The 281,312-nt window shown below is 43.1% G+C and overlaps 1 protein-coding gene, 2 long non-coding RNA genes and 1 other non-coding gene across 10 annotated transcripts; 2 read left to right on the forward strand and 2 right to left on the reverse strand.

Annotated features, from left to right (window-relative positions):
• Positions 1-19,433: 19,433 nt before the first annotated feature.
• LOC116659235 lies at positions 19,434-145,393 on the reverse strand. The gene is made up of 8 exons (XR_004314472.1): positions 145,270-145,393; positions 143,655-143,792; positions 136,737-136,846; positions 98,010-98,087; positions 59,263-59,348; positions 56,670-56,749; positions 20,403-20,630; positions 19,434-19,507 (listed from the first exon to the last, which is right to left on the reverse strand). It is a non-coding gene; the product is annotated as an uncharacterized LOC116659235 (long non-coding RNA).
• Positions 114,941-115,002, forward strand: LOC116659439. The gene has a single exon (XR_004314832.1). It is a non-coding gene; the product is annotated as a U7 small nuclear RNA (small nuclear RNA).
• PROX1 (prospero homeobox 1) lies at positions 143,088-195,758 on the forward strand. Of its 7 annotated transcripts, none has more exons than XM_014560006.2 (5): positions 143,094-143,728; positions 151,633-153,424; positions 160,333-160,440; positions 166,322-166,516; positions 190,126-195,758. In XM_014560006.2, the coding sequence occupies exons 2-5, from the start codon at positions 151,700-151,702 to the stop codon at positions 190,312-190,314; spliced, it is 2,217 nt and encodes a 738-aa protein (XP_014415492.1). In that variant the 5' UTR covers positions 143,094-143,728; positions 151,633-151,699; the 3' UTR covers positions 190,315-195,758. The 7 variants fall into 7 exon arrangements, with proteins under 7 accessions (XP_032322357.1, XP_014415492.1, XP_014415497.1 ...); XM_014560011.2 differs by having other exon boundaries at positions 143,163-143,728; positions 190,129-195,758; XM_014560010.2 differs by lacking the exon at positions 143,094-143,728 and adding an exon at positions 143,750-143,972.
• Positions 195,759-269,732: 73,974 nt separating this feature from the next.
• Positions 269,733-271,167, reverse strand: LOC116659315. Its single transcript, XR_004314632.1, has 3 exons — positions 271,031-271,167; positions 270,455-270,576; positions 269,733-270,214 (listed from the first exon to the last, which is right to left on the reverse strand). It is a non-coding gene; the product is annotated as an uncharacterized LOC116659315 (long non-coding RNA).
• Between the last annotated feature and the right edge of the window lie 10,145 nt (positions 271,168-281,312).

Genomic DNA, 281,312 nt, shown 5'->3' on the forward strand with positions numbered 1-281,312 from the left:
TGAATTCAGGGATCCAAGACTGCGTAGGAGGTAAATACAGAGAACTCAGGAATGTTTCAAAACTAATAAAGTCCTTCTTAAAAGAAGAAGCTTCACAAAGGTGGGAGGCACTTCTCTGCTTTTATATCTCTCTTCTCCAGTGGCCCTGGTCCTGCAGGAAAGCTGGACTGCTGTGAAGTCTGGAGACCCACATTCCGATGCATTTCCTTCTGTACTGAAAGGGCTTGATGCATATTGTATGCAACGTTGGTATCCAGAAATGGTTTGCATACCATGAATTTTGGTGTTTGGATTTGCATTTAAAATTCATTATGGGCTTTCACAAGTTAAAATCAAGGCTTATTTAAGAATGAGAATAATGCCTGTCCACCCCTCCTCACCTCTCACATACACACTCTTCTCAACATTGGAACCCCGCCTCTCCTGCAAACGCTAATATTATTTCGCTCACCACACTGCCTCCATCTTCATTCATTCAGTATCTTAGAGGGTAGGCTTTAGCACGAGGGAGGCTTGGGTGGCATCCCAGGTCAGCTATTTACTGCCTGTGTGACCATGGGCTAATTACTTACCACGTTTCATTCTCCCCATGCCTAAATGGGGTATACGAAATGTACCTACCCGGTAGGGTTGTTATAAAGCTTAAATAATTTGAAATATGCAAATCACGTAGAACACTTCCTGGAACTTGGTATGTACAAATGAGTGTTCGCTATTGTTGTTACTCACCCATTCCCAAGTTCCATCTCCCCATTGGTAAATGAAGGTAACAGTGCCCCATACAATTACTCTTAGCAAGTGAACCAGTTGACTTCTTGTGAGCTAGGGTCATTTCCCCCACTGGAAATGCTTCTCCCCGAGTCTCTGTCTGCTTGGAGTTTCTCAGCACCTTAGATCCTACACAGTTCAAACTTCCCATGTGAAGCCTCCTCCAACTTCAGGAGTCCACCCTGTCTTCTCCTATTACAAATAACCACAGCTATTAATGTTGGTACCTCGCAATTTAGTACCAAATCATAGGTTGTCCTTCTTGTTCTTTATCACTGTAATTTCCTATTAAAACTTTAAGCTTCCATCGTGCAAGGATTCATTCCTCCACCTTGCTTAATACAGTCTAGTACACTGCCCCATTCTGGGAACATGAGATGCACTTAATAAAAGTTTGTGGATTGCTCTGCTCATCTTTATGCTAAGTTCATATTTTTTTATGTATGCACAGAGTTTCTTTCAAAGCAGGTTACATCTATAGTACAGCAAAGGACCAGAAAAAGCATCCACACGATCTCACCTAAACTAGAACTGGGCATAAACCCAATATCAAAGGAAACTTGGAAAGGGTTTCCTCCCTCTGTGATGCTGAGGGACACAGACTTTATACTCCCTGAAATAGAAAAAAAAAAAAATGAGGGAGGCTGCATCTTCTTGATCTTATTTCATGAACTGAAATTCCCCCTTCCTCTAGGCCTTACCATGGCCAAATTCAAGAAACAGATGTTTGCATAAAAAAAAAAAATCTCCCTGGAGTCAGTGTGGCTGTTTATCCAATTTTCACCCTGCCATCCAGACTTAGGTTATGTCCAACAGAGCCCAAACAACAAGTTGGAATGTACGAACTTCAGCCTGGGGAAGAGGTCAAGGAGAGGTAAGATGGCCCCACAACAGGGGTGCTAGAGAGAAGCTCTCCCCTTTCCTTCCTGAGAAGTGGGACAAGAGAAATTCATTTCCCACTAAGAGAAAAACTTCTTTTCTCAGCTCAGGATCCATCATCCTTTGATCCCTACTATTTTCTATGTGAAGACCCTGTCTTTGGACCATTATCCATCAGTGGTACCCCTACACAAAATGTCTTAAATCTGATAAGGTCACAGAGCTGTTCTGTACTGACGAACTAAGGGTGTGCATCTCTTTCTTTGTGATTTCCTTGCTGAGTTTGTATATTTTGATGGTCACATGAGCTGTGAGTGATTGCATCAGTGCAGATGACGGTCTGTCTTAGAGATCTACAAATCTGTTACGTTTGTCTATTTCAACCTCTTTCTTCCAACAGTACCTTAATACGTTGTATGTAAAACATGAAGAGTGTGGGAGAGATGCTTCTTAATGCAATTTACAACATCTCAGAGGTGAGAATTGAAAGCCCAGCTCTGATGGCAACATCTGCTCTGAACAAGGGCATCGAGGGACCTGCCATCAGATTTTCTTGTCTTAAGGATGATCACCATGTATGTTCACAAATAAAAATGTGAGGCATTCTGACAGCCAAGCAAACCGTGAAGAATTAAACTTCCTAAACAGGAAAACACACTGCAACATCCTTGCTGCTATTCATTTGAAAAAACTGCTTCATTCGGAGCCTCCTCACTTCCTTCCCCTGACTGCCTTCCAAACCCCGCCAGGTTTATCCCTCGTAGACATGTTTCAGCACAAGGGCAAGATTCCACTTGGAGAGGGATTGGTCCAATGTTTAAGGAATCAGTTTCTTAATGATAAAATCAGACTTCTCCAGTAAAGATGTTTCAGGCAGTGTATTCATATTTTTTTATGTACGCACAGAGTTTCTTTCAAAGCAGGTAGCAGTAAAAGGAGGTTTATAAAATAACCAGCACCACCCAAAGCAGAAATTTTCAGTGACTCACCAATGCTTCCCAAGTCCCTTGAAATTTCATTCCTTCTGTTCTCTGGCCTCAGTCTATCCTTCTTACTACCATCCCTGCTCCATTTCAGTGAGCTCCGGACAACCTAGACGAGCCTGTCTTCCCTGACCATCTTCATCATTGTGTTCTCTCCTCATTGCTTTTCTTATGCCAATCTTTACACCGCAAATTCTCTCTCCACCTTGTCACTGACCAGAATCCTACCTCCCTTCAGTGTCTAATGCAAAAGTTCTTTCTTCAGGAGCCTCTCTGGGTCATCCAGCTGGATGTGAGCTCCACCCCTTACAGTGCTGTAGACCCTTCCTTTCAGCATGAATCACATTCTGACTCATGTTGTAGGTGTTTGCACACTTGTTCTGCACTCCCTACTGCAGTCTCCAGGAGAGTACCCCATAAAGAACTATCTTGAGTACAACACAGTGCCTCCTTGCTATGGACCGAACTGTAGACAGCAAATTCATGTGTTGAAGTCCTAACCCCCAATGTTACTGTATCTGGAGACAGGGCCTCTAGGAGGTAATTAAGGTTACATGAGATCATAAGGATGGGGTCTTTCTTCAGTGCGCACTGAAGAAAGACCATGTAAGAACACAGCAAAAAGGTGGCCATCTGCAAGCCAGGAAGAGAGCCTTCCAAAAAAGCCAAGCCCTGCTGGACCTTGCTCTTGAACTTCCCAGTCTCCGGAACTGTGAGAAAACACGTTTCTGTTTTTGAGTCGAGTTAAGACATTTCATTCGTACATGATGAGCTGTCAATAAACATAAAGACTTTGAAGACTGATTCCATGAGTGGGGACATCAGGAAGATGGGAAAGGTGATGTCTGAGCAGTTCCATCCCCTCTACAAACCACATTTGTACCCCTTTTCCTGGCTAACTGGTAGTGGGAGATATATGGGGCTAAGGGTGCAGGCCAAAGGGACTCTTAAATGCCTTTTACTTAATTTTGACTTTTAAGACATTCACATGGTTCAAAACTTAAAATAATATAAAAATGTATACATTACAAACATAATGTAAGAACTGCTTCTTGGTTATTTTCAAAAGCCAAACTTCACTGGGATGATTCAGTCAATTCCAATAATAGCCACTCAATACTTCCAGTCTTCAGACATTAAACACTGCACACAATTGACAAATTCTCAGGGACTTATTCAAACCATATTGATGGGTAAATAGAATGTGTGCATTTATCAAATAGGGTATCAGGTATCACGTAGACAAAATCGCAAAGTGATCAGCTCTTTAATGACTTAGTTACATCATGAAAACCTGGCCTAAAGTCCAGTTCTATTTTATCGGCCAAGCGGTTAAGAGAACATGTTTTGTTTTATAAACGTACTACTAATTTTACTTAGATGGTGTATTGGATAAGTCAGGGTTTTCCAGAGAAGGAGACCCAATAGGATGGAGATAGATAGATAGATAGATAGATAAATTTAAGGAATCGACTCATAATTGTAGAGGCTGGCAAGTCTGTAGAACAGGCATCAGGTGGGAAATTCAAGGAGGAGTTCATTTTGCAGTCTTGAGCCCCAAATTTGCAAGCCTGAAAATCAGGCAGGGTTTCCATGTTGCCATCTTGAGGCAGAATTTCTTTCTTTGGGAAACCTCAGTCTTTGCTCTGACGGCTTCGGCTGGTTAAATGAGAGGCCTGTCCTCATTTTTGAGGACAAACTGCTTTAGTCAAAATTTACTGATTTAAATATTAATCACATCTAAAAAACACATCTTCACAGCAACATTAGAATGGAGTTTGACCAAACAACTGGGTACCATACCCTAGCCAAGCGGACACATAAAATTAACTATCACAAATGGAGACAAAGCTCCAACTAAATGTATTTAGCTTAGAGACGTTTTTTAGCATTGGGTAATAGTGTTTCCCAACAATCTTGGGGAATCCCTTTATCTTGGCTAAGTTTCTTGAAACATCTAAGCCAAAAAAAACCTACTGGACCCAAAACTGACAGAGCAAAATGTTCTGGAAGTTCTTCCAGTGCAGAACAGTAGAACAAAACCCCCAAATGCTCTTACTTATTTGGAAAACATTTCAGGGACCATTCCCAAGGAGTCCTAGAAAAATATTAGCAACCCAGTTTTCAAAGAACAACTTAGTGTTTTTATCTGAAATAAAGTCTAACAATTTAGCTAACTCATTCTTCAAGACTATAGAAAGAAGTTGATGAGAGAATAAAGTTGATGAGAGAATAAAACTTAATGAGTGGATGTACAGCTCAATAAAAGATGGATTGTTTTCTCTCTCACTTTTAAATAATATTTTTTATAGCTTCTTGGCAGGAGAAAAAAACTCTTTAAAACCATGACCCACTGTCAGGGAGAAAACAGACTAGTCTCTTAAACTAATGGCTGCTGTTGAGGACTCCTTTAGTGATATTCAGTCTGAAAAAAAGGGGAAAAAAAATGAACTTTGCAATAAACGACCTTCACAGAAGAAGACCATTCATGTTAATTAGTAGCTTTTTTCAAATATGATTCATATATGCATTAGGCCATGCCATGCTGAACAATGCACGCATTGTAGTAAACATCAAGATAAGTCTCAAGTATGGTTATCAAAATTTTAGAAAACTCTAGCTAGGGTTTTCTTTTTTTTTTTTTCAATAAGATTGTGACTTGCTGTTCCTAGTACATCGCACAATGGTATCTCTCCTAATGGCTTTTAGCTTTTGCCACTGCCAACTTTTATATTTAAAATCCATACAATTATGGACAATTTATGAACATTATGAGGCTTTTCTTTTTTGCACTGATTCTTACTAATTCAAGCCAGCTTTTATCCTTTGCAAATCAAATGCATTTTGCTTACAACACTAGATTCATTCTCACATATGCCACTTTATTCTTATTATTAGTATTCCTTATTATGCATATTTAATTTAAGAATGCATTTTCTCCATTAAAAAATTAGAATATGCGGAAAGAAGTACTAGAAGGTGATTATTTGCTTTAGTTTGCTTTTATTAACTATGGAAGACCTCATACGGTCTTCCCAAAGTTACAAATAAGAGACGAACGTGCTAAAAAGCCAAAAAAAAAAAAAAAAAGAAAATTAAAACAAAAATCTGCTATCATGGAACTTCTTTATGGTATATAAGGTATCGAATTTAATGAAGAGAATGCTAAAAAATCTCTCAATATTATGTGACTGGAGAAAGGAAATAAATTTGCTGGAGTTCCTTAAGCGAATACACCACTAAGTATGGTTCTTTGGATATTAATCAAGCAAGAAGTACCTTGGAAAAAGCAAAAAGTATGAAGTCAAGGGTGCAACTTACCCACCTCCACACACCACATCCTCTCCACACCCCACTGTCCTGCTAAAACAGAACAATTAATGGGCCAAGCCTCAGCGTTTGTCTTTACGTTAAACTCCCTTAACAGAATAGCTGGGAGTTTGGGGTCTGCAAGGAATAGGTAACCAGTTGGAGTTCCTTTCTTAATTTTGCAAGCGTTGATTGGAGGTTAACTGCCAAGTGATTTGATTGTTTTTGCCATGTGTTGCTTAACAAGTTTGAATCTTCCCACGTCCACTCTGAAGTTATTCATTTAACTGGTCATTTTAAAACGTTGAGGACAAGCCCAAGAACCCTACGTGACTGACTGAACCAGAGTACGTGTGTTCATTTCCCCCTCACCCTATGTTTAAGGATCACCATTTGTTACTGGTTTGAGACTTTAAAAATCTATAGACATCAGCTGACTTTGTCTTACTATGAAATCCAAATGAATTAATACAATCTAACATTGTTCGGCTCCTCTTAAGCATCTACTATATAAAGGACAGCATGCTAGCCACTTTTGATATAACATATTACCTACTAATCATAATATGCCTACAAGAATTTCAGCCCACCTTGCAGAGATGAAAATCCTCATTCCTCCACTTACTAGCTCTTTGAATATGCACATATTACCTAATCTCTCTGTGCCTCAGTTTTCTTATCTGAAAAATAGGGACAATAATAATACTTAGCTCAAAGAGTTGTTGTGAGGATTAAATGTAACGCATGTAAAACCCTCAGAACAAGGCTTTCCAAGCCCAGTTCTTCCCTGTGTATCTTGATCCTATGCCTCTAGGAGCCCCTGGGATATTTATTTCCACCTAGTAATCCCTAGTACTTTGGAGTTTTCAATCTCATTCTTAGTTTGAAAAAAAAAAGCAGGTGGTGGATAGAGCAGAGTTAGCTCTTCAGGACCCCATCCCCCTGCTCTCCTAGCTAACAAACTGTGCATCTACTTGACTGTTATACTACCTCTTTGTGGGCCCTAATATGGTGAATAAAAATAAAATCTTTTAGTTAAGACCAATAAGTGCCTTGAAAATAAAACTATAAACAGACCTTAATTAATTAGCTTGCTAATTATTTTCTCCTGAAACCATTTTATTTATTTATTTTAGTTTTTCTATAACCATGATCAAAAAGATAACATCAAAAAATAGTCAGGGTGCTCTCTTTTTCGCTATTTTGGCAATTAAGGTTAATCAAGTACACAACTGATCACATCGAGATCAGTTACTAATATTTGGAAAATATCATTCAGAATATCATATATAAATTTTCTAACTAATTTTAAAAAATAAAAGGTGGGAGGGGAATCTTTCTGTATTCTCAGTAATGATGCAAGGATGCAGTGATGAGTATCAGCAATTCAAGTTTAAATTCTGAAACCCCAAAGTAAAATATCAGAAATATACCCTATTTATAATCTGCTAATTGCCCTCTTTATAGAGGTCTAAAAATCCAAGTATTTATTTTCACCAGGCGTTATTTTTAACAGTATATTTTAGGATTGATGCTTCACCCCCAAAATGCTGTGTTGATGTATCATTTTACAGTTATTATAGGAGCCTGTGAATTTGTACCTTTTGACCCTCCAGTGAGGGCTAGGTCAGATTAATGATGGCATTATTATGTCATGCATTCTAACAGTCTGCCTCTGGAAGAAAGTCATGTCTCCTACAGTACAATTATCTAAGACTGATGATACAGACCAAAGTCATTATAATAAATTTCTTTGGCATAGATCTTCTCAGCTACAGCTCCAACCTCCCAACCTAGTTACTAGACACCTAGGATGCTCCTTAGCAGGACTGTATTTTCACCATGCTAGTAGAAAGCAAAGGATCTTCAATGGACACATTATACGCAAAATAATATATTCCTTTTAGCAAGAGAAGACCGAGGATGTTGCTTATTGCAGATGAATCTACATCATGAGTATCATGCCTCCATCAGCTGCAGAAAGACCAGATTTGGTGATTCTTAAGAAAACTAGACAAAGACTTATCAATAACTAGGGTAGAAGTACCTCCACTTCCTAATTTCTCCACATTGAAAGTCTAGACAGTTGCCAAATATTTGTGAAGTTCAGATTTGAGAAACTGAGGTGAGATGATAATCAGTGATCAGCAGTGAGCTGTCCTTCATGCACATCATAGAAGGAGATGGGGTCTGAAAAGCCCCTGGGAGCACAGAGAGTAGAGAGTTGTATATACTGTATAAATCCTTTGGGTTTTTTTAACAAATTTTTATTTTACATAATTTTATAAGCAGTTTTTTATATTCTAGTATATGTTGAAGACAGCTTCCCACAATTTTTCATGTATGAAATATGAAATATGAACAGAGAATCTCATCTTAATAATATGCAAAAGCCTACTTAGCCAGTCCCTCTCTTTGATATTTATATATCATATATATATTTATATATTAATTATATATATATTTATATATATATCTTGATCCTATGCCTCTAGGGGTCCCTGGCCCTATGTGTAGAAGTATAATTGGTTTACAATGTTGTGTTAATTTCTGCTGTACAGCATAGTGATTCAGATATATATATATATTCTGGTATTTATCTTGTTTCCAGTTGTTTACAACAATAGTAATAAGCACTCTTGCTCTGAATGTCTTTCAACATCAGTCTTGGATCTCTGGTTATTCCTTCAGGATAAATTTTTACATGTTGATTTATTAGTTTAAAGGATAAGAAAAAATTTAAAGCTTTTGATATGTATTTCTACAAAGAATACAGCAAAGTACAGACTTCCCAGTGGTTTATGAAAGCACAGTTGCACCCTCCCTAATTCTGGGCATTGCCCTTGGTTTTAATCTTAGCAAATCTGTTAGGAGAAGACAATAAATTATTATTGTTTTAATCTGTATTTCCCTGACTTTAGTAAGCCTGAATAAAAATTTTTTTCATATGTTTTTTAATCCTTTGTATTTCTTTTCTGCAGATTACTTGTTCAAATTCTTAGTCTATTTTTTCTAATAAGATTTTTTTATTGATTAATTAAGAGCTTTTGGTATGTTAATGTATATGAATCTATTAACATGTTAATCTATGTCTAGTTCAAATAATTTCAAAATGTACTCTCATGAATCTTCTAGATATACAATTATGTTGTCTTTAAATAATAATTTTTCCTTCTTCTCCAACAATGGTAGTCCTTATTTCTCTTTTCTGCCCTTTTTCAGTGGCTGTAACTTCAGAATAGTGTAAAATGAGTACTTACGATGTCCTCCTCCCTGCCTTGCTTGTAACCGTTAATAAGAATGTGTCTGCTGCTTGACTTTTAAGCATTAAATTGACTGTTGGTTCCAGAGAGAAATTTGAAATCATTATCAAGAAAGACATTTCCATTACTAGGTTACAAAAAGTTTTTCAAATTGATGATTGATGTTTAATTCATAGCTTTTTTGTCTTGATGAGACTGACCAGAACATTGTCTGCTTTATGGGAAAAGGAGTCTGAAGGTTTTGATCCAACACTCTTCTTAATTGGACACTGGCCTTCCACGTAGGACTCAGCTGCTTCTCCAGGGAAGGACCCTCTGCTCTGTCCTTCTGCTGCATGGGACACAAAAACGCTCTGCTTTGGGTCAGACTGGCCGTCTACCATCTGACACCACTCTTGTGGCTGAGCTGCTAAGCACTCACACAACTGTTTAAATTTGTGTCACCTCGTATTTATGGTCTACAGACCTGTCTTGCAATGTGCATAGCAGTGTCCTCTATTTACTCTTGAGCTTGGAGTATTTTTATTTGTTTGTTAGTTAGGAGGGCACCATAACACTGATTTTCATCCATGGTCCATGCCAGGTGTTTCTCTCATCTTTAGTGACCTTTGCACGCTAGTGATCCCAGTCCCACTATATCTCAACACTTGGTTTGCTTGGCTTTTATTTTTTTCAGTTTGATATTAAAGAAAAACTCTGGATTTTCCTATTAAAATATAATACAATTACTTCTGTTTCACAATTTATTTAGCTGATTTCATGTGCTTGGGAAATTTCTATTATTTTTCTGACGGTCAGAAACATGTTTTCGCTCAAGAAATTAGGAGGCGCACGGGACTCCACTAAATCCCTCCACTTCTCTATGACGCTTATATCTGGTCAAGTCCCTCTCCCAGTCCCCAAATTTGTTATTCTACCCCTTTATCTATTTTCTTACTCTTTTTCCACCATCAACCCCCACTCCCTTTTAGAAAATGAATTTGCCTCTTACTTTACGGAGCAAACCAAGGTTAACAGGTAGGAATTCTCATCCTTGAATCCATAACTGATTCTGGAGTCTTCCCTCGCCCTCCACAACTTGCCCCCTTTCCTCCAGTTTGATGGGATGCACCACTTGCCCTTCAGTATGAGCTCAATCCCTTCAACTATTTTTCATCCAATTCCATCACACTTTTCTTCAGATACAGTATTTACCTCTGCTGTATTTTCCACCTCTCTCTCTTTGTTGATTCATAAAACTTTAAATTCCTTTAAGTCTTCGTTTTGGTTTTGAATCCCTCTAGTTTCTTACTACTTTATCTTTTTCCTTCCCAGTCAAAAATGTAGCAATCCAGCAGTTTCTTCTCTGGCTCCTATTCCCCTGCCCATTTCTTAAATGTTGACACGCTTCCTCTATTCCAGGATTCTATTTTTAGCACTATTTTTATTTCATAATATTGAATGTGATTCTTCCAGGAAATCTCTTTCAATCCCTGAACTTCTACTGGTCCATATGCTGCTGATACTGGTGCTGTCATTTCTATTTCAAACTTGATTCCTAGACTGCATTCTGCCTACTGGACCATCTCAACCTGGTGTTCCACAAGCATCTCCAAACGATATGTACAAAGCTCCTTTGATCAAATTCACCTCCCCAAAGCTGCTCCTTCTCCTACCTCTTTTACTGTCAAAAGTGGCTTAACTGTCCACCCAGTCATCCAAGCTGAGCTGGGAGTCACCTGAGCCCCCACCTCGCCCCCATATTCAGTTTTGGTGCCTATATTCCGCCTTTGCTTTTTAAGTTCTCCTGTATCACTTCTCTCTTCCGTGCCCCCTGCTGCAGCTTGACCCTAATCATTTCTCTTTGGAACTCCTGGTATGTTCTCTCTGCTCTGAACATCTTTTTTTCATGAACCAAGCTTTTTCTGATCTCTGACTTTCCCACATTCTTCCCACTGTTCCTTTTCCTTAACCCACTATATACTCTGATCTTGACCTCGTCAAAAATTCCTGAATACAATCATCAACTGAGGTCTTCCTTAACAACACCACCAAAATGTAGTTCTATTTAAATCTCTTCTGTGCTTAAAACCCTCTAACCGGCCTCCATCGCCCTTGAGAGAAAGTTCAAACTCCTTAGCTGGCATACACATTCTTTTCTCCAGATCTTTCTCTCACCAAACTTCTGCCCACACCTTATGTTCTCATCACAGGAGACTTCTCACACCTCCCATCTCTGTCATTTACAATACTACTCCATGCCACCATGATCCACATCTTTGCTCAACTTGTTTTTTCTACCTACAGTGCTTCTAATATCCCCTCCCCATCCTAGTCTAGCAAACCAACATTTATTTATCTTTTAAACATTATCTCAAACATCACCCACTTTAAAAATCTTCTTCGTGCCACCACTCACTGCTTAGAACCAATCACTTTTCTTTTTCACATGCTTGTGTATACTTCTATCACAATGCCTTTAATGGTCATATTTGTTTTCAAGTTTATTTGTTTCCCTGTAATAATACATAAGCTTTTTATAGTCTTTCCCTTATTTCTTGATCCAAAAAAACACATTTCTTTATTCAGAACCTATTTTTAAGCATGGTGTTAAGCATTAGGAACCTAAGATAAACAACACAGACTCTTCCAAGGAACACAAATAGAGGAACAAAGAGACAAACACAGAAATATGACGTAGCAAGTACACTGGCAGTGATACCCACCATCTAGTTATCTCAGGGGCACAGAGAAAGAACATCTAATTCGCTTAGTTTCACTAGCACCTCATACTGTGTCTGACACCTTACCTGAGTAAATGTGTACAGCCTATTGGGCGCATCCTGGTTTGTTGGGAAGGAGAAAAGGACTGGCAGCCAGTTCATGGAACGATCTAAAGGAAGCTCCCCATTGGCTCAGTCCACTTTCCCTATGATTTTTACCCTCATGTTCACTCAATTTTGCATCTGGACCATCCCTTCTGGGAGCTGACGGGCTCAAGGCAATTGCCAAAGTGTAAACAGCTAATCCATGGTCTGTCAGTAAGTTTACAGAAGTTCCTGCCAGCCTCTGCCTCAGCCTGGAACTCAACTCCCTTGCTTGAAATTGTGGCCAGGAGATGTGTGGCAAGAAATAGCTAGATCGAGTTATGGTCTTCGGTTTCATGTTGGAGCCAGTGTGTTAACCACATCTGCCTTCCATCCCACTCAGAATCTGTCACCCAACAAAACCCAGCGGAGCCAAGATGAGGTATGATGTTTTCTGGTCTGTGTGCACCTGAGTAATGTATAATCCGAGAGATCTACATTTGAATCTCAGTTTCACCATTTACAAGATGTGATGCTTTATGCCGACTTATTTTTGTCAAATGGGCATTCCAGTGTTGTGAGGCATTTGCGGTGATGGATGGTTGACTCGGTTAATTTTGCCTTAATTAGAACATTTGCACATTCTCACAATTGTAGAGTTTCCTTCCCCTTCGTTTGATGACCAATAACACTACTGTAAATGTGTTTGGTTTTCTGACTCTGTGCTAAAGGAGAAAATGGTTCCCTTTCTTGGGTTTGTTTCTTGGGTTTTGCTATGTTTCATTTTCCTTTAATAATGCCTATGACCTCTTCTACCTCTTTTTGTCTTAGCATTTAACTTCTCTTCAAGACATATTTAATAACTATTGAATTCAATGTGGCCATAAATATCCACCATCACTTACAATCCTTTGTGATCTTACTATCCAGCCTAGACGACAATTTAAGTCGGGACCACTCTCATTAGCCTGGAGCTGGCTAATGGCCAGATTCATTCCTGATGAATTCCAATCTCAGGACCACGTACTGCCTTACCCACATGTAGATCTACATGCTTCACTTGTGATTATACTCAGCCCTTCACTATATTTCTTTTTCACTTGCCAAAAATGACCCTGGGTAGTTCAAATAATATCGCCATCACTGAGAAAAGGGGGACTGAAATGATTTCTTCCTGTGGCCTTTAATTAAAAATGATTCACATCTCACTTTATAAGAGGATATGATGAGCAAAGAAAGACAGTAAACAGAAGGGAGAAAATGAAAACAAAAAATTAGGAGGTAATGACATTGAGATGGTGATATAGTCAATCCAAACTTCAGTTCCCCTCACAAGATCAAATAAAAACCTCCACCCTGTCAAAATCCAGAACCTGGAGGTAAGGCTGAAGTTCCCCACTGAAATTTGTTATTAGATATACAGTATTAAAAAGACATAAAGTATAACATCCATAACCTAAAATGTCAATGGGGGAGAACTAGAATGATAGTTTCTGTAAGTTATCAAAGGTAAGCCATTATCAACCTAAAATAAGATGTTATAACTGTAGGATAAGTTAGGTAAACCTCTCTGTAGACATTTTCCCAAAGAAGATATACAAATGGCCAACAGGTGCATGGAAAGGTGCCCAACATCACTCATCATCAGGGAAATGCAAATCAAATCCATAATGAGACATCACCTCACACCTGTTAGAATGGTTATTATCAAATAGACAAGAGGGTATATGCATGACTGGGGCACTGTGCTGTACACCAGAAACTGACACTGTAGCTAACTGTACTTCAATTTAAAAAAAAAGCTCCAAGTAAGGAAACAAAACTAATTAACTAACTAATTAAGACACTAGGATCTAACAATTCATAGAAGAATGGCAAAGTTTTTAAATCCCAAAACGAAGAGTTGTTCTTATACCTTCAACAATACTTTTCAAACTTTCCACCATGACTTTATTCAAATATATTCTGGCCTAAAGGTTTGTTTCAAGTTGCTTTTCTTTTTGGCTTTTTTTTTTTTTAAAGTACTACCTCAGTCAAAAAAACAAAAAAGATAAGAGAAAACAAGCGCTGGCAAGGACATGGAGAGAAGGGAACCCTTGTGCACTGCTGGTGGAAGTGTCAACTGGTGCAGCCACTATGGAAAACAGTATAAAGTTTCCTCAAAAAATTAAAAATAGAACTATCATACAATCCAGCAATTCCACTTTAGGTATATATCTAAAAGAGTGAAATCACTGTCTCCAAGAGATATCTGTACTCCCTGCTCATAGCAGCGTTATTCACAATAGCCAAGGTATGAAAACAACCTAAGTGTCTGTTGATGGAGGAATGGATAAAAAAAATGTGATACAGATATAGATATATAATGGAATATTATTCAGCCATAAAAAAGAAGGAAATCTTGCCATTTGCAACAACATGGATGAACCTTGAGGGTACTATGCTGAGTGAAATAAGAAAAAGATAAATACTAGATGATCTCATTTACATGTGGAATCTAAAAAAAAAAATGAACTAGAAACACAGAGTAGGTTGGTGGTTGCTGGGGGTTGAGGGAGGAGGGCTAAGATGGATGAAGGTGGTCCAAGGGTAAAACATTCAGGTTTGAAATGAATGATTTCTGGGGATCTAATGTACAGCAGGGTGACAACAGATAACAGTACTGTGCTGTATACTTGAAGTTCTCACCACACACACATGCACAAAAGGTAACTACATGAGGTTATGAATGCTTTAACTAGCCTTATTGCTATAATCATTTTGAAATATAGGCCTATATCAAATCATCAAATGTACACCTTAAACTTACACAATAGTATATGTCAATTATATCACAATACAAATGGGAAAAATGCAAGCAAATCTGAACAAGGAAAAAAAAAACAGAAATAGTAATATGGCAAGAAAGCAGGGGCTATATTCCATATGTCTGTAACTTCTCCAGGACAAGGGGACAGAAGCCAGAGAACATCCCATTCCTCTCCTTCATCTCAACACAAGCAAAATATAGTTCATCTCCTCCAGGACACCAAGAATTGCTGCCTCCAGCAGGAACTATTCTCTGAGGCTGTACAATTTTGTAACTATTCTGAACAAATAATTGAATTAATTTCCTTTTTATTTCCTTATGAGAAAACTAAATTACTAATATTACCAAAATATTTTCCCTCACTGGAAAATTCCCCTGATTCTAATGTTTGTGTTTATATGACTCCGTTTGGAATTGGTTTTAGGAGACGTGATTTTTTTTTAAAAGGAAATATTCAGTACTGAAGTCAGTCTAAGCATTCTATTCTCTGTAGGCCAATATAAGAGGTTTTTCTTTTTTTTTTTTTTTCTTTTCGTTCTTGAGTTCTTCTTCTCATCTTTAATTCACCCTCTGCTCTAATAGTGCTCCTTTCCATACAACACTTTTCATCTTCAAAAATATTTATAGACTTTACAGTATAAATGTTGGTCCCTCAGATACAAACCCCGGGACTTGGACCATTTGGGGTTAACTCCCCAGCACCACACAGAAAGCCAAAGTTTCACAAGCAGCCTCTAGCTTTACAGTCTCGTCTGAGCACAGGTTGTAGGAGACAGAACTTGCAGATATTTAAAGCATCTCATGCCGCCACCCCCCACCCCGCGACCTCGGTTTTAGTCTGCTAGGGCTGCCATAACAAAGTGCCACAGTCTGCGTGACTTAAACAGCAGGAGTTTCTTTCCTCAAAGTCTGGAGACTGGGCAGTCTAAGATCAAGGTGCCTGTTTCTGCGGAGCTTACAGACGGCTCTCTCCTGGCTTACAGACGGCTGCCTTTGTGCCGTGTTCTCAGATGGGGAAGAGAGAAAGGGAATGAGCACTAATCCTCTTGGATGGATCAGGGCGCCACCCACCCTTATGACCTTCCTTAACCTTAATTACTTCCTCATTCCAAATTTCCACATTAGGGATTAAGACTTCAACATATGAACCTGGGAGGGGGTGGGGATGACACAATCCTGTCTATAGCATCCCCCCAAAACTATAAAGTCAAAAATGGACAAAAACCTACAACAGATGTCCATTTCTTTAAGTCAATTACCCAATGGCAGAAATTAACTATGAAAAAGGAATTAGCAAGTTGGATCATCTACCACTATGCCTTCTGCCACTTGGGAGGTTGAGAATAATTTCTTTTTTGTTTCAAAGCCCTTCAGGAGAGTTATTTTGCTATGTCAAGTCTAACTCTTCAATCTCGGTACCTGACAATGCCTGGGAACTTTAGAATAGGCTAGACAGGTTCATCTGCCCACAGTGCACACCCTCTCCACCAGAACTGCTAAAAAACCTCTTCATGAAACAAGCATCTGTCCTTAGGTGCCTGCCATTTTCTCTCTCTTGTCTGGGGGCCAGAGTGTGCCACGCTTCCTTCTCTTGGGCTGAAGTCTCCCCTTTCATCTCTCTAGATGTCAGAGACTGCCCGATCCCTCTGTAAAGTGCTATCCAAGAGCTGGCGACCTGGCCCAATACAATCACTGCTCCCTGGTCTCTCAGCTCTGTGTAACATACCCACCACCAGCCTCTTCTGGTGCGGTGGCCGCCTCGCCTCCCTCTGTGGGGCCTGCCTTGCAGGCAGAGCTGTAATAGGCTTGGATATAGGAGGAGTTCTCCATCTTGGTGTGGTCCTCCACATCCATCGCTATTGGTTGGTATAGATACAGGCAGTGCCACTGGATACCTGCAAACTCCCCATCTTCTGCAAACCTCCTGTCTGCCAGGGCAGAAGCCTCCAGGGAGCTGAGAAAATCCGAACCCCTGAGATGTGTGTGATTGGGTGACGAGAGAGTCTGGCTGTCACTCACTCCTTCTCCCCAGGCTTAAGGGAACTGCATGTAGCAGCTTTCCCTTTGGTGTCTGGAAAGGAGTAGCTCACAGGGTGAACATGCCATCAGCTCTCTGTCACTATAATTCTGTGGACCTTCTTACCCTCTGCATTGGAGGATATAAAACTATGCTCAGGATATGGGAGTTAGAATGTGTTGTTTTACTACTGGACCCTTCTCTGATAGGTGCACCCTATAAAGGAGCAAGAAACATGAAGAAGTATGAGAACTTGTAATGGAAAGATGCTTTCATTCTTCTTAATGCCTCTATAGCAAACACATACCTACACACACATTCACAGTTTCTATCTATGCCATCAAATTACTCTCCTATCTTTCCCTCTTTCTTCCTTTCCTCTCCCTCCTTCAATCTCTTTCCTTCCTTTCTTATTTCCTTCTTTCCTTCCTTCTTTCCTTCCATGGCCTCAGGCCAATCACCAAGTGCCTGCTTTACATGTGATGATTTACTTGTCCTGCATAATTTTTACTAAAATTATACGTGTACCAAAATGGCTGATGCCAAGTGTTGGGCCAAATGTTGAGCCAAGAATTAAAATGCAATCAGTTAAAGAAATGCCTTAAGGGGACCTTCTACAAATTCAATGTTTTATTTCTTTTTAAAGCCACATAGTAATTTTATGTTTTTTAACATTTTTATTGCGTTATAATCATTTTACAATGTTGTGTCAAATTCCAGTGTAGAGCATAATTTTTCAGTTATGCATGAACATATATATATATTCATTGTCACATTTTTTTTCTCTGTGAGCTACCATAAGACCTTGTATATATTTCCCTGTGCTATACCGTATAATCTTGTTTATCGCCACAAAGTAATTTAAAAGTGAGTCTTGTGCCAGCATATGGTTTAATGGGCTCCAAGTCCTTCGGTCTGGGTGAATTCAGCTCCACCTCTTCTAACTCTGTGACCTTGAAGAAATTACTTAGATTCCCTCTAAAAGTGGTGGTAACAATGCTCTTTCACTAGGCTATTGTGAGGATGATATTCAGCAACACATATGAAGCACTTACAAAATGGACCGGCATCTAGTAAGTGCTTAACAAATATTACATATTATTATTATGTTAGTCTTCAGTTTTTGTTGAATACCTTTTATGTGCCTAGAACTTTAGGTGAGGTGTGTGGGAACAAGCCAGCTATTGTTGACTGACTTGGCTTCTTACTGTATTGACTGACCAGGTGGATATTTCAGAGTGGTAAGAACAAGGTCTTGCAGGGCTCCCACAGGGTATCCCAGTGGTGAGGCTTGTGACGCCAGAGACTGAGACACCATTGTCGTGACTAGTGGCTGTCACCTTGAGCATCTGGGATTTCTTCCAGTTGCATTTAAGACTCCTCATGCAGACCTGATAGAGACCACGTGCAGTAATCTTTCTCCTGAAGCAACACTGAGATGTGCTTATAAAGAGTAATGGGTTTTTAATATACCCACACCTTCCCCTTATTTCTGAGGACAGCCTTGATTCCTTCCGTCTTTTCAGGTTACAACCAGGAGGAAGACAGCTTCACCCAGGCTCCTCAAAGCGTAGTCCCTTTTGCACTGGTCTAGGTCCAGTAGAAAAGCAATAAATGCCTGTTGAATGAAACCATTAGATTCCCAGGCAAACTGAGGTAGCACATTTCCAGGCAAACCAGGGAACTGTTTCTCTGTCCTGATGCCCCTCCAGGTAGATGGCTCACATGCTCATGGCCCTCTCACACTCCTCCTCCAGTGGAACCCCTCTCGCCTGCCCTCGTGACCGCCTCCATATGCAGCAGGAAGTGCAGTCCAGGCAGCGTCCGGGCCCAGCCTCGGTTCTGCTCAGAAACAGTCCCACCAGCACATCGGCCACCCCCTCACTGCATACGTACACCCCATCCCAACAACTGCTCACCGAAGGATAGGCCACTGGTCTTGCAAGAGTTTGGAAAAATAAATGGTAGCTTCTTTTTTTTTTTTTTTTTTTTTTTTGCTTTTAAATTAAATTCCCCATCTTCTTATTTTTCTATTTTTTTATGATTACAAGCCAGTTGCTTTATGTTATTACCTTGTGTTTTAAAGTTTTTTTTTATTGAATGAGACTCTTTAAATTCTAGAGTGCTTTACAATTTTCTAAAGTTTCACACACATGATCATATAATCCCATAGCAACCCTTTTTCCCCTACTCCTATCTAGTCCCTCCCCGCTTCCCTCTCCACACTGGTAACTAGTTTGTTCTCTTTATCTGTGAGTCTGCTTCTTTTTTGTTTTATTCACTAGTTTGTTGTACTTTTTAGATTCCACATATAAGTGATATTATACAGTATTTGTCTTCCTCTGTCTGACTCATTAGCATCTTATCTCAAAAAGTTAGGGATTCTTGGCCAGAGAGTCACGTTGAAATATGCTTTGACGGACAGAGAGGCACTATAAGTAGTCAACCTTCCTTCCCTCTGAAACAGCATTCCTCACATCTGCCGAGTTCTGCAGAGTCACAGAGCACTTCAACGGCAGTTACTTCATCTTCACAGCCACCATGTGCGTGAACCAAGAGGTGTATGTCAGTAACAGTGATATGATAATAGCAATAATAAACACTTCTATTGAGCACTTACTTGTCACTTGTCAGTAATTGCACCAAATGCTTTGTATGGATGAGCTCATCTGTCATAACAACTCTGATTACTCCTGTCAAAAGATGAGGAAACCAAAGCTCAGGGAAAGTAAGTAACGTATCTCCATTTTACAGGTCCAGCACCAAGCTCTTGTAGGCTCCTTCTAAGGCGCCATTCTGTTTCTCAGCATCTCCAAGTCACCCAGGGGGTCTGAGACCATTTTGGTGCCACGTTAGGGGCTCACTGTCCCAGCCTGGAAGAGGTCAGTCGCAGTGGTCAATCAGCTGTGCCTGCAACCCATGGTTTGTGCACAGACACAAAGATATCTCACAACTAAAGGCAAAGGGCATGATCCCAGTTGGAAACGATTAACAGGGATCCTTTGCCTCTGAGGCGAGAGCTCAGATCTACAACTAGTAGCGCCAGTAACACTGGCACACTGTCTCCATAATGCGAACCATGGCATTTGGCAATGGCTCTTAAGTTTGGCATGCTCCACACTCCTCCTGGACCCACAAGATAACATAACCAAATGTTTTCCAATGCTGTAAGAAACGAGTGTTTTGCAGGTAGGAAGAAACGCAAACATTATCCCTGCTGGGAGCTTGCTCCATCTAATCCCAAGGGCAAAATGGCTCCCTCCCTCCCGACCCTTCAAAAGGTTAAATGTGCGCAAGGGCCCAGATAAATGGTCACAATGCAAACAAAGCCATGTAAATAAATGCATCCCTGATCTACGCAGGCTGGTGATGCCAAATACACCATCTGCACCATTTCTCATGATGAGTTGAATTTTTTTTTCCCTGCATGTCCCAAGCAGTGAGAAGATGACCATGTTTATGCAGACCAAGGCACGCATCATCTGACACCTTTGGAAAAATTTTTTTTAAATTTCAGATCCACAAAGTTATCAGTAGCACTTGCTTTTCTAGGTGAGGTTGAAATTGAAAGAAAGAAAGAAATCTCACCGGAAAGTAATAGGGCACATGTCCAGGGCCTGAGAAGTTACTCGCAATTTACTGTGATTTTTCATGGGTTCCATCCACTCATTCACTTCACAAAAGTATATCAGCATCTAATTATGTTGGGAGCGGTGTTAGGTGCTGTGGATGCAAAGATAAGTAAAATACGGTGCTTGCCTTAGAGGGTCATTCCTTGTGCTGAGAATTTGCTGGGCATGATTTACGGATAACTTCCTGAAAAATAAAAATTGAGTCTGTAAACAGAATCACAAGTGGAGCCTAAAAATACAAACGGCCAGGGATTTATTCTTTCAATTACTTCAATTATCAATTCAATTATGGAAGGCAGGACTCAGGCATCTGTATTATTTAAAAAACAAAACAAAACCGAAACTTCCAGATCAAAGGTCGGCAAACATTGTCTGCGAAGAACCAAACAGTAAATATTTTCATCCCGGAGGGTGAGGGGGGCGTCACACGGTTTTTATTGCAACTATTCACCCCTGCCATGGCAGCATGAAAGCAGCCATAGATAATATGAGATATTCCTACAGAATTTTATTATTTATTTATTTATATTATATTATACTATTTTATCTATCTATCTATCTATCTATCTATCTATCTATCTATCTATCTATCTATCTATCTATCTTCCAATAGAACTTTACTATCACAAAAACGAACAGCATGCTGGATTTAGCCTGTGGGCTGCAGTTTTCTACCTCCTGTTCTAGATGACTCTCGTGAGCAGTAGCCCTAAGATATGCTTGTCTAGACAACACTGTGATGTTGGAGGAGGTATGACAGGGACTGCCATAGATATGAAGTGGAGTCATGCTGCTGTTCCCATCTTTATCGTAGCACAGAAAACCATATTTTTAGCATTCCTTCAATGCACTCTGTGTAGGCTTACACTGAATCTGAGCAAACACTTTTCAGAGGTCTATATTTAAGTGCCATTCTTGTTGGAGATAGGGAGTTTTACTAGAGAGACAACCTAAACTAAGAAATCAGTCTACTTGCACGCTAAGCTTTTCCAAGATCAGAAGAAACAAAAAAGATACTTTTGTGATTGTCAGATGTATCACTGCATCTTATGGTCTAGAAGAGAAAAAAGAAATATCTACCTCTTGGAAGAATGTTCTAAAATTTATAGAACTCTAAGCTCTTAATTTATATATTATATTTGATAGACCTCAAGGAAACAAACCCACTTTTTTAAAAATTAAAATATAGTTGATTTATAATGTTGTGTTCATTTCTGTTGTACAGCAGAGTGATTCAGTTTTTTATATATATATAAAATATATACATTATACACACACATATATATATATTCTTTATTCCAACTTTTGAATATAAGCTCTTTGATGTTCTTTTAGTTCTAAGATTTTGAAATACCACTTAGTGCTTATCAAAGGGCATATTCACTTCAACAAATATTTATGAAATAACATGGGAGCCAGTATTCCAACTCTTGTATAATACACCATTTTATGGGAGAAACAACAAAAAAATACCTATAGCATGAGTGATAATTGCTAGAGGAGGGGGATCATAGCTATGGGAGTGATTAATTCTTCTTGAGTGGGGATAGGATGGAGGAGGTGGAAGGAGGAGAGAGCACCAGGGCAGTCCAGGAAAAGCCATAAATAGCAAGAAGCTTTTGAGCTGGGCTCTGAAGGATAAGTAGGAGCTCTTCACACAGGCAAAGGGCAAAGGAAGAGGGAGCAAGGACACAGAGAATGGAAAAGCACTTGTGTTTAAGGAGTGATATCAAGGCTGCTCTGACTTGAGTCTGAGGTGTCTGGAGATGGTGGTCTGGGGTCAGAGAGCGAAGGTAGAGCTGGAAATGATAAAGCTTTGGGATTTCTTTTAGTAGGCCAGGGGAAACTGTGCACATTTTAAAGCAAGAAATTAACCTAATCTTATTTGAATTTTTGAAAGATTATACTGGGTTAAGGGCAGAGGGGGTCTTGAGCCTGTCAAAATGTTCATAATTTGCCCCCAAAATAAGGGTAGTGGCATCTCCCCCCAGGAAGCTAAACAAATTCCCCAAATGCCAGGATCCTGGGGCAATGTATCCTCAGAGCAGGCCCTCATCACCCTGCTCCCTCTAGGAGAGGGCAGGGTACCTGCTAGGGCCCCGGGATCAGCTCTGTCACCTGCCTCCCTGGCAGCCAAAAGTTACAGAGCAATGAAAATCAACCAACCAACAAAAAGGCTGTTTCAACACAAGATGCTTTCCTGTTAGAAACACTGTGGTCCTCACGCTGTCTCCATTCAAACCCACTCCCAACCACCTCCACAAATGTAGTAGGTTGGTGGATAAAAATGCATTTGCCACCAAAACTTTTGTCAGGCAGAGGCCTCACTGTTTTTCAAGCTTTCTGTTTTTAACATCCTCATTAACGTAACATGCCCTCAGGTGTATGTATGATGCAAACACTCCACTGTCCAGTTGTGTCTTAAATAAATGCTTTTGTTCTCCTGACTATCTGTTCCGCCAGCGTTCAGCCCCCAGGCAGAAGCCGATGGCCCAAACATCTCCCCCGTAGCTCCTTCAGCAGGGCAGCTGCCCCCCCCCCCACTTTTCCGAGGGCCTCAGTCTCTCTCTTTGCCTCTCCCTCACTTCCCATCTCAGAGCAGTCATGGGACTTCAAGGAAACCCCAAGAGGTGGCCAAAGCAGGGACCCTGCTGCTGAGAAGGAGGGCCAGGTGAGCAAAGTTGTTCTGAGCAGAAACCAGCACAGCCCAGCTGGCAGGCAGGCAGGCAGGCAGGCACTTCATTCGGGCTTTTAAAGAGATTCTTCCATTGAGTGTTTATTGACTATTTGCTGCGCCTGCTACGCAATCCTAATAAGACCCAGGAGCGAGAGGAATTTGCTCTGCAGTGTCTCCTGCTTTAGCATGGAAACCCAGAGATTTTTCCAAAATCATGCAAAAGGAAGAATAAAATCCTCCCGGGCCACCTTTAGCACCATGGAGGAGAGCCTTCTCCCTCCTGATGGTCAGCCGGGTGGGACCTGGTCTCCGTGGAGGAAAAGCAGCTGGTCCTGAGCCAGAGAGCAAGCCGCCCGTGGGTCTTAGGAGAGACAAAACCCACGGAAGTGTGGGCCCACTTGACTTTATCTCTGGTTGTAAAGCAACCAGTTACTTTACCAGGATAAAACAGCAATTTTTTTTTTCCTATTCTGCTTTCACAATCATCTTTCTTTCCTGGTTTTTAAAATTGACTTCATTCCCATTTAGCTGTAAGTTGAACAGAGCCCTCAGACCACTGTCTCCCAGTTCATCTTCCATTGTGTCATTTTATTTTAGCTTTAGAATCAAAATCCTTGTTTGCAGGTAAATAGCTCAGTGTTATTTATGTTTACTTAAAAACAGCTAAAAAGAGACCACTAATCATTGACTGTTTGATAAAAAACAATCTACAGCAAAAGACCCTGTTACCACTGATCATTTTTCATTATTAAAACACAGTTTTTAGCTCTTTTTCTCTCAAGGACTGAGTTTGGATAATTGAACTTTGAAGAAAGACGGAAAACTCTTTGGATATAAATTGAGGGGGAAAATACTGAAATGTTAAGTGCTAAGTCGGAGTCCACTGTTGCCCTTATCTTTAATAATAGAAATACAGTTTAGGGCACCACGCAAAAAAGCATCCTTATATTTTCAAATTGCAAGTGTCCAATTACATAAAGGGTCAAGACAAAATTGATTTGAAGGAGCTCAATTTTAAAATCATTTTAGAAATCGGGACAAAGGAGGCTGTATTATTAAACTAAAATGTTTCAAAACGAAAAGTATTATGCATGCTGCATGGCGGAAGATCAGATTTTTATTAATGCAAGTTTTAAATGCTGATTAATCCTCTCGAGAGTCAGTTTTCCAAAGCATTGGACTGTATTCAAGTCTTTTTCAAAACGGCACATCACTTCCATTATTCTGAATATTAACTGAACAACATTATAACTAAGGATACAAAGCAAGATTTAAAACATGATTACAGCTGTCAGCGCTTACATCTACATAAGTCATTGGAAATTCAAGCTTAGAAGGAAAAAAATGGTATAAATTGGTCTTAGAACAGTGAAGCTCTCTCTTAGCCTTTTTCAAAAATGAGTTTGATGCTTTAGGACTTGAGAAAGCTTCAGCAGTGGCTTGGTCTTAATATATTTATATGGGCAATTCTCAATCAGAAATCAGAGTTATGTTTGGACTTCACATTTGGGACAATGTCAAGGACATTTTCTTTGGGGAAGAGGGAAAGGAAGAGCCAAAGAATATTATTAGTTGATAGAATTTTCCCATTTCCTTATTTTATATTTGTATTTCTCAAAATACAAATCAAAATCAAAGAACTAACCAAATACAATCAAATACAATATTACTATGGTTTCAAAACAATTCATTAAGCTCAGATTCAAACAACTGCAAGTAACTAATGCCTTATTTTCACAATAATCAATTGTCTAAATTCGGCTTCTTTTATCGCCCAAATCCAGTTTCAGGGTAGATAAAATCCCCATTTCCCCACCAGAAGCAGTATTAAAATATTGGCCTCTATTACAACCTTGGGGGATTTTAGTTTTGTTTTGTTTCCTTAAATGGTTGCTGTGTATTTGAGTGATAGCTCTTTGTTCGAAAGGATGTAAAAGCCACTCTCACATCTAATTCTAGTGAGATAAATGGCATTATGAAGGGAATATTAAAAATTTACAGCCCTCTTTACTAAGTTTATTTGTCAGCCAAACATGCTGAATATTGCATAGCACACGCACACGAAAGCATGCCATCCTGACGATGAAAAAGATATGAGGAAATAATGATGCAGTGATAACAAGTCTGATGGAGTTTGCACATCTCTGTTGCTGTTTGGCACGTCCTTTAATTGTATTGCGCCAAACCGGCAGAATCACACAATATGTTAGCGTAAAGGGTCCACAGTTTAAGCGGAAAAGCTAGAAGTGTTAGCTATACACTGTCTAATTATACAACCTTACTGTCCCAGAATGTGATTTCAGAAACCATTTCTGACATATGGGAAAAGGGTAGAACAGCTGGTCATTAAGGTTTTCTCAAGACTATTTAGCAACACACTTGAATGTAATTAAAGTGAGACACTAAATACTGCGCTTGTGGTACAATGTATTTTTAATTTTTATGGCATGTGGTAAAAGTAAATAGATGCAAAGCATTCAAGTTTCTCCATTCGGCGTCCAACTTGTCAAAGATGCAGTGTCTGGCTGATTGCAAGCGCGGTCCTAGTGTAAGTCATAGACATCCATTTGGGTGTTCAAGGCTGTCTTAAAGGGACTGAATTGGGCAATACTCAGAGGGATGTCTAATTGGAACTCCCAGACAAAGCATGAGATGAATTCGTTCATTTATTTATTCGTTCATACATCAAACACGACCTAGAATAATTTTAGATGATAAAGACATTAGCCCTGCCCTCGAGTTGCTCACAGCTCATTGTGCTTAAAACACAGAGTGATGGAAGATGATTAGAGGGTATTGTGGGAGTGCCGAGTAGGGGTGCCTGCCCAAACTGGTGATGTCCAGCAAGGCCCCCTGAATAGGAATCATCTTAGGCAGGTAGAAAATGAGGGAGCAAGGGGGATAGGGTGGAGCAGGACAACCCAAGCAGAGGGAGCAGATTACACAAAGGCTTGGAGTTGAGCGTCCTGTAATAAGAGTATAATCTTTTTATTTACTGAACATTTACAACATCCTAGCACCAAGCTCAGCCCCTGACACATATTATCTCATTTAATCCTCACAGCAACCATATGTAGTAAGTACTATGGCTACGTTTTACAGATGAGGAAACTAACAAAATAGTCCATGGCAAAGAATTTCATGGGGGACTGAAGCAGGATTCAAATCCAGGTTTGTCTGAGTCCCAAATCAAACTTTTCTCCATTCTGCCTTCCCTCAACTGACATGAAAACATGTCTATTTAGTTTTTAAAGAACACCATGTATAAACTCATTAGTCCTTATTAAAACCCTATGATTAAGAGAAAGGAAAAGACAAGCTACACAGTGGGAGAAAATATTTGCAAATCACACGTCTAAGAAAGGGCTTCTACCCAGAATATATAAAGAACTCTCAAAACTCAACAGTAAGAAAAGAAATTGCCCAATTAAGTAACTGAGCAAAAGATTTGAATAGGTCCTTCTCCAAAGAAGAAATATAATGGAAAATAAGCACATGAAAAATGATTACCATCATTAGCCATTAGGGAAATGCAAATTAAGACACAGAAATACCACTATATTCCTATTAGAATGGCTAAAATAATTTAAAGAAAATCATGACAGTATCAGGTGCTGGGAAGGGTGTGAAGTAACTGGATCTCTCACACACTGCTGCTGGGAGGGCAAGACTGTACAGCCATCCAGGAAAATTCTGGCAGTTTCTTATAAATTTAAACATACACTTACCATACAATCCAGCAAACCCACTCCTAGGTATTTATCTTAGAGAAATGAAAACCTATGTGACTATTTAGAGCAGGATTATTCAGAATTTTCAGGAAACAATCCAAATGTCCTCCAACAAATGCACTGACAAGCTGTCCAACCTCCGCCTGATGGAGTACTGCTCAGCCATGCAAAGGCATGAACGAGTGGCACACAACCAACATGCATGAATCTCAAAGGCATTACGTTGAAGAAAGAAGCCAATCTCAAAAGGGTACACGCTGTATGACATTTGGAAAAAGGAAATCTTACAGGAATGGCTGCCATGGGTTAGGGGTGGGGGGATGGTTTGACTACAAGGGAATTTTTAGGGTAAGGGAGCTGTTCTGTATCCTGGTTATGGTTATGGGTACATGAATGTATACATTGTTAACACTCACAGAGCTACATACCAAAAATAAAGTTAATTTTACTGCATGTAAAAATTTTTAAGAACTCTATCAGGTAGACGTCTTAGTTTGGATTCCCCCAAAACAAACCCTGAGATAAGATATTGGGGACTAGGAATTTATTTGCAAAGTGAAGCCAGGAATCACAAGGGAAGAAACGGGAATGTGAGACAGAGAAGGGAGAAAAGTCAAAAAAAGGTCCATTAATGAGTGGGTTTCCGTGGTGGGCAACTTCAGCTCAGTCCCACTGAGAATATTCTGAGAAACTGTGTAGAATATGTCTCAGAATCCCCCCACTGCAGGTATCTTCCATTTGGTTGAGGTTGAGGTTGCCCTTAGGAGTCTAAATTCTTATGCTTCTAGATTTTGCAAGTGCCTTTGAACGCCCTTAGCAAAGAAGAGGAAAGACCCAGGTCCCCGAGATGGGAAGATGCCAACTGCCCATTGCAGTGGCAAATGAATTCAGGTGGGCTGAGGAATATGGGAAGGCAATCAACAGCGTCTGCAGATGACATATTAGTAATACATGCTCTGCATATCTGGTCTTGCAATAAAGTGGGGGCTATTTGCCAAGCAATTAAAATAAATATATGCAATGTTGATAATAAGAACTCCAGTCATTAGGGAAAATACTTACAACATGCCAGGTACCACATTAGACATGGCAGATGTCTTCATATTGTAGCATATAATTCTTCCAACAGCCCTATGAGATAAATATCAATATCCCCATTTTATGAGCAAGGAAACTGAGGCTCGAAGCAGTTAAGTAGCCTTCCCAAGGATGCACACACACACACCCCGTAGGCATACACATAAAGCTAGCGAGTCATAAGATAACTTAGAAGCCCATAGTTTTTCCATCAGGCTTGGTTCGTGCCTATTTTGATTTATGTCCATACATAGCGTTATAGAAGATATAGTAATTCGAAGAAAATAGTGCCAGCATGGGGAATTATGAATTGTGATATAAAAGCCAGATAGATCTCAGTCATTCCAGGGCTGAACACTGCTTGTGGGAATACTCAGGCCTTCTCTTTCTGGCTATCTATGGAAATCTCATTGTTCATTAGAATCTCCAACAGATAGTGGCTAAAGAAAAAGAAATGAAACTCAAACCAATCCACTTTACTCCTGACACAAATGTCCGGAAATGTTGACACTCTGGCTAATAAGAAATTGGAAGCTGGCTGTGAATACTAATCGTCCTTGCAACAGCGATCTTCTTGTTAGCATAAGTGACCAAGCTGATGCTCCAGCTGTGAGCACGGATCCTGTAGCTCAGCCTCCTTAACACCACTGTGGAACCAGACCTTTCATTTTCCTCGCTGCTTCTTAATGGGTGGTCCTTCAACCCTGAAGATAACTTTGCTGCAAAAGGCCATGAACTTGGAGTTGTTTTCCACCACAGGAAGAATAGGATTAGAGACTCATCCACATTCCCTTACTCTCTCCCAATCTCTGTTGTCATCATAGTAGCTGGACACAGTTAGAGGATATAGACTTTGGCCACAGAACAAAGGAAAGCTAACTGACCCACGTGGGCATTGAACCCCTGACCTCATTAGCATTGTTTTCTCACCACCTCTGCTGACAGACAGCCCAATTATGAGCACTGAATCAAAGAGGGAAGTCACCTCTTCACCTGAAGCCAAGAAAAGCCGACGACGGCTGGTTGTTAAGAAGGGACTGCTTCTGCAGTCAAATAACCACAAGATGAACATCCATAAGCAATTTCTAAGCATCTTCTGTCCTTGTGTGGCTCAGTCCAACGAGAATTGCTGTCAATATGGTTTTCAGTCTGGGAGGTGACAAAAGCCTGTCACCTGTCTGCCTATAAGCAGAACATTTCTGAGTGTCCACTGAGGGATCTATGGCAGACATATTTCCATGATGGGTTTTACAATTGAAATGACTCTCGTTACTCTGTGGAAATACAGAGGTTCTTCAAAGTGGTTCTCAAACTGTGAATTACAACTGCCTTGTTCTGAAAGGTAGCAAATTCATACGACTTGTGTCTCTGTGTGCATGAGTGTATGTGTGTATATAATTGTTTACGAACTTTTTAAAAAATGTAAGTTGAATTACATCTCATCAGTTGTATTCCATTTTTTTTTAAACCTTAAGTAATTTCATTAAGTTCCTGGGAGGCAATGACTGAGTAGGTCGGTCAAGGCATGATGCTAATAAAACCAAAGAAGAGGGCTCAATTTCCAGACAAGTTATAGGGCTTTTATGCAGCCATGGGCCACAACTCTAGGCAGAGCCAACCAGCTCATACGTGTTGTGATTTACATAATGAGAACAAGGAGAGACACAGCATGGACAGTTCATTGTAGAAACATCTTCTCTACTGGAGAAGAAAATAGTCAATTTCAATGGCAGCAGTTTAGCTTCATCCTGTCCTCATATGTTAAGGGCAGCACTACTTAATGAGCTGGAAGACCTATACCCAGAAGCTTGAGTTGGTCCATCCAAAGGTGAATCATAGTTCTAGACTCTGAACTGTGGTTATATTTCAGAATATATTTAACTTTATAGAAGAGTTTTTGACCCTATGGATTTGGCTGCCAACTCTTCTACTCTGCTCTGCTCTTCCCAGCACCAGACAACAATGAAGCTTCACCCGACCCCCCACCAAGCACATGTATACAATTTACAGGCATATCTCAGAGTGTTGTGGGCTCAGTTCCAGACAGCCATGCTAAAGTGAGTATCATGATAAAACAAGTCACACAAAAATTTTGGTTTTCCAGTGCATATAAAAGTTATATTTACACTATGCTGTAGTCTATTAAGTATGCAATAGTATTCTGTTTAAAAAAACCAAGGTACATACCTTAATGAAAAATACCTTATTGCTAATCATCTCAGCCTTCAGTGAGTCCTAATCTTTTTGCTGGTGAAGAGTCTTATTTCGATGTTGATGGTTACTGGCTGATCCTGGTGGTGGTTGCTGAAGGCTGGGGTGGCTGTGGCAATTTCTTAAAGTAAGACAACAATGAAATTTGCCACATCAATGGACTCTTCCTTTCCATGAATGATTTCTGTATAGCATATTACACTGTTTGATAGTACTTTACCCATAGTAGACCTTCTTTCAAAATTGGAGTCAATTCTCTCAAACCCTGCTGCTGCTTTGCCATCTAAGTGTACGTAATATTCTAAATCCTTTGCTGTCATTTCACGAATCTTCACAGCATCTTCACTAGGAGTAGATTCAGGCTCAAGAAACCACTTTCTTTGCTCATCCATAAGAAACAACTCTTCATCCTTAAAATTTTTATCGTGAGATTTCAGTAATTCAGTCACATCTTCAGGTGCCACTTCTAATTCTAATTCGCCTGCTATTTCTCTGCAGTTATTTCCACCACTGAAGTCTCAAACCCTTCAAAGTCATCCATGAGGGTTGGAATCAGCTTCTTCTGAACTTCTGTTAATGTTGATACTTTGCCTTCTCCCCAGAATCACAGAAGTTCTTCATGGTATCTAGAATGACAGCTCCTTTCCAGAAGGTTTTCTATTGACTTCACCCAGTTCTGTCATAGGAATCACTATTATGGCAGCTATAGCCTTAAAAAAATTATTTTTTAAAATAATGAGACTTGAAAGTCAAAATTACTCCTTGATCCATAGGCTGCAGAATAGATGTTGAGTTAGCAGACATAAAAAACAACATTAATCTGGTTGTACATCTTCACCAGAGCTCTTGGGTGACCAGCTCTTGGGTACAATCAATGAGCAGTAATATTTTGAAAGGAATCTTTTATTCTGAATAGTAGGTCTCAACAGTGGGCTTAAAGTATTCAGTAAACCATGTTGTAAACAGATGGGTTGTCAGCCAGGCTTTCTTGTTCCATTTATAGAGCACAAGCAGAGTAGATTTAGCATACTTCTTAAGGACCCTAGGATCTTCAGAATGGTAAATGAGCATTGGCTTTAATGTCAAGTCACCATCTGCATTAGCCCCCCAATAAGAGAGTCAGCCCATCCTTTGAAACTTTGAAGCCAGGCATCGACTTCTCCTCTCCAGCTATGAAGGTCCTAGATGGCATCTTCCTCCAATAGAAGCTGTTTCATCTACATTGAAAATCTGTAGTTCAGCGCAGCCACCTTCACTAATGATCTCAGCTAGGTCCTCTGGAGAACTCGCTACAGCTTCTACATCAGCACTGGCTGCTTCCCCTCGCACTTTGCTGTCATGGAGATGGCTTCTTTCCTGCAACCTCATGACCCAACCTCTGCTAGCCTCAAACTTTCCTTCTGCAGCTTCCTCACCTCTCTAAGCCTTCTAGAATTGAAGATAATTATGGTCTTGCTCTGGATTAGGCTTTTGCTCAAGAGAATATTGTGGCTGGTTTGATCTTCTACCCAGACCAAACTTCCTCCATATCAGCAATAAGGCTGTTTTGCTTTCTTATCATTTGTGTGTTCACCGGAGTAGCACCTTTAATTTCCTTCAAAAACTTTTTCTTTGCATCCACAACTTGGTTAACTGACACAAGAAGCCTAGCTTTCAGCCTATCTCTGCTTTCGACATGCCTTCCTCACTAAGCTTAATCACTTCTAGCTTTTGATTTAAAGTGAGAGACCTGCAACTCTTCGTTTCACTTGAACACTTAGAGGCCATTGTAGAGTTATTAATTGGCCTCATTTCAATACTGTTGTGTCTCAGGGAATAAGGAAGCCTGAGGAGAGGGAGAGAGAGGGGAGAATGGCTGGTCAGTGGAGCAGTCAGAGCACATACAACATTTATTAGCTAAAATAGTTATCTTATATGCGTGTGCTTAGTGATGTCCCCAGACAATTATAATAGTAATGTCATGGATCACTGATCACAGGTCACAATAAAAAATCTGATAATAATGGAAAAGTTTGAAATATTGTGATAGTTACATAAATGTGACACAGAGACAAGAAGTGAGCAGATGCTATTGGGAAAATGGTGTTGATAGATTTGCTCAATGTAGGGCTGTGACAAACCTTCAATTTGTAAAAAATCACAATCTGTGAGGCACAATAAAGCGAAACATAATAAAACGAGGTCTGCCTGTGTAGCCATAAAAAATCCAGTTTATGAGTCAGTTCTAACTCCATTTGATAGGCATTGCTAGTGTCCCAACATCTCATTCTCCTCTACTTCCAGGTACAAGGAAGGTTTCAGAGCCCTACTCTTTGAAGTTAGGTGTGTCCACATAAGTAGTTTGAGACAACAAAATGTGAGCAGAAGAGTCCAAAACATGTCTTTGCTTACATTCAACTCTCTAGACTCTGTGGCAGCAAACTGAGGCAAACCTGAAACCCCTGGTGAGATGTCAGTGCCAGAGATGATGGCACTTCTTCGGCCTGGGACCCTGAGTGACGTCTCTGTGGAGCAGAGCTGCCCCTGACCCTACACCACCACCTCTAGGTGGTAGGTAAGCAAGAAATCTGCCTGGGTTGTTTTAAGCCATTGAGAGTCTGAGGTTGTTTCTTTCCCCAGTCTATCCTGACTGCCTCACCAGAGAAGAAAGTATTTCAGCATCTCAGCCTCTCAGACTTGGGGACTGGGTATCTGAAGTCTTGGCAAGAGTCCAGGGAACCTAAGTGCCCACGGAGGCCCTTCCTACAATACTGGCTTTGCCTTCGTTACTAGGTTCATGCCTCAGTTTCCCCTCCGAGTAGGGACCTGACTACTCTGCTGTAGCCTAAGTCTCTTCCGTCCTCCATAACATCACTATCCATGTAGCTGTAGGTACCTCCTGTTCCACCTGTACTGTGACACCATCCCCTGCCACTCGGCTCGAGTTTAGAGCCCATCTGAACCTCTCCTGGCTTGCTACACTCCCCGTCACATCTTCACTGTGCTGCTATCCCAGGGGTCAGCCACAGACTTCCCCTCTCCCTGCCTGTCCTCCCATGTCAGGTCTCAGCTGTCACGTTGTCAATATATCTCATGCTGAACCCACCTGAGTTTGCACGACATTTGCTCTTATTATTTCCCAGCATGTGGTTAAGTTACAGATAAGAGCCCAGGGCAACCTGAGAAGCATGAAGCTCAGGATAAATCCCACTCCTACACTAAAACAGGCAGAGTCCAGATTCTGTAACAGGCCTGCAAGAAGTTGACTCCAACAGGTAGAGTGTGGACTTGGGTGGGAATTAGGCAAAAGATTGGTGTTAAGATACTTAATTTGTCTTAAAAAGGGAAGCTTTATTGGGAAAGCCAGTTGAGGTCAACCCCAGGAGGCCCAAAGAAGTAGGCAGAATCAGGGAAGTGTGCAAGATGGTATAAACCCTTCAAAAGACCAATGCTGGAGTACCAGCTGTGTTTCTGAGACAGAGAACAAGACAAGGTCCAGACCTCAGACCTAGAGCAAATGGGGAGCCTAGGTCTCCAAAACAAGGCCAAAGTCAACGACAACGTGGCCTTCTAGCCCAAGGCCTGGGGGATTTGAATCACAAAGGACTGCTGTCATTCTTTACATTTGTCCTGGGTAAAGTTAAGGTTTGTCCTAGAGTTTGCAAGAGGGATGTGTCTATACGTGGGGTTAAAGACACTTGGCATGAGACAAAGAGGCTGAGAACCAAGCAAGATCTGACAGTCTTCATACGCGAAGTACATTGGCAGCATGGTCAGACTCCTGTGCAAAGCAGGAAGTCAAAATTTCCAAACTGAAGCAATTTGATGGAACAACTGACAACTCATGGTCTTATAGAAAGGTTGATATGGTTTTCGATGCATAGATCCTTTCTGGATTGGGCAGAAAGGGTGGTAAGTATGGACTTTGATATACCCGCAGCCCTCAGGCTATGTGTGGGGTTGTGCTACTAGCTGAGATGGTTTTGGCTGAGGGATAATGAGAGAATATTTCCAACAGCCAGTGTTCACCAAGAAGTGTGTGCCTAACCGAAAGTGCAGAAGATTTGGACTTCTTCCATAAGGAGCTCTTATTTTTAGAGCAAAAACAGTCAATCCACATGAAACACTATGCAAGCATTATTAAACAATAGGTATTTTAGTGCATCTTGCACTGATGTGCCTCTGGAAGCCATAAGACTGCAGGGTAGAGAAAGATGAATCACTGGGAAGAGTCAAATGATTTTCACAAAGAATTTTTGTGGAACTCAAAGGAAGGGTAGAACTGGATAGAGCAAAGGAAAGAGTAAGTCTGACAAGAGAAACAAAATGAGCAAAGACCTTGAAGTAAGGGGACGGGGTTGTGTTAGACAGCAGGAGGCCAGCCAATGAGAGAATAGGGGTGTTGATCCGTAAAAACAGTTTGAGGTTGGGGGTCTTCTGGAATGTAGCAAACTTGGCAAGGAGCAAGCAGAGGAGTTTAAACTCGCTGGGGTAGAAATTGAAAATCCATGGTAGAATTCACCCAGAAGACAGAAGGGTATCAAAGGGAAGGAAGTGGGTGTGAACTAAGGCACCTCAATCACAGTCAGGGGAGACCTTGGGCAAGTAACCATCTGCTCCAAGGGGTGTTCTGGCTCTTGACATCCTGGGCCTCTGTGATCATGGATGACTTGCACAGCATCATGAAATAAATGTCTGCTGAAGGTCCAATCTCCACTTAGACACCAGCTCCACAAAGATGCTCAGCAATTCCAGAGGCCACCTGCCTGTGGACTGAGAACAGACCTGGGTTTTTAGCATTTGAACCCACGATCTTTCTGTTCCTGCTCAGCCCACTTCAGCCTCTTCATAACAGGTGTCTTTAGGCACCTCCAGTCACCTGCACCCTGACGACATTCCCCAGAACTAGCAGAGGGACTGTGTCCTGATATTGAGGCCGTGACAGGTTGGAAACACATATGGGCCCCTATTCCTGGACACCTACAAAATTCACCTTTCCACCCTTGTTTGGAGCCCCAGGGCAGGCCAGGTCCTCTTCTTGTTTCCTGTTTTCAGAGAGCAGGCAGAAGAGATCCACACCAGCCTGTAGAATCAGAGTTAATCAGGGCCCTGGGGACTTTCCAAGAGGGAATCTGCCTAAATTTGTTGTAAAGTTCTTTTGTTTGCTGATTGAAGTCTGTGCTCTCTAAAACATACAAATCTAAGTTCTAGAATTCACTACCTCTTTATGTGATAGACACCTTGTAATTTGGTTTAAAAGTTCAAGTGGAAAAAAATCAGTCACTTGGCTAATTAGTCTTTCTGAATTGGCAAGTATCTGTGAACATCTTTAGAAAATATTTTTAATCTAAATTTTTCTGCAAATTTGCGAAGTAGAAATCCCAGACTGTGGTGGCAGATGGTGGACCAAGGGGCCAAAAGGCTCAGAGAGCTGGGAACGTTTGAGTGGCTTTACTAGGTATAGTGGGTGCTGCGACGCACCTCCAGATCTCCCTTTAGGAATGAAGGGCTCATTCCCCAGCTGCCTGGAGTCCTAGCAGCCCCCAGCTGTCTGCTCGTTCTGGGATCGCCCACAGCAGAACAGAACTACCTTTCCCAGGGCTGTGGCCCCTCTCGGGGGGCAAATGGTAACTGAGGTGGAAGTATAAAAGTCTGGCTCACTCGCTCCAACTCAGGACAACTGAGAAGGGCCAATCCCACTTCAGGGCCTCATGAGGAGACAGATGGGGACTGTTTGGAAACTGTGTCAGAGGTCAACTTCCTACTTTGCCTCCTTTCTCTCAGCTGCTGACCCCAGGAGCATCTTGAATCAATGTCCTGTGCACTAAGTTCCATCTCAGAGTCTGCTTCCTGAGGATCCCAACTTCCAACACTAAGCTAGTACAAAACATCTAGTTAATGGGAGAACCCAGAGCATCCTCCATTCACCAAAATGACAAGGAACACATTAGCGAGAAGGGCCCCAGCATCACTGAGAAACTCAGTACTGGCTGCCCTCTGTTGACCAGAGGAGATGACAGGAATTGCTACAAAACTGGGCTCCCTGCTAGTAATGGGGATGGCAGCCTGGCTGTAGAATAGAAGTCAGGTGGTCGAATGAGCCAGCAGCTCGGCAAGGCAACCAGGGACGGAGCGCTATGCGGTGTCTGATATTTGTAGCGTCCCCAGGCTTGCCACGCTGGATGAGCAACCAGCAGGGTACAGCTTAGTTTCTATGACCAAAGGAATCAAGGATGGACAATCAAGAGACTGAGCACAGATGCCTCAATAAAAGTCATGATTCCTTCATCAGTTTCTGGACCTGAGCCCATCGCCTGGAGGAGAGGCCAGGTCCCATGAGAAAGACCCTGCAACACCATGGCAAAGGTTGACAATAATGATTCTCCTAGCCCCTCCCTAAAGGTACTTATGGTCATTGATTCAGGTAAACATACACCAGGGGAAGGGGGAATATCTAGATATTTAAGGACTGCTGGACACAAAGTCTGGGGTGATACTGATACTTGGGGGCCTAAGTGTCTTCATGGCCTGCCTCTTGATCTCTTCAACCCTTTGGATCTTATGGTACAAAAAAATGTTGTACAGAGTGTATGGCAACCCCCCATAGGAGAATTAGAACGTAATCCTCTAGGCTTCTGGAGCCAAGGGTATGCCATCTACAACAGAGAACTAAACACCATTCAAAAAAGGGTTCCTTACATGCTACCGGGTCCTGGTAGAGATGGAGCATCTGACCGTAAGACACCAAGTGACCATGCAGCCAGAGCTACACACCAAGTCATAAGCTTGGTCAGGCACAAACACCATCAACTGTGAGATGGAAGTAGGACATCCAGGATCAGCCACGAGCAGGGCCAGAGGGTAAAATCTGCAGAAGCAGGTGGCCCAGAAGCCCATGTCATCCACCACCACTGCACTTGCCCTTAGCAAACATCTGTGACCACATGAGAGGCCCCTTATGACCACCTGATAAAGGTGGGAAAAGGTCAAACTTGTTTATGGATGGCTCAGTGTGTGGGTGCAAGCTGAAAATGGACTTCTGATGAGCTGCAGCCCCATTAAGTGGTGGCCTGCAGCAACGAGGGGAAATCCTCCCGATGGGCCAAGCTGTAGGTGGCATATCTGACCATAACCCAGTATGGAAAGAGCAGTCAGCCGAAGCAAGAACACACCTAGAGTCATAAGCAGCAGCGAATGGTTTGACTGGACAGGGACCCAGAATGAGGACATTCGGAAGGTCAGAGACAAGAAAATCTGAGAAAGAAGCATGTTGATGGATCTCTAAGAGTGAGTATGAAAAGTGAAAATCTTTTTACAGTACATTAATGCCCATCAGAGAGTAAACACCACGGAGTAGTCAACTAACCAACTGCAGGTAATTACTAGGCCGGCTGATGTCAGCCAGCCTCCGTCATTAGTCATCACCTACTCCTGGGGTGATGGGTTCATGAATCAAGTAGCCATGGTGACAGGAATAGAAGGCAGGCCTGGGCCCTCAATTATGGGCTCTCACTTACCAAAGCCAGCTTAGCTGTTGTCACTGCCAAATGCCCAGTTCGACACACAAAGACCAGTGCTGAGACCATCTCTCTAGGATCAGCCACTGGTGGTAAATTGGTCAAAGGGGAACCCTTTGACCCTAGATGGGGCAGCAATTCTTCTTGACTGAAATAAACATACCTCCAGCTTGCAAGGCTTTGACCAGCTTGACTACAGATGTTTATTCTGCTGACATCCACTCATGTCACTTACTATCCACTTAATATTCTACTTAATGTCATCTCCAACTAAGGGACCCACATTACAGAAAAGGAGGTGTGGTAATGGGTACACAACCAAAGGATCCATTGGTTCTCTTAAATATCACAGCACACAGAGTCTGTAGACCTGATGAAGCAATGAAATTGTCCTTGCACCCAGAGACAAGCAGGCACGGAATGGAGTCACGATACTGGTTGGGGTAACTGACTCTGATCGTGAGGAGGAGGTAGGGCTGTTACAATGCGGGCAAGAATGTCTGGCACCCCGTTGATCCACAGAAGCACTTTTTTGCACTCTCCTTCCTAATTTTGATGACAAGGGCAGCAGTTATGGTCTGAGGAGGACATGGTAACAAGGGACTCAGATCCCTCAGGAATGAGGGCCTGGGTCATTCCTTCAAGTAAGCCACATAGACTTAGGTGCCAACTGAAGGCAGAGGGGCTGATCTTAAGGGAAAGTAGGAAATGGCAGGTAGAGGATGGAGATGATGGACGTCAGCCGTGGCCTCAAGACCAGCTACCGCAGTAAGAACGACAGTTGGTCCCATTAGTCTCAATCTTATAAATTTTCCCAAAGAGGCCATCCAGAATCCTGGAGGCGCTATTCCCATACTGGACAAATTTACTAGACAAATGAAGTACATCTGAATGGCTCAAGGGGTGGACTATAGTATCTGCCACTGGTGTGACACCCAGCCCTATATACACACAAACACACACACACACTCTTAAAGAACCAAGACACTTACTCTCCCAGCAATTGTGAGCTGGCTCCTGACGGTTCGTAGCTGAGTTCCTCTCTGTCAACTGCTCTCAACAGGAACACCCTGCACCAGGGGGAGCCCCCATCTAGTGCCGAAAGCTGCCATAGCAACTGGCTTAAGCTGAACTCCTCCAGGTCACACAGGACCAGCAAGTACAAAATTCCTGGAATACTTGGGTCAGTTCAGGACAACTCTAAATGGCCATCTTAGCTCCAGAGCATGCTGTGAGGTCGGCCAAGCCTCTGTTATAACTGCATCTCAATCCCTCTTCCCCCTCTGCTCAGTCTGGCTTCCCTTGGTCCTTTACGGAATATTGTTTCTGAGAGGACTCCCAATACATCACACACGTACATACAAATCTCTATCTCAGAGTCTGGTCCCCACCTGGAAGAGTCAGGGAGAAGTATCAGAGATCCAGGCAAGCATAAAGCACGGGGCCAATCAGAGGATGGGATCTAGGCTGGCTCTGAGCAGCTGGCTTTGCGCCATCCATCCATCTACTGACACAGAACAGCCCTTCCCCTGCCCCGGACCAGACATGGCCTTGAAGTGTAGGCGGGCCTGACCTGCTCACATGATAATCACACAGGTTATCCAGTGACTCCCAGTAACAACCAATGACACCCAGTAATAGTCGGTAATGTCAGGAAGGTCCCCAAGGAATCCATATGTAACCGAATTTCCCTAAAGTAGAAGACTTGTGATTAATGCTTGGAGACAGCCCTAAAGGAGCATCCAGAACAGGCTTGCAGTCAGACACTCAGAGATATGAGTAAAGCAGGGTCCCGCTCCTTTCCCAGGGCCTCTCAACAAGTGTACCTGGTAACAGAGAGCCGCGCTTCCTCATAGGTGTGTCACAACACACCCAGCTTCCATGAATGGGTTGTAGGTGTGCCAAGGATACTGCTCTCTGAGCCTGCAGGGCAGCTGGGCGGGGCTGGGGGCAGCCCCAGAGCCCTCCAGCAGAAATCAGCCTCTTCCAGACCTCCTCAGCAAGTCTTCCTAAAGAAGTAAGATCTGATGCTGCTTCCCTCACAGAAAACTCAGGAAGCATCTGAGTGGAAGAGCGAAGGGTGTAGGAAGCCAGGTGAGTCCGAGAAAGATCTTGGTTTGATGTTTGACCACTTACAGGTAACTGCTAGTGGCTATATTAGAAAGGCTCAATGTGTGAATTCTCTGGATTTTACTTAGATTTCCCTAAATAATTCTCCAGAGAGCTGTACGGATCTCTGTTCTGTGCCAATTAAATTGGCCATCAAATCTTACCGTAAAGAAAAATTCACCTGTGAGGATGTCACCTGGGTAAACAATTATTCTTCAACAGAAGTGCTGAGTCGGTTTAGAGCTGGTCCTCACTCAGGCAGACATTCTCCCTTCCTGGGGTAAAGGGCTGTTTTGATGTCGCCTAGGAAATGAGAAAGTATCTTCTTCTCTCTTATGCTCTTTGCCCTTGAAGGTATAACCAACATACTTTTGACTCTTCCCAGGCATCCTTCTTCCCACCCCCTGCCCCTGATGGTAACACGTGCTTTCATTTTAGAAAGAAATGCTAGGTTTTTTTCTTCCCCTTTATTCACTGCACGGTAGTGTCAGACAGTGCGTCTATCCAGGGAGTGAGATTCAAGGAGACTGTAGGGGAGAGTCACTGTCTCTGGTAGGAAGCCATGCTTACTGAGCTTGTGGTCCACTTGGGCCCTCCATCATGGCCGTAGGCAGGCCATTTGACCTGGGCCTCAGAGGGATTCAGCTCACCGTTGCAGAGCTGCTGGTGGCTTAGGGTGAGCTACTCTGACACACAAAGAGAAAAGAAGCCTGGCGATGACAAAAGCAGCTGCTGTGACAGGGTCACAGGGAACGAACTCCCCAGCTCACCTCAGAGCAGGAAGTTCCTCAAATTCTTTGTGTGAGAGAAGTTTTCTTCACTATTTGAGTCAGAAGCAAATGCAAACACAGTTACACTGGTTCCTCCAGTCTCACTAGCACTGGCTGTGAGAGTGAAGCAAGGACTGTTCAAAACTGTCACCTCAAAACCAGTGCCACTCGTGAGTCTCCCCGCTGCTGGGTGGCAGGCCGAGCAGGGAGCAGGATGCTGAAGGGTCTTCTGTGTTTATCACCTCTTGTTTTTTATGGTAACTTCCCATACTCTTTCCCAGCTACTGAACTCACACATACCAGGACAAGGTCTTTTTGCTTCTACTTTTCTCCTTTACAGCAGCAAACAGATTCTCCTGAGACTGGAAGCATTTGTTTTCTCAGCCCACTAACTCCAACTACAGTACATTTCCTCCTTATCATCACTATTTAGTCTGTAATTATTCCAGTCTACTAACTCCCGCAGAGGTTCGGGGTAGCCGTGGCTAAGCCGCATAAATCACTGATTTTGGGTCCTTCATTGTCATTAATAAACTCAGGACATGGGAGTCCCCAGAGGTCCGGCTCCTCAAATTTGATGAGCATTTGTGTTTGCAATCCAGGGACAGAAAGGGAAGCTGTTGGCAAGGACTTTGCCACGAAGAGCAGAAGTTTCATTTAAATCCATTGTGATTGCAGGTTCTGTTTATTCTCTTGCTATAAAATGGCTCATGATAAGCTAATTTGGCTAAGTTATGAGAATGGCATGGAAAACAATGAAGAAACAAAATTCTCATCAGGCACAAACCACCTATTCCCAAAACTACAGATCACCATGTCCCCCTGATGTCTGGCTCCACAGGGAATTGAAGGGAATCAACCTAAAAGACAGTTGCTAAAAATATCCCCTCCCCAAATGCTTTCATTTAACTTTACACATGAAAGCTGTGTTTCCCCGAATGGCCAGTGAACATTACCAACTGATGGCAGCAGCATGGGGGGACGGGGAGAACTTTAGAGCCTGCCCTCAGTCACAATTAGAAATCACATTGGCTTGCAGGCTTGCATTAATTTACAGGACTGACTAACATGTCTGATTAGATGTGCACACGTGGAGGCACCAAAAGAAGTGGCTATGCTGTTCACTAGTCATCTTCATCATCAGCCAGTCAGCACACAGAAAGACTTAAAGCCCTGGATGCACAGAGAACAAGAAGGTCAAGAGCTGCACGTCGGCACGGAGGCTTCTGGGAATATTTACCCTGCAGAAAGCTGTGCATTTTTCTCATGTACCTTAAGTAAACTCACCGGCTAGAAATCTCGTTGTTGTAGATACTAGGAAATTGTGGTGTAGTGGCAGAGGCCCGAGCTGTTGCTTGGCTGTGAGTTGGTAATCCACAGTGGGAAGCAGCTAGCCTAGGGGTCCCCTGCAGGGCTCCGAGGAAGTCATTTACATCTGCTCTTTACGGAACTTTTTTTTTAATGGAGGTACTGGGAATTGAACCCAGGACCTCATGCATGCCAAGCATGCACTCTACCACTGAGCTATTCCCTGCCCTTACACATGCCCTTTAGAAGCATCTCTCTCTCACCAGCCCTTGGGGATGTCACAGATGGCAAACCGGGAAGGCTCACGGAACCCCAACATCTGGTCAAATGCTTCCACATAAGGAAAGAAAGTTAAATCTCTTTTATTAGAGTGGGTTACACACCACTCCAGGACCTCCATCCTCTCTGCTTCAGGAACAATTATCTTAACGTTTTAGACAGATTTTGAACACATTCAAGACCCAAGAATAACTGTCTCAGTAGGAAGAACCGATTAACACAGATATTTATGTAAGTGAAGCTAGTCAATGAGGAGAAGGAACCTTGGGGTAGGATGAAAGGAAATGAAGAGAAAAGGGGGTGAATAAATAGTTCAAGTCAGCATTTGATTTTATTCTCCATCCTGTGCCTTTCCTTTACTAAGATTTTTACACATTGGGTCCATTGATAAGAACTGGTTAAAAAATAAAGGAAAAGAGAGCCTTAAATAAATGGTAAAGCTAATAGAGACCCAGGGACAGATCCTTCTCTCAAATGCACAGCTTGCCGCTCCGCATATAGTATCTTGAAAAATCTTTACTGCCTTCAAAGATACAGCCCTTGGCACCGAGCACCATGCCTCCAAGTTTAGAATGTGGACCTCCATATTTATGTTCCCCAGATGGTGGAATTTATAAATGCACCATGGGGGGCTATTGAAATTAATAATTTAATTCATTTCCGTGATTGTGCCATGATTACTAGTCATTATGGCAATAGCAGTTAGCAGAGTCTCTCAGTTCTGGAATGTAGCTGAAGGGTAATCTCAGTGAGAGTAATTCCTCTGTCATCCTATTTCAGATGCAGTCAATCTCTTCTGAATGGGGAACAGCCAAAAGTTTCTGGAATGAAAATGAAGGCAGCTTCAACCGAGTTAGATGAAAATGGCTTCAATTTATGTGATTTCAAAAGTTTGAAAGCAGTCCTCTAAGGAACACGGTTACGATCTGTGATTGTTGAACTCAGAGAAGGAACAGATAAGAAGGGACCCCAAGCGCTGCCTCCAAATGCACACACCTCCCACTCCGTGTCTGCGGACAGCCCACATCCAAATGATTGAGAATTAATGGCACTTTTACTTTATATTCCCACTTGTCTGCTTATCAGGGGAATATATTGGCAGCTGGACTAAATGACTTTTGAAGTCCCTTCCATAGAGTCTCAGAGATTCCCCGAGTCAATGGTGGGGTTGAGGGAATAGCGGAATAGCAACTCTGTATTTCCTCAAGGGAAGCCCTTGCTTCCCTCAGCCTAACGATCTGGAAGCCTAAATGTGCAAGAGGGAAAATTATTAGGCACCGCCACACATGAGTTTGGCCAACGTGAGAGAGCCCATTGGAATTCTGAACCCAGCGGGCTGCATGTAACTGCCTTGGATTTATAAAGTGCCTCTTCTTCTTTGAGAAGCCAAAACCCTTTCCCCTATTTCCCTCAATATCCTCAAAGTTTTTGTTAATCACAAAAGGAAAGCCTGACCTATGGATCTTTATTCAATAGTTGAAGAAACTGACACGTGAATAATAAAATAATCCCCCAAATGTTGGAAATAGATTCCATTACCTTGACTCATCACCTTTGCTCCATCCATTCAACCCACTGCATTGAAGAGGGGAAGGGACAGTGGGGAAACAGAAGCAGAAGATGAACACAGCTACTCCCCGTTCCCAAGAGGGGGACTGAGACTCAGCGACCCCATAAAGCCTGGACCACTCTTCTCTTTTGCTTCACTCTACAGTCTTGTGAGTCAAGGAGCTCTCAGGATGGATCCAGGACACAGAAGCATAGCTACCTTTGTTTTCCAACCTGGTATCAAGGGAAGCTTTAAAAAGGCTGCGGATTTGGGAAAATGGCCACAAAAACGTGCCCTACTGCTGTTGTTTTTCAGGAACTACACCAGTGAATGTCCCGGATGGACTAAGTACATGGTGACTGCAAGCGGGAGGGCCCCAGTAATCATTCTGAGTGATTTTGGAGAACATTTCCCTCTCAAAGCCCAGGGCTCCATCTTTATCTCCTTAAGTGCCTTGCTCCTGCTTCCCTGACAGTTTGTACCTCTTCAGCAGTGCTTCTCACACCCCAGAGAGTGGGATTCGAGGAGACAGTAGGGGAGAGTCTGGGGGCTCTGAGGAACTGCTGTCCATAGCTGTCCCCATGACGCCAGCACAGGGATTCCCCCAGGACAAGCCCAGCAAATGTTACTGAATCACATTCATCTGATTAGGGGGAACAATAGGTATCACTAAAGGGAGGGGAAGTGGGTGGGGGGAATTTGCCCTAATTTCTTTTTGGCCGTGAAAGAAGAGCTAAGGAGAACCCAAACTCCCTAAGTGTATGGGTCACAGTAGTCCTAGCACCTTACCTATGTGACAAAAGAGAATGACGTTCAGGTGGCATTTTTCTTAGAAATGCAGGATCTCCCCTATTTGGTAACACCGAGGACGTTGAGGGACGGGCGGGAGACTTGGAGCCACTGGTTTCTTTCCTCTTCCTACTGCTCTCATACAGGTGTTATTGTTGCTGCTGTCCATGACATTTCACAGGTTATGACTCATTCTTGAAAGCGCTTTCCAGTGACCTGGCAAAGTATATAGAAGAGAGGCCCTTGGACTAAAAGTTGGGTGCATGAGATCCTTAATCCCAGCACTCTCCCAAACTTGCTGTGTGAACTTGAGCAAATCTTTAGCTGCCCTTGCTGTCGGCTTCCTCTGCAAGGATGCCACAGCGGAAGGAGGGTGGGCTTGGGGGTTAAGCAAATGAGTTTAGATACCAGACCTCACTTTTATAAGTTATGTGACCTTGGGCAAGATACTTCACTCTCTTAGTCTTAAGTGCTTCATTCCTCACATGAGAATAACATGGCCTGACATAGAGGGCGACAGGAGCTTTAAAGGAGCTCATACACACAAAACACTTAGCCAAACACCTGGCACAAACCAGGCATCCATATGTGTCACTTGCTTGACTTTTCAATAAAATGGGTGCTATAGGCTGAATGTGTACATTCCCCCCAAATTCGTATGTTGACACCTAATGCCCAGTGTGATGGTATTAGGCGGTTAGGTATTTGGGAAGTGATTTGGTCATGAGGGTGGAGCCTTCACGAAGAGGATTAGTGCCCTTATAAAAGTGGCTCCAGAGAGCTCCCTCGGTCCTACCCTGTGAGGACACAATGAGAAGTCAGCAGTCTGCACCCCGGAAGAGGGCCCTCACCAGAACCCATCCATGCTGGCTCACTGATCTCGGACTTCTGGCCCCCAGAACTTTGAGCAATACGTTTCTGCTGTTTATAAGCCACCCGGTCTGTGGCGTTTTGTTATAGCAGACTGAAACAGTGGGGTTTCATCATCTCCTCCTTGTCAAGTCGTTTTAAGGATCAAGTGAGATCATAGATGTTAAAGATCCCTTAAAACTGCAAAATACTGTGCATTTGTATTCACATGGGAGAAATAGAACATACATAACTAGACACTACTGCATCACGTTCCAATATTCACAGCAGGTTATTCAGTGTTTTCAAAGTGTTTTTGAAACAATTTTTAAGAAGGGGACCAACATGCATTGTTTTTATTATAAGAAGCCATGGTGGCCGTAGGGGGGAGCAGGAATGAAACTCCAAGCGTGATAAGAGGTGGAAGGATGTTGGAAGTGGCTTTGATTTACAACTACATCCTAGCTCATCAGCAAAGTGAGTTCCAATCCAAACTAAATGTGTCAGAACAGAAAGACTGGTCCAATGACCATTTCAGTCAGTCTTTAGTGACTTGATGCTCATTGGAGACTTTGTAAAGATGGATAATGGCTAAATGTCTTTGTTACCAAGTGTGCTGAGAGTGCTGGGCACATAATAACAACATCTTGGCCACTCTCTACTTCAGTAGGACACCTCTTTCCAAACTCTGGTGCAGGGATCGCCTTTCCACAGAATGTTTATAGTGTTCTGGAGTCAAATATGTCTAGGAAAAGCTTGACCTCGTCTCAGACATTCATAGCACATATTTGTAGAGTAAAGCGTCTGGGGGGGGGGGGGTCTTGCAGACTTAAGTACATTTGTTTAACCCAGAATTTCCCTACGTAATTAGAGGCTTTTCCCCTTTCCTCTATGGAGTCACAATTAATAGCTTTTAGAACAATTTTCTGTGTAAACACAAGCCCAAGAAGAGATCTGTCCCCCAACCACGGACCCCATTCTGCTGTACTTGGGACACAGTTAGTAGCCTTAGAGCAAGGTGGGTGGGAAACAAGAGCTTCAGGGGCTTTGCTAGATAATGGTGCATCTTCTCCCATCAGTGTTGCAGGACCACCATGTCCCTCTGAGGAGCAGAGATCGTAGGTATATACGCCAAGATAGCAAACGTTCACCACCGTGTGGCCGCTGCAGAGGGTTGTGGGCCAGGGAGGCCTGAAAGCCCCACCCGGTGCCAGAGCACATTTCACTCTCAAAGGGAAACATCAGCAAAGGGGGATGCAGAGAGGGAGAGGACAGAGGCACCGCCCCCATGCCAGGATGATACAGCAGATGCACTAAAAATCAACCCGCTCCACCTGCTCTCCCTCCCCTGCTCAAAACTGTGTCATATCAAAACAGCAGCGAGAGTTGCCATTGAGAGAAATCTGGCATCTTCAGGGGGGTGATACAGTTTTCTAAATGCATTCTCTGAATGTAGTTCTAGCTTAAAGAGCAAAAGCTTAAATTAAGTAGTAAAAATCATGCAGGGGAACAGGACACATGTTTTGTATCCTTTTCCCGCAGCACCCTGTACACACACACACACACTTATTCTTCTATTTATTTTCCTCCACTATTCAGATTCATTGGCATCATCCTTGCCTCCCAGTGATGATCTACTCCATTGTCTTCTTGCCACACAATTCAATTCAAGACAATTGTTTCTTATCCACTGTGTGCCAGGCGCTGAGCTTAGAGTCATCGGTTCTCGGTGTCATCTTGGAGCAGAGTCATCTTGGATTCTGCCCTTCTCCGGCACAGTATTTAACAGATCACAAAACCCCATCAATTCTACCTCTGAAATATCACCCCAATATTACCAGATCTGCTTCCTTGCTGTCCTCCCAGGGCCCTCCTTCTGGTCCTCATCATTTCTCCCCCAGAAAAATGCAGCAGCCTGATGTGTCTTCCTGCCTCCAGCATCCATCCACACCCACGCTAGGGCAGCCAAAGATCTGATATGAACTAAGGATGCAAAGACCTTCGATGGCTTTGCCTCAGCTCTGAAAACGGCCTCAACTTTAGACAGAAGCTTGAGGGGGCCTTCATAGTCTGGTCCCTCACTGCCTTTACAGTTGCAAGTTTCCAGGGCTCCTGCCTTCTCCCTTTCCTCCATCATGCCTCCTCCAGCAGCAAGTGGGTCTTTGTCATTATTCTTAGCACATAAGGCTAAGTCTGACAAATTTGCATCAAATGAGAAGTGGCACAGATGAATGAATGGGTAGATGGAAGAGTAAATGTACTAGTCTCCTACTGTAGCTGTAAAAAGCTACCACAAATTTAGCGGCTTAAAACAACACAAGGTTATTATATTATAGTTCTGGAAGTCAGAGTCCAAAATGGGTCAACAGGGCCGCGTTCCTTCTGGAGGCTCCAGGGAAGGACTTGTTTCCTTGTCTCTTTCAGCTTCTAGAGGCCGACTGCATTCCTTGACCTGCAGCCCCATTCCTCTATCTTCAGAGTACATCATTCTCAACTCTGCTTCCATCATCCCATATCCTTCTCCCTGTATCTGTGACTCTGACACGCCTGCATCCTTCTTATAAGGACCTTTGTAATTACATCATAGGGCCCATCTGGATAATCCACGAGAGCCTCCCCATCTCAAGAGCTGTAACTTGATCACCTATGCAAAGTGCCTTTTGCCACGTAAGGTAACACAGTCACCAGTTTGGGGGATTAGGGTGTGAATGTCTTGGGGTGGGAGGCATTACTCAGTCTTCCATTGTGAATCAATAGACTTAAAAAAAAAGGAATATCACAGTGGTATAAGGTGCCAGGGAAAATTATAAGAAGGTGAAGCTAAACTCTACGTAGAAAAATCAAGGCAAAGCTTCACAGAAGGAATGGTGTTTGAGCTGACTTTGAAGAACATACAGGAGTTCTAAAGGGACAAAAGGAGGCAGCCCTTCCACGTGGAGGAGACAGCATAACCCAAAGCAGAGGCAGGACAGGGGCCAGTAGGTTGATGTGACTGAAGCACAAGTTTCAAGTGGAGGGGACAGTGGACTGGAGGGCAGGATCTCACACGCCAAGCTCAGGAGTTTGGAGATTAACCTGAAGTCCGTGGGGAATTATGTGGGAAGCAAGCAGGGATATGGCACGATTGTTCTATCCAACAGAACTTTCTACAGTGATGGAAATGTTCTCTATCTGCGCTGCTCAATGGGCAACCATTAGCCATGTGGGCTACTGAGCACTTAAAATGTAGCCAGGGTAACTGAGGAACTGAATTTTAAATTTTATTTAATTTTAATTAATCTAAACGTAAATAGGTATGTGTGGCTACCACATTGGACAACACCATTCGGGAAAGATCATCTGGAGGGTGGATGGATTGAAGGTAACTTGTAGGTGTGGGAGACCAAAGGCAGAGAGCCAGAAGGCATCTACCCAGATGAAAAGTGAACACGATCTGAACTACCTGGAAACACAGGCAGCAGTGATAACAGCTGGTTCAGAGAGTAGAGAGGGCTGTAGATTAGCAGTGTTTGACTGATGGAACTTGGCTACAGTCAAGTCTGGGATGAATCTTGGTTTCTCACTTGGGTGGCTGGATGGGGCTCTTCATTGAGCAAAAGGAGCAGAGTTTCTAAGTTAAGATGATAATTTTAATTTGTTAACAGACCTAGTTTTATGGACACATTCTAAAATAAATACATCTGGAGCACATGAGAGGGGGATCTGGGCTGAAGGTATATATAGGTTTGGAAACAATCAGTACATAGGTGAGGGCTGAACCCCTGGGTGTGGAAGGTTTTGCCCAGGAGGCGTAAAAAGCCTAGGAAAACAGAGGGCACAGCACAGACCCTCAGGGAGCGCAGCATTTAAAGGACCAGCAAAGGCTGGAAAGAATGAATTTACAAGCAATGAGGAAAATTAGGGGAGAGTGGGGCTCTGAAGGAAGAAGAGATCAAGAAGGAAATGATGCATTTTTTTTCTTACAGAGGTCAAATGTAATAATGACTGAAAAATTGCCATGGCGTTTGAGACAGGTGGCTTAGCAAGAGCAGTTTCAGCAGAGCGGGGGTGGGGGTCGAGGGCAATGGAAGCCCGAGGACTCACGGGTAATTGTGAGGAAAAAAGCAGGGGGACCAGGGTAGACCCCAAGTACTAACTCTCTCAATGACCTTGACTGAAAGAAAAAGAGAAGTAGAGCACGGAGTGAAAGGGAACAGAAAGGCAAAAGATGGGTGAGATTTGCCCCCATGGACGTGCAGAAGGGAAAGAGAGTAACGCTTGGGGGATGCTAAGAACACAGGAGAGAGGAAAAGGGGATGAATAACGCTGCCAGCTGTCCACACCAAGCAGTCTACACGTTAGTTTTCCTTATGATAAAAGCAAACAACAACACAGATATACAGATTCCATTTTTTAAATCCCACTTGAAAAAAATAACCATATGTGTACAAGTGGCACAATCTAAAGTGAAACGTAAGCTGCAACGTGGATGTTTATCGAAGTGTTTTCCCTGTCAGGCCATTTCTGATCCACAAATTTAATTAAAGAGCACCTGGTTATTTTGGTCAAGACCTCTGACACATCAGGGAATGACTGATGGAACAAGGTCTCTGCGTCTCAGAGAATCAGCCCTTGCCATTTGCTGCGCCAAGGCTGGAATGACCTTCTTTCTAGAGGCATCAGAGGAGACTTTATGGGAGCAAAGTTACAAGAGTGTAAGATCACACCCACCTTGCCTCTCAGTTTCCCATTGCTCCACTACCACTACCTACACACACACACACACACACACACACACACACACACCCCACTTTACAGGAGGATAGGTAACTTAGTCTGTTCTGGCTACAAAATACCATAGACTGGTTGGCTTACAGACAACAGAAATTTACTCCTTACAGTTCTGAAGGCTGGATGTCCAAGGTCAGGGCACTGGCAGATGCAGTGTCTGGTTTATAGATGGCTGTCTTCTTACTGTGCACCTACACCGCAGAAGGATCTCTCTGGAGCCTCCTTTACTAGGGCAGTAATCCCATCTGCAAGGGCTCTGCCCTCATGACTAGTCACCTCCTAAAGGCTTCACTTCAAACACTGTCACATGAGGCATTAGGTTTTAACTCTGTATTCTGGTGTTGGGGTGGGGGCGGGGCACAAACATTCAGTCACTGGCCGTGGGACAGCACACTTCTGACCTTGGCTCATCTCCCATCTTCACTCATCTCCCATCTTCACTCTGAGAACCCCTAGGAGGCTTAGTGTGGTCCCTAAGAAGTGGCCTCAGGCAGCCAGGGCAGCTGAAAGGAGGAAAAGAAGGAAGCAGGAGGAAGCAAGAGAAGATGGAAAGACAGAGAACCCTGCAGGAGGGCACGTGAAGGTACAACTCGGGACACTCTAGGGCACCTGGACATTCTGTTACCCATCGTAGATTTTAGTCTTGGGAGCATCAAGGACACGTGTAATGTAATATGGGACGAGTGACTGTTGGCCACTGTTTAGCAAGCTCTCTGAAGGAGAGGAGGAGGAGAAGAGGGAAAGCAGAAGGAGGAGGCGGAGCAGCAGAGGAAGAGGAGGAGGAGCACGAGAGGAGGAGAGGGGAGGGAGGAAAAAGAAGGTGGAGGAGGCTGCAGAAAAGGCCAACGCAACTGTTTTGCTGCTCCCCAAACTCCTGACATATTCCCACATCACCCACCCACGGTCCCAGTCAGATGCTGGGGTTGAAAATCTGTTCAAAGACTCGAGTGGAAGGTTTGTTCCTCTTTCCTGGCACTCCCAATGGTGGCAACCTGGCCCTGTTTATTATACCTGTAGGTTGATACTGAAGGAGAAGATAGGGGACTTGCAAATGGCAGGGCCAACGTTGATTCCTGTATCTCCCAGGAAGGAAGGACTTTCAAAATAGCTCGGGTCTTTTCCCACCAAAAGCTAACCAATAAAAAAGAAAAGGAATAAACTTCCGGCTGGAAGAGAAATTGCTGGCTACCTATCATTTTCAGATAAGGAGCTGTGGCTCCGAGAGGCTTAATGAGTTGCCCCAAGAAACAAACTAGAGCCCAGGTCTCCTGACTCCCCATTGCATTCCCTTTCCACTGCCTCACAGGTTTTCAGACTCTGTTCCTTGGAGGCATCATGGAGAAAAGGGTGGAAGGAAGCCCAGTTAAGCGAGCAGACCCTGGGTCCCCTGCCCCTTCAACCACATTCAACCATAGCAATTCTTTTTTGTCCCTTCTAAACACACACACACAGACACACACACACACAGACACACACACACACACACACACACACACACACACACACACACACACACACAGCTTCTGCATAGTATTTACTTGGAAGAAAATTTCTGTTCCTAAATCTAAGTTATAAAAACTACTGCCTTATACCATACTTATATTTATGTTTCACATACAACAAGGAATCAGGCCCTGTTATAAAGACTCATTGTCAAACATAGAAGGTTTTCTTCAGTATGAATATGACGCGGAATGAACGAGGGCGCTAACTGGATAGTGAGAGTGAATGGAAAAAGTTAGTGCAGGAGGGCTTCCGTGCAGCAGGCAGACCTTTCACTGGGAAGTGAATAACAATGGTTCTCAAACTTTTTTGTTTGAAATCACCTGGAGAGCTTGAGACAGCACAGCTCTCAGGCCCCACACTAAAGTTTCTGATGCAGAAAGTGTGAGGTAGAGACAAAGAATTTTCATTTCTAACAAGTTCCTAGAGGCTGCTGCTGCCGCCGGTCCAGTGGCCACACTCGGAGCATCACTGGTGTAGGGTACAGACTGCTGCACAGGTGTAGTGTCGATATGAGGTCCTCATGATGTTTCAGACTGAACTTCTGATGTATAGCAAGAACTTCTTTCCGAGGCAGTATTATACAATTGGAGAAAATAATATCTGGGACTTTTTAAGACATCGAAAAATGCTTCTGTTATAATGTTGAATAATAAAAGAATATGATTTCAATGAGCAAAGATGATAGAAAAAAACTGAAATGTGCCAATTATTTTCCCTGCTGCATAAAGCATCCATTACTTGAACTCTAGACATTATGTAGATATGGTAGGTGGTGGTTGGAGCGGGAATAAATGCTTATACCTATATGTGTATCAGAACTGCTCAGCTCTTTGAAAACCTCATAAACATCAGGGTTTGGGGTGGAAATAAATTTCTCTTTCTATGCATATGCATGTCCTATGCACTCACTCCTTCCACAAATATTTATAAATGCCTACCAGATGCCAGGCACTGTGCCAGGCAGAGAAAAGACACATGTTCATTGCCTGCATCCAGTGATAGAAACAGGAAGTAAGATAAGCACTAATAGAAGCATATGGAAAGTTCTATGAAGGAGGAACCATGTGGTTTGACAGATACTGAGCTCCATTTTGGACAAGTTAAGTGTGGGTTTGTGGAACATCCAGGGAGATAGATCAAGCAGAAAGCTGGGGAAAGTGGCTGTAACTCAGGAGGGAGGCCTGGGTTGGAGGTGGAGATGGAGGGTCTCGATCTAATTATGAGTATCAGTGATTCTCCATGAAAATGAGTGAAGTGTGAGGCAAAGGGAATCGGCTAGACGAGGAGGAGCCAGTGAGGAAGACTGAGAGGCTGACCCTGGGCTCAGAGGAAGGTAGTCAAGATAAGGTATAAAATTAAGGGCATATTAATACTTCTTTTTTAAACAATAGTGATTTATTTACTCGAAATAAGATTTCTCTAGTAATTTAGTCAGTATACCCTGTAGGGAAGAGATGATGTGCTGAATGGCTCACAGCATGCCTTGTGCTCCTGGTTAGAGTCAAACCTCACTTAGTGTTTTCACATAAATCCTGGTGTGTTATTCAGGTGAACAAAGGATTATCCTCACCAACATCACTCTAAAACTCTAGTCATTTTTCTAATAGTTTTCTTCTTAAGACCATTAGATTTCAGTCGTTGAGTCATGTACATACATAGTATTGGTCATGTGCAAAAACAAGTCAATTTCTATCAGCCTGGGGGCTCATGGACTCACATACATTTGTGCACAAGTGCACATGTGTGCGTGCGCACACACACACACACACACACACACACAATCTTTCCCCCTTCTCCTTATTATCCCATCTCTCTTTGGATCCTTAAGGTGCAACTGCAACAGTGAGAGTGTCACATTTCTAGTTCTGGTTGTCATGAGCTTTCAAAATTTTAAGTAAAAATCATTACTCAATCTGTGGGTTATTCCAATCTGTTATGTTCAATTCAATGTACATGTAATGAGCGCTTTTGTTCACGTCGATACGGTAATGGGTCAGGCTACTATTTCCACACTCACTGAACTTATGGAGCAATAAGTAGCATTTTTGATCAAAGTAATTTGGCTTTGTAGTTATTTATGTATATTAAAAAATATATACACATATGTAATCTTACTTAAAATGTGTAGATAATGTTTTGTTATTTATATATATATACACACACACATGATTTCAGGTCATCATTCTGGTCACTGTGCAAGGTATACATGTGTATTCTCATATATATCAGGATTTAAGATTTTCAGGGTTTGGAGGTGAAAGGTCTCACTACAAAGAAACAGCATTGAGGGTGGCGGAACTTTCTGCATCTTGCCTGTGGCAGTGCTTACATAGTTCCGCATGTATCAAAATTATAGAACTCTAAGCCCCCAAATTTACTATATGAAAATTTAAAAATAAATAAAGAATTTAAAATGCTGAATCTACAATAGTTGCTACCTCAAAGGATATTGTTTAAAATAAAGTCAACTTGTCGCTTTATGATCAAACCCCTTACACACACACACTCACGCCTCTTTATAGAACTTCCACACAAAGTTACTTCTTTGCTTGTAATCTTATGCCAGGGAAGTTCGGTTGACTTCCCCAAGGTACAATGGTAGGTGGCAGTTCAGCCCTTTTTGCCTGCAGTGCCTCAAATTTCTACTCGTTTGTTAAGAGAATTCTCCAGAGAAAGATGTATGACAGCACTTTGAGAGTAACATCCACACCCACTGCTGAAGAGTAAAAAGAGGCAGCTCGAGGTTCAACTCTGTAAAACAATTTAGTGGCTAAATGTGTGACTTAAGAACTAACTCGGAGCAGGTACTTGGGAAGAAACGATTAAAAATGGTGATGAATGCCTCCCAGAGTATATGGGCGTTAAGACTTGCACTCAAGTCTTCCATCTCTGCTTCTGCGCACATACTAGACTTCAAGTACACATCTCTTTATCCACTCTATTGCCTCATGGCCATTACTTGCGGGTGATGAATGCTAGTGTTCACAGAACAGCGCGCTGATGCATTTTTTCCTGCCATTGTGTGTAACATGTTTTCTAATTCTTTTGCTCTATTCAGCATTTGACCCCAACGATAGGAGATTATGGTATTAACTCTCTACCCAGCACACATTCTTTACAGACTCTCACTAAATACTGTAAGCCTGCTGCAGAGAGGAATAAAAGTGAAAGCATACCGTCTGGTCTTAAGCTGAGCACACAGAGGGTCGTGATCCAATTGGAAGGGAAGCAGAATTTTTAAAAAGAAAGAGGTTTGACCAAATTTTAATCCTTGTCATTTTCATTTCTCTTACCCTGTGGATTTGGGTGATTTTATTTACACTGTCAGCTTGAGCCTAGGGATTGGAAATCAGGCTTTTATGGAGATTATTAAAAGTACATAGAGTACACTAAAGGTTGGGCTAACTGATATATGCTGCTAAAAATATGAATGTGAATGCCCTGGTATTAGATGCCACTGCGTACATTTCATCCTCCTTAGAAGGTTATTCTTGGGAGCCGGACCTGCTGCGCTGGTAATGAGCTGCAGGCTGGCAGAGTATTTCTAATAGGTAGCGAATGACCAGGGACGGAGATGAATTAGCATTACTCAGATGAGAAGGTAGCTCTTTATACCATCAATTCCAAGGCAAAGCAATTCCACCATCCTTCTTCTAAAAGAGAGGGCACTGTAGATTGGGATGGGGGAGGAGGGCAGGGTTAAAGCTTTAAGGACTTATCGATGGGTTGGATGGGCTGTAATGTCATCCAAGTCTCTAGGCTGGGTTTTGTTTGGCCTGAGATCCTCTAGTGACTAGACGCACGGCTAGTGACTTGGTTAGGTAAGGTCATATAGGCCTCGGTGACAAAGATAAAGCTCAAGACCTCAGTCACAGTCTTTCAGGTCTCAACAGATGAAAAATGAGATGGTTCACTCAATCTCAAAATGCTAGGAGCACTCATGCTTTGACGAGGCAGAGTTAGGATCTCAAAGACATGGCACCACCACTTTGCAAAGTAGCTGACTATGTGGGGCTCGTGTCCTTGCAAGGTTATAGATTATGATAATCTTAATAGGCTTAAGAGGGTTTTAGAGAGATACATGGATCATAGCTCTATGCTGGACCACCAAGAGAAAGCGGAGTATTTTAGGGACTTATTTCCAATTATGAGGGCCGATTGCAATCCCACACCTGCTGCATGGCCTCCTTGGGTGTCACTGACAGATCAAGAGTCCCTGCTGTGCTAAGCTCTGAAGGGTGTACCACACCTAGAAACGGGGAGGAAGGCAGATGGCAGGAAACAGCTGACCACGTGTTTATTTCACTTGGCGCTCTCGAGTCCCAAGACCTGGAGAGCGACGTTGAGTTTATGAACTGAGGTTTATATCTCCTGGTCATGTCCTAGATGCCTGTGTATAAAAATGTGCTACCCTGCCATAGAAAAGTGTGCTATCCAAAAAATGTGCTATCCGGGCCACAGAAAAGGGACCACTGTGAAAGGCGGACCATCAATGCCTTCACTGTTTGAGACCTTAGTTCTGAACTACTTGTCCCAACTCACTTATGTTCTATATCCTAACTTGTTCCTCTTCCTCTCAACTTCAGATCTGGTGATTCATTTTCCATTTTGCAGCCTTACTCATTCACCCCCAAAACTAGCTGCCCTCTGACTAAAATGTTTATTTCTCTCTTAAACTTTGACCCCAATTCCTGCTGTGGCTGTCCTGCCTTTGTGCACACTGAGTAAGCAGCCCCACCTGTCCTCTCTGTCAATGTGCCCCCATGTCCCCAGAGTGGCTCTCGCTCCAGGTGTCCCACAGCCCCCAGGTAGGATCTGTCACCAGAAAGAAGTGAAATGTGTCCTTCGGTGTGATGGCATACAGAGTGCTATGACTCTGAACCTTCTTCATTAACTGTCTTCTTAAAATATAAACGAATATGTCCTGCTGCTTGTAATTTTTTTTCAAATCGAGTTTCACGTGTTTCGCTTACTGGGCTTGCCTAAGTCAGGAAGGATAAATATGAATTCTCGTTTAAGTACGACAGTACTAGTGACCTTAGGACAAGTCACGTGACTTGGTCCATGTTACAGAGCAAGTGAATTACAGAGCTTTAACTCACCTGGTCAGTGCTTGATCTGCTACGATGCTGCCTCGGACCAAGACCCTCTAGAGAACAGGGATCAAATTCGGGTGGTCACTCTGTATGAAAATTAGTAAGTGAATCTGATGATAGGATGCAAGAGTTCATGACAACGATGAGTATTAAATGTTTTTCATCTCTAACTGTATAAATCAACTTTATTTTCCTGATTTTCGTATCTGCATGCCTTTGCACTGTTTCCTCTACTTAGAATGCCTTCCACCTGCCCTACTTGCCTAGAAACTCTCTTCAGTTTCTAGAACCTGATACCTATGTAACCTCCTCTCTAGGATCGATACCTATCACCACCTCTCCCCACCTCCAAACAGAATTAACTATGCCGTACGTCAATGCTACTACTCTTAAGATACAATTCTTTTTTTTTTAATTGAAGTATAGTCGGTTTACAATGTTGTGTTAATTTCTGGTGTAGAGCATAGTGATTCAGTTATTTGCATACACACACACACACACACACACACCCCTTTTCATATTCTTTTTCATTATAGGCTATTACAAGGTATTGAATATAGTTCCCTGTGCTGTACAGTAGGACCTAACGTTTATCTGTTTTATATATAGTAGTTAGCATCTGCTGTTATTCAGCTGCACAAGCAGAGTTTAGAGATAGCACTGGGGAAGGAAGGTGCTTTGTTGAAGGGCCCATCAAAGCCATAAGTGTATTACCAGTTCGTGCTGAGACTGGCAAAGTGGCACTTAGACAATGCCCATGCTGAAACTTCCAAAGGTGGGACTTCCCTGGGCTGTCCACCTTTTTCTGGTCACTATATCTCATCATCAGAAGCATCTAATCTCCTTCCCTATAGATTCATATAAACTCGTTGTAAGAGTTGATCAGCAGTCTTCTTTGTCTTTGTTCTTAGGAGGTGACCCTTCTGCTTGCTTGATTTGAAGACTATAAGAAGCTGCAATCCTGCTGAGCAGAACTTTTTCAGAACTTTATTGGATCCATTTAACAAGGCCTGCACTCGGTACACGTGGAATCCAGAAGTTTCCATATACTCCTGTAGGAGGATACAGTGGTACTGAGGGCTGGAGGATGTGCAGGGGTCTGGTGTTGGTACAACATGGCCACAGAGTGTAAGGATTCCATCTCCAGAGGCAAACGACCAGGACCATGGGCAGGATTAAAAAAAAAACCCAAAAGCCACTTCTCTGTGGCCACCAGCCCATGGTACTCAGGGAATGGGCCAGAGTCATCCTACAGCAAAGACCAGCAAGAAATCAGAGGGAACAAGCCATCCCAAGGTCCCCTCCCCCACCCCATAAAGGTACATAAACCTCCCCCCAGGCCTGGATGCTATTGAGCTGACAGGTAGGAGGAGAGCAGTGAATCTCTGAAAGTCTGGGAATTGACCCCAAAGAAGCTATTTTCAACAAGAGAAGGAGTAGTCTTTAATTGCCAAGTTTATATGGTCCCCCTCCACTTCCCTATGAGAGAGAGAAGTGGTCAGAGCCAGATGAGAAATTATATTGAAAATATAAAATGCTCTATGCTCTTAACTCAGCTGAATGTAATGCATATGATTTTTAACCCCACACTGTATTAATGATGCAAAGTCACTGGTCAAAATGCTCAGAGGCCCCATCCCTGCTTTAAGTGGTAGAATGCAGGTTGGATAGAAATACGTGTAATGTCATCTACCTTGTATAGCTATGTAAGGTTTTTCATCTATGATTAAATCATTAAATTCTTTTTTTTTTTTTTTTTTTTTTTGTCTCATCATAGGTCCAATGTGGAGGGCGGGAGGGATTTAGTCTCTACATTTTTATCTAAGAAATGTTATTTCCTTACCATCAGTGGAGAGAACACAGAACCCATAAAGTTGCTCACACTAGTTGTGCTATGAATCTGTATTTGGTGTTGAGAAAGATAACAGGCCAGAAGTTCATGGGAAAGAAATCGTTTGCCACGTGTTGTCAGGCACTTTACAAACCTCACTATCTTTCATCCTCCTCAAACTGCCACTGTTCCCCTGTTACAGACAAGGAAACTAAAACTGATTAATAAATCAAAGTCTATTTGTCCAAGATCACCAAAGCCAGAAGGCCCAGAGCTAGAATTGGAATCAAGCTGCATGACCATGGCAGGACCCTTGCTGCTTCCCCGCATGGCCAAGGGTCCCTGTCCCTCTGCCCAGCTCATCACACGGAGACCTGACTAATGGCCACACCCAGTGGACACACAGAGCTGATGCCTCCTGTTTTCTGCAAATGGACGCTGGAACTTCACTCTGCCAACTCAGGCTTTATTTGACCTTAGTGAGGACCAGCAGCCCAGAGTATCTCCCTTCCTAAGACAGGAGACTTGTTTTTCTTACCCAGGTTCCCAGTTTTGATGCTAGATTGAAAGTTTTATTTTTCTCTCCAGCTCCCCATTTGCATTCTTTCCAATTATCACATTCACTCTTGAAAGAAAAACCCAAGTGGGTTTTCTGGTTCCTCGGCTTCTCAGGCTCCTGGTCTGAAGGGTCATTGTGTTGACAAATCAGGAGGGTGGATTCTGATAGCTGGGCTTCTCAGCCTGGCCCAGGTGCCTTCAGATACTCACTTGTTCCCTTAGACACTGCAATGAGCATGCAGGAGTCAGCAGGTAAGGTGTCGTGGTCCCGGGAACACAGCAGTTTGCAGGGGCACCTGGGGAGAGGATGCAGGTCTTCAAAACACACTCTAAAAAGTGCTTTCTAATATGCAGGCATCACCTCCTGTGGAGCACGGAGCACGCCGTCGGACAACTGTGCTGAGCTCTGTGAAGTCATGGAAAAGACTAAAAATGGCCCATTCCTTAGGACATAAGGAAAAACAGGCATTGAGCCAGTGGAAAACATAAAGCAAGCCAGAAAGAAATGGAAGCTTTCTGCCTTTTCCTTGCCGGTTCCTTTCTGCAGCAAAAGCCAATTTTACTAGCATTTTGTCAGCCAGAGCCTTGGTAGACAAGTACTTCCAAATTCTCAGACCAGCGAAAACGGAGATTCATAAAGATGTTTTGAGGACTGTAGCCCTTAAATGGTTTTGTAAATTTTTTTTATGGATGTATACTTGATTTACTTTGGGAATTATTAATACAAATTAAATACTGCCTGCTTTTTTAAAACCACTGAGTAGTGATACATCTTTTAGAAAACTAGTCATTCACCTTTAGAATGTTTATTTAGAACATTTTGTTAACCAGAATATTTGATTTCTGGGAGAATTTTGTACTACACTGGCTAAAAATTGAGTAGCTAGCATCATGAAAATCTGCGTACTTCAGAATCAGTAGGAGGAGGTTGCCTCCCAAATCTGCTAATTAACTGTGTGACCTTCAGGTCCTTTACACTGTGCCTTATTTTTCTCATTTACAGATGAGGGTAATGACATCTCCCTTGCCCCGTGATTAAGCTTACATGAGCGAGGCATGTGCACATGCCTAGCACACACCTGCACACAGGAGACACTCAACAAACGCGCTGCGATTATTAAGATGATTATGAGCATCTTTTTAAATGCAGTGACTACCAGTCATGTGAGCTCATTTCTAACTCTTTCCTTCTCATTCCGCCAGCCTCTGCCCACCCCTGCACTCTGGTCGTACAGACCCCCCCTGGAACACTGAAAGTCTTCCCAAAGGCTACGATCAGCCCTTCCTTTTCCCATACACAAAATAAAGGGTCGTTTGGGAGTGTCCGAGCCCTCCTGGGCTGGCTCTCCCTTCCACGGAGACACCGCCCTCTGTCCACGTCTTGGTTCGTCCCATCATTTCCTCTTTCTCTGGTCCAGACCTGGATAAACTTGTGGTTTCCTTCCTTCAGGCTCTCTAGAGAGCTGAGTACTGCATACTTGAAAGCCTAAAAATTTGTCATTTCCACCTTGAACTAGTGGCTGACCTTGCCAGACAGCCTGGGAAATGAATTAGTGTCCTTAAGCAGAGGCAGAATATGAGCAGTGACCCAGCTCTCCCAGGCAACTCCGGAAACTGTCAAGCGCTAGTTAAAGTTCCCTTTTCCCAACCCCTTTAATTATGTTGAAAACTATGTCATATTGTTTTTGAAAAAGTTAATGAAATAGTAGGTAAAGGTGAACCAAGGAACATAATTTACTTGGATTTCCTTGCAAGCTTTTGATAAGGTCCCTCATAAAAGGCCATTAAGGAAAATAGATGGCCAGAGGGTTCTGGGCAAAAGTCTTTTTGGTGTATTAAAAACTGGTTAAGCAATTTTAGAAGGAAGAATCACTGACGCTGGCTACTTCTTGCAGTGGAGAGAGGTTAATCACAAGCTGTCCCCAGTGTGAGCAGTTGGACTTGAAGTGTTTGAAGGATTTATAAAGGAAAAGAAAGTAAAGTTGGTCAAAGACACAAAACGATGGTCATAGTACGAGCATGTCCAGGGTACGCATGAAGGATCTTTGCCTGTCCACCAGGAATACAGTCCTTGGAGGGGAGAACTGGGTCCACCCCAAAGATGAAACCTCCAAGGAGGGGCACTGAGCTCTGAAAACCTTTCAGAGAAAGATAGAAACACTTCTCACTCGTGGCCCAAGCACAGCCGGGCCTGAGGCTGGAGGGCAGGACACGATGACCTTGCAAGTGTCCTTCCCACACTTCCAGCAGATGGTGGTTTAAGGCCATGAAAAATCAGAAATGAGTGGCATGGGCTGAAAGCATTTAAGCAATATGAAGACACCATTTTGCATACTTTTCATTCCAGAATTGTAAAAGAAGAATTCTGTCTGTAAAAGAAAGCCAAAGGAATGTCACGGGGACTAAAACATTAAACGCATCTCCTGGGTAATTCTTGCATTTGACTTGATGCAGCAGAAGGTAAACAAGAGATACTGAGGACCTGTTTACTGCCTACTACACAGAAAATGGAAGTGCTCCGTGTTTTACAAAAGAAGATAGATCTTCCTTTAAAGTGCTTATAATCTAACAATACACTTACGCTCATAGTTATCCTCACTGTCCGCCACCACCTCCCCCAACAATGTTTTCATTGTAAATGAGACGGAGGGAATCACACAAATATCTGGATGCAGATGAGGCAAATCCCAGGTCCTCTCTGAGCCCCGTCCCCATTAATCTTTGTGACACTTCGGTAACACTTCTTATCGAGTCTCACCTGCATTCCTTCAAGATCAAAAAGTCCTGAACAAAAAAAGTCACACTGCAATTGGTGGCCAAGTGAATTCTCATCTAGATTTGCCAAAACTTCTTTTCTTTTACCCAGTTGAGTAATAACTCTGGTTCATACACAGACTGCTATTTACACAGTAGAGACACATTTATAGACACATTTATTTTGAGACAGAGACAAAGAGAGAGAATGTTGGATAATATATTGGTCATTAAAACACTCCTCTCCAAGAGTCCACCGATGGACCCACACAAATGTTGTCAACTTACTTTTGACAAAGTTGCAAAGGCAATTCAATAGGAAAGGAGTAGTCTTTTCAACAAATGGTACTGGAACAAATGGATATCTATATGCAAAAAAGCACACATACCCCCCCCACACACACACAAACCAAAAACCTCTATACATACTATGTACAAAAATTAACTCAAAATGGTTCATAGGTCTAAATGTAAGTGTAATTGTTCTAAAAGAAAATGTAGGAGAAAATCTGCACCACTGAGTTAGGCAAAAAGCTCTTAGCTACAACAGCAAAAATGTTACCAATAAAAGAAAAAAAAATGGATAAACTGGACTCGATAAAAAGTCAAAGCCTTAAGACCTGGGTTATAAGCAGAAACAAACAGAAAGCAAACCTTTCATTTTTTTCCAACCAGACTTAGAGATGTAAAACCTTTTCTCAGGAACGTAAGAAGCAGGGCAGGTAACTGAATTGAAAATGGCAGCTCCTTTTCAGCTAATTTTTCCCCAAAATGGATCAGGTGGAAATAAATGACTCTTTCCTCTGTCTTCCTAGTAATCTGTATGCTTTCTTAGTCCTTATCACACTCGACTGTCGTCAATTGTCAGAGACTCATCTCGTGCACGAACATTGAGTTGTGAGCCCCTCTGGGGCAGAGCCAAGGGTACCGTGCCCGTGTCCTCCGGGAACCCAGCTGAGGTTCTACCAAGAGCATGTGTCGTCAGCAAACGTGGGAGGAATACAATAAAGAGGAGGAAAGCAAGAACGCAGCAGAAAGACGTTGTGTGAGGAGAGAAAAGGGAGGGAGGGAGGTAAGGAAGAGAAAAGAGGAGAGAAAAGGAGAGGAGAAGGATAGAAAGGAAGGAAGGGAGAGAAGGGAAAAGAAACTGTGCCTCGGTGAAAACAAGGCCAGGCAGGGTCTGTGGGGAGGCAGGGCGATGTCCGGTGGGACGGGGCAGCCCGGGGACAGCCTGGCCACCCGGGGCCCTGTTACCCAGCCCTGCCCGTGGCCGTGCGGCCAGGCCACTCTCCCTGAAAGCACCAGCACCTCCGTCCGCCCTGAGGCAGCCCCGTGGATGTCAGGAGCCGTTGTGTGGTTCCGCACGGGGCCAAGCCGGCAGGAAGAGGGAGGCTGGCGCTGCTGGCTGGGGCTCCCGGGTCTGCTCCCCTGCTCCCGGCAGCGGGCCTGGGTCCCGGAGCCAGAGAAGCCAGGTCAGGGTGGCGAGGAGCTGCTGGCATGGTGGGGCTCTCACATTCTCTCCTTTCCAATGGCCCGGCCTTGCCGGGGAAACGGGAGGGGCTGGACAGCCAGCAGCCGAGAGTGAGAACTTCCCCTTGCCAGAGCCAGCTGCTGGCTGCCATCTGGGCAGGGGCAGTGCCAGTTTCCCAAATCTGCCTTCCCTTTGGATGAGGGGGAGAAAACTCTGTGCTGGGAAGATAGCTTCTCCTTCCATCCTGAGGCTCTCAGTTAAAAACCCAACAAAACCAGCCTTTGAAAAAGGGAGGTACGAGGAATACCACACGCTGGGCTGTTTCCAAAGGAATTTGTTTCTCCTGGGACCTTTACATCCAAGCAAAATCTCTATTCGCCCTCGATTTCCCTTGGTTCTTTCATTTTACTTAGTGATAACCTTTACTTTTAAAAATTAAATCTAACTGCTTGGCACAAATAAAATGCCTATCCTTGTGTCCTTTATTTTTGTCACACAGGGATGGGATCATCCACTGGAAACTGAAAATTCTCTGACATCTAGTGTGATTTGGTCTTTTTAATTCACCCTCTACCATGAATAACCCAGCAGCCCACTAAACTGATGCTCACTGGATACTTTCTGGTGGATTTATTCATTCACTGAATGCATATTGAGCACCTTCTGCACATCAGCACAGGATTGTCCATGATGAAGAACTGAAGAAGATCTGGCTCCTATTCTCAGAGGTCAGCCAGTTGAATGGAAGCATCCCCTTGGGTCCTCCTGGACGTCAGGACGAACGGGCACTTCCCCTGCAGTGTGTCAGCCCTGTGCAGAGCCCAGCCCCGAGCTCACACGGTCTTATTGTGTTACCACTGTGTTCCCAGGAGGCAGATGGGAAAAGAGCTGGCACCTGACAGAGCACAGAATCAAGGGGAGCCTCTGCAAAACCAAAAGGCAGGCAGGATTTATCCAAAGTTGGGATATATGTAACAAGCTGCCCACTGTGGGCACCGACCACTCAGAGCAAATGCTGGCTGGGACAGGTGAGTACCATCACCCTGGTACATACTGGCTGAATAAGAACCCTAGATTTATGTTTTATTATTGTCTTAGCTGTCAAATCCTTCTTCTCCATCTTGATACCTTTCCTCGTAGTGAAACCCAGAACCAACCCAACTTCCCACCATAGCAACTGGATGGACGCAGGGATAGAAGTGCCTAGTGCTTCGTGAGGACCTCGAGTTCGCAGAGACCTTCATGGTGGGGCTTCAGTTTGGCTTCCCTGACTTTACTGGCATCCTGGTTCTGAAGCAACTCTCAACATGCCTGTTATTCATGGAATAGTTGGACAAGGCAGGCTGAAAGCCAGGGACAGTCTGGATTCAAGGTTCATTCTCCCAGCTCTAGAGTCTTAATGTGCAGCCTGTCTGGGCATAATCTGGCCCTAGGAATAACTGGCTCACATTGTCCAGACTCACAGGAACAATACTATCTTGCATTTTATATGTTTATTGAGTTATTTAAAAACAATGAAGAATACACATAAATGCAGCTCGCATAGGCCTGAGCCTCCAGGAAGCACTCATTATTTGATAAACTTGAAAGTGAACGATCACCTTTGACACTCACTGTAGTCCCTGAGACAGGCAGAGCAGGCATGATTCATTCCCATTGGGTCGCCCAGCAGGGGTAAACAGTTTGTCCCAGCTGACATAGTCAGTGGCAGAGTTAGACCAGAAGTCAGATCTCCTGACTTCTAATGCAGTGCCCTTTCCACAAGCCAGATTACTAATTCATAATATAAACTCCAGCATCCTAGGTGACACCCACTTGAGAAATGAAATGAAGACCAGGAGTTCCCTTGATAAATACATAGATGAAAACATAAAGGATTAACCCACTAAGAGTTTGACTTCTGGCACCACCTTTGGTAACCATGCTACATTGAGCAAGTTAAGCAGTCTCTCCAAGCCTCTGCTTTTTCATCCAGAGAAAAGAAACAGCATCCATGTCCTCCCCAGGAACATTTGCTTGTCTGTTTATTGAGCACTGATTCTCTTCCAGGCACCTTCTAATACTTCAGAAATATTCATTCATTTCACCCTCACAACAACCCTGTTAAGTAAGTCATTATTATCCCCATTTTACAGACAGGAAAACTGAGGCACAAAGAGGTCAAGTCACACATCTAGGAAATGGCAGAGCCAAGATTCCGACCAGCTGGCCCACTCGCAGAGCCTCAGAGATTACCCACTACACCAGGTGGTTCCCCCACTCTACCAAAGGGTATGTCTTAAGGAACTGTGTGGATTTGTTGGAAAGAGCTTCTAGGCAGGGTTCCTTTCTGAGCCTCTTAAATCTCATTGTAAAATCTCTCCTCTGCTCTCCTAGCAAAAGCTTGAGCAGCATTGGAATCTCTTCCTAGAGGTTTCTTAACCCTGAGATTTGATGAACCAAAGACACTGAAACTGACAGACTGGCCTTAAAGTCCTTGGCCATAAATTCTTCACCAAAATCAATTTTCTAAGCGTATCAAGGCATAGCTCTCAGGCAGGCCCTAGGCTGAACTATCACTGAGAAGGTGTTTCGGGCCCTTTGGGGGCCAACAATTGCTGATACACATGGAAATGTCAAAGGACAGAGGAGGTTCAGAGTGAATCTACAATGATCGTGGGACTGGAGGGACCTTTGTGTGAGCACAGCCGGAAGGCATGAGGCCTACTCACGCTGCAAAAGCAAATCACAAGGGGCTACGGGGGGAAACCTTTACAGCCATGAAAAGTGTGGGCAGAGTGAAAACAGTTTTGTCCAGAAATTCCCAAACTCTGAACCTGTGAGACAACTGGTTTGAAGGAATAAGTTTCAGGATAAATAAAAGGCAATCCTACTTCAAGACATAAGCTGTCTCAAGAGACAACATGGGGTAAAAGCATACATAGTTTCAAGAAGGGTTTCATAAATGAAGGGATGCTAGAGTTAGTGTGATAAGCTAAAGGGAAGTCTGCACTGGAATTAAGGCTCCAACAGTACCTTGCTTTGCACAGAGCTGGATATGTCATACACACCCAGGCCTGGGGCCTCTCCTGAGCCCTGGGAAACTGTCATGGCCCGTAGTATCAGGTCCACTTTATGTAAAAGGAAACAGAAGCTTAAGAAATCTGCCCAGTGTTTGTAGCATGGAGATCCTCCCCAACTCCAAACTGAAGGTGAACTTGGCTTCTCAGGCAAGTGAAGACATCTGGGGACAGCGCACTCAGATTTTCCCATTGTCTTCTGAACCACCAGGATCCAAGATGATCCCGAATAGCTTTCCTGGACCTGACTAAGGTCAGCCATTCAGAGGACAAAATGTCCTACACACAAGCCCTTCTGTCTCCCCCATTAGGCCTAGGCTCCCATGCATAACAGGCTTGTGTGAAGATCTCAAAGAGAACTGTGCTGTTGAAATTTTTTTAAAAAAAAATAAAACAACCTATGAGTTTTATCTCTTTATCTCCTCAGTCCAGAGGGAAAAAAAGGGACACAATCTGTCCTCCCAGTGGGACAGCCACCTGATTAGATGTCATAAAACAGAGTAGTCCTTTAGTTAATAATGGCTGGAATACCTCCGACCCACAGTTACTGGAAAGGAAAAAAAAAAAAAAAACTAACTACAGATAAACTCCCTAGGGTTTCAGATCCATTTTGCAATAAGCCGTGTTATGAAGGAAACCTGGCCCCAAAAGATAGTTTGAATGCAAAATAAAGATAGTTCACATGCTTTGAAGCAGATACAGGGCTCCTGCGGAAGCAACAGAATCATATTTTCGGAGGATCATTATATTTCCTGCTTCAGACTTTATTTGGGTCCCACCGTTCTTTTATACACCTCCTATTTTTAGTCATCAGAGACGCCATGTCCTGCCAGGCAGGGGCCTCAGTGGGGCTGGTCTGGCAGGAATGGCCAGGGTTGGCTGCCTGGGGTGTTGAGAGAGCCGGGCAGACGGGGGTTAGGCAAGCTTCAAGGAGCAGGTGCGGCCCATGGGGCCAGACAGGCCAGTGGGGCCTGGGGAGTCTCAGGGCAAAGATTTAGGGGAAGCACCATGGGTTTAGGGAGCAGGATTCCAGGGTCCAGGAAGCCAGTGAACTATTAGGAAGGGGCTGGAATACAGAGAAAGCAGAGGTGGGCAAGAACACTTTGAGACACCCTGTCAGAAAAGAATGGGTAGGGGCTTGAGTGCACGGGCTTAAGAACCTTGAAGACATTATGCTAAGTGAAATCAACAAGTCACGGAAGACAAATACTGTGTGAGTCCTTTTATGTTACGTGAGGTACCTAAAATATGCAAATTCGTAGAATCAGAGTGCAACAGCAGCGCTGGAAGGAGGGGAAATGGAGAGTTACCTACCAGTGGGTATAAAGTTTGAGTTGAGATGATAAGTAAGCTCTAGAGATTTGCTGGACAGCACTGTACCAACACAGAACAACATACCTGTATACACCAGGTATTCAATGCAGTGCAACAAAGTACCTGTACTGAATGTAGTTAACGATTCTGTACTGTACACTTTACGATTAAGAGAGTAGATCTCATGTCAAGTGTTCCTACCGCAATCAAGTAAATTTCTGAAAAATAAAGAAAAACACCTGGGTTTGAGCCAAAGAAGGGCAGGATGAGTTTGGGTCAGGCGAGGGCAGAGGCACCAGGCTCACTGGGAAGTTCCTACAATCAGGCCTTTGGAGAAGAAAAAGAAAACACCTGTGGTCACTAAAAACTGTTATAAAAGAAAACCTTACTCTTTACTTAGCATTCATCCATGTCCTCTCTAATCCTATGAGATATAACTCTTGGTGAAGAGGCAGAAAAAAAGAGAACACAGGGTCCTCTGAGTAAGAATTAGCCAGAGGGAGATAGAGAGTTCTTTATCTGCACAGATTTTGGATGGATTCTTTATCTGGGTAACGAGCCCCACAGTCTAGGCTGACCTCCAGACTTCCTTAGGATAAAAAGATACCCTGAAATTCCTTTCTGACTCCCAGTCACTTCCCATCATTTCACACTTGTCTGGCATTTTTCATTTTGTGCATTTCCAAAAAATAACCCAGAGAAGTCAAGAGGAAATGCCACGGCACAGAGCAAAAAGTCATACAAAAAGCCCCCGAGAGATGGAGTTGATCTAATCATCCAGCCATCTTTATTTCCAAGTTGAACAGGCCTACTTTTCTTCGCTGTGGGATCCTCTCTTCTTTCCGACATCCCTCTCCCATTCCTTCTGCCCTTTCTGCAATCAATATATTTCTCCCCTGTGTCTCCTGATGTGGTCCTTCTTCTGACCCTGGTGTGGTCAAAGGAGGCCTAGGGAGAAATGTGGAAGAACAGGGCCCCAGACAGTTCAGGTCCCACATAGGAGAGGCTGGGAGGAACCACATTATGGGAAGGCTGAGGTAGGAGGCTGAGGTCCCACGGCAAGTCATATTCTAGGAAACGGATCTTGGAAATCCCCACTGGACTGGCCCGATGATTTGTGAAGAAAGATACAAAATGGGTTGGAGAAGAAGACCCTATCAGCCAACTAGAGTAAAAAGAGAAATGCTCTGGGAGTAGAAGGGCGTGAATGGCTGGGCTTTATGGAGCTGCCCACGCCCTGGGCAGCAGTGGGTGCACCAGTGGTATGGGGGTCCAGCTGGTCAAGCCATCTTACCCACTGCATTACTGAGGTACACGGACCAAGGTGACATCATTTATTTGCTCATATCATCACGTGCCTTCTAAGTTCCAGGTGCTGTGCTAAGTGGTGGAAATACAGAAGAGATGCCTTACTGGTTGGCAAGCATTTACTGAGAACCTACTTTGTGTAAAGCCCTGGAGGAAGCATGGGAAGAAAAGGAGGCTGAGACAGGACACAAAATGAACAGAAGACATGGTCCTTGTCATCAAACTGGATGAAGGGACAAAGCAAATCCTTGTGAAGTAGCTTTGTTGGAACAAGCAGGGAAAAAACATACTCATTTTGGCAGCATATTGTCCCATAGAAAGAGGCTCACTTTGGTTGAAGAACTGCTAGCTTTCCTGGGCATCAGGAACAGTGCATGTCTTTGACTAAGAAATTCAGAAGAGAGCTAAATAAATGATGAGGGAAGGAGGAGATATTCAGTGGTGCTTTAGGGAAAGGTTCAGAAAGACAGAGAGGGAGAACCAGAGGTCCATGACTAAAGAGGAACTCTGACAAGAGAAGGCGAAACTCTTTGTCTTTATTTATTGCCAGGTGTCGTTTCATGTAGCTTTCTCCTTCATCTCCCCATAAAATTGTAGTCTGTCCTACATTACTCACTAATGCTTTGTGGGTTGGGTCTGTTTTGAGAGGATGCGGTAAAGTCCAGAAACGCATTTCCAAATGGTCAGAGGCAAAGGCAGAGGGGTCCTCGTGTAAGAAAAACTATAGATGAGTTATTGAGGACACATTTTTAGCAATGCATTTGCAAGTTGAGATGTGAAACACATGTGCTCAGGAAGTTCAGAGGGAAGTAATCTGAGGATGGGTGGATAACCAGGGCAGTCTTCCTAAAAGAAGCAAAATTTCAACTAAATGTCCCCTGGGAGAGAGTCAGGTCGTGAAAATACAAAAGTACTTATGTAACTTCACAGAAACCCCAAAATACACATTTTGTTTCCTGACCTCAGCTCAAAATACAGACATGGACGTGGGCAGGTGCACATGTGCACGCAGCGATGCCAACACTGACCACAGAGGAAAATACAGGCATGCACCAGATCATACAGCCAGCATACATGACAAGATAACATCTAGCATCTTTCAACCTATGCAAAAGTGGCCCCTGTTCTCGCTGAGATGTTGTACAGAAGGTGGTTCATTAGTATTGAAAGCACATCACTGCCAAAGTGCAGAAAAGTCAAATTTATAACATGTTAGACATTTTTAGTGGAAAATGCAAATACATAGCAGAGAAGGCTGGGCACATGTCCCTTGAAACCATTACCTCACAAAGTTTAAGAAGTCTTCCATGGAGAAAAGCTATTCAATCTAAGTAACATCCAAGATCATCTTATCAAAATCAGAACGGAGGCTTTAAAGGACCCAGATGGTCATCTCAGAAAATAAGAAATACAAATAGCCAATGTGGGGGGAAAATATATATATATATATACACACACACATACATAAATATATTCAGCTTCATTTTAAGTTGAAGAAATGGAAATAAAATGACATCATATATATATATATATATATATATATATATATATATATATATATATATGTAAATTTTAAAGATCAGCTTTACCTGAAGTTAAAGAAATGCAACTAAAAATGCCCTAATTTGCAAAATTTAGAAAGAATAAAAAAATTGAGTATTGGTTCAGACGGAAGTGTGAAAAATGTGCTCTCAACTACAGCACGAGGGATGGCAATTTGGTACGTAATCCTCGCAAGAGGCCACATCTACCAAAAGCCGTACACACGTGCATACTCTGATTTGTAACTTCACTTCTAAGACTGTATGTTGATGGATTACCCAGGTTAAGTGCATAAAGATGTGTATCTATGAATTTCATCATACTGTTTTTTTTAAAATAGTGAAAAATTGGAAACTATTTAAATATCTAGTAAAAAGGAGATTATTTTTTAAAATATGGTAGACATTCAATGAAATCCTATATCACTATTGTAGGAATTAAGATTTCACGACACCAAGAAATGTTATAAAACACAGCAAGATGTTGTAAATGAGAAAAGCAGATTCCATACAATATATAATATGATACTCTTTGTAATAACAAAACCAGTTAATGTATTTGGTGGTTAAACCAGAATACAAGCTACATAACAGCAGTGACTCTTCTGGCTGTTAAATGCTGTCTGGAAAAATGCTTGGCATAAAATAGGCCCTCAATAAATATTTGTTAATTAAATGAATTCCTGCTCACTATGCACCAGGTACTGTTGTAAGGTACTTGGTAGAATATTTCATTCTCTCAACAGCTCCGTGCTCTGAGGAAGCACAGAGAGGTTAGGCAACGTGGCACAGGTCACCCAGCTAGTAAGTGGGGAAACCATAATACGATCAGGCAGCCTGAATTCCGAGTCTTCACTCAAACACTTTTCTGTACATATGTGCAGGAGAAAAGTCTACAAGGATCTCCATCAACACATCAATGGCAGTGATTTGGGCAGCTCTGGGATTACTCAAGGTTTTGTTTTAGTTTAGTTTGTTTTTTTTTTTTTCACTATGGTAATTATTTATTCTATTTCTTTCTTGGTCAATATTGGTAATCTATATTTTGTGAAGAATTCATCCATTCATCTAGGCTTTCAAAGTTGTTACAAAACTGCATATAGGATTCTCTTTTAACTCATTTATTTAGTCCCTTCTGTATCAGCAGGCACATCTGCCTTCTCACACCCTAAATATAAAGTTTTGTTTTCTTTTCTCATCAAAGTTTTCAAATTTCTCTACAGCGCAGATCTAAAAATTAATTTTTAACATATATAAATATTACTCTCAAATAATATGCAATTTTCTTTAATGGATGCTTTCCCTGACCAAAAGCAGAAGAAAACTAAAGCAGAGGAGTGGGGTCGTTGAGAGAGGGAAAAGATGAGGAACAAGTCGAGGGACCAAGTTTCCGGAAACAAGGTAGAAAATTTCAGAAACTGCAAGCTTGCTGACTTCCCACGTATTCTTTCCTGTGTCCTTCAATCCAGGAGGATTCCAGGATTCCTCGCCTGGACAGACACACATGGCCCAAATGGAGGGATCCTTGCAGGGCCATCTCCATGTGGACACAATCATTTATTTGCAGAGATCCATTTGCCCAAAGACATTTCTTGAAGTTCTGTGCGGGTCACTGGGTGGGTGTGAGGGATGCACCTTAAGGAAGATTAGTCCCTGCCTTCAAGAAACTCAGAGGTTGTTGAGGAGACAGACACATTGAAAACACATAACATACTGTAGAGCTAATGAAATCGGAGGACATTCAAGATGTTACAGGAGCACAAAGAGAGGGCATCTGATTCCTGTAGTAACATCCGGCACTTAGCTCTATCACAGAGCTCACTGCGTTCTCTATTTTAATTGTGTGCTTCCTCATCCATCTGCCCAACAATCTATGAACTCCTTGAGGACTGGCACTGAACCTCGCTCGTGTTTGTGTCCCAGAGCTTGGCACAGAGTAGGCTGTTTAATCAGCAGCAGCTTTGCCTGAGTGGTCATCGCTATATGGAAATGGCCCTGCTGGCAGCCTGGCCGGTCGAAGATCAGGCCAAGGGAGAGGCTACGCCTAGAAAAGAGACCCTCTAGCAATCTCTCTGGCTCAGGTGAAGTGAACCAGGTGAACAGCCAAACAGAGGAAGGAGGAAATTCCTAGGCTGAGGGGACACCAGTGCAAGATCACGTTAGAACACAGACGATTTGTTTTGGTCAAAATAGACGGGGCTGCAGCCGGGATGAGTCACGAAGGGCCTTTTAGTCACACCAAGTTCAGATTTAATCTTCTGAGCTATGAGGATTTCAAAAAAAAAAAAAAAAAAAAAAAAAGAAGAAGCAGAAGAAGAAGAAGAAGAAGAAGAGATGTGGTCAGATTTGGTTATAGGACAATCACTCTGGTAGCACCATGGAAAATAGAAGAAAAGGGGCAAGACAGGGGCAAAGACGGCAGTTCAGTGAGGAGACCACTGCAGGGAAGCAACCAGGAAACAATGAGGACCTGGATGTAGGCAGAGGCTTCAAGGGTGCAGAGGAAAAGATACCCCAACATGATTTTCCTCTGGGCCAGCTTGAAATCATTCTCAGGCATGCAGAACAGTTAAAAATGACACTTGGGTGTGAAAAAGGCAAAGCAGATCTTGAGGACTTAGCCATCTTGCCTGCTCAGCAGCACCAATCCCCCAAGGTTTCACACCCCACTAGCACCTCGGAGCACACCCCTCCCACCGGCAGGGATGAAGACAGCCAGGCAGCCAGAGAAACACTCAAAAGCAGCAGCAGAGGGGGGGAAAGTACATTACAGAGCCCAGCATCTGTGTCTAGCAGCTGCCAAGCAACATCCATGTGTTCCTGCAGCTGTCGGCGTGATAGCAATGGAAGACGGAACAGAAGGACGAAAAGAACTTTCAGCAACAGGCTCTGAGTGCCAGGCAGGTAGGTGGGCTCTGGGGCAATCGAGGCTGATCCACTGGGTGCTGCTAGGAGCTGCTACTTGCCTTGGAGGACTGCCACGTAGAGCCCCAAGGTGGCCAGACCATTCTGGGGGCTGAGCATGTCAGGATAGCAGTGCCTCACCTAAGCCAGGTGACCCAGGAAAGGGGAGACTGGACTTGCCTCATCAGCTTCCTTAGTCTGATTTCAAGGCTGGCCCAGGCTCCATCTCTCTGAAGGTGCAGTATGACTTATATTACTTCCTGCCAATCAAAGCTAAGTATGGTGGGAGAACTGTTTAAGAAGCTCATGTCCTCCTCATCACCACCAACTAATCAAGGAGATGACCCGGGGTATCTCATTCAACCAAAATAGGGAATTACTGATTTCCACAGGAGGTTGGAGGCAGGTAGGATGTTGATGATCTTCTCATTCATCCATTAATTCAGAGATTTATTATGTACCTACCAAGTACATAAGAATGCACTCCTAAAAGAGACACAGAAAGCGAAATAATAATGTCTAGAGTTTCTGTCATGCTGTACAACTTACAAAGAATCTTAGCGGCTGATTTTTTTTTTTTTTACAGCTGGAGCTAATATTCATTCATTTGCATGGCACAGGCATTCCAGATATTTACAGTCATCAACTACCCTGATTGGCCAGTGCTCTTGTGAGCCAGTTGTTAAATACAGCATTTTGAAGACCACCCCCACCCACGGCAATGCTGCAAGAACATATTAACAATTCTCAACGTTTCTGCCTGTGACCACCTCGTGGTGAGTGGCAGAGTCAGGATTAGAACCCTCAAGTTGCTTGAGATACAGTTAGAAGAGGAAGATATCAGAGAGATATCTACATACATCAACATTTTTTTGTTGTCACAACTAGGACGGGGTGGCTTCTGACATCCAGTGGGTAGAGTCTACACCCTTCAATAAAGAATTATCCAGCCCCAAATATCAAAAATAATTCTAGGGTGACATGAAAATAAGTGCCTCATCGTGTGTGCCAGTGAGCAGGCACAGCTCGTGGGTAAAATAAAACTTACAGTAAAGATCATCGGGTACACAGGCAAGTTGATGAAGGGTGTCATTTTGCGATGGGGGTTCGACAGCTGATACAGGCCTTGAAGGAAATTTGGGATTTGGATTAGGCTTTGGTCATGGTTGTCAGGGAAACAGGCTCTGGGGACAGAACGCCTGGGTTCAAAACTCAGCTTTCCTATGAAGTGAGGATGATAGTAATGGTGTCTATTCAAGGATAGGGTTAAGGAAGGCTTCTGAGGATTAAGGGAGACTCTAGGTAAGGTGCCTGACGTGGGACAGGCTTAATAAACGACTGGTGTCATTATTTTATTTTCCTGTTGTATATTTGGTACGTGGTAAAAATCTCTTCTGCAGAGGTTCTTCATTTCCCACATGTAACATCCAGGATTCCCAGTTGCAAGCAACAGAAACCACCTGTGGCTGACGATGATCTGTGAATAGTTATACAGAGAAGGAATTTGTTGAAAGGTAAGTCACAGGATCACTAGAAAGGCTGAAGAATCAGGTAAGAAAAGGGGTGAGAACCAAGGGAGCCTGGACAGCCAGGACCCCGGGCCAAGTCACAGCTGAAGAGCCACCTGGAGAGAAGCCCACAGCTCGTGTTGGACCGAATTCCACAGCCACATGTGACAGAGGATGCTGTTCTCAACACTGCCATAGCCACCAGCTTGAGACATTTTTTTTTTTGTCACAACTAGGAGGGGGTGGCTACTGACATCCAGTGGGTAGAGCCTACATCCTCCAACAAAGAATTATCCAGCCCCAAATATCAATAGTTTCGGGGCTGAGAAAGTCCGATATGGACTGTAAGATTCCTAAGGGCGGACACTCATTCAGCACTGTATTTCCACACCTAACATGTAATGTTCATTTGATGGTTATGAAATCAAATCATTTGACCGAAGACCATGACTATATTTTCTTAACCCAAAGTTGAAAACAAGTTTAAGACGTATGAGGAAGCCTGGGGCTGAATACATTAGACCAGAAGTAGTCATGAAACACGGAAGACCAAATCGCCAGGAGTGAAGTCACAGGAGAAGACGCATCCAGACTTCTCAACGCCTGGTTCGCCCCCAGCCCCACAATTACACCCCTTTCTGCACTCCCAGGCAAGTGACTCGGGCCTTCCAACAGTTTCTTCCCACACCTGCTCATCAGGCCTATTACATAGACTTCACTAACCATCTCTCCTTCTCACTCCAGGAGGCAAACCCTGGCACATGGTCACATAAGTGAAGATGGCATTTTCCAGCCTCCCTTGCAGCTGGGTTTGGCCATATGAGTAAGGCCTGGCCAGAGCAACATGAGTGGAAGCCATGTGTGCAGCTTTGAGTCATGTCCTTAAAGGGAGGGATATGCCCCATTCCCTGTCCCTTCTTCCATCCTGCTGTCCTCAGTGTGAGTGTTGGGGTGAGGCACATTGGGTCAAGCAGATGTGGGCCATATCCCAGAAAGGCAGAGCAGAAAGTTAGCATGAGCCCCGGCCCCTGGAAAAATCTCAAAGAACAAAGGCACCATATGAGCACTAGAGGTCCTTCTTCTGGAATGTTCCATGGGAAAGACATCTGCATTTTATTTAAGCCACTGTTATTTTGAGCTTCTGTTACATGCAGCCAGACTCATATGCTTGTAAATATTACTAATCAAATTTGAAATCCAGCCACTTTTCTCATCATTAACATACATTTCTGGCCCCGGGAAAGCTGGGAAATTCTATGTGGTGGGACTACAGCAGTTTCTAAGTAGCTCTAGCTCCCTTGCGTCAAATGTTTCTCCACCGCTGTCCTGAAGATTCCTGAAAGCTCCTTCTCAGAAAAAGTCAAGCCTTCAATCCCTGCTAAAATATGAATTCCCCTAGGAGGGATAACACTTTATGCTGTCAGCAGTTTTCGTGAAAGACAGAATCGAAAATGTCCTGCTAAGAAGGGGGGAGAAAAGGATTTAAAATTAAAATGTGGCAGCACTGAAAACCCATGAACCTCACAAAATTTGTCTAGAATTGGCCTGAGGATAGATCCAGACCAAACACTGCCACAGTGACCCCCTCTGCAATGAAGAGCATCTAAGTCTTAATACTCTTAGTTGCATCTGGGGCTGGCCTCACCACCTCTGATCATATTGAGGAGACTAGGGCCTTCCAAGGGAGCCCCTCCCTTCTGGGGAAGAATCACCTGCATTATCAGGTAAGCTGCACCCAGTTCCTGTGTCCCATCCATGGGAAAGGAACAGGACAGGGGACATTTTCCTTGAAGAAAGAAACTAGTGCTCTTCCTCTCCGTGATCGCAGCTCTCTGGCTCTAATGGATGCCATCACCCTTTCCCATTTGTCCTTGACTGAGTAGACACTCTAATTTATCTAGCAGTTACTTGTCTTTTCATTTGGGGATCTGGTAAATTTTACAGTCTGCAGTTGACTCAGCATGCCCCGAAGTGAAGGAATCTGTATATTCTGTCAATCTTCTTAGCTTTGGGGAATGTTTTAAATGACATTTGGTGATTGAAAGCAAGATACGATTGCCCTGTGACAAGAAGCTAATGATCACGGCCCCTTCTAATAGCTTTCATATTACAGTGAAGTCACAACGCTCTCCCTCTATTTTTTCTTCATGCAAATGAAGTGCAAATCAAATAAAAGCAAACTGCCTGTCAACAGGTTGGCTTAAATACCAGAATTCTTTTTTTTTTCCTTCCCTTTTAAATAAAGAGCAAACAAGGACAGAAAAGAAACAAGATGGTGTCTTTTGCGTTTGTTTTTATAGTTTTTTTTTTTTCTGTCCTCCTCCTGCAGTAGGCCTGAAAGGTCACAAGATAAGTGTTTTTCATTCATATCCCTTGAGTGGAAGGTATTTGGAGATGATAAAAATGCACGTTTTTGTTCTCCCTTTGCATTTGGAATCCTCCTGTCAAGGTGCCCAGAATAATGCTTCTGGAGCAGATGGAGAAGGCAGACGAAGCCGTGCTGGGAAACCACGTTTCCAGAAGCAGCGTTTGTGTCAGCCCTCTTCTTCAACAGAAAGAGCCACCTGGGGGAGCCTACCCTGCCAGCCTCTGTACCCTGCACACACGCCCAACTGGGAACTTTTACACTTGGCCATTCCTAATATTTATTAATTTGCCACCTGCTTCTAGAGACACCATATTTTTCACCTGCAGGCCAACAAAGGTTTTTCTCCACTTGTCTTCCAGACCCTTAAACCAGGAGGTAAGGATTTGGTGGGAAAATGCCTAAGACTCCACTGATTCTCTTTCAGGGTCAGAGATTGTTGTCTTATTATGGATGCTGTGATGGGTATGACTCAATTAGACCTCCAGACTAAAGGGATCTCGGGAAAACAACCAACAACGTAACTCTCCAGGCCAACCACTGCACGCCATCCCATGACTGTGCCATTTCATGATCTTATGTAGACCCCACACCCACGGCTAGATGGGTATGGTTACAAAAGAGTCAATCCTGTTGGAGTCTCTGGAAGGAGCCAATAAATAGCACCTTGCTTCACCTGAGAGCTAAACAACTGATAAATGAAACAAAGGAGTGGGAGGGGGAAGCCAAAATAAAATCTTTCCCAATAAAGGCCAACTGGCAGAACACTGCTCAGTGTGAGAGCCCCAGAATTAGGTGGAATTGCACACCCAAGGCACATGTGTGTTGGACCCGGGAAGATGGCCTGTTCAGTGGAGAGGGGGAAGAGAACTCCTGCTTCTTGCAGGCAGGCGGGTGGCTCCCCAGAAGGAAAGGGGGAGAGGGTGGGTCACACATGTCCAGTTTGTTTTTCTTAAATGTTATCAATCATAGAAGTCCTGCCCTGGAGCAAGCTGAGTAAAAAGCTGGAGAGGCTCCAGAATGCTACACCTCCTACATGGAAAGAAACATCAGGGGTGGGGAACAAGCTCCCCCTCCCCAGTACCATTGCAGGGTGAGGAAAGTAAGAGATCTCGCTTATGGTACTCAATAAGTAAAAGGCAATGTCAAATCTTTGGACTGCCAAGCCCAAGAGTACCACGTCATCCACACAGACTGACTCTCAAGGACAGGAGGTTGTCATCCTCACTGCAGTCATCAGCCATTTCCCACCACTCCCCATGTGCCACGTCCTCGCCTGGTTTGGCTTCTCGATGTTCATTCAAGTCTGCCAGCATTCTCCTTCTCCAAGTTGATGTTTAAAGCTGTCTGATCATCACCCGATGTTCTCACAGAAGCCCCATGTCAGAGAAGATAACCCCAAATTCTTTACAGCTCAGTTTATACAAGAAGCGTGTCCTGGAGGACTTGGCAGATCCTTCACAGCTCATCGATCTGTATTCGTCTCCACCTCCTCATATCCAGCATTGCCTCCTTGAGGCTGACACTGAAGAAGGAATTTCAGAACCAAATTTTTTATTATACTTATTAAAGGAATATTGTTGAAAACATTTTCCATTTCACTTCTCAGTCTCCTGAAACTAACACACACGCGCACACGCATACACACACACCTCTTTAAGCCCTACAAGAGTTGGGTTTTTTTCCTAGTTAGGATACTCTTTACTTAAGGTCACTATAGTTAATATAAATCTTGTTATAAACCATGCCAATAAATTGTGTTTCTCTTTTTGATTTGGTCATTAGGAAACTCAAAACCAAATTTGTGGTTCAATGTCAGTTGAACAGTGTTAGACACTGAAGCCTGTGTATCTACAACTTTTCCCCCTTTTGAAACTCTCCCATTTACCACCCCACATCCTGTGCCCTATTTATATTCTCAAAACAATAATATTTGTTTTCTATTTTACAATAGGCTAGGTATTCTTTCAGGAAATCATAAATTCCATGGAAACTTTGAGACAAATAAAAATGCATTCTCTATTTTCTTAATTAATTTGCAATAAATTAATTTTAAATTTTTATTAAAATGTTCAATAAATACATATTACCTGGGCTTTTAAATTTTAGAATCAGAACATAAAATTTAATTATCATATAAATTTCTAAGTATTTAATAAGTTTTCATCTTGTTCATCAAATTTTTCAATTCGAATAGATTTTCCCTTTGTTAAGGATGCTGACTGATAATGTATCAATTACATTCGATTTTTCAACACAGTGATTTATTTAAACTTATTTTCTTTTATCATTTAGCTAATTCTTAAGAGAAGCATTCAAAGGATGAAGAATTTCACCCAGGTTAACTCTGTTTTATTTCTACAATACATCCGAGATTGAAAATCATTAAATGCTTTAGTTTACCACTTTATATGCCATAGAAAAAATGCTGGCTGTTAGTAAATTCTGACAAAAGATTCTCCCTAAACACATCTTCCAAAGACTCTGCTGGCATCTGCAGCTAAATTTAATCTCCTTTATATCCCATTGCCTCTTGAGATTGGAAGGGACTTTTTTGGTTCTTGTTTTGGTTAGTGTTTTCTTCCAGAAATATCAACTGTTGCTGTCATTCTTACCAAAGTAGGTTATCTCATTGCTGGTTCTATAAGCCAAGCTTATTTCTTGCGCAATATTTTTTAATAACCCAAAGTCCAACCACTGGACCAGTTGTCATCAGTTTGGCCTTTAATATCAGAAGTTAAAGGGACAGAAAATGAGACCATTTTATTTTCGGTACCTTCACTTGACCTACACTTTCATTTACAGAGAATGAAGAGAAACTAGTGAGGGTTTTTCTGCTTTGTTTTGTTTTTTAGATGTCAGGTATATGGTAACATTTTTTAAAAATTTATTTTCTTTTATTGAAGTATAGTTGGTTTACAATACTGAGAGAAAATATTTGCAAATGATGCGACTGACAAGGGTTCAATTTCCAGAATATACAGATAGCTCATACAACTCAATAACTACAACAACAAAAAAACAAACAACTCAATCAAAAAGGGGCAGAAGACCTAAACAGGCATTTCTCCAATGAAGACAGATAGATGGTCAAAAGGCACATGAAAAGACGCTCAAGTATCACAATTATCAGAGAAATGGAAATCAAAACTACAATGAGGTATCACCTCACACCAGTCAGGATAGCCATCATTAAAAAGTCCACAAATAATAAATGCTGGAGAGGGTGTGGAGAAAAGGGAACCCTCCTACACTGTTGGTGGGAATGTAATTTGGTGCAGCCATGATGGAAAACAGTATGGAGATTCCTCATAAAACTAAAAATAGACTTCCCTGTTTGATCCAGCAATCCCACTCTTGGGCATATATCCAAAGAAAACTCTAATTTGGTAAGATACATGCACCTTAATGTTCATAGAGGCACTATTTACAATAACCAAGACATGGAAACAACCTAAATGTCCATTGACAGATGATAAAGAAGTTGTGGTATATTTTTATACAATGGAATGCTACTCAGCCACAAAAAAAAGAGTAAAATAATGCCATCTGAAGCAACATGGATGGACCTAGAGATTGTCATTCTAAGTGAAGTAAGCCAAAAAGAGAAAGACAAATATCATATGATATTCCACTTACATGTGGAATCTTTAAAAATGACACAAATGAACTTATTTACAAAACAGAAACAGACTCAGACATAGAAACCAAACTTATGGTTACCAAAGAGGAAAGAGGGGGAGGGAAAATATAGGGGTTTGGGAATTGCAGATACAAACTGCTGTACATAAAATAGATAAACAATAAGGTTCTACTATATAGCACAGGGAACTATATTCAATACCTTGTAATAACCTATAATGAAAAAGAATATGTATATGTATAACTGAATCACTATGCTATACCCCAGAAACTAATACAACTTTGGAAATCAACTATACTTTAATACAAATAAGTAAATAAATTCACCCATTTTATTTTAATAAATTTTACCCATGTAGTCACTTCCTGTTTTTCCCTCCTAAAATTTGGAAGTACTTTAAGAATGCAGGATCTGGAACTAGACTATCCAGATTTTTTTAAAATTGATATATAAGTTACATATAATAAAATGCAAGATCTTCAGATTTTGAGCATTCAGTTCAATGGGTTTTATCAACTGTGTACACCTATGTAACCACAACTTAAATAAGGCAGAGACCACGTTCACCACCCTAGAAAGTTTCCTTATGCCCCTTACTAGGCAATCACTTTCTGATTCCTTTTACTATAGATTAATTTTGTGTGTTCTACAACTTCATGTACATGGAATCATAGAACATGTACTTTTTATGTCTGGCTTCTTTCACTTAAACAGTGCTTTTAAGATGTTGTTGCACTGATCAGCAGTTTGTTCTTTTGTATTGCTAAATCGTACTCCACCACGAGGATAGACTACCATTTGTTTCTCCATTCCCTTGTCAGTGGAAATTTGAGCTGTTTCTGGTCTCTGGCTATTATGACTAAGATTGCTATCATCGTTTTTGTAAAAGTTGTTTTCTGCACGTTTTCATTTCTCTTGGGTAAAAACCTAGAATTTAGTATTTCTGGGCCATAGAGTAGATGTATGTTCAACTTTCTAAGAAACTACCATATAATTCTCCAAAGGGGTGTATGATTTTACATTGCTGCCAACAAACATGTCAAAGTTCTGGTTGCTCCAGTAGGTTCACATTTTGTATTGACTGTCTTTTTGGTTTTAGCTATTTTCATACGTAGAAAACAGTAGTTCACTATGGTTTTAATTTGCAAGTTCTTGATGACTAATAGGTTTTTCATCTGCTTCTTAGTATTTGTAAATGAGCTTTTGTAAAATGGCTGTTCAAGATTTTTGCTCATTTTTTGGGTTTGTCTTCCTATTACTGATTTGTAGGGGTTCTTTATATACTGTGGATATGAGAGCTTTGTCAAAAATATACATATACATATATATATACATATACATATACATATACATATACATATACATACATATATATATTTTTTTCTCAGTCTGTGGCTTTAAGATTCATTTTCTCAATAATGGAGCAGACCTCACCTGGTCACTTCTCCTAGGCAACATCTCTGGAGAAGAATTTAGAAGTACAGTCCTTTTAATATCACTACTCATCAACCTTTTCATTTCATCATACAAAGAAAGGCATTTCTCCAGTTCTCTTCTCTATCCACTCTCCGGTCCTTTGCTGATGGTCTTTGTTGAATTTGACATGCCCCTGTAGTCATCTATGTATCCCTAGTCTTAATTAATTGCTTCATTCTCTAAACACACATAGCACTTTACTTGTCTCTATTTCTTTCTATATTAATAGTTTACATATCTTCAACCTAGACCTCTTCTTGGGCTAGAGACCAACATATTTAGTCACACATACTTAGCATGTCTACTTGGACATTCCCCTTGAACTATGCAACCTCCAAATGGAATTCTTTCTTCCACCTCTTGCAAAGATATTCCCTCTTTGGGTTTCCTATCATGGTAAGTGGTAGCGCCACTGACCAAGTTCTTAATCCAGAAACCTATGTGTTCACTGACTCCCATATCCAATCCCTCAGCCAAGGCCACTGGTCTTACCACCCTCAACCTTTCACCCTAAAGACCTTGAATTTATCCACTTGCCCCCAGTCGACTGCTATATCCTGTCATTCCTTATCTAGATTCCTGCTTTGGCTTTGTTGTCGTTCTTCCTAATACACATTCTAACCATGTATAAAACGTCACTTTTTTTAATTTTAATTTTTAAAATTAAAAAAATTAATTTAACTTTTTTAATTTAAAAAAAACTGGGGGGGGGTGGAGTTAAACAGGTTTTATTGATTTTTATTGATTTATTTTGATGGAGACACTTGGGATTGAACCCAGCACCTTGGTCATGCTAAGCATGCCATCTACCACTGAGCTAGACCCTCCCTCCCCACCAACTATGTAATCTTTCAGGTAATTTCTAGAATATACCGAGATCTCTCTTCTTAGATCTTTGCATTTGAAATTCCTTCTGCCAATACGGTTCTTCTCTAGGGTTTCTTTGATCTGAAATAGCACCACCCCCCACCTCTGATACTCTCTATCACAATACCCTCTTTATCACCTTGTTAGGATTTATCCACAACTGTAGTCACGTTTTCCTTGTTGTTCTCTCCCACTAAGATGTAAGTTCCAACAGGGTCGATTCCCTCTGGTTCACTAGTATATCTCCAGCATCCAGCAAAATGCCTGGCACACAATAGATGCTTACTGAGGATTGTTTAGTGAAGGAATGTTTTCCTCACCAATTCGAATCTAGGATCATGTCTTTTTCATTTTCTCTCCATCCCAAGACATTGTTTTGCAAACAGTAGGTGTTGTAAGGGCCTCCTTAGGTGGATTATACTGAGTTCCTTCAGTGTCTTTTGCAAACTGCATCACTTTCCCCCAATCAGCTTTCCTGATCTCGCTTCATATGTTCTCCAACCCTTTTCTTCCCTAGCTCACTATACCCTACAGCCCAACCCCAAATTTGTCCTTTTTCTAAAGATCGATGCGCTGCATATATAGAGCTGCTGCTACATGCTACCAAATACTTGGCAAAAGTAATTTTAGGCAGATTCAGTCAATCTGATGAAGAAAAACCAGCTGCTTAACAGAGCTGACTAATGAGCTCCATCAGACAACAGACCAGGTAGACACTGTGTCCAGGCACAAACCCTTGCTGTTTCCTGTACCCTCCTCTGCCTGATATCACTCTCCCCTCTCATGAGGGTGTTTGGGCCTGAGCCTCTCGGCCAAGTGGCAGATGGAGAAACTGTTTGCAATTGAGATGAGAATATTTTATCAGACTTCCTACAAATGGGGTCCACTGAATTTTAATCTGCCAGAAAAGCACTGACAAAAAGGGGAGGAAAAGTCTCAACAGGACATCCTGTAAGGTCTCCTCAGGAATTAGTGTGTTTTTGGTCAACATTCAGTCAATAGATGATAAACTTTCAAGGGCAACTGAGAGAATCCTGAAACAGACACCTCCCTGGTCCCTCCAGCCTGCCGGTGAAGGCCACATGGCAGAAGGGAACGTGGGTCAGGAGCCAGGAAGTCTGTATTCCAGACCTGCTTCTGGCCTTGACTCCTTAGGTCACTGCCTGCTGGTGATGTCACCTTTCAGTCTCTTGGTCACCCCACCTGTTGAAGGACAGGATACACCCTATTCCTCCCAACTGAACACTTGGGAAATTAATGTCATCCAGATAGATGAGCCAAATGTTGTTTGTGAGATTAATATTTTGTTCTTTCCCCTCTCATATGACTCCACAATGGGCTCTGTCCAATAATGCTAGTCATTGGTGTTTATTGAGCAGTTACTATGTGCCATATTTGTGCAAAGCAAATATATACACGCCAAGTGTACTTTGCTGCACTTTGCATGAACATTTAACTCTTATTAAACCCTGGGGGAGGATGCTAAAGAGGGCACAAAAAAATATGAAAAACAGCGTACCTTATTAATAGATTTCAATTTTGCCTAGGGCCTGACCTAGGCAAATGCTTCTGGAAACCGAGGGTTATGGCGATGTGCTGTACCTCAGAAAATATCTTCACAGGCAAACTGAAACAGAGAACCAGAAAGCCATCCCCCAAACTGCACTGCTACCACCTCTGAAGTACCCCTCCCCCTCTCCCTCTTACACAGATACCGTACATGTACACAGGCACACATACAAATAATAATAGTCCGGGCTTATTGTGCCCTGACTATGTGCCAAGTATCCTACATATTAGCTCCATTACCCATCACATCAACCCTCGGAGTAGGTGCTAATTTTAGCTGCAAGATGATGGCACTGAGAGATGGAGAGTAACTTGCCCAAAGGGGAGGCAGATCAAGTCAGAACTAGAGCCCAGTCTTTCTGAAATCCAGAACTTGCTTTTTTTTTTCCCTAGTTAAGAGTCATACACAACGTTCATTTCTTAGTCATGACAAACGTATCACGGTACTGTCAGATAATACCACTAGAGGAAATTGGGTGAAGAGAACACAAAAACTTTTGGTATTAACTTTTTTTTTAATTTATTATTATTATAATTATTTTATTACTGAAGTATAGTTCAGCTTATAATGCTGTGTTAACTGCTGGTGTACAACACAGTGATTCAGTTCAGAACTTGCTTTTCTCCCCACTACTCCACACTACTTCTTGGGGCGTGTTTTTTCTCATTTTAATGCTCCTAAATTAAGTTTTACAACCAATGTGTACATTTAGTATGGTAGCAGAAGGTTTTTTAAAATCTTCAAAAAACAAATGGTTGTTATTAAAAGCATGGTACCTAAGAACAGAGGAAACTGAGGATGGAGATGGACACACACAGAGCAGGAGGTGCAGGTCAGTGTGAGGCAAGGAAACTCGGTTCTCCTTTCAGCTCTGCCAGTACCAGCCGTGCGACCTAAGACAAGCCTCTTGGCCCCTCTGAGCCTCTGGTTAGAAAAATACTGACATTTCATGCAGGTTCTAAATCTCTACATGGAACCTAGTGGAAGTGAGTGTGTATTCTCGAATGAATAGCCTGGCTTGAGCCTCCGTAGCTCGGGGTGATTAAAGAGGACACAAGCAAGACCTGAGCCCTAAGCCCGCCGCACATTCCTCTCAATCCCAGGCCCTTTCTGCCGCTCTCTGAAAACACAGGCTGGATCCAAGGCGCCTGTTCCAGCATCACTTCTGTTTACTCCACCATCAGGATGGTGTCATTTAGCCAGAGCCATCATTCATAGTCACACCAAATGGCCCATGGAAGAAAAGTTGGTTACACTCGAAGAACAGATGACAAGTGACAGGCTCCGCTCCTGATTTTCCACAATAACAGAAGAGACCAGCAACTGCCGCGGTGGTCCAACACCCGGACAAACTGCTCCCTTCCAAGCAGACTCGGTCTGCCGACATCCGCTCCTCCCTGGGGACTGAAGAGAGTTCCTCATCCCCGGGGATGCTGGGCCTCCCTGACCTTCCATGGATAACACCAGCAGAGACACTCACAGCAGCACCGCCCCTCTGAGTTCTGCTGCTAAATAATTTTTATTTTGTGAATAAAAGTTAATCACTTAACTCATTCCGCATATCCAGTGCGGCCAAAGGAAGCAGCACTGGTATGGGGTGATGGTGAGAATCAGCTAAAGACCAAACACATGAGGGGGAAGAAAAGACTTGTAGAAGTTCTCAGCCACAAGCAGTAACTGGAGACAGTTGAGCTGATTTTGCTCATCCCCAGGCAGGTCAACACCCCTTTCTCTGGGCTAACGAATTGCAAAGTGAGTCTCCCCCTAGTAAATGATGGACATCTGCCTGCTGCAGAGGGGGTCATCAGAAGCTTCAGTCATTGAAAGCAAGAATTACCAGAATTTTTCCAGCCTATTCTGGGGAGGCCATTCAGTTTTAACTTTAAAGTTTTACTCAAAAGGCCAGGTCAGTTTTATCATTTTGTTTTTATCATTTTGCTCTTCTTTTTAAGTAGAGCCATGTAAAATTGCTATTTGCCCATTTCGGACCTACAAGAGTAGAAACGTTGTACAGGTCAACCTCATACTTTATGCCAGCCACTGTCCTAGGAGTTGAAAATATAGAGATAAGACATAGCCTATCCTTAAGGGGCTGCTGAAGAGAGTCTCAGAGAGCATTAGCTGCAGACTGGGTGTGCTTGGTGCTATGAGAAAGGTGTACAGAGGGGAGGCGGGCAGAGATGTCGTGTCCTGACGAACTTTGCTCCTTTCATTAGCAGGAGCCAGATCCAGTGGAATAAGCACCAAGACCCGCTTCCTGCCATCTCAGCCTCCGAGGCTCAGCCGGCAAACCCAGCATCTCCAAGCAAGTGTAAGAGCAGGGTGAGTTCCGAACCTGCCAACCTTGACTGAGTCTCTTTAGCATTTGTTATTTTTATGGGTCCCTGAATGCTTCCCTTGAATATTAATTTTCTTCAATTCTTTAAGTATATATTAGTTATTACATATTTTTGATTAATATTTGATGGCCGTTTAGGCTGCCAAGAGCTCCCATAAATTTCCCAAGTGGAGATCTGGCACTGGGTAAGTGTGGGAGACCCCTTGTGTGGAGCAAAGACATCCATCATTTTAAGTCTCTCACTCCACACCTTAATACCCAAAGATATATTGCTAAGAAGCCCATAACAAGTCATTAAAAATGAATGTCTTGTGGCAGTTTTCATGCTTGCAGAATTCCACAGCAGAGGGAGGGGAACCTGGGACATGGCAGAGCCCAGATAGCTTCCTAATACCTCTCTGGACAGGTTTTAAAGATTCCCTAACTCTCACTCCAGGACCAGCTGCATAATTTGTGAGGTACAGTGCTGAAAGGAAAACGCAGGGCCCTTGTTCAACAATTATTAAGCATTTTGACACAGTGAGGGCAGGCAGCGAGTTAAACTGAGCCCGGGGCCTTTCCAAGCATGGGGGGTTCTGTGTGACTACGCAGGTCACAGAGCCGTGGAGCCAGCCCCGCCTCTCTCTGCCCTCCCCAGAGCCCTCCTCTCCCTCTGTCTGGAACTTAGTCCCCCTCTGTAAGTGCTTCCAATAAAAACAGCAACAATGATAGCATTTTTGAGATACTATAAGGGCACTCTATTTTCATGAACTCATAAGATGAAGAGAGGTTTCTTCTTCTCAGTAACCTTATAAGTACTGTTACTACCTTTGTTCTACAAATGGGGAGAATGAAGTCTGTGATGGTTAATGTTATATGTTCAACCTCATTGGGCCATAGGGTACTCAGATATTTGGTCAAACATTATTCTGTGTGCTTCTGTGAGGTTGTTCTTGAATGAGAGTAATGCTTAAATAGGTAGACTGAGTAAAGTAGATTGCCCTCCCAAATGTGGGTGGGCCTCGTCCAATCAGTTGAAGGCCTGAACAGAACGAAAAGGCTGAGCCTCCCTCCAGTAAAGGCAAACTCCTGCTTGACTGTCTCTGAGCTGGGACATTAGTTCTTCCCTGTTTTTGTACTCTAACTCAAACATCAGTTCTTCCTGGGTCTCCAGGCGGCCAACTGCAGATTTTGGGATTCGTGAGCCAATTCTAATTCATATATACAATGAATATATTAAAAAAATATATATATATATATATATATATATATATATATATAATTTATAGATGGATAGATACATAGATAATCTCCTAGTGGTTCAGTTTCTCTGTAGAAACTTGAGTAAGGCAAAGCAGCTGCCAATAACTTGCCCAGTGACTCAGAGCTGGTAAGTGGCAGGGTTGGGATGTGAACACAATAGACGTGTACCTGGGAATAACAGAAGTGATGTTGAATAAACGTGTGGACCTGGCCTGGCTAGGAAGAAAGTGCTAAATCTTAGCATAAAGCAGCGCAGAAGCCCAAACGCCGCTTTCACGTGGTGCAGGGCAGAAGAGCCGAGCAGGAAAATGCAGAGGGTGCACTGTAAGCTCATGCGAAGCTCTCAGATGAAAAGATACAGGAGACCTGGGCTCTGGTCCCAAAACTGCTTCCAACAAGACAACCGTGCTAAGTGGGCGAGCCCCTGCTCCCCAGGACCCTGAGGCCCTATCTGGGAAGAGAGTGGGCTGGACTTCATGTCCTCAGTAAAGTCCCTTGCTGTCTAAATACTAAGACTTTGGCAAGCTTCTGGAAGGAAATTGTCTAAGATGATAAATACACCCTCTCTTTTGGTTCCTTGAGATGACTTTTGTATTTTTCTCACTATAAAGCACATTCCTGTGCTAATGACATGGTTGCAGATCACATCTTCCCACTGCACAGAGATACGAACAGGGTGAGGAAGGAGATTTTTGCCTCCAAACCCCAGCAGCGCCCAGAGGACCCACTGCCACAGGATAAATTTATACACACTCACCCAAACCTTCCGTCTTATCTGAGCCTTACAATGTCTGAATAGCTCTCATTGTTCTGAAAGTGGGGAGAATGTGGCTGAAGGCAGTTTCAAGAAAACCTTTATCAGAAACCAGAAGTCTCTGTCGTTTCCCGCTTTCTCGCTCAGCCTACCTGAGAAGAATGACTGTCAGACTCAGAGTGAGGCGAGCAAGAAGGGAAGGCGTTAACCCTCCCTGAGCCCCTAGTCTGTGCCAGTCTCTGGAGATGGTGGTGGATTTACATTATCTCACTTAGTCCTCACGACAGCCCTGTTAGGCAGGAAGTACTATCCCCATTTTACAGACCCCATTCTGAGGGTCAGAGGCATGAGATGACACGCTTACTGCCTTGAAGATTCTGAGCGAGGAGCAGAGCTGCAGCCAAACCCAGACCTTTCCACCGCATCACACGTTCCCTGAAACGACCTGAACTAAAATGCCAGATCCATTCATGGCAAATGAGTCTGGAAGAGATCGGGCACTTTGACGGTGTCCTGAAGCCACTGGTTTATCGTATGAAATGCGTTAGTATGCGTTCACTGTTTGCCAACATTCAGATCAAGTGAGGAAATTCAAGGTGAATAAAACAGCTCCACGTAAGAGGGGTTTGAAATGGACAGGATTCCAGTTTCCCTCATCTCCTAGGGTCACAGGTCCCACTGCTCATGAAAGATTCCCAGGGCTACACAGAGAAATCCCCTCTTGTTCTCCTGCCTCTGGGTCCATCCACCTTCTCATAAGCCCCAAGAAGTGCCCTCATCCTTGTACACTGCGGTCTCCAGCACCGAAACCTTCATCCTCATCGATAGCGTGAGGCAGAGTTCCACCAGTCTTATGACTGAGAAGCCACTGCATAACTCCAGTCCTGCCTGCTGTGCTCTACGACTCTACTCCCTACGGTCCTGGTCTAGTTGTGGATATGACTTGAGAACTGTGGAATGCAGCACGATGCACAGCTTATCAGGCAACAGCAGTGACTGAGAACTTCTTCTCTGCCATCACACATCCTTCCACCTCTCACACTGCCTCACCTCCTCTCCAGAGTTCTGAATGCTTCCAGCCCCTTTCATGTTCTCATTTATATCCCTGTATTTAGTCCTGCAGTAATTATTTAGACAAGTGGTTTCAAAACAAGGATGATTTTAGCCCCCAGGGGACATTTGGCAATGTCTAGAGACAGTTTTGGTTGTCACAACTGTGAGGGTGCTGCTGGCATCTACTGGGTAGGGGCCAGGGATGCTGTTAAACGTCCTACAGTGCACAGGACCAGCCCCACAACAAAGAATCATCTGGTCCAAATGTCACTAGTGCCACGGTAGATAAACCCTGATTTAGACCCAGGATGGCAAGTTTTTGCCACGAGTGCGCCTCCTCCCCACCTCCCCTCTGTCCTCTGCTGTCATATCTAGTTGATCAGGGCACTCATTCCCCCTGAGCCAGTTCTGAACTCAGAATCCTTTCAACACAGGGCTCCAGGCAGCTGCCAATAAGTGAAAGGTGCTGAAATGCAAAATCCTTACCTTCGACACTTTCATGCTGGTCATATTTATCTATTGATAGTGTCACCCTTTTGAAGCAAAGATCATGTTTTCTACACTTTAGAGTCCCCGAGAGTGCCAAGATGAAGACAGGAAGTGACAGAAGGAGGAAGAGAAACAGAGGGAGGGGTTAAAGGAAATTAAAGAGAAAAGAAGGGAAGGAAAAGAAATTAAAGTGTGGGAGAAAAAAAGGAGTGGAAAACAGGGGAAATAAAGTCCAAAACAGATACCGCTGAGATGGGTACCTCTGAAATAACTGAAGCAGCCCCTCTGCTTGAGGAACTTACTTTGTATTCTTAAGGTGGCTCTTCAAAGTAAAAGGCACCAACACTGTGAATTTCCCTACAGTCAAGAGGTGGACTCTCTGTAAGGAGAACCCAGTCACTGTCTTCTTTTGGTCGTCACAGTTGAACGAGGCTCAAGGTAAGAACCACCCCCCCTCCCAGTTTCTCCTAATCCCACCACCACCACCAAGTACAGCGCTCTCTCGTCAAGCGGTGAGGAAGAGCTGTCATTTTGTTGTCATTTTCCCCAAAGGCCACTCAGAGTGCCCCCAAGAACTGGATTCAAGGTTCTTCCCAAACATCTCATCTCGGAGTGGATTGCAGATGAAGGCAAGGCTGCCCACCCTGGTGAATACGCCCTGATAAATAGGTGGCATTGAGCTTAAACAAACTCCCACACGGCACTTACTGTGACGGAATCTTGATGGCTGCATTTTGAGTGTTTTTATAGCTTAGATCTTCAGAAGAGATTTGGCAGACCCTTAGTATTCAAGGGTTTATGCCATCAAAATGGCCCCACCACGTGTCTATTTTGAACCCTTCCCTAATAAATGTGTAAATGTAGGCAAAAATCCTCATGTACTTCTGCGAAAATAGGGCACTTCCTAGAAAATAACCAGCCTCGCTGTTGAGTAATCAAAGCGATCGATTTGTTGGAGAAAATACTCTTTGAAGGCACGTAAAATTTTTGGCACTGTGCGTCTTGGGATTTTTTTTTTTCCCCCACAACACTGCCAACTAAAAACCCAAGCACAGTTTGTGTTTCAGATGCTTCCATGCATCTCTAGCAGCTGAACTCACCCTGTCGAAGGTCCAAAGCATTTGCTCAGTGCGGCTTCCTGTGCTCAGCAGCTACAGCGGCCAGACTCGCCACCCCCTTCCACCGATTTTTTAAAACGTTTTTTTTTTTCTTGAATGTATTCCTATTCTCAGAGTCCATCTGTTAAGTCTTTTCATCGGTGGCATATTTGAGACCCCATGCCATGCAAAATTCCACAGAGGAACCTTCTTTGTCCATTGTGAGACGAAGTAATCGCTCCCTCCTCCCCGCCAAGAGGGCAGCTTGGATAAGCTCCCAATCCCTGGAGAGAGAACATGGAGGAGGCAGGAAGAGACCGTCCGCTGCCTTGGATCCTTCCTTACTAGTTCCTACGGCCCTTTCGACAAGGTGGACCAGAATAACGCAAGCGATTTAACCTCATGGAACAGCTGAGCAACAGCATGTGGATATTTTGTGAAAGCTGAAAAGGGTTTAGCTGAAGTGGGGACCACACGTAAATTCGGCATTTGCAGAGAGCCATGGTATCTTCTGAGAAAACTCTAGGAAAGAAGTCATAGGAACACCACGCTCTTCAGTGACTCGTGAGCTGCGTGCTTCATGCCCCTCTAATTTGCAGGCAGCCAGGCCTATCAGGGCCTCTGTGGGCAATGGCTCTGCTTTTGCTACTACTGAGAAAGCAAAGGCATCTTTCGTCACCTTTGCCTCCTGTAGAGAAGGGGCCGGCTCTCATGGTTCCCCTGGCTCGATGGCTCAGGGCTTTTGCTAATCTTGCTGAACACTTCAGTTTTCAGATGGTGTATCAATGAGGCATTCAAACAGAGCAGTTTATACACAAAAATTCTGTCTGCTTTGTAAAAGATTATCCTTTTATAAACACTCTGCAGAAAACATAAAAGCAAATAGGGGACAGCACATAGAACAGGAAAGATGTTAGCAGGGAGATTAATACTGAATGGGTCGAAATGAATGGCGCTTACTAAAACGAGGTCCAGATACTTAGGCTGCAGTGAAACATAAATAATGGGAATGACACATCGTTTATTCGGGATAATGAGTTGATCCAAAGTAGAGGCCTAGGACAAGAGATTAAAGATTAAATATCCATCTCCTGATGAATATCAGTAGCCAACTTTAACCTTTTCCTTCCAAAAGTACAATTTTACTCTGACAAGTATATGTGCTTATGAGCCAGTACAGAAACAGGAGCTTTAAAAAGCAACAAAGAACACTTGCATCACTTTCTGGTCCTGATGGAAAACACTGTTTCACATTTCAAGACAGAAAGCATAAATTTTTTTTCTGGTCTATAGCCTCTGGAAACTGATTTCAAGAAAAGATTTCCTCTCAATACTCTGCATTTGAGAAATATAGCTTAGGGACTCTGCTCGCATCTCCTCATTCATCCATTTGACAATAAAGTTTTTCAAAACAAAAAGTAAAGTGAGACTGGCATAACCCAATATGGATTTCACGTAGCCAGTGAGCTCCATGGAATGACAGAATGAGACAAGCCTTAGAAATCATCTCAGCCTGACTCCCCATCCCGCCGGGAGGAAACTGAGGCTGGCAGCCTGGGCGTGCCCCGGCCGGGGCCCCACAGCTAGTTTGCAGCAGACCTGGGACCAGTACCGAGCCTGCTGGGTCCCCGCCCCTACTCTCTCCACAGCACCCTGCTACCTCGTTATTCCTTCAGGTTCGACATAATGACTAAAGCAGCTTGCTGGAAGAGCCAGCACCCCACATGCTAAATTAAAGCCCTGAATTCATGAAAAACTTAGAATATTGGAAGCTGTGAATAAAGAAGGGTTGGAAACAAAAAAGAGGGGGTGAGGGATGGGAGGAGCTGGAGCAGTGGGAGAAAGTGTAGGAGAAGGAGGCAAACAGAATGGACAGTGATCACAGATGCCCGCGATGCCAGCCTTGGCCCTGCCACCTGCGCACAGTTTTGGAACAATCCATCAGTGGCCCTTCCTGCTCAGGGGGCAAGAAGGAACTGTGCGGTTTGCCAATTTCTTGGAGCTCACTCTTCACAAGCCAAGACCAGGAAAGTGGTTCTGTGGCTGGTAGATACCAGCGGAGTGGGGAGAGAAACAAGATTCAAATGCAGCACCAAAAACAAAATAAAAACCCAGGCTCCCATCAGGCGGGAGCAGGAGACCATCACAGGTTAATTTCACAGCTGCGCACCTACCGTGCGCAAAGTCAGAACTTGGCTGGTGTCCCACGTGATATCAGTTTGGTGGTTTCAATCTATGCTCCAGGGAACATTTGCTTCGGTGCCAAAGCAACATGTATGCACGGTTGACAGGCTGTACTCCAGGCCAGGGATGAGGAGCTGGGGACGTGCACCCGTTTTCACTTTGCAAGTATCGGCACGCGGACACCTCGGCCAGTGCTATTCTTTGGAGAAAGAAGGGTTATTTATGCTTCAGAAGGAGGCTGTTTTCAGGTATCTTACTCTACACGGTGAAGCTAGCAATTCCAATCCTTCCACCTTGTCTTCTTGGGCAAATCCTCTGAAGTTCGTCATTTTGTCAGAGGTGAAAATAATTGACTTACTTCCTAGATGAGGAAGGTATTCCTGGGACCACCTGCCAGATCTCAGCAGGAAAAAAACTTCTGTGATTACCATGTGACTCATAGGTTTCCACTCAGAAGGGGCGATCAAGAGAAAAGGCAAGAACTTTCAATGCATCTCTCTGAATAAATCTACCTTTACTCAAAAAAAAAAAAAAAAAGAAAAGAAAAGAAAAGGCAAGAAGATATTGACAGGATGTGAAACTGTTATTTTGAAAAAGAAATGTTAAATAGAAAACTTTAAAAGGATGTTCAGAAAGGGAGGCTATCTAAATTCAAATCTTTTTTTGAGCGTTGAGCAAACTCAACACTACAGATTCAGAAAAGAATCCCCACCTAGCCTCCCTAAATTGAAAGGGTATCGTAAATACTAATAAACAGACATATTTAATGTTTTTACCAAGTGATATGAAATTAAAAGGTGCATGCAATAATGGAAACAAGAAAAAGGTAGCTATGAGGGGAAAGGTGGTAGAGGACCTCCCAAACGAAGCAGCACGTTTTCATTGAACCTTTTCATGATGTCCAGAAGGATGATGCTGCGTAGACCTTGGGCTCATCCACAGAGGAGTTCCAGTTAAATAGTCCCAGTACTTAAAGATGCAACCCACACTTTTCCAGGCATTACCAACACTGCTTTGTAGGTGGAGTCGATCTGACCATGAAGAGACTGCAGCCTCCAAAGTGAGGTCACTGCATCTTTACCTCCCCAGAGATAATTTGGAAATTTGTAAAAGCAGAGATGGCTTCCCTCAAATTAATGCCCCCCCTCAAATTAATGGCCCAGTGGTGAGTGGAGCTTGGGAATTTCTCTCACATTGGCATTTGAAAACACTGGTCTACTAGCAAATAGCTACTGAGGAACTCCCTAAATTGGTTCTTTTTCTCAGATTGTCAAATTCTTAACACATTACATGGCCATTCTCATAGCTCCCAAGTGACACACCTATGCAGTTGTGAGACTACATTTGTCCTTAGGGCCAAAGCTGCTGCTGACCACGGGGGTCTTGAGAGGACAAGTGACCATTTTTCCCCAAATACATTCATGGAAAAAAAAAGTCAGCATCTTCATAGGTAAGTGGGTACAGTGAGAAAGAAAAAAAAATCTCCTCTTTATGACCAAAACAAGTAGGGAGCTCTGGGGGGCTCTGACATGTTCTGGACCCCCCCAATTCTGGACCTGTCCCTAAGGTCAGTTTGTAGTTCAAGCTGAAGTTAATTTTTTTAAATAAATTTGCAAATATGCCCTAGTGCATGTTCTTCAGACTTGGACTTACAAGTCCAGAGCACTCAACTCTATATCAGTGTGAGGCGAGCTAAGTTTGATCCCCATTAACTTGTTAGCGCTGCACATTCTTTACAACAGTGGACTGACTCAGGCATCGTGCAGTCCAAGACCTCAGTGTCAGCTTGATGGAGAAGAAGCAGCAATAACTGAAGGAGGCAGGGCCAAGACCCCAACGAGGGTAAATCACAAAACCTTTCAAAGAGGTATACTGAGTGAGAGCTTCATGTAGACAGCACTGATAGCCAACAGGTCTTACCAGGTTAACAGCAGCAGAAATCTCCAAACAGTGATGGCATCTTGCCTGTCACCACAACTGCTCTTCCCTCATCGTCTCTAGTCCAGTAGTTCTCAGCCTAGTAGTTCTTACCTACTAGTCTAGTAGTTGTTTGAGAATCACCTGGGGAGCTTTTGAAAAATACCGATGTCCAGGCCTCACACAGAGACTCTGATTTAAGTGATCTAAGGTGGAGCACGGGCAACGCACAATTAAAAGTTCTCCAGGGTGTCTACTGCTGTCCAGAGCAGTGGACTAGATAATGGCCCCAAAGATGTCAGGTTCTAGCTCCTGAAACCTATAGACATTACCTGCTTATGTGGCAAAAAAGGATTTTGCAGATGTGATCAAGGATCTTGAGATGCGGACATTATCCTGCATTACTCGGGTGGGCTCTAAATACAATCACAGTTATCCTTATACAAGAGAGGCAGAGGGAGGTTTGACACACACATGAAGGTGGAGCAGAGAGAGAGAGAGATCTGAAGGTCTGGAGTGATGCGGCCGCAAGCCAAGGAGTGCTGGCAGCCAACGAAAGCTGAAACAGCATGGAATAGATTCTCTCCTGGAGCCTCTAGAAGGAGTGCAGCCCAGCCAATATCTGGATTTCAGCCCAGTGATACTGACTATCTACGTCTGGACTCCAGAATGATGAGAAAGTAAGTTCTGTTCTTGTAAGCCCCAAGTTTGTGGTGATTAGTTCTGGCAGCCACAGGAAACCAGTACAGCCAGGGTTGGCAATCAGTGCTCAGGGCTCAGTGGCCACTATTAAAGTCATCAAAAAGGCCAGGTTCAGTGTTACCTCGGAGCTCTCTCATCTGCTTTTTCTCAACATGGAGCTCTCTTTCCCAGAGTCCTCACCTGCTGACTCTAGGAGGCCTTTCCTGACCACTAACCCAATCCAAATCAGATCCTGCCTTGTATTTCCTTTAAGAATTTTGTTCTCATCCTTCATAGCATGTATCACAGTTTGTAATTAGATATGTATTTGTCTGGTTATTCATTTAGTGTTTTTCTTCCCTACTAGAATATAAACTCTCTGAACACAAGGGTTACACTATTCTGTTCACCTCTACATTTTCAGCACCTGACGTGGGGGCAGACACATAATAAGTGACTGATAAAAATGTATAAAAACAAATAATTAACCAACGAATGATACTCATGGTATACGGGACTAAACCCCAGATAACAGCTAGTTATGTGAGATCAGGACCTATCTCCCAGGAGAGAGAGTGGCAAGGGATGGGAAAGAAATCTGGGCCCCAAATGAAAGGGCCATAGTCCTAAGAGGGGCCCAAACTCTGTGGGAGATGGGAGAACCGAATAGTGAGGGAGGCTATGTGCAAGGGGTATGCAGGTGCACAGCTGGTTCTAGATTTGAGCAGACAAGCACTGCTCCAGACTGCACTGGCCGTATGCCATGAGGATCCTGATGCAGTACCAGGCTGAACTAGGATCAGCTCAAGAACTGAACAGGGAAAAGAAAGCAGGTAGAACAACCTGACGACCCGGAGCAAAGCATAACTGGAAAACTGTAGGCACCGACAAATATTCAAATTAGACAAGAGACATCACAATTCATCTGCATTTAAGATAGGACACTGGTTGAAATCCATCCATCTCCAGGGGTTTGGTATACTCCCACTATCCCAAGTTAGGTACCATCTATTTTGTAACATTTGTGTAGCATCTATTTTTAAACCATCACTTGAGCAAATCCAGAAAAGCAAGTACAATCCATTATGCTGTTCTTTCCTGGCTGCCTGTTTCAACTATAGTAAACAGACTCCAAAGGCAAAAGTGTTTGGCTGGACACTGCTTTTCAGGGTCAGTAACCAACATGGTTTTCTCGTCAGAACTCCCCAGGGATGCTCACTCACTTGGTAGCCAGAGAAATATGACTATGAAAATCTAGGAATTCTAGGATTAGAGAGAGAAATTAAACAAAAGAGCAGAACTAAAAGCCCTACCTTCAGCCAAAAAGCTAGAATGATCAGGTAAGGGAAGAAGAGGTTTGGTAAAGTAGAAATACCCAGAGGTACTTCATTTAGGCTCCTTGGTTGCAAGGAGCCAACTTACCCATTCATGCCAGAAAACGAGATGATGTCTTTTGTTTTACTCCTTCAATTTGACCTCAGGAACATGTTCATTTTGTATCTGTAAATGTAAGCATCTTAATCAGGGTAATACCAACGTCAATAAATGTTCATCGAGAAGCAATTTTCTACAGCAAACTCTCTGTGTATCTCTGGTTTTTAACAGTTTCACTATGATGCCCTTAAGTGTAGTTTTCGTTGTTTCAATCCTGCTTGAAGTTTGCTGTGCCTCCTGAATCTAGATGTTGATGTCTTTCATCGGTTTTTAGAAAGTACTTGACAATTAGCTCTTCAATTATTGCTGCTTCCTCATGGAATTTCCTCATTAGAGTTCCAATTACACAAATATTAGAACATTGGAGGATGTCACATAAGTCTTTTCTGTTCAGTTCTTTTGACTTTCCTTTTCTTTCTATGAGTCACTTTAGCTAGTTTCTTTGAGTAGACCCATCTTGTCTTCTACTGCGTCCAGTGTGCTATTAAACCTATCCAATGAATTTCTAGTATCAGATACAGTATTTTTAGGTTATAGAATATCTGATTGATTTCTTTATACAGATTCAAATTCTCAATTGGTCTGCTCCATCTTTTCATCTCTTTTGTATATCTTTTCCTCCATTTTCTTTAAGACATTTGTAATAGTTGTTTTTAATAAAGCCCTGGAAATAACTCCAACACCTGGATTATCTATGGCCTTGCTTCTACTGCTGCTTTTTCTCTTGATTGTTAGTCATGTTTTTCTGCTTCTTCACACGCTGCATAATATTTTATTGTAGAGTGAACATCACATGTAAAGAGTCTTAGAGATTGACGTCTTTGTTATTTCCTCCAGAGGGCATACACATTCCTCTGAAAGGCAGATAGGGAGAGGGACTGATAACCACCATTCAATCAGAAACTGAGCTGACTTAGAGCTAGATTACAGCTTCAGTTAGAAATGATCCACCTCTGTTTTCAAACATCTCAAGGACAGAGTTTGCTGGAAGCCCTTCCATCTAGTGGGTTTCCCAAGCACTTTGAGGCAGTGAGACACTTCACTCAACTTTCCCAGCCTTGACTCCCAGCCACTTGGGTGACACCGGTACTCAGCAAATGTCCCTTGGAAAAACTGGCTAAAACATTTAGAGTGCTTCTAGACCTGGACATGTCAGCTTCCTCTGCAGGTTTGTCCTTCCCAGTAGAGTCTCATCAACTAAGCCCTCATCTGACTGACCCTCAGCCAGTGCCCACACTTACAATTGTCCCTAGGAAAGAAAATGGCCAATAATCTCAGCTAACCTAGAAATGGAACTTCCCTCTGCAATTTTAACTTACCTAATACTTTTTGCTTCCTAGTTCTCTGATATCTTTAAAAATATAATTGTTGTAATGTACCCCATTTTCTTCTAGCTATTACAGCAGGAGCCAATATCCTGCCACAACATACTCCGCAGAAGTTTTCATTAGTCAAATTTAATTCCACAAATAATTTTTATGTAGAATAGGCAGGCTTTTCCCAGTATTTTTCTTTCATTTTAATTTTACTGATACGATTTTTATCTAGTTCAAATTTTTCCATGTAAATTTACAACCAAGATTCGATTTATTGTTCCATATTTTTGACCATATGAAATGATACCGTTTACAGCATCTACCATTGTGAGTTTTCATTGTGACCATTTTGCCCATTCAAATTTTGCGGATTTAAACTTAGGAAAAAAAGATTCTATTCTTCAGTCAAGTTTTGGGCTCTAATATGTCTTACCAAGCACAGTTTTAGATATTATAATTTTTATTTTGTGTTATTTTTACCAGCAATACCCATTATAAGCTCGATAAAGACTGACGACATGCACTTAAGTCTTATTTAATCTCTAAGAAAATTGCGTGCAATTCTCCTGAGATATTCCAGAAGTTTTCGGCATCCTGAATTGGTCTACTGCCTTTCTAACAAATTTCTTCTACAAGTCTCTAATCTGTATGGTAACAGTGCCCAGTGCTGGCAGTGCAAAGAGCAAAATGATGAAACTGAAGTGGTAGGCTTGTGATAGCAAGATCAACATGTGTTGCGTCATGACTGGAACACAAAGACCAGGGGAACTGAAGCAGCTCTGAGGACTGGGAGCTGACTCCCTTGCAACTTGCTTTGTCCTCACTTCTCTCTCTGCTTCTGCTCGCGCCTCCTCTGTCTACAAAAATGCTTCCTGTGACTAATCGGGATTGCTCGACTCCCTTACAACCTCAGCACTCCCAGAGTCCGTTATGGCTGACCTGGCCCCTCTTTCTGTATCGTGACCTCTCAGCTTTAATCCCCTTACTTTCTAAAACATGATGTCTGGGTTCAAATTCCTGAGAGAGGGAAAGTGACTAGCCCAATGTGACTAGCGACAGGGACCCAAGTTCAGGGAATCTTGCTCAGGGATCTCCCTAACCCAGTAATTCTCAGTGTGATCTGTGGATCACCTTCAGGTCTGAGCATCACCCCTCTACATTCCACAGCCTCAGGTCCCTCCCCTGACTTATGCTTCCCTCAACCATAAGGGAAACCAGGCAAGAAGCTGCCAGGTCTCTCTGCATCCCTTCCTTACACTGTACTCCGGAAAAGCATCCTGATTTAGCCCAAAAAAGCTCCAGGCTCAAAGCATCTTTTAGGCCAATTCCATTGCCTAAAAACTGATTCTGGGTAATTCCTAAATTCTCTGAGTCTTTAATTTCCTTATCTGTAAAATGAGGGATATATCTACTTTACAGAAAGAAAATACCTAATATACATATACAAAGAGCCTGGCGCCGAAAAAGCACTCAGCAAATATTGGTTCCTTTTCTGCCGAGGGCAAGTCTGTGATGTCACCTTCAGACACGGGGAGGACGGCACAGTACTAGTGTGCGGCGGCAACCATCAAAACACACGAGATGAACCCAGGAAATAGATGAATGGATCTGCCAGCAAGAGACATTGTTATTTTTTCTCCCTGCCAAGCCTAATTTTCCCAGAGACACTGCATTTCTTTGGATAACTCAGCAACCACTCAATCCAGATATAGTCTCTCAGGCAGGCAACATGTTTACAGTCAAAATGCTCACTTCCACTTCAAGTTTCCAATCCCCTGCTGCTACTTTCTGCAAACTTAATTAATTAGTTGCATCTAACATTTGTTCAACCTCATGCAGCAATGGGAGACTGGAGGGAACGGGCTCTCATAAATTAAAAACATTTCAAAATATTGTCTTCTCCCAAGAAAACATTTCTTCTTCTTTTTTTTTTTTAAATTAACACCCCATTTGGATAACTTTAAGGTTTCAAAAGAAAACAAACAAGGGAGTTCCAGTTAATGCTGACTGTCTTTAACTATTTCACTGCCATTGATCTATGCTGCCTAAGCATTGTCATCCTCTTAACAGAAATGCAGCGGGTCCTATACCTCTCTCCTTCGTGATGCTTAGGTAATTACATCACATATGGTCCTGGTGTGAAAATGCCTGCCACACACTCCATCAGCCAGCAGATTAAGAGATGCCTAAACCCTAAGTGATAATGGTGTCTCAGAAAATTAAAAGCTCACATGCCACATCGAAGGCAATGATGTGAAGCAAGAGGGTGCAGTAAATTTTTGTCTTTCTTCTTGATTTGGTTGTTTCACTACCAAGCCATAATTACACTGACTAAGACTAAATAACGGGAAGAATGGTTAGGAAATGGCCCTGCAAGCAAATGCCACCCTAGCCGAACAGATTAATCCAAGTGGTTCCGATCAGGGAGTTCTGATCTGTTGGCTTGGTTGACGGTCACCAGATGAGTAGGTATGATCTGGGGGACATCTCCTCCACTGACCAATGAGTGTGAGACAGTGTCCCAGTTGCTGCTCTCCACTACCTGCCATGATTTTTATATGGTGTTTCCTTATCTGAAAAGGATCCACGTGGTTGGTGAGGTACTCTGTACAGTTCTATACAAAAGTGTATTGTTCTTGCTGTTGTTACTACGGTTATGAATAACATCGTAGAAAGAGCACTGAACCTGGAGCTGTGACGTGAGTCTTAATCACAGCTCTGCTGATAAAAGGTAAGACAGCACAGTCATGGCAGTAAAGAGTGACACAGTACGAACAGTGACAGGTGGAAGACCCGATATTCGGGGGTGCTTCTACAGGCCCTCGAAGACTGTTAGAATGGCCGTGACTGTGTGGAATTAGCACTGATTTCTTTTTAGTTTACTCTGGTGTATTTTCATCTTTTCATGTGTGCTGATAATAATTCTAAGATTCAAAATTATGTCACAAACACAGTTTGAGGATCAGTGGTTAAACCATGGAAGTGGAAGAGAACAAAGGGGAAACTTAAGAATGCAGAGACTGAACCTGGAGTCACTAATTCAGTACCTTTAAATTCTTAGAAATGTGAGGGTATGAACATTTTCAGAGTCCTGTCACAGTGATGTTGACTATGGGCACTAGAAAACTTATCAAAGCTGCTATAACAATAAAAAAAAAAACTTGGTTTATTTTGTACAAATAATACCAATAGTTACTTACATTAAAATAGCTCCACTTATGCCTAACTATAATAGGCCTGGTAATTGGCATCATATTAAATATATTGGATTAATTTATTCTAATATTTATTGGATTTTGCTCAGTTTTAACAATGTCTAGCTCATATGTGTGTATGCTCAAATATACATAAAGAGGGGTAGATATAGCAAATCTCTCTATATATACACATATAAAATATATATTCACATACATTTTATATATTACTCAAATATAGATAAAGATACAGAAATATAGCATCATCTCTGTCTCTTCACACATATGTGCGTAGGTGTGTGTATCTGAACACACGCACGAAGAGAGAACAAAGAGGATGAGAGAAATAGGCAGAGACAGAGCACAGAAAATTGGTTGCCTACGAGTTGTCAAGAGCCCTTCTCATCGCTGAAATAACCCAGGTTTGGCTGGGGATGGTAATATGTCCAACCAAAAACACAGTATTTGAAGCATTGCCTGCGAACAGGACTGCCTGTATGTATCTAACTGTTGAGCAACAAAACGGAAGCAGAACTTGTGGGCTGGCACTTCCAGAGAAGCAGGTTAAAAGTAGGGCTGACTAGGCTGACAAGCCCCCTTGCCCCTTGCCTTCCCACTTCCCTCTCTCTGGAGCATGGGTACCACGCTTGATGAAGATCAGCCGGCTCATAATTCTAAAACGACAAATCCATGCTAAGGATGGCAAAGTGGAAAGATAGAGGGAGGCTGGGTCTCTGCTCTTATCAAGATTTGCCAGATGAGCTGTGGATGGCCAGCCTCTAACACTTCTTTTCTATGAGAAAAATCAAACTCCTAATTTTTTAAAGCCACTGTTTGGGAGCTTCTGTTCTCAACAGTCAAATGGAATTCCTAACTGATGCAAGAGGAACATTGATCCTTACCCTCAAGGCATTTACAGTTTTACTGACAGCACCAGATAGGTATTCATGTTTGGCCAGATTAAACAAGAAAATGGACATGTATATGACTGAGTGCTTTCCAAGTCGTGCAAGCCATAAATGCTGCAGGAGTTCAAAAAGGAGAAAGAAGAGTATGCACTGGAGTGTTTGAAACACGTCTTCATGTGGAAGAGACTTGAGCTGGCCCTAACACACAGAGAGATGTTAATAATTAGAGATTTAGGGAGTGGGTTCCAGGCATGGAGAATAGCAAGAATTTAGACACAAAGACAGAAAAAAAAAAAAAAAGCACAGTTTGCTGACTGACTGGACCCAGAGGAGAATGTGCAGACTGTGGGGTAGCTAAAGATGAATTTGAATAGGTAAGACGGGGCTGGGAGACAATGGCCTTGAAAATCAGACTGTGGAATCTGGATGTTCAGGCAGTGTGCAGCTGTTAATCATCAGCTTCTTTTTTTCCTGGCCTTTTGGCTATTCACTAGTCCCGTGTTTATAACTGCTTATGAGATAGCTCCACCGGACATCCCAATTGATCCCAGATACAACGTGTCTAAAAATAGAACTCATCATTTTCCTTCATCAAGAGATCAGTGGTATTATCAATCATCTAACCTTCTAGGATAGGAATTTTGGAGTTACCTTTGACTTATTTTTCTTCTCCCAACTCCTATATCCAATGCCATTTCGTCTCAGCCTTCCTTCGTCCCTTCCAAATGTCTCTTGAGTTCATTTCTCACCACCCATTCTACCTTCATCACCTGGAGTTGTCTGTTAACCCTGTCTCCCACAAGAGCCCCCTAACAAATCTCTCCCTCTTGACAGCCTCGCCCTGCTGTAGTCATCCGATGAATCGCTGCCAGAAAAATCTTCCTAAAACTACTATTTAAATCACATTAGCCCACCCTATCCCATACTTCAAAACCTACATTCTTCTGCGGAGCTCCCAAGACCATTCATATTATTGCCACTGAGCCAATCTACCTTATTTCCCACAACACTTGAAGCTGCAACCAGTGCTGCCATCATCCAGACCTCAAAGGACCAACCCACTCCACTCTCATTCCTAGTCCTCACTCACTTAAAATGCTCACTCTTTTCCTTTTGGGCTATCTAAATACTAGTTACACTCGAGGCTCAGGGAACTAACCTCTTCCTCAAAGGTTATTTCAATCAACATTGGCTTTCCCTTTTCTGAGCTCCCACCCCATTTACAGTTGGTAACACATAATGTATTATTTCTAATCGTTCACGTGTTTCAAGTTTGCCAGACTAAACTGTAGGAGACTGTAAGATCTCTAGAAAGTTAAAACTTTTCCCATCAACTCACAGGGTTGGGGGACCCCTATGCAACACATCTTTACCATTCCCCCTACAGAAGGCTTCAGTCTCTGCCAGAGCAAATCCAACTATATACTCTCCAATACAGTAGACATTCAACAAATACCCATTCAATTAATAACTTATGAAACTTTTCTAATACTATGTAAGGCTAATAAAAATTCAATAAATACTTCTTGATCTTTGGTGACAGTTCACTGATTGAGATCTACAAATGATACCGTGAACATATGCTGTAGAGACATTAATCATTCTTGTTTTCCATATCCGTGAATGCTGACTCTGTCATGAGTTTTAGATACTGAAGCCAATTTAGTTTACATGAACTATAAAAACTAAAAGAAGTTCCATTGCTTTATAGAGTTTATTATGGTTTAATGACCACTGATTATAGTTTGGTTAATCCCCATTCATGGACAAATTTACCTTGAATTGCTGGACAATTAACTATACCATTGTTCAAAAGGCAATAATTATTTCTAGCTGAAAATTGAGAGGTATGGAACTGAACCAGCTGTGCCCATCCAAAATTCCTAATGAATTCTGAAAACCCATATTGTCCTTTTCCACTTGTCAGGTCCACTTGATACTACCGTGGTTTTCCCTTTCAATTAAAAGGAAATAATTACATTTGCAGGCACGAAGAAAGTACTGATTTAAAGGGTATATTGGGGGAAAAAAAAGGGTATATTGAGCAAGAAGAACTATACATTTAAAGAAGCAATTCATTATCTTCTGACAAATAATTGATACCTTTGTTAATTTCTCAAAAACAGGAAAACTAAACTTTCAATCAATATATACATATTCTTGAAAATGTATCATTACTAAATCGACTACATTGCTTTGTTTTAGCAGGTCATATGATACACCAGAAAAAACTCTGGATAATGTGTTTTTAAAATTTTCCTTTCATCTTGACATCACTAAATGATTGGGAGTATTCACCGCTGAGTTCTTTAATGACAATATCCTTTCTCTTACAAATGGCTTTGAAGTCTTCTCCCGCCTATTGCAAGTATTTGGATACTTCCCCGGCAAGGGTGGGCAGGAAGCCAACACAAGCCACCAGGTGCCAATATTACACCTGACAAATTAGCCACACGACTGGAAAAGGGTGGGTCCATCCTCCTGTTAGGGGTTCATTTCCTCTCATTTTCCTATGAACAGGAAGTCATTGGAATGGGGAAAAAAGCTTTTCTTAAAGACCCATATGACCAAAGGTCTGGACTTGTTAACTCCTTGCTGACAAAAAAACGGGGAAGCAAGTTCAAACTAATTACAAGACTTTATTTACGTTGACTCGCCTCACCCTACGGACCGTCTGGGTTCCAGGATATTGCAATTTCGTTAACACACAGAGTGTTCGTGAAGCAGGTGAACAGAGCCCTTGGCATCACGTGGTATAATTACAACTGACAGAGGATGCAGAGCGACCACAGCCCTTGCACAAAGCTCAGGAGCCTAAAGACTGGAGAGGTCCTGACAAGATCTGACCGAGACCACGGGGAGCCAGAACCCTATTTAACTGACCCAATTCAACAAGACTGATTTGAAGAATTTAACCAGAGTTGACTGAGATTCCATAAAATACAGCACTATATTCGTATAATACTCAATTCAATTACACTCCATGAACTAATGACTTGTAACTGCCTCCTAAAGATCAGTTATTCAGCTTGATGAGTGTTAAATAAAGCATAATAAAAGGAATGTTTTCCAGCTGAAAAGTAAGCCAAAGAAGTGGATGCTTATACTCAACTTAGTGCTATTCCAACAGATGGCTACTACACAAAATAATGTCGTGAAATGTAATGCATAAATAATTATTATTTATTTATACATATTTATACACATTTTCTTTAAGTATTACCAAAATGACATAGTACAATGGATGATAGTCTATAACTTGCTTTTTCCATGTGACAACATACTACTGACATGGGTCCTTGACAGTCTACACGTTATGCTCATTAATTTTAACTGATACATCCAATCAACTCCCTCACTTTTTGCCAATCTGATACATAGAAAATGGTAACTCATGTTCTCTTTTTGTACATTTCTTTTACCAATAATAAGGTTGAGCATATTATTCAAATATTTATTAGCCATTTGCATTTTCTGCTGAGAATTGCTTATTTTATATCTTTTGCCCATTTTCAGTGAGTTACTTCTATTTTTCTCATTAACTTGTGGCACTGTTTGAATGTGGGTCGAAACTCTATAATGTATAATGTATAATGTATAATTCAAATATTTTCATCCCAATCTGCCATTTCTCTTCTAACCTCGTTTATGATATTTTTGTTTAATGAAGTCAACTCTGTTAGCTTAATGGCTTCTGGATCTCCCATCTTATTTACAAAGACCTTCTCACCCAAGAATATTAAAAAAAAAAAAAGATTTGTTCATATTTCCTTCCAACACTTGTATAGATTTGGTTTTTATGTTTTGAGCTTCATTCCATCTGGAATTTACTTTTGTGTATGGTATGAGTCCAGATGGAGAGCCAGTTGTCCCAGTACCATTTACTGAACAGTCTACTCTTGAGCTACTGATTTGAAATGCCTCCATAATATCTGTTACATTCCCCTGTTTCTTAGGTCTGTTTCTGGACTCTAATCTTTTTTAGTCATTTTATTTCTCTATCACTAAACTTGTGTACTAACCGTATCACTACAATCGTGTATTGCTTAAGATGGATACACAGCTTGTTTTGATAATTACTAGGGTAAGTCCCCACTCCTTCTAATTTTTTGTTTGTTTGTTTTTGCATGGCTATTGTCATGCGTTGCTGGAGATGATCCTTAGAATAGGCTGTTCAAGTCCTATTAAAAGTCCCGTTGGAAATGGGATTGCATTTCAACCGATGAAAAAAACTGAGTGCAATTTTACATCTAAAATGCATCTGATTTAAAGTGCAAAGTTTCATAAAATGAAATATATTACAATGCTTTTAAAAGTTAAACCAATAAATAAATGGGATATTTTGTCATTTTTGTTAGGTCCTAGCAAGACTTTCAAGGAATAAGTGGAAACACCTCCTTTTGATTGGCTGCTCAAACAGTAGCTATTCTCTGCTAGGAAACCATAGTGTATGTTATGAGGACTAAGAGATGTACGTGCCCTTGTCCTTGGAAACTTATAACCTACTTCACCAGATAAGATGTATATACATACACATATAAAGGCATACTGATATACACAAAATACATGTTGATATAAGGCAGCTTATATTAAGAATCAAATATGTTACCACAGACAACAAGAGCAACAGGAGTTCAAAGGCAGGAGGTTCACAGTAGGGAGACCTGAGAGGCTCACTCTTGCTCTCAGTTTACAGAAGAGGATGTTCAGACCCAGTCAGATGAAGCCACGGAGCTAAGAAGTAACAAAGCGTCAGGTCTGCTGTTTCCCATTCCAGCGACCTGCCCACTGCATCAAGCTGTCGCTCTTTTACACATTTATGTGCAGACCATTTTAGAATGGTCGAGAAATCTGGATGTGCGAAGCAGAAGAGTCCTTTGGAAAACTCTCATTTATAACCATGTCAATACCCACACAGTAGTTTCCCCAAATGAGCTAAAAAAGAAAAGGTTGCATTCAAACAACTCTATTTGGGCTTTCTTTTGATCTAGATGACATCAAGTAACAGATATTAATGATGTTCCACTTTTCAACCAGTGGTTTTGACATTAGAACACATAGCCCAAGTCTAGGTAATAAAATGCCAGCAATTTTTTTGCCCCTTTAGGCAATTCATCCCCTTGTCATATTTTAAAGCCCTCAGGTAACAAACCCTAAGACCCACAGGAATCTTTACACCTGTGGAGAAGAGATTTCTAAAACTCAACATCAAATCCACTTTTGATTTTCCCTTGAGTTTGTTTCTGTCAATGTTAGGCAGGTAACACATTTCAGCTTTTAAGCCATGAAGTGATCTTTTTTCAGAAAAAAAAAAAACTGCATTCACAGCTTTAATCTTATATTTCCATGCGTATTGAGTTAAATGTTGTAAAACTATCAATTCTGTCAAAACCTAGCAAAGAGAAAACAGGACACCATGCAATCTTAATGTCCAAACTGACTAGTGATTATCAGAAATTAAATGTGCAGGAATTCCAAATCTTTTTTGATCTGAGATGTCTAGATAACTTTTGTTTTTCCATAATTGTATGAGGTTTCTACATAGTATTTAAGAATCAATTATATTGCAATTGATGTAATTAACTCTAATAATCCATTAAAAGTCAGTAGGAGGGCTATTCAAGTCAATAGAAAAGAAGGAGTATATTATGAAGGTGTTATTAACCTATACAGAATTTTACCAGACATTTTCTTTTCTTACATAATAAATACACAGCGGTTAGGAAGGCTGTCATTATAATTTTATGTGAACAATAGTCCATCACTTCTTTTCCTGTGCAACCCTTAACTAATTCCATGTACCATGCACAAGTAAAATGAAACCTTTTCTAATCAGGGTACAGTCAAATCAATCATCTATTACTCCATGATTAAAGAAGAACTCCTTCCCAGCTGGGTGGAAGAGAACCAAGGACCGGCAGAAGTTTCCAGCCCACCTCTTCTTTCGGCTGACAAGTCTTTTCTGATGGCTGTCTGTATGTTGCAACTAATCAAAGATTAAACAGTCATCCAGAAAGTTCCGTTTAGAATCCTCTAGCAATCACTAAATTGCCTCTGAAAGGGTGGCTCCATGTTCCCTTGGGTGTCAAGTGAACTCCAGAGCATTCCAGACCTTTTCCGTTACGTGAGAGGAAAAGGTCCCTCTCCCTCGCGGCGTTCCGCATGTCCACCCTCCTTCCTCAGGCACCGCGTTTGTCCTTCCTAGCTGGGACCCTCCCGGACATCTAACACAGCCAACCTCCACAGAGCTGGCCAGGTCATCCCTGGGGCTCCAGGTCACACGGCAAATGCTAGGGGCTCAGCCTGCTTCCCCTCCCTTCTCCATTCCCAGTACAGTAAAGTCAGGAGAGCACAGCACACTAGTCAGACAGTTCACAGGTCACCAAACACACAGACTGTCCTTCTCCGAAACGATGCTCATTTCTCACCAGGCACCCAGTTCTGCTTTTCCAATTGACGATGAACCAAAAATATTGTACAGCAATATTTGCATGAGAGGACACTTCGTTGCTGGTCTTAGCCAAGCACCCTACTCTAGACTTCATTAGGAGTACAGACTGTGTTTGCTGTTTCTGGCTTCATATCTGTATCACGGCAACTGTCCCCATAGGTGGGGACAGCATGCAATATCAGGAATAACATTTCCCACACAAGTAACGGCGATGCCTGCAAAGGTTCAGAGCTGCAGGGGTGGTGGGGGAAAGAGTACGGCCCCTGGAATCACAAGACTTGGGGTGAGTACCGGCGCTGCCCTGCATTGGCTGTGTGACCCGGAGGCTCCTCTGTCCCCTCATCTGTAAGGTGAGTAGAAAAAGAACCCACATCATAGGACTGTTCTCAACTTAGCCCCTTTACATTAGGAGGAAATGAGACGAACATGAGAAATAAGCTTTGTGCATCAGAAAACACTACACAAATCTGAGGCTGTGTTTATGTTGATAGCACTGTTCAAAGTCACCGAGAGCTCTCAAAGCCAAGGAGAAAAGGGATAAAGCAATAATGCTCAAACTTTGGTTCACATGAGATTCATCTCAGGACTTATTTCAAAGTACATATGCCTGTTTCCCAGGTGATTCTGATTCAAACTACAGGCTGAGAGACAGTGGGATAAGGGATAGGCTGAAAATGGATTCCCATTCACTCATCAGATATTTTAAGCACTAGGAAGCCTTAGAGGATACAAATAATTACGAGATATGGTGCAATGTCGAGCTCTACATGTAGAAAGAAGACAAACATCCAGAAATAGATAAAATGCAAAGCTGTGGATGTCAAAGCAGAAAAGACAGTTCATATATAAGACCTCTTCTGGTTTCTCCCTGGAGCCCTGAAAAACAAATTTGTATTCCCTGGAAGAAAATTCCAGTTCTCTCTTAATCCTCAATTATGCACTGCATGAACCTCAGTCCTAGGCCCTGAGAGTCACCATGAGTCACAGAGTCTCAGGCAGGAGTCAAGGAGAGGGTTTGGATCCCATCCCATCCCCTCTCCTGGAGAGCCAGGCCTCACCGTGAAGAGACATCTCTTACTCAAAGGGTTCATCTCAGAGGTGGAACAAAGGACCCTTTTCATTCTGGAGAACTCCTGTTTTATGCGGTGCAGGGAAAGACCAGATGAACCCACCAGAGGCATGGGCAGCCACAGTGACTAGAATATGAGACTTCCCCTCTGAAGGTTTCACTTTGAATCTCCTCCCTAAGGCCAGTCCCGGAGAGAGCGTTTGGACACAGCAAAGCAGTGGCTTCAAAGTCACAGTGACTTTCTATGTGCCTGGGAGGAGATGGAGAATGTCACCTTCCTTTTTTCTGAAACTCCCATCATGACTTTGTACTGGTCCCAAGAATACAGAGAAAAGAGACCTGGTCCCGGAGTCAGGAGACCTGGGCTGTCATTCTGCCCCGGCCAGTAATGAGCTGGGGAACCATCTCTCTGTCTTCGGCCACATCCTCTTCCAAAGAGGAAAACTGAGGGGACTGATGTCTCCCCGAGCTACTTCACAGGATTAACAGGAGGGCTAGATGAAAACCTCCTTTGAAAAGTAAAAAAAGATCACCGGGATATAAGAAATTAATATTCAAGCCCCCAGGTTAAAAATGTCAACTTCTCAATTATCCAATTTGATTATGAACCTCGTCCCCAAGATCACTAAAGTTCTCTCTGCCGCTTTGCTTTGAAGGTAGAGGCTGGTCCTCTGATAAGTCACTGCCATTGATTCCTTTGCAGATAAAGACGTGCAGGACTAGAAGGCCGGGCCTATTGAATTCTCTCCGACTCTCGCGGGTGTGCTTTCCTCACTCCAGGCCGACAGACGCTTGAAATGGCCCTGCTCTCCCACCCCCGGCCTCCGCCTGACCACACAGACCTGGAGGGACCCAAGAACAGCTGACCCCGTCGCATTCATGTGACACCTTTGTTCAGCGCTAAAATCCACTTGAGAGGGGAAAAAAATACCTCAACCAGGAAATAAATCTTTTACTGCTATTTCATCCTCCCCTCACGTGGCGCTGGAATATCGCTTTAAAGAACATTCTTGTGGCCTTTCCAGGGCTTTTCCTTTAGGTCTGCAAACAGGAGTAGCCCGTCCAAGGGGAAACTACTGCCCAGCAGAGCAGTTCTTCAAAGGGGACTTCTTCGGGCAGGAAAAGGGAACGTCTGATACTGTAGCTGAATAAACAGACTCATCAAGCCCCGTGCCAGACTGGAAAACCAGGCCCCGTGAGCCCGCGGCCGCCAGCCACGCAGCGCGTGCGCGCCCTGGCGCTGGCCCCCGGGGCTCGGGCCTGCCGTCTCTCCGCTCTCTCTTCCGTTCTGCCATCTTCACCAGATGCCTTAATGTCCCTGGGTAGAGAGCTCCTGTTTTGATTATCATTAATTGGTTGATGTAAGAGGCTCTGCAAGTTTCCAAGGCTGTTTTGGAACCACAAACTGTCCCATCACCTCTACGCTCACCTTCTCCCTCAACCTTCACATATTCCCACAGTCACCGACATTTCTCAGAAAGGAGCTCCATTTAGGGGCAGAACAGACAATTCGCACCCTCGATGTTGTAAGCCTTGGACGGGAGGCTAACAGAATCTGAGAGCTGGGCGGGCCCTTCAAAGGTCCTTATTTTTAGGAAAAGCTACAAATTTACAGACTCAGAAAAAGGGAATCGTCTACTCTGGTCCAGAGTCAACAATCCATTTGCGACACAGTTCAGTGTTTCACGGTCTATAGTAGAAGGACTTCCAAATACTTCAAATAGATTTACACTGTATTTAGTTTTTCCACTTGAATAGCTGGTCATAAGTGAAATTCCAAACCGAGGTCACAGTAAGGCTTAGGCTTAAAAATTGGAATTTGTCTTTTCCATATGGAAAATTTTTTTTTCTTTTTAAAAAAATTATGCCAGTAAATGTTAATGGTTATTTGGATAATCTGGACACTAACTAGTTTTATTACCTTCTATGTCCACACATACTCATATGGACAGGGGCAATTCTCTGTGGATTTCCCAAGACACATTATCAATCCTATGAGGACTTTTTTTCAATCATCCAAAAACTAGGCAGAGAGTCTCACTCTGATTGCTTTAATCATAATGTTTAAACCCTCTCTTAAATATTTATTTGAGAAAAAAATTCTTGGATGATAAATGTATTTGGAAAAAATTGATAAAAGTCTGCAATACCTACTTTGAAAGGGAAAACTCAGCTCTTTAATTCACTTAGCTTCTATCCACCATCGGCTTCTGGCTCGTTTATTATCACACTTCATGACTGTACTATATAAAACGCCTCTGTAACTGGCTTTATAAACTTCAAATTCCAACAAAAGCAACAACAAAGAATCGAAAAAAATTAGCAGGATTAAGTAAATATTAGCTCAGTACGGATATCTGAGACCCAAAGCATTTTTTCCCTCAATAATACGTTCAGCCACTCAATCACATCCCACTTCCCCATCAACGTTAATGCATAGGATGTCATCTTCTAAAAACTAGTGGAGTTTCACACCACATGTTTGTCCATGCTGAACACGCGTCAGTAATTACTATGGAGTAAGCGAAGAGCAATGCAGGTGTCCTTGCTGTCATTAATCACCACCACCAACTGAAGTCCAAATTAGCCTTGAATTGGTAAACTTATTTTACTAGTTGCCCAGCACTATGCTGTATCTACCTTTGAGGAAGGAGAAAACAATTCTATTTCAGCTACTCAGATGCTGTCTGATGAGTAATACCTGGAGGGTTAGAAATAGCTCATCAACAAATAGATATCTTAAATGATTTTTGTATCGGCACCACCAAAAATTGCCTATCAAACTAAGAAGAAAAAAAGCCAGTGACTCTTTTGAACCAGTAGAATTTTAAAATGCACCTCCTCTCCATCTGACTTGCATAGATTAGGTTCTCAGTTATGCAATCATTGGCACAAACACCCTCTTAGACATGATGAAGGGAGAAGGTGGGAGACATTCGCTGCAGTTACCTTTGCCCAGGTTTTATTTGTTCTGCAGATAATAAACTTTGGACTTCTTTACCCAACCAGTCATCTTGCACAAACAGTAAACACTCTCAAAACTTTCTGTACCCAGGGGACTCCTGAGAAAACAAAACTGGGAGAAAAAAAGCATGATTAATATCTACTTTCTTCGGTCAACATCCTAAAGTTGAGCAATTTCTCAACATCTTAAAAGGGACTGTCCTGCGTCAGGTTGAGAGTTAGTAAACTACCTATTGATCAATTAACTGAAATCAGTAGTAACTGGAGTCAGAATTCTGAGCTTGCAAACACCCACTTCTGTAACTATTTCCTGTTCCTCCACGTAGCATCATGAAGACCTTGCCCACATTCATTCTTTGTAAGCAGTCATTTCTAACCTTTTAGGTCACATCCCTCCATCAATAAAAAAAATTTGAGGCAACCTGTGTATTTTTACTTAAAAGTTACATACGTATTTCTGTAAAACATTTCATGTAAGATGAAATTTAAAATTGAAATAAGCAGAAGATTTAATATTTTCTTTCTGTACTTTAATGGATCATTTTGGATTCTCCATAGGGTATGGATATCCTACTTCTGAAACCACTGCTTTAAGAATGCGATGACCCACCATTCCTGCACTCGGTCACCACCTTGCCCTAAGCAAAACTTGTTTTCAAGAAAAGATCTGCTATCAGTTATTATCACTTTATGCGAATAAAGACCCATCATTATATTAATTCTTCCAATAGGATTTACACTAATTATGAGAAGAAAGCTTCAGTCCATATTAATGTAATATCAGTGATATGGAAATAATTCATGATATTTGGAGAAAGGAAAAGTGTTTCCTGGTGACCCTGAAATCAGACAAATCGGGATGCCCCTTATCAGTGAACAGGCAAGGGCAGCACCAATCTTTGATATAAAAAGCTTTCGGGGACAACCAATTAGTTAGAAGAAGGAAGAGTAGAGATGATACGATGGTAGGAGATTTTTCCTGAGGCCAATCCTAAGTTTTTACTAAAATTGTAGGTTCAGCGTTACAGCTCTTTTAGAATTTGCCTAGTAGGTTTTCCGATCTACACTTGAAAGCCCCTATGGAAAAAAAAAAAAGTTGTATGTTCATTTAGGGAGTCAGCATTGGGGGAAGTATTTAAACATTATAGGGGAGGAGCTGAAGTTCTCCAAGCCATCCTTGTGGTTCCCTCACAACCAATGAAAACAAAACTTGATAAATCCCACAAGGCCAACACAGAAACTCAAAGGCTCGGTAGCCTCAAGTTGAGAAGTAAGACTTCTATAAATCTAGGGGAAAAAAAATCATTTTTGCCCCAAATAATCAGTCACAAGTACTTGCACAGCTCAAGTACTTACGTTTGTCATGGATTTATGGAAAGAATTTTCTCAGAGGATGGAGGGGAGGGTATAGCTCAGTGGTTAGAGTACATGCTTAGCATGCACAAAGTCCTGGGTTCAATCCCCAGTACCTCCATTAAAGAAATTTTTAAATAGATTAATAAATAAAAATCTAATTACCTCCCCCCCCAAAAGAATCTTCCCTGAGGAAAAGATGAACAATGATCTAGATTATTTTCATCTTTATGAAGTTGAGGTGCTCTAAAAATCTGAATAATCCATTATAATATATATTGATCTAATTCATCACTTAATTATACAATAGTCTATTTTATTATAAACTATAAAAACAAAAGATGTCAACCAACTGTGGAGAGATGTCTCCTGTGTATGTATACAATACTACACATTATTATGTGTGTATGTAAATATATATATGCATGTACATATATGTATATTTGTGTGTATACAGAAGCTCCTGCCGGTTTACCAACTATTTGGGCAAATTAGATGCCCATGAAAAGTTATAAAGTGCTATATCTATCGGCAGGCACAAAACAACAACCTAACACAAAACACGTCAAGTCAGCATGTGCTGGCCGAAGGAAGAATAGGATATAATTAAAATCTATTATGAATTTCCAGATAAGGTAGAAACAGGCATTTCAGATAGGTAAATAAATTGGTATGAGAAATGGAAAGAAGTTTCATTTAGTAAATCACACCCAGGGGACATAAGATTTCCTAGTGGGAGAAAAGTATGCACATTGATGAAGAATGAGCTACAAAGTTAAAGTGAATGGATTGATACAGGAGACTTGTTATATGACAATTAAGCCAAAATTTATTTTTGTTTGAATCAGTCCTGTCCTTGAGGCAAAGTATATATTACTGTTGCTGTTTTACTTAAACTGTCCCCTATAATGTCTTTTCATGCTCTGTGAGATAATACAGCATAAAGACATAACCTAAGAAGGCCCAGTATGATACTAGTTCCACGGCAGGGAAGTTGACGAGTGTACCCAGGAATTCTGCGTGCTCTTGGACCTTTTCAGGCTTTGACCTTTGTCTCTGAAATGTCAAGGTATCTCTTGTGTCATCATGAGTCCCCTCCCCCAGCCCCTCATAGCTGTTACACCAAATGGACACAAACTATGCCAAAAACAATATGATCTGAGAATTGCTGAACAGCGCTGATTCTTCTGTCAACACTCCTGTCCTGAAATCTCCTTTTACTTAACAAACCTAGATCACCTTCCTTTCATGATACAAGAGAGAAGAAAACTGAGGCAAATAATCCATTACTTCTCTCCAACAGGTAATTCTCAGGAGGGAAACTGACAGAGCCTGCCTGTCTAGTTTATCATGTGTTGTCCAGGCTCCCTTCTTGCTTTGTAATGGTCACAAGTTGCTCCACTTGCGTGAAATCAGAAATGCTCAAAAGAACAGAAGCTTGTCAGGAGCAAAATCTGACTTTTCACCTTTTCTTATAGTCCTTATTATGAGTTTAAAAAGCTAATTTCTGCCTCCACATCTGGCAGGAACTCCATATGTTAAGCTGCAGATGAATTTCCCAGTTTTATTCAGACTGTGTTTTTAAAAATACATGGATGAGACAGCTCATCAAATTGATTAGTCAAGTTATAGATTAGATAACTACAAATTTCATTCAGTTTGGTTATTGGGAAGGCCAAAATGACCAGAAGGTCAAATGATCAGAATAACTCTTGGACAGTTTCATAACTAAATATACTTGGTATTGAGATTTACTGTTCAGCAGTGGATAGTAAAAAACCATCATGTCAAACTAAAGTTAATTAAGCTAGATTTTAATCTCCACAAGGGCAGAGGCAGTGCCTGGTTTATACAACACTCTTCCCCAGCACCTATCATAGGGCTTGTCATATAGCAGGTGCCCGTGGTGGCTTGTCATTAAGATGACCATCATCAGTTCCCTTCCTCCTTGAAGGCACAAGCCATTCCACTATTGTGAGGTGGGATCTATTTCTTCAACTCCTGGAGTCTGGGCTGGCTGGTGACTGCTGTGACAAACAGAAGAGAGAAGTAACCTTCTTGACCTCTAGGACAGAAGAGGCTTTGCAACTTCCACTTGGATTTTTTTAGAACACTTGTGCTGGAGAAAGCTGGTCACAAAGTAAGAAGGCTGATTACCAAAGTACCAACAAGCTCCGAGGATGCCCCGGCTAATCTCGTGGAGAGAGAGAGGTCCCTGAAGAGCCCAGTGACAGGCACAGAGTGAAGGAACCTTTATCTAGCTCTAGCCTCAACCACCATCTGACCAGAACTGTATGAAGTTCTCCAAGAAAGAGCTGCCCAGCTTTTGCCCACCAACACCAAGAAAGATGCGTGATCATAATAAATGATTGCACTAAGTCACTAGGTTTTAGGGTAGTTTATTACACAGCAATAGATAACTGGAACAGTGTTCAATGTTTATGGAATAAATAAATTAATTGATAAAAGAAGCCTCTAAGAATAAAGGGTTCCCTAGTGAACCCAGCAAAATCCATTAAATAGATTATTAAGGTGATGTCAACAACAGTAGAGACTATCAGAAAATTGGACAACTCTGCGGATAATTAAGGCCAAGAGGAAATCTGCTACAGAGTAGAGAAAGTAATTTTTTTGAGAGTGGAATTTTCCAGATTCACTAACCATCTTGACTGTATTCACTAGATGACTGCTAAATGCCCTATTCCCCTTTACACAAAGTAAACTCATAATTGTGTTTTAGCCATGATTCTAAGTGCAACATAGGAGAAAATATACTAACCAAGAAGGCACCTGGATAACCAAGGGAAAAAGACATTGTGAAGCCTGATTTTTCCAATGAAGACTCTCTTCTCTCTATTCTTTTAATTGTATAAAATAGACTTTGGTCTCGGTACACTGTGTAAAGCAACTAAATATAGCCAGAGACCAGGGTGGGTGGGAATGGAAAAGAGAGGCTAAATGCTGGGCACTAGCAGCTGTTACATCATCACATCCCCCATAATTGTGCTGTTATGCACACAGCTCTCTTCAGCTGGATAGTCACCACTTGATAATGATGAAAAGATTAATTAGTGACATGATCCATATCTTTCATTTCTTTGATGGTTGTAAGTAAGCCTGAGTCATTCTACCATTATTTTTACTATAGGCACAATAGTCTTACCCTTTTTTGGTGAGGAAAGTAAGTATCAAGAGGATGTCTTTAATCTTCCATAGAGTTTCAACTCTTAGCCTTTTCAGATGAAATCACACCAGGATCCCCACCCTCTCCTGAGTATCCTTTCCTCATGGCTGAACAGGTCCTTCCTAATAACACCCAGACCCACCCTATCTCCTTTTTACTTCCAATACTCCAAACCTTGCCCCAGTGTGAACCCATAAACTCCACTTTCCCAAAAAGAACCCCAACCTGCCAGAGCATGAAAGTCGTGTTTGGAACCATATGAATAAAATATAGACACACTTCGACCAGCTCTACACAACCAACTTGATAACGCAGTTCAAAGCAAAAAACTATGTAACTGACAGTCTCCATGGATCAAAACAAAGCGGACCATTGTCAAATCCTCCTCCTTCTGGATATGCAGACAGGACCTGAAACTCAGGCTTAAGGTCACTGGTTGAGCAAGTAGCTCTTCATGGTCACTCTGACAGGCTAGGAAGGAACATAGCTTAAGCTGGGGCAGAATCTAGGGCAGTCATTAGGGAGAATTAGCAGATTCGATGCCAGGAGACCTTGAAATTCAACTTCAGTACATGAGGACAACTTTCTTATTTTTTTACTGATTCTGTTGTCATTCCATCCAAATTAGTTCAGAACAACTTATTGTCTGCTTTTGTCTGGCACGAGGGTTAGAGACTTGATTAACATCCGCCCCCATGGAGTTTTCAAGAGAAAGCAGGTTACAGAGGAATGACCACCTGAATTTCCTATAGGAAGGACAAGAAGCATTTGTACCAGAAATTTTTTGTTGGGACTCAGTAAGTACTGTCTTTGTCCTTCTAAGCACCCCTCTGTACCACAAGGGCTGAGAGCCTAAAAACTACATTTCCCAGGCTCCCTCGCCAATAGAGTTCGTGGTATAACCTGCCATTGGGAAGTGCAATCATTGGAAGGTAGAAGTAAAAACCATTTTTCTCTATCAGTAGTTACAAGCAGGTGTGTGGGCACTGGTAGGGAGCAGACCTGGGGCTACGTGTCAGCTTCTGAGCATCCTCCTAAGAATCACCCCCTCTCAGTGCTGCAGAGCTGAGATCACCAGCGGCAACTTGGCTTCCTGGTGATTTTTCCACTTGAGATTTTTTGGAAGTTAGTAACAAACCCCTTGACCTTTATTCCCCAAAGCTCTCATGATTCTACACACCTCTAACCCCCTACATTGCATTCCTTCCTGATGGGAATATTTCAAGGATATTAGTCAGAATGGGATAGGTATGTTTCAGGAACAACCCCCAAACTCTGAAGAGTAAAACAAAATACACGTTACCTCTTGTTCAGGATGTGGGCTGAGTGGCTTCTAACTTGTGGCTACACTATCTGAACACATGGGTCCTCCAAGACCCCAGAGGAAGAGGAGGAGAGAACACAGAGAAAAAACACACATACTCTCCAACTCCCTGGAACAAAGGTAGCACAGGACTCCTGCTGACTTTCCGTTACAAAGAATTGGTCCTGGGACCATCTCTTCCATTCAGCTCATATTCCACTTATAAGAGCTAGTCACATAGTCCCATATCAATGCAAGAGAGGCTGGAAGTGTAGTCTCTGGCTGAGCAATTGCTTCAGAAACCATTCTGCACTGGGAAAGGGGAGGATAAATCTTGACTGGTCAGCTAGCCATCTCTGTTGCAATACTAGAAAGTTTTCTTTTTTCTTCTCTTTGCTTATCTTTTCTGCCACGTAATTTGTTTCCCCTGCTTTAATAACATAGCTTCCTCCTATTCTAATTTTTCTTCCTTTTTCCTTTGACAGGCACTTTCTCTCTTTAGCCTCTGTTTGATTTTACTTTCCTCTCTTATTTCACTGTTAATGACAATTGTAGCCTTCTACTATCTGAGCAATTTCTAAGCGTGAGATCAAGAAAAAAAGACAGGGCTGTTATCTTGTCAGAACTGAGAAAAGAAGTCATCTCAATGCCTTTTTATTCCAACTCAAATCCTATCTATTTCTTACTGCTGGAAGTCACAGGCAGTAGAAAGGAGCGGTCAAAACAAATCTAAGAGAGCAAACAAAGTGTCTGCAAGATTGTTGATATTTGTTACACTTCCTTGTTCCATGTTCTTCAGTTTTTTCAGGTTCTGTGCTAGCTTTGGGGCAAAAGTTTCAAGTGTTCATTTGTTTTCTCTCTTTATTCAATTATTAATAGAGACCAATAGAGACCTAGGGCAAAAGTGATTTAGACAGTTTTCAACTGTCCAATAACACAACCGTAGTGTTTAGAGGGTTTTCTCTCACTTGCAGATGCAACTTCTATCCATTTTTCAGTTTGAGGGAAGAAAGAAATAAGACATTTTTGAAAACGCAAAATTTGAACATTTCATAATGTGCAAATGCTATAGTCCTCCATGAGAGGAACCAGCACAAGTAACTATTTCTTCCTCACAACCTACTCTGCTCTATGCTTTATTTAGGGGGTAGAGGATAGAGGAATAAGACTTTAGTTCCCATACCAATAGCTCCTACCCTTTGGAATAATCCCAATGTAATGAGCTGGGACTGGCCCACTCAGAAATGTGGGTTTTCCAACTTTAATTGAAATCCGTGTTGAGCAATACTGTGTCAAAGCTGTGTCATTATTTGGCAGAGTCCCAGTCAAGTCATGGCCTCACAGCATCTTTCCATTTCTATGCTTGCCCTCTTTTCTGTTGGGGTGGCTGACACAAAGCTAGAGCCCTGGAGCCTTGACAAGCTCCCAGAGGCACTTTTGGGTATAAGAGCACTATCCAGTATATTTCAAGCAGCAAAAATAATGATACATTACATGCTTTATATTCTTGCCAGACATCGTGCGAGCATTGTCTGAAATAAGTCTCTCAAAAACGTTATGAGGTAGGTATTTTTATTATCATCCTTATTTTACAGATGAAGAAACTGAGGCTTAAAGAAATTGTCACTTGTTGAGAAGATAGAGCAATTAAATGTTACTTTGAAAATTTAAATTTGGCTGTTTGACTGCAAAGGCTGGAGGGTAACCACTCTATCACTAGCCTATTTCCATAAAGTTAGCCTAGTCCCTAAGATTAGCATAATGATGATGGGAGTAGGGCAGGGTGAGTCAGCAGAAAATAAGAAAAAAAGGAAAATTCCCATGGAAATTAATCATAATAACAATAATTACTAACATTTCTTGAGCACTTACCATGTGTCAGGCACTGTTCTAAATCCTTTCCATGGATTAACTCATGGCATCTTCACTACAAATCCTAAGAGATAACCGTGATTTTTATTAGCGTCTTAATTTTTTTTTGCAGAAACTGAAGCACAGAGGAAGGACTTAAGTAAGTTACAGGCTCACACACCTAGCAGTCTGTGGGCTGTAGAGGAGTTACAATAAGACCCTCACAAATCTGTTCATCCTCCATGGAGATAACTATGGGGAAACCAGAAAAATAACTTTCAAAAGTTCTCCAGCACAGCTTACTTTCTGTGATTTACTCACATTGTCAGAAATATCTGTAGGGAGCAAGACTCCAGAGCCCTGGCCCAGCCCCTTTCCCCAGTGTGAATGCAGGAAGTTTGGGATGACGCCTGTGTGCCCTCAGAACAGTCCCTTCACCATCCCTCCCTCACCAGACCCAGAGGGTTCCGGTGCCAAGGAGTTCTTCTGTCCTATTGAAAGCAAAGAATGCTTTGCCTCTGAAATAAGTACAAAGAGCAAGCAAATTTAGTCAGTTTATGCAAAACACAGGATGGCATCTGCCATCTGGAAAAATACACCAAAGCCGTGAGCCGTCAAGGCCCTTTCAAGACTTTGGCACATAAAATCAACATTTTTTTTTAAGTCTGAAAGGTCCCCGTGAAAGCTCCCAGCTTCGTTAAATATAATTTCCCCTTCTCCCATTCCTGTTGCTGGCCATCCACTCTCCCATCACATACACTCCCAAGTGAAAAAAAAAAAATATATATATATATATGTATGTATTTTTCCCCCTTCTCAGTGGTACAAAGGCCTCTTAGAAGATGGATTTGACAAAGAGGGTTTTTAAAAGGATGATAATTTTTTACATCCTTTCTAACTACCTTCTTTTTTACATTTAAAATGGTTTAAACAAATAAATTTGCCCTTGTATTGCATATATATATACATACACACACACACATATATCTGGAAGATAGTTTGGCATTGATATTCCCAAGGCCCAGAAGTTGCAGGTCTTTGCGATTCCAAGTTCCTGATACTGCCTCCATCTGCACTGGCTTCAAGGAGTTCAAGACAGATGAGAACAAGGAAGGCGGCTCAGGCTTTGCCTGGGGGCCAGGCTGGGTAAGCAGGGCATCCAAGCAGAAATGTGTCCATCCGACAGGAGTGGAAACAAGATGCTGGCAATGCTTACTGAAGAGTTATGGTTAAATGGACAGGAATGGAGACCTGGAAGAATCACTGATGTGGGGTGAAGGGGAAGCTGGTCAAACCAAACGGACTGAGAAACGACAGAATCATGGGCGAGGAGAAGTTATCTATGGGCTTGGAACATGGTCAGAAAAAGTGAGTAAGACAAGAACACAGGATCAACCCATAAGTCGTAGTAGCTAAAATGCCATGAGTTGGGGGAGGTTATAGCTCAATGGTAGAGTGCATGCTTAGCATGCATGAGATCCTGGGTTCAATCTCCAGTACTTCTTCTAAGAATAAATAAATAAGTAAACCTAATTACCTCTCCCCACCAAAAAATAAAATAAAATAAAATTTTAAAGAATGCAATAAATGATTCCCATGGGCTAGCTACCTCCATGCATTATCTCATTGTCACAACAACTCTATGAGGGAGGAACTTTACATATAAAACGGGGGTCCAGAGAGGCTGGGTTACACTGCTGATGGCAGTGTCTAGATTTAAAGATGCGAGCCTGATTTCAGAGTCTATCCTTGTAACCACCCTGTTTCACTGCTTGGCATGTATCTGGATAGCCTAGACTAGAAAGATATATGTAACACAAGACTGTCAATTTCCCCTTAATAGTAAAATAATAGGGGACTTTGATTTAATGCTTGCTCTGAATTTCCATAGTCTCTGTTTTATAATCAAAATGTTTTGAAGAGTTACTGGGAAAGAAGCTAAAACTTGCTTAATGAAGCTGAAACTTGGTTATTGAAGAAAACTTGGTTTTCTCAGGTGCAGGAGACAATATCAGGCCAGAAGCTGAAGCGAGGGTCTGGTGGCAGCCAGGACCAGTCCTAGCACTGTTCAGATCTGAGCTCTTTGCTGTCTACACCCTTTATCTGCAACCATTCAGCTCTCCCCAGGTCAACCCCTCCAAGGCTGAGGCTCTAATTTCCAAGGTTGAACCTTTGGGAGTAGGGGAGGGATTGCAGGGGGCAGGGAGGACAGTCTGGGGAACAGTTCACACCTCCACATCTCCGCGGCTGATCTGATCAGAGCAGCAGATTCTCTGCTTCTTTTCTTCACACAGTCTATCCATGTTTGTTTGACCCCTGGCTGACTGATTCTATGCCCCCATTTAGAAGGACCTGGTGATGGGATATTTCTCAGTTGCATTAAAATGAATGTTCTTTCGATCATTTCTTTACCCTTTAGATTAGGGAGACATGCTGAAGTTTCCTAAATGTCGGTGTGGTACACGTGGCCTGCTCTAATGCAAACAGGCATAGTGTGGAGTCCGCCAGATCTCAGTTAAAATCCTGGCTCTGCCACTTGTCAGCTACAGGGAACTTATTTAATTTCCCTGGTCCTCAGTTTCCTTATCTGTAAAATGCAAGATGCTAGACAGAAGGTTTGGATTGGCACAATAAGTAATAATAATTATTATTATATAATATATAATAATTAACTACTATAAACACATTAGATTCTATCACACATAAATTCCAGCAGAAGACCCATTCCTGCCACTTCTGGGATGTTGCCAAGTTGCTACAGAAATGATGTGACAGTGGACTCCAATATATTATTGAAATGACATTCTCCAACTCCAGGGGCTGAGGAGTTTGTTGCTATCACAGAACCCCCTTTAGGCCAGTCTTTTGAGTGTCACTTACACCAGTTTGGAAGTAATCTGCTTGCTCGCCCTTCCAGCAAAGGATGTCATGATCAGCTAATGGAAAGTGACAAGAAGGGATATAATGAATGAGAGGGAGTTAAAGTTTGGGATGAAAAAAAAAAAAAAAAGCCTTGTTCTTTTGGGGAATGCACAATGCTAAGCATACCATGTTAAATCGTGCGTGTCAAATAATGGACTAATTAAGAATCTTCATCCATTTTTTTCACATCTCATTTTTGTTGCCCTTTCAAAGATGTATTTTCAAATTAGCTCTTAGCTCTTTAAATAAGCACCGAGGGGAAAGAAAAAGAAAAAAGAAACCTTGTCTATCAGAGAAGCAGAAGATAAACGTAAAAGAAAATACACAGGGAATGGACATGGGGACTTTGTGGGAGATGTTGAGAAGTTTGATAATCGTAGCAGCAACTTCTTGAATAATGGAATTTAATAATGTATAATAAACCATGATCCGAGAGAACTCTGATTCAATCCCACTAATTGTCTGAGCCAGTGAAATGAAGGCAGGGTTTATCGTGCCAACACGCTGCTCTTGCCACTGCACCGCAGGGGACAGGCCATTGTTCCCAGCTGCCTACCTCCTCACACCCGGAGGGCACACGGTCCCTGCCCTCCAGACACCAGACTGAATCTCCTGCTTTCAATGACAGTCCTAGTTCTAGGACTTTAAAGTCACAGAAATGTAATTTTTGCAATCAACAAACTATTGTATTAAGTAGAGAACAGAGGGGTAACTAGATACAAAGCCTTCAATTAGGTTAGAAAGAATAATAACCAATATGCTTTCAGGCTAATGCCAAAAAGTACAAAAACCTATAATAAATCTAATTGAGCACATGATCGTAAGCACTGTTTTTCTACCTACATAGTTCTGCTATATTAAGGTAGACTCCAAATAGAGAAACATCGTTTTTTTTCATTGTTATTAAAAAGGGTAGGTTTTTTTTTTTTCTTTTTAATTTGGATCATTTTACCAATGTCAAAAAATGGGAAGGTATAATTAAGAAAAATAATTTTCTCTGTCCTTACTCATTGATTATATTTAAGCATTAAAAAAAAAAGGAAGGAATTGAAGCAATTGTCTGGATATTTCAGGTCTCCCCCCAAAGATCAGAGGTTTCTAATAAAAATATATTGTTTTTGCCTAGATTATTAAGATAACAGCCTTAGTTTCCACATTATTTTATGAGTGTGGGCCTGTCTACTGATGAAAAATATTTTGTAACCATTTAAAATACTTTTTAGGTTTTTCTGACAATTAAGTATATAATTTTTTGTACCTCAACTTTAACATATCTCAAAAATACACAGTCTAAAATTCCACAGAACATTTTGCAAAACAGTTATGTAGATTACTAAACCTTAAAAAAGGTTAAGTATTATCTTCCCTTTCCCAAAAAGGTCCACAAAAGTTTGGATGCATTTGGGGGCAGAAAGGGGAGAGAAATACCTCTGTAAACTGATAGTCTAAAAACAGGAAAATTAGTATTGTGCCACGGCTATGAGCAGCTAATAAAGAGAACATGGTTAAAAGAGATTAAGGTTCAAATTAAGGTCAGAAAAGAGACTGATTGAGGAAAACTGCCATGTTCCGTTGCATGGCAGTTTAAGTGAGACAGTTTCCCCCTGAATCAGTCTTAGGTTGAAAAATTACACTGTTGGGGTTAATAAAGAGGCCAGGCATTTGTTTGGACTGAGACTTCAATTAAAATGTTATTTGGGGCAGCCAGAGCTAATGTCTTGCTTAGAGGTACACTGAACTGCCTTTTAAGAGGATAGAAAAAAAAAAAAAAAGAAGAAGAAGAAGAATAAAAAAGACCACCTAATCTGTCAAAGACCCTGAATAACTGGCAGAAAGAATTGTGTTTGCTGGACCTGTGCCCAACTCAGCAGTGAGCATTCTTAAGGGTTTTGTGACATCATCTGAGGCAGCTGAGGTTTTCTGAGTTTTTGATTGTTGCACTGGGTGAGGAATCTCGTGTTCAGCTGAGCCTTCTTTGAAACAAAGAAAAAAATCTGGTTGGTGTAATTCACTTTTTTTTTTTTTAATGCCATAAAAAGGATAGGACCAAGAATTCTGGGTCTTCGTCTCATAAGTCTATCCCAGAGACAAAAATTGATGAATTTCTCCATCCATACGAATTTGCTCACAGTTAAACAAAAACCACCAAAGTTTGCTTTCATTTCGTTTCTTCAGGGGGAGTGAAAATCTACCCTGAATAAGTTCCTTGCCCTCCACAGTCCCTCCTGTACTCCACAGAGATTCACAAAGCATGCGTCCTCTGGCCAGCGCTGGGCATACCTCGGCCAACAAGGCAGATGTGGTTTCCAACCTTTACGGGAAGGAAAACAGTCAATAAGGGGAAAGATAAAGAAATATAATTACAAATTGGTAAGACTGAAGCAAACAGGGTGAAAATGGAGAAAAACTCTATTGTCCTTCAACCTTTTTCTTAACCAGTCCCATGAGCAGCGACTGTTTGAAGCCCTCATTATTAGTGCCTGGGGTGACTGAGAAAGCTGGTTAATGCTAGATATAAAATATGTGATTTTTCTGTTGGGGAGCTGGGGATCTGGTCATGCAAAGAGTGGTACAAACAAAGCAATGGACGCCTACAGACGTGCAGACCCAGAAGAGGCCCCTGGGGCAGGCAAAAAGATCTAGGAGTGGAGCCAGGTGATGGCACAAAGGAAAAGGTGCACTAGGGTCCAGTGACAAGGAAAGGAACCATTCCTGTTGCTCATTTCCTCCATGCTGTTCAATCTCTTTTTTAACCAACTCTAGAGAATGGACCTAATTTATCTGGATCTTAATTCACATTGACCCGCAAAAGTTCTTTCATTCAAATGAAAGAAGGTCATGAGGGATGAGCAGCCCAATTTCCCTCTCCCCTTATCCCATCAAAATGGAAACAACACAAGGCTGACAGAAGATGTTTCCTCTTTAGAATATTCTTTAAAAAGTCCACCTAGGTTGAAAGAAAAGTGCCTACAGTCTGAGCCACAGAGAGGCACGATGCAAAATGGGGCCGATTTAGTACTTTGACAAATGAAATGCCAACAATGAGATCATCGCCACGGGAACCAGGGAACCAGCAAGCTGAGAAGTAACACAGCATCATGAGTGCTGCGTCTGTCCAAGTCGTGGCAAAAATCTGCCAGGCCCAGATTGACTTCATTAGTCATTGAGAAGCGCAAAGATCACAAACACACAAAAATCCTCCTCCTCCTCCTCACTGAGAAAGAGTTGATCATCAGTATAAATAGAAACTGATTAGAACACCAATTCTTCAAAGCATAAATATTTCATTCACCAACCAGTTGCCATTTTGCCTACGGCAATTAAGAAGAAAGTAAAGCAAAGCTACCGCACCAAAGGTGTGACTATAATCAATCTGTACAGGGAGGGAATCAGGTTTGATGCAACTTCGTATTGGATATGAGGTGAACACACAGACTGCATTGTCCCAGACGCAGTCAGGGACCCTGGGGAGAAACGAGCGTAACTACACAACAGAGAGACTTCTTCACTTCCCTTCCCTCCTTGGGTCCACTTGAGCCACTATGATTTTCACTGAGCCAATGTTCGTCAGGGACTCTGCAGATGTCGGGCACCGTGTTGGGTGTGGGGAGTTCTACCCTGAACAGGACAGCCACAAGCCCTTCTTTCTTATCATCTGCAGCTTATCTTCCGCCTTCTCTGACCCGTTACCCAGCTTAACTTTTTTCCAGAGTATGTATCACTACCTGACATTGTATCATCTCTGTATCTGTTTCTTGTTCATTGTCTCACATATTAAAATACAAGCCTCTTGGGAAGGCACTTTGCTGTCTTACTGTGTGGGATCCCCAACGTCTACGCCACAAGAAGGGCTCAAGGAATATTGGACAAATAAGGCTTATGATCAAATAACTTCCTTTCAGTTATGATAAGTAGAATGAAAGAAAACCACACTTGTTGGGAGCATGTATCACTAGAGTTTCTAACCTAGGAAATGAGGGAGGCCTTTCCTGAGCAAAGGACTTTTAAATCTCACCCTCATAAAGAGGCGGGGTTTGTCTGGAGAAGGAGCTGGAGGTGGGGGGCTTTCAAAGAGAAGCAACAACGCCTAAAAAGGTGACCATGGTGTTGAAATAACACGGAAAAGGCCAGTGACATGGACATGTAGGAAGAGTTTCAAGAGGAGAGGCAGGAGCCGTGGGCAGGAGCCAGATTATGCAAAGTCCTGTAGGACACATTCAGAATTTGGGGCTTTATCCTAAGAGTAATAGGAAGAGTTTTGGGCAGTGACTTGATCTCCAAGTCGTTAATCTCTCTGATAAGCACAAAAGCAAGCATTTTAGTGGGAGCATTCTGAAATCAACTGGGCTTAGGAAATAGCTGGACCTTTTCAGCAGGTGGAGAAGAGCAAAGCACGAAGACCCAGCCTTATTTACAGGGTATACAGCGGAGGCACCACATCCCAACAAGCAGCATGGGGAGGGTGGTAACAGCAAAAGGATGGGAGTCTTGGTCCCTGAAGAGAATGCAGCCAAGCTACAGAAAGGCGATGTGCATTCCTGGAAAACTTAAAGGGAACTGAGAAACCCCAGATGAATGTGCCTGCTGTCTCCTTCCTGTTTTGAGGCCATCACTGTCACCGAAAGCCCCTCCTGGTCTGCCAGGCCTCCACTAGTGCTCTGAATTCCAGCAGGAAGAGGCCACCTCCAGTGTCCCCAGCACAGATGCAAAGTGCCTCTTTCAGGCTTTGCCCAAATTACTATCCCTCACTCCACTCTCATGGTGCCTCCTGACAAACTACTGGTCTCCTGCCCAGGACCAAGCACTAAGATGTGACACATAGTATGTACCCAATTAAGTATCTGTCAGATTAATGTTAAAGAGTGTGCTAAAACGTCATTCTTCATACCTTTCTAGCAATCATTTATTGTGTGTCTACTTTGTGCCAGACACAGTGTTGAGGTCTTTTCACGTGTTCTCATTTAATCCTCACAATAATCTCAAAAGGTGGATATTATTATTATCCCCAGTTTGCAGACAATGAAACTAAGGCTCAGAGAGGTGCAGCCACTCCCTTAAGATTTCTCTCACCATGCACCAGCGACGTGAACTCACTTCCATTCCTCTCCTAAGGCCCTGGTCAGATTCTTTACTTGTTTATGCTCACCTCCTCCCTGAAGGCCTCCTTGACACTCCAAACTGCCATGAAGAGAAGCCTCAGGGCTCCTCAAGTACTTCGTGTCAGCATATGTTCATAACTGTCCTACCCAGTGTCTCCCCAACCGCACTGGGAATGCCTCAGCAGGGGCATGCGGTGGGGGGGGGGGGGTCTCATTTATCTTGTGTCCACCAAAGTTGAACACAGTGTCTGGCTCCAAATAACGGGAGTGTAAATTAATATTTACTGAAGAATAAATGGACAGATAAATAAGCCCTCTTAAGAAACTCATTAAGAAAACACAGTCTACACAAATTCTAACAGATAAATGGAAGCACGATCACTCACATTAACAAGAATTCTACACTCCCCACCCTTTTCCCCCTCCCCACCTGCCACAATACTGGTTTCTGTGGTAAATTGAAAAATCTGGTTCATTTTTAAATTAGAGGTAGTATACCGTTACATGAAGGGAGAAAAGGGAGTCAGGAAGACATTCATATGACCACACACAAGCCTTGGGTCCACGCTCAAACTGACAGGACGTCCAGCTGTGGAGCAGGCAGAAAAGGGAATTACTCACTACCACCTGATTCCCCCTCACAAGCATCGACAAAGCTCTACCACGTTTAAAAAGGCAGGAAGATGAGAGACGATGCTTTTCTAGCTTGGGACGATTTATATACCATAGAAATATTTAACCCGGACGTACAAAAGCTGAAATACTCCAAACCAACCAGAACTCAGAAGCTGGAATCTCCCTGATGAGATTACCCTACCAGAAACAACATGTTTATTGTCTCATAAAAGACGTGTCACCTAACAGTTCATAATAAGGGGTCTGAGGGAAACAACTCACCCATTGTGAAGTCAATGTTCAAGTCAATATCCCTTGGAGAGAAAAATATTGCTCATTGATGGAGATTGATTTTTCTTTTCCTTAAGAAATTCTCAAGGGGTAAACAACCTTTTTTTTTCCTTCGTAGTGAAGGTAACTAAACATGCCAATGTCAAGGTCTATATTCCCCTATCATCATTAGTATGATACTCAAAAATTATTAGTGTAATTTACGAATGTCTTTCAACCTGTTGAAAACAGATGCCAGTTCCATTTTAAAAATCTCATTTTAATATCCAAGCAACAGGACCACCACACAGATAACTTGATGTATGTCTTTTGCTTTACTTAACAGCACTGTCATTTGTAAGATGCTTTTTGATGTTTTAAAACAATCGAAAATTAGCACAAAAACTAAGAAAACTGGATCCTAGAGTTGTTTCCTTACAAATTGAATAATGACTAATTTTTTCTAAACTTCTCACTGTTTCTCACTTGTACCCCTAAATGTTTATAGCAACATTGGATCTAGCTGTTCATTGACTGCCTTCATGAAAGCTGGAAGTTTTAATAGGCAAAGGGAAAATAAGTCTGGATTTAATTGGTTTTATATTTAACATGTTGCTTCAGGATGTTGAATCTTTCAGATTTATTTACAAGGCTACAGTAGATTACATTGCCTAATTCATAGATTGTCTTCTTAAGCTAAATGTGTGCCAGAAAGCAAGCTTGCCTTCTACCCTTTTGAAACTCAGAAGTTGCATAAGAAAGAACAGATGGATGATTTGGGGGAAGAAAACAAATGTCACTCAATTAATGTTTGTTGAAAAGGGAGCCACAGATCACTGGTGGAACTTCCACCCATTGGCAATTTCCCCAAGCAGCCAAAGATGAATTGAGCACCCAGGCTACTGAGTTCTACAAGGAGAGGAGAATAATGTGTTGGTGATTGCAGAGGCTGAGCTGTGGACCCAGCAGAAACGTAGCTGGGTGAACCATCTTCTATATGCAAGAATAACACTGCTAATACCCCAGTAGCCAAACATGCCATTTTTGTTGGGGTTTTTTTTCCTGTGATGGAGATGGATTCATAACAAGCTACGCTCTCATGCCCTATTTCCCCCATGTCTAAAAGAACACATTTTTCAAGAGGCTTGAACAGATAAAATGAGGAACAAAGTTCATTGATTGACATACAGCCGTGCCCTACAACATGACTTTATGAAGAATTCAAACTACACTTATACTGATTTTTCTCACCTAATAGTTTAACTACAAGCACAGGGTAACATACTAAATGCTGTACAGAACAACGACAAAGTAAGACAATAACAAAAAACCAAAACATTTAAATTAAAAAAAAAAAAAAGTAAGACCTAACCCATCTTCGTAAAAACTTGCTTCTGTAGGAATTAAAAAGAACTTGATCCACGAGAAGTATTAAAATCAAATCTTTATTAAAATCCTACTTCTTTAAAATTGAAAAATTACCTGCATGCTTTGGTAAGGATGTGTGGTTGCTTATCACTTAAAACCTGTTTCAGCTTTTATCACAGATTGGACGGTAGCTATCAAGGAGAAACAAGGAACAGAAATATCTATAGACACTGAGAATAAACTACAAACTAAGATGAGCAAGGCAGGAGAGAGAAAATATGGTCCTCTAGGAAGAATAATGAGAAGACATCTGGGGTTTGATTCAAACTGACCAGGAACTGAATAGATCCCCAAGCTCTTTTGAACACACACACACACACACACTCTGAAATTTCCAAAAGTGAAATTTCCAGAAGTTATCCAAAGGAGTTAGCCTAATAAAAGATTTCACTGGCAGATACAGGAATAACTTTACCCCTTCTACGGTGATCCACGAGTAGACTGGATGGCAGGCTAAACAGACCTTCTATCAAAAGGTCCCACCTAACCCTCCCACTCCAGCAGGGTTCTGAAGGTGTCAGCAGGATTTGGTTGACTGGACCATTAATGGAGCTTCGGTTAATTATTGACTGATTAGAGATTTACCTTATCTTTCTATCAAAGCTGGCTCAAGACTTAACGGTAAGCAATTTAGAGCCAGGGTGAACCTACCCACATGCCTTTTTCTTCTTCTCCTTTGGGTCACTTTAGCTTGTCCTTTCCTGTAATTCATGCTCAGGTCAGAATGGCAGGTCCTGATGGTGCCTGGGAGTCCTCAGAGGACTGGAGATGAGCAGGGCCAAGTTCATGGTGAGGCATCTCTAGAGACAGAGGCCCAGGAGAGTGCTGCCTTTTGTGAAACTTTGCTTTTGGGCCAGGTTCTCCCATTAAGTCCCTGGAAGAAAAGCAATGACTTTTTTGTCTCTAGAAATGCTGGTGATGCTCGTGGGTCAGCATCAGTCGAAGGCCTCTTGGCAAAGCCGGGGAATCAGCACAGGCGGCTTGGGCCCAGCTGCCCCAGATAAGAGGTGGCCCGTGTTAATCTACAGGCTTCCTCTGCACCTCAGCAGGGCCTTCCTTTTCTAAACAGTCTCCCTTTAATGTTGGCGAATGTTGTTTTTCCATTGACTCAACATCTCGCCTCTGGTGGTAAGCCAGTGGGGAAAGTTGGAGCGGGGGAGGGAGGGGGAAAGTGAGACAGAGTGATGCCAAGGCAGAGGAGAGAGGGATGGGGAGCCGCACTTCCAAACAAGCTGGACACCTGCTTTGGAAAGACAGTGCCCAAGACTAAAGTTCTTTCTTCCTCTTGATTTACATCAGCCTTTTGTTCCTGCACGGCTGTGCTCAGCCCTGGGCCCCCTCCCCACGGACACTGCCCCCTTCACTGGGAACTAATTCAATGTGGAAACCACCATGAGGAATTCATAGCTTTTTTCTATGAATTTCACTGTCTTATCTGAAGGAAAGAAAGAAAAAGAGGGCTATTGGAGGACACTAAAGAGGAAAAAGAAATTCTAGGGAAAAGATGAAAGCAAAGATGGGAGGAAAGCAAGAGAGAAGAAAGAGATTAGAGAGGAAAACAGAAGAGGAAAAAGGGACAAGTGAGGGGGAAAAAAAGAGGTCTGGAAAAGAAAAGCAAAAGAGAGAGAATAAAAAGATAAAGCAAAAACTTGAAAAGAAAAGGAGACAGGGGAAAGGAGAATGGCTGCCAAAAAGTGAAATCTGAAATGAGAGGCTTTCCCCAGAAGTTCGATTTTTCAAGCCACAGGACAGACCTAGGGTTGAGGATGGAGAGGAGTCCCCTTTGGGGCTTCTCTGGGCAAGACAAGGTCAAGGGGCATCTTCAAAACCAAATCTTGATTAGAGCTAGCTAAATGTTTTGACTTGAAGGAGACATGAAGGATTAAAAAGCAAAATAGAGCAGCATGAGCAAGAAAGAAACAGGAAAAGAAAGAAAATTGAAAAAAGCAACAAAACTCATGGGAGACACAAAGGGGATGAGAGAAAACACTTCTGAATCAGCGAGTCATCTACTAACAAGCTGCAAAGATTTCCAATGACAAGTTGTCACATTAGTTTAGTGAAACTGAAGCAGTACTTATCCCCTTTCCTGTGCTTAATCTCTCCCTGCGTGCCACAAAAACATGCTACCACGTTTAATAGGATTAGTTTCGTTCACTTTCTCCCCCCACCCCTTTTATTTTTTACAATTCTATTTTCAACAATACAGGGATCCTTCAATTCGACTTCCTGCCCTGCACAGCAAAACCTGGCATGCATGGTTTTTACCCTTTAAAGACTTTATTTGAATCTGAAAAATGTAATTTGACTATTTTGTACCTCCCCCTCTCCCCCAATGAATTACTTTCTCCACCTGGAAATCTCCATAGCTTGGAGGGGATGTTGATGGTAAAAAGGTCAAGGGAGAACCAGGACTAGGGAAGAAGCTGACAAAACCCAATCCCTGCAGAGGTTGTCTGCCCTTAGGAGGAGCTGTTCTGGCTCTAAAGGCAGGCAAACCTGGGTTCTGATTCTGACAGCTACTTACTGGCTTTGTGGCCTTGAGCACCTCGTGAAAACTTCCCCAGTCTCAGTTTACTCATCTGTACAATACAGTGGGGATAATTCTTAGCAGGGCTACTGGGAGAACTACACTTAATGTGCTTTATTCCTTCACTTAGAAGATTCACTTTTTCTCATATTTTATTGTGTTCCTGCAATCAATATTATCTTACAATCGATGGTGCATTTCAGGTCACTGTGTTTTCCTTTTCTCCCAAAGGGCATCTTTAAATGGATGGTGTGTGTTATAATCTATGGCATTTTAGAATGAAGAAAATGGACGTGCCGAGTACAGAGCATCTGGCACAGTTCTGAAGGAGGAAGTACTCAGTAGATGCTAGAATTAGCTATCATTGCTTATCACTATGCCTACTCCCCTCCCTCCCATAGTCTTACAGAAAGACCACTTTGGAATATCCAGAGAAGGAGGTGTTGGCACTTTCGCCCCTCACCCAGATTCCTTCAGACAAAGGCTCCCAACTGAGGCTTCAGAAACCTGACTAAATCGAACACAGATCAAACTGTCCATCCTTGTTGAGTAAGAACCAAAATTGTCCGGTCCGCTCCCCTCTCAACAGGGTCACCAACTGCCACGCTCAGCAGTGTTTTGCAAACAGTAATTATCTGTTGAACTGAATTATTCCATCTTCTTTGCGTCCACTTTGGGTTCTGCACCCCCTCCTGCCCCAGGCACCCCTCCCCCCAGGCACCACCCCGGGGGATTAGCACAGAGACAAAGGAGTGAACTCGCCTTCTCCGGGAGGGACAAGGACGCGGCCTCGGGGGACCTGGGGGAGTGAGGGAGCCACCCAGGGCCTAGGGTGGGGATGAAGAGGAGGTGGGGCAGGGAGGAAGGAGGAACCTGGCTGCCCGGCCGCCCGTGCGGGGCGCTGTGGGGACCCCGCGGTCGGAAGCGGGCGGGGTGGGGGAGGGGCGCTACGAGAACCTGCCCATTGGGCTCGCGACCCCCCTCACAGCGCCCCTCACGGGGGACGCGGGCTGCCTGCCCCGGCGAGCGGCGGCCGCGAGGGGAGGGCCAAGGCCTTCCCGCCAACCCGGCTCAGCGAGCGTGCAGGCGCCTTCCAGAGCCGTGGCCGGGCTGGCGAGGCGGGAGGATGCCCGGACGCTGCGCCCTTCGCCGGGGCTGGAGCAAGGGCCACATGGAGCCTCCAGCCTCGCCTTCTCTCCCGCCCTCCCGCCACTCCGTCCCTCAAACCATACTTCACATCCCGCGCGCCCCGTGGGAGCCTCCTCGCCCACCGCCACACCACCATCCTGCAACCCCCACACCCCCCAGTCACCGGCTCCCGCCTTCGCGCTCCCAGCCTCGCCTCCTCTTAACTCCACTCCCTCGGCCCCCTCCAGCAATCTACCCCCACTCCCAGACTCACCTACCGCAGGACACCCACTCACCCCACCTCATCCCTACCAAGCGCCCACATACACGCTCCTTTCCCACCCCCATCTACTCGCTCTCCCTACCTGACCTGTCCCCTCAAACTCTTCCTGTCAGCCTCTGCCCCTCAAAATACTCCTTCCACCACGAGGGTGCTTGGGAGTAAGAAACCAGAAGTTGATACCTGTCACCCTACAGCTTGGCCCCAGATATGTGTTTCTCCGTGGTTGTCTTGAGGGCCTTTGTACTGTCCCCTACGGTCCCAGACTGTCCACCGCTCCCACCCCCAGTAGCCCTTAAAGTAGCAATCTTCCACACCTGCCCAAAGAAATCCACAAACGCTGCGAGGACAGGCGTCCAGGGCTGATGCTCCGATTTTCCCTCACTCAAGAGAGTAGGGAAGTGCCCACTCCCAGCCCTGGGGTTCACTAGGGGCTGGGCCCATGGATGCCCCAAGCTGGAAATCTCTTTCTTACCCCTCCCCAGGAACACTCAAGTCATTTCTTATCTCAAGCCTTCTGAGGATACCAGAACCCCATCCTTGGGAAGTTTAATCAGCCCTCCACAATCAGCCTTCTTGATCTGTTCTCTGCTGGTTCCACCCATTCCATTCCTCTGGGCTTTCTTCCCCCTCACACTGCTGCAGAGTCACAGCCAGTAATGGCCCCTTCCTGCCTATCTTTCTTCCCCTTCTCACAGCTGTCTTTGGGCTCTTTGGGATATGTGCCTATACAATGGGTCGCACATAATTTTACGAAGGGTTGTATTTTATACGACATAGATTTGGGGGAGTTGTTCATTCAGACATGTAAAAACATAGAATAGATGATACACATTTGCTTTTGTTTTACCTAGGAATGTTGACCTTTTTTGCCTTCTTATTGTTCCCTCCTTGAATAGAACTTTTTGTCCTGTGGTTTTGTTGGTCAGATGGGCGGCTTCTGTAGGAAAGGTTTGCCATCTATAAAGCAGGGAAGGTGAAAGGACAAAAAAAAAAAAAAAAAAAGAAAAAAAGAAAGAAAGAAAGAAAGAAAGAAAAAAGCAGATTTCAGATTGGTAAATGCCTCCTGTCTGCCAGTGGGCCTGATGGAAGTTTTAAGTCCAAGAGTACAGGGCCTAGTTTCCAAACATGCACCAGTTCCATTCTTATGGCCTCAAAAGTGAGAGGTGAGCATATAAAGTGTCCAAAGTAGCAACTATGCATAAGCTAAAATGTACATACACATACATATGGCAATCCAGTTAGCTTCACCATTTTGGGGGGGATGGGGGTCTGTAAAGAGGTAGCACAGGCCCGTGCAAGTGTGTCAAGTACACATGTGTAGACAAAATAGGTTCCAACCAATCATGTGCTGAACAGTATTACTTTTGTAAAACTCTCTACAATTATCCCCACTTAACAGATAAAAAGAACAGAGCCTCAGATAAAGTGGCACACCATGGCCACAGAGTCAGCAACTGGACCCCCAGATTGCAAGGTCCTCCCGCTGACTGCCTAGCTGGAGTGGGCCCAGAAATCTTAATTTTCGAAAAGCTCCCTTGATTATTTTTGATGACTAGTCTTGGGACCAGCGGCTCCACATCAAACCATCCAGCTATCCCTGTCACCAGTCTTGCCTCTTAGCTGCCTTCTCCACGTTGGCTAAAACATTTAAAACATATTTAAATAGCAATTTCGAAAAACTATGCAGCATATGGATTTTCCTTTTGATCTCAAAATGATGACAAACAGACACTTAGATACTTCATAAAAGAAATATTACCAGAAAAATTATAGAAATCTGGCTTTCAACTTGGTCTTGCTCTAATTTAAACAAAATGCAACTTTCCAGAGTCACTCTCTCCCCTCAAATAAATCCAAACTGGGACCTTCCTTTTCTTTTCCCTCCGTGAGCCTGCCCTACACCTATTTATTTCTGAATCGCTCGGCATCCTCAATAAAATGCGTTGTAAGATAGACAGTAGGGATGACTTAAGTCCTGCCATCAAAGTCCCTGAAAATAGAGTATCTCTTCCGAATTAATACCCTTGAGTTAAGAGACCAAAGAAAGAGGAGCTGGGAGTAACAACTAGTTATCCTTAGGCTGATAAAATAAGGGCGGTGGGCAGAAGGGGAAGTCTCCAGCCCTCTAGGCGTCCCCGCCCCTCCCTGGGTCCCCGGCGATGGCCCCCACCTCCCAGGTTGAGCGCGTCGGTCCGCTGCGAGCGCGCTGCCGCCTCGGCCACGCAGCAACAGGCGGGCGGCGCGGGCAGCCGCGTGGCAGCGCTGGCTCGGCGGCGTCGGACGTTCCCGGCTCTGCGCCGCGCGGGGAGCAGGTGGCTGCCCTCCGCGCCCGGCGTGCGCCGAGCTCGGGCCCGCGGAGCCAGGCGCCAGCCCCTGCGGCGGCCCCCCGGGAGAGGCCCGGCTGCGAGGTCCGGGCGGGGCGACCCCGCGCCCCACGGGCCGCGCGGGCGGGAGGGGCGCGCCCTCCGCCCACAGCGCGGCGCCGCGGCCTCCGCTTCTCGCGCACGTTGTCTCCGGGCCCGAGAGGCCGCGACACCTAGCGCGGGGCCGAGGCGAGGAAGGAAGGGCTGGGAGGGAGGAGGACACAGGGAGGAAGCTGCTGGCGAGGAAGCCCCGCTCCCGCCGAGGGGCCGGAGAGGAGACTCCCAGCCTTCCCTCCCGACCCGAAACTTTTCCAACACAAGCAGGCGTGTTCCTCGCGGGCTTCGGCGGCCCGAGTCGCCATCGGGGAAGAAGCTCGTCAAACAAACCCGTCCCCCCCGGCACGCACGCGGAGGTACACAGGCACACCGGGAGGGACTGGGCCTCTGGAGAAGTGCTAAGGGCCTGAAGGGAGCAGGCGCCACGCCGCACGAAAGGGGCTCCCCGCGTTCGAGAACCGGTGCTAAAAATCCTCCCAAAGCTCGGAAGTGTAGCGGTGCCCAGAGGCTTTGCGTAACTTTGCCCACTGCGCCCCCGCGTGCAGAGGCGTCCCCTCACACTCACACCCTCACCCCACCCCACTCCGCCCCCCCCACCCCCTGCTGCGGCCCGAGCCTGTCCTTGTATTTCAGGGACTGGGAAAGAGAAGCTGATCTGCGCCAAAGAGGGAGGGGTAGTAAATGGCACGAATCCCACTCCCTGGCACCCTAAGATTCGAAGGGAGAGCGCCCGGTTCTTCCCGAAAGTGTCCCCTCCACTTCCCTCTGCCCTTGGCTTCTTCACTACTGTGAACTGAAGAAGGTAAAGCTCAAGCAGATCGATGTGTATTTTTTTCTGAAATCACGACCTCTCCAAATCCTAGCCCTCAAAGAGCCTGGTGGGGTAGGAGAAAGGCAAGTTATTTCGGGCGGGGGGCGGGGGTGGGACAACAGCACCCCTCCGAAGGCGCTCGCGCGGCCTGGCGGGCGCCTCGCCGGGCTCTGCGCGGCCGGGCGGAGTGGCTGGATTATGTAAGTAACAGCCCTCCATGTGCTCACCACCATCTGTTAATATCTTGATATTGGAAAGTTCGGTGCCTGAGGCAAAGCCAGGGTTGGCGACACAGGGCTCCCAGCCTACTCCTTTCTACTCCAGGGCAGGGAACGTACCTCCCTTTGATTGTTTTCTCCCACATCCATAAAATCAAGTAGTAGTGTGCCCCTTCAATCACTGACAGCCAACCCCCTCTCCTCGTGGGTGTGTTTGTGGAAGAAGAGTGATTTTCTTCGAGGCCACTTTTTTGTAATGAATCCTTTCAATGCATTTATATTTTTATGACAATTCTAGGCTCCTTTAGGCTTTGTGGTGGACCCTGATTTGGGGGTGGGGGCTTTATTATTTTAAACATTACTTTTCCTGGCAGCACCCCTGACCCCAGATTCTTCTAAGGGTTATATTTCAACTTCTTTGGAGTGATTCGCTTCTGTTTACTTTGAAAGCTGTTGGTTAAACAAACATCACTCGGAGGCTTCTAAGCAGGGGTTCCCAGGAGAGAAACCGTGCAGCTGCTACTTGCTACTGATCTCGTGGCATTTCAGTTTCCCCCCCATTCAGAGCAAACCCAGGTTGGGGCTTGGCGTCACACTGAGTGCAGGGGTTGAGAGACACACAGAGAGACTATGGCAGTCAGCCTGCATTTAGACAGCCTGAAGCAGGCCGGCCTGCACCCTATAGTTGGTTTTTCTTTCTTTCTCTTTCTCTCTTTAGGGTGGTGGGGGATAGTGAATGGTGGATGGTGATGTGTGTGTGTCCAGGCTGCACTTCTCCAGCATTCTTCTCCTGAAATTCACATCCATGTGTGTCTCTCACCTGGATCTGGTTGAAATTCCCAGAATTGGTTTGTTTAGGACCTGCTGACAGTTGTTTGTAAGGTTTTAAATTATTTGTATGCAGTCTTCTCTCCTACCCCCACCTACTGGCTTGAAGAAAGAACCAGAGAGGGAAAAATACACCGGGGAAATGTCAAGGCGAAGTGTGTTTAACCGATTACCAGATTCATAAGTGATAACTGCTAGAGTTTGACTAAGAATGCACAGATAACCCTGCAGATAAATAAGTAAATGCAGCCTGCACGGATCGAGTTTGGTGGAAGACCGGTCAGAACTTGTTAAGTTTTTATGTTATTGGGGTTGTGTTGGCAATGGGGAGGAGAAAGGGACTGACCCCAGGCTTGGCTGCTGGTTTCAGAGATGGAGTCAATATCTAGGCGACTTCTCGTCTCCAGGCTGACTGATCGCTTCTCCCCTATCAGAAAACAAACTGGGAGAAGCCAGAGATAGGGGGCTCGGGCCTCATGCCTTGCTCCAGGGCCGCCCGAGACCCGGGAGAGCGCCGAAGCTCTGGCAAGAGAGGTTGCCAGGAGCCTGGCCTGTACGTCGCCGGGACGTTAGGGGACCAGACAGTGCTCCGTATACGCAGCTCGCGGTGATGGGCTGCAGACCGAGCTCGCTCGTCCAGCGTCGCGCGCGCTCCTATTTCAACGAGCCGCTCTTACGCCCTGATTTGGGCTGCGAACCGCTGCAGCAGAGCTAGCGAGCCGCGAGCCTCCGCCGCCGAGGTTGGGGGTTGGGGAGCTTCCTTGTTTCCCAAGAGGGTTACTCCAACTTCGACTTGGGCCTGCCTTCCCCCGGGAGCGATACATGACTTACTGGGGCTCGCAGGGAACTTCTCCCGCCGTCAGTTCCCGGGCGTAGTGTGTGCAAAACGTGCACCCGAGCGCTAGGTGCAATTGACATAAACTTGTGGGCTAAAGTTCAAGCCGTTTCCTTCCAGAGTCTGAACCTTTTCTCTCTCTCAGCTTCCTTTCTTCCCCCTTCTCCCCCTCCTCTCCCTGCCCTCCTCCCTTTTAAATGTCAAACTGAGCAGATGGTTTTAAGGTGTGGAGGGCATGTATCCTTTACTGCTGCCAGTTTATTTGTGGCCTGGCGCTAACGTATACTTTCTGGGATACTTAAAGAAAGTAATAGGAGGAAAAAGAAGAAAGGAAGTAGCTTCGATCCATTCACAGAACCCAAATTTCCCCGCTCAGTACCCCCGCTTACCTCGAAAGGACCCAACCAATAGAAGCATTACTCCATCCTGCAGCTAATGGGCACGTTGATAGATTATTTCTATCCCCAGCCTAAATTTGTCACATCTCGACTAGAACACTTGATACAATAGCAGATCATTGGAAGTGTGAGTAGTGTGTTTGCGCGCGTCTATGTTGTTTCCATAGTGGGGGGGGGGGTGTCTAGAGGCAGCAAAGGGGGAGAAATGAAGGCTGGGGATGGTCAAGCAAGTCTTTTTTCTTATCCCCGAACACCTAACCGGGCCGGCCTGATTTTTCTTCTTCTTCTTTTCAATGTCTGAATCCCGTGCCAAAAGTTTCCTACGGGGTTTGGACTCGAACATATTGTTTTCACTAGTCTTATTCAAAGATTAGACTTCTTCGCAGTTTGATGAATTTGAGGCTGAAATTGTAAATGTCCTAGGAAAAGTGTGTACATATGTGTTGGAGAAGATGCTGATAGTGGTCAGCCAGTGGACTTGTAACACAATTCATAAACACCCTGTCGTCAAGATGCAACATGATTCAACCTTTGATCTGATTAAATTCGAGGGACACACGAAAAATACTTGTCCCCATCCTACAAAAAAAAAAAAAAGAGTGTCTAATCGCCTAGGTGTGAATGTTTCTGCTTCGCAGCCCTTGCAAGTCCTAGCTTTTATAGGATCTTTAAGTCATAAACGCGGTTGCTTTATTAAAAGCCGTTTACTGTGCCGGGTGAAAAAGACGTTCTAGCTGTGGCTGGAAGCTTGCTCTTTAGCATTTGCAACTTTCAGATCCCAAGAAGCTCTTCAAGAGCCACATTAAAGAAATCTTGCTGGTTATTCTTCGTCCAAGAAATGTGAAAGCAACGTGAATTTTCTATAGATTGACTTAGAAGCCCGAAATTTTAAGCGTTTGAAATTTCTTACCTAGGAAACTTTAAAGTTTGTTACCCAGGCATCAAAACTGTGTAAATCCTATATGAAACCTCTCTCTTTGATCATTCTGGGATGAGTGAGTTACTGAGCGGTAGTCGCGTGGTAATGTTTGTAACATTTTTTTTCCCCGTAAAGGTTGTTGTACCCTACAATCCAAAAATCGTCGTTAGAAGTAACCCAAGACAAATATTCTTCTTCCTAACAAATTTGACGGGAGATTGACTGGGATTCAGCCAATACTGATCTTCTAATACCAGATGCAGCGGAGTCGGTGTGGAATCTCTGGCACCTATTATTTTAATCCCAAACCTACCTGTATTTATTGTCCACCTCCCCTTTAAAAGGAAGCAAGGGTGACATGTATTCCTGATACTAGCTATGATCATTTAAAAAGTGTAATGATTTGAAGATCCCCACTCCCTCCTCCTATACCACCCCACCCCTAAAAGCCCCCACTTTTTCTCCAGTATACTTTTCCGTGCCTTCCTCCACCCCTGTCCGAGTAGCGCTCACTCGCTCGGCCGCTCGGCGAACTCGATCAGCTGTATCTGGGAAATGAAGGGGGAAAAAAAAAAGGGGGGGACCTACGTCCTGGAAGAGCGACTGTGAGCCGAGCGCCGCTCGCGCGGTCGCCCGCTCCGCACGGTGCCCGCGGATGGCTCGCTCCGGCCCCGGCGCGGCGATCCGGTCGCCCCGCAGCAGTGGCTGGGCGACGGTGAGGGTGGGGGCCGGGGATGGAGGCGGGGGAGGGGAGCGCGGGGCCCCTCTCCCCTCCTCTCCTCCCAGCCCCTCACCCCCACCCCTTTTATATATTTTTTTTTCCTCCCAAGTTCTCTTGCCTCACTATCCCCCCTTGAATCCGAAGGCGCCTCGCGATTGGGTGCTGGGGCCGGGTACGTCAGTCAGACTGTGACGTGCAGTCTTCCTGTTTCCTTCAGCTGTGTCTTAAAGTAAATCTTGTTGTGGAGCGGAGCCCTCAGCTGAGGGAGCGCTCTGAAATAATACACCATTGCAGCCGGGGAAAGCGGAGCGGCGCAAAAGAGCTCTCGCCGGGTCCGCCTGCTCCCTCTCCGCTTCGCTCCTCTTCTCTCCTCCTCTTTTCTCTCCCCCTCTTCTACTCTCTTCTCTCTTCTATTCTCCTCCCCTCTTCCTTTCTCTTCTCTTCCTTTCTCTTCTCTTCTCTCCTCTCCTCTCGTCCCTTCCCTTCTCTCCTCTCCTTGCCCACCCCCTCCTCTCTCTCTCCCCTCTCCCTCTCCCCACCGGCCCGCTCGCTCGCTCCCGCACCGACCCACCGTCCGCGGTCCAATTATCATATTCATCACCCGCAAGATCTCACCGTGTGTGTGCGCGCGCGGGTTTTCCTCTCTCCGCCTGCAAAAAAAGGCTCGGTCCCACTGCTCTCCGCACCGCGTAAGTATCTTCTCCCCCTCGCGAGTCCCCTCCCCTTTTCCAGATTCACTTGTACTGGCTTGTTCTTGAAGGAGAAGAAAAGAAAAGAGACTCCCATTACTCACACCCGTGTCAACATCTCCCCCCACCCCAACCCCAGAGAAAATGGTGTTCTTTAAATGAATCATAATAAAATAGCCTCTAAACAGTTTCTAAGCAGGAGCCTCAGTGGAACTCAGCGCTCCGCTCCTCCCAGTTCCTAAGAGTAAGTGATCCGCTTGGCTTTTATTTCTTTCTCTTTCCTGCTGGTGGCTGGGGGTGGTGTTGGCGATGGGGGGAGGCTGATAGCGCTGGACTTGCGCTGATCTTGTCACCTTTTGTGTACTGTTTCTGGGGGGTGAGGAGGCGTTTGCTTCCTTTCCTTCTTTCTCTTGTCCTCTCTCCTCAGGAGAGAGGACCGCGAGGGGGACCGGGTCGCTTTTTGTTCGTCTGGATCCCCGCTTTCCTCCCAGCCTCATCCTTCCCATCTTCCCCGGTTAAAACTCCTGGGCTAGTCCCCGCGTCCTTTCTCTTTGTCTTGTTTATTATAGCTGCCTTTCTTCCAGGCTCTTCCAATTTGCTTGTCATTTGCATACCTTTCACTTCTCCTTTTTAACCCCAGCAGAGGGCCAGGGAGTAGGGAGGAAGGGAGAGGGAGGAGGGGGGCGCTCTATTACTTTCCTCTCAAAACGCTGTCGAAGCCAAAAGGTTGAAATCAGGGTTGGAGCAGTGGCGAGATGGTCCCGGGAAGCGAGCGCGGCGCCCCTCTCCTGAGCTCCCAGGCACCAGGGCTAGGTCAAGTGGAGTAGGGTAAGGTGGCACCGGGAGCCTCGGGGGGGGGGGGGGTCGTGTGGTGGAGGGGCCGGGGCTCGAGCGCCGCGGGAGGACGCAAGGATCGCGCTCCGGGTGGGGGTAGGGAATGTTCTTGGACAGCGGATGTGCGAGGCGAAGACTCTCACAGTTATCCCTGGCAGTTGGCGTGATTGGGCTGCTTCGATCTGATCTTGGTTCCTCTGGTTGGTACCTACAATTTTGTCCCACTTTGGAGGATCGGAGAGGGAGGAGAGGAGAGTTGAGGGTAACTGGTACTGGAAGAATAGTGAGGGGGGAGGGAAGAGCTGCTATCTTGCCTGAACAGACAAGGAGGGGGACGAGGGGGACAAGTTGAGGGGGCAGACATCATCCAAATCCCAGTTTAGCAAGTTGTTGCTTCTTCTGATGTGCCAGCCACTTACTCCTCCTGCTAAAACTGAAGGTAAGGGGATAGTGTAGATTGAAGGGGCGAGGTGGAGGGGGGCAGGAGGGAAGTGTAGGGAGAGTAGCTTTGGAGAGAGACTGACAGGTCTCTCGCCACTTCTCAGCTCTTTTCCAAAGTTGAGAGCCCTCCAGGCAGGCAGAGAGAAGAACTAGGAGCAGAGGCTGAGCGGCAGTCTTAAATAGCCCAAGGAGGCAGCTTGGGGTGTGAAACTGCTGTTCTTGGCAATCCAGAACCCACTCCGCCTGGGGGAAGGCTGGGAACTCACCTGCTTGTTTTTATGTTTCCAAGAAGGTCTGTGTTGTCTCCTTGAGCTTATAAAAACAGTGCAGGCACAGGGTGGCCTTCTCTCAAAGTCAAGGCTAGAAGGCTCTTCTCTTGTTCTCTCCCCCCACCCCCTTTCCCCCATCTATAACCTCCCTTACGAAAAAAATAATTTCCTTTCCTAGCCTAGGTAGGCAGAGCTCTATTAGTAGAGGGCTGTGCATGGGCAGGGCCTGACAGGTGTGTTGTGTCAAGAAAGACAGGTGCAAATTTCCTCTGTGTCTGTGTGTGTCTGTACAGTTCCAGACCACAATGCGTGCTCCAGGGTTGTAGAGGTTTATGAATTTATGGTTGCCCTGGTTAATAGGATTGTCTGGGCTAATGGGAACTGGGCTGTTGTTATGTTTCGAGCCCTGCCATGTGAGTTCTTTGGTTGGGGGTAGGGGACCCAGTTGGTATGTGTTTGTTTATTTTTCTTGAGGATGTTGGCAGGCTGCTCCTGAGGCTGTGTCTCAGGCTCCTGTCTGCCAGGCAGCTGAAAGTACCCCCACTTCAGGCAGCAGGTGGAAGGAGATTGACTTTCTCTTTGCTTCCCTCTAGTTTATGCCTGTCTCCCAGGTCTCCGGTGGAGGGGGAGTGGTGAAAGCCATCTTTTGTGTGTGTGTGTGTGTGTGTGTGTGTGTGTGTGTGTGTGTGTGTGTTTTGGACATCCATGGGTGGTGCGTGTAACTGCCAAGAATACCAAAGTCAGTTTGCAAGTGTTACTGCTGTTAAAGCTTATCTTTTTAGCATGCTTTCTCCCTGCCCAGAAAGAATAGGTATGTGCATAAACTCTTTCAAGTCATACGTTAAATACTCTCATAAAGTAGAATGAGCCTGTCATTGTACCAGACATGTGCCAGATGTCCTAGTTATTACTTTGATGGAGAAGGAAAATCTCAAGTATGTGAGAGGTAACTGCGCTTTTCTGTTTGATGCAAGATGCAGGCAAGCAGCTTCATGAAGAGTTTCTTGCAAGAACTTCTAAGTATTTTCAAAATGAAATGGGCTATGGGTGGTAAGGAAGAAAAAAAGGAGTTATCTGGTTAACCTGCAACACAGACCTGTTCCTACAATGGTTAAATAGATGAAGGTGACAATCGTGGCTTCGTGTGTGTGAGGGAAGTTAGTGAGAATTCAATGTGAGCACTGTATCTGGATTCTTAAAACCTGACCTTTTACATTTTTCCTTAAACAAGCTATTTCTTGAGTTGCTCGGAAATAGATTAAATGGTGAATGGGTTTTGTTGGTTGGTTTGGTTGCTTGGATGATGATCTTTGTTTCATGAAAATGAGATAGTATGTGTCATTTAGTCTTTCAACTTAAACAGCAAAGTTCCTTCTAATACTTCCCTTGGATGCTTTTGAAGTTCTTTTATAATTAAAATGTCATCTATGGATGTGTTCATTTGCTTTATTTTTAATAAGGGTTATCTGTGCTTGGCACTTACTGATATTTTTATGTGTCCATTATGCAGAATTTATTTAATCACCACCTTGTGGGGAAAAATTCATGCATACGTAACATGAATCTTTGTTCTCACTTTATTCATTCCCTAGCATCGTCCCTCCATAAGTAGCACTTACAATCTTAGAACATAACCTAGCTGCCAGGCTTGCTCTTTATTTGTTCAAAGTGAAATAGGCCTTTTTTCATGAATTTCTTATAGGCATTGTTTTGCATCTGCGCTTGCTAATGTAAGGACTTTTTAGGTTCAGGATTAACAAACGATTGTAAAATGGTACTGTTTTTATAATATGAAGATGGTTGTGCATGATATATTATTTGGATTCTAATTAAGTTCCTGTATAAATTGGAAAGGACATATATGTAAGAAATTTATCCAACCTTATTGCCTTAGAGGACATTTAGAGTATTTCAGTTTTCTACAGAAAGAAGAGTGTTTTTTCTTGAGGTTATTTCTCACTCTCTTTTATTTACTAATTTGGTGAATTATTACATTTTCAATAGGTAAAAATGAATATTTTAGGCATGTCTCAGAAAATCTCCTATGTTCATTTTGCAGGTGAAAAATGTATGGAATTTTTGATAGGATGGAGGAATTTTAAATGAAATGGTGATGATTTGAGGGCTCTCTGATGATAGGAAATTTTAAAACCTGATATAAGATTTTAACAAAACAATCTTAGTTAATTTAAGTATTAATGAACATCAAGTGGGTTTTTCAAAATAAACACCAAAGGCTTTCTTAACCTGGTGGCTAAGCTAAAACATCTCCGAAGGAAAAGTTGCTAGTTAGCAGACATGCACTCTTCACACAGTGAGGAGGACAGCTTGGTAGGGGGCAGGGGCGGGGGAGTACCTAAATCAAATCATCTGATTTTCCCCCCTGAATTACTGACTTCCAGATGGATTTACAGTGTTCTTTGTTACTGGTAATCCACTTGAAATTTCGTAACCAGGTTGACTCAAGGAGATCAGAGGCCCACTCAAGGGTAGTTTTCTAAAAGAAGTAAAGTGTAGGTTTGAGCAATTTCTTCAAATAATTTTATCAACAAAGACAGGTAATCTCAATAATCCCAACAGGAGACCATGCCAGCCTGACACTTCCCCATCTCATGAAAGATTTGACTGAACAACTTGAATGATAACCGTGATGAACACTTCTTTGTCCAGAATCTGGACTTCAGACAGATACGTAAAAGTTGCATGCCCCCTCCCCAAATAACTTCTTTATTAAAGCAGAGCACTTCACCACTGTCTGCTTCAGTGTTCCTTTGAAATTCTTCACTGAAAATTTCTTTCTACTAACATTGTCATCAGCTTCCTTAGGATTCTCCATGTTAAATTATCTGACATCCTTCAGATAATTAGGATTTTAATGAAGAATCTCTTGGAGCAGTTAAAATCCGACTTGATCATACTTGGATGTGTGTTCTTATCTTTTTCTGGGAGGAATCTGCCACGTTAAAATACCCCTCGTACAGGAATTATTTAAACATTTGTGCAGTTAGATACTAAGTAGTACAGCCCAATATTTAATAATAAAAATATTTTACATAGATTTTCACATGCATTAAAGAGGCATTTGCAGAATTAGTGTATGGGTTCAAATTCAACTGCAGTATTTTTCTGCATACTTACTGATACTGGTGTTCACCAGTGCTGATCAAAAGGTTTCATATTGCCTGGTTAAACTCAAAATTAATATTACAATTCAAATATAATAAAAGTCAAGAATAACTGTAGTGGAAACATATGGCTTAGTACATATATTGAGAAATAAAGGAGTTTTTAAAAATCTTAATGGACAGGATGGTATCAATGATAAATTCATTCCATAGCATTCTCTAAATCCTGAATTGGGCAATCACAAAAGCACCCTTGAAAATGTTTTCAAGTGATTTAATTCACATTATAGTCATTTAACAACACGTTTTCTTATGTGGTAAATATATTCATATACATATATGTATATATATCTTATTTATGAAGCATGATGTTACTAAAGAACTATTGTCAACCAGTTATAATTATTTAATCTCACTTATAGCCTCCATGGGTTATAATCCCAATGTGTATGACCACTATACCTTTATTTTTGAGTTTAGGTCAAAGCTATATAGAGAGGTATATTTATTTGCCCCTATTAATGTAATGCCTTGTCTCGCTGGATCATATAATATTTCCTAGTTTTCCTGTTTGTGTTGTCCTTCTTATGTCTCAGCTGTACATTCTACAAGACCGAAAATTATTTAAATTCTTTTCGCCCCAATCAGAAACAAATCATTACTTAATCTCAGAATGCTGACCAGTCGTAAGAGAATGGCAAAACTCAGTTCCGCTTGGTGAATTTGAAAGAAGTTAGGGGATATTTTCTTCTCAAGAGACCCCAAAGCATGTTTAATTAACACTCATTCTCCACCGAAGATGAGATCATTTCTTTCCACCTTAGGAAGAGTGCAGCCCTCCTCTTGGCTCCGGCATGAGGCAGGGATGCAGCTGTTGATACCTAGGCTAGATGAGAGGAAGTGCAGTTGACACAGAGGTAAATGGCAGTTGGGAAAGGAAGGATGGCTGGGGGTGACCTTGTGCTCATCTCTTACACCAGCGTGTTGTTTCTGAGCCTCTGCTGCAGAGATGCTTTTCCTAGAGTAAGAATGGGTTGGAGGAAAACCCAGATTGGATCTTAAGGGGAATGGGGGAAGAAAAATCCTGCAGAAAGTTTGTTCAACATTTTGGGAAAGCTGTGTGCTTTTCAGGTGATATTAGAGAGAAAGTGATTTGCACACGAAAAGAAAAGAGGTAAAATTTTTAAATAATGGCAATAAATTCCATTTTTGAAAGGCTGATATACACACACAAAAGTCCTCCTTGCAAAGACCTCCCCCACGATATGCAAATCTTTCTGAGCTTTGAAATAACTCATCCTTTTTCTTGTTTGTCTCAGTCTCCCCTTTTTTTTCTCTCACCTGACAACTACACCTGACTTACCAGATCTAATGTGTTAGTTATACACTGTCATTGCATTTTTGTCCTTCTGAAACTGATCTCATTATTAATGTGTGAGGGGTCTCAATCATTGTGAATTCAGTTTTGAACCCTATATTGAAGTTATCAAGATCTGTTTCCATTCTAAGTTCAGGAAATTTTATCCTGAGGCATACAAAAAGTATTTTATCCTCAAGCATAGAAAAAAAAATATGTAAAGAAGCATCATGTTGCTTTCATGGCACTCTAAAACCTGCTTTATTTAAATGTTGTATATTCATGTACAAACTGAGAACAAGGGCTGCATGATGAAATCTTTGTTGCTTAAAAAAATACACGTTGCCATCTAAGCATTGAGCCTTTTCTTGATTTTTACAGGTTATTTCATGCTGAAATTATGCCTATTTGCATGGATAGTCATTCTTTAAAACTAGCCACAGATGCAGTCCTAGGGAGCACGTAGATGTTTTTACAGGTGAACCGAAAGAGATGGGAGCTGTTCCAAACACTCTGCACGCTGCCTTTGGCAATAGACCCTGTTATTGTGAAGATGTGCTCTGTTAAGCAAACGTGAAGTTTAATATTAGATAAACCTCGTGTGAAAAAAATATTTTCATTTTCTCCATAAAATGTTAATTGTAAGCAAAAAGATGTGACATCCTAACATTTATACAAAATTTGGGGTTAGCATCCCTGCTTAATAAGTCACAAAATATGTCAAGTGCTTTTAATAAAATGCAAGGAAAGATGTTCTCTTTTTATATTGTGTTCCCAAGAAACAATGGAAGTTCATATGCGGAGATGGTATTTCCATTTCTCACATATTTAATTGATGTTATTTTCTTTCCTCTTTATGTGTCTTCTTTCAGCCTTTTTTTCCCTGTTTTTTTCCCCCTTTGGCATAAGAAAAAAGATTCGCAAATGGTGTATGTTAAAGAGTTTCTTTAGGCATTTGACGTAGTATTTTGGCAGATTATAAGGGGAAAAAAACTAGTACTGAAGATGTATTTATCCCTGCCTAAGTCAGTTTATTGTTCCACATACTGGTTTCTAAAATGTGACAGTGTCCTTCTTTTGCACTGAGTCCAACTTTATAATAACCTAAGTCATCAAAAAGACATCATGAAAATCTATAAATATTCTCACACTTACGTTAAAATCTAGCAACAGATCCCACCTTTAAATGTGATTTTAGTAATACCAATGCATATCTGTGCTAAATAAGCAGACTTGTAAAATGAGTATTTGGGCATTGATTTCAGTGTTAAATTGACCATTTCTGTTGGAAAGATGCTGATGGGAGTGTTCTCTTTCCCATTTCACATGTGACAAAAATATTTTAAAATTCAGTAATAAAGGGTGTGTGAAATATTTGCATTTTTAAGAGTCTTTTTTCCTCTAAGGGCATAAAAGGCACAATAATTTTATAGCAGAAATGGAGTTTTTCATCCAAATTTCACGCATCCTCAAAATTCAACCTTGTTTCTTAGGTATAGACCACTTTTATTTTCTTTTGTAATATGAATCTCAATGCCCAAAATTTAATCAATTGGTTGTCAGAGGCTGTGTTCTTATAATCTACTGTTTCTTCTGAAGATAAACAGTATCATTTTAGGCATTTGTGAAAGAGAATCATATTACTGGTGCTTAAGCAGTTTTTGCTTTTTTTTTTTAATCTTAATCCATCTTAAACCAGTGGAGCAGAAATATTTAAAAATGTTTCATTTCAAGCAGAGTGCATAATAAATTGCAATAATTGTAATGTGCCATAAATCCCAGAGCCTATGCATTTTGCATTTGATTCAGGATTGAGGTCAGGAAATTTGGAGAAATTTAAAGAAAATGATTCATCAGTCCTTTTGTTCTGTTGGCCAGGGTCCCGGGATTCTTGAGCTGTGCCCAGCTGACGAGCTTTTGAAGATGGCACAATAACTGTCCAGTGATGCCTGACCATGACAGCACAGCCCTCTTAAGCCGGCAAACCAAGAGGAGAAGAGTTGACATTGGAGTGAAAAGGACGGTAGGGACAGCATCTGCATTTTTTGCTAAGGCAAGAGCAACGTTTTTTAGTGCCATGAATCCCCAAGGTTCCGAGCAGGATGTTGAGTATTCAGTGGTGCAGCATGCAGATGGGGAAAAGTCAAATGTACTCCGCAAGCTGCTGAAGAGGGCGAACTCGTATGAAGATGCCATGATGCCTTTTCCAGGAGCAACCATAATTTCCCAGCTGTTGAAAAATAACATGAACAAAAATGGTGGCACGGAGCCCAGTTTCCAAGCCAGCGGTCTCTCCAGCACAGGCTCCGAAGTGCATCAGGAGGATATATGCAGCAACTCTTCAAGAGACAGCCCCCCAGAGTGTCTTTCCCCTTTTGGCAGGCCTACTATGAGCCAGTTCGATATGGATCGCTTATGCGACGAGCACCTGAGAGCAAAGCGCGCCCGGGTTGAGAACATAATCCGGGGTATGAGCCATTCCCCCAGCGTGGCGTTAAGGGGCAATGAAAATGAAAGAGAGATGGCCCCGCAGTCTGTGAGTCCCCGAGAAAGTTACCGAGAAAACAAACGCAAGCAGAAGCTGCCCCAGCAGCAGCAACAGAGTTTCCAGCAGCTGGTTTCAGCCCGCAAAGAACAGAAGCGAGAGGAGCGCCGACAGCTGAAACAGCAGCTGGAGGACATGCAGAAACAGCTGCGCCAGCTGCAGGAAAAGTTCTACCAGATCTATGACAGCACTGATTCTGAAAATGATGAAGATGGTAACCTGTCTGAAGACAGCATGCGCTCGGAGATCCTGGAGGCCCGGGCCCAGGACTCCGTGGGGAGGTCGGATAATGAGATGTGTGAGCTGGACCCCGGGCAGTTCATCGACCGAGCCCGAGCCCTGATCAGGGAGCAGGAAATGGCAGAAAACAAGCCCAAGCGGGAAGGCAGCAACAAAGAAAGAGACCACGGGCCAAACTCCTTACAACCAGAAGGCAAACATTTGGCCGAGACCTTGAAACAGGAACTGAACACGGCCATGTCGCAAGTCGTGGACACTGTGGTCAAAGTCTTCTCGGCCAAACCCTCCCGCCAGGTTCCTCAGGTCTTCCCACCGCTCCAGATCCCCCAGGCCAGATTTGCAGTCAACGGGGAGAACCACAATTTCCACACCGCCAACCAGCGCCTGCAGTGCTTTGGCGACGTCATCATTCCGAACCCCCTGGACACCTTTGGCAACGTGCAGATGCCCAGTTCCACAGACCAGACGGAAGCACTGCCCCTGGTGGTCCGCAAAAACTCATCTGACCAGTCTGCCTCCGGCCCCCCCGCTGGCGGCCACCACCAGCCCCTGCACCAGTCGCCTCTCTCTGCCACCGCAGGCTTCACCGCGTCCACCTTCCGCCACCCCTTCCCCCTCCCCTTGATGGCCTACCCGTTTCAGAGTCCACTAGGTGCTCCCTCCGGCTCCTTCTCGGGAAAAGACAGAGCCTCTCCCGAATCCCTAGACTTAACTCGGGAGACCACGAGTCTGAGGACCAAGATGTCATCCCACCACCTGAGCCACCATCCTTGTTCACCAGCACATCCACCCAGCACCGCCGAAGGGCTCTCCTTGTCTCTCATCAAATCCGAGTGTGGAGATCTTCAAGACATGTCCGAAATCTCACCTTATTCGGGAAGTGCAATATCCTTTCACTTGCCCCTCAGGGAAAACAAAGCCAAGCCAAAAAGGCTTCCCAAAAGGTCAGGTTTACACAATATTTAGAAAAACGTAGATTAGTATCTTCTCAAGAATGCGATCTTTCCTCTTATTCGGAGCCATGGGCTTTTATCAGCACACGTGTGGCACTTCTGCTTGTACAAAAGCTTCACAGGAAACCAACATCTTCACAACTTTCTCAAGTTGTTAATTGCCCCAAAGCACTAGTCTTTAATTTGTGCTTTTTCAGCGGTGTTTTTCCTGTGATTTCTTCCTGTATTATCTTCTTAATCCTTCCCCCCAGTCCACCCAAAAGTAGATTTAGAGATGGAAAAGAATCTCATTGTAATATTGAATTCTATCAGATTTAATTTTATAAGATGGTAAGTTTTATCATGGACTAGAAAGAAAAGTCAGTCTTCGGATCTCTAAGGTTCCATAAGAAGAATTCTCCCTTTAACTGTCGACAACACTGCTAGTTCGTTTAAAGAAGGCCTGGTTAAATCTTATGAGGAACACTTTACTGGTGGGAGGCTGCAGTGGGAGAAAGAGGGATGTGGATGGAGTGTTAGATTCTGTCTTTACTCTTTAAGTGAGATGCGAGTTTTTTGTTGTTTTTTTTTAAGGAAATACACAGGTACTGATTTATTCAGATGGCATCCGTCTCTCTCCCGTCCACCCAAGGTCTGTTCTGTGGGTCTGGTGCAGCTGCCTCTATGCATGATTAACCTCTGTTCAGCCATACACAGAAATCTTTTGTCCTAACATACACAAAGCAAATTATTTTGGAAAGCGAGAGAGCACAATTAAATATAAAACTCAGCTGTATTCGACTTTAAAAATGCCTCTTTTTATGTCTCTTTTATATTTTGAATCTGACTTTTCTGTAGAGATGCCAGTTGTATTTTTTTTATTAGACCTGTCCTGAACTCCAGCTATTTTTAACTCAACGATTTTTTTTTTCTCTGTAAATTGGTCCTTTCAGTAAATTTTTAAAAACCTGATGGTCTTTGATGTTCGGGGGGAGCAGAATAGTAGCATTTGGGGGCAAGGAGAGGCATGTTTCTTTCATAATAAATTGCCAGATGGATATAAAATTTAGCAATTAAGTTGGCCGTTGCTAAATTGAGGATTTTGAGCAATCGTCTTGATGACTAGAAATCGGCATTTTAGTATCTGAGCCCACTTCAGAGGCTGCCATGGAAGTGCAAAGTCCCAGCTGTGGTGGAAATGTGCTTTCCTGGGTAGTGAATGTCCACCTTCCAGCCGAGTCAGGGTAGCTGTGAAGATTTCCTGTATGGTGAATGCAAGCCCCAAGGATGAGACCCACTTGGGCATTTCATCAAAGAGCCTCTTTCTTTCCCTAGAAGGGAAGAAGGGGATGCTGTCTTGAGAGAAAGAACAGAAAGATTTGAGGATTTAATATGTAAAATAGAAATTGAGTCTTGGTTTGGTTGCTGATTTCACATCTGCCTCTCAAAGATCTAGATTTTAATCCACCAGTCATGAATCAAAGCTGGGCCAAGTACCGTGCCTTCCACATCATAAGCAGACCATAAACATTGATCAGATTGGAATATAGCTGTTGGTGATGAGCAAGGCAAAGTAAGAAGACACAAGGCCAGGCTCCAACGGGAGAGCATCCTCTGGGGTTCATACCAGGCTCCTGTCCAGGACTAGACCCTGGTACTCCTGAGAGATGCCTTACTTATTTAGAAACCAGTTGTAGTGGTGGTGGGTGGTTCCTTCTCTGTCTCTGTCTCTGTCTCTGTCTCTGTCTCTCTCTCTCACACACACACACACAGAGGAAAGGGACATGCCTATTTGGGTGAATATTTGAAGCCAATTTTCAAACTCCTGTAAGTCCCATACTAAACTCTTTAAGTCAGGATGCCAGTTTATGTTTTTTTTTTAAGTAGACTTGTCACTGTATCCAGATAATTCTGCTTCTGCTCTTTTTTTTTTTTTTTTTAACAAGTTGGGTCTTCTAAGAGAAAAATCTTTGGATTGCGCCAAGTGTTGGCTATGCTCATTGTCTCACCCTCTCTAAATCCCCTGAGGAATTTTGAGGATTTGAATGGAAAGACGTTCCCTTTCTTTCTATACATATCAAAGTCCTTGAAGAAAATATCGGTGCTTCTTCTTCAGGAGAATAACTTCTCCTGTCTCCAACCATGTAAGATTATATGGAACAGTGATGGTTTAGCAACATCTGTGTTCACATGCAGTGTTAGTTACTTACACCTAGAATTGTTTCTTTTGTGTCGCTACGTAATTTTGGCCTCTTGCTGCAATGAATGATTACGTTTTCCACCGTCTGGCCTTCTAGCCTCTGTTTCTCTTTTCTCCTCTACTACCTCACACTTTTAACCACTGATCTCATTGGTATATTATTTCTCAGGAAGAAGACACACAAGCACCCTTCCCTGTAGTCCACACAGTTCTGCAGCCAGTGAGGACCTGAGTACTTGCTGGGAGACTGGATCTACTTTCCTCCCATCTCCATCCTTGTGTGGCAATGAGTTCTCCCCTTGATTTACCTGGTGGTGTTTAGGCAAAATTCTCAAGCTTTTAGTTTCAAGAGATCTCTGGGAATCACAGCGAGTGATCTTACTTCCATATTGGAACCTGCTATGCAGTTTTTCTTAGAAAAGAGTGATAGAAATGAGGAGAAATGGGATAAAATGGTACCATCATGATTGTCATTGTTATGTTTTTTTATTTTTAGTTCATGGCTTTCCAAATTGTAGTGAATAATTTAATTCTTAAGGAGCGATTTTTTCTCACTCCCAAAGGCATCGTCTGTTTCTTTGAACAAAGTATCCGAGATAAGAGCTATTAAGAATGCCAGCTTATCAGATAAGTCCAGTCTAAGTTCAGCACATTAAGCATGTATGTCCCATATAATGGAGCACAGTCTCGTTACCCTTCCTAGTAGAAAGGAAACGGTGAATGTGTGTGTGTTAAACTGAATGTCAGTGCACCTGCTCTGAAAGCTCATGTCTTGGATACAAAAAATGCGTTCAGTGTCTTTGCATTTATTTAATCAAATTTTAAGTTTTATTCAAATTCCAAAAGAAACAGCCAGCCAATTGTTTTTCCTCGTGATGTTCCTTGTCATTCATCCTCTTTGCATCTCAAGAAAAATAGCCTTGTTTGGGCCTCAGACATTTGCATGCACCCAATTAAAGCACAAGAGGGGTGTTCTACGCGCTTAAGACATGCAGGTGAAGAAACTGGGCCTCTTCTCCGTTGCAGCCAGCTTTCCCTGCTTGACTTTTAGGGAGAATGTTGAAAATATTTGAAGTTTAACAAGGAAAAGGGTTGAGTAATTTGCAACTGAAATCCATCAGGAAAACATGAATTAAAAATGAATTTCTAAAATGGGAACTAATCCATAGAAGTTGATCTTTTACATTTTTGGACATCACGAGGGGTGCACAGTCATTCTGTTAGCTATATTAGCTCTAGGGAAATATATATTAAAGGCTGAAGGCCTCTGGGTGCCTCCCCTCCCCCTCCCCCAAATTATGAAGTAAGTACATTTTTTTTAATTTCCATAAGCATCCCACCAATTATGTTAAACTTCTCAGTGGAGCACCAACTTGCTCCATTTTGATTACATGTGAGCGTTTAGGTATTTTCTCCCCATTTAAGGTTTCTAAAGGGGAAAGCTTCTTAGAAACATAGGAGATCAGAGCTTAAGGAAAAGGCTAAAATTCTTCACGGTTCAAAGTGTTTTAGAAATTGTAAGCAAGTACTCCCATTTGGTCGGCACTGCAGCGTGTGAAACCTCTAGCCACAATTCCGAGTGCAGTTGGGGGGAAAAAAAGAAAAGAATTTTCTTCCTGCAGCCTTCACAACCCATTATTCACCCATTTGCCTTTTTGCTGCCTCCTCTGCTCCCTCCTCTGCTGCTGTTTAGGTGAGGTTATATCGTGCTCAGTAAACAGACAACACTCACATTCTCAGGTTGTTTGAACACCGTTTGAGGTTCAGCTGCAGCACCCTACTTCTCTGATCTTTTATATCCCCGAGCAGATGTCTTTCATTAATTTATGGATTTATCATTTTTTTCTTCTCCTTTTCTTTTCCTTTCTTTTTTTTTCTTTTTCTTTTCTTTTTTTTTTTTTTACACCTGGCAGCTGTCTCAAGTTTCAGCAGTTATTGTCTATTTTGCATTATACATAGAATTGAATGTCATCTGTCTTCACAAAGCTACGGCTAAGAGAATTGAGGCAAAGCCACATGAGCTGCCGGGACAGATCTTGTTTGCGTTCCATCCCCCCTCACCCCACCCCCCCTTTACCTCCTTAATATTTATTTGTGCTCATTTTCTTTCCTGGCCTTGAATGGAGCTTAGCTCGTGTTCAGTACAGCTGTATGTTTACTGAATCTATTCCATCATGAGTCATTGTGCGTGTGTAAGTATCCTGGAAACAGCTAGAGCTTTCTTGGAAGAACAGTTGCTTTTCAGCACAAGCACTTAAAAGGGAAATTAACCAATTGGTCAGTTCAGATTTATTTTGAGGAGGAAAAAAAAGGATTATCTAACTGTTGGCTTTTAAATGTTTCATTAGCTATTTTTAATAGTTTATTAGAAACATATATTTTATGGGAATTTTATCTTAATTACACGAAGAGCAAGAAATAAAGATGTATTCTGTGTTCCGTTTCAGCTGATCGATTCCAAGTATTACCACCAGGAAGCATTTGAAAGCAAAAACGGACTTGAGAAATTCAAATTAGAATGATTTTTTTCATGAAATAAAAAGCCTCTAAATCCCAATCAAAATAAGATGGAAACGTGCTCTGTTTTTTTTTTTTTAATTTTTTTTCTAAATACAAAGAAGGAAAACATCTTAGCATAATTTAAAAGTATTGAAAGTTTGGTAGCTCAGTAGCTGAGAACCACAACAAAAAAACAAAAAACAAATAAACAAAATTTGTATGAGACCAAATTTGAAAAGATTTGGGACCTTTCCCCCACTAATAATTAAATGTACGGGGTTGTTTGAATGTCATCGTCTGAAAGAACAGACTAGAACCCAGACCTGAGGATGTTTGTCGAAGTTTGGACTTGCCTAAAACTCTTATCACGAGGCAATAGGAGACAGCTTGTAACTATTATTTCACTTATCCATTTGGACAGATGGTCCTGAAGTGTGCTGGGCTCCTTTAGCCTTCCCCATCAGTCTAATGGAGGTTACTGGAGGGCCTTTCAGCTCTCTCCTTGGCACAAGAAGTATGTCAGTCATAAATTATCGTCTTTGTAATCATTAAGGATCTCAAACAAAAACACAAGTTCAGTTAAGCTGCTCTGGCTTACAGATAGAAAAATCAAAATTTCTTTCTTCGGTGTTGTGTTTCAGCGAAAAACAAAAGGCACAAGATTTAACTTTTCAATTTACAAACCAAGGTGATCTTTTTCAAATTGCATGATATTAAAGGGAAGGCTAATTGATCACATTCTCAGCAGAATATTTGGTTAAATACTCTGTTGTAATCAGTCAAGGGCTTATCAATATTAATTTGATTACCCGTCTCCAGTACACTTTCTGGTTTCCCTCTGTTCCTAAGATTGGTCACACTGTACTTGACAGAGATCACTTAGAAACCCTTACCTTTCCTAAATATCTGTGTTGCTTTGACCTTTCTTCACACAGTGCGAAATTTTTGTTTGGTTTGTTAGCAAAGTGTGCGTGTGCTTATGTGCGCACACCCACGTGTGTGTATTTTCTTTTCTTTCTTTTTTTTTTTCTTTCTTTTTTTTTCCCAGACTCTCTTTTAAGAGAAAATCCTTAGAGAAGCTTCTAGGAAGGACCCTTAATTGACCTTGTAGGGGACCACATTGATTTTCTCCACGTGCATCTTCATTTCTGATAAATTATAAAGCCATTAATTTGCTGAGGGAATGGCAGGGCCAGGCTGCAGCACAGATGTGACCAGAGCCATCCCAGCTCCTAGTCTGCTGAGGAGTGCCAAGAATCCGGGGGAGAATCAGGAAGCCTGGATTGTTATGGTTAGCCTCACATTCTCCCGGGAACTGTTTTAGTTGCTGCTGTTTACAGATCTAAAACGTAATGATGTTTCCAGATAAATAGGCCTTCTTATTTTGGGTAAGTGGCCATTTATTGATCTGCTAACCCACATTTATTGATTTGCTAGCCCCAACCACTGTGCCTCTCTCCAAGGAGTTAACTATAAATCCAGGAGAGGCAAATTGTATTTGGTTTTGGATCGTTGCTTTAACAAAAGCAACACCCCCACCCCTGTTCTCTCGGTGCCCAAGCGACCCCTCCCAAGTTTTAGCCATTATTTAAAAGGAAACAATTAAACAGATATAACAATAAAAGAGGAAGAAAGTGAGTCAAGATGCTCCGCTGTATTAGCACTAAAAGGTAAAATGCGAAGCTTGCCTAAACAGTGTTCAAAATAATGCATTTTATATTTTCACGTACATTAGTATAGTAATTGGATGTCAACCGCAGAGAGCGGAGAGAAGAACAAACAGAACTGTAATTGTGGAGAAGAAAAAAACTCTCATGATAAGAATTGTGCAGTACCTGTTGGGTGCATTTGTCTCCTTAGCAACAAGTGAACGTATAGATAGCATAAGGGCCTCAAACGGGGGAATGGCTTGCCATCCTCACCACCAAGTAGCCAAGATTCTGCAACTAAATTGTGCATCCCAGCCGTTACGTCTGGCAATTTCTTGAGAGGTCATTTTGAGCAAGCAGCAGCAAGTTAGTGATGGATTCTATGACCTGTGCCATTTATCTTCCAGAATTCCCATGGCTGCTCTGTGGGCCTCTAGATTCTTAGGGGAGAACGGGAGGAGTGTTAGGTGCTTGTGTTTCAAGAAATGTTTTCCTTAACCGTTTGCATCCTACATGCAGGAAGGATTGTCACCCAATCACCTGAAAAAAGCAAAGCTCATGTTCTTTTATACCCGTTATCCCAGCTCCAATATGCTGAAGACCTACTTCTCTGATGTAAAGGTAAGGGCATTTTTTTAATTACTAATTCTTTCAATTCCTGTGCATGAGGCAGTGATGTGAACTCCTAGAAGTTCGTGGAGATGAGTGTGGAGCTGGTTCATTAATACACCTGTTTTGTAATTGATTTAATGCACTTGCCCTTTGGTCTAAAGCTGTCCCAAGCCAAGAGGAGGCTCCTTGCCTATCAAGGCCAAAGGACTGGTCACATGGATTTTCATTGTAGTCAGGGAATCTCAGCCTCTATCTTTCTATGTCTTAATAACTTCTTGGAAGAAATTTCAGCTAGTACTGGTGGGATGTGCTTTAGAGAATGTTTTTGTTTTTTTTTTCTCCCCTCAGCAACAGTAAACTGTTTCTGTTTTTGTTTCTCTTCATTTCCCCATATTTGTGCTTAGGAAAGCAAATGCTAACACCTCTTTTTTCCCCCTGTCGAAAGGAGCGTACATTGAAATTCTCTATGCAGTAGCTGCTTAAAAACAAAAGTGATGATTGTCTCTTATTTACAACTTAATTTGTTGTTGATGTAGAGTACACTGAGCATAAGGAGAATGAATAAAGTGACAGATTCAGGACACATTATTCAAATGAGGATATGAAAGCTGTCGGCCTACAGCTGCAGCCTCCCTCATTCTACAGAATATGGGGACCTCCTGGTTCTGTGTGTGTGTGTGTGTGTGCATCTGTGTGTGCGTCTGTGTCTGTGTGTGGGTTTTAAGTAATTGTTTGCAACAACTTGATGTTGTGTTAATCATCTGTAACTTTTTAAAACATAGATTGGGTTTTGATGATGATAATGACACGCATGGTATCATTATCCAAGGAGCTTGATAAACATTACATTAGCTGAGATGAGTTTATTAGGGTTGGGTGCTCATCCCCCCACCCTCTCCTGCCCACCCCCCCATACGTCCAAGTTCTTCCCTCTGCCATGGAGAACCCAAGAGCTGCCAAAATGTGCTCGTCCCCCCCCCCCCCACGGCTCCCCTCTCCGCAGTGTGTTTTGTGCCTGAGTGGCTTCACTGGCCCCTTTTGCAGGCCAGCCCATTTCAGCCTCCCTGGCTGGTGTTTTATTTGGCCTTATGAGAAAAGTTCTGTTTCCTCTCCTGTTTACTTTTGAATCTCGTATCAACCTCAGCCTTTTATCTTTCTCCTTCCCTGGCTGAGCTCCTTAAGGGGAAGGCATGTCTCCCCCTCATTCAGTGTCAGCAGACGGGGCAGAATGGGGAGGCAGAGAAAGGCAGTATCTTAAATGGCTGGTTAAGAATCATTAGGCACAAGGAAGGCCGAGTGAAAGGGTTTGGACCTTGAGGGAGACATCTAAAACTGACAAACTGAAGGGCATTTGCCAGCCGGCTGAGGACCGGCCAGCTTCTAGAGCTAGTTCTTCCAGGGAATCCTCCCAACACTTGAGTTCTAGGCAAAGGAGAGAAATGTTAGTTGTGCACACGTGCGTGTGCATGTGTGCATAGGTGTCCGTTACTGCCTTGACGCCTCCTGGTGCAATGACCTGCAGTGTTGTGATATAATAATGACAGTCCCTTATATAATTTATACAGTACCTTTCATCCGGAAGGAGGCCAAAGGGCTTTACAAACTGCATGCAGAGGGATCACGCACCTACCATTGCAATGCAGCCACCCGGAGAGGGGAAAGTAGCAGCCATGCTGAACCAGCAACAGCCCCCAACAGTGGATGTAAATGTTAGAAGCAGTCACGTGTTTGCGTGTGTGGTGGCTGGAAGGGCCAGGGTGGGAGAGATTGTTGATTTGTAGTTTTATAAATACTAGGGCGTGTAAACCGACCAGAAATCCTTCCCATTCCTTTGAATACATCTAGTAATTCAGCTTTGCAAATAATCACTCAGTCTATGTAAATAACAATTAAATACCTGGGTGACTATTTCATTTTTAAAAAAAGCACTAATATTCAGATTATAGATTCTATCCATACTCAATCCAGACTGGGAGAGTAGGCAGCTAAAGTATACGGGAGTCTGGTTCACTCCCAATTATCCACTCTAATGGAGGGGAAACAGTAGGGCATATAATGCAAAGCAGAAAATCACCAAAGGTCATTTCTCTTTTATTCTGGGGATGAATTATACATTTTTAACTTTCATAGTTGTGTTTTTTCTTTGGCTAGTAATAAATGAATTTGTATTCCTGGAGCTTTCACTAATGATCATGGAAAGTCATGCATAGAAAGGGAAGGATAGTCCAGGCAAGGTGTTCCAGAACCTTTCTAGGAAGCAATGGCAGGCTTTTCTTGGATCTCTTTAATATGAAGGAGAATCCAGACTTGAATGTTAATGATGCATATACTCATAACACATGTGTGTGTATGTTATGGTTTATATATATTTGTAGTGTGTTTGTATGTATATTATATACACATATCTCTATCTGGATGTAGATATATAAATGTGGATACTTATTTGCAAGGCTGAAATAACTAGAGATTCTCTATCTATGAATATACTCTCTGTGAATATTTGTTTCAGTCCCGATTCAAGAAACCGCAGGATCGAGAGCATCCTAAAAATTGGAGAAGAGACCTTAGGGTTTATGAGAAATGAAACCCTGCGTCCTGTATCTTGAAAAAGACATATTCCTGTGTCTATGCACCAAGTAATACTTGTTACAATGGCACAAGCATATTCTTGTTTGTGGCCATGTACCATGAGGAGAAAATTCCTAATTCTAGCAAAATGCACCTTTCTAAATCATAAAGTCACTTCATTTCAAATAGTGCTCGGAAGTTTGTTTTACAAATAAAAACAAAACAAAACAAAACAGTATGAGCGGAAAATATTTTGTTTCATGAATAAGGTGTAGCCTACGTGTCCATCCAAGACACAGCTGGGGGACAGTGCTAGACTGAGTTAATCCTCCCTCCAGCCAGCTCCGGAAGATGGGCCCAGCCAGGGCAAGGCTCCCTCCCTGGTATTTTTCCTTAGGAACAGATACCCTGCATCAGTCTCCACACATGACCTCTGGGAAGGAAGCGAAGGCTTTTCAATTACCTTGGAAAGAAAGAGTAGGAGGAAATGCTATACAATTCTGAGATGTTGGCTTGGTGAGAGAAATTCTCCTATAGCGATGATATATAACCAGGGCTGTCTCAGTTTAACTCCCAGAGTAAGACTCTAAACAAAGTTCCGTATTCTCATAGAGACTCCAGCTTAATTCCCTCGCCACAACAGTTAGCCAGACAAAAAGCTCAGCTCATCAGGGCTTCAGATCCTTTCAGAAGGGCAGTGGGGCACATGAGACAGAGGCTGAGAACCGATGGAGCCCCCCCCACCCCACGGCCCCGCATCTTCCCGGGCACTCCTGGGTGCTGATTTAAATGTATAAATTAATAACTCTTAGGCCACTAAGTACAACAGATTCGGTGTCATCTTAGCTTTGAAGAACAGACGCTCACAGCGTTTTCAAGCCGGCGGTGCTAAATGATGTATCTCAGTCCCTCCACCCCTTGAGTCAACTGCCGCCTGGCCAGATTAAGGTGTCAGATTGATTTGTTTTATACATCTTTTGACCATGCTCACTGAATATTTAGGAAGTTTCTTCAGCCCATATTGAGGCTGAGATGTCCCGTGGGAAGCATTAATCAAAGTCACAGAGCCCCGTCCACTGTGGAAACACAGCCTCTTTATTGTGGCGATTAGTTTCTGCAGTAACACATTAACACACTACAGAGCTTTCCGTGATGGAACAATTGATCCTTTTCTCGTAAGCCACTACAGAATGGGGGGACATTAACTCTTTAAAGCTGAACACTTCTTCTCCCCCAAGATGAATCTCTGGAAAAGAGGGGGGGTGCGTTCTGCCTCCGCTCACGTCACCAGCGGCGAAAACCGGACAAATTTCAGTCCCCCGCCTGGTGGAGGCGAAACCCTGTTCTTCAAGCTGTTGTGCTGGTCATTTCACTTGTCTCGTGTTTGGGGCGTCTGTTGTTTTTGCCCATTCTTCCTCTCTGGTATTTCCATTCTCTAACAATAAGCTTTAAATCTCCCTTTATGTCCCATTTCTAAATAATGGCAAGTGCACTTACTTTTTTGTCCCTCCCCATTAGGTCATTCATGACCATTCTAGAAAAAAAACACCCTTCTATTTTTTTCCCCTACAGTACTCTTGTCCATATGAGACAATGTCTTGTAACAATGCAGAAGCCTAATCTCCATGTCAAAGCAATTTTCATTCCCCAGTGCACAGCCTGCTATCATTTTGTAATGTTTTGTTTCTTATTCTAAAAGAATTAAAAAGGAACAGTAAGCCGTCACGGGGGCCTGTAGTCCTTATCTCAGTGTCTGGAAATTTGGACAGTGTATTTTACTGCTGAGATAAAATGGAAAGAACTCCAAGTTCAGCAAATCGTAATGGGTTTAAGTTCTATTGAAATCGGCAACCAGAAGATCAGATAACGGGGGTCCTTCAGTTGTCTTTTTAATCGGGTTCCCCGCAAGGCTGAATAGAGACAGAGCAGACACACAGAGTAAAAATATAATTCTTGGATAGGTTAAGTACATGTTTGAACTCTTGCAAGCAGAAGCGATTTGCTGATGACTTAATCATTTTCTGGTCAATTATCTGTAAGGGCCCTTGCAACTCCACGGCAATTATGATGCAAGTTGGCCTTTTGGGAGAAACACCAGTCTCCCTGCTTCTGTTTCCTTGTCCCTTCCATTCTCGGCCATAAATTTTCATTCATTTATTATCTTTGCTGGTAGAGAAACAACTTTCTGTGCAGTAGTTACAGCCCCAGTGCACACTTTAGCTGTCATCTTGTTGGAGTCTGGGTGTTCTCATGGCCAATGTTTGATAAGTGGTCTTTGTTGATTTTTGATGAATGTACATCTTTTTCTGGGGACCCAGGGAAGGGAATGCCTATGATGACAAAAGGCAGGGGGTTGTCTGTCAGCCTGCCTGATAGAAAGCTATGGATTTATTGGTTTTGACTTGGCAAGTTGAGATGCATCTGTCCTTTACACGAGCAGAGGACTATCAATAAGCTTGGTATCATTTGCAGTGAATCCAGGAAGACATCACCATGTGAAAGGTCATCGGGAAACCTTGGTAAACAAAGTTTAAAGCCTAATCATGTTGTGTTGTGGTAATCTGGCATTTAAAAAATGTAATAAAGATTCTGTCTATGCCGTCTGTGGACCGTGTCTTAACCACGCCTCCCAAACTGCATAGACTGCAATGGAAGGGGCCATGGGTCCTCTCCAATGCTGGTGGTAGGAAGTGTATGAGCAGGTATGGAGGTCTGACCAGACGGCATCTAACATGAGCACCCTGTGCAGACATTAAGTGGAATGATAGCCAATGGCCATGAAGATGCCCCATTACCAAAAAATAAGCAAATGCCAGATTCTTCCCCTTTTGTGTAGAAGCCATTTTCCAGCATTGTATGAGGTTGTCATGTGGTGACACAAATTCTCTTAAAAAAAAAATTCATGCTAGTGGTGAAGTCACGTGACTCACCATCTCTGGCACTCGAATGTAACAACTTCCCAGGGTTCTATGGCTTGAACGAATTTCCATAAGAAGTATACAAATGCAATTTGTTCTACTGAAAGATGAAGAACAATGTTTCAAAGAAGACATTCAGCTTCAGGAAAATCAGATTTAGAATGTGAGTTTCCATTTGAAAGGTGGAGGGTTGGGATGCAGCCTCCATTGTTGGCAAGCTTTATAATAATATCCCAGAAGTGTATCATTGCTGTTGCCTCTCTTGTCACCATTTTGGTGGAATTAAAAACATACCTTTCCATGGAAGGCAGGGAGGGGAGTTTTAAAGATGCTTCAAATGCTTAAAGAATGAATGAAGAAAATGGCAACGTTCTTACTCTTTTTCAACATTTAAATTTTAACAGTTCAACAGATGCATTACCTCTCAGCTCATCAAGTGGTTTAGCAACTTCCGCGAGTTTTACTACATTCAGATGGAGAAGTACGCGCGTCAAGCCATCAACGATGGGGTCACCAGTACCGAGGAGCTGTCTATAACCAGAGACTGTGAGCTGTACAGGGCTCTGAACATGCACTACAACAAAGCAAATGACTTTGAGGTAGGAACTCATCTTTATTTTTGGTCATCTCCTCTCTTGTTAAAAAAAAAAAAAAATTAACTTTCTTTACAAATGCCCCCAGATCTGTTTTTTGCCTTGGTGTCTCACAGAAGCGTTCCCCCAAATAGGGCAAGAGGTAGGGCGGCAATGAGGAGCCCCCATGGGGTCCAGACAGAGTCCTAGGAGCTGACCCACTTGTGTTTCCTCTCCTGTTCCCCGGCTCTGCTGCTTTGTGTGGAAGACCCACATGGCCACAGTAGAGGGAACTGGAGACTCCAAGGAAAATGGCAGCGAGGAACACACACAGAGTGATTCCCTTTCCAGAGAAGAGGTCCCTCCCCTAATGGGCCTTTTTCATATTTAGGTTCTGGCACGTGGACTGAGCTGACATATGCTGTGTTCAATGATAGCTGCAAAAGTTGCTTTCCTTAAAAGTCTAGAAATATTGATGGAGGAGTGATTCTGCGGTTTCTAACATTAATCAGCGTTCATTTCCTTTACAGCAGAAACGGTATGGGAAATCTACTTAAGTATGTATTATAAGTGTTCTCGACGCCTTTTTTTTTGTTCGTTTCTGTTTTTGCCCTTTGTGGAGGAGAGCCTCGTATGTTCATTTTGCATACGTGCAGCTTCGCCAGCATGCTGCCCTTCGTTCATACAGCCTTACACACTCTGGTGTGTCTACGACAGGCGTGTTCTAGATACACACGAAGCAGTGTAGACGATCCCCAGAAAGCAGTGTCTGTGCAGCGTGGAGAGATGTGTGGCTGTGAGTAAGGCATTTCTTTGCTGGCTGATGTGGTGCCTTAGCAAGCATTTTTCATCGCAGCATGATGGCACCCCATGAGACAGCACTAGCGAATCTCCCAGTACCCACAAAGGCATTTTGCTGAGCCCTGCCGGCTGAGACAACAACGGTTAGAGGTGAGACTGTGACCAGGGTTCTGCAGGCTGAACCCCCTGATGATGAGAGTAGACAGGCTGTGGCTTGACAGAGTTGGTCCTTTTCTTGTATTATCTTGTGGGTAGAAATGTTTTCTCCCATATCTGCTTGTACAGGGACCTTATGTTAATATCCTTGCTTTCCTTACATAGATAGTTACCCCAGAACGCCCAGGAAGTTCTCAACGTCGAAGGAGAGAGGGGCAGCTTGTCAATAACGACCTGACCCTGCTGCCCTCTCTCCTTGTCTTTTTCACTGGGGGCCCTTCTCCCAGTGGTATTAGCAGTGCAGATCAGTCTGGGTGACTTATAAAGACCTGAATGTGAAAGCTTAGCAGCAGGGAAGTCATGGTTTTTCCTTGAAAACCATTTCAAGCGTTGAATGGTTGCACAGCCAGCCACCAATTTCTCTTTGCTATCCAAGACCAATATATTTTTCTGGCCAAATGGGTTCTAAGCAAAGTTTTTCTTTGGCTGAACACATTAAAAGTGAGGCTCCTTCTTGCACTTACTGTTTCAGTCTTTTAAAGTCTCTGTTGTCACAGAGCAGAGGTTTACTGTATTGACAGAACACTGGTGGATTTCTTCTAAAGCTGAAGAGTATGACTATGGCTAAACATTTTAAAGAAATCTGATTAAGAGGCTTCATTTCTCCCCCTCCCCCTTTCTGATGAGTCTATTGCTGTCAACTTTCAGCTGAGAGAATTCAGCAGTGTGCTGGGGACCTGGTCACACTTCACAATGCTCAGTGTTCATTTGGCAGCAGGCGCCAAGCTTCGTAGAAGAACTGCCCAAGGTGCATGGGATGGTTTCTGCACTTTTGCTGAGTAACCTACTCAAGAGAACAAATCCTCACAGTGCCCATTAGGATTTTGTAGGGTGGTTTAAGACCTTACCTGGTTGATTTTAATCCCCTACTCAATGCGAGGGCCAAAATGAACAGGGGATGGCTGGCATCAAGAGGTACCTGACAAACTGCTCCATTTAGCATCATCTAAACCCTCCTTTAATATGATTAACATCTGATATTCCTCTCTCTGTGAGCCATATCTGCTTCCAGCCAGGCCACCTCTCCTTTATCTGCACTGTCTATTTTAAGACCGCTTCAGCGCAAAGAGTATGGGGCCCAGGGAGCAATTTTGTCACTTCTCATGTGACTTCAGACAAGTTATTGGACTATTCTGGGCCTTATTCCTCCTTTAGTAAAAACTAGGCTTGTTCTGGAAATGCAGTAAGAACGAAGCAGGAGCATGGACTCTGCCCTGCCCCCTCCACTCTGATGCTCACACGCACCTGTGTACACACAGACGTGCACCCACTGCCCCACAGGGTCCTGACATCATGAAATAACTTTTCATTTAGCTTCTCAGTTTGGGGCCTTTACTAACAAAAGCTTCAGATAAGACAATCCTTCTTTTCTGTGCCTTTGTGCATGGAGGTCAGTGCTTAAGTGAGATGCTTAAAAAGCCACTGGTCTTATCATTGTCGCTGTCCCACTGTGGGCCGTGGCTGCCAGCCAGAAGCAGACCCAGCACCTCGAGCGGATACCTCCACTGATACTGTGTGCACTGCTTGACTTTTGCCTCTAAGTTTCTCCTCTGCAAGATCAAGTCAAATGAATCTGTAGTCTAATCCAAGCAAGAGAAGAAGATAGCAAAATAGAGAACCGTACACCTTGTTTCTTTGGAAATTTTTCAACAGAGGAGGGTCCTGGTAGAGTGACTCTGAAGTTGTGTCTACCTGATGCTCAAAGAGCCAGTCAAGTCAGAGGAATATCTTAACCCAACTGAGTATTAGCAGGCCACAGAAGGAAACTGTCTTCTTGACTGCATTTTAAAATTTCTCCATCACTTCAACAGTGGTTTGTAGCAGCAATAAAATGACTGTTTATTATGTTCTGGGCACTCTTCTAAGAGTTCTACCAATATTAACTTATTTAATGGGAGCACTGATAATGATGTGAAGATTAGTGCAAGAAGAACTTCAGTTTGTCTAAAACTTTATGCTGGTTTTAAAGTAGTTCTAAATGGGTGGGGCTGGGAAGGTGGAGTCAGAGAGGAGAGCAGGGTGTGAGGGTGAGTGAGGCAAATAAATGCTTTCTCTCCTTCGCTGCCACTTCTTCCTTCCTTCCTTCTCTCCTCCTGCCCATGTCTTTTTTTTCCAGCCTTCTGCTTCATCTCTCTCTGTCATAGCTTGCTGGTGGCACCTCTGTCACTGCTTAGCACCCTCCCCCTCCAGCCCCGGCTGCTGATGGCTCTCCAGGCTAGAGTGGCTGCTGACCTCTGGCCTACAGGAAAAGAAAGCAGATGGGGAAGGTTTATCACTAGTGCAGAGGGAGTGGCCTGACTCTCCTCTCCTGGACCCCGCGTTTCCTGGCCTGCAGGAGTCAGGACCTTCTCCGTGACAGGAGAGTTTGCTCTGCCTTTTGTATCAGTTTACACACTCGCCAAGATTCTTGGCACGGCACTCAGACTTGGGGTGGTGAGAGCTTGAGAAGACCCAGAGGAGGTGGAAGAAGGCGCTGAAGGGGGCGGGGGTATGAACCACGCTTTCAGCTTGTGCTCAAGGGAAGAAAGTTGGCTACGGGGCCGGGGTCGGGCATCTCGCTCCCAACGGGAGCCTGCGAAGGTGTGCGTGTTCAGTGACAGGCTGTATCTTTCACTCCCGCGTCTCACATTTAGTGAGGTTGGCAACAATCAATTTGTCTTTCCAGGTGTTATGGTATATACTTCCATGCCTCGTTCTCAATTCTCTTGGAAGAGCTTCCAGAATTGGTTTTTATGGGGAGGGAAAGGCTTGGGATTCCTTCCCAGTCTTTAAATCACACTGATACCTCTGACTTTAGGGGCACAGGAGTTGGATTTTTTGACTTCCATGTTGCCCTCACAGCTGTGGCCAGGAAAGAAGGTAATGTCAATCTCCAATTCCGCTGTCAGTTTGCAAGGCAGGTTTGCGTGTTTTTGGAAAGAACTCAACTAAGGCAAGCAATCCATTTAAGTCATCAAGGTTAAATTCACTGCTTAAGGACTGGGAAGACATCCACTCTGGTTTGACTGCAGCAGGCTGACCACTGTATATGGGGCTACTGAGAAAGGCAGAACGGCCCTGAGGTTGGGGGTCTGGGATGGTCTCCGTGTAGGCTGAGAAGAGGGTGTGGTCAACACCTTCACCCAGGCTGATCCTTCTGAGTGGAGGGGCCTATGCATTGGATTGTTGTTTTTTTGTTTCCCTCTCTGCTGTGGCAGGAAAGAAAGCAATGCTCGCTGTCCGTTTGCAAGGCCGCACTGAGCGCTCCTTCTCACTCTCCAGTTCCACAAGCTAGGTCTTCCCCCACTGTGGTCAGCCAGGCGTCCTGCACAGGCCGTCCGTGGCTGGCCAGTTCACTGTGGGCCAGGTCCAAATGCCCAGAAAGAGTGACTGACTTCCTTTGCCCTCAATTAAGACCCAGGGCTTTGGATGGAAGGCTGAGAAACAGATAGAAAGGAGAACTTGATTCATTGACTAGCGGACTTGTAAGTGCCATTCCCTAAGATACTAATAACTCACGGGGCAGAAGCTCCATCGTGGAACCTGTGGTTTGGCTTTTTCCTAGGTGCCACATGACCGGCAGGAAGGGGACCTCTGCGGGTCTCTTTCTGTGTTTCCTCGCTTTCCTCTTAGAAAATGAAAAGGCAGCAGTCCTCACTTCCAACCCCCTCACCCACCCAAACACATGACACTCCCGTACTCGGACTGAATCTGTTCTCTCCACCATGCCCACCCCATTCCCAACCCACTCCCGCGTTCGACTACAACACACATTTAAGAAGATGTAACACATTTGGACGTCTTTCATTCGCTTTGTCATCTCTTTACAGAAAAATGAGGACAGGTGGATTTAGGAAGCGCTTCCCTCTGCTCCAAATAGATACTTAAATATGAGTGATCATTTGGAAAACTGGCGCACGAGTGAAACCCTTTTACGGCTGTTGCAGTCTTTTGGCCTCAGAGCCGCTGCACCGTTTAAATGATCGCACGGCACACTCTTGGTGGGTGGCGAGGAGGAAAAGAAACCTTTACCATTTCCTTCCCTGCCAGTCCCACCATTGACAAGCCAAATTGATCTTTTAAGAGACTAAATGAATGTTCTCTCAATATATGTACGCACATGGCTGTCTGGGAACATATTCCTTCTACAGAATGATTGCCTAGAATTTGAAGGAGGGAGCAGTAAAGACTGAACAGGGGGTTGCGGGGGCGGGGGGAGGGGGGAGGGCAGAGGTAAAATCGCGTGCCTGAAGCTTCATTTTTGCCCCGCTGTCCTTTTGGGATTCAAGGTGTTGATCGGTATAATGAAGCGGGCCGATTGATTTATCATCTATTTGGTAATGTCATTGCATTTTTAGCTCCCTGTGTCTTTTTTGTCATTGGGTTACATTCAAGCACAGTCAGATCAACTTTAAAACCTCCTTACTCCACAGCTTTATTAGTTACAGCATTCCATGACCTTTCTCCACATTCTTAAAGGAAAAGATACAGCGTAATGTCGCTTTACTTTGCTTATTGTCCTTTGTCGGGGTGAACAAAGCATTTTCTACAGTGGCTATAGCACATAATTATACAGCTTTCAATGGCAGTGTCTTGGCACATATCAAAGTTCAGAGGAGCCTTTAGAAAAAAAAAGATGTTTTGTGGCAGCCTAGGGAGGGTCTCATCTTTCCTTCAGAAAATAGTTCAAGGCTCTTCTGTCAAGCTTCCCTACTTAGAGCTTTTTCTCCTCCTGCTTCATAAAGTTTAAAGCGGATTCAGTGGAGTTCTATGATCTATTTCCTTTGAAAGATTGTTCCTCGGCACAGAGAGGCCCTTTGACTTCAAGAGTTCACAGATTCATGTCTTTAGGTATCATATGTCTGACCTTATCAGTTACTCCATTTAATGTCGGAGAAAAAGTCTCAACTCTTTGTGTTTGTCTGTTTTGCCTCTGTGAAATGATTTGGTGAAAAGACCATCCTTTTTAACACACCACTGAGAGGCCGTTTCTGCTGCAACCTACCCTGTGGCTTTTCTCTCTTTAAAAAAAAAAAAAAAAATTGTCCTTGTGTTTTGTGTATGGATGAGTTCACAGTGAGAATAGAATTATACAAGGGCAGGCGCACACACAAAAAAAAATCTTTCGCTTTCCTCCCTCACCTCCCCCCCTCCATGATCTATTGGCTCTCTTGGTGGCTGTACCCCAACAGGCGAAGCCATTTAGCAAACACAGAGGTGGCAGCCGCAGTGCTGGGACGGCAGTGGGTTGTCCCTTGCTTCGACCTACCCCTAAGGCCTTGGTAATTAATTGTCCTTCAGAGAGGAGGAAAGTTCAGAGACAGAGTGTGGAGTGATGGCCATTGTCTGACACTCCGTCCTCCTCGCCTCGCCTCTTTCTCTTCGTCCCACAAAAGGTTATCAATAGGAGAAAGGGAGCAATCCTCCGCTGAGAGCCGCTGGTGGTGGCTGGAGCGGTCAGCTGGGGTGGGGTCACGGTGTGCGGCCCCTCCTGGACGGAATGTCTGCAGAAGTTCCATCGACCTTTTGAAAGCCAGCCTGTTTATTTCGCCCAGATTAAACAAACTCATTTCTCGGACCCAAAGCGCGTTCAAAAGTTGGTGTTCCCTTTTCACGTGGCAGATGACATTTTAAATCAAATTTCCTCATTTCCTCACCCCACTCCACCCCCACCCCGGGATTTTAGTTCCCTTTAACCCTTGGGTTCTTTTTCAGCCCTAGGGCAGACCATGGAAGGATGATTCACTCATTTCCCTTAACTACCTCCATGGACATTTGCAAGGATTTCTGCAGACATTCTTTTTGGTGAAGCACAGGACTTTGGTTCTTGAAAGTAGCTTATCCCAGTTTTAAAAGATTGTTTCACCTTCACTAATTGCCTCAAGCCAATCTTCAGGGCTATTTGGTAACGTGACATAAAACAAATACAATCTGTTCCCCACCCTCCCCCTTCACCCTCCGCCCTTCTGGCTGAGACACAAAATAAAGATGCACTGTCAGACAGCGATTTGAAAAGTAAAGGGAGAAGAGAGCGATGAATGGTTATTATAGTACTGTCCCTGTTAAATAGAGTGAAGCCAAGACAACAAATGGAATCCAAGGAGCAGTTGAACTAGCACATTAGGAAGGTTTCAGATCACTTTGCTGGGGTGTTCACGGCGACCTCCAGGCTTAGAGAACATCTCTGTGTCCCTCAGAGTAGTGTCTCCTGGAGAACGGGGCCTACAGGACAGCCAGAGGCAATTCTGTCCCCTGCTGCTCTTTGAAGACACTTTCACAACAGACCCTTTGGTATTTAAAGAGAACCTGTATCTGGAAGTTGACACAACTAATACAGTCATACCAAAAAGGAGGGGGTCATAAAAAATTAAAGTTATTCTTATGAATCTTTCATTAGAAGCAATGAAAAGGGACACTAGTGGAGCCTAAGTCCTTTGTGTGGCAGGCCCTTCTTCCGGCCTCTGGGCTATTGTTCTTTCAGCTCCTCAAACAGACTTTCACTTTCCAACTGACAAAAGTCACTTAAAAGCCAGACAGCTGTACTAACACACCCACCTTACGGGGCAGGGGCCACGGCAGGTGACAAGGGGCCAGCTGAGGGACCTCGTTCAGACGGACGGGGGCGGCTTCCTCTGGCCTTCGCACGGCTTTCGTCCTCACTCGGAGGTGGACCACTCCCTGCTCGTGTGTGCTTCCCCCACCGGGCTCCCCAGAGTATCTCTTACGTTTTCTTTGCAGCAGGAAACACGGACAGCCATGCTAATATTCAGACCTCAGTTTGTCCATCTGGGATCAGGTTCACGGAAGTTGGAGGACAGAACTTAGCAGAAGGCAGGGGGAATTTGACTCAAAACCCGCTCCTTCCATCTCTCCCCTTCCTTCTGTTTTTTCAGTCTTTTCCAGCCCAGTCCGCATCTCTCAGAGGCTTTTCGGATTTCTGTTGCCTCATCTGGGATTGGATGAAAAGCAGGCACCAATGGTGGGAACGAGCCTCACTTTAGGATGTGAGTTTCGGCTCGAGAGAGGCAGGCAGGGAGTTGTGCCTGCGTCCCAGGCCTGAGGGCGGCAGCCGCCGTGGGCCCCGGCGAGGCCTCCCTGTGTGTGTATTACGGCCCCCCCTCCCCTGTCACCTTGTGTACAGTCTGGTCTGTGACACTGATGGTGATTATGTCATTATTTTGCTCTGGGGGCCCTGGCACATCTGCAGAACCCAAGCACATCTTCTTTGTTGCGCTGGCAATCGTCCCACACCGCAAATGCTTCATTAGCCCTGCTGGCGGCCTCCTTGCCAGACGCGAGTGCCCAAATCCAGGCTTCTTTCTGCTCCGTTCTTTTGTGTGGCTGATGATCGAGGATTCATCTTCCTGGTTCTTCCCCATTTCCCTCGACTTCTGAACTCCAGATGTCCCAGTATCCTTGCCCAAAGCCCTGGAGAGCGCACAGTGAGAAGCAAGGTGCCTTTTTACTTACCCCGTCCCCACCCCTTACCACCTTCCTCCTTTTCCCTTCCCTGCAGGGAGCGTGACTGAGTCGCTCCCCAACGGGATGACGAACGTTTTCAAACTTGAAATTTGAAAAGATATCCAGGGATGACCCCCAGTTTTTGATGGTTGTTAGGGTTATGATGAGGAGTTATTAGATATTGCCTTTAGATTTATGCCTTTCCCCTCCAGCCCCACCTCTCCCCGCCCCTGCCCTCTCCTTGGCTTTTTTGTTGCCTTCTGCACATTGCCACACTTTACCAGTTTTCAGAAAGCAGTCTAAAATGTGAGTACAGAAAATATTCTGCGTGCCTGGCCGAGCACGTTATAGTCATCTGAAGGTTGCTTTTCTCTGGATGGAATCTTCGTCTCCACTCTGCCCCCTACCAAAATCCCCTGCCCCCTCCTTCTGCTGTCATACCACCCCCCCCCAGCCCCCAACAATGACCTATTATGAGATATTGAAAGTGACTAATGCTTGGCTGTTTTGGAAACAGAGCTAAAACATTTCTCTCAAGTTTTATTCTATATATTTGACAGAGCCACAGCTTTTGTTAAGGTGTGCTGATTTCTATGTCAACCGCAGTAAATTTTAGAGCTTAATATCTTGGGCTGTGATGGGTACTACGTAATTGGTATGTTTAATTTCCCCTTAAATGTGAATTAATTGTTCTGGGTTAGCATATTATGAGCAGCTTCTCCAATAGAGAGTTTAACCAATTTATCCCCCAGCTACAGCAACGTAAGATGTTTCAAATGTCTCTATGATCAAACAAAACATAGATTTTTAGTTTTAAGGTCTACCAAAAGGAGTAAGTTCATATTTTTATGGGAATCATGACCAGATCGTTGTCCGGAATTCTAATCTAGAATCCTAGGACAAAGACCCTGGTAAGGATGAAAGGAAACCCCCTTCCAGGAATGAGTTGCCATTTTGTACTAGGCTTCTGAGCTTCCCCATCACTGAGTCCTGTCCCGAATTTTAGGAACAAGCCAGCTGACGAAGTGAAGAGTTTGGCCTGATCAGTAGGCCCCGAGCCCTGGGCAGGGAGCATGTCAAGAGAGGCAGGTACCTGTCATTGACTGAATCATTTTCAAAAGACGCAGGATGTCCCCATAACATTCCTAATCTCCCATTATCATTACGGTTTTTTATCACCCCTGGGTTTATTTAAACCTTTGTCAAATCTAACTCCATTCTCAGAGTACACCGCTCCTCAAGATAATAATTCTCTCAATGTATTGCCTGCTGTGAAAATAGTATCTTCTTTTTATGGCTGTTAAGGTGATTTCCCTGGAACTCCAGAGGGATAGCCCTGGTTAGAATGTCCTGGGATTTATCAGCAGGACTGTGGCCATATTCTCCATTTCCTTTCTGATTTCATAGACTTTGATCATTGCTCCCTCTTAATCTTCATCTCTCCAGATTAAGGAGCTCTAATCCTTTTTAAAAGTCTAATCTCATACAGTAAGTGGGCTGCCCCTGATCATTTTAGCTGCCCTTCCGTAATGCGCTTCCGGCAGGACCGTATTTTCCTGAGGGACAGTCACAATCACAGGACAAAGGGGCAGCCCACACCACGGTTTTGGTGATTCTGCCTCATACGTCTCCAGTGGGACTTTTCTGATTGCCCTGGAAGTTTGTCCTCACAAGTTGGATTTCTTGAGTAGCATCTCGGTAGCACTTACTGGTTAAAATGATCCTGTGAGACCAATTTATGAGACTCTTAGCAAGTATCCTGGCAAATCCGATTGTGTCTAGGGAGCACATCCAACCAAATAAAAAGCGCACAGATCCACTCTGCCGTGCACATGTTTTTAGTGTTTTTGTAGGTAAAGCACTGGAGTGGTAACCATCATGAAGACACAGCCTTAGTCTGAGTCTATAAAAATGCTGACTAAGGCAAGAAAACTCTGGTCTCTATATTTTTCTCAAGCAGGAAGCAAAATGCTCACTTAGAAGTAGGTAGGTGTTATTTTATATAGAGGATTGAAATCTTAAAAGAGGATTCTTTGGGGAGAGTCTTTCCAATGTCGGTGGTCCTGGACTAATAAAAGTGTAGAACTTGAGAGCCCCTGGGATCGTGCCACTTTCCAGCAGTGAAACCTTAGCAAGTGTCTTACCCTCTCTGTGCCTGCCTCAGTGTCCTCATATGTAAAATGGGGGAAGTGACAGCCCCTACCTCATAGAGTTGTCTTGAGAATCCAATGAGCGTACATGAATATTATTAGCACAAAGACAGTGCTATATAAGCATTTGCTTGTACTCATTTGTAGAGCCGAATAAAAGTTACCTTGTCCCCGCTGTCTGTCGCCCAACCACCGCATCATTTCCTGCTGACCCTAAATAGGAAAAAACAAAAAACAAAAACAAACAGAAGGACACACTGGGAGTTCTCATCAGAACTGGGACAAAGAGTTGATGCAAAACTGGTTTTGAAAAGAGAAAGTGATTCCTCGCACCTCAAGTGTGCCTATGCAGGTGACAGCAGCCTGGAGCAGCTCTGGGCTTCTGGAGTCACAGGTTCCAGAGAAAGGCAGCAGTGAGATGCCAGGGTGGGTTGGAGGGTCTGCCTCGGGCATCACCTGCCTCCCTGGGCTCTGCTTTGCCCCCCAGCAAAGTGGTAAGGTTAAAGACAGAGCTCTGTCCTAGCTCTGAGACATCTGTGGTTCTAGAAGACTGTCTGCACTCTCTGCAGAAGTCCTGTGCGTGATGCAGAGCTTTAAGCAGTAATGAAGGAGCCCCTGGGAATACAGGTGGTGGCCACATGGAGCCACTTCCACCCTTGTGGCTCTGCCGTGGCTTAATTATCTCTGGAGAAGTCTCCTGGGTGCCCATTTCAGTGTTCTCCCCAGGCCCTCTTTGCAGATATTTCAGCAGTGCCCTTGGAGATGTGGCAACTCCCTTGCTGGGATTAGAGAGACGAATTTTTCAAATTCATAGACAATTTATTGTCATTATGTTTGCTGCGCACTTTGTTGTGTTGGCCAGGGCAGCCAAACAATGAGCACATTCATCCATGAAGCTCTCACGCCTGTGGGTTTTCTCGGAGATGGTGTGGACCTGAGCAAACCCACAGGGAGTCTGTATACCTGTCCCCACACACATTCAACCCAGACAGTCAGCATGTGTCGTATGTATTGACTTCCGTATAACATACGTCTCCCCTCCTTCAGGACAGAACTCATGGCTTTTGGATTGTATAACTACCTTCATTACTAGGTTTGGCTGGTAATTTTTGCAAAACCAGCATCATCCTCTCCTTTAATTAAGCATTCCCCAAGTGATAGTCATCTGCATCTTGAAAATCTTTTTCCACTGGGATTTTGTGCTTATGAGTTTGTGGTAGGTAGCACATCCCCACACAAGTCATTCAGGTGTGTATTTTTCATCTTTCTTATGGTAATTTTACGCAACTTGTGGTTTTTTTTTTTTTTTTTTTCTTTTTTAAGTCTACCTTGACATTTTAAAATGAAATCTGGTACGAAAAATGACTTTTAATAGAAGGTAATCTATTCACTGAGAACAAATGTGGGGGGTTGAGTCAGGGTGAAGGCAGAGGGATGATCAGAAGCAGAAGTAGGTGGAAGAAGATGAAAGGCTATGGTTTCAAGGCCACTGCGTTTCCTTTAACATAGCGGGTATTTTTCAAAGATTTGTCATCTTAAGGGAGCTGAAGATGTACAAAATACTCTGTATGCAGAGTCCTGAAATGGCCTTTCAGCAGGGCCAGGCCCAGGTCTGCAGAGCATCCCAGGTCTTCCCACCCCAGACGTTACCGCAAGACCCTTCGTGTGTTGGTAAGGTTCTAGAAGGCCTCCAAAGGCCCCCCGGGCCATTCTGGAATCTGTTTCTCTGCCTTTCCAAGCTATTTACCTTCCTTGAAAAAGGAATTTCAAAGCCCTTCACAAACCCTTAGGTTGCTTTGGAGATATGGCTCATGCTTAGTTTTGCAAAGGGTAATTGTGGGGGAGAAACCCATAGGACTCCCTAGAAATACAAAACAGAATTTCTCTGGCTTTTCTGCCTTGAATCCCAGTCCTTTCCCGAAACAACCCAGGTACTGGGGAGGCATGGGCAACTGTCAGCAGAGCAGGCCGTGTCTGCCGTGACCTGGTGTTCTCTGAAGCTCTGCTTGATTATCATCCGTATCTCCCAGTCCCTTTTGTGGTGCTTACTGTGAGCAATCCTCTTCTCACTGTCTTGCCCGAACCCCACTTCCTAGCTGCTTCTCTCTAGGCTTCTCACTGACATTGCTCTGTCAACACAAATAAAGGGCACGCAGGCCAGTTTTAATGTTAGCCTAGGCGAAGCTTCATTATGAAGGTAAATCTCCTGCAGACAACAATCACGTAATGCATTCTCGAACGAAACAGGAGTAACTGTGGATTATCTGTGCCCCAGCTTCCCTTCGCGCAATATTGGAGAGTTGATGCCATGTTGTTCTTGAATAATCTCCCATCCGAGAATGTCACCAAGCTTGGCCCTGTCTGCTTTACCGCCTCACCCAGTGATTGTAGCAGAAGTGAAGCTTCAGGCACTATCAGCCCGTCTGGAACTCGGACACGGACGGCACATAATTCATGGGGCTGACTTGAAGGGAAGTTCGTTAACGCCGCACAGTGACTGGTGTGCTACGTCTTTTCCCATCGGAGCTGATTCATTACCTGTGTCATGAAGGAGGGATAGATTCCTTCAGTGAGTTCATTTGAATATTTGCTGGCAGGAAAGCTCTTGAGGAAGAGCTCTCAGTCTAAGCAGGGCAAGAGTGGCGTCCTCCCAAGATGCCAAGATGTGGGTCATTGTCTATTCCCGTAGACTTGGGCAGCCTCACTCGCATCTGAGTGGCATGACGGTGCGGGGTGAATTCGGGGAGGTCGATCCCAACTCCTCTTGCAAGAATAACTAGTGTGCTGACCCAGTGAGGGATGCAGGATTAGTGAAGAATGAGAGAGCATCAGGCCTTCAGAAAAGTGGTTAGCTCTTAAGTTTTGCTGAGAGCAGGGGCTGGCACTCTGTAGCTTACAGGCCAGATCTGGCACTGGGTCTGTTTTTTATGACCCTTGCTAAGAATGGTCTTTAATATTTTTAAAGAGTTGTGAAAAAGAAGAAGAATATGCAACAAAGGCCCAACGTGGCCTGCAGACCCTACGTACTTACTATCTAGCCCTTTACAGAAAAAGTTTGCCATCCCCTGGCTGAGACTCTTTTTCTTTGGTAGAGCGTGAGCTCTGAGAGCCCTTCTACTTCTGAGGTTCTACGATTCCTTGAGGCAATAGTCTTGTCCAGCTCTTACCGTAACGGCCTACCAGATGTGTAATTCCAGCAGAGAGCCTGCTGTTGTTTTTCAGGTGGAAGAGCAGCTTCATAGCATCTTGGGGGTGGAGGGATAGGAGAAAAGATTAGGTTTTCGTATTTGATGCTTTTTCTCTAACTTTGTTTTTGTTTTATTTTGTTTGTTGCTCACTGAGTCACTCTTTGAAACATACGCAGAGTTGGGGAGAGAAGGCAAATTTACTTCATTACAACAAATAACACAACTATAATTAGATTTCCTAATGCATCCAATACCAGAACCTCCAAGCATGAGCAAATCAACTGGCCACTTTAAGCTTATTTGGTGAACCAAGTTTCAGCCCCACAAAATAATTCTGACAGTCTCACAGAGTTAATCGTGAAGACGTTTGTCCTTCTGTTCCCAGCAAACTATTACTTCCTTTCCTGAGGCTCTGGGAGGGATGGTTTTATTTATCTTGATATCTGTAAACAGAGTCGCCAATGGAATGTCCACATAGTTTAAAATGTATATGCAGATTATTAACAGGTAGAGTAGATGTCAAGACATTCTTTTTTTATCACCTAAAGTCACACTCAAAATGTTCCATTCTAGCACATTGTTGACAGCCTTGCAGTGTTTTTATCAATGTGTGTGTTGTCAACATCTTTAAGGTGTAGAAATTCTATTGTGAATTCTGTGTTTTCCAAATAACTACTCTTTTTTTTTTTTCTTTTGGACAATGTCAAGGTCTTTTTTTAAACATTGAAGTGTAATTCACATACAGTAAAATGCACAGATCTTTCAGTGGGCAGTTTCATGAGTTTTGACAAAGACATGAGCTATCCGAATAACTACTCTTAAAAGATAAAGAGTTAAATTAGGGCGAGGAAGCAAAGACACTCGCAAGGCAGGCCTTGGCCCTTCCTTCGTGCTGCTGAGGGAAGTCCATGTGAGAGGTGACAGCCAGAGCCTCACTGCCCAGGTGGGCTGACCAGAGGCCCCTTCCTGTGATCCATTTTCATGGCGCTCCGCTGTGCTTCCAAGGTAGATCCTATCCTCCCTCCTTGCAGGGTCCATGTGGCTGTTCGTTCTTCTTACTACATGTCCTCCAGTGGGACTTTTCCCCCGTTGTCCTATCTGGTGGCCACTTTGCTGGCACTTATAAGGGCTGGTGTGGCATGGGGGGTGTCAGGCAGTTTAACTTGGTGGTGATTACTGCAGTGGAGGTCCCTGCCGTGGCGACAGGAGACGGGAGACATACTTCCCTTTTGCCACTTTTCCTAATTACCCCGGAAGTTTTCAGCCTGGCTGAGAGCATCCTTGAGGCTGTCACATGGATCTCACTTAGGGTCCTTCCCCAGCACTCCCTGGGTTGGTGCCCCCACCCCACCCCCACCCACAGCCCATGAACATGACATTGCATGGTGCGCACAGACTGGGAGCAGCTTCCACCAGCTGGAACCTCTGATCCCAAACCCACTAGAGAGTTTGGCTTTTGGATTTTGGCAAGAAGGCCTGTTGCCCATCAGGTCAGCATGAATAAAGATTTCTTTCTTCCTCTCTTTTTTTAAAGTCAAGCATCAACCGACACTGCCCCCAGAGCTCTTTTTCTCAAGGCAGTTTAACCCCTTCTCTCGAGTACCTTTATTTTCTATAGTGAACGTGCGCACAGTATTTTGTCTCACAGTAATTCTTTCCCTGTGAGACAACCAAGAGATCTACTATATGTAAAATTTGAAAGCCAAATCAATTCTCAACCATCTTATCATTTTTAAAGTATGTTTATCCAGCTTTGTAGGAGGAACAAGCAGACTGTTTGAAGGCCACATACTTTTCAAACCTTGGTTGCAACACGTTTGCCCCGTTTTGAAACTGTCTTTATCAGGCCGAGAAAACGAAAATCTATTTGACAAAGTGGCACTCTGGCCAGTTTATCTTGCAATATGGCTTTAGCTCACTGAGTCTATTGATTTCCTTAAATTAATGTTTACAGAATGCTACTGAATTTTGCTCAACAGAACATTGTTCTTTTGAAGGTTTATAAAAAAAAATGATACAGACTGTTATTGCCATGTGTTCCTTTGCTTAGACTAAGGAAACATGGGGGTGGGGCGGGTAACTGGGTTTTTTTGTTGTTGTTGTTTTGTTTTAAGGACAGCCTTGAACTCTAGCCACTTCCTATAAGCATTTAGTCTTCACATAGTTAAGTAGCAAAACACATAAGTAGGAGGTGAGCCCACTCTTAAGCCTAAAACTGCGTGGGCACCACACTAATCTAATCCTGTAAGGTCCCTGAAAGCTGAATGTCACCTGGAGCATCAGAGTCAAAGAGACTTCAGTCCAGAGCCCAGTTGTGGCTGCAGAATTGTCCTTGGCCTCATTCAGTGTGGCCCGGCAGGCATCTGCAAACGATTTTGTAGCCAGTGTTCTCTGGATAACTCCAGTCCTTCCAAACAGAGGTGTGAGCATCCTATTAAAATTTAAACGCCACATAGCCATTTGGTGGGAACTCTTAACTGAAACACCTTGCTCTTTGACCGTGGCGCTCAGTGCCTAATACACCAAACCTAGTCTCTAGAGGTGATTTTCAAACTAGCCTTCCCGGGGTAGCATCTGTGGCCGTTCAGCCCCTGACAGGATTCAGGTCACAATCATGAAATGACCAAAGTCAAACTTAGGAAACACAAGGCAACTTTTCTCAATGTGTTGACTCAGCCAATAAAATCACGCACGTGAACCTCCTCAAAACATTTCTCAAAACCCTGCTTCGCCTACATGTATTTATCACAGTGAAACAGCTCCCAGGAACTGGGCTCTTCCTTAAGGTTCAAACCACCGCCTTCCCTACAGTTTTATGCTTTCCAAAGCACATCCGTGCTTGTTTTCCCATCTGATTCTTCTCCATAATGAGAGGGCACCGGAGCCCAATCCCACGATTCACGCTGGGTAGCATCCGGCACCCTTTCGCCCCTTCCCTTCCCGCCATTCACCCAGGATAAATGCCTGCGTGCCTGCGGAGGAGACCCCCAGGAACGACATCTTGTCACCACCTTTCATAGCCCCGTGGGTCCGCGCTTCTGCCTCTGGCAGGAGAATTCGGTGAGAGTGAGACAGTGGAGAGGAACAGCAATTGGGTGTCTGTTCTTGCCTTTTCGGCTGATAATCTCTATGAGGAGTCACCAAAGCATGTGAGTTTATCCATTTAAGTCCACTCTGTCTGCCGTCTAAGTCCCCAGCTTGTGCCCCTGCCGTCAGGAGATATGTCTCTCCTTGATCAATATTTACTTAACAAACAGCAGGGATGGGAGAGTTTGTTTAGAGGAATCATGTGCACACGAGGGTGAATGGATGCTCGGGAAAGTACTTCAACTCCGTCTCATTTCCTAGGATTTTCGTGTGCGTGTGCACGCGTGCCTGTATGTGCACATGCACGCACGCACGTAGAGACGCCCTTTCCCTTTTTAATTCTCCAAAGACACTTGGAGGTCATGGAGCAAAATGCCTTGCTCTATATGATCAGTACATTGTTTATACCGGAAGAGACCTCGTGATGTAAATTCAGCTTTGAAAAACCCAGCCCAAAGTTTCATTTTCCTTTTGTGCGCCTCTACAGGTTAAACATTTTGGACAGGCTCTTAGGGCAAATTAGATGCACGAGCCTCTTCCTTTGACCCCTTTCAGATAAGTGGAAGGGAAGAAAATGCAGATGGAAACAATAAAAGCCATTTGACAAGGCAACTCTAACAATATATTTTTGATGGCATTATATTTTATTTATTTATTTTTCAGACAGTCCAAGGAGCAACGTAGCTCTTGAGAATTTCAAAGCCCCTACCCAGTTTTCAGAATCAGCTGTGTTTAACTCTAGTAATGAATAATACCACGGTGCTGAAGTTTAGAGAGCTCCATTCTTTCAACTTCACTCAAACAATTGCTTGAAGGCTCAAGTCAGTGCCTTCAATGCAGTTGACTTGAAGGCATCTGGGTCTAGTTTGAGGGGTTTTGTTTCTGTGTGTGGGTAGAGGCTGGGGTGGGGGGGAAGGCTGGGGGAGTTATTTATTTATTTGATTTTGTGAATCGGAGTTGTAAAAGCCATCTGAAATATTCATGCAGAATTGTCTGAGAAGCCCGTTTCTGTTTTATTTACTGCACAGTAGAGCAGCCACAGCGGATTAGTTCTACAATACCCGTAACAAAAGCCCAACAGCTGATGCATGTGATGTTAGGAGGTGACAAAACAGTTAAAGTATGCTGCTGGCTACAGGCAGGCAGTCAGCAGATGCAGACAAAAGGGTTTGTGACAAGAATAACTCTCTCTCCAAGGCGAGCAGTGAAGAGTATCCAAAATACCGTTACCCTTTTCTCCTTGACATTGTCTTCTTACAGTCAGCATTTTATTGCCCTTTTATAGTATTTTTTTTCTTTAAGAAGTGGAGGAGAAAGAAGAAAGAAAACCCACACAGAAAGTAATTCACCAAAATATTAGGCAGGATTGCACTTGTCCATCAGTTAGTCATTTCTGCCCATACGTACCTTTTCTTTTCCATTTCCTCACTGAAGTTTGAAAAAAAAAATAGTTTAAGAGATGGACTGGAAAGATGAGCTCCCTTGATAGGATTGCAATTTATTGATTGATAAGCTTGATAAGCCATTCGAGCCTTTGGTTGTTGGGGAGGGGCTGGTGAGAGAGGTCTCAACCTGGTTTGTTTTCTGTCCATTTCAGCAAAGATCATGTCCCTGATGAAACTAGGCCACTGGACCAATTTTTAAAGGGGATGGAGGATGGAAAGGTATCCACGGGGAGCTGTGCGAGGGGCAAGGTTTAGGTCTCCCGCAGGAGGCTGGTGGATGTTTCAGAGGTGTGAAAAATCAGCTTCTCTGTCTCCAGAAAATAGGAGAGGCTGTCTTCTTTTTAACCTTTGTAATTCCCCTTCTATTCTCTGTGACATTCATTCAGCTGCCAAGAGCGTTTGGCAAGGTTTGGGCCAGCGAGCACACTTCCAGTGACCGCTAACCTTGGTATGTCCTGACACTTATGATGAGTGTCTGCAGGACACAGAAGGCAGGCAGCCTGCTATGTCAGGCTTTTATTATGTACTGCAGAGGCTAGGGACAGTCAGTTTAATAAAACAAATCATCCTTGAAGGTAAAGCAACTGGGAAGAGGAGGAGGAAGACGGGGGGAAAATGTGTCTTTGCCACTCATACTGATTAAAAAAAAAAAAAAAAGAACAGCCAAACAACCACCCACCCAACCCACGGTGTGTGCGAGCGTGCGTGCATGCGTGTGTGTGTGTGTATGTGTGTGTGCTTCGGTGCAACCCAGCCACGGACTCAGCAGGCTTGAAAACGCCCTCCCATTTCCCCCATTTTGTCTAAGCCCACAAGGCCCTCCTTTGCTCTGAGACTCAAGCACAAACAATGGTGATGATATGGGTGGCTGCTGCGGGCCAGCCCCCTTCAAATGTATGAGTGCATTCAAGTACCTCCTCGCAATTATCCCCTCCTCCAAATATCAAGGCAAGGAGACGCGAGACCATCTGGGGTAAGGTTCCTATATTGGGAGGCCTTTTATCAAAGCGAAGTTTCCACTCTCCTCTCCTGAAGAACACTCAGCACCGCAGCTCCCACAATAGCTGCAGAGTTGCAGCCAGAGACTTTGGGAGCCTTTTGTTTTTCCCCTGTGGCATGTCCAAAGGCACAGCCCTCCCTCCCCCTCCCAGCGGCCGGCATTGTCTTGCATTCCAGGGACTTGATTGACTGTTGCCACCTGATGCTGAGGAGATACTCTAGGGTTCATTCTGCAGATTGTTGGGTTCTATTAAAAGAAACCCAGATAAGGGATTACTTGTCACTAAGGGATTTTCTGCAGATGTTTATTAGTGATTGGAAATCCATTAGTTGTGGAGAAGTACAGAAAAATACAGGCAGCACCATTCTCATAAGCCTGAAGTCGAAGACAGCACCCCCGAAAATCAGAAAGGCCCCCCCCTCACTTACTCCCTTAAATGGAGTTGGGGAAACTTTTCTAGCAGAGAGGTAAGGGTCTCTTTTCCATGGGTGATATTTCTACCTGAGGGTGGAATTCCCTGGCACTCTCTCAGAAGATCAGTTGTTACCCATCAATTTACCTCTCTGGAGCCACCAAAAAAAGATTAATTGCTCTAGTGCTAGAGGATCTCATTAGAACTTTCTTTCATTTAGCCCAATCCATTGCCTGAGTATTGCCACAAAATAAGCACTGAATTAGCAAAAAGCATTTCATTTGTTCGCAAAGAATTCATCCCTTCCCAAACGTAAACCGCTCACTGGGGTCTCCTCCTGGGAATCTTTGGTGTCATTCTCACTTATTTTGAAGCAACTAGCTCTTCTGTGGTTTTTTCTCAATCCCGGGTCCACAGCTTGTCAAGGCTTTGATGCCTCATATACATTAGGAATTACTGAAAATACATTAAAAAGGAGGTAGCGTGATTTAATGAAAAGACACCTGAACAGGTTATTGGACTTGAGTCTCTTCATCTTATAGACTCTCATCATCTCATCATTTTTCCATCCATAAAATGAGTTCTGAGATCTAGTTCAGCTCTTTAAATTCTGTTTTTTTAATCATTATTTTAAAATTCCTTTTTAAAAAGTATTTAGGGAGAAGACAAGTGTGACTCTAGAAAAGATGTGCAGTAAAGCAGAAGGCGGGGTCTCTTTATGAGCTGTTTATCAGAGACGGTGCAAAAGAACTCTGTTAAGCATTATGAGGGGTCCACAGACTAGAAACCAGGACTTTTTAATCTGAAGACATCATATGATAAATTCATTACAACTCAATATAAGGAGGTGAAAAGTTAAATAACAAAAAGATAAGCATACAGACAGCCCAAGATTACTAACAAAAGAAATGAATGTTTAGAACAGGATAAAACCCCACTAAAAACCATTAACCCACCTGGTGAATGACCAGGTGGAAGCTGCACACACCCCACAAAGACATTACCTTGATTTGTCCTCAGGCAAACCCTAGAGCTGCGCTTCCTTCCCTCCCGTGGTGCTGATGCTGCTCTAGCTGCATCTCCCTCCTCTGACTGTCTTACCCTCGGCCCCTGGCTCCCCACATCTCCCCTGGGGTCCTTGTAGGGGGTGGGGCTTCTGGTCTTCCCTGCCGTCCCTGGTTTTCCCTTCCCTACAGCTCTGCCACGTCGTGCCACAGCGCATCCCCAAGGGTTCAAGGAACAGAGGTCTTCATCATGGATCTGTTGCTAATGGCCAGGAAAACTACACTTCCTGAAATGTTTATTTTAATAAATGCCTCTGGTTATGTTTCTGTAGCATTTGGCTAACAGCTCCCAAACCAAATAGTTAGAGTGGGGAGTTGCACTGCCTAACTGTTCTCCAGCCAGACACCCTCTCTCAGTGGTGCCCATTTGATAAAATGTGGAGGATTATCTTTGGGGAAGAGGGGAGGGTACTCTAAAAAGGCTGCCTAATGACTTTTCATTCACAATCAGGTGAGTGGGAGGGCTCGTTGCTCCTCCAGGCCCTTCGCATCCTGCAAATACTCCTGTATGTGCAGGAGAATTGGGAGAAAATCATCAAAGTTCAGTAGAAAACACAGATGACGTCTCAGCAGGGAATGGCCATTGGGGTGTGTGGCTTTGCACACCCGTTGCAGGGTAGGGGTACAGCGTGGTGCTTCGACGCTTTTTCAGGCATTGCTGGTAACTTTGTCCTGAGAAAACTGGCCAATATATCGGTCTTCGGAAGGGGCTACCAAATTTTTCACTTTTTCTAGATTCTGATCAGCCCTGCATGGGGCCCCTTTTTTTTTTCCCTCAGGAGTTATTAGGTTTCTTTCAAAGGGCAAGTGAATTACCATTGGAAGCCCTGAACTTCTTTGTCCAACTCCAAATGTGTAAAGTAGGGGCGTCTGGTGATCATTTTAGTTTTCTTTAACAGTTACTGTCATTATAAAAGGTCAACCATGCAAATTGAGAAAAGGTGGGGAGAAAGGGGTCAAATACGTTCAAAATGACAATCCCTCCTTTTACTGTGGGTAAGTGGCCAGTCTGACCTGAGATGAAAATCTTCCCGTCCTTGTATGTGTGTAGACAGATCTACAGGGCATCTGCTTCCTCACATGTCTGTACTTACTGTAAAAATAAAACATTATTAATGTATAAGTGCCCCACTGAAAGAAATCTACAGATTGTCTGGGTGTACTTGGAAAATTATGAGTTCATGGAATGATTCTGTGAATCCGTTATCTTGTTGTGGGGAAAGACAGGCCATGATTTACCATGTACCTTATGAAGAATACAAAGTGAGTGCATCATTCACTCTTCCTTTCCTTGGGCCAGCCTATTAAATAAACGACTATTAATAAACAATTAATAAACACACACACAAAACACACATACATATGTATTAATTGCTGTGAGAGAAAAGGATTAACATATAGGGATTCTGAAAAGAATGTTTGGAGAATGTTTTATCTTGGAACACATGACCTCGAACAATTCCCTTAATCTCTCTGAGCCTCAGTTTTCTCACTGTAAAATGGGGTGAATAATCACAGAGATGTTGGGGGAACTGAGCGACGTAATTCACATTCAGTACGTAACACAGTGCCTGACACATAATGAGCACTCCAAAAATGTTGGTTTTTATTATTTTCAGCTGCATAAATCACACTCTTATGGAACAATCCTAATCTCAAGGTAAAGATATTTTCCGATGTAGGATTTTAGTTTTTAGTACAAATTTTGTGTTTTGGGGCTTAAGTGTGAATGTCATTATCTTACTCTTTTTTGTACATAAGGTACAGGCAGACCTCAGAGACAGTGCAGGTTCTGGTCCAGACCACCGCAATAAAGTGAATGTTGTGATAAAACAAGTCACATGATTTTTTAAAAATTTTTTCCAGTGTATGTAAAAGTTATGTTTACACTTTAGTAGTCTATTAAGTGTGCAACAACATTAAGTCTAAAAAGACATACGTATCTTACTAAAAAAGACGATTGCTAAAAACGCTAACAAGCATCTGAGCCTTCATTAAGTTGTCACCTTTTTGCAATAGTAACATCAAACATCACTGATCAGGGATCACCAGAACAAATATAATATTAATGAAAATGTTGGAAATACTTCAAGAATTACCACAACGTGACACGGAGACATGAAGTGGGCAAATGCTGTTTGAAAAATGGTGCCGATTGACTTGTCCATGCAGGGTTGCCACAAACCTTCAATTTGTAAAATTAAAAAAAAAAATTAAAAAAAACAAAATAAAACCACAGTATCTGAAGCAGATCAGTAAAGTGAAGCAGAATAAAACGAGGTCTGCCTGTACTTTACAGTGAAGATCATTTTAATATAGAGTTTAGTACTTGAGTCATCAATCCTCTGCTACAAGCAGGAAACCAAGATTTTGGTGTTCTTCCCTCTACAATGTGGGTTTAGTTTATATCAAAAGCCAATTGTTTTCTACTTTTGAGAACACACTTTGCTTTCATAATGGAAATATGATTCAAATTCTGAAAGATGAGGTGGAGACTTGCTCCGGGAATACGCCTGTTTAATGAAGTGAGGAATTCCAACAATCTGTCCCCTTTTTCTACCCGAATATTCACAACAGAATCCCAGTTTTTCAGTAAGTCTGCGTGTATCTCTTGTGCCCGTCTTTTTCTAAAACTCTACAGAGATGTCAACTCCACGTTATGATGCTACTATATATAACGTCTTTACATAAGAGAATAGAGGCCGGCCATTTTTAGAAAATGCAGGTGCCATGTAAGCCCCTTTCTGAAAGAAAGAACTTAGCTCAATTTCCTTTGAAGAACTGGAGACTTGAAACTGAAAACTTTATTAATGCCATTGTCTCCTTGTATCAGCAGGTTCCAGAGAGATTCCTGGAAGTTGCGCAGATCACATTACGGGAGTTTTTCAATGCCATTATCGCAGGCAAAGATGTTGATCCTTCCTGGAAGAAGGCCATATACAAGGTCATCTGCAAGCTGGATAGTGAAGTCCCTGAGATTTTCAAATCCCCAAACTGCCTACAAGAGCTGCTTCATGAGTAGAAATTTTCAACAACTCTTTTTGAATGTATGAATAGTAGCAGTCCCCTTTGGGTGTCCGAGTTTTATGTGTCTAGATTTTGATTTCATATGTATGTGTCTGGGAGGCATGGATATGTTATGAAATCAGCTGGTAATTCCTCCTCATCTTTCTCTCATTTTTCTCTTGTTTTCCATTGCAAGGGGATGGTTCTTTTCCTTCCGCCTTTAGTTTACTTTTGCCCAAGGCCCTTAACATTTGGAGACTTAAAATAGGGTTAATTTTCAGGGAAAAAGAATGTTGACGTGTGTAAAGTCTACATTAGCGAGGAAGGGCGTTCGTTAAGGACGCTTCTGCTTGATTGATGGTTCATTGCAAATGGCGGTTGGCGGAGGGAACCCATGACACAGCACAACGCTGAAGTCAGTGATGTGTCTCTTGTTTTTCCTGCTGTGAAGGTCGGAAAACTCAATGAAACCACTTGATAAACTTTGTTTAATATTTTGTTTGGTTTGAACTCAGTAAGTAGCTTTTTATGACATGTTTAAAGATAACACCAGTGGCAGATGGACAGCTCACTTTTCAAAAGTATCCCAAAAGGCCCAATTTTAAAAAGAAACAGGATCACTAACTGTCAAGCCTTTCCTGACGGAAATGGCAAACACCCCCAACTAGTACCAATTTCTTCTTGAGGCAAAGCAACTTAGTGCAAAACTGACTCTTTCACAAGATGAGACTGGAAATTCACGTGACCGCTGGTCACCCCTCAATTCTGCAATAGGTTCTTCTCTATAATAAATGAGTATATGTCATTCTTCATAGAGAAAACCCCTATCACGTGTTATTTTTCATTTATCTTGCTTCAGATATTAAAAGGCACATAAGTTTCAAATGTACTCTTTCCTCAACCTTGTTTATATGCTTAAAAAGAATTATTATTTCTGTTTAATATTTAACACTTGAGAAAAAAAAAAACACTATTTTCTGAATACCTTTCTATGGTAAGGAAGAAAGGACATCCCAACTTGACCATAAAATTCCTGCCCACACTAGAAGTTTGGCAGCTGAGATGAGTACACATGAGAATGACCTATTTTCACATACATTTCCACACCACCCTGATGGATATTCAAAGTGGTGACAGTCAGATTAAGTGTTTCTTCGTTTTAGATACAGCATTTTAAAGCAATTGATAAAGTCTCTTCTAATTGAGAAGCTAGTATTGACCAAAATGTGAAAAGAGTGTATAGGATGGGAGAGTTTGGGAGTTAACCCAAAAGACACAATCTCAGCACACATAAGAAAGCCAGCTGCTATTTCGTGCTTTCTTCAATGGTTCTCCTCTTTTTTTTTTCTTCCCCCCTCCCCAGATTTTCAAAGGTATACAACGTCCAATCCTTGCTTTTAAAAAGCCGAACAGCATTCACACTTGTTTTCTTCGATGGGTTTTGTGTGCAGATGCAGTAAGAATTCCTTTTTCATTCTAATAGTGTTTTCCAGAACCCTCCCTCCCCTTAGGGAATTTGATGTACATTTCCTAAAATAACACAGCAACAAACCTGGTATTTAGATCATATACAACATAAATACCGTTTTCCCTTGATTTTTATAAAAATTACATTTGACTTTGGAGAATGCAGGTTGACCCGTGTGACTAACTAGCTGACCCAATCACTGTAATTTCACATCATTTATAAATTCTGCTGATGGACAGGAATGTATGAAGGCAATTATTGTCAGCACAAAGCCTTAAAACCTGCTGACTTTAAGTTAAACAGCGCAGTCCTGTGATGCCTGCCTCATTCAGGAGACACAGCCGCTCGCGGGGTGGACAGAGTGCAGGGGCACCGGCCGGAACACCCCCGGCTTCGCTCTGCACCCACAGCCAAACCCATCACCCAGCTTGCACTCTCCAACACAGCACACACAGAGCCATCAGATCCGATTTGTTCTTGTTCCTGCTTATTTGGGGCAAAAAAAAAAAATTGGATAATGATCACATTGGAATAAAATGCAAAACTTTCCACCACCCGCCCCCCCCCAAAATCCAATCAGCACAAAGTAGGGAAGCAATCTCAACTTGTGGTCACACTCTTTCGCCTTGCTTCATGCACGAATGTATGACATTCATCGTTGGCTTCAGGATACAACTGGGTCTCTGCTATCCCGTGGTGTAATTCACATCACCATTGTGTTGCTATTTGCAAGGTAAAAGGCAAAACCATAGTGTATTCACACATATAGGCAGATTGCTGGATCTTCTTGATCTGGGGCAAAATTCGGTACTGATTCCAGACTTATTTGGATTTTTAGTGTGATTCTCCCCTGCCTTTCTAATTGAAATAGATGAATTAAGCAAAAGTATGTGTTCACAACCAAATGTTGATGTGCTTATCTGCGGTAATATCCTCCCAATGTTCACTAAGGCATAGAAATTATTTCAGAGTAGAAATTGCAGTATGAGAATAAGCTCACCTCATTGTCCTGGAAATAGAATGCAATCATTTTGCTTTTAGGTGATTTTTTTTCTTTTATTCTCTTACAATCAGAAAATCTTGTGCCTCCCAGTGCATTGGAAAATGACAAAAGCCTGTCTCTCAAAAAACTCCTATTTAACAGGTTTTTTTTTTTTTTAAATCACCATCTTTCAAATCTTAGCTCAACTCTCACCAAGTAAAAATTGGCTACTTGTGAGAAAGTTAACTTTCTCTGGTGGGAGGGTGAAGGCTGAGGGACAGTTTACATAGAGAAACAGTCTAAAGTCCATGTTGAAATACCACATTTCCACTTATTTTCTTCTAACCCTAAATTATTTTTGATCTACACTTGAGGTTATAGTCTGTGCCTAGACCTAAATGCACCAGCGGGGGGATTTTTTAAAAATCCTTCAAAATACCAGTTTTTTCCCACAAGTACAATTGTTCTTGTGCCTTCTGTGGCTTTTGATTTCATCCTTTTGACTTTATTTCCAATTACTACAGCTGCAATAAACACTAGATTTTTTTTTTCTGGCTGTTTGACATAACGTTGATAGCTATGCATATTTTGTGTCTTTTTAAAACAAAGCGGGAGAATACGTTTTTGAAGAAGAGAATTTTTAGAACAGTTTGATACCGCAAATTATTTTTTCCTCAATTGTTTGAGCAGCATTCGAGTTTTGAAAATTCTTGTAGAAGCCAATTTTTTGTAACTGTGGTGCAAATCTTGTGTTTTCTTAGCCTAATGAGAAGTAGTATAGAAGCAATATTTCATACCATGTGCTATATATGTGTGTACAGATGTGTGAACATAAAAACACATACACACATATACACACATGTAAAAATATACATATATATATGCGTGTGAAGTGGAAAGCTTACCTTTTCCTATCTAGATTTAAGGACCTATTTTAGACATTTGTTATGTTTTGTGAAAAGAATGTTCTATTTGCAACAGCAAAACATTTAATTCTTACTGTATCTCTGGCTGTTTAATGAGGACGTTTCACCTTAAATGGTAAAACCAAGTGGAAGATGGTAGAATGTAGTAATTATTTAAGGAAATGTTCACCCACATATTCCTGAAGTTTGCTTTGTGCCTCCAGTATTATTTAATTAAAGTGTTTTATGTTTGCAGAATCTCTGTTGCTGTGCTGGGGATGTGGGTGAATATCATTTTTTTTAATGTTAAAAACAAAAAAAAAAGCAAAACAAAAACACTAAAGCAAGAGGGGAACTTTTATAAAGCAATGTAAATATTTAACCTCATGGCTGTTGTTACATAAGACATGAGATTTTAATAAATAACTACATTCTCACAACATCTGTTGGGTTTATTAGGAACACTACGGTGACTGTGTAGACAGTTGAAAGCATTCTTGAAAATCCTGCTCTCTACTTTGAAAAGATAACAGTCTCTTTCATCAGATGTCAAGGGCAAGGGTAATGCAGTTTCTGTAAATTTATGAAATTTCTTTTCTATGTACATGAAGACATTTAGGATATAACCCCCTCCCCATGCACACACAAACATACCCACACACACACACACACACACATACAGGTCAAATTAAATCATAAAGCTAAAGATTGGGGGAGCGTTAAAAATAGGATGTTCCCCAAAAGCAATCATAAATTCATCCAAGGAAAAGTGGTTTACAGACTCCCCTGAAAGAAGCAGCGTGCAGGTGAGGACAGAGCAGAATCTCTTTGCCGTGTATATTATAGAATATTCATTGGTGTGAATAGTACAAATGTTTCGTTCTGGTACAAACTCTGTGTTTGCAAATTACAAGAAGCACTGTTTTCAAAAAGCTCCCCTTAAAAGAACGTAACTGGTTCATATGAGTGAGCAGTTACTGTCTTGCACTTACATGTGATGTTGAAGGAAATGCAGTTTTGTTTTCTGTAGATCTGTTGGTTGTAAACCATCTATAAAACTAAAGCTAAGATACTCGTGTTCAGAGCTGGGATCAAAACTGGTATTTAACCTTTGCATCTTCTTATAATCATCCTTCTAAGGATATAACAGAATCTGGAAGCATCTGGACTTTGAGTCTTTTCAACTAAGCCCTCTCTCAAATCTGATACCCCCTAAAATGCACAAACATGAGCAGAAAAAGTAAGCAGATTGGCCTTCTTTTGTGAAAATGGATTCATTCTTTATTTTTAAAATATTTGAATCCTCCCCCTAGCGGGGCAAAAGCATTTTAAAATTGTATATTACCACCTCAAAATTAGAATTAGGAAAGCAAATATTTTGGGGGTTGGTCTCTGCAATACCTAGAAGAATCAAGGGTCGTGGCTTCCCCCAATATTGTCCCAGCCATTTCTTGTATGTATATAGTATAAACCGTGACAAAACACTGCCTTTATATTATTTAGCAATATGTTGTAAATAGCATTATTAAGCTCTTTTTTTTGTAATAAAGACCCTTTGATTTGAATATAGTACAATAACTGAACTGATAAAGTCAACTTTTGATTTTTTTTTTTTTAGCTAGAGGCAATTTCAACTGTGGATTTTTGTTGTTGTCTATTGTTCTGAAGACTTTGCATAATTTATTGGTTTAATTTATCCTAATTTATTTGATGAAGGTGTACAATTTTGTATTACCAAGGATGTACTGTAATATTAATTGATATGATAAAAAAAAACACAATGAGACTCCCTGTCCATATTAAAAAGTAAATAAAAAAGGTGCAGTAGACAATTGATTTTAAAGTAAAAGTAAAAAATTTAGTTTGGCAGCTACTAAATTTTAAAACAAGAAAAAAAAAAAAGTTGTCGGGGGGAGGGTGGGAAGCGGGTTTTACTTTGTGTGTTTCAGCTTTTGTATTCTCTCCGAACTTTTACCTTTTGCTTTGTACCACTTAAAGGATACAGTAGTCCAATTGCCTTGTGTGCCTTCCATCTTCTCTTAAACTGAATGTATGTGCAGTATATATGCAAGCTTGTGCAAAATAAACTATACATTACAAGCTCAGTGCCGTTTGATTTTTTTTTTTAAAACTGTGACATGTAGTTTTTGGATCTGTGTTCAATTAGTGGACAGCAGGCTAATTGAGACTGTAACATCAGTTTTCCTGTTATTACAAGTTCTTCATTAGACTGACCGCACATCAATGCATGCAGCTTCTAAAAATGATCTTTTTTTCACCTCAGATGCTTGTAGCAGTGGGCCAGATTTCTGTCTGAAACCTCTTCTCACAGGTTTAACTTAAGCCCTCAAAATTTAAAGACAACAAAAGCTTTGGCTTAGAACAAGGTTGTGAGCTAAATTCAATTGAACAATTGTTAATGTCGAACGATTCAAAGAACAAGGAATGATGGTCCCAAAAGTCACAGAATGGCAGATACATTACTTGAAATATGGGGAGTGAGAGCTTGTATTGTTTCTAGTCTGGTTGAACTCAGAACTCAGTGCCAGAGGGGAGGGCATAGCTCAAGTGATGGAGAGCTCGCTTAGCGTGCACGGGGTCCTCAGTTCAATCCCCAGTACCTCCTCCAAAAACAAAAGTAAATGAATAAACCTAATTACCTCCCCCCAACAAAAGAAAAAAAAATTTTTTTTAAAGTACCAACGTAAAGTCAAAACCTTTCTAAAATGTTTCTTTAGACGATGACTGGCAACAGGTTTCATACTTAGAACACTGGTTGTATGGCTTTTGAAAATTTTCTTTACCTCTTTGGCTTTGGTGTAAAGTCGTGGGGTCTCCTTGAGCCTCACATCAGAAACATGAAGAATCAGCAGAAATCATTTGCCCACTTGAGACTGACCCGACTGAGCGTCATTCGCAGCTGCCCCTCCCTTTCCGTCCGCCATGTCATTGTACGCTGAGCCCTCCTCATGTCTCACGGGTCTTCTTTTGCTTTCCCCTAAATGATGGGAACTTTATATTTTGACCCTGTTGTCATGAGGGTGTTTAGAATCTCAAAACTATTAAATAGTAACAATATTTTTCCAGTTTCAGCTCTTTTTCTATCGATGGCATATATCTAAATTCCAGTGCTCCTAACTAAATTGTGCAAAAGAGCATGCCTAGGTCCCTCTATGCCAAAGTATTTATTCCCTGAGTGGAGGAAAAAAGGAATCCCCCCACTGCCTCCTAACCTCCTTTGAAAGGGAGAAAGCATTTGCAGTAATGTAATGACATCTTGTACTTACTTAACACCGGTCTGTTTTAAATCAGATTGGATAATCCATGTAGCGACTAAAGTTACTAGGAAGCTACAGCAGGTGGTAATGTTTTCTGATAGGAGGTTTATTTAAAATGTAGCTTCAGATCATTGCTTTTGTGACTCTAAACTATCTGACGGTGCTGATCTAGAATAATATGTACCACCCTTCTCGGCATTGATCCGAAACCTGATCACAAACCTGTTCCACATACATGTCTCGACACCTGTCAGTACTCATGTTATACTTGAAAGTATAAGCTTCACCAACTCATAGTAAAGAAGAGGCTGATTTCTTCATTGTTATCTCCATTTATCATCCTAAATGAGGTACAAGTTTTCTTAAAGATTGACAGCTAAAAATCATCACATTTTTACAATTAACTTACTCACACATGCAGAGGTGAGGAATAGATGTCTCTGAATGCAAGTCACAGGAAAGCATCAAATATTCACCATGGGTTGCCAAGTTCTGGGGTCCACGAACACTCCTAAAGACGTAAAATACAAAGGAAATGTCTGTAAAGGAAAACAGATGATACAGTTTTAGAGAGCAACTGATACAATATCTAAGCAAAATTGTGAAAAGGTACTAAAGAAATAAATGGTGCCATACCTGGCCCTCACCAGCAACATAAACATTTGGAGGGCAGATCAAGACACTGGAGTAAAAAACCTAAAGGGTAACTTTTTTAACTAAAGGGAAAATAAAGAGAGCACTGCTCTGGGTGTCGGAAGACCTGCCTCCAATAAATTCATTTCTAAAAATCTTGATGTGGCCTCCGAGGGAAACGTGGGCAAGTCACTGAACCCTTGAGTGTCCACGAGGGTCAAAAAAAATATGAAAGGCTAAAGGCTTCTTAGAATCAGAGCAGCCACCATGTTGATTTTCTTTGAAGGATTCCTACATGCCATATTTTTTTTTTCAAAAAGTTTTTTTTTTTTTAAATGTTTTTGCTTCTCGTAAAAAAGGCAATTTAAGTCGCAGAGCAAGGCAAGGGCAAAATTCTGAAGTTGACCAACTGTGACTTTGGATTTTTTTTTTTTTCTCTCTGTTCATAATCCATTCTCCCTTCAGGAAGAGTCTCTGCCCCTTGCCAAGCATTTAGTGCCCCAGTGTGGCCCCAGGCCTCCCTCTGTTCACAGGGATGGAGCCATCTACTGACGTTAACATGAAGAGATCACTGACTTGGTGCGTTTCTCTCCCAGTGGTAGATGCATAAAAAGATACATGGTACACAGGAATAGATTTACATTTTCAGATTCGGTCCAAGGACACCCAAGTGATTAGGGGCTGGAAGCCGTCCCCACCAAACGCACGGTCTTCTGAGCTAGTGACATCACTCGTGGCTGCCCCTTGCCTGCACGCAGTGTTGTCTGTCAAGGTGTCTCTGCCTCCCATATTTCCTCCTTCTCTCTCTCCAGGTCTCGTTTCCTGTCCATGGTCATGGACTCCTTCCAGATGCTCCAAAATCACTCAGAAGGAGGGACCCTTCCCCGCTGGGGACATTGGTTTATTTTTCTGGTTACAGAGGAAAATAATTAGAGCTGAAGAAATTTTAGAGAGAATCTAACTCAGCGGCTTTTATCCTGGGATCTCTGGGGTATTATCTCAGGGGCCACGAGATTGAGACCTCCTTTAACCTAAGGAGCTTCACCTTTATATGGGGGTGCAATAAAATGTTCACTTAAAGAAAGGAGTTCTCTACTTGAAATAACAGTGATCTCATCAGGGATGATAGAACAGATATCTAAGTATGAATGTAAATACTGAATAAGTCCCGTTGAACTGTCATTTAAAGAGAGGAGTTCTCTGCTAAACAGCAGCGCAATACTCGTTGGGTAGAGTAAGAGATCCTTATGGAAGAATGTGAACATTAAAACAGTAGCTCATGTGAGTTCTATCAACCCTTCAAAAAAAAAAAAAGGAGACCATTTTTTATACCATAGGAACAACCAGAGCCTGCCTGGAATGTGGGTTTGTGCCGAATCATTATTGGTTCCTTTTCTTCTCCCCTAGTCGGTGGCTTTTGTCATCTTGCCATATCGTTTTAAATTGAGATCGAAGAACGACACCCAGACCCATGGCAGCTTCCCAGGATGTTCAAATTTTGAAGAACACAGAAGTTCTCCAGGAGCTGCAAGTTTCTGCCCATGCTTACTGTTTCCCCGGGCCCTTGCCCTCAGCCTCAAGCCTGAAGCTTCTGCGGCCACACCTCCAGCCAGCCATGCTTGAGTAAGCCCCAGAATAGGAGTGGAGCAGCTTAGAAGATTAAGGTGCCATAGCAGGCTGAAACAATCACTCAGGCTGCCTCTACCCTGGCAAAGAGGAGGGTATTATTTGCAAAGCCCCCTGCTGAGTGGCCCAGGTGCTAGCTAGACAGGCTCAGGAGATAGTTTGGCAGCCACCCTGGAAAAAATGCCTGTGTCTCTGCAAATAAATCCACCGGTGGAGAAAGCACTGGGTTTTCCCCAGTGCTTGTGCAAATAGTGCTCTGTGCTTCGCTGGTATTGGAAATTCCTTGGTGTGAGTAGCTCTAGACCATGAAAATTGGAGCTATGGATTTCTTGTCATTGTTGTTACCCTTGACCTGTTGGGAAACAATTTCAAAAATCAATGGTCTCATTTCCAATTACTCACAACATCTCATTGGTAAGCAGAAGAAATGTTTTCTCTAAATCCCTGTTCATGGCTCAGCAACTGACAGGAAGGAAGAGAGTCTTGAAGTCTGACACAAAGGATGGTTAATGATCATATGTCCAAGCATGGTCTGGGCAAGTATGTCTGAGTGTAGGTATCTGCATTCTAGAAAAAAATCATGAAGAATACATAGGTTTCCAACTGAGCAATTTATGTCTTTCTCCACTTGGTATCCAAGAATTTGTAGAATCAAAACACTATGGTTCAATATGTGAGAAATCACAGTGAAGTGGATGTATTTCTAAGCAAAAAGAAGGTATCAAAATTTACTCTAGAAGTACAAATTTTAATAGGACCAAGGTCCTAAAAGAAATTGGAGTAGTTTTTCAAAAAAAAACAAAAACAAAAACAAAATCTCTCCTCCAAAGGTACCTGGCCTTCATAGTTTTATGAGTGAATTCTATCAAATATTTTAAAATATTGGCTAAACAGGATATATATATATATATATACTTTAATCCCAATTTTTAATGAAGTTCACATTTATTAATACAATTGCAAAAATCCTAAGTAAAAATATAAACAATTTCAGTCCACCAGTATAGTTAAAAAAAAAAAAACTGTACTATAAACAAGCAGGACTTGTAACAAACTGAGATGAAGGAAGACCTACACTTACTGATTTTCTGGGTAAAAAGCAGGAAAAGTTTACTAATATGTTGATTTGCTTTTTTCTACCTTCTAATGACAATGGAAACAAATACATCTTCCTGGGGCTGTCAGCTAACTCAACCACTGTGTGCTATTGCCTGCTAATTTTTTCTTTTCCTAAGGCCAAGTAGCCTTTGCTCTTTTAGCCATTTTAGTTTGCCAGGTTGCCTAACTCAGAGGCCATGTCTCATTTTATTATGTCTTCTTGGAAATCTGAGTCTTTAGAAAAAGTCAGATTCATCTAATAGAACTTTAACTTTAATAATTAAAAAAAAGAAGACAAAGGAAAAGAAATCCAGAAAAGTAATCTTAATTAAAAATAGGCTATTTTTTCTACATAAAATGAATCATGACTTTTTCCTTTTTCTGGAATATTGACTTAAAATGAAAGCCTTTCTGTTCTATTATAGGAGGAAAAGATAAGATACCAGGCTCTAAAGAAGTACTGACTTGGCCAGCACTGACCCCCAGGCCTTCTGGTGAAGCTTATGAGAGTTGCCACTGCTTAGAACTTTGGAGAGAGACTTGGCACTATCGTTAATTTTTTCTAAGCGTGTGTGCTTTTGCCTCACCAATTCCACATCTAGCTATCAACCTCATGGAAATAATTGAACACATAAGCAGACAGGAATCACAAAGGCACATATTCAGTTAGGTGAAAGTGTGAGATTTTTTCCCCTATAACTCAGCTTAATCTCTAGCTCAAGCTCCTTTTTCAAACTGATGGTAGAAAATAACCTAGTCGCTTTCAGGTGTGCTCAGCCTTTGCAGAGGAAGCGCCATCCCTTTCTGCTCCCTTCCTTAGGGTGGCCTCTCAGTCCTTGGGTGTCAGCAAGGAGGTCTCTGGTTCTTGGCTGATCTTTAGTCAATGCCAGGTCTACTTGGTACTTGAGCAGAGTCCTGAGCAGAGTCTGACTGCAAGGTGTCATCCAGGTACCATGCTTTGTTTGAGAAAATGGCCATTACTGCACTGGCCTTCTGGCCTGCAGGGTTCACACCACTTTCCACTAAGGCATCTTCAGGCCATGGCTAGCTCACTTTTTTCCCCATCATGGGGTGGTCTGGACACAGGCATGTTTGATTCTTTTCAAGCCACTCTGAGGTCTAGGCCCTCTGCCCCTGGCACTCAGTCTGTACCCTACCACAGTACCAACACCATGTTGGCCCAGGGCATTTCTGCACGGCTGCTCTATTCTAGGTGCCAGACAGAACATAGATACAAATCCCTTCTTCTACTTCCAATCGTACTTGGCTGTTCTGTCACCTCTACTCAAACTCCAGGCTCAGCCCGGGACAGAAGAGTCAGGGCCCCTTTGTAGGGAAAAGGTCAGATTGATTCTCTCTTCTCTTAGCCATTCTGTCCCCTGGTCCAGGAGAACTTCTTCCAGCCAGTGAAGGTGGGCCAGGCTGGCTCCTAATCTGTCACCACTCCGCTCTCTGTTTGGGTGAGGCTTTCTGCCTCGACACTTTGGTGTTTAACTTTTTTTTTTAATTGAAGTTTAGTTGATTTATATTGTGTTTCTGGTGTACAGCATAGTGATTTGTTTATACATATACATATATTCTTTTTCATGTTCTTTTCATCATAGATTATTACAAGGTATCGAATGTAGTTCCCCATGCTATACATGGATGGACCTAGAGATTATCACACCAAGTCAGACAAAGACAAATATCATGATATCACTTATATGTGGAATCTAAAAAAAAATGATACAAATGAACTTATTTACAAAACAGAAAGAGACTCACAGGTGCTTAATTTTTGAAACTAAAAACACCTTTTTCTATCACAAAAAAGTCAGGCTCTGGCAAATTAAAAGCCTTGACTTTCAAGACTAGTGTCTCAACAGAGTTTTAAGACCCTGTTTAAAAATTCAAAAGTCAAAACCTTGATTCTTTATCCTCTGTATTTGCTCCATGAATCCCTCTAGAAGCGGTGCTTGCCCATGACTGAACAAGGACAAGTCACAAATACTGGTCTGAAGCTGGGGACCTCAGTTAATACGTCTAAATTGTATGTGACGTGTTCAGGAATATACATTGCAGAACTGTATGTAATAATGGAAACTGGGAGACAAACTCAATGTCCATCGCAAGCTGTTAAAACAAGTTGTGTTACTTTACGCCCCTTTAAGGTGAACTTAACTTGGGTAGAACTGACCCCAAGAATAACTGGTTCCCTGATATGTCACCACAGCTGCACAAAAATTATATTTGGGTTTCTTCAAAGTTTTAGTTTTGCTTTCATTTGTAAGGTTTGTATTTTGATTCCATGGCCTGTGCATCTACTAAAATTCTGAGGATGAGCTATAGCTACGTAGTGAAATGGAAAGTCATCCACGATATGTTACTGAGTTTTAAAGTAAATGTAATAGTATGTTCATATTACATGACTCCACTTTGGATTATTTTTAATTAATATATCTTTATCTATGTCTACAAAGCTCACACACACACACACATACACACATACACACCCCACTGTAGTAAATGCTACTTTTGAGGAGTAGAAATAGGCAAGGAAGCATTTAGGTGAGGAGGTAATTGTCACATTTACTTTATTATTTTTTTCTGAAGTATAGTTAATTACAATATGTCAATTTCTGGTGTACAGCATAATATCCCAGTCATGCATATACATACATGTATTCGTTTTCATGTTCCTTTTCATTAAAGGTTATTACAAGATATCGAATATAGTTCCCTGTGCTATACAGAAGAAATCTGCTTTTTATATATTTTTATAAACATTTAATTTATACATTTCTACAGTGTGATTTTTTTTCAGTGCATAAGCACAACTTTTCTTTGTAAGAGATGTGTACACTGAGACCAATGCACAGAGGGAAAGTGCGCCCTTCAGTTCAGAGAGGAAACGAGGTCTTGCCCCAGATCGATGGTCCCCAGGTCCTGTTTGTGTCCTCCGGTGGGCCGTCCACACTGCCAGCTCACCCCGGCAGACACGGACTCCTGCAGAAAGTAGAGGCACAGAGCCAGACGGACCTGTGCCTGAAGCCTAATCCATGACTTGTTAGGTTTTTAGTCTTTTTGAATCATCATTCATTCTTTCACAAAATAACACCTGCCTCTCAAACGGAGGAGTAAATGAGATGAGCTGTGTGACCTGCCTGGTTATAAAATGAGCTCAATAAACGGCAGGAGGACGAGGAGGTCAGGTGGGAAGACTTACTGTTAACCTTGGGGAGCGAGAGCCAGGACTGTCCCCACAGGGTGCTCACTGACATTTTAAATGCACCCTTGGGGTCTTACTCCTTTTTCTTTTTTTTAATTTTTTCTCAGTTGTATAGCCCAAATCGACCCTTGTTGAGCACCTGGAAAAGGATGTCAGCAGGATACGCAAACAAGGGTGAGCTTGGCACCCCTCCTAAAAGGAGTCCACTGCATGGACATGAGTGTGCGTGTCACGGATGGGAGGGAGGGCATCAAACACGCAGCAGACATATGCTGTGTTTTGTTTAGTCAGTGTGATCGTGGGTGTGCAGTTTCCTCCCACGTGTAAGGAAGACGTAAGGAAAGAGACAGGGGAACTTTATTTAGGAAGACCAGAGTTGAGAGTGAGTGACAGGAAAAGAAATGAATTTATGAAACAGACGGCACAAAAATATGCTCTCCTAAGTCTGAGTGGAGGGCAAAATGGGGGAAGAGAGGAGATGGTGAAGGACGCAGGCTCAGATGACGAAACTCGCTCTGGACTCGGTGAGATGTACCACTCACACTTCTGGGAATCAGAGGCTCGGGCCGAGCCTGTATGGAGGCAGAGCTGGAAGGCAGAGGAAATCTAGGCCACCCACACCCCCACCTGCCCTGACCTCTCACCCTAAAGCCTCAGGAAAGGGAAAATCAATGGGCTCATGAAGGGCAGGAGCCGGGGTCCAGGGCTGGAATCTGACCCATGCAGAGTGTTTACTGATCTAGAGACGGATAGGTTCAAATGAGCTCATCTTTATCTTGAGAGGAAATTAGGGAGCCCTGACCAAGACAAAGCGACATTTTATTCAATGAAAATTCACCACCGCAACCACCACCACCACCACCTCCCACCCCACAAGGCACCTGATGCATCACACTCACATCTACCCAAGTAAACCCATCTCCCAAGCTCGGTTCTGAAAGATCAACAAATCAGGAATTAGGAGCTTACAGAAAACCAAAAAAGTTATTCCAGGATATCTTTTAACCCCTCTTGCTGATCAGTATTCTCTCTTTTTTTTTTTTTTTTACCCCATACAGTTTTTGCAAATATTGACTAAGTTCAAGGGCAGTGGTAGAAGGTCTAACTTCAGAGTTAGCATGAGGTGAAATACTTAAGGTGGTGTAATCCTGTCCTGATGGAGAGCATATCAGATCCCAAGGTTGGTTATGGGAAGTTCTTGTCCCCTGACCCAGTTGATATTTGTTTTATCAAGTCAGGGACTATTTTTGTCATCATTGTTAAGCTTCCTCTTGCCAGCTCTGTTTTGGCCGAGGGCATGCACTTGAGGTATGTTAGAAGAATGGAGTGCAGTATTGTGGGAAAGAATTATCGCTAATTCTGTCTGCCCACGGCTTCCTCAGCCCTGTTCATCTGATCTTAACACACTAAGCAAAATTGTAGATGGAAACTCCTACAAGTCCGTGACCTGGTTCCAAGAAGTAGACTTTGGAGCCAAAAAAGCAAGATAGCAGCCTTCCCATGATGACTCAAGGTCTTCATTCTGTTGGAAAAAAAATTGACTTGTCCATCAGGGGAGAGCTTGACAGACATTTTGCCAATAAAGAAACACACTGCTAAGTGAATCGGTCCAACTCACTCAGACTCAACTTTGGCTTCAATATTGCACAGATCTTGTCTTAAGAATTCCTAGAGACTTGGCCTGAGTCTGGTCAATCTAGCTGGAACTGAGAATGAGCGGGTTCGTCTGACCCATGGGTTTTGGTGTTAAGTAGCCCCTGGTTCAAATCTTAATTTCTCTGAGCCTCAGTTTCTTCCTATGTGAAAATAATCATAACAATGCTCTCCTTACAAGATAGCCATGAGGATTAAGTGTGGTATTGTATCTGAAAATATTTATCACGGTGCCTGTTGTTTCAAATGGGATTAATATGTTTTAGTCCCCTTCCTTCCGCTCAGCTCCTCCAGCTGCTGGTGTATCCCCTTTCTCTGCTGCATACATTTGACATAGTGGAATCACGCCAGTGACACTTGAGGGGATACCATCAGAGTAAGAATGAATAGAGAAAAGAAAAGGTTGAGCACTGTTCAGAACAGCAATCATCACTTCTAAATGATCTGAGTATAAACTGAGTGAGCTCCATTGACATTTGAAAGAACACAAATACACAAATACATAAGTAAACTCCAGTTGTCTGACTGCTTCCTAGACCTGGACACAGCTAACAAAACATCTCCACGTGGAGATCTTTGTTTGGGGATATTTTTAATCTAAACACCATAGAGGTCATCACACTCTTCTGTTGATATTAATAAAGTAAACTAACGGATAAATCTCCTGGAGAGTTTGTTCCAAGGAGAGGTGATATTCTTTCAGACTCACATAGTCTCACCTGCTATGTCCCGCCTAGAGTTCCACACACTTTCTCTTGTTTGAAAATATCATGTCTAAAAGTTCTGGTAGATTATGTAACCCTTAGCCACTTCCTCTCTTAGCGTTACAGGAATGGCTGGAATCCACCAAACTATATCCTCTTGTTGGGCATCCTGAGTTCTCCCAGGTGTCTCAAAACCAACTTACTTCCTAACCTTTAGATAAATGGCTACTTGTAAAGTAGATGGTCAAATGTGTATTTTGTATAAGCCAGTCTTCTAAGGTCCTGATGGCAATAATTACTTCCATATGCAATACAATCAATTCTCCAATGTACACCATCTGGTTAGAGGGAAGATTAATATGAACAATTGAGCATTCAAGACGTATTTATGTTTGATTTTGGAGTGATAACCCATCAGCCTTGAGAGGAAGTCACACAGAAACTCCTGAATCTGGCTTCTGTTTCTCAACTCTTGGTAATTTCCAGTATCACCAGAGCGCAACTGGAGGAAGGAATGGGAGGAAACCACACAGGAGACTCAATAAATATGTGGAGAATTAACATATATTTCAATTTCTTTTTCTACTTGTTAACCACAAACAACTAAAACAAAAAAAAATAGAAATAAAATGACAACCAAACCTAGAAAATATTAGGAATAAGGCTATAAAATAGTACTGTAAAGACATAAAGAAGACCTAAAAAATTGAGTCAGATATAATAACAATAATAGTGATAACAGCAACTAACATTTATTATGTTCTTGTATCATGGCAGGAATTATCTAGCTGATTTCTTTAATCTCAGAAATTGTATGTGGTACTAACACTATTATCCTCATTTAAAAAAAAAAAAAGGAAACTGGGGCACATAAAAGAAAGGTAACTTTTGAAAGATCCAAAGTGAGAAATTTTTTATTGTGTCTTATTTGCTGAATAACTTTATGCAATCAATTTACTCTATAAATTAATGCAGTCCCAATTAAATTTAGAGGACTGTTTACGGAACTTGAACAACTTTAGAGTTCACCTAAAAAGAAAATGCTACCAAAAAAGAAAACCAAGAAAGTACTGAAAAAAGGAAAGGGAATCAATTTTAAAACTATTAAAATTTATATTAAGATTTAGTATGGTTGTTAGATACATTCAAGGACTTACAACAGAGCCCAGCACATAAAGGACACTCAATAAATATTTAGAGAATTAATGTGTATTTCTATCTATTTTTTCTATGTCTTGCCCTAATAGATACAGAAACAAAATATAAAGTTACAGTAATTAAATACTATGTTACTAACACAAGGACTGAGAAAATTAGTTCAAGAAAGCAGATTAGAAAATCCAGAAATGGATACATAGGAAACATAAGAATTTAATCTTTAGTAAAGATTTCTCTCAAGTCGGGAAGAAAAGACAAATTATTCAACAAGTAACATTGGGATAATTTGCGAACGATATGGAAAAACAAAGTTAAGATTCCCATCTCGTAATGTATGCAAAAATAAATGGCTGATAGACAAAAGTTTGAAAATATATATTCACACACATTCACATGTGCACAAACCCATGCACACGCACACACACACACACACACACACACACACACACACACACACACACATAACACACACTTGAACATTCTGGAAAACTAATTTTACCATCTTACCATTTGGAAGACATTTAAGCAACATGAAACCCAGAAGCCATAAAGAAGTAAAATAAAAGATATGGCTACACAAAAAGTTACATCGCAGTAATAATAACGAAAAAGCCTGGAAAAAAGAGAAAATAAACAAAGAGAATATACATATTAGACACATATGGACTATTAATTTTATATATAAAAAGCATCTATAAATCAAGAAAAATTTGTGCCACTCAATGGTAAAATGGTCAAAGGACATGAATAGTCAAAATACCAGAGAAGAAATAAAAGTGGCAAATGATTATCTGAAAATATGCTTAACTTCATCAGTAATTAGAGAAATATAAATTTTTAAGAAGTATTATTTTTGCCAATTAGATTTTAAAAAAATAGATAACACCCAGTTTTGACAAGTACATGGGAAATTGAGCACTCTCAGACATTATTACCGGATTATAAATAGATTTTTTTAAGAAGACAAATTAGATAATAATTGTCAAAATTTAATTTGATTTAGTAATTCTACATCTTGGACCTGGAGATATTCACAAAATGCACAAAAATATATAAAAATATTCATTAAAGCATTGTTTTCAAATGCCAAAATAAAATCTCTCAGTAGATGAATGATTAAATAAATTATTTTATATCCTTATATGGGATACCATAGAGTAATTTTTCAAATGAGATAGATCCTTATGTATCAACACAGAAAAACCTCCAAGGCAAATTACTAACCAAAAAAGTCTAGGAGCAGAATAATATAATACTCTATTTTGTTGATTCTAAAAATCACTCACATTGCAATGTGACTTTCGTATGTATCATGCAATCAACAGTGTCTAGTAATTGTAATAGACAGAATTTTTTCTTAGTAAAACATAAAATGGTGGCATGCCTTACAATTGATGCACCTTAGACTTGATGAAATACAGTAAGTCATATAATCCCACTTATATTTAAAATGATATTTATCTATACATCTAACAGAATGAGTAATTGAGAACTTAACTGATGCCTCTCTTGTTTACCACTCTCAAAGGGAAATGAAGAGGGAGGAGGAGGAGGACGTGGAGGAGGAAGGGAGGGAAGAGAAGGAGGAACAGAAGTTTCCTCCTTTCCCTTTAAGGGTAGTCTGGTCTTTATGTTCATGAATTTGGCTCACTCATTCCGTATATCTCTGGGTTGATAGCAGGTGTCCCTGAGAAAAAAAGGATGGAGGCTTTTCTACCTCAAGGGGAAGAGAAGATGTAGACCAAGTCCGTGCCCTGGTGACTAAGAGGAGATAGGAACATAAGGTTTGGGTTAGGAGGCCAGAAGGCAGCTTCCCTGAGGTGGAATTGCTACATAGGTGCCTCTAAGCGTACAATGTTAAAAGACAGAAGCAAAGACGGTTGCAACCAAGCTTGTCAACCAGCAGACCCACCTTCCTTAGCAGCCTTTGGAGTTATAAACAGGAAGCACAGAATACAGAAGCATAATTAACTGGAGACCCAAGGCCCATCCTCAGCCTTTCTGGATAAGTCCTTGCTCAACCTGAAGGGAGAGAGAGAGTCCCCTCCAGGTAATCAAGTCTAGATGTCCAGCCAGCTCAGGTAGAGGGGGCTGGGGGACATTGTACAGGAAATGTCTTACCTACTGCTTGATGCTGAATGTTCTGCCCCCATTTGTACCGGAGAGAGACAGGTTAGATACATAGATAGATAGATAGATAGATAGATAGATAGATAGATAGATAGATAGATAGATAGATATGATAGATTGATTGATTGATAGAAAATAGGTAGATAAAAAACAGATATGATAGGTACAGATAAATAACAGATAAATGACAGATACTTGGGATTAGAGAGGAAAATGAATGGTCTCTTTGTTTATTGTATAATCTTTTTCCTGTTTGAATTTTTATTGACTTTGTCATTTTAAAACTTTTAAAAGAAGAAATTTTACTTAAAAAAAAACATGAGAAGATGGCAGATCAGCAGCTCTGTCTCCACGTACGTATCTGCGTATCTAACACATTATGTGTTGAGCTCATTTTACGGGCCCAGTGCTCAGCTTGGTCCAGGGGGAGGCCGTGGACAAGACCCAGGCTTCCCTCAGGAAGCTCATGGTCTACGAGATGGCAAACGTGCCCCAAGGAAAGCCCTTCAGTCACGTGTGACCCTCATCTCGTAGGCAACACTGCAAGCCTCCTGCTGGTTGCTGCCCAGAGTGACCAGGGAGCAGGGGTGGCTTCCCCAAGTCAGAATTTGAAGCCTCCTGGAGGCCTTGAGGTTACAGTTTTGCTTGAACTGTGTGCCGTGGCCCCAGCACAGCCTGTGGGAAGCTGCTGTCTGGGAATCAGCCACGAGACTTCTCAACAGCTGTTGAGAGTCATCAGAGGACTCATTTCACCCTGGGGGCAGAGAGCCTCTGTGGTCACAGCCAGACTAAGCTTCAGGGCATTCTTCTCTTTCATTCCTTCAATAAACATTTGTTCTAGGCTTCGTGGAAACAGTGGTGAGTAAAGCAGACGTGGTCCTCATCCTGATGGAGGCGGTGCTCCAGTGCAGGGAGACGAACCCTGTGTTTGGAGGAAATGGCCTTCAAAGCATTCAAAGGCTGTGGCTCTGGACCAGGAGCCAGACAGAGGATGTTTCCAGGAGAAGGTGTTGTGATGGCAAGGATGCTCTATTGCTCTGGAGGAGGAAAAACGCTCATCTGCTTTGTTTTATTCTGTTCTGTTTCTTGCTTCAACCGACAGATACAAGCGATTTATATTTAAGGAGAGAAGAAAAGAGCCACGCTTGACTGATCTGCTCCATCCCAGACTATGACATCCTTCCCTCAAAACATCTTCTCCTCAGTAAAGGGTGTCATCATCCACCCATCTACTGGCCCAAACCAAGAACCCATAAGTCATTCTGTCTCTCCTCTCAATTCCTACATCTAATCAAACATTACTGGGCTGTCAGTTCACATCCCTTATATCACTCAAACCCATTCACGTCTCCCTAGCCACAGTTCTTACTTAACTCAAGTCCCCATCAACTCTGATCTCTGGTTCTACAATGGCAAGAAGTAAACAATACCGTGTTTGGTCTTTTTACCTCCAGTCTTTCCACCCTGTTGTGAATTCATTCTCCTGTGCTGTATCCAGAGTCACCTGTCTAAAGCATTAATCTGTTCCTCTGTTCAAAATCTGGGGTTTTACCATTGCTCCAGAGTAAAGTTCAAACTTCTTAGTGTGGCTCTTATCATCCCTTATGATCTGTCCCTGGTTATTTCTCTACCATTCCCCACTCCTGCGATAGTAACCCGCTCCTTCTGTGCTGCTTCCCTTTTCTTCCAGTCTCCTGGCCATCCTCCACACTACTGTTGTAAGCAATCAGATTTTCTGTATCACATCTCTGGTATTTCCCCGATTAAAACCAATCTGAGGCTCCCTTTCACTGCAGAATTACAGCCAATCCCCTTAGCACAGCAGATAAGACCCTTTAGGAGATTACCCCCACCTTTTCCTTCTGCAGTGTCTCCCACTACTTTCTCCCTTCCCTCTAATTCTTGCCCTTTATGTCCTACAGTATTGAGTTGCTTGTGGTTCCCTGTTATTTCGTGTCTCAGTACATTTGCATAGATGTTCCCACTGCCTAAATGTTTTTCTTTTCTTATTTGTTGCTCGAACTCTTCGTTACTCCCTAAAATACTATTCAGATGTTAAATAGGAAAACCTAGAATGTAGTATTAATCCAAACTATCAATCAAGCTAAGAATAAAGGCTCCAATATGCACTGATTCAAAAGCATATTTTCCATGTCCTCTTTCTGGTTTCTCTGCCCATGTGAACATTCTTCCGTGGTCTACGCACCTCCTATAAACTTGCACTACTTTATTTAAAGGCTCGTCTTACAGGGTCTGGGGAGCTGGTGATATTCAGTGGAATATTCAGAGAGGGGCTCCATCAGTCCAGTTTGAAGCACCACTGTGCCCTCAATCATCCACTCGGTAACTGTGGCCCCCACCACAGTACTGAACACAAAGCTGCCTCACCAGTCCTGACTGGCTGTTCGGTCAATCACCTCGGCCCCGCCACCCTGCAGGGCACGTGGCCTGAACCGAGACGACAGATCGCAGGCCTCTGTACTTTACACCCTGACATTCACTTGGTCATCCTCAGTGCCCACAGCAACCCTGGGAGACTCCTGGAGCAGGAAGGGCCTGATACTTCCTCTCTGCTGGGTAAGTTCATAAATCTGGTTAATGATAGGTTTTGAGAGCAAACCCAGGATTTCTGAATCCTTGTCCAGGCGACTTTCTAGCACCCTGCCTTCTGTGGCCACTGCCTTCCATTTTCCTCCTCACCCTGGATCATCTGTTAATGTCTCACAGTTCAGTAAATTAACGATCAAACCACAGAAAGCTTCCAGTCATTGCAGAGGTTCTAGACGGAGGTGACGAGAGAAATCTGCCTCTCCCTCCCACCTCTGCCATCAGCCAGCTTCCTAGGCAGGCGGCCTGCGCGGTCAGTCACTCAGGGCCCCACGTTCGCTTTACTGCTCTGCTACTACCCTCTTGCTATTGTCAATCATTTTTAAACAGAGGGCCACATATTTTCATTTTGAACTGAGCTCTGCAAATAACGTCACCAGTCCCGTCTGCAGGAAAGATACAGAGGGCTTCAACATACACTTGCAAATTGGAGAGACCTTTTTTTATCAGTTACTCAAACCCTGTACCTTAATTATAACTTAGCATCTTATCAGCTTTACCCTCAATAAAACCAGGTGGATTTCTTTGACCAGTTAACCAATAAAGTTGACCAGAAAGAAGAGGTTTTTGTAGGAGTAGCTTGTAAAACATCCCAAGATGACCCTCCACCCCCAGGAGAATACCTGACTCCTCCTCTCTGTGCCCTTCTCATTCACCCCCACCCTAAACCCACCTAGGGCTACTCTCTCTCCACCCTGCCCCATCGGAGTCCCTCGAAATCTCCTCCAGTGCATCTTGGCTCGTTGGTTCTTTCCCTCATCTCCTATGGCTCATTTGTGTTTGTTAAACATTATTTGGCACGCAGGAAGCTCTTCAGAACTAGAGACTTGGGACGGGCAGTGGGCTTCCAAGTCATGCAGGAACGAAACTGAGCTGCCCTCACCTCCCTCCCGTCCCCTCCCCCACCCACATCTACACCGTAACACAGACCCAGTGTTGAGAAAGAAAAGCCATATAAAGTTCTGGAAACCAGGCCTGGTAACTTACCTAGACGTAAAAGCTCCGTTTCTGAAGGAGGCTGGAACAGAAGCTGTCAAATCCACATTCTTCTTTTCCAAGTGCGTCTGTTTCCTGGCCACTCCACTCAGGACCTCCACCGAGAAGGTTCCATCATTGGCCAGGATCTGATGGTACCACAGTTATCTAAATCACTGGTTCCTCCAAAGTCCTTAGTTTGAGAAAGTGAAATGACCATTTGGAGGGCATACTATTCCAGCCAGGGGTTCTGCTGGCCTTACATTGTTTGATAAGTACAACTTCTGACACCACAGCATTTTGCAGGGACCTACATGGAAAGAGTGGATTTCGGATTGAGACTTCCCAAGGTACAGGGCAATTTCTCTCAGCATAAGACACCAAACTCTCCTGTTCTCAGACCTTGACAGTGACAATCACGTGTGTGTCAACAGCACTTTATATCTCCCAAGACCCTTTCCAATCCAGCATCCTATGTGATCTTCTTAGCTCTTCTGAGAGATCAGCAGGGCTAGCATTAGCCCCATTTCACAGATGAGACTGTTGAGTCTCCCTGATGCCCGTGCCATGCTAGGAGCAACCTCAGCACGTGCTCAATGGCACGTTTAAAGCTATAACCTGACTGCTGCTTAGAAGTTGAGTTCTCACTGCAAAGCAGGAACGACGGAGTCTTTCTCCTTAGTCTACCGGAACACTGGCAGCCGCTTCCTATTTTCCCTAACTTTGGGCACGGGCCTGCCTTGGACGAGACTACGCATCTTCTGATTGACGCCGTCATTGGGAAAGACGTGATGGCAGGTGAGACAATTTGCTGACGGGAGAGAGGAGTTTTTAAAAAAAAAAAAAAAAAAAGGCTGATGTACAAGAGGCTGGAAAGGGAGGCGGGGCATGGGAGAGCGGAGAGAGGCCCCAATTGAAAAGAAAAGGGGAAAATTATCCCAATTCTAGCACTGCTGGAAAATGGGAAAGTTATTGCCGCACAAAGACCCTCTCGAACCGCCTGCCTTCCAAAATTTCTGCTGCACTCTCTGCAGTACTTGTGTATGGCAGAAGCAGCATCTTTGTATTATATGAACAGTCTGCTTCATAATCAAATACCATCTGTCGCTACATCTGAACTTGTTTTCAACATCTGTGCGTTCTGGTCTTAACAAAGCTTTAAAAACTAATTCAAAAACTTTCACAGATCACTGACTAAATATGTCCATTGACCATCTCTCCACGTTGGTGTGCCGCGTTTCTTCTATAGGTGCCTCCCTCTGCCCGGGAAGAGTGAAGACATATACACTTGGAGGCTTTATTTAGCTTATTTCCTAATGGCCTCGGGTAGCCAAGTGCAAGAGAGGGACACTTGCTTATGCACCGAGAGGACCCATCATATCCTTTCTTGGTGCCAATATGGTCCCTTTCTGCCAATGAGAAACCTGTAAGTTGATCAGCTACCATACCCCAATTACTCAAAATGACACTACAGATAAAACGGCAACCAAGGGGAGAATCAACTGTATGGCTTCTATGCAGCTGAAGTGTGTTTGAACAAATGGTGAAGTAAAACCATGAGAGCTCTCGGGAGGATAAGGACGCTGTTACTTTGCACATGCTTCAGAAACGTGAAGTACATCTTTACAGAACTTTTGGCCAACCCCCTGGCAGATGTTGACCAGTTTTGCTTATGTATACATCAGTTGCAGAACACTAAAACAGAGATTGGAAATTTTAATTTAGTCAAGGCAGTTGGGCTAAAATGATGGCTTTTGTGGAAACCATTAAATAGAACTTCCTAATCAAGTACCGTACGGGGCTGGCAAACGGAGCCCTGATGGGAGGCAGCCGCTTTCAAGCAGGAGAGAGGGAAGGCAGTGGCCGTGCGGGTTTCGGAGTGCAGGCAGCACGGCTTCCTCGGACAGATAGAAAGGCTCGGGGTGCGGGGCCGAAGAGGAAGGGGGGCTCGGCAGCATGACCAGAGGGGTGTCCTTCCACAACACCGACAATGGTGGAGTCACGGCGCATGCGTGTGTGTGTGCGCGCGCGTGCGCGTGTGTGATAGGGCAAGGGAAGGTTTTATTTTGGGAATCATTCTCTTGTAAGTTTCAGATACCCTTTTGCAAGGGGCCAGGAGGGACGTGTTGGTGTAGTGAGCAGGTGCACAGCCCCTTGAAGGTGATTTGGGTGAGTGTGGATCACAGAGATGGGAGGGTGGTGGCGGATTGTAAGGCTAGGGAGCTCGTGGCAGGGGTGGGAGGCTGCCGGGTTAATGAGTCCGGTGATTGATTCTGCAGCTTCACTACGCTTGCCCTTCCCACGGCTGCTTGACGGCAAGTAGCCGTTAGGTGTGCCCGGGCTATCCTTCCTTCCCCACTCAGGGTCAGGAGACGCACAGCGAAGATAACCTCAGTATTGATAGAAACCCACTTTAGCGTCATGGGGCTGACTGATCGCTGTTTAGAGGACTGGACACTGACTTCTTGCAGGGTGGCGAATACATTAAAAGCACTAGACTGTGCACATTTTTCAGTTGTTTTCCTGTTTTAGTGGGAATTTTTCACCATGTGATCACTTAAGACTCCAGCAGTTCTGAATGTTTTAAAAGAACAAACAATACTATGTTTTAGTGAAGGTGGCTCTCTATTATTGTTTAGGTATAATTATTTGCAGCATGTAAATAAGTGAAATTGTGTTCAGTAAACACCCATTATTGGCCAGGTATTACAGGGAACAGAGGGAGAGTCAGTTCTTGTTCATCTTGCAGGAAATAACATGAAACAGCAGTTTAGTCTCTTATTTTGAAAACCACCAAAGGAATGAGTTAATCGTTGTTTGAAATGATTGAGATTAAGTGCTGTGTATTTTTTCAAGCTAGCTCAGATGTGTAGACACAGCCTAAGTACTAAACCAACAAACACAAAAACACATACACACAAAAGCATGTTATTACTGTTTAGTCTTTGGGATGCGTATATGTACCATGTTGTTGGATTTTTGTCAGGGAGGGGATCAGACTCCTAATTCTTCAAGTGAAACCACCAAAGCCCAAGATGAAACCCTGAAAGTTCTGTGTTCCAGAATATATTTCCAGCCTTTCAGAGACAAGGACCCCTTTATGAACTCCAGCATCCTGTAACATTAATTCTTTTTATTTATTTATTTAATTTTTTAAATTGAAGTATAGTCAATTACAACGTGTCAATTTCTGGTGTACAGCACAACGTCCCCATCTTGCATATACACGCATATATTCGTTTTCATATTCCTTTTCATTAAAGGTTATTACAAGATATTGAATAGAGTTCCCTGTGCTATACAGAAGTAATTTGGTTTTTATCTATTTTTATATAGTGGTTAACATTCTGTAACATTAATTCTTTACATAGATGATGCTTCATGGACACAGGGATTCACTAACCCAAAGCTGGCAACCACTGCTCCAGAATGGTGAGCATTCTAACTTGCACTTTGAGCTCCAGTTGATTCTAGATCTTTCATAATTATGGAGCTGTATTAATCCCACCCAGTGAAATATGTAAAAGTTAATTCTATTGCATTAAGAAATATTTGCATTCTACTCAGGTAAATATTGAAATAAGTTTGGATTTTTTAAAATATATATATATTTACTGAGAGCCTGGGGGAACAACCAAGAGAGTTGTAGGTGGTACAGGAAACCAGTGTGGAATTAAATATTTCCTAAAATATTCTAGCTCTCAAAAATGAATTCTTCCCTCCCCACCCCAATACCCCATAGGCGATTGCAATTGGTCTGTAATATTTTTCCCACTGCTTCAGTTAAATATCCAGATTTGTCTCAAAATGAACAAACTTTCAGGAGGTAGGGATAAGGGAAAGCAGGAGAATGCCAGTTAGATGCTGCATATTTCTTTTTGTGTGTGCCTACTAAAGATCTCTCAGCAGATGCAGTTTTGAAAGCCAAATTATTTGGAGGGGGGTGGGAAGAAAAATCAGAACTCAGTCGACACTGATGATCACCCTGATGTACAGTTTCCAGTTCGTTCCGTTTTCCTAGGATGTAGTGTCCGTAGACAGCACTGCTCTTAAAGGTTTGCCAGGATTACTGTGCGAACCCTCCATCCTTTCTGCTGGGGCTTTGCTCTAACTTGGCAATTTGTAAGCACATTGGGCTGGAGTGTGGTATACACATTGTCAGTCCAGATGCAATTTTCTGTTGCAATTAACCAACAATGAAATCAAAGAAGCTGTTTGGGGTTTTAGTTGATGGGGACCTTCGTGAAAGAGGAGTATTTGTGTTGCTGTTTTCTTGCTGCATATTTTTTACTCCTTGATTATGTTCAGCTTTATTGCAGGTTATCCTCATCTTAGAAAAACTGAAGTTTTAAACACATATTTAAAAATCAAGGTATGTTTCATTATAGAATACATCTCTGTGATGGTGCAAATATGGCTTAAATATGGCTTTTGCTGCTAGAAGTTGAGGGCTGCACACATACCCTCCTCCCAAGGATAAGACCTTTGGCTTCCGCTCAGCCACCGCAGAAATCTTCCCAGTACCCTGCTGTTTCCTCCCACGTTTCTTGGGGTTCTCTCAGCACCCTACATTTTAGTCTCTGTGGGTTTACTGGAAGGCAGGGATCACATCTAGGCAAACCATCATATAGAAGGCCACATACTATGTCACCCACCCTGGCCACACCAGTGTGCAGCTCTTAACTGAACAGTCACATTTCCTTAACAATTGACTTAATGGAGTTTTCAACTGAATTAACCAAATCAACGATTCCTATGACTTTGTAGACTTTAAGAAAAATGTGTATTGACTGAAATACAAAGGAAGGGATCACTAGAGCCATTGACAGCTTAGTAAAGACTCTTGGATTCAGAGAAGGAAAAATTTTCATTGACATCAGTGAAGTAGGCCATGTTGTCGAAATGGAGTTATTCTTCAAAGATAAAACTTAAGCTGTGTTTTCAAGTCAGTTTTCCTCAAACTAAGGGTGAAAAACTCCAGGAAATGGATGAGGGTGACTTCTGAGGGAGCCTGGCACATAGGCAACACACAATGAGTACTGGCTGGATGAGCAACGGGCCCCAAGAAATGGACTGTGAAATTCGGTGGTGCTCACTCACGCCAGGGCACCTCCCGAGACGAGAGGTGCCGTTCCACAGGTGTCTTACCTGCCTAGGTCTTGGTATTTAAGTACTTAGAGTCAGGGTCCTGCTTGAATCCTGGGAAACCTTTAGTGTCACGACTCTTCTATCAGAGATTTATCCAATTCTTCATGGTTCACCATCTTCTCCTTTCTCTGTTCTATTCTTTAAAAATGGAAAAGAGAAGAAGGTGGAAAAATGGAAAACAGAATAGAAGGAAGAAAGAAAAGGGGAGAGGGAAGAAAGGAAAAAGGGAAGGCAAAGAAAGAAAACTCACCAACTCTCCGTACATATTCAGGGACTTCCATTTGATTTCTGATTTCAAAGATGGTTCCTCCAATCACCTTGTTCCCTGACATGCTGAGCTGAAAAGCATTTGAGGAGTAACAGAAAGAGAAAAACCTTGGCCCTGCTGACAAGACACTGCAGCATCTGGGGTGCTCCTGGGAGACCTGTGGCCAGGCTAACCTGGCTTTACTTTGCTGAGCTTGCAAAACCTAGAGGATGAGGTCACATTTGGCCATGACTATAAATAGACATCAGTGACAACTAAAACCAAAAGGGAGCTCTGCCTCTGATTCACGGGCTGACATCTCCGAGCAAAGGAACTGGGCATCCATCATTATCTAGAAATCTCAAGAGGAACAAAACACTCTCTGGAAGGTAATATCTGTCCCTGAAGTCCTTTGACCTTTGAATGATATCCCTTGGATTCCAATACCAAGATGAGGAAGGATTCTGAGGAAGTCCCCATTGCCTGGGATGCCCTAAGGAACATATCCAACCCCTGCCTCACGGCACATGGGATCAAAGCCATACAATGACTTTATCACAGGAGCAACTTTATATATTATCTATTCACAGTGAGACCTAACAGGACAGCGTACATCCCCTCTCCAGCCCTCGGAGTTACTTATGTTACACAGAACGAATTACCTCCCAAGAGCCCACCCTTGGCTAACAACTTAGTGGAGCTGAACCAGAGTGAAATAGCCTCCCTCGCTTCCAACACCGCCTGGAAGACCCGGGGTCCAGCCATCTGCAGCACCTGTTCACAGACAGCTCAGCAGAGGTATTTGTCTTCCAAATCACAAAGAGAATTCACACGGGGAGCCAAGGTTCTTCCATTTTATGGAGTGGCGGGCTCGGCTGCCTGGAGGTCATCCTTCCATCTTCCCCCAAAGCACAAGCTGCCGCTGCTCCCCGAGAGACTCTGAACCCCCCTTCACCTGAACAGCAGTGTCGACCCTCCACTGATGGGGACACAGGAGCCTGAGCCCCAAGTTCTAACATTAATAACAGTCTCCGAGCAAAGTCTGTTCAATCAGAAAATGCAAGTAAAACTCTAAAAAACTGCCATCTGGACTAGGCAAACATGTCATCTTTCAGACTATGCATAGCATCAGTGTTTTTCTTTTCACAAATTTAGCACTCTGCCCCCTCCCCCCTGCTGCCTCGCACCCCCCCCCACTACCTCCCCCTTCACCCTCTCCACAGCTCTGTCATTTGAGAAGCCCTGTCTTCACTCTTCTTTGTATTTAATTTTTCATATCATTCACAGGACGTATCACATATTTGTTGTGATTTATTCAATACCCATCCCTCCTCTGACTTTGGAGAAGGCGATCACCTTCCCCTCCTGCTCTGGGAGAATCTGCCAAGTCCGCAGTTTGTGATTTTTGTCATAATCCATGTGCTTAAACAGTCAGGAGAGACTGTCTCAAGATTCTGCAGGTCCCCAAAGTTGCCTTCCACCCACTTGGGTTTAATTCCAAGAGGGAGACTCGGTAAGCCTGGGCTGAGGACCACGTGATGTGACCTCACTGAGAATAAGAAACTCCCTTTTTTTTCCTTCTTATTTATTCCCTAGGAATGAAGGTATTCAGATTTGCTGAAATGTGTACCACTGGAACACTTGCCCTAATGTACTGGGGACACTTAAGTATTAGAAAATAAAATTCTGCCACTTGCATTTAATCATGGTGAGTATTGGCTTCATCTTCAAAATGGCAGAATATTCATATTCAGATTGAGTGAGAGAGAGAGACAAAGAGAGGAGGGTAAGGAGCGGGAGACAGAGACATGACAAAGAAAAAGAAACACTCAAGCCACCAGTGTAGGTCAGTTGTCTATCAAGGTCATTCTGTGTAAGAGAACTTAAGGGGCCAAAAAGGAAAAGAAAACCATCATCTGCATGTCAGCAAAGTTTTATGAGCATCAGCCAGGTGCACAGTCCTCCTGGGGAAACCAAGAGGAATAAGGCTCAGCCTGCCATGCGGGAAAGACCTAGATGACGCACGTTACAAGCTATCATGGAGACAGGGGACCAAGACAAGCCTTTCTAGTTCTCGCCTTCCCCCCTGCTCTTTATGATACAGGCACATTTTTTGGCCCTTTCCTGGAAGGTAAATTGCTTGAAGGCAAAATCCTTAACCTCAGTGGTAGAGACTAACAGGCAGTGGCTTCCCAACGAATTTAAATGAGTGAATGGTCGTCTGGAATGGACGAGCTCATCAGGCAGGTCAGGCCACTCTCTGTGATCCAGCAGAGGAGAGGCCACGGGGAGGGCCCTCAGGGATTCCACCCACCATCGTTCCCGCACCACCTCTGTCAGCAGCTGTAAAGTGACTGACTGGCGTGCCACCACAGACCCCCCAGGCCACGTACACAAAATAGTATATTTTCCCCAAGGCGACACCGTGACGTGCAAACTCAAGGCGTTCACATACCGACGATGCTCCATTTCTGTGGGTTCTACATCTTCAGATACAACTAGCTGGGGATCAAAAATATTGGGGAAAAAATTCAGAATTTCCAAAAATCAAAACATGAATTTGTCGAGCTGGCAGCTATTGACATAGCACTTGCATTGTGTTTACAACTATTTACATAGCATTTACATGGTATGAGGTATTAAAAGTCACCTAAATATGATTTAAAGCATATAGGAGGATGTGCGTAAGTTATATGCAAACACTACTTCTCCGTTTTATAGAAGGGACTTGAGCATTATAAATTTTGGTATCCTCAGGGTTCCTGGAACTAATCCCCCAAGGATACTGAGGATGGCTATATGCCCCAAATGGATTTGCAATCCATTTTAAGCCTCTGACCTAGATGAACCCCCCCACCAGCCCGCTTGTTACTGTTCCCCAGTTTGGCTTCTCTGTGGCCTCTGTTGCTCAGCCATGCTCCCTTCTGCCAAGTCATGAGAAACAGAATCTCAGTGTCTCAAGGTTTCCTTCTGCCCTTACTACTTCTTTTCTCCAGAAATGTTGTCAATCCGCATGGGATATCCAGAAATCAACCCCACTGCTGATTCTGATCTTGGGCCGGTCCCTCACCCAGTCAACGCCTCCCCTTCTCGAAAATGCAAAAAATACTGGCCCACCTTTCCTGCTTCCACCACAGGATTCTGTGCAACTCAAATGAGGCGAAATTATATGATTGTGGAGAGAAAAACTGTAGAACGTTTTCCAAATGCAAGGTGTGACTCTTATCCTGAGCTGTCCAAGGATTTATTTTGTGAAATTGAGACTTTCCCTTGACATTCGTGGGTCTTTGTTTTGCCCACCTATCAAGGCAGAAATTTGCTTTGAGATCTTGAGCAAAAGATACGGTCGTCCTACAAATTACCATGATCTAATTAGGCCTCCCTCCATAAATCTGTCATTTGAAAGCCATTCAGGCCTGCTCAGCCCAGCCCTTGATTTAAACTGCTCCAGGAGTCTAGCCGAAGATATGTCCAGGACAGAATCCAACACAATATTCCGGTCTCCTCCCACTGCTCCCTCGAGGATGGGCTGTTCACCAATTTTGGCCACAGTAACAGTTATGTAGAAGAGAGATTCATTATAGGTTGGGCATAGATCTTAACCAGTGCCCATGCAACCTCGTGACAACATTATTTAGCATTCAGATTGGATGTGAGCTCTTACTGGGAAAAGAATATTGCTAAAGATTAGCATCCCTAGGCCCTTGAAGCAAAGAGAGACAGATAGGAAAGATGTATATTTTCTCTGTTGAATTGACAGGTGTACACAGCATCTCCTAAGGATGATGGATGCTTTGCAATGACGTATAAAACAGAACTATGGTTTTTAAAAAAAAAAAACTGCTGAGTGCTGGCCAAATCAAATAATATCCATTCCTGGTTGTTCTGGATGAAGAAGATAAAAGAAAAAAGAGGTACGGAAAATCCAGAGCAGTGGGTGACCCAGAACTCCTCTATCCTGGGCTTTAGGATGCGTGTTCATACCTATCTATGATGATGGGTGTCTCTGAGGTTCTGCGAATCCATACGTACCAATGTGGCAACACCACTGTGTTCTCCCTCTGGAAAATCTGGGAAGCAGAGAAACTCCCCATTTTTTCCTCTTCTCACCCTCTTCCCTACTACTGACATTTCTGGTTTCCTAACCTTGCCCCACCATCCACAAACACACCCCCACACTTCCACCTTAATATCTTTCTGCACCTCATTCCAGGCTATTTGGGTTTCAAAGTAATGCTCTGTGTGCAAAGCAAACAGAAAGAGGTGGAATATCAACAAAGCTTTATTAAACAGCTAATGGACTTATACTCTCTGGAGGAGTCGATGCTGGGCTGCGAGAGCCCAACTCAGTGCACACACACACTTCATGAGATGCGTCTCCCGTGGCCTTCTTTTCCCTCAGAACTGGGAAGGACAGAGGATAACCGTGTAACAGATGAAGACGGCGTGTGGAGATGACACGTGTGAGGGTGAAGCAGGAGTTGTGGTGTGGGAGTCCCAGGAGACAACCAGGTTATTTCGTCAGGGGCTGGGACAGGAATCAGCACTTCGTGTGGCTGTGAAGGGGCTGGGGTGTAAGGTGTCAGAGACCCTGGAAATACCGAGGGGCCACACTGGGCTTTGCCCCCGACACCCCTGGAGGTTCTCCTAGGCAGTCCTTGGTTCTAATCAGCAAAGGCCAACGTGAAGATCCCAGTGTTGGTCTAAGTGCTGAGGGATGAGGTGACTGGGGGGAGGAGGGCGAGGAGAAATGAAGCCGAAGGATCAGAGGAAAGAAGTGGGGGAGGAATTAACCAGTCAAGGACCATGCTGGCGTCCCCTTTCTCATGGCTAAGATTACTGGGGAAGGCGAGCACCCACACACATCAAGGAGGGTACAGAACCCAGCTTTCTCAGTGGAGCCTCTCAGGAAGGAAAGTCTGAGGAACTGTGAGCAGGGACTTGAAACCTGCCTCAGGAAAGGGGTCAATGAATGTTTTCAAAATAAAAAAAGGCTGAGGAGAGAACAGTGAACGGGGTAGCACCAGAGGTCAACTGGCACATACAAGTGTTTTATTGTTACTATCAAAAAGATGCTTGGAAAGGAAAAGGAGGAAGGAAAAAAAATGCTTTTAAATTTTAAGTTCCTTTTTTTCTTTCCTCAAAAAGAGGCATTTGAGAGATGGAGCTGAGGGTTATTTTCGTCTATTTTGGGAGACGATGCTTGTGTCATTGGACTCCAACCAGCCGGGGAGAGGACGGGTGAGGGGGCAGCCGAGTCCAAGCCTGAATTTCTGAGGCTGGAAGTGGCGGTGATGTGTGCACGGGAACCAGGGCCCAACCGCAGCTGGGACGTGTGCGAGGGAGAGCTGGGGGCCCTCAGCCCTCCGGGCAACATGGCCCAGACGCAGGCCCAGCTACCATTTTTGTGGCTCTGCCCTTCAGCTCTCTCCAGTCTCCAGGGGGAGAAAAAATTATGGGGGGAGGAAAAAACAACGCTTCCTGAAGGAGTGCCCTGGACTCAGTGCCAACCTGAGACAGCAGCTGATGTGGAACAACAACATCGAGGACCCACTGTCCCTTCCTGCCCCCCCCACCACCACCACCACAGAAAGAACTGTGAAAAGACCAAGAGTTGGTGGGCAGCCAACAAGAACTAAAGAACTTGCAGCTGGTAAAACCACCTGTGCCTTGTCAAATTCCAGCCAAAACAATCCCTTCCCCCGAGCCTCCCGTTAAGGAGAAGGGGAGAAAAATCTGATAATAAGATGAGAATCAAGGGGGTGGAAAGTGAGTCGAGTGGCTCCAGACCAAGCCCTAAGCCAGTCGGGGAAGAGAAGATTGGGAAATTGTGCCAACGGAGGTAAAAAACTCAGCACTGTGTTCTTGAGAGAGAAAGAGAGCAGCTACTGTGGGCGACCGAGCCAGACGGGCCGCGCTCAGAATCCAGCTCTCCCGGTGGGCAGGGCTCTGCAGCACCCAGGCTGATGTCTGGATCGGTGTGGCAAACGGCATGGGGAAGGCGGCACAAGTTCCAATGCCGGGTGCCCGTAGGAACATTACAGAAAGGGCCTCCTCGCCCCTTTCAACTGCAAAAATCAAAAGCTGTCTAGAGGTTTAATGCTCTCCAATTGCACTGCTTCTCCCTCATGCGTGGTCTACCTGGGAGGGTTTTGCTCGGAAGGCCAAGGTCCCATGGCCAGGCTTCATAAAAGGTGCATGAACGACAGTAATAAAGAAGACATCTGAAGATCACAGAGAAATAAAACATCTTCAAATGAGATGTGTTCTCAGATTCAGACTCGACAGTGATTTCTTCCTCTTTCAACCCCGTCTCTTTTCTTTCTTCCACTTGCTGAGAAATAACGTTGCCGTAAGTTTAGTTATCACTCCACCAGCAGTGGTGTCTAAACGTAATCACCCGTTCATTTGAAGTGCTAATAAACGCTGGTGCTAAAAGTAGAAAGTTCTCCTTGTTCTTTGAAGATTAGCTGAATCTCTCACTACTGTTGTCATTGGCCAGGTAATGTTGGCACAAGCCTGAACTGAGATTTTGCTGGCATCCCCAGCTGAAATCCCCATCGCAGTTATTGCCGTTAAAGATTAGTAGGTTAAGACTTCATTTTCCAAGTATTTATTCATTTCACTGATGACTGCCATCTCGTCTGACTTTTTCTTTGGAGCATCCGAGGGACTGCTATGATCAGAAGGAATGGTGAGAATAAATAAACCCATGGTCAGCATCCATTGTAAACACCCAGAGCAATATCCTATCTTTTATCCTGGGGAAACTGTGGTGCAATTGGTGAAAACAGAGAAAGAGGATTTCTTTTTCTCTAGTATTAAAATCTTCCATTTTACGTACAAAGGTAAATCTTCATTTTAACAAGTTCAGATAATATATGTTTATGAAAAGTACAATGCTTTTATTTATTTATTTTTATTGAAGTACATTCAGTTACAATGTGTCCATTTCTGGTGTACAGCACTATGTCCCAGTCATGCATATACAGACATGTATTCCGTGTACTTGTTTTCATATTCTTTTTCATTAAAGGTTATTACAAGATATTGAACATAATTCCCTAAAAGCACAATGCTTTTAATGGTGACAGTGCTTTTGTGATATTCCTGCAGGAAGTATGTGACTTAAATCTATTTTTGAGCAAACAAACCCAAATTAAGGGATTTTCTATGAAATAACTGGCCTGCGCTCTTCAAAAAACTGGCAAGGTCAAGAAAGATCCTGAAAGCCTGAGGACCTGCTCCAGATTAAATGAGATGAGAGACTCCTGATCACTAGATGAAAATACATGATCCTGGGTTGGATCCGGGGCCAGGAAGGAAGAGCTAGCTATGAAGGAATTCCCGAAAAATTAGTTAAAATTTGAATGTGGATTCTGTAATAGTATAATGCTAATGTTTAATTTTCTGATTCATTTTAATATTTTACTGTGGTTATGTACGAACTGTCTTTGTTCTTAGAAAAGGGACACTTTACCTTGAGAGGTAAAGGGGCATTATATTTCCAGCTTAACTCTCAAATGGTTCAGAAAGAAGAGATTACATGAATATATAGAGAGAGAAAGAATGATAAAACACGGGAGAAAAATGGAAACAATCGGTTAATCTGGGTAAACATGGATATACGAAGTCCTTGGAGTCTTCTTGCAACCTTTCTTTAAGTTTGGAATAATATTTTTAAAAGCAAAACTGTCTCCAGTTCTCTGCCTTGGAGATAACTATGTACATATTTACAATTCAATGCTTATTCTGTGGTAAGCAGATTCTAAAATGGTTCCAAATGCAGCCAGGCTCCTGGTATTCAAGCCCCTGTGTGATCCCCTCCCTGTTGTGTGTGGGCTGAAGCTCGTCAGTTGCTTCTAAAGCCTAGAGGGCTGTAGAAATGATGGATGTCACTTCTGAACTTCGGTGACTTCCATCTCGCTCACACTGTCTCCAGCTCTCTCCTGCTCGTTCTAAGGGAAGCCAGCCACCATGTTTCACGTTGCCTTATGGAGAGGCCTGTGTGGCGGGGAACTAAGGGTGGTCTCCAGCCAACAGCCGTTGAGGATCCAAGGCCCTCGGTGCCACAGCAGGCAAGGAGCTAAATCCTGCCAATGACCCCATGCATGAGCTTGGAAGCTGATCCCGCCTTGATTGAGCCTTGAGATAACAACAGTCCTGGCCAACACCTTGACGACGGCCTTTAGAGGGGACCTGAGCCGGAGGACCCAGCTAAGCTGTACCAGGAATTCTGACCCACAGAAACTGTAAGAAAATAAATATTTGTTGCTTTAAGACACTATGTTTTGGGAAAATTTTGTTATGGAGAAATAATGAATACATTTGCCAACTTTCTTCTCTTCTTGTATATTGTTTTTCTTTTCTTGTAGGGGAGGAGGTTGCAGTATTGTGGACAGCTTTCCATGTCATTATATAAAACACTATTTTGTTATTTTTAACAGCCAGTGTCATTAAGTATTGTTCTGCTTCTGCATTGTGAAGGAGCCCCAGGCAAAGGCGGATAAAGGGAGTTAAAATCTAGCCCATGCTCCATTCACCACATTGCGCTTCCCAGCATTTGGCTTTGTTTACCCAGAGGAGGGAGTATCTTTTCTAATTCACATAAACGTGCCCTTTGGGCTAGTGACACCCTGTTAACAGCTGCATAATATTCCATGGTATGGCTCTACTATAATTTACTTAACCAGACTCATCTTGCTGGCCTTTTAGATTGCTTCCTGTGTTGTTATTGCAAACAACACTGTAATGAGCTATAGTAAGCATCCTTGTCTATAGATCTTTGTATTCCTGTACAAACATTTCTGTAGAAAAGATTCCAAAATGGGGTTGCTGGACCATAAATTGTGTCCATCTTTCATTCTGGTAGATCCTGACAAATTAACCTTGCTGAAGGTTTTCACCTGTTTATACTCCTAGCAAGTATAAAGGAGTTGCTTATTTCCTTATCCCCTCACCAACATCGGAAGAGATCAATCTTTTAAATATTTGCCCATCTGATAAGTAAAAAATTTTATCTCAGTTTTATAGATCATTTGTAGGAAACCAAATATTTCCAACTTTCTGTTCTCTGAGTCAGGACAATGTCCTAGTAATACTGAGTCAATCTTTTTCCCGCAAATATGCAGGAAATGTTGAATAAATCTGTTGGAGATCGGTGAATCAGACCTTACCCAACCAAAGTCTGTTCACTCAGTCCTCTCTTATGTGAAATGTGAGTAGAAGAGAGAAGTACAATGCCAAGGGAGGGTAGCGAAGCGTACAATTTCAGCAAAGGTCTTCTAGCATTTGACTTTCCGATCACGTCTCAATAAAAATTTTATTGACTCTTCACCAGATTTGCTTGTTTAGCTGCTACCAGCCCCTTTGCAAAGAAGATCACTTTCATTCAGCTATTCTGATGTAGGTTATGTCAGCAGAACCAACTGCTAGTGACAATCCAAGGGTTTAGGATCCACGTGACTAGAAGCCTTGCTCTTCTATTAGGTGAGTGCGTTAGTGCCAGTCCTCGGGGAAACAGACACCAAGACAAGGTTATATGTATAAGAACTGTATTAGGGGAAAGCTCTGTGGTAGAAAAATGGCAAGGGAACCAGGGAAATCTGGAGAAGCTGCCAGGCAATGAGGCAAGTCTGACCTCAAGGGAAGGAGAGAAGGAGGGTGGGTTGGGTAGAAGCATCCTAGACTGCCAGGCAGTCCGAGGAAGGTTCAGCAAGACCTCAGGAGATCCTCAAACCAAAGTCAGCCGTGAGAGGAGTCCAGGGTCTCCCAGGCTGCAATTAGCCTCCGTATTCCTGCCATACTCAGTCCTCGGCCAGGAGGGGCTCATGGGAAGCACAACCCCGGTGGGAATGCGGAAATAGATTTCAGAGCACAGCAGCTGGAGGCCTTGGTCAGTTGCGCTCCCTAGGATTGGAGGCCTCCTAGGCTCACTGTCGAGGCCACTGCCGCACATTCTCAGTGAGCTAATCCGCAGACAGGGCCTCAGTAGAATTATAAACATAGACATTAGAGAGAGAATTTGTGTTTCATTTTTGGTTTCTTGCTTCCGTAAGTTCTATGTAACTGCTTGCCTTACTTGCAAATAATGAAAGAAAGCATTTCTATCTGGTTAATGATTGCACGACATCCCTAAGTCCCACGGGTAAAAGATGAAGACGTGTAGAACAGAAAAGTAGCTGGAATTCTGCGTGCAAGAAACAAAGAAATGAATAGGAACTGGGGGTTATAGAAGAACAAAGAAGAAAGAAGAGGGGAAGTCAGAGGAAACCTAGAAATCCTCAGAGGCAGGTGGGCAGCAAAAGGCTGGGCGAAGGATACCGAGGAGTAAGAATTTCCAAGCATCAGAATAATGGTTATTTTATGCAAAGCACCAGTATCACATATTCAAACTGCCAGTTTTTCACTAGGTTTATAAGTGCTAGATTTTGGGGAGAGGGTGTTAAATACTAGTTCCTCTCTAAAATATACGTCTTAGCTTTTACGTTTGAGTTCTTTTTGCCTCGTCTTCAGGGGGATGTTTCTCTATGCTGAACTTTAAGGAACAATCCATTTTTTTGTTGTTGTTAAATTCAAATTTGTCTTTAGAATATTCTCTTAGAATAGTTATAAGAATATTTGTAAGCTGGACTTGGAAATACCTTGTGCTGTGCAAATACTGTCAGAATTGTTCAATCTGTGTATGTGCTGGTACTGGTCAAATCTTAATCTTTTAGACTGTAGAAGTCTTTAGGAGTATCTTTAAAATATAAATATTTCTGTAGCCCCTGCATTCGTCACAACAGGATAATTATTTGATTATGATCGTGAATCCTGAAAGTCTGTGTATAAAAGTAAAATATTTTAGGGGGGGCGGGGGTTATAGGTCAGTGGTAGAACATGTGCCTAGCATGCACAAGGTCCTGGATTCAATCCCCAGTATCGCCACTAAAAGCAGCAAAAAAAAAAAGTAAATATTTTATACACATTTTGATACAAATCCAGTGGGCGTCCTCTTACCTGGTTCCTCCGTCAGTGCTTTGCTGCATTTGATACTGTCGATCAATCACTTATTGAGTGATGCTTCTTCCTGGGCTCCCAATATATTCACTTTTTGGCTCTCCTCCCAGCTCCCTGTTTCCTCTCTCCTGAACTATCATTGGCTTTCTATCACCTCTTAATTTTGAATAGCACACATCGATCTTCCTGAAGCTTTCCTTTTCGTTTCTCCCATCATCACCTCTAACCTAATGCTCCTATTTTATATTCCCAAATCTTACTTAGCTTTGATCCTATAGTTCCAACATCCTCCGGGATGTCTCCCCTAAAACATTCTGCCATCAGTGCTAATACAATTTGGTCCAAAGCCTTCTCTTGCTATCACTTATCAATGGCACTGTCATTGCCTTCCACTCCTGCAAGGGAAACTTTGATGGTAGCTTTGAATTGTTCTTTTTTATTCCTCTACCCACATCTGACTGCTTCACCAAATTGTAGTTCTCTTTTCATTGTGAAGTAATATTTCAGCCACCTGTCTGAGCTCAGTCCGGTAGCTTAATGAGATTGTGTGGTCCTTCAAAATGGGTTTCAAATCCCCTTTCTCCATTTAAGAGAAATCTCGGGGTCTCTCCCAGTGCTTCTGGAGTTTTCTGGAGACCTTCCATTTCAGCCAGTCATCTTGGCTCCTATTTGCTGCTTCTGATGAACATTCAGTCTCCCTCACAGTTCACTTTGAGGCTATTCACACGGTGTACCCCAAATGGGCCCCCAGATATGATGTAACCACTTTGCTTAATTTTACCCCAAACACCTGTCACCCAACAAAGCCCCTTGAGCAAACCTGACTGAGGATTTCAATAGTAATGGCAGGGGGCCCACGTGATTGCCCTCAGAGCAGATAATAAAACTGAATATTCAACTTCTCTGTTTTTAAGGGCTACGTATTCATTCCCGTCACCAGGGAATATTCACTAGCCATTCCTTCTGCTGGGGCTCCAGCCCCCATCTTCTTTCTGAGTTCTAGTTCTCATTTAATCTCCTGCCTTATTCTCAACCTGCTCACCCTCAACCCCCAAAGTTCCTTCTCCCTTAAGTAGGTAAGGTAGATAAGGTGGGACCAACTGTTGAAGACTCTCGAAACTGTCTCATGATCACTTTGTCTCACAACATTGAGAACTTCTTACACGTGGGTTTCACATCTGAGTTGTTTTTGCAGTCCCTGCAGAGTTTGGCCTGATGACTGCCGCACTGTAGGCTCTTGATAAATAGCTAATAAACTTAATTTGGTCTTGGTTAATTCTCTTTGGGAATGGGAATTGTTTTTTCACTCTGTAATTTGCCTGTCAATGACAGCGACTGTACTCTGACAGCTCCTTCCATCAGGTAGCTCCCTTGGAAAGGTTCAAAAATATATGATATACTATATGATACCAAATAACCTGTTAGATTGATTTTTTGGCATTGAAATAATCAATTCCTTGGAGCTCTTTAGTAGAACATTTTGACGTATTCATTCAGTAAATAGTCATTAGGCAAATCATTATAAGGCAAACATGCAGTGTCCAGAGGGGGTTGACTCTCACTTGGGGCAGGAAAGATGTGACTCAGACCTGCAGGCACGCAGGTGTCAGGGTGCCCTAGTGGTCCCGCTGACCATCCCTTCCTCCTGCTCTGATGTTGACATGCTGTCATCAGAGAGCTTATATCACCTTCATTTTGCTTTATTTTTTACTTTATCTTGAAAAGTTTACTGTTTTAAATATCTTCATAGAGCAAATAGACTCTTGACTTAGATTTCACATTTCAATGTTTTCTCTGATTTAAAAAAAAATTTTTTTTCCTATCAACACAACTAACACTGTTCGTCTGCACTAAAGGGATCTGCAGTGACTCTGAAATACAGTCAGGTGCGCCAAGGCCCCTCCCAGGCCAGCAGGCTTATGACCTCAACGAATCAAACCTGACCACCTCCAAGTGATAAAGGGCCAGTTGGTTGGACCCCACTCAAACACTGAACCTGCCCCTGTAATGCCTTTGCCAGCGACTGTGCACCTAGCATTGGACGCCCCCCTGAGAAAGGTCTCACTGCCTCTTGAGGTGTCCATTCTAACGCCACAATCTCTCTTAGAAATATCCTCCCTTATACGGTGTGAACATCTACCTGTCAGCATCTTCATCCCCTGTTCCCAGTTCTATCCCGTGGAGTCATTCAGAAGAAAAGTGTAATCACTTTTCCAAGGACAAGGACTGTATTTTTTCATAACTATGCTGCTCCCTCCTTGAGTTTTCTCTTCTCCAGAATAAAACCTCCCATGCCTTCAACCACACTTCACTAGACTGGGTTTTGAGTCTTTTTCTAGCCTGCACACCTTCTTTGGAACATTCTATACTTTATTTCTTTTAAAATACATAGCATCTGGATGACATATTTCATGCATGTTCTAAATATGATAGACTACAACAAGCCTATCGTCTCCCTGATTTTTGACATGAGCCACTATAATGCCTATAAAAAGCATGTTCCTTTTTGTAAGAGAGGGGGAGATGTCATTCACGATCTTTTTTTACATTGACCTTTATGTTAGAATCTCTAGCTCTTTTCCACGCGTGCTGTGGCTGAGCTGTATGTACTTGGTGTGTGGTAAGAGTGTGATAAATGTTAGCTCGCATTTTAGCAGTTATCCTTTTTTGAGACAATCAATTTGATAAATATGCTCTCCACAAGTTTAGCTAAACCATCTATCTAAATCTTAAAAAATTAATCCTAGTACGGTTGGCGATAGAGTCCAGGGCGTCTTTTACACCCCGCTCTCCTGACTGACGTCAATCGTGTATTTAAACTGCTTTGGGCATGGACATTCACTAGTTACTAATTTATCCTATTATCTTTGGGAAACCAACGTTGCCTCCCTTTCCCTAGCTCTGGATATGACGAGGTCCCAGAGCACACAAGCATCACTCCCTGTTTGCCTCCCTTACCTGGACAGAGCCTCCCAGGCCAGCAGAACTGCCTCCTCTTCTCTTCCTCCCTCCACCTTCACCTTGACCTGCAAGTGCAATTCTTCCAGATGTTCCCCCAAAGAAGTCTCATATTTGCTCATTTGTATGCCCCTTCAGCCACTCGGGGCCATCCACCAGGCACCATTGCCAATGCCTACCGTGTCCTATCGCTTTTGGTGAGCACAGCTCCCATCAGCACCGCTGTATAGCAGCAGCTGCCTCTGTCGGCACCCACTGCCGTCTTCCACCTGGCGTGATGGTCTCCCATAAGGCACTGTTCCTGCTGGTGCCAACTCTTGTCCACCTCCGCTAAGGCTACGCTGGAGTCCTCGACTTGCCAAAGTGGGCTGTGCTTTGTGGCAGAATCAACATTCTCGTGTTTTCAAGCTACAGTCTGTTCAAAGGGCCCAGTGCAGTGATCATTAGATTCCTGAGACCTTAATAAATTTTGGTGTGTTTTTTTTCCAGTTTTTAAAAACTCTGACCTGTATAATCTTCCTCTCCAGGGCCCAGACATGAGCTCTGGACAAGGAGGCAAGTCAGACTTGCTCTTCCCCTTTCTTTGTTGGATATTTTTTTGTATCTCTGACATTGGTTGTAATGCCCCCTTTTTCATTTCTTATTTTGTTTATTTTGGGTCTCTGTCTTTTTTTTCTTGAAGGAGCTTGGCTAAAGGCTTATCGATTTTCTTCATCTTTTTAAAAAACAAGCTCTTGGTTTCATTGGTCTTTTCTACTGGTTTGTTTTTTTTTTTTTAAGTCTCTATTTATTTCCGTCTGAACTATATTATTTCCTTCCTTCTGCTGACTATTGACATTGTTTGCTTTTCTTTTTCTAATTCTTTTAGATGGTAAGTTTGGGTGTTTGAGATTTTTCTTGTTTTTTGAGGTAGTCTGTATTGCTATCAACTTTCCTCTTAGAACTGCTTTTGCTGCATCCCATAGATTTTAGAAAGCTGTGTTTTTATTTTCATTTGTCTCGAGGTATTTTCTGATTTCCTGTCATAGATCCCACTCAGATGTCAAAAGGATGGAGAAATAAATACCTTATGCTGAAGAAGAGGCGAAGTCACATCGCAGAAGAGGGTGGGAGATCGGAGAAACAGTTGCACTCATCTTTGGAAAATATAATGAGCCACAGTTGTTATCCGATGACACCCAAAGTTAGAACTGGCCTCTCCGTCAGTCAGACTCCGCCCCTGCCGGACTGTCTGCCTACTTCTCTTGCTTGCTATGTTGCAGCCATAACATCTTCTCTCTTTTCTTTATTCCTACCTCAGAGTTTCGGGACTTCCTCTGCACAAAATACCCCTTCTGTTATTTCTTTCCATGGAGGCTTCCCTCTTATCATTGAAGCCTCAGCTCAAATATCACCTCTTTAGGGAGACCTTCCCTGACTTCATTTACATCCTCCTTAACCCTTTAATCTTTGGACACATCTTAGACAATTGCGAAATTTACCTACATAGTCTAAAAACCTCTTATTGTTTATTTACTAAGACTGATTCAGGGGTTTTCAGACTGTACCTCTAAATGCTATGGCTCTGTGACTCCCATCCCCAGGAAAAGGCTCAGGGGGGCAAAGGAGAAAAGGAAAGACAAAGGCCCTCGCCATCATTTTAATCACAGCAACAGTCCTTTTGCTTGATTCACCTATTGGAACTTTGTATAACAGTTAGTTTGAAAAACAGTTCCATTGCTAAAAATAAGTCTAAATGGTCTCTTTGACTCTGTTATTTCTATACTTTCATGATGATGTTTCTCACAGTATGGTCTTCCAATCTCCTGTCAGAATCAATGCTTTGGATTCTTATGGAAAATGCAGATTCTCTGGCCCCTATGAATTAAAATTTCTGGCCATAGGGCCAAGGGATCTATTAACAAGCACCTTAGGGGCTTCTTAGGTGCTTGGAAGTTTGAGAATCACTGCTCTATGATGTGAGAACAATCTGATAAAACACAGAAATAAGTTGCCATGCAAAGTAGAACTATTTTTCCTTTGGGATGATGGTTAGCAAAAAGGAATGTCTTTTCTCAATACATATCCCTTCATATCCTTGAGGGATTGGTTCCAGAAACCCCATCCAGATACCAAAATCTGCAAATGCTCAGGTCCCTTATATAAATGGTGTTGTAGCATCTGCTCTCTGTAACTTTGGAGGCAGAACCCAACGGGCTCAGAGGGCTGACTTTCTATACAGCATTTTTTGGAGGAGTAGGCATGCCTGGTTGACCTCAAGATATCCAGAATGTGGACTTTTATCTCTTGGCTGGAGGCCCTGATTGCTCTCACAAATATCTCTCTGTGGCCAAGTAACTGAAGCTAGAGCATACATATGAGTACACACACAAACACACACACACACACACACACACACACACACACACACACACACACTTGCCAGGGGCCAACGTCACAGCCAACTTACCACCTCCATCAGCTGTGTGCCACCAATTAAGTACTTCTGGAGTAGTGTAAGAGCAGGGCCCTTAAAGTTGCAAGCATAAAACAGCTAATAAGAGTGTCTTGTTTAACAAAGTAATAAAAAAATAAAGCAGAGACAAAAAAGCTGCAAAGTTTTCTTTGTGATCATAGTTTAACACTGTATGTAATTAAATAGTAATGAAAGTATGCTACTTTCATTTTGTGAGTGATTTAATTCAATTAAAAATAAATGGGTCTCCTTGGCTCAGTGGGCATACTGATACACAGAACAGCACTGCCCTTAACTTGGTTTCCACTGTGTTTAAATCCAGCACTGAGCAAAGCTACTGAAATACAACCCCAGGCTTACTTGATTAACCCGTTAAGAACCAAGAGCCAACCTCAGACAGTCAGCCGAGGATAGCGCTCGGCAGTGTTCACTGGGTACAAAGCACAGTGCATTTTACTTGAAAAATATGTCTATCAAACATTTGCTAGGTGGGATGAAAAGACATTTAAGACATCCCTTAGATATCAAAACAGTGGTTATCTCAGGGGGTGGGATGGGCATTGACTGGGAAGGCATAGGAGGAATCTGGAAAGACTCTGTATCTTGAGCTGGGTATTGGTTAGCAAATACACACAGACACACAGACACACAGACACACACACACAGACACACACACACACACACACAGACACACACAAGCACTGAGCTGTACTCTGCATACATATACATACTTAAGATTAGTGCACTTTACACATTTGACAGCAAATATCTTCTGCATTATTGGGGGTAAAAGAGACACTTTTTCTGCCCACAGGACCCTGCAGTCTGGTATTATTAGGTACATGAGAGGCAACATGGACACCAGTTGGTTCCCAGTTTATGATCTGGCTGAGAAGTCACACAAAAATACGTTAAGGGCGTTGACGCTGTGGTGAGAACATAAATACAGATCTTAAAGTGCCCTGAGGAAGAAACCAACCAAGAAAAGGCAGTGATTTTTTTGCACTCAGTGCTCAAGGATGCATGCAGTATACAGGACACCCTGAGTACGGGAGAGGAAAGAAGGTTCATTGAGAGCACAGAAAATGGTGCAGGGCAGAAGCTGGGAGTAAGGATACCAGCTAGCTGGGGAGCAAGGAACCCAACAACAGGCCTGGCCTGAGCCTGAGCATCCAGGAAGGGCTGCTGGATGTGGGATGCGCCGCTGGGAGGTGGGGTGTGCTGTCGTTGGTGGGATGCGCCTGGCGCTAGGACCAGCGAGGAGGAGGGGCAGGTGCACCCGTCCCGGGCACAGGTTCCAGCCCAGGTTCCGGGGATAACTTTCCCGGGCCGGTTTCTTGTCCAGGAGCCGTCTGTGCCCGCAGGCCCGGGCAGTGATGGATACGGGCCGCCACCACGATAACCAGAGTTGCTTTTTCATCGCACCAGAAGGGCCGTTGTTTGGGAATGACCTCCGGGATTCCAGAGGCCACATCTAATAATAACAATGTTATCAACGCTGCAAGGCTGAGCCGGGCCGAGTGTGTGTGTGTCTCTGGGTACCCAGGGGCCAGCGCCCAGCCCTGAAAGCAGAGCCGGCCAGGCATGAATGGGGAGGAAAATGCCAATCTCTTGACAAAAAGTTCGCTGCTAAAAAAGAAACCTGGCCAACATTTTACAACCTGGACGCATTGTTAATGCACTGGTTTATCTAGCAGGAATAGGAAGCCGTGTTTGAAAACAATGTATTCTTTTTAGGTGCAAGGTCAAAGTCTGTTGGCCCTTGGGGTGTCCGCCAGCCCCCCGCCGCATGGGAGAAGCCTCCAAAGGCCGGCCAAGGAGCTTCCTGGGCGGAGTGAAGCCCGCAGAGCCAGCCACAAGGGAGGCAAGATGCTATCCTCGCCCTCCTGCAGGGAGCCCCATGCACACAGGCCCCCCTGAGGCCTGTGAGGGGCTCCTGTGCCCACTGGAGGGGCGGTGGGGCAGAGCCTGCAGAGAGAGGACACCCCATATCATGTGGCATGAAGGCCTCTGCTTTCGTGCAGACCAAGCAGGTGGCCCACTCACTGCAGGGCAGGCGGGGAGCCGCCTCAGCCCCAGCCGGTCCAGGCTCCTCCTGGACCCTCCCCAGAATCAGAGCAGGTGGAGAGCGGGGAGAATTCAGAAGTGCCTCTTCTCACACTTGTTCTCGGTGGGGAAGAAAACCCAGGTGGTGGCCAGCGATTCCTGAGAAGGAGTGCGGACCCTGTCATTGAGAAGCCGGGTGACCTTGTGCAAGAGATTTAACCTCTAAAGTGCCTTTGGTCTACTGACATGCAAGAGGGGAATAATGACAGTACCTGTCGCCCAGGGCCACCGCCAGGACTGAGTGAGATCACGGAAGTGAAGCACTCAGGGCAGGCCGGGGGGCGGCCAGCACCCACTAAAGGGCCTTTGTACCTGCCTTTCCCTCCGCCTGGAACACTCTTAGAGAGGCTTGTTCCCCTGCCTCCTACAGGTCCCTCCCCTAGTTTATCTGTCTCCGTAGTGCTATCTCATATACTCCCTCTCGCCATCTAATATATTGATGTCTTTTACGTTTTTATCTTATTTATTATCTGTCTTTCCCAGACCAGAGCAAAGTTCTGTGAGAACAGAGACGCATATTCTTTGTCTGTGGCTGAATCCCCAGAACCCAGAAATGTGCCAAGAGTCCAACAGGTGCTCAATAAACATTAAATAAAGGATAGATGATGATGATGAAGATGAGGAGCAGAGTGTAAAAAGCCCTAGGTTAATCTGATGTCAAATTTCACAGGGTCGCCACTCCTGGGTTGTAAGCCATGTGGATGCAGGAACAGCATCGTGTATAACTGGATCCTCCGTAGCTAAGTTTGGCAGATTTAGCAAACAAAAATACCGGATATTCAGCTAAATTTTATTTTTTCAGTACAAGTATATCCCAAATATTGTATGGGACATACTCACATGAAAACATTATTCATTGTTTATCTAAAATTAAAATTTAACTGGTATCCTGTATTTTATCTGGTGACCCTATCCCTAACTCTTATATAGAGCAGGCTCAAAATAAGTCGTTGTTGCATACATGAATAATATGGTCAAAGCCCAGAGAAACCAGAGTAAACCTGAATTAAATAGTGAGATCAGGCCAGCAGTACACTGGTGACATCTGACTCATCAAGGGAAAAACAAAGTGCCTTAATTTGCAGTTACCTGTTTCGAAGGCGGAAGTACTCCCAACAAGGCCGACTTCAAGATGGGACACGTGACCCCGTGCAGAGCTGGGGAGAGATGGCCTGTAACTGGCTAGGACAAGCCAGCCTGCGCCAGCTTTGGCGCAGAACTCACCCACTTGCGCTCTGCCACACCAAGAGTTTGCTGGCCCCGTCCTTAAACATGTTATCTCAACCTCATAGCAGCACTAAGATGCAGAAATGGTTGGCCCCAGTTTTGTTAAATACAAATGGGGAAAGTGGGGTCAGAGAGAGTTTAAAAATTGCCTAGTCACATAGCTAATAAACCAGCCCAAAGCCCACTCTCTTTCCCCCAAAGCAGGCTTCGTCTGCCATCACTGGATATGGAAGCCAAAGGGACTTCAGAGGTCAGAGATCAGCAGGTCAACTGGGCCATTCCTCAGGAGAGAAGACTGTGGCAAGGAGTGAAAGGGTCAGCAAACTCCCTGCCAGAGCTGGGGTTAGAACATGTATCTCTCGACTCCCACCCAGTGTGTGCGAGTGTGCGAGTGTGTGTGTGTGTGTGTGTGTGTGTGTGTGTGTGTGTTTTGTAGAGAAATTCTCAAAGTACGTTCAACCAACGTGAGGAGACATAATATGCTTGGGCACCCCACCCCTCCTAAAAGAGTCAACATGGGGCAAATATGAATCTGCTGGGTCTTTTCAAAAGCACATTTAATGCAAATCTGGACTAAGGTTTCTGCTTTCTTGACTTCACTCAAGTGATTTGAAAACTTAGTCCAGAACAGAGAATACTTGTTTACAAAGAAGTGGCCCTGGGCAGGGAGGGAGTGGGTGTGTCTCTTTTTCTTTACCAAAGAAAAGCAACGTTTACTCAAGACTTGAAAGGAGAGCCCACTAATTTCCCCTAAAGCCCCCGTGTATGTCTCTTTTCTTGTCCTCCTGAAGGCACCCCAGAGGACAGAGTCGTGGACAGCACCTTGGCTCTGCCAGTGACCCTGTGTGGCCGTGAGCAAGTCCCCGCCCTTCTCTCGCTGGTGTTTCCCCAGCTAGAAGATGAAAATATGGTTTCTGGGGCTTCTTCCAGCCATGACTTCTATGATGCTCTCTCTGAACCCCTCCCTCCACCTTCTCTCTTCTCCCTTCCTCATTATCTTCTTTTTTTCCTCAGTTTAAAAAAAATCCCCTTTCCCTTCCCCCTCCCCTTCCTCTCTCTACACCACAGACTCACTTCTCTCTGCCCTTGTCCACCCCCAACCCCACCACACACACACACATGCACGCACACATGCTCGCACGCACGCACACACACGTGCACACACATGCGAGTGCACACACACTCACGGGCACATAGTGCTGGAACTAACACTGGCCATCGATTAGACAGAAACTCTCCCAATAAAACAGAGAAAGAAAATAGAGAAAGCAGGAGCGCTGGGCGCAGGCGCCGCCTCGGCGGAAAGGCAGCTCTCCTTCCAAGCACACAGCTCCCCAGTGCTACTCTTCTATTCATATATATTAACTGTGCCCTTCTCTTTTATCTGGAGAGCACTTTGCCAGCCATACAAACAAAAGATTATGCAGATTATCATGAGTATAAAGAAAAAAAAATTATCTTAACTGAACATCCCCAAAAGTAAGCCCTTGAATGGGAAAACTTGGGCTTCCCAAGGCCACGAGTGCCGTGCAGAAGGAGAAGGGCACCGGCCTTCGCCCCTTGCCTCGCGTGGGGTGCACACGGAACCCTGAGAGGCAAGTGTGCAAGGAGCTTTCCTAGCTTGCTGGAAATTCTGAAAGTAAATGAGAGCCCTCAAGGCTCACTAGACCTATTTATACAGTTCTTCATAGGGAAAAATTAAATCTCCCAAACACAGATAGAGACACCCCTGTGACAAACTGAACTAGTGAGTCACGTTTAAACCCCGGCTCCAACACTGACAAATGGGCTACTTGAGCCCCCTCTCCCAGGCAAGATAAATGTGTTTCTTTATTCTGAATTCCCTTTAATTGGGAGACAAGGAACCTAGGGGCTACCACATGCATGTGAGGATGGAGGCTGGACGTGGGGAGAGGGGTGGGAGTGGGCCACACTGTGAGGTAGAAAAAGCTGGTGCAAATCACCTTCTCAGGCAGGCAGCCAAACCACAAGACCGCTCCCCACCTCGCTCTGCCCAGGCCTTCTGCTAACCTTGAGGGTCTCTCAGCCCAGCTGCGCTGGCCACCAGCTGTCCTCTCCTGACACGCAATCTCCTCCGACAGCACAGAGTGACACAGGATGCCCTCAAAATGGCTCGCGGCCTGCCCCTCTGTATTTCTCAACAGGGCCTATCTTTTCCAGGAAACACTCCTTTTCTGGGAAAGATTGGCAACATCAGAGAATGATCCTGGCAGGAAATGGCCAGTCACATCTGAGGACCTCTGAGAAGAAAGCAGAGATAAGCTAGAAAGAAGAAAGAGAAGGCTTTGGCTGACTCTGGGGCACCTCCATTCCCGGAGTGGCCGCCGCGTGGTCTAGAGCTGCGGGCCCCAGGACAGCGGCCCCTACCCACGGGCGGCTGCGGGGCACTTGAGAGGTGATGAGCCTGAATTAAGATGGACTGAAAATGTAAGTGTGTGAAATGCACACTGAATTTGGAAAGCTTAGTACCAAAAACAAAAAGAATGTGAACTAGCTCATTCGTCACCTTTGTAGACTGATGACACTGTTGAAATTCTATTTTGAATATATGCATTGGGTTAAATAGAATATATTACTCAAGTTAATGCCACCTGCTTTCTGTTGTTGTTGTTCCTCTTTAAATGTGACTACCGGCAAATTTTAAATTGCGCAGGGCTCATCTGTTTCTATTGGATAGGGCCCCTCCTGAGAATCTTCAGTGTCAACCCATTTGAATCCAGTTCTCTCAAGAGCACGTGTTCAGATGGCAGAATTGATCTGTGTCTTTTTTTCCCCCCTCAGCATAGGACCCCTACAGTTCACCCCAAGCCATGAACTAGAAGGCTAGACCCAGGAGTTCCTCACTCCACTGCCCCTCGTCAGTTCCCTACGCTCTGTGTCTCTCCCCAGCGTCTCTTACGCTCGCCTCCTCCCACACTCGCCCTCAGATCACCGGCTCTTACATGCTGGCCTTTGGTTTACAACTAGCAGAATGAAAAGGCTGCTAAGAACCTGGGGAGACCATCAAACCCATTCAAATCGGTCCACTTGACCCAACCCCAGCAAAACACAGCTGCATTGGTCTAATTCTTTTTTAAAAAGCAAAAATTCCCTTTTTTTTCATGTAGTAAATAATACTTACTCATCATAGAAAAATGGTAAAATGGAAGCCAAAAGAAGAAAATAGAAATCACCCACAATCCCAAGCCTCGGGCTGGCCATTACTGGCTTTTAAGAGTACATCCTACCAAAGGTTTATTTCCTACAACAAAAATAGTTGTAGCATTTGCTGAGCACTTACTATGTCCAGGCACCATGCTGAGTGTTTTAACATAGTTTTCTTCATAAGAACCCTGAAGTTGGCTTTATTATTATCCTCATATTACTGCTGGGAAAAACTGAGACTTAGCAAGGTTAAATATCATATCCAAAGACAGACAGCTCCGAGTGAGAGGAAGAGTTCAACGCAGATCAAAAGGGACTTGGCTGAAGCTCTCCCGGGAGAGCCACCCTGTCACCTCCCTCCTGAGCTTGTTCCCTTGAAGGTATCCATCTCTTCCCAACCCTCCTAAATTCACAGTACCTGCCTCTGTCCACTCAGGCTGTGATAACAGAATACTCTAATCTGAGTGGCTGATATACACAGGACTTTATTGCTCACAGTTCTGGAAGCTGGAAAGTCCAAAATCGAGACACCAGCAGAGTCAGTGTTGGTGAGAACCTGCGTCCTGGTTCATAGACTGGCCTTGTTTCTCCCTGTGTCCTCCCACGGAGGAAGGGGTGAGGGAGCATCCTGGGGTCTCTTTAATAGTGGACACTAATCCACCATGAGATCTCTTCCCTCACGACCTAATCCACTCCAGAGGCCCCACTTCCAAATACCATCCCGCTGGGAGCGAGGCTTCAACATACGAACTTTGGAGGGGCACAAACATTCAGTCTGTGCCATTCTTTACACACGTCCTAATCCACCAGTAACTACTTTTTATTTGCATTTTCATCTATTCAACAGACATTCATCAGACAATCGCTCTGCACCAGGTGATATTCTAGGCAATTGGAAAATAACAATGAACACAATGAACAAAGTTTCTTTACTCTTGTGGAGCTTGGATTGCAGATTAGGGAGACAGTAAATAATCAAGCAAATGTGTATGAGATGAGATAGTAAGTGAGACAAACTAATACGAGGAGAAATTGAGCTGAGTGAGGGGCACACACAGCGATGGGAAGGGGGCTGGTGGTCAGCATCGTGTGTGGGTTGCTTTAGTATCACCTGCAATTATTCCCGCCTGCCATAGAAAAACCCGGCTCAGACAGGCTGCTGAGGTTGGTCAGGGAAGACCTCACAGGTCAGATGACACTTGAGCAGACACCTTGAAAGAAGTGAGGAGACAAGCCATTAAGTTATTTGGGAGAAGAACTTTCTAGGGCTGGGTATGCAACACAAGCAGAAGCCCAGAGATGGGTGTGAGTCTGGTGCGTCTGGGGAGAGTCCAGGGGCCAGTATGGCAAGAGCAAAAGGAGGGAGGTGGACAGCGGTAGGGGATTAGCTTAGAGTTTTCCAGGGTGAGAATGGATTCCATAGGCCCTTTAGGGCCACTGCAAAACTCTGACTGTTACCAGGTGAGCCGGAACGCCACTGGAAGGTTTTTAGTGAGGATGTGATGTATCCATTAAAAGGATCACTTCAGCTAGTGTCCTAAGAATATATCTGGAGGGCAAGTGATCTATTTTGAACCAACAGGATTTGCTGATGGATCAGATGTGGGGCATGAGAAAAAGTGTCAAGGAAGACTCCAAGCTTTCTGGTTTTGAGCAACTAGAAAGAGCGGATTACTATTAACTAAGATAGGAAAACCACAGGAAGATTTTTTTTTTTTTAGGGAGTATAGGAATCAGGGACTTGTTTAGGGGTACATTAAGTTGGAGATACCTCTCAGACATCAAAGTAGACGTGACAAGTAAAAAGTTGTATATTATCTGAGTTCAGGGAACAGCCTCGGCTTTGCCAAATGTGAATTTGGATGTTTTTGGAAGGTAGATGGTACATGAAACCATGACCCTGAATGAGGTTATCTTGCTAGGGATTATCTAGAACAGAGATGAGATCTTTGGACTAAATCCTTGGGCCTTCCAGCTGGAAGATCTTGCAGAGGGGAGAAAGAAACAGCAGAGGAGACCAAGAGGGACAAGCTAGTGAAATAAATGAATAATCAGAGAGAGTGGGTAACCAGGCCAGGTGAAGAAATCTTTGCAAGTCGATGAGAGTGATCACCTTGTCAATACTGCTGATAGAATATGATATGGATTGAGAATCAGCCATTGGCTCTGGTAATTTTGATAGCATGTATATTCCCAGTATAAGCAAGAGAGATAAACCAAGAGATCCCTGCAAAAAAGGCACCAGGCTGGGGAGGCAGTGAATCCACCCTTCCATCCTTCTTGTCTCATGGTTCTTAGGAACACCAGAGGGTCAACTAGTCTTTTTAAATCATCCTTACTAATCTAATTCGGCTACCTGGATGACAGACAATCTCTCGTTATCACCCTAGAAATATTGGTGACAAAATTCATCATTTTGATGATAGTGATAGCTTTTAAAAAGCTAATGATTGGTGGTGAGTTTCCTATTTGAACTTCTCAGGACCCAGTGTACCTTCCAAACTTTGGTGAGGTGGCAGCTCTTGGAAGGAAGAACACATTTTCCAGCCTTTTGTGAACTTACAAAGCAGAGTATTTTCAGGGGACCATACCTATACCCAGGATTGGATTCATTTCAACAGCAGAAAATTATAACATGTATGTGGCTAATACCTTGTTGCACTAACATTAAGTGAAGTCGTCGTAATTGAATTAAATGGCCTGGGCTCCGTAAACAGACCTAATAAACCCAACAAGTGCAAATTAACTCTAATTGTCTCATTTTCTTCTTGGTCGCCTGACAATAATAAGATGATCCTTTTCTGTCAAATTCCATCTTAAAAATGTATCTAAAAACTTATAGACTGTTGGCCCTCCAATTTCATCTGTATGTGTTGTATCAAACTTAGTTTTTTTGCATCTAACCCATTTTGCAAAGTCCAACTTGGTTCTCAAGATCTACCTCTCAGTCTTCCTTTGCTCTCTTACATAATCCATCCATAAGCGTGTCATTGTCCTTGGCTAAATAAGGCCCAGACCACGTGAAATGGGGACGTGACTCACTCAGCAAGGCCACACTTGGAATTCACTCAGTCCTTCGTGTTAAGAGCAGGCAGGAGAGGTCTGATCCGGATGGTGATGGAGGACAATTTCCAGAGGCTGAAGGAAATGCCAATCCCGGGCACGCTTCCTTCCTCCAAGAACAAGAAAATTTGGCTCTGGGAAAAAGCCAGACAGACCTGCTCTGTTTGTATCTGGAGCCTTGTCTTCTCAATCCAGAGGCCTTTAGAAACTTTCCAGAAGCAACATAACTACGAATATAGACTTCTCTCAAAAATAGTTATTTTCAGTAATTACAGTTTTCTCTCTCTGAAACGCCACATGCTCTTTCGATGAACTACGCTGCTTTTCCAGTCTTCTGGAAAGGTGCAGGAGTGCTCTCCAGATGCATTTCATCCACCCTGATCTAGAAAACTCTCTTTTCATGGAGCTCAGCTTCTTTAAAAGGGCCAGCTTAGTGTTTGCGTACACGGAGCTTTTGAAATGTTTGAGAACTGTTGTGGATCTTGGCTGCCCATTAGTACAACAACTTCACAATCTGTATGCTCTGTTAAGAAGTTTCTCAAAGCATTCATTCACTCAATAAATATTCACAGAGCACTTACTGTCCAAGGCATCATTCCAGGCTCTGGAGAGTACAGTAGTGAATAAAACAGATAAAAATTATTTTTCTCATGGAGTTTACATTCCAGTGGGACAAGACTGAAAACAAACAAAATAAAGAAGCAGAAATATAATGAGTTAGATGGTGATAAATGCTATGGAGGAAAACCACCAGGGAAGGAGGAGAGGGAGTGCCCTGGATGAAGGGGTGGAAAGAGGGCTGTAATTTGCAATAAGAGGGTCAGGGAAGAGTTTGTTGAAAAGGTATGCTTTGAGCAAAGATCAGAAGGCAGTGAGGGTGTGAGCTCTGTAGAAATCTGGGAGGAGAGCCGACCAGAAAGAAGGAACTACAATAACACAAGTCCTGAGGCCAGAGCCTGAGATGTTCAAGGTGCAGCAGGAAGGCCAGGGTGGCGCAGGCAGCGTGAATGGGGGAGGGGGCAGCAGGAGAGAGGCAGCCGGGGCCCGAGCCACTCGAGTCTCCGTAGGCGTTTGCTCTAGTGAGATGGGGACCCACTGGGGGTTTCTGAACAGCTAAGTGACAGATCCTCAGTTATACTGCAATACCAACTTATAGTCTAACTTACATTTCACACTTGGCTGCTATATGAAAAAGAGATGACACCAAGGACACCTGTTAAGAGACTGCCACAATAAGTCAAGTGAATATTGTCGGTAGCAGGTCACCCATCAAAATTATAGAGTCCCTGGGCAAACGACAAATTCCAGAGCCAAACTTAGGTCCACTGGCCCAGAAGATGGGGTCCCAAGACTCTGACATTTTCACAAGTACTCCCCAGGTATTGCTTCAGTATGCTAGAGTTTAAAAATCACTCTTCTAGAATATGCCGCTTATCAATGTATTGCCTCTCTGCTCCAAATTCATTCTGCACTGCCTGTTTGACAAGAAATAGATCTGGGCCCTTTAAACGTTTTTCCGTCACCACCTGTCACAGTGTTACGCTTTGTCGGTAGAGAGCACCAGAGAGACTCTGCGGGAGGAAGGGGACTTGCGTCCCGGTTCTGGTGCTCTGGTTCAGCAGGCTTGTGGGGCACCAGCAGCCTCTCCATTGTCCACTCGTGCAGCTTGCAGGGTTTCCCCGGTAGCCCATCCTGCGGGACAGAAACATCCTCCAGCACTGGGCTCCTATAGCACATGTGCCTTTCCCAGAAGCACAGTAGCTTCTCGAGCATCCAGTTCCTTCAGTGCTTGGCAGCCAGCAGTACCCCGCATCCAACTGCTTCCCCAGCACCTCGGGTAATTTCACACTAAGTGCCTTCAGAGAGATACCACCTCCTGCACACCTTTCCCTGCATCCTAGAGAACTGATTTACAGCAAGTTCCAGAGCACAAATTTCCAGCAAATTCCATTGACACAGCTGCTCCTCTTCCATCCAATGGGCCATAGCCACATCCAGCAGGCCACTTCCCAAAGACATCCAGATCTCAGCCTGAGGGAAGGTGGGAGGAAGGGCAAGTTATTTAACCTTTCCTGAGCCTCAGTTTCTCATCCGTAAAATCTGCATAACAGTAGATCTTACTTCCATAGGCCTATCGTGAGGATTCAATGAAATTGCACTTTTGCTGAAGAATTGTGTATATGGTCAAGAATTCACCTGGCACCTGTGAATGTGAAGGTGGCTGTGGTTGCTGGAAAATGCAATACTACATTCTTACCTGTTTGTTTAATCACTGTGCTGTCAAGTAGAAGTCTATTTGTAACGAAGTTGAGTGACCAGTTTGGGAAATAGAGAAACTTGCACCATTTCCATGGGTGATGCTCACTGTGTCTACACTTCCCCCCTCAGTTCTTACTCCAGATGTGACGAATCATTGAAAAACATCAGTTCTTGAGACACATGACCTCTAGAGACAATTTATCAGAAAAATCTAGAAAGCACTGTTTGATAGAAAAATGGGAGCCACACTTGTCACTTTCAATGTTCTACTAGCCACATTTTTAAAAGTAAAAATAAATGGGTAATTAATCTTGATAATATAGTTTTTACACATATATGCAATATGTATAAATTATCATTTAAAATGTAATCAATATTTAAAACTCTAGTGAGATAGCTCAGGTTCTTCTTTCTGGTCTTGGAAATCTCGTATGTGTTGAGCACTGACAGCCTTTCTCAGTTCAGGCCAGCCACATCAAGTGCTCAATAGCCACGTGTGACAAGAGGCAATCTTATTGGAGTTCTAGACTATCTAGCCCAGGCCTCTCATTTTAAGAAAAGGACACAAAAGCCTAAAGAACTTTTATGAATTGTCCTTACTAAGTTACAAAATCAGGACCAGAATCCAAGTTACCTGACACCTGGGTTTAAAGCCAACCCTACCCTTTATAAGCTGTGTGACTCAGGACAAATGTCCTTACCTCTCTGAGCTTCAACTTCCTTTTCTATAAAGTGGAAATGATAATACAGTCTTAAGAGTTGTGCTAAGGATTAAGTAAGGGAAATGGATGTAAAGCTCTGAGTCCACAGCAGGCACTGGCTAAACAGAATGATAAGTTACCGTAACGGACTTCACCAGCCACCCTGCCTGCCTTTCACCAACCTCAGCCGCAGTCTAGCAGGAGGCAGAGAAGGGGCGGCCCTTCCTCTGCACACCGCTGGATTTGGATGGGCCCTAGTCTAGCCAGCAAGAGCAATGTCATAATACTACACCTGCCCCTCAAAGCCTTAGCACAGCTCTTCCTGTTTCTGAGTTAGACCACAGAAAGCTGATTTGCCTTTTAAGATTCTCTTTGTAAAAGAACCATAATGAATTTTTTAAATTTCAGCAAGGAGAACAAAGTTATAGGAAGCAAGTCATTAAATGTCCCACCCATCACTGTCCCTGGTGACTCTGAGGGCCCCTGACTCACCTGGCTTCCCCTCTTGTCCCTCCTTGCCCAGCCAGAAGCCACAGTGCTTGCTCAAAAGGAGATAAACATCATTTGTTGACATATCCCAGGTAACAACAAAGTCAAGCCCTCTTTTTGGGATCTTTGTCTTTGCATATAACTAGCAGATCAAATTACCTTCAGGGAATTGAGGTGTGGAATTCCTCATTGTCAAGAGGAACCATAGCCTGCAGAGAAACGGGGTGGAGACGGAACCACCTCCACTTCTTTGGGCCTTTCTTCATTTAAGGATCTCAAATGAATAAGGGAGGAGCACGGGGCTCGAGGCTCTACTTCTCATTTACCTAAAAAATGTACTTCCCAGGACACAGAGAGCTTAAACTGAGATCAACAAATAGAATACTTCCCTCTCCATTAACAGATAACTTTAAGCATTCTACCATTTGCAAAATACTTGGCTAAAAATTATTACTTTTTGTTGTTGGAGATATTTTGTTTATTATATTTCCCTCCTGGGAATATGACATAATTTTTCGTTTTTCTTAACCAGTCTTCTTGTACCATGAAGTTACTTTTAATTTTCTTTAAAAGCGCCTACTATAATGCTCTTATTAGTATATTTTCAATATAATATAAAATGTTTTGGTTATATAAAGTATGTTTTTCAAGTATATTTTTATTGGAGTATGGTCATTTACAATGTTGGGTCAGTTTCCGGTGTACAGCACGATACTTCAGTCATATAGGAACATACATATATTCATTTTCATATTCTTTTTAATCATAAGTTACTACAAGATATTGAATATAGTTCCCTGCACTATACAGTATAAACTTGTTGTTTAAAAAATATGTGAACGGAGAACAAGAATGGCTAATTTGAAAAATCTGCTAAAAAAAGATCAATTGTATAATATGTATAAATATGATAAAAATTATTTTAAATAAAATGAATAAAAATTATTTTAAAATTCCAAGAAACTTACAATCTACTTTGGAAGAAGTAGGTTTACATAATATAGATGGCAATATGATATAATGTGTCTCATATATTATGTTAATTATTGATATATAATCATATCTATATAATTACAAATAGAATATTAGACAGCTAATTGAGAGAACTAAAGGCCTGCTGCCTCCCAGTGCTTAGGAATGAAGACGTGCGAACTGACATCAGGCAGGGGTTGTTTTTGTTTTTGTTTTAAATTTGTGAAATGTGATGTGTTTATAAATTGCAGTATATTTAAACAGGAAAGAAATTTTGACACAGGCTACAAAATGTGTGAACCTTGAAGATATTATGCTAAGTAAAATAAAGCCAGTCTCAAAAAGAAAAAGACACCGTCATCCCACTTACATAGACACTTAGGGGAGTCCAGTTTATACAGGCAGAGAGAATGGTGGTTGCCAGGGGCTGGGAATTGGTATAAACAGTGACTGTTTAATGGGGAAGTGGCACGGAGGTTTCTTGCAACACAAAAGACATAGGTATTTTGAGTTTATTTTTGTGTATGGAGTAAGGGAGTATTCTAACTTCATTGGAAAGGGGGTGGGAAGGGATAAATTTGGGAGCTTGAGATTTACAAATGTTAGCCACTATACATAAAAATAGATTTTTTTAAAAAAGTTTCTTCTGTATAGCACAGGGAACTATGTTTAATATCTTGTAATAACCTTTCATGAAAAAAATATAAAAATGAATATATGTATATGTATCCATGAATGGGACATTGTGCTGTACACCAGAAATGGACACACTGTAATTGTACTTCAATAAAAAATAAATTTAAAGAAAAGACATAGGTAAAAGCTTTAGGGAGGAGGTAGAGTTTGAAACATCAGTTGAGTTTAAATGAATTCAAAGGAATTCCAGGGGAGTGTGTGGAGAAGGGACTGGAGGCGAAACTCAAAGGCAGGAAAGCTGTGGCCTGTGTAGGGGACTGAAGAGATGGATACGGTTGACAGGAAATGGGGAGTGAGACGTGCATTGGAGAGGTGCGTTGTGCCCTGTTTTGTCAATGGGCCATTTTAACGCCCCCTCCATGCCCCATCCTATGCTTGGCCTTGGAGATGGAGTTGTTTGCAAAGCCCCCACAAGGTCCCCACCCCAGCCTGATGCCAAGCTTCCGAGGTCTGGTCGCATATTTTAATTTTATAATAACCAGGCTTCACACTGCGAGACTTGTCACAGGGGCACCTGACCCTTCGTTCCGCGCGTCTAACCACGGGGAGATTCACCCAACAGTGGAGTTAGCGATGGAGATTTGACCTTGGAGGACAGAATCAACAACAGGAGCAAAAAGAATAAAAGCGAAAAGTGGGAGAAGATACACTGGAATTTGACTCAGAAAAGAACCAGTGGCGGTAGGATCTTGGGAATCTGAGAGCTTTTCATAAATGTCATCTTATTGCATTTGCGTCCTGGGCTTGACTTACTGAAGAGCGCACTATGGAGGGTCCGTGAAACCCAGGATCTAATGAACAGGCCTCCTCCCCACAACTAGAGGCAGTTTGAGCTATACTGACTTTTAATTCACCCAAGGCATTCTGCCTCACGTTGTATTGCACTGATAGCTGCTTCACTTTGCAGAGTAAAGAACCATCACAGGAGCTGATCCTAATTACCTCATGCCCCTTGGGTACCTTACTGATGCCCCCACTTTTATATAATGTTTGCACTTTCAGACTTCTCTTTCCATCTTGCAGAGTTTTGCTGAAGAGTCTAGCAGGATTCTTTCAAAAAGGAAATTTTAAAGCAAACATCCATTTTAGAGGCCTCTGATCTGAAAAATCTTCCCAGTGAATCTCTGATTCCCTGACAGACTTCTTGGCTATCTGTAAATGGTGCTGACAAAGGGAAATCAGATTAAAGTGTGAGCCCCAGAATTTCATCGCATGAGTGGGTTTGAGTGGCTCTCTCATCAGACTTGGATCTGGCTTGAGCCATTAGCACTTTCCCTATGAGTAGACAACTTTCTGAAGTTACACCTGAAACAGAAAAAGCTGATGTCAGCCAAAGGCTGTCATTCCCTTCGTCATGGTGTGTCTCTCACTTTGCTAAAGAACCGAAATCAGATGAGTTGCTGACATCTGGTGGTTGCTAAGGAGAGTGTAAGCTCCGTCTTGGAAGGACTTCTCCCTCAGATTACAGTAAACTCCCCAGCCTCTCATTCCTGGAGGCCTCGTCTCCAACTAGGAACATTTTTGTATCCAAAGGGAAAGCAAGAATGCAAACTAAGAAGCAACGGAAACAATTCTCTGGCACTGAGAAGAGGTGTGCTGGCCACCAGAACGAAAAGGGAGAAGTCAGCTTCCCAGGAGGCATCCAAGACTCCTTGGATTGGGACACAGATCAGACTTGGTCCCAACACAGCTGATGAGTCGTGGAAGGCGAATAACACAGGGGAATCCTTTTTGGTTAAAGGTAACGTTTTCATGGCAGCTGGAAATAATTCTACTCCTATTCATTTCCCCTTTGCTGCTCAGATAGTTTCAAATGCTCTCCATTTGTTTGGGGCCACAGAGTAGAAGGTGGCTTCCAGAGCATTCTGAATCCTTCTGCTCTTCTCAGCACATTGAGGGAGAGCAGGAGCTGGTGGAAGTGTCATGGACCTCAGATCTTTGCTCACAAAAGTTTTTTGAACTCTGTCTTCAGAGAAATGTGGAATCTTTGCTCTAGATGGGACAGAGACTCCCAGAGCCTAGAGGTATGTACAAACTCCAAAATTAGATACTGGAGAGGAAGGCTTCCCCAAAGCTGCAGGCAGACAGGAGATTAGTCACTATTCTGAAATGTTATTTGATTTCTTCATAGCTCTTATTGCTAAATAAATTTATTTTATCCATTTATTTGCTTTCTTGGTTTTTCTATATTTACTCTTGGTTTTGCTTTCTCTACTCAACATTCCCACCCCCTAAACTAGAAAGTAAACTTGAGAGTAGGAACTGTGTCTTGTTCAACATTTATATCCCCAGCATCTGAAACATTGTTTAGTACGTGGGGAAATTCTCAAATATTTTTTCAATGAAAAAAAAAATGACAACACACTCGCATAATTCCCCCTAAAATCAGCCAGGAAGCCCCCACTTTACCTTCCTTCGCTCTAGAAAGCCCACACAGGAGGGTCAAGTCCAGGGACACCACAGATGAGCCGTCATGACTCTATATTTGCCTCGTTGATTGACAATCCAGGGCAAAGGGCAGACACCCAGGGGCCAACCAGACCACATCCGAGGGTTCCTGGAGGGTGGTTGGTGTTAGCAGGAGTGAAGGCTGCCCTCACCACAAGTTTTTCCAAATGCTCCAGAGAACTGGAGGCAGAAATCATTATGGGCAAGTCTGAGTATCTTGCAACATGTGTTCTTGGTTCTACATTGCTGTCTGGATGTACCTGAGCCTGTGGGGGCTTGGGGAAGTGTGTTGGAAAACTTTCCCTCTGTCTCCAACTAAATGGTTTCCTGAGGAAATGAGAAATAGAGGTGGGGTGGGTGGGAAGGAATGAAAAAATTCCAGTAAGGAAAAAAAAAAAAGCCTTTTTTTTTCCTTTGGAACAGGGAGAGTTATTGGCAGATCTGAAATTCCAGGATCTGTGTGTATTAGAAATACAAAAGGCTCTTAAAACTTCTTTTAAAAATTTTAAACTCAGGGTAGGAGAAACTAGAATAAACACTTAGAAGATAAAACTTTTAAACTGGAGGGTTTGGAGAAGCTTGGCCCAGAGTGGTCAGGCTCCAGGGTTGACAGCCCTCCCCGCACAGCCCGCAGAACAGGTACTTTCTGACACCCATTAATATGGTTTATGGTTAAATTGCTGGACCCCATGTGGACTGAAAGGGCCTCTTTATCTTAAAACAAACAGACGAGGAAGGAGGATCTCCCCCACCCCAGCCTAGACGTGTTATTCGTGAGGCCATGCCATGGGTTTTTCCATTCCTGCCATCAATCTTCCCTTGTTTGTGGTTCAAGGGAAAAAAAGAGAAGTGCAGGAGGAGGGAGGTGTCATCAGAAAGGTGACTCCGCTCTGTTTTAGCAGAACTTAAAATAAGGGACTCGGTCTTACTCTTCCTTAACACTGGATGGAAACTGAGATTAGCAAGAATTTGAGTGGGGCTCTCCGAATCTCCCCTCACCCAAAACCCCACCCAGACTTCCATCGAGTGTTCTACAACACACAGGCTGGTGCTTCCATGCAGGGCACCTGTCCATAGGCCACGTCTGAGGTTACAACTTAGAGTGTCAATCATGACAACAGTCGCAGGTGGAGCAGAAAGCCTTTATTAAGTGTCTTCTGCACACAGCACCACGCTAGGCGGTGGAGAGAAAAACCAAGCCACAGCTCTGTCACGTTAGAGTTTATGGTCTAAGAATAACCTAATAGCCTTCTCAGGGAACATCAGGTACGCTAATGACAAGGTTATTTTTGCTTTGTTTTCTTTCATTTTTAGCACAGTGCCACATGGCAGGGAAGATCACAAGTTTTTGTGTCAGAAAAAACCCGGTTCAGATCCCAGTCCTTTCACCCATTAATGTGTGACCTTGAGCGCATTGCGAAACTTCTCTGTGCCTCTTCCCCTCGTCTATGAAATGGGGGTGAAAAGAGCTACCACGCAGAGCTGCTGTCAGGATGAAATGAAGTCATATCCATAACAAGTTTCACATGGCGCCCGCCACATAGCAGATCTCCCATAAATGGCTGCAACCGGTGTCAGGTGTAGAGAAACAATAGCTTTTGATGAGGACCAGCTACGTGCAAGACGCTGTTTTAAGCTCTTTGCACATAGTCCTCATTTTTCCTCGTGAGAATCCTATGTGGTAAATGCTATTCTTATTCTTTGTTTATGTGAGGAAACTGAAGCACGGGTGTCCATGAGCACATAGTAATGGTGAACCCAAGTCGTCTGGCTCCAGACACTTCCTCAGAAAGGAGGGGCTAGTGGTTGACCTAAATAGTTAAGCTGCCATTTTTTGCCTAAAACACCTGCGTGGAAGATTTCATCACTACCCCACTCATCTGCTGACACCAGTCAGCGAACGTCCAGCGTCAACTGGACTCTGTCTTCTTGGACTGGCCCCAGGCTCAGTATGGATGGATGACTTCCATGAACGGTCACCCTTGCCCTGGCCTCCCAACTGAAAACAAAAAGAGGGACAGTTACATAAAGTAATGCTGACCTATATTCTTGACACTCTGAGTTGCTTCTGGATCCTCGGAGCAAACACTGAGTTTCACTAGGAGAAAAGCCCAAACTAATGTCCAATTCGCTCTTGCCCCTTGGTTGCCCAGCCATTAGCCCAGCTTGGCTGTGAGTCAGTGGATATTGACTGGTTTGGTTTTGCTACCTGCGTTCCCTCAAGAGAAGACCAGCTCTCTAAACACCAAACCCAAACAAAACAAAACAACACGCACTGACTAGACTAATGCTTATGATTTCAGGTTTTTATAGCAAAAACAAGTTTGCAAAAGGCTGGTTAGAGTAATTACAGAAGAGTTCCCTAAAGAAATTGCTTCCTTTTCAAATATTTAACACTATCAAGTAAGAGTCTTGCCAAATAACTTTCTGGAGACTAGATTTAATGAACAAGTGACAAAATCTTGTAAATTTTTCATTCTGTACATGTATTTGTATAGATAAAGTTTGGCTCTTCAAATAATTAATCACACCCTACAAACTTGTTTTGCTAATTGCCTCATGAAACAGTGTTTGAAAATAAAAAACAAAGATGATTTTTTAATCTAAATTATCCAAATTAGCAGACATCTTCTTACTAAAGCTTTATGATTATTAGTTTTAAACTTGTTTGCTGTTTTGTTTTTTTTTTTAAGGGATACTTGAAAAATTTACAGACTAAATCTCCTCTGGAATCATTAGCATCAGACAAACAAAAGCAGTGACTGATAACCAGGATTATTGATGCTGTTTTAATATGTGGCCATTCCTTACAACATCCCTCAACCACTACTATATAGTTCCCCGATAGGAGTCAGAAGCCCAAGTTCAAATTCAGAACTATCAGTGAATTGTTTAGGGACAACCAAAGCATCACTTAAATTACCCAGGCCTTGGTGTCCTATCTCCTGTAGATAATTGAGCATCACCATAGGTTCCTCAGAGATGGCGATGATGATAATGTTGATGGCAATGATGGTGTTAATGATGACAGGGGTGGTGACAGTGGTGGTGGAGGTGGTGATGCTGATAATGGTTGTGGTGGTGATCATGATGATGACAATGCAGATGGCAAAAGAGGTGATGACCATGATAACAGCTGCCGTCTGTTGAGTCTTACCATATGCCAAAGCACGAATCTAAGCCTTTGACTTGAATTAACTCACAATATGCTTCTGGAAACCCTGGATCAGGGAACTCTTCCTGTCCATTGTGCACTCTTGAGCAAAGAACATTGTGGTAGATTACATTTTCAAAAAGTACCCTTGACAATATCTTTCATCCTACAAGACATTTGTGCAATATGTTTGTAATACTTTTCCCGTCAGTAAGTGAGGTCTCTGTTTCTTCTGCTTGCATCTGGGTGGGTTGATAAATATGGCCAAATTGATGCCACATGATTTCCAAGGTTAGGTCATAAAACACATGACAGCTCCTGCCTGGTTCTTTTTGAGATGCTTTCCCTTGAACTCAGCCATGAGACTGTGAGGAACCTGTGTAAATTCTACAGCTGACAAGCCCAGTGGGTTCCCCGCCACCAACATCAATTGCCAGATGTGTGAGTGTCTTCAGTGACCCTATTCCCCAGCCACTGAGTCACCTTCAAGTCTTACCAGTAGAGTTCCCAGACATCAGGGCTCTGTCCCACAGCAGTATGAGAAAGAAAATGTAAGGGGTTTGGAATCACTTTACTCCTTCACCAGAGCTCTGCCTCCACACCTACACCAGGCTCAGGAAAAAGACTGGAGGGACATTGCTAGATTTGTCATCAACATCTCTTGGTCTTCTTTCTCTTGGACCTTCCTGTTTTTAAAAGGTATGCATGTCATGCTGTGTCCTCCAATCCAGCTTTGCCATCAGTAAAGCCAAGAAACATATTTTGGTCCCCATCTGCCTCCTTATGTAAAATTATCAGTCAATTAGAACGAAAGAAAGGGAGGCTAGTACTGGAAACTGATTAGCACCCAAAACCTCCAACAACGAGCAACTCTCAAGAATTCACATCTTTAGAGCCTCCACCTTTGCTCCCTTCTGAACTACGCATTTCTAAACCTTAAGAAGACAAGCAAATTCGCTGATCCTTCCCAGATTTACTGCATCAGATAGGAAATGGGAAAGAAATCATATCATTATCTGGATTTTTAAAAACTGTTGACTTTAGTCATACATATTCTAGAATGTTAAGGCATTAAGATGATGAAGAGACTGGGAATTGGTAAAGTGGAGGAAAAGGCTTATAAAGGAGAAAAACGGAAATGTGTTTCGAGGATGGGGGCAGGGTTAAGAACTGAGAACCAGAATCTCCAGCAAATGATGTGACTTCAGCACTCCTACTCACTACCATCAAGTCAGGAGGCAACTGGGGTCTGATGACCCCAGTCTCTTCTGTTGGTGGGTCTCAGGGGAGCACAAGAAAACTCCACTAAGGATGAAACTTGGTCCACTGTCACCCTTTCTGTCACCACTCCCTTCACCACCAGACTCCCTCCCAAAGCAAATCCCAATTGACTGGTTATAAGCAGGCATTGCCCAACATGAGCAATTTAGGCAAAAATTCAGCAGTGTTATACTTACTAAAATTGTCTGTTAGATTACGGAACTATTTGAGTTTAAACTACATTATAAAGTAAAAGTAGAATCAAATTAATGTGGTGGTATTAATGGAAGAACTTATTAGTTCTTCGCAAACGATTAGCAAAATGACATCCCAAATAGGTAACAATATGTATAAATGCACATTTCACATGAACATATGTATCTATAAGAGAAACTGGGTTGTATGTGAGTTCTGGAACCCAAGCAGTAGGCAATGGAGAAATAAAGTTTGCAAAGAAGTTTTCATTATTCCCCACTGTTTTCAATGACTTGTATTCTGAAAATACCTTCTATTTAGATAAACATGTCTTGGTGGTGGACTTTGCTTAATTTTTTTTTTTTTTTTTTTTTTTTTTTTGGTTTTCTGGGAAATCTGTTTCACAGGTTTAGATTTTGAATGAGGGAGGAAACAGTCAACTTAATACCAGTTAAATGTTGAGCTATGGAGAAGCCCACCCTGGCTCCCCCTAGGGAAAGACTGGATCGTGGGTGAGATGGAATATGGTGTCTATGGGTAAAGTGGAATATGGTAAATGACATTGCCCTCAAGTCGGGAGGTTAATGGAAAGAACGCCAGAATGGGGATCAGAAGAGAAGACCCCTTGTGCAGGCTCAACCACTTACTGGCCATGTGACCTTGGACAAGTCACCTTACCTCTCCAAGCCTCCCTTTCCTTCTCTATCAAAACCGTGATAATGAGTCTGTCTTCTCTACATCAACAGATGGTAGAAAAGTGGTGAAATGGATGAAAAAAGTTCCCTTTTAAATATGAAATGTGCAGTATTAGGCTCCATGCATAATTTCCCTGACTTGTAATTTAATTTTCCACGTGTGTTGTCTCTGATGTTCCCCCACCGGATTGTAAGTTCCATCCTTACAGGAAACAGGTGTATCATAGCACTGGCTCTGTCCATACCAGTAGAGATATATATTAATGCTAGCACTGGTGTTCTATAATACCTATGAATAAATACTAGAGGATGGCTAGAGAACCAGAAATTTACTTTCTCACCCTTGGAACTTAAGCACTGTTAGGGCACCAAAAAAAAATGTGCTATTTAATAGAGGGCAGAGCAACCTGTATCACTGAGATAAACACCAAGGAGTTTGGGAACAATTACTGCTGACTCCCTGTCTCCCTTCCTGGAGAGTCCTGGTTCTGTGTTGTGGTGGTGGTGGTTTTTGGTTTGTTTGTTTTTCATCTTCTCTCCCTCTATCTGCCTTTCACTCTTCTCCCCTCATCTACACTCTGATATTTTCCATCTCTCTCTTTTTCCTTTGGCCCCATGAATGGCCTTCTGGATTCCAAAGTTATTGCCTCATACTCTAAAGCCCGGACCAGCAACCGTGGCATCACCTGCGAGCTATTGGCAACACAGAGTCCATTCAACCACTGTCCATCCCACATAAGACCCTGCGTAATTCATGTGTACTTCCAAATTTGGGAAGCACTGCTCTAAAATGCATGCACGCGTGCACACACACACACACACAGAGCTAGCTCTTTACTAACTCACATATCAAACTTAATTACTGTGAGCCGATCGTCAGTTTATCCCATTACTCACACCATCTGATTCTCTCTTCCTTCATCTGACTCTCTTGTGTCTGTTTATTTTGTTCCTCTCTAGCACCTCCTCACAAGCGCTGGGAATGGCCAATTAAGTAGAAGCAGTTTCAAAACTGTCCTTTTTTAGTTTTGGCGAGGGGAAGTAATTAGGTTTATTCATTTATTTTTTTTCATTCATTTATTTTTAATGGAGGTACTGGGGATTGAACCCAGGACCTTGTGCATGCTAAGCAATCGCTCTGCCACTGAGCTATACCTTCCTGCCTAAAAAGCTTTTTAGCAAGCTGGGCAAAAAGTTTAGTGAGGAAAGAGTTACAAAGCATGTTCTTAAGAGGATTTTTGACTATTTGAGTGGGATGCAGATGTCAGCTGCCGTTGCCCTGTCACATGAGGTTTGGGTTAAATTAGCTTGAGCTGACTCCGCGATGTCCTGCCGGAAGCCACACACCCTCCTCGGGACTGCACGTTCCCGTGGGCAGACCTCTCAGGACCACTTTGACCTCCAAGCTCCTGTTCAATAAGCTCTTGACCTTACTCCTCTTTCTACCCAGCTTCTCTTCTCCGGACTCCTCACCAACTCGGACTTAGAAAGGCTGCTCTGCCCTTGATCTCTCTCCTCCCCAACAGTGTGGACAAAAGGCATCGATGTTCAGAAGCCTTAACAGAAGGTTGGGAGATGGATCTGGTTTACACCCCAAGGAGTGCACAGTGGCCACTGGGCATGTGCATGCTTCAAGTCCTTCACCAGGGCTCCACCCTGCAGGCCCAGGTGCCCGCCTCGCCGCCCTATCCACCCTCTCTCTTCTCTGCCTCCCTTCCCTCATTCTGCTCTTCCCGCCCCTAAATTCCTGTTCCAGTTCTTGTATGCAACATTTGGCAATTTTGTTTTGTTTTACAGGCAACTTCTTACCCATACCCTCAACTTTTCAATTGTTCTTCTGAACAAAATTCATCGCCTACAAAGCCCCCTAGTTACAGCTGTTTAAATCATAATTTGGATTTTTTTTAATTGAAGTATAGTTGATTTACAATATTATATTCGTTTCAGGTTGACAGCATTGTGATTCAGTATTTTTCCAGATGACAGTCCTTTAAAAGTTATTGCAAGATAATGGCTATAATTCCCTGTACTGTGTAATATATCCTTGTTGCTTATTTATTTCACACATAGTAGTTTGTATCTGTTATTCCTGTACCCCTAATTTGCCCCCCGCTCCCTCTCCCCTTTGGTAAACACTAGTTTGCTCTCTATATCTGTCAGTCTGTTTCTGTTTTGTATATACATTCATTTGAACTATTTTTTAGATTCCACATATAAGTGATGTTATACAGTATTTGTCTTTCTCTATGATTTATTTCACTAAGTATAATATTCTCTAGGTCCATTCATGTTGCTGCAAATGGCAGAATTCTATTCTTTTTATGGCTGAGTAATATTCCATTTTCTGTATGTATATATGCGTGTGTGTGTGTGTATATATATATATATATATATATATATATATATATCATATCTTCTTTATCCGTTCGTCTGTTGATGGGCACTTGGGTTGCTTCCATATCTTGGCTATTGTAAATAATGCTACTATGAACATTGTATGAACATATATTTTCTAGTGTTTTCATTTTTTCCAGATATATACCCAAGAATGGAATTGCTGGCTCATACGGTAGTCCTACTTTTAGTTTTTTGAGAAACCTCCATCCTGTTTTCCACAGTGGCTATACCAATTTACATTCCCACTAACAGTATAAGGGTTCCCTTTTCTCCACACCCTCTCCAACATTTGTCATCTGTAGACTTTTTGGTGATAGCCATTCTGACAGGTGTGAGTTGATATCTCATTGTTTTAACTTGCATTTTTCTGATAAATAGAGATGCTGAGCATCTTTTCATGTGCCTGTTGGTTACCTATATGTCTTCTTTGAAAAAATGATGTCTATTCAGGTCTTGTGCCAACTTTTTATTTGGGTTTTTGGTTGTTTTTTTTTTTTTTGATATTGAGTTGTATGAGCTGTTTATATATTTTGGATATTAACCCCTTTGTCAGTCATATCATTTGCAAATATTTTCTCCCATTCTGTAGGTTATCTTTTCATCTTGTTGATGATTGCTTTTGCTGTGCAAAATCTTCTAAGTTTAATTACATCACATTGTTTACTTTTGCTTTTATTTCTTTTGCCTGAGGAGACAGATCCAAAAAAATATTGCTACGATTTATGTCAACGAGTGTTCTGCTTATGTCCTCTTCTGGAAGTTTTATGGTTTCAGGTCTTACATTTAGGTCCGTAATCCATTTTGAGTTTATTTTGTATACAGTGTGAGGAGAAATTCTAATCTCATTGTTTCACATATAGCTGTCCAGTTTTTCCAGCACCACTTGTTGAAGAGACTGTCTTTTCTCTTAAATTATAGCTTTATCATCTCACCGTATGAGGAATACACCAAAGCCATTAGGATGTTGTGGTGAGGCTAGACTCTGCATTTTGGCTGGGACCCAACAGACATAACTGATGATACTGTATGGTTCTGAATCATGTTATTACCATGTAAGTTCATGTAAATATCAGCTACCAGATAAATCAAGATACAGAACTGCTCCATCACCACAAAATCTCCCTGGGGCTACCACTTTCTAGCCACACCCACCTCCCTCATCACTCCCACCCCTACCATCTCTAATCCCTGACAACCACTAATTTGTTCTCCATCTTCATAATTTAGTCATTTTAAGATGGTTATAGAAATACAGTCATACACCTTGTGACCTTTGGAGATTGGTTTTTTTTTTAAATCAGTCTAATGCCCTTGAGATCCATCCAAGTTGTTAGGTGTGTCAATAGTTCATTCCCTTTTATTGTTGAGTAGTATTCATGGTATGGATGTACCACATTTTGTATAACCATTCACTTCTTATAGAACATTGGTCGTTTCCACTTTTGGACCAAAAAATAAATAAAGCTTCTAGAATGATCACGTATAGGTTTTATGTGGATATGTTGCATTTTTTCCCCAGATAAATGTCCAGGCATGTGCTGGTGTGATTGCTGAATTGTATGGTAGGTCTATGTTTAGCTGGTTTTTTTTTTTTTTAAGAAATAACCAAGGGGAACCCTCCTACACTGCTGGTGGGAATGCAGTTTGGTGCAGCCACTATGGAAAACAGTGTGGAGATTCCTCAAAAGACTAGGAATAGACTTACCATATGACCCAGGAATCCCACTCCTGGGCTTGTATCCAGAAGGAAATCTACTTCAGGATGACACCTGCACCCCAATGTTCATAGCAGCACTATTTACAATAGCCAAAACATGGAAACAGCCTAAATGTCCATCAACAGGTGACTGGATAAAGAAGATGTGGTATATTTATACAATGGAATACTTCTCAGCCATAAAAACCGACAACATAATGCCATTTGCAGCAACATGGATGCTCCTGGAGAATGTCATTCTAAGTGAAGTAAGCCAGAAAGAGAAAGAAAAATACCATATGAGATCGCTCCTATGTGGAATCTAAAAAACAAAAACAAACAAACAAACAAAAACAAAGCGTAAATACAGGACAGAAATAGACTCACAGACAGAGAATACAGACTTGTGGTTACCAGGGGGGTGGAGGGTGGGAAGGGATATACTGGGATTTCAAAATTGTAGAATAGATAAACAAGATTACACTGTATAGCACAGGGAAATATACACAAAATGTTATGATAACTCACAGAGAAAAAAATGTGACAATGAGTGTGTATATGTCCATGAATGACTGAAAATTTGTGCTGAACACTGGAATTTGACACAACATTGTAAAACGATTATAAATCAATAAAAAATGTTAAAAAAAAAAAAAAAGAAAAAAGAAATAACCAAACTATTTTCCAGAGTGGCTGTAACATTTTAAATTCCCACCAGCACTGTATGAGCTATCCAGATTCTCCACATCCTTGCCAGAGTTCTGTAGTCTACTTTTCATTTTACTTGTTCTGATAGTCATATAGCAAAATCTCATTATGATCTTCATTTTCACTTTCCTGCTGCTGGTGATGGTGAACATCTTTTCACGTCCTCGTTCATCACCATATCTCTTCTTTGGTAAAATGTTTCTTCACGCTGTTTGTCCATTTTATAATTGAATAGTTTTCTTTATTTTAACTGTCAAGTTTTGAGAGCCCTTTAAATATTCTAAATATGGATCCATTTTTAGATATGTGGTTGGTGAGTATTTTCTCCCAGTCTGGAGTTTATCTTTCATCCAATTTATCAATTTTTTTCTTTTACAGATCATGCTTTGGTGTCATGTCTAAAAACCCTTCACCAAAACCTAGGTCACAAAGACTTGATCCTAAGTTTTCTTCGAAAACGTTTATGGTTTTGCATTTTACACTTAAATATATGATCCATTAAGAGTTAATTTTTGTATAAAGTATGAAATTTCAGTTGGTTTGTTTTTGCCAATGGATGTCCAATTGCTCTAGCACCATTTGTTGAAAAGGCTCTTCTTGCAGTGAATTGCTTTTGCAGCTTCAAAAACCAATTGGTTGTTCTTGTGTGGGGCTGTTCCTGGCCTGACTGTCTTGTTCCGTTTATCTAGGTACCTGTCCTTCTGCTAGCATTGCAGTCTTGACTGATATTATCTTTTAATATGCAAAAGTGGCCAGTTCAGGCTATCAATCTGCCTAACTTATCATCTGATAGAAAGGAAAGAAATCCAACAGGGTTTGGAGAGAGTGGTGGAAACAAGTAAGTTTTCTACCTGCTAAAATCTCACCAAGTTCAGTTTGCTCGATAAGCAAATGTAATTATCCACTTCTTGGAAGTTTTCTTTTTCTGTTTTTGTTTTGGTTTCGGTTTTCTGATGCATGATACACATATCATCTATGAGAAGCATTTAACATTGTGTCTGGTCTTCAACTTGTAAGTCTTCAATTTTACTGTTTGTCATTAATACTTAACATTAATACTTAATCATCATCTTCATCATTCCTGCTCCTTCTGAATCCTGTCTAGCGGTTCCACAGGGAGGCCAGCATTTCTAGCTCTCAAATACATCTCTCATCTATACTTAGAAGTTAAAAATTGCCTTAAGGAACAAAAAATCTTGCTTACCATCTGTTAGCCTTTTTCATCCACCTTGAAGGAAAGGGAAATTTATCCAGATAGTAACAGACCCCAAGGAAACAGAGGTAAGCAGGCATTCTCTCCTGACCTTCACAGCTACCCACTTGCCTTGTGCTTTTTCAGGTAAGCAAGGAGAGCAAGTGGAGCACCTGGACACTGGGCCCAGGGTCAGCCTCCTGGGTGGTGCATGGTATGTTCAGGGTCCCCATGATAGCCAAGGCAGAACACCGGAGGCAAACGAAGGAGCAAGGAAGGGAAGTCATACGTATCCTTCAAGCCCTCCAGCACAGATCTCCGGGATCTAAATTGGGAATCCCTGAAGCTTAGCCAACCCCACGATGGCCAGGCTTAGATCTCCCAGCTGAGGACAGGGCTGGAGGCCACACTAATCAATGGGTTAATAAGGATTTCGAGGGCTGGGGAAGTTAGGGTTGCAGCAGCTGGGATGAGGAAAGAGAGAATCATTATTTTTAATTTCAGCCAGTCAATGTGTTAATAAAGGGGTTGGATGAAATGTGAGGACCGTGGTGTTTGGGGTTAGTGGGGGTGTCTGAGAAAAGCCCATCACTTTCTAAATGTTTGCCTGCAAGGGCAGCCTGATTTTTGAAATCAGAGTAGAGGATTCTTCAAGTCTGGTAATAGCAAACACTCTTCATCATGCCCTTCAGTGGCTGCTGACTGCAGACAGCTTTTTTTCTCTTCAACAATAGAAGAGATGGGAAAGAAAAGGCAAGCTTGTGGCCTCAGGGTTGGTTTTTTTTTTTTTTTTTTTTTTTTAACCATGGCTCTTTCCGCTCCAACCTACATCTAAGAGGGGGGGAGACTATCTTTTGTTATCACTCAATCTCCCTTAAATTTAAGAACAGCTGGGGATATTTTTCATGATTCATTAAATTCACATCATTCCAAAGAAATCTTCCTGCCGATTTATCTTTGCCTCAGCAGTTGGGGCTCCGAGAGTGAGCAGTTTCCTGAATGCCATCAACCTGGGTCCACTGTTTTGGGCTGAGTCTGTGATCTTTCATGCTGGAATATCTTTTTTTTTTTTTGAGAGTGAAAGAGAGCGGGAAAGGAATCAGGGTATTGAAATGAATCTTGCCAGTCAATTTTTCCCTTTCTGGAGATAAAGAGAAAGTCGTCTGGCCGTCACAGCTAAAGACTAAACCCCAGCTAATGTCCTCAGCAGGGAAGAATAATTAGTAAATTCTCTAATTAGAGTCCTGTTTACATTTCTCTTTTCATAGAGGCTAATCCTGGTGTTTAAAGAAGATATTCTGCCTTGATTAAAACCATTGGTTTTAATCGGAGTCACAGTCGAATCTGTGGTAAATGCAAGTGGGCTGGAGTTCCATAAGTATTCATTCATTCATTCAATCATTCATTCATTGAAGACCAACTGTATACTCCGCACTGAATACAAATGCAGTGTGATCTCTACCCCTGTGGGTTAGGGCAAGCCCAACAAACAGGTTTCATCCCCTGTGCCAACTGTCATCCACTGGAGATGGTTTTCTAGAGCTGTTTCCTGGTTAAAGAGAAAAGGAGAGATTTACTGGATTACTGACATTCATCAAGGGGGCAGGAAGGTGGGGCAGGCTAAAGAGAGAGGTCCTCACCCCACCCGCTCCCCACTGCAATCCAGATTACTTGTTGAACACCAAGGAGTACAGAGCACTGCATGAAGGAAGGGCTCTCAGATACTCTCCAGTAATCCTCCCACAGGCACACAAATGCAAGGTTGAGCATGTGGCTGGTGCAGCCCGGTGAGAGGCCATGGCTTCCTGAGGTCTGGTCTTTCCTTCTTGTGGTCTATATTCAAGTGACACAAGGGGCGAGGCTTAGTCAACACGTTCACATGTGGACACCTGTTATCAAGAAGTCTTTATTATCATCAGTCACTGTGCTACCTGGGCAGACAGCACAGAGATGACAAGCTCAGGTTCTGGGACCAACTCTCTGGGTTACATGCTTGGCTCTGCCATTTCTGGCTGGATAAAATTAGGTGAATTACCTAACCTCTCTGTGCCACAGTTTTCTCATCTGCAAAGTGGGGAGAAGAGTACCTATTTATTAGACTATTGGGAGGATTAAAAGATTTCCTAGACTCGCAGACATAGTAAACAATCTTATGGTTACAGAGGGGAAAGGGGGTGGGAAGGGGTAAATTTGAGATTTGCAAATGTTAGCCACTATATATAAAAATATATTTAAAAAAAAACCAATTTCTTCTTTATGGCACAGGGAACTCTGTTCAATATCTTGTAATAACCTCTAATGAAAAAGAATATGAAACCAAATATATGTATGTATATGCATGACTGGGACACTGTGCTGTACTCCAGAAACTGATACATTGTAACTGACTATACTTCAATTAAAAAGAAAATTTTCCCGTGGTGCCTGGCTTCTAGTAAATACCAGTGCGCGTGATCGTTGGCACTGTTACTGCTGTCACTGCTGAGGACCTGGCCTGGTCACACAGAGCTGAGCAGTTCCACTCTCCTTCTGCTCTCCCTCTTTTGCTTTCTCCTCTCTAATAGAATTATGTGCCAGGAGAAAAAAAGAAAAGAAACAAAAAATTCGCATTTCTCTACATTTGGAGTCGATGAGAGCCCCACATCCTAAGAGATTCGCTGAGGACTCCTCTATAAACATCGAGTGTCACCACATCTGCCGCTTCTGGAATGAAGAACAGCTTTCGAGGAACTCGCTAATGGTGGTACATTAACTGATAAGGAAGAAGCCATGGGCACAGTCTCTATCCCTGAATAAGCACAAAATTAAAAAGCTTAAGGAATTCTGATGAATTATTATTTCACTAACATTAACAGTCCCCTCCACATCCTGTGTGCCATTCTGATGGCCGACGGAGGCTGTACTTGTGACTTTCCTCCTGTGTATAGACCCCTGTAGTGGGGACTCCAGGATGTTCCAAACATTTATCAGACTTGGCTTCTGTCCCCAAGGAGCCTAGCTGAGGAGATTCCTAATACATCCACCAAAAGGAGTAAACCATTTGCAAGGCCAGTCGTTACCACAGAGCCTCTGATTGCTGAAGGGACAGAGAATGGAGATGGATCTGGGTCTGAAAAGTTCATGAGGATAGACCGTGGATTTGAGAGAAACTTTAGATGGACAAGTCACTTGAGCTGAGGGCTCAACCGGAAGGAAGGAAAAGGAACTAACCAACACACAACCTACATGAGACCAGGTCCTCTCAAATATTTGGTCTCATTTAATCCCTACGAGACCTTCTGGGTTGATGCTAACCTTCATATTTATGATGAGGAAATGGAGACTCAGAGCTTTGGGGTCAAAGATTCCTGAGACTTGAACCCAGTTAAGACAGACCCCAAAACAAAGCGCCTTCCTTCTACTGGATCAGGCTATTTCTCCGGAAGTACAGAAGTTGAGAACATCAGATACAGGTCTCAGAGATGGAAAGGCAGTGGCCCCTGGAAAAAGCTATTGGGGAGAAGATTGGCATGGTGGATGGAGAGGTCCCTCAATGGGGTCTCAAAAGAAAGTGCCAGGTGGAAAACACCCTGTGTGAGAAACAGAAAGCAGAGGTGCAAGATTATAGAGGTTTTTAGTTGATTTTTGTTTTATTTGTGCATGTGTGTTTATTTTTACTGAACTTTTCGAGGCTCTGTGAAGGCTTAATTTTTTTAATTACACAAGGGAAATTACCATTTGGGATTATTTTATACCTTGTCTTTGTATATCAGCCTGCAACATCCAGATAATTCTCCAAAAGGGGGCCGAACCGCCACAGACAAACTGGGAACTTCATGTCCAGCCTTGAGTTCCATGGTTTGCCCTACCTGATTTTACCCAGTTTCCCACGCATATGCTGATTTTTTTCCACTAAATACATACTAAGGTACTACAAAAGCCATGGTTGCTTGAATCCATGGATGTGGAATCACAGATATGGCGGGCCGACAGTAAAATTATATAAGAATAACTTTAGCCCAGCCTAGAATCCCCGTGTTGTTCAAGGGACAACTGTATATATGAGTGTGTATACTTATAGCCTGATGAGAAAATATTTTTCTAACCTCATTACATCCATCAGTAAAACGAACACTAAAATATTAATTTGAAAGATTCAGATAGATGCTCTGTGGCTTCATGTGAGTAAAGGGATTAGAAATCTTCCATCAGAGCACCTGTATACAAGAAGTCAGTGGAGTCTAGACATGCACACAGACATGGCTGTAACAGGCACCTAATGATAAAGGAATGCCATGCAGTTTCAGAATATCCTCTGTTTCTGTGGTTCTCAACTCTGTCTGCTCATTAGAATCCCCTTTGGGAAGTTTCTAAAACACTATGAGACTCGGGCTCCAGATCAACTGAGTCAAAATTTCCAGAAGTGTGACTGCGGCATCAGCAGTTTGTAAAGCTCTCCAGGGGGTTCAGTTGTGCCGCAGGACTAAGTACTACCGCCCTAGCTGGACGGGTTCAGTACCAGGGGCAGGCCTTCCAGAAAGGCAGATTCAAGTCGGAAGGTGAGGAAGATCACGTGCTGTTTAATAGCCTATTAATTTAAATCCACACGCAGAGAGAGCCTTCTCCCTTCAACTGTCATTATTCAATATTTGAAAGCAGTGCAATCCCTTTACAAAAAAAAAAAAAAAGACTCCCACTTAAGCCTTAAAATCATCAATAAAATAGAATATCAATTTCATTCTATAGTACAAATCCCAATTTCCATTGAAAACCGCCCAACCCTAAAATATATCAGGATCTTGTTCTAATCACAGGAGCTGTATTAGGAATAAGTCCCCTCTCGTCCAAATGGCTAAGTCTGCAAGTCACTGTTTTTTACTGTAGCTAAAAAATTAATTCCTTTTCAGAAATATTCTCATCTTCTCCTAAAAGAAAAAAAAAAAAAGGGCTTTTTTGATGTAGAGTGACAGGATTATGAAGTGACCCTCTGGGTCAGAAGGAGACTTTTCTTTTTCTCATCAAGGAAATCAATTTCTAAGTCCAAGTCTCTTAAAATAATATATTCTTGTGGCACGCACGCAGCTTTTTTGATCTGCTATGAAAAGAATAAGAGGTAAAGAGGATCAGGGGTGGCGATGGAATATTATAATCTACCACACTCACACATCAGCCTTTCACTAAGTAATTCCAGATAAATTGAGGATTTACATATTTAAGATTAAGTGGGAGAAATGTTAGCCGATGCATAAATATAGGACTACAAATACACAACCGAAGCAAGTTAACTCTTAAAACTTAAAGTTCCTTGGTGTTTATTTTGTTGCCCAACTTGGAAGTTTAAGGTTGATTAGTGACTAACCAAGATAATCTCTTTCAGTTCTATTGAACTGACAACCCACCCTTAGGGGAATTTTCTCCCCCTGCCCTCGGTGAAATTCCAATTACACCGACAAGCAACAGTTAAATGCATACAAAGACGTGTAAATGCAGCAGATGGAAAACAGGAGGAAGCAGCTGGACGTGTGTTTCCCTCAGAACTGTTTTTAACAGCCTGTGCACAAATAATGCCTCTCAAATACAGAGATAAAAATAAAACATAAATATTGAAGAGGTGACTGGTCACGGCAACAAGATGGCATGAGGCGCTGTTACCGTCCCTGGTTCTGTTACAACCTGGGATCATTTGAGATAATTCACCCACTTTGGGGCTTCCGAGAAATCCTGAAAAGCGAATTTAACCTCAGGATCCCAACTTGACAGGGAGGACAATTTCAGCCTGAAACATTCCCTGTCACTGTTCCGGAACCAGGGGCCTGTGTGGCTCTTGTGAAGGCCCTGTTAGAGCCACCCTGCCCCCCTCTTCCCAGGGAGCCCCTATTTCTCTCTCCCTTCCCGACATCTCAGAACACCGCTTAACAAAGCAGTGCCTTTCCCTGCTCAGTACTTTGATCCCGTGAGGCTGAGCCTGCTTCACCACGTGAGTGCTCCTTAAATAACAACTGTGGGTGCAGAACACACATCTTTCACGTAGGAAGAGAGTTCTGACCCGCCTCTGAGCAGGGGCGTGAACTTCAGGCCCCTTTTCCAGTGGTGACAATGAATCCGGCTGATGTTTCTTTAGGCTGCATCTTCCTTGTCTCCTGTTTGTCCGTCCTTCAAGTGCTTCCTGACCCCTTGCTAAGACCAAGCTTCCCGGGCAGATGCTGAAGGGGAGAGGGAGGCAAATACAGCGGAGGGAGGAGGAAAGGGGCTCTTGGGGGCCAGTGATGTGGCTTCGGAGGTACTGGCATCGACAAGGTTTTATTTCTTGACCTGAGTGTTGGCTGCTTGCTGTTTTCTTTGTAACAATGTACGAAACAGTCTATTTAGGTTGTGTGCACTTTTATAATAATCATGGCTATGTTTCACAATTTTAAAAAGTGAAAGGCAGGAAAAAAAAAAAGAGAGACAAATATGCAAGGCCCAGTCAAGCAGTTTTCAATCTAGTAGAAAAGGTACTGTATAGAGTAATCTTGCTTAAAATGCAAGAGGAGGTGTGATCAATGCCATCATTTATACAGAGAGGATAATTGTAGATAAATATAGATACATAATTATAGATAAATACAATCATTTATCCATATTATATAATTATATAAATATAATTATTTATCTGCATAAATCATTCTCGATAACTCCAAATGAATATAAATTACTATAGGAATTAAAAGATCCATCAGGATAGATCAAGGTTTCCAGGTAAGACATCAGGCAGCAATAGTTGAAATAGGCCTTGAAAGATGGGCAAGAATTCAGCAGCAGGACTGGAACTCCTGAGAGGCGGGCGTTGAGCAGGAAGGACCATCAGGACAGAAGAGTCCAGGGAAGGCCCCTGTAGTCAATGGAGAGCAGGAGAAGAATGGAGAGAGCTAGGAAAGTATGTGATTTGGGGGCCAAGGACAACCGTGGAAGAATCGTAAGCAAGAAAGCAGTCTATGTTAGGACTGCCTTTAGGAGGGTTCATTTGGCCGTGGTCAGCCGGGTGAACTGAAAGGAAGAAAGCGTGGAGACAAGAAGGCCATTAGTTGAAGTAGATCCTCCTTGGCCTTCAGAATACCAGGGTCCAGGAGGGGAAGGGGCTCTCTGGAGGCTCTTAGGAACTCAGGGCTTCACATAACATCCGCTCGGCCCCTCTTGAAATCAATTCCTCATTAATGTTGTCATTTACATCCATGAGTATCTTTCCTGTGTTCATTCCATGAGTCCTGCAAAAGCTTTTAATGCGGAAAACATGTATTCTTCCCTCAAAAAAAAAAAAAAAAGAAACTTGTAAATTTACAGAGGGGAATTATAATTATAATTAGCCAATTTGAATAATGCAGCGCTAAAGTTGCATTGTTTTTCTTTCTGCTTCTGAGTTGAACTTTCCCCTTCCCTTTGCCTCTGTCCACACAGTTTCGGGGGATGGGAGGACGCTCATGAGTGTGTGTGTGGGCGGGGAGGGGTGGGGAGGGGCGCATGTGTTCCCAAGTGCCTACCTGTATCTTTTACTGAGTTCTTGGAGCTTCTTTGTAAAAGTTTTGTTTGGTCCTACTAGAGTTTCCAGTAATTCAACATTGTCGGCTACCTCTGCCACTCTTCACAGCTGGAACTCGGGCAGCTGTTAGGATGATAAGAAACAGATGTAAAGCCACTTGGCTGCCATGATTTCTCTTTCTCCAGCACCATGAAGATGTATTAGACACACGCACAACACTTAAAGTTCTACTTGGGGTGCTGATCCTTTTAAATTATGGACAAACTGGAACATCCAAAAGCGAATCAAAGGGAGTGGGGTGGGGGAGGGATACATTGGGAGTTTGGGATTTGTAGATAGTAACTACTATATATAAAATAGATAAACAACAAGGTCCTACTGTTCCACAGGGAACTCTGTTCAATAACTTGTAATGGCCTATAATGAAGAAGAATGTGAAAAGGAATATATATATATATATAAATGAATCACTATGCCGTACACCAGAAACTAACACAACATTGCAAATTAACTATACTTCAATTAAAAAAAAAGTGAATCAAAGGAGATGAAGAAATCACCTCCACTATTTGTTTACCTTCATCAATTGCTTTCAGAGGACCCAGAACTGGTGCGTTTTCTAAATCACACAGCTGTCTTTATTGCTTTTCTTGCAGTTAAACAGTTGTTCTCCATCTCATTCTGAGGTCTGTTGTTTTAGACACAGATGCACAACATTCTGTTACTTACTCTCCTCTGCTTCTGGGACCCTGCATTTATCAAATAAGGACAATTTGAGGAAGGTCAAGGTTCAAAAGGACTCGATGCCAATAGGAAATAAACCTTCTCCTTCCCTTTACACAGGCCTGCTCACACCCCACAGCTGGGTCGGGTTTATGGCCGAAGGGAAGCTTATCATTGTTGGCTGGCTGGGTAACCAACCCTCGATTTGCACATATAGCTGTCACCATTCCCTGCTGTGCTTCCCCTGTGAGTCACTGATTTCAGGTGCTATAGCAACAGGTCTGGGATGTGCACATGATGAACTTGAGTTCCTCTCCTGACTGAGTTCAAAGCACCGCTGGCCCTTCCATGGATCAGAAGAAATTTTCATTTTAAATACCTGCCAGCTGACCCAGAGCTGGCCAAAATGAGGGGGAATTTCCAACAGGACTTAGCAGGATCTTGGGAGTGTCTTTCAGAAGAACTTACTGCGTTGGGTTGGAAGCTTTCTTGTGAATCAGAGCTTGGATTGCAGTCCCAGCGCTCTGAGAATGAGCGAAGACACCAAATCTCTGACGTTGGACCCACTCAGTGGCTCATGGTCCGGCTTGTACTGAAGTTGCCATGGAGAAGTGACAAAAAATGGAAAGAATGCAGTAACACTTTCATTGAGCTAAATTATTTCATCAAAAGTGCTGTCCTTTATTTTAAATTGTCTATTTCTTCAATGTTTAAAAAAAAAAAATCATTCATAGCCTGGTTCAACTATTAGCTTCTCTTAGAAGCCTGCTCTGATATTCTCAGTGTATCTCGGTGGCTCTTTTAATTCCCATAATACTTAATATTTATCTTACCCAACGATGTTAAAAAAAGCCCTTTCTTTTGTAAAGTGATAATGGTGGATTTTAGAGTTCATGCCTGAGTTTAGGGAAAGTTCAGTGGGCTGACCCAGAGTATGCGACTTTTTATTTTTTCAGTCCACCTACCTACTCCTAAACTCATCCAGAAGTCCAGAAGTCTGGTAACCACTGGGCCAGATGAGTCCTAAGGAGCATTCCAGACCAACAGCCGTGGAAGTCTCAGTGAGCATTTATGCCTGTTATCTGAAATTATCCCCACAAAATCCTAGTGAAGCAGGTAGTGCAGAGAGGATCTGTGTACACGCATTCATTCATCCCACCAGGATGGGTGCCTACTGTGTGCTAAGTGCGAATTCCTGCCCTCAGGGGACTCACAGTCCACAGCCCTGGGTGAGCAATCTTTATGCAAACATATAGGAAAAGTACTTGTGTGTTCACATATAGACATATATATGATAAACATGATTATCAGGGAACAGCAGAAAGCCCCTCCTTTTCCCCATAGGCAACCTTCTTAAAGTCTATCCTTTCATGTGTATGTATTCTTGCAAAATATATATTGCTGTTTCCTGTGAATGTTTCTAATTCTGCAGATGACATTGTTACATATCGCATTCTGTTTTCTACTTCTGTCCCACTTCCCAGATCCACCCATGTTGCTGGCATACGTCTAACTTTGAGAAAATCAGTTTCATCTCTTTTGGGGGTCCTTATGGTTAGTGTTTTGACATTTGTTTAAAGACCATTCTCACCCCTAATCCCAAAGAGACTCAGCTGAAACTTCTTCTATAAATGTATCATTTAATCTTTCTCATTTTAGGAAGTCAATCCATCTAGTGACCTTATGTGAAGATCTAGTTTTACGTTCCTCCATACATCGAACCAGCCTTTTCCCAGTGCTGTCTACATGCAATCCACACTTCCCCTCTTTGATTTGTCGTGCCTCCTTCATTATATAATAAGTGCCTACGTGGACACGTGTGTGACTCTGAGGAAGGTATTTTTAGAGCATCGTTCCCAAGGTCAGTCAGTCTGAAGGCAGCTTAACTGAGATTAGATGCTCTGGACCCCATTTGATCACATTGTTCTTTTAAGATTAATAAAGCTCACCCAGAAGTCACAGGACGTCACAGCTGGAAAGGAACCCAGGGGTTCCAGGCTAACTCTTTTAGCTTCTGTCTGATACCCCAGGCCCTGAGAGGCCGATGCCTTGCCTGCAACAGAGCGAGAGAGCCAGAGCTCAAGTGCATTTCACGTCTACTGATTTCAACTCTTCTGCTCCTCCCTCTGCGCTATTTAGATATAATTTGAGAGCATGGATACAGAGCCACGTGGACAAGCCCGAACTGCACATACATTTGGTGTTCACATATAAAACGTATATTTGACCTAAACTGTTCTGTACTGTTGTCCTAGAGCATAGGTGAAAAACAGGGCGTGAGAAAAAGAAGAAGGGAAGGGGATCTTTCTGCAGAGTCTCAAATGGGTGTTACACGATGCATTTTATTTCCTGGCGTGAACCTCGGATTCTTACTCAGTACCTCTCTGCTTTTACTTTATGAACAGGTTGAACAAACTTGGTTGTCTGATTACCAGGAGCCAGCAAATTATATACAGTAAGCTAGAGGTAAAGGAGGAGGCTATTAGAGACACCGAGAGGAAAACAATTAGAATTTTTCCAAAATCCAGAACAGATTTCAGATGGCAGGGTAGCAGGGCACCACGGTGTAGGAACAGTCTTTCAAAGCTTGTCGGGGGCTGAGGGCAATCACTGTATCATGGCCAAATAACCATCATTCAGGAAGGACAATACTCGAGTTCCCAAGAACAGGATAAATTTTGTTGATTATTTTCTGTCACTGAATGCAGGGAAGTGCATGATTTGTCCATATTTTCATCCAAAAAGTCTAAAATAGTCATCAAAATCAAGGACCTACTGACACATATATCTTTTTCAGCTAAGAGGGCCTAAATGCAATGACATCCCAGTAGCAACAAATGCACCTAACTCCTAGACCTTGATTTCCCACACCACTCTCCAGTAATTGCAACCAGGCATGCTTGGAGAAATGGCTGATGCGAGGCCTCGGGCAGGAAATACACAAGATGAGCCTGGAGCATTACGTAGGAGCAGAAAGTAAGGAGAGCTCAAAAACGAACCAAAAGACCCACAGCGACATTGTGAGTACCGTGAAGGGGCATAGGACCCCGCTAAGAGAGCGCCCAGTGGCCAATGCCTGAATGATTTCAGCAACCAAAAACATCAGGTAGTCCTAGATTATGACCCACAGTATAAAATAAATATCCATGAGTCACACTCATTTATAAAATAATAGTAGCCCTTATACATAAGTGATTGAATAAATGAATAAGTCCGAGAGAAGAAACAAGTCTCCCATGCAGAAGGAATCCAAATAATTTATGGGGATAACCGCCCTCAAGGAGAGGAAGCTTAACCCCCATCCCTTAAGTGCAGACATAGCACGACACTCTTCCTTCCAAGGAGTACAGTCAGCATACGAAGAGGGGAAGAAAGAGTCACTCTGCAGTAGAGAAATGGGACCAGAACGCCCTCGGCTCGGCGATCCAGGTCAACGTCGGCAGTGATAATCACGTTGATACGTGTCCTTGGTGTGATGTGATGAAAACGCACTTTACCTCTTCTATCTTCTTCCCGGAAACCTGTAACCTCAGTCTAATAGTGAAGAAATCATCAGAGAAATGCCAACAGAGAAACCTTCTACAAAACAGCCGACCCACCCTCCTCAGAACTGACCAGGTCGTCAAGAACAAGGAAAGCCTGAGAAACTGTCACAGTCAAGTAGAGCCTGAGGACACATGACAGCCACATGCAATGTGGTGCCCTGGATGGGAATTTTGGAACAGGAAAAAGACATTAGGTAAAAATTAGGAAAATTGGAGCACACTATGGACTTTAGTTAACAATAACATATCAATACTGGTTCATTAATTGTAACAAACGTATCATACTAACAAAAGATGTCAATAATACAGTTTGGGATTTACAGTACTCGCTATACTAAATTTATAGTAAATCTAAAACTTAAAGTTTATTAAAAAAAAAAAAAGAACCTATAAACAAGCTCTCATGTATCCAGAAAACTTGGGTTTCTAGGAGTAAGAATTTCAGGGTTCTGCATAATTAAGTCTTTGTCATATACAATTTAAATGATTATTTTCAAATGTAGCTATAAATGGGATTAATTTGTACCTTTGGGTAGCAAACCATCATAATTATGTGCTATGTGACCAAACTCAACTTGAATCCTGGAGGACTGGGATGGTCCTACTCATCAAGATTTTCACCTAGGACAGCAGCTGGCCCATGTTGGGCCAGCTACTTGAAGGCTGATAAATAAAGGAATAAAGAAATTTGACAGAATCAAGACTATTTAATGTGGCAAAAATTGCTTTTTGAAAATTAGTTCAGAGATATGGAAAACAAATATGAAAAACTGAACCATGCAAAAATTGAGTGACCTCCTTCACATTCATTAGGAAGGCTATTTAAAAACAAAAAAAAAGGGCAGAAAAGAAAAGGAAAAACAGAAAATAGCAGGTGCTGATGAGAATATAGAGAAACTGAAACTCTCATTCACTGCTGGTGGGAATGTAAAATGCTGCAGCTGCTGTGGAAAACAGTTCCGTGGCTCCTCAAAAAATTAAAAATAGAATTATCATACAATCCAGAAATTCCACTGCTAGGTTTACACCCAAAAGAATTGGAACAGGGACTCACACAGATATTTGTACACTCATTCATAGCAGCATTATTCACAGTAGCAAAAAGTGGAAGCAAAACAAGTATCTATTGACACCTGGACTGATAAGCAAAATGCGGTGTATAGATATATAGATGCATGTGTGTATATATATATAATAGAATATTATTCAGCCCTTAAAATGAAATTCTTATATATACCACAACATGGCTAAATCTTGAAGATATTGTACTAAGCAAAATAAACCATTCACATAAAAATGAACACTGTATGATTCCATTTACATGAGGTACAGGAGTAGTCCTATTCAGAGAAACAGAAAGCAGAATGGTGGTTTCAAGGGCTGAGGGAAGGGGAAAATGGGAGTTGCTTAATGGCACAAAGTTTCCATTTTGAAAGATGAAACACTTCTGGAGACAGATGGTGGCAATGATTGTACAACAATACGAATATGCCTAATGCGACTGAACGTCACACCTAAAATGATAAACTTCATATCTATGTTACCACAATTTAGAAAAATAAAAGAAAAAGAAATACAATGTTAAAAAAAATCAGTTTGAAGCTGAAGCAAAGTTGTCCAAACCTGCAAGGTTGGCAGGGGGTCCAAATAGAAGCCTAGAAATCTGTGAGGCAGTCATAGAGCATTTGCAGAACTGCCCAAGAACAGATGGTGAAGAGTTTCATAGATGCTTCATAAACTATGTTCTAGACATTTCTACTTTCATTGTCATTAAAAATATTTCATTGTAACCATAAGCTCTAAGTGCGTGTGCTTTTCCATTTAGAAAGCACCTTCCCATCCATTTTGACTTGCTTCTCAGAACAACCCTCTTTGTGGGTAGGCGGGCAGAAAGCACCGCCCCATCTACAGATTTGCCCATATCCACAACATTTACTGTGATCTCTGGCGTGCACAGCACCGTGCAGCCCTGGGAGGCTGGGGGTGCAGATGGTAAGACTAGAGCTAATTGACTGCATTCAGACCCTGACCACCCTGCCTCCCAGATGCATGACTTTGGACCTGTTGTCTTAATTCTCTGTGCCTCAGCTCCCTCGCCTGTAATATGGGTTGTTTGAGGTTGAAATAGTTCGTTAATGTAACACGTCTAGAACAGCGCCTGGCATGTGCTGGATCCCCAGTGGAGGTGAGTTGGGTTGTGATGACTGTGGATTCAGAGAGGTATTCAACATAAGTAGGATAACAGGACAGGCTGGCATGAGGCTATGGCTAGAGAAACACAAACCAAGGGGGAGGAATTATGTTTGGGAAGATCCAGGATCATTTCAGGGAGAAGGAGACATGTGTGTGTCAAGTACAGAAAAGGAGAATAAGGAAAATGGGGCTTAAATAAAATGAAGGAGCTGCAGCCGATAACAAGACCCAAAATTCACCTAACTCTTCACGGTTGTCAGAGTGTGACCACATCCCCTTTTCTGCTGCGTTACAGAGAAAGACAGGCCCGGGAGGCAGGCCAGATGAGGTCACGTCAATCTCTGTCTTGGGGCTGAGGATCTGTTGGCTCAGAGAGTTTAAACAGCTGGCCAAAGGTCTTGAATGTGCAATGGCTTCAACTTGGCTGAGCCAGCACAAACCTAGTTCCTTCGTCTTCTGGTCTAAGACCCTTCTATTGTGCCACAGAGCCACTCAGTCCCTCTACCCTCCAAGTTCATTAATTTTTTTTCAGCAAGTCCCCACCAAGCACCTGCCAGGTGCACTGTCCTAAGCACGACCATACATGGAGATCCACTGTGGTGCTACATCTTAGCCGGGGCGACAGAAAAGAAACAGGAAACAAGATAAGTGAACGAAGCCTCCAGCATGCTAAGGGATGACACGTGTAATGTGAGGGAAAACCACAGATGTGTGAGGGGAGGGGTGAGGCAGCCAGAAACATGAATTATGATGCCAGGGTGTGAAGGGGAGATTCCTTGCAGCTCCACTGAGTTCTGAAACCCATGTTCTAAGCTATTGTCACCTGACTTTCCTGTATCCATCTCCAGCACTCCCGTAGGATGGATCCCACCTCCACCCCCTGAGGGAATGGACTCGGGGCAGTGTCTCTTCCCACCTGGGATGTGTAGGGTACAAAGTGGCCCTCAATCCCACCCCAGTGCTTTGTCTTCCTTGACAGAGAAGCAGCATTTCATCCTCCAACCCCTCACCGCCTTCCTCTCGCGCCCAGTACTCCCCCAGGTCTTTCCCTGCCCTGGACATCCTCCCAAAGAACAAAATGAACAGTGGTTTTCTTTCATCAGCAATCAGCAAGCCTTCACGTGCTTGTGCCAGGAAACAAGGTTTCATGTCTGGCCCACTGGTGGCTGTTCAGTCTTAGTTTGGGTGTGGTTAGAACAAGGAGAAGGTCACTTTAGTCCCTAAAGAAGTAGTCCATTGGTTTTATATTCCAAGGCAGACCAGGAAATTGTCTGGTTCTTTCCTCTGTCTTTACCCAAAGAGAAGCAATGCTTCCTTTTATACCAGGCCATGGGTGGACACGTTGAGATGGAGTCAGGGAGACATGTGAAAGGGCATTCCTGAAAGTCAGAGGGGATGGCTCAGCGGAGGGGCCAACCCCAGGGGGGCCTGGAGGGGCCATGAGTAGAGGAGACCCCTCACTAGCTCTGTGGCCTCATTCCCTTGCATCTGCCCCTGCAGGGTCCTTCTCTCCCCACCTCTACACGCTGCTTCTGGAGACAGGAAGTGGTGATGCTAGAAAGTGGCTGGAGATCCACAAGGGGGGTGACCACCCAGACAGAGGAGGGCTCAGCACAGGCCCCAGCCCTGGGCTGTCTCCATGGCCCCGAGGGCAGGGAAGAGCCACAAAACGAGAGCCCAGCTGTAAAAGGGAGCCCAGGGCCAGCCCCTGATCGCCACCCTCAGCGCGACCTCCCAGACTTTCAGCCTCAGTAAAACCTACTTCCTGGCAGATCACAAAGGCAGGCCGGCATTTCAGGGTGGAACAGGCTTTTCTTCGGCGTGTCTGCTTTTCATTTCTGGTAGTCTTTGATTCGAGCTGAATACTCAATGCCATGCCCTGGGTTGGCATTTGAAAAGACTTTGGTGCAAGATACCACACGTGCCCACGGCAAATCACAGAACCGGCAGCTACGTTTTAAACCCCTACTCCTCTGCAGTCCAGTTTCTTAGAACTGTTCCGGGGAAGTGGAAACTAAAGAGAACTTCCATCTTCCTCTGACCCTGCTGGCCTTCGCAGCTGGAAGGTGCTGGGAATCACTTCTGGCACTGAAAAGGTTAATTGTCTCCTGCTGCGAAGGAGACGCTGAGCAAAGGGTCCCGGGCAGGGGAGGAATTACGGTAAATGAGGTTTTCTTTATAGTACTGCTCATTCTCAACATGCTGAAAGGGCATTAGTTCAGTCACTTTCTCTGGAATTACCAAATCTGCTCAGAAGCCTTCATTAGGATATTAAACAAGACTTAATAAGTGAAAGTGATTTGCATCGCTGATAATCGTGGGTATTAATCAAGACGGCTTCTGTCTCCCTCCCCGCAATATGTTTCATGTTCCATTGTAAAGCCCCTTTAATTCTGGAGGGCTTCTTAAAAGGGAAATATTACATTTAGAAAGCCATTTTAAAAAATGATTTACTTAGCAAAGATCACTATAAATAATGTTCTCCTCCCTTCTCAGCTTTAACTATCAGAGTAATGAATGCTGGGAGCTTTGTGTCAGCGATCCAGCCAGATGTAGTCCCATTTATCAGACATGGGTTGCACTTATTCTAATAAATGCTTCAGCCTTTAAAAAGAACCTCGAGTATGACTCAAAATCAAGTGGCCACAGTTTGCACTTCTACGTGAAGTCACACGTTGGGGCCACGTTCTCTGTCACTCTAGGGACAGACGCTTTTCACCCACGTAATTTCCATGCTGTACAAAAACCTTAGATTGTAAGCAGTGAGATTCAGCAACCTGCTTGCAGTGGTCAATAAAATGAGAAGCAAATAAAAGTAAAGCTCTTGAAGAGTTCTGCTGCTTTCTTTATAAGGCAGCTGTCTCTTGTTAAAACCAGTGGCTTCAGAGCAAAGGGACTTCCACCCAGAGGAAGCTTATTTTATGACTGTTAGAAAGAAGAGAAACAAGAGTTAAAGCTTTGGTTTAGGTAAGTGAAACACGAAGGGTTGAGTTTTTTTTTTTTTTTTTTCTTTTTTCCTTTTCTTTTCCTTTTTTGTTTTCTTTTTAATTCCTGGTTTTCAGCTTCACAAATGGATTGTTTTTCAAAGCTTTCTGAACAAAAGATCAAGGCAATCTTGCTACTTTTCATGGTTTAAAACAGTGTAGGAGACATGGGTTTTCTGTATCTAAAGCAATTTAAGTCAAGGGCAGGAGGAAGAGAGAGGAGAGGTGAGGAGAATGAAGTCTCCATCCTACACTGGAGTCTACAGTTCAGGGCTGTGTTCTCACCTCTCTCCTCCATCCTTACTCCCTTCTCAGTCTCATCCGTGACAGTCCGCTAAAGCTGCCTGTGGCAGGGATGCGTATGTCTTCATGTGTTTCACACACATACACACACAGAGTTTATATATAGATGTGCACACACACCCAAAGTTGCTGCACCATTGAGAGGTCTCAAATCTCTTGGCATATTTGACTGCTGCTTCTGCCCTACTTAATGTGATCGCCTGTACCCCCCTCTTCTCCCTTCAGTTCAGGCAGCCTCATTTGTTATGTCTCTGCTAAAATTAACTCCACGTTAATTTCTAGAGGCTTTGGAGTTTATTGCTGGGAAAAAAAAAAAAAGGTTATTTGCTGGCAGTGACGAGGGACATTATTGCTCGCGTGCACTAGGGCTCAGCACACTATTTAAATGAAGCTCAAGAGATGAGCTTCTGTGAAGCAGAGGAGACTTGATCCATCCTAATGGACTGCAACGTGAATTATATGCCCTACTTCCCCACCTCCCTGCTTCACTAATCTGGGATGGTTCACATGGAACCACTTATCCAGAAGGGACAAGAGATCATTCCCAGCTGAGAACTCTCTCTCTCTCTTCTTGTTTTTCTTTTTCTTTCTTTTCTTCCTAGATCCCCCATCCCCAAGCTACGCTGTGTATTTCTCTAGCCCACCAGAGGGAAATCATATTCTTATGAGACATCTCCATGCGTTTGCCCAGGGCCATGATAACATACCTACTACCTCTCCCTGGGCACTTGTTAAGTGTCAGACATTGTGCTGGGAGACTTACAGGCATTGTCTCTAATCCTTCAAAGAAGATGTGATCGTTCTTAATATACAGAGCAGGAGTTGCAGCTCAGAGTCGCTAAGCAGTTGCTCCTAATCCACACAGCTATTCAGCGATGAAGCCATAAGTTGAATCATGGTCCTCTAGGTCTGTTTGATGCCAAATCCCACACACCTGTCCCAAATCACCTCTGCTCCCCCGCCACCACTGCTGCTCTTGACTAAAGAATCATGATGGACACGTTGAGGGACAATGTCACGTCCCTTGAGACACTTAAATGAGCATGTGAACCCTGGAAATCTGGGTGCCACTTAATCTAGCAATTTTTTTAAATCGTTACAGTCTCAAGTT

The sequence above is a fragment of the Camelus ferus genome, chromosome 23 (genome assembly GCF_009834535.1).
Source record: "Camelus ferus isolate YT-003-E chromosome 23, BCGSAC_Cfer_1.0, whole genome shotgun sequence".
NCBI classification, from domain to species: Eukaryota; Metazoa; Chordata; class Mammalia; order Artiodactyla; family Camelidae; genus Camelus; species Camelus ferus.

Excerpts from the sequence above, each read along its gene's own strand:
- PROX1 (XM_014560006.2), top strand. The coding sequence starts at position 151,700 with ATGCCTGACCATGACAGCACAGCCCTCTTAAGCCGGCAAACCAAGAGG. Across the intron at positions 153,425-160,332 it reads CACCTTATTCGGGAAGTGCA|ATGCAGGAAGGATTGTCACC; the intron begins ATATCCTTTCAC and ends TTTGCATCCTAC. Across the intron at positions 160,441-166,321 it reads CCTACTTCTCTGATGTAAAG|TTCAACAGATGCATTACCTC; the intron begins GTAAGGGCATTT and ends AAATTTTAACAG.